General features: G+C 47.7%; 1 protein-coding gene across 5 annotated transcripts; it reads right to left on the reverse strand.

Moving 5' to 3' along the window:
* Positions 1–2,604: 2,604 nt before the first annotated feature.
* Positions 2,605–168,830, reverse strand: CRTAC1 (cartilage acidic protein 1). 5 transcript variants are annotated; one of them, XM_070469983.1, is made up of 16 exons: positions 168,668–168,829; positions 148,470–148,669; positions 75,697–75,893; positions 60,606–60,742; positions 55,254–55,410; positions 45,727–45,861; positions 42,659–42,804; positions 39,997–40,133; positions 36,423–36,505; positions 35,497–35,597; positions 34,746–34,914; positions 22,902–23,047; positions 21,544–21,586; positions 19,012–19,155; positions 18,545–18,562; positions 17,866–18,208 (listed from the first exon to the last, which is right to left on the reverse strand). In XM_070469983.1, the coding sequence occupies exons 1-16, from the start codon at positions 168,689–168,691 to the stop codon at positions 18,177–18,179; spliced, it is 1,869 nt and encodes a 622-aa protein (XP_070326084.1). In that variant the 5' UTR covers positions 168,692–168,829; the 3' UTR covers positions 17,866–18,176. The 5 variants fall into 5 exon arrangements, with proteins under 5 accessions (XP_070326081.1, XP_070326083.1, XP_070326084.1 ...); XM_070469980.1 differs by lacking the exons at positions 17,866–18,208; positions 18,545–18,562 and adding an exon at positions 2,605–3,186 and having other exon boundaries at positions 168,668–168,830; XM_070469982.1 differs by lacking the exons at positions 17,866–18,208; positions 18,545–18,562; positions 168,668–168,829 and adding exons at positions 2,605–3,186; positions 168,364–168,384.
* Positions 168,831–243,305: the final 74,475 nt, after the last annotated feature.

A 243,305-nucleotide genomic window follows, 5' to 3' on the forward strand; every position in this document is an offset into this window, starting at 1 on the left:
CGTCAGAGATTTTCTAGTTCAGTGGTTCTCAAATTTCAGAGAATCACCTAGGGAGCTTGTCAAACAAACTCGAATTCTTGAGCCTTGTTGGATAATATCAGGTGTCATCAGAGATGCTGACTCAACTGCAGGATTAGGTTCAGGAATCTCTTTTTAGAAGCACTCCTCAACTCCAGCTGTGCATTAGAATTTCCTGGGGAGCTTAAAAGAATCCTGATGCTCAGACCACACCCAAGATCAATCAAATCAGAGTGGCTGGGGCTGGGGCCCAGCCATTGGCATTGCTTTAAATTTCCCAAGATGGTTCCAATGTGCAGCTGGGCTGAGGATCTTAATTTTTAATGAGAAAGCCCTAGGCGATTTGGCATTGGGTGATGTATGGATCCCACTTTGAGAATCTCTGATCTCCTAGTGCAGTGCTTCTCATGATTGGCTGCCCATTAGAACCACCTGGGAGCTTTTGAAAAAAATTGCAGGTGTCAGCTTGGGTAGACTAGGACAGTGGTGGTCTTTGCTGCTCTGACCCATCCTCCCCCTTCCCAGACCGTTTGAATCAGAATCTCTTGAAGGCAAGCCCTGGGTGTGCCTGGTTTTAAAATCTCCTCAGGTGATTTTAGTGTGCACCAGAATTGATTACTATTAAGCCCTTGAACCAAAACTGTGGCCTGTGCACAGGCAACATCCTGTCTCCTGGAAATAGCATCTCAGACTCCACCCTGGATCTACTGACTCATAATCTGCATTTTAAGATCCCGAGGTTATTCATACGTGCGTTAAAGTTGGAGAAGCATTGGGCTAGTTCATCCTCTCCTTTAAGAGAGGAAGCTCAGGGCCAGGAAGAGGAAGTGATGTACCAAACTGACTGGGCGCCAGAAGGGCCTTGACGTCCGACTCTACTTTTTCACAGGACTCTTGTTTCCTTATGTACACAGTTGCATCCATAGTGGATAAGATAGAACTGGGTGCTCAGGTTGATCAGAGTCCTGGCAGGGAGAGCATAGAGACCTGATCCACTGCAGAAAATGTTCACCTCTTGGATTTCATGAGAGTTTTCTGTTTTCAAGTGAGGACAAATCATCACTTTTTTTTCCATTTTATAAATGTGGAAACCGAGGCTGGAGTAGTTAAATCATTAGCTCAAGGTCACGCAGTTAATTGATAGCCAAGTCTGGACTGGACCCCCAGTCTCCTGACTTCCTGTCAAATGCTCCATGGGCACCTCTCTGGTCTTGCCTGTGTGCTCCCAACCCCCACATTGGTGAGGCCCCACCACGGCAACCACACTCCAGGGAGGCTGATCTGGGCCCGGCTCCCTGTCTCTCTCTCCCTCCAGATCGAGCGGCAGCTCTTTGAGGAGACCGTGAAGACCCTCAACAGCTTCTACGCGGAGGCCGAGAAGATTGGTGGCAGCTCTTATCTCGAGGGCTGCCTGGCCTGTGCCACGGCCTACTTCATCTTCCTCTGCATGGAGACCCACTATGAGAAGGTGGCTCCTCCCCCACAGCCCCACCTTCCCTCCCCCCGGGGCTCTGGTACCTCAGCCTCAGCCTCAATGGGCCCCTCTCCTCGCAGGTTCTCAAGAAGATCTCCCGCTACATCCAGGAGCAGAATGAGAAGGTCTTTGCCCCCCGAGGCCTCCTGCTCACAGACCCCGTGGAGCGTGGGATGAGAGTTGTATCCTTTCTGGCTGTTCCATTCGAGGGCACCCAGCTGCAGCCAGCGGGAGCCCCAGGGAGGCCACCAGTAAGCTGGACCACCCTAGGGGACTCTGCTCAGGGATTTCTTAGGGTTCCCCATATCCCTGGTCATTGACCTTCCTCTCCCACCATAAGTTAGTGCTATTTGTAAATTTTAGGCTTTGCTTTTATTGAGCTGCATTTAATCAGTGCGTGTGTGTGTGCTCAGTCACTTCAGTTATGTCTGACTCTTTGCAACCCTATGTACCATAGCCCGCCACACTCCTCTGTCCACAGGATTCACTAGGCAAGAATACTGGAGTGGGTTGCCATGCCCTTCTCCAGGGGTTCTTCCCGACCCAGGGATTGAACCTGCATCTCTTACATCTCCTGCATTAGCAGGTGGGTTCTTTACCACTAGTGCCACCTGGGAAGCCTGCATTTAACCAGTGGTTAATATCAATACATGCCAGATGTCACAGTAAGTGCTTTGAAAATATGAATTCCTGTACTTCTCATAAGACCCCTGTAAAGCAGGTAACTCTTCTTACTGCCTTTGTAGTGGACCCTGATTCAGAGCCGCCCAGCCAGCGCCCACCAGAGCCAAGATCTGAGCCCAGGCCCACTCTTCACTGCCCTTGCATTTAACCCTCATTGAAGCCTATGTAGTAGGTCCCCTTTCACAGATGAGAAGATGGAGGTCTTGGTGGGAGACTGGTCCTCCAGTGGATTATAGGTCTACCCACTCCTCCTGATCAAGGTATACATACATCTCCCCTCCCACCCCCCACCCCCAGTCAGCAGCAGATAGTAGAATTCTTAAAAATAACATTTAATGGTAAAGAAACACAAATCCCAGGGAATCTCATGCTTACAAAGCCCAAGGAGAGGCGCTTCTTGTCATCGAGCCTTTACTATGTGCCAGGTATTGTGTTTAGTCCTTTACATGCTTTATTTCACTTAATTCTTGCAATAACTCCAAGATTCTATTATTACCCTCATTGTACAGATCAGATAACGGATGGTAACAAGTGAGGTGATTGGTCAAAAGTCACATAGCTGAGATTGGGTATGGGGAGATTTGAACTCAGGACAGCCGAGTCCTCACACTTTTCTGGTCAATCACACCTGCTACGGGGCACATTGGGTACATCGCGTGCTGGGATACAAAGATTAGACCCATTAGAATGTAAGCGCCGGGTCCTGGCTGTGCGCAGGCGCCTCTGAGCTGAGCGAGCGCAGGTGAGAGGAGGGGTTTGGGTGTGGCTCTCAGGCGTCCACGTCCTGCCTTTCTGGGAAGCAGCACCAGCTCGGCCTCGCGCTTCCCCGCTGGCCTCCATCAGCCGGTTCCCTGCGGCTTGCACCCCTCCTTAACGCCCGCCCAGATCGAGATCTCCATCTACGAGGACCGGTGCAGCAGCGGCAGCTCCAGCAGCGGCAGCAGCAGCGGCAGCGGCAGCAGCGGCGGTGGGGGCGGTGGGGCGGGGGGCCGGTGACTGGCCGAGAGTCCCTGCAGGGAGGCGTACGGCTGGACTGAGGGCCTCGCAGACCTGAGGCGGCTGCGCTACCAGAGCACCCGCTTCTGAGTCATTCTCTGGGCCCGCCCTGCGGCCCAGGGCTGGAAGGAGGGTGACCCGCCCAGTGTCGCAAGCGGGCCATCAGCCGGCGCCCCCTGCCCCTTGCCCACTGGCAGGGCGGTCCACTTCCTGACTTGGCTTTTATCCGACGGGGCTGGTCTGGGTCACACGGAGGCAGGTCTTCCATGGGGGGTGGGGGTTGGGATAATACTAATTGGACAAACCCCTTTCTTCCGCAGCTCCCCTCCCGACACCCCCTGAAAAGGATCCAAGCCTGTCAAATAGAGAATTTCCATCCTGCATGGTACTTTACCTCAAATCCCACATCCACCAGGACTCCCTTCCTCGGGGTCCCACTCCCAGTGTGTGTGCTTTCCGATGCCACCACAGGGCCTCTGCCTGTCTGTGATCCTGCCTCCACTGATTCAAGGTCTGGGGAGACAGGAGTGGTCAGCCCCCTCCTGACCTCGTCTAGACTCCTGGCATCCCTGTCCTCCACCCAGAGCCTGGAGGTCATCTTGGACTCGCTCAGAAGTGTCCAGCTACTGTGGCTTTGCAGGTCACCAGGTGCTGGTGGGGGTGGGGCACAAGGCCTGGCCTCCGGAAGGCTGTATGGGGGTCCGGAGAAATGCTTCATGGAGAGATGTCGCCTTGGGGAGCTTGAACCTCAAAAACAGGAGCCAACTTCCTGAGATTAGAACGTGCCTGAGTGTGAGAATGAGTGTGTGTGCGTGCAGGCACGTGTGTATGTGCACATATGTGGGTGTCCTATGTGCATGAATGCACCTGTGTGTAGGTATGTGTGAGGACAAGTGTGTGCATGAGTGCACTGTGAGTGCATGTGTGTGCACTCGTGTGTGTACACACGTGTGCATACAGGTGTGTGAATGCACTTGTATGTTGTCCTTGGCTACTGGGCCGATGTCTGCCCCTCTCTGCATCTTGTCTTATCTTTTTGCGTCATGGTCTGGCTGCTTCCCTGGGGGGGTCCAGCCTGTCCTCTTGTAAATAAATGTCCTAACATCCCTTGTCCCTTGCTTGGCTGTCAGCTTGGCTCTTCTTCCTGGTCTGTCCTCCACTGGCAAGTTTGTCCCCACCTTCTGACTGTACTGTGTACATTCTAACAAAAAAGTTGGGGTTCTAGGAGAGTGGAGCCAACCTTCCAGGGCCTTCTGTGCCCCACTTCAGGTCCTCCATAACAAGGCAACAGGGCCATGGGCACTGCGTACTCAGGGGGTCTCCAAGGCTATGTGAAATGTCCTTGGAAGGTCAAAGGGGCTGCCAATCTGCAGGGGAAAAGGCAAATTTCTTTCTTGAAAGAGGGGTGTCCAGCCAGTGAGGCCCTGACTGCCGAGGCCCAGCAGCCTCTTCCTGGTGTCTGGAGATGGACAGAAGCAGGTCGCCTCTCTTGGCCAGGAGGAGGTGCTAGAGGGGATATGAGAGACCAGTCACTGCAGGAAGCCTTTTGGAACCAAAGAGAGGCCTGACTTTCTTTTGGATGCAGGAGGAGTATATAGGAAGGGACCAGAGAGCTGGAGAGGGCGGCCCAGCCCCTGAGCCTCAGTGGGTCCTGGTCCAAGTGTTTCCAGGGTGAGCTGCAGCCCACTGATCTCCACCACAGCCCCCCTTTCCCCTGAACCCGGCCTGTGCCCACCCTGGCCCACTGTGTGGCTGGGGCTGACCTGTGGGGTGAACAGTGCATCCCCCGTGGGATGGCTGGGCACAGGCCATGCGGTGGCCTTTCATTTGATTATTTTTTTTTCCAATAAAAGGACTTGCCCAACTTGAGGCTCCCTGTGGCTTCTCTCCCCCTCGGCGATGGGGGGCCAGATCTGTGCCCCAGGATCATGGTGAGGGGGTGCTCAGTGACCCACCCACCTCCTGCTGAGGAGGCAGGACCAAGTGTGTTTCTGAAGGGGCAGAACTCGGACATGGGAGAATGGACAATGTCTTCTTCGAGTTTGTAGTCTAGTGGGGAGGCAGACACTCCTCATCTCTAATCTGGAGCTTTTATTTGGCCCTAGGAGCCTTAGGTGGGGGGAGCAGGCTGAACTGAAACCAGGGCAAAATCAAGTCATGAATTAATTAGATAAATACCCATGTCTTGAGCTCATATCTGTTAGGGGTTGGATCATACAGGTCACTCCGTTCTAAAGAAAAGCACGTGGGTGTTGGAATCTAGCAGAGGTGTGTCTTGGCTCTTATAAAACTAAATAACAAGTAATGAGCACTCAGTGTGTGCCAGATACTTTGCTAAACCCACAGGGCACAGGTGTGGGAGGGGATTTAAAGATCATCTGAATGAGGCAGAATGGAGGCCCAGAGAGGGTGAATGACTTGTCTCTGGTCACACAGCTGGTTGCCGATAGCAAATAGCACCAGGTTTCAAACCGATGTCTGACCCAGTGCTCACTCCAACCCCATGGGGCTGACACCCAAATGGAAGTTGTCTGAAGCTGCAGGGTGGCTGGGGTCACACATTCAGGTCTGTGGGCCAAGAAAGGATCCCACCAGATTGTGGGTACAATGGTTCCACCTCTGGGTGGGGGTTTGGGGAGTGCCCTGTGTAGCTTCCCCGCTTATATTTTCTGCTCCTAAGAGGCAGCTGGAGTCACTGCCTCTGCTCAGATCTGGGGTGTGTGCCAGTTGTCACCATGGAGTCTGTTCTTTAACATGTGGGTAGGTTCATTTTGCCTGTTTGCAACTTTATTAGTGGTAGTAATATAAACAATAGTAGCTAACATTTATTTAGCACTGACTATGTGCCAGGCACTAGGCTAAGACTCTACATAATTCATTGTTCAGTCCTCACAACAACCTTATTCCCACTTTACAGATAAAGAGACTGAGGCTCACAGAAGTTAAGTAACTTGCCCCAAATCACACAACTAGAATGTGGCTGAGCCTGGCTTTGAATCCAGACAGTCTGACTCCATAAACTACCGGGAAGATGATACCAGCATCGGAGAACCCCTTGGCCATCCTAGGCTCAGAGGGAGGGCTGATACCTCCAAGCCCAGGGTATCACAGGAGTGTGGGTGGTTGGGCTTCTCACGGACCTGGGGGCTCACACGTGAAGCTGCCTTGGGGCAGCTTGGTGAAGGGTAGTTGGGGGGAGAAGTCGATTGAGGTGTGGCTTCTCAGCCTGGCTTGTTTCTGCTGCCTCAGTTATGGAGGACGTGGCCTCTCTCCTGGGTTCGGGGGTAGCCACATCTCCTCTGCAACACTTGCCAGCCAGAGACAGGCCCCATCTGGTGCCAGAAAACACAGGAACCCCCAGGCAGCTCTGGGCTGCTGCTGCCCTCCACTGCCTCCTAAGCCCGCTTTCTGGCTTCTTTTAGTCAAAGGCAGGGGGTATGTAAAACCGCAGGGTTTACAGAAGCTCCTGGTGCCACCGAGCGGTGGCATCTCGCATTGCACCCCCAAATCAGAGCCGCTTGGGTCAGAGCATCTCAGCGGCTGGGAGACTTCTCATGACCCCCAAACGAGCAGCTGCTCCTACCTGCAAGGACTTTTCTGTGGCTTCCAGAGAAGTGCAGGGCAAAGATGGAGTCCAGTTGGTTGGTGACTGTTTCTCCCTATGGCCAATCCCTGGGGTGCTGCCTTTCTCCTGGGGGTCTGGCAACCTGGGAAACCACACCTCCCAGATCTGGAAGGACTTGACGTGAGGAGGTGTCCAGCAGGAGGCACCCGCAACTGGTTGGGGCTTTACTGCTCACCATGGAGGAATGCAATGCACAGACCACCCCAAGTTAGATCTGAATTAGAGCTCTGGCTTCCTGACAATTCCCTCTGGGGAAGACCCCTGAAGCCTCAGTTTCCCCAGTTTGTAAAATCAGAATACTAATATTTTACGGGATTGCCTAGACCAATGCTGCTCATCCTTGATTGTAATTGAAATCACCTGGGAAGCAAGAAAACCTGCTGATGCTTGGTCCTATGCCCTGGGATTCTGATTTCATTGTTCTGGGGTGCAGCCTGGGCATCAGGGGTTTTAGAAGTTCCCCTGGAGTTTCTAGTCTGAAGGTTGAGAATCCCTAGATGGTACTTAGACCCTATAAACTTTTCGCAAGCCTCTGAAAATGTCTGAGACCTGAATGAAAAAGTTTGTTGGTTCTATGAATGCAACCAGACACAAAATGAGTATGAACTCTATGATTGTACTTAACGAAAGTGAAATTGAAGTCACTCAGTCATGTCTGACTCTTGCGACCCCATGGACTGTAGCCTACCAGGCTTCTCCATCCACGGGATTTTCTAGGCAAGAATACTGGAGTGGGTTGCCATTTCCTTCTCCAGGAGGTCTTCCCGACCCAGGGATTGAACCTGGGTCTCCCGCATTGTAGGCAGATGCTTTACTGTCATTCTAATACAGGCAAAACTGGTCTATGGTGTTAGCAGTCAGCAGGGAGGCTGCCCTGGGGTGGGGGCAGTGAGTGGAAGAGGGGGCTTCTGGGGAATCCTGATGAGCTGTTTCTCCAGCAGTTACAGGGTGGTGCTCACTCTGAGAGTTCAGTGAACTGTATACTTAAGATCTGCATATTTTCTATGGTGATGGACAGAGAAGCCTGGCATGCTGCTGTCCATGGGGATGCAAAGGGTTGGATATGACTTAGCTACTAAACAACAAATGAAATAGTTGAATGAAATTTACGAAGGAAGTTCATTGGCTCCAAAATAGGAAAAGAAAGCACAAAACTGAAATTAATGTTTTATTACATAGCTACAAAATGTAACATTATTTCAGACAGTCACTGCAATTTAACTCAACTCATGTGTGTGTGTATGAGTGTGCGTGTATGTGTGTGTATGCGTGGGTTGTGGATATACATGAAAATCTTTGATACAATGAGGTGTGGGGCCTTTAAAAGAGAAAGTCCTTGGTACCTAAGAAAATCTTAAAACAGCCTAGGTTTAAGCCAGGAGTTCTTAAGCGTGACCCCCTGCCCCTGTGTGCAGAATGATGTACCTTTAACTGGGGAAGAGAGCCCACAGATTTTAGCAAATTTTCAAAGTGGGTATGTAACCATCCCCCAAATGCTAAGAACACCTGGTTTTGAGGAGCCAGCGAGAAATTGGCCATGGATGTGCCTGGCATGAAATAGGTGTCCTTTCCCTTATAGCTCAGTTGGTAAAGAATCTGCCTGCAATGCAGGAGACCCTGGTTCAAGTCCTGGATTGGAAAGATCCGCTGGTGAAGGGATAGGCCACCCACTCCAGTATTCTTGGGCTTCCCTTGTGGCTCAGCTGGTAGAGAATCTGCCTGCAATGTGGGAGACCTGGGTTTGATCCCTGGGTTGGGAAGATCCCCTGGAGAAGGGAAAGGCTACCCACTCCAGTATTCTGGCCTGGAGAATTCTATGGACTGTATAGTTCATAGGGTCACAAATAGTCGGACACAGCTGAGTGACTTTTCACTTCACTTCCCTTCCCTTCCCTTCCCTCCTTTCAGAGTTCAGCCTTCCGAGGTTTCCACAGGACCCTTCTCAGGAGGATTTATTCTCCTGGTGGCGCTGAGGGCAGACTGTGCTGTGTTCACAGCTCTTCCCTAAGAGACCTGTCATTGCAGCAGCCGCTGGACAGCAGGACTTAGTGTCCCCGAGCTGCATGGGGACTCGTGGTTGCCATGGGGATGATTGAGGAGGTGGAAGTGTTCAGAGGGAGTCAGAGGGCTTCACACTCCAGTCAATCACTTCGCCACACCCATTCTCTCCTGTCCTTTGTAAACTGTGAGCATTGTGAGAAGGAATTTTGGTAAATGAAAATCTGTTTCTCCAATGTAAGATATTGTTGAAGTTGCACTAGGATCTCAATATACCGTGGCCTCGAGATGTAGATTTATAGCCAGGTTTCAGATGCTTGCATAGAACAAACAAAAGGCAAGGGTTCATTGATTTCCTAGTGTATGCCAGGAACTCCTGTACATTATCATTCCATTTTGCTCTCTAACACTCCTGGTGGGTGGTTATATTTGAATTCTCATTTTATAGATGAAGAAATTAGATGGTTAAGTAGCTTCACCAGCACCCACAGTTAGTGTCAGAGTGAAGGCTTGAACCTGAGTCTCCGACCCCAAATTTGGCTCTCCTTCTGACACCATGCGTCACAGTCAGGCGAAAGGCTTCGTTCTGCCTGGATTGACTCATGAAGACGGATTCCAGACTCAGAGAGCAGCATGTGGGCAAATGCAGACACAGAAAAATTAGATTTGCAGGGATGCGAAGGGGTTAGTTATTTTGGAGTAATTCAAGTTATTGATTTTTGTAATGGAAAAGTGATTGGAGACCGGCTACCACCTGAGCGCCGCGCCGAGCGAGGCCCCGGAAAGGGAAATGTTATACACAGCTTACAAGACCTTGTGTGTGTGGTGATGGCCTTCCTCCTGCCCCAGCTCCTCAGCCAACTCTTGGTAGGTGGGAATCTTGTCTTACTCATTTCCACCACTTTCTCCCCCAGCCCCCAAGAGCCTGGTGCAGTGCCTCACCATTGGCAGGTGAATGAGAAATGCTGCCCATCACGGGTTGCAGGAAGAGACAAGAATATGAAGACGTGAAATCCTCAGGCTCCTGGGGCAACAGGCCACTGAGAAGCAGCTTAGGCCAGTGTAGACAAAGGCAGGTACGGGGTCACTCAGTTAAAGGGTGACCCTAGGCCATCCCCTGCACTGGACAGCTTTCAGGCTGAGATCTTGGGGCTCTGCTTATGATCTCCACCTCGGGGGAGGGGCAAAGAGGAGAGGGCGGAGGGGAGGAGGAGGAAAGGGGAAGGGGAGGAAGTATACATCCTGACCCCACTCAGCCCCTACCCAGTGCTCCTGCTCTGTTATTTTGAGGTGGGCAAATCCTTGTGGGGCTGACTGCTCTGCTTGGAAAGTCTGGCCCTGGGGCCCTAGAGGGTAAAATATCATGGGTGGATGGATAGATGGATGGATAAGTAGGATACAGAGAAGATATGTACAGAGAGATGACTGATGGATCAAAGGTGAGGGAGAGGGCTGCCTGGTTTGAGATGGATGCTTGCAGACAGTGGGGAGGCAGGTGGAATGGATGGGTACTGATCGGCCCTGTGCTCCCCAGTGCAGGTCTAAATACAGGACAAGAGCTTTTTGAAGGAAAGATGCTGTGTAACCCGGTCCCCAAATGAACTCTGCATTTGTAACTATGAGTGATGATTTTGTCTCGTTGGGAAGGAGTCATAGTTCTAACATCGTCCCAGTTAATGACTTATGGATTGTTGTAAAATCAGGCACTGCTAGGAGTGAAGGCAGGAGGTTAAAGGACCTGGAACAGATTTCATAATAATATCTGCATTTTATCAATCTGGGCAGTGTGCACCTTACATGCTCCATCTTGATGAAGCCTCACAAAAGCTTTATGAGGTTGTTACATCGCCATTTTCGGCAGATGAAGAAACTGAATTTCAGATTCAAGCCTGAGTCCATCTGATCCCAGAATCTCAGGGTGAAGAAAGAATTTTAAGGGTAGATGAGTGAAGTTAGTCAGTAAGAGAAAAATAAATACTGTATATTAATGGATATACATGGAATCTAGAAAGACGGTACTGATGAACCTACAGGGCAGCAATGGAGATGCAGACATAGAGAACAGACTTACGGGCCCAGGAAGGGGAGGGGAAGGAGAGAGTGGGACGAATGGAGATAGAAGCATTGGAACATATACACTACCATATGTAAAACAGATAGCCAGTGGGAATTTGCTGAATGACTCAGGGAACTCAAATTGGGGCTCTGTGACAACCTAGAGGGGTGGGAAGGGGTGGGACGTGGGAAGGAGGTTCAAGAGGGAGGGAACATATGTGTACCTATGACTGATTCATGTTGATGTAATGGCAGAAACCAATGCAATATTGTAAAACAATTATCCTTCAGTTAAAAATAAGTAAATTAAAAAAGAAATTTTTAAAAAGTGGGCTGAGACAAGGAACTATATTCAATATCTTGTAATAACCAATAATTGAAAAGAATCTGGAATGTGTGTATAATGGAGTCAGTTTGCTGACACCTGAAACACTGTAAATCAGCTATGTGCTGTGTGTTGTGCTTAGTTGCTGTCGTGTCTGAGTCTTTGTGACCCCACGAACTGTAGCCTGCCAGGCTCCTCTGTCCATGGGGATTCTCCAGGCAAGAATACTGGAGTGGATTGCCATGCCCTCCTCCAGGAGATCTTCCCAACCCAGGAATCGGACCCAGGCAGATTCCTTACTGTCTGAGCCACCAGAGAAGCCCAGATCAGCTATACTTCCATAGCAAATTAAAAAAAATAATGTGTTAAAAAAAGGATAGATGGAAAGAAGGAGGGAGGGACGGAGGGCTGCAGGAGTTCGGAATGCACTCTGTAGGAAAGAATGTGGTCTTTGCAAACAGGACAACTTCTGCATTGGGTGGGGCTTTGAGACCTCCCAGCTTCCTTCTCCGTCCTTCCTCCCTGTGTCTGTCCTTCAAGGCCAGTACATCTTGAGCCCAGGGAATGGATAGGCAGAGGAGGTATATGCGGGATCTGCCTTCCTGCCTTCAGCCTAAGTGGGCCCCTCTGCTCGTCCCCAGGAGCAGTTGGGAAACGTTGGCTGTGCTTTTCTTCCTCCCTGGGAGCTCGGCACTCAGGTCTGGGCTGGGGAAGGAGAGTGAGCCCTTGGATCTTTTAAGGGGATGCGTTGAATGATTCTAGGGGAGAGATCCTTCATGGCTGCTCTGGTTTGGCCAGGAAGAAGGATAATGAGCTACCTTTACAGGAATTATTCTGGGCCCCTTCGGGAAGGCAGGCAGGCAGGCAGGCAGGCAGGGGTCATGAGATTCTGGGCAGAAGTGCTGGCAGGACTTCTGTCCCCACCCTCATCTCTTAGGCTCCTGATGCTCTCTCCAGCTTCTCTTGTCTCAGCTGAGCAGGACTCTGCACCTACTCCCTCAGTTCCCGCATCCCAGCATGCTCTACCACCCAATCACAGTGCCTGGGTTCACCTGGTGGGCGCTCCCCCCAACTCTGATTCTGTCAGTATCATAGGAAGGACAAGTACTGGCACTCATATTTCTGAAAATGCTTGATACAATTTTGCTTCTGAAATAGTTCGTGTTTTCTGGAGGAGGCAGAGAGAGGCAGAGGAGCCCCAGGCAGGCGTCAGTTTCCTGGCTAGGCTGTGGTCCTCGGGAAAGTCACTGCTCCTTTTTTGGGCCTCCCTTTCCACATCTGAACATCACAACCTTCCCAGGTGGCTCAGCGGTAAAGAATCCGCCTGCAATGCAGGAGACGCATGAAATGATTCCTGGGTCAGGAAGATCCCCTGGGGGAAGAAATGGCAACCTGCTTCAGTATTTTTCCCTGGAGAATGCCATGAACAGAGGAGCCTGGTGGTCTACAGTCCACGGGGTCGCAGAGTTGGACGCTGCTTAGTTTACTATAGTTTGTGACCATGCTCTTGGGGAATGGCGCCGTGTGAGAACTAGGTTGAACTTCTTAGCACAGCCCAGGCCCCAGGAAGGTTGGCTCTGCTTGCTCCAGCGCGGCCATTTTCGGTCCTTGAGATCTCTTTCCTGCTAAGCTGTCAGCTCCCTGGGGGAGATGTCCTTCAAATCTCCCATACGATAGGCTCCCAGTGACCTGGGCCAAGGCAGGCTATGCCAGGAGCCACGTAAGATTTGGTATTGAATAGATCCAGGCTGCATCCTGAGCTTTGCTACTTAGTAATATTGATAACACTTTTAATTTACTGGGGGCTTACTATTAATAGGTGCCAAGCCCTATGTCAAATATTTTATATTCTCTTGTTTAATGCAGTAACTTTGTGTGGTATGCATCATCCCCATTTTACAGATGAGAAAGGCTCAGAAAAAGTTCACTGACTTCAAATGCCTTTTTCTCAGTGAGGCCCAACTGACCCCCCCTATTTAGAATGGCAGTCTGCCTATCTCAGCACTCCCAACTTGCCTTAATGCTGCTTCCTTGTTCCCCCAACTTCTAACATATTATATACCTTATTATATTGTTTAGTGCCTGCCGTATGTTACCAGGGCTTTCAGAAATCTTGCCCGGTGATGTTCACTGATGTACATCCCAAGCCACTAGAACCACCACCTGGCACATAGTAGGTGTCCGATCAGTATATGCTGAGTGACAACTGGTTAAATAATTTGCCCAGGTGTCAGTTACTTAACTAGCCATATGTCCTTGGATATCTTGTTTCTGATGCTCAGTTCCTTTGGTCGTAAAATAGAATAATATCAGCTATCCTGTAGGATGGGTGTGGGGATGAACGGAGACGCAGATGTACAGTTCTCAGCACAGAGCAGGCATTCTGTAAATGTTAGCTCCCTTCCCCAAGGAGGGTTCTTTCTTCTTGCTTCTCATTGTTCTCTGATGGCCTACCCTTTGGCCACTCTGCTGTTCAACAGTGGTTCCTTCACAGGACAAGTGCTGAAGGAGGGGTTGACATTACCTATGGAGTTAACCAGCCCACGTTCTCTCACCCTCCTCCCTCCTCCTTCTAGGATGTGCTCGTTGCTAAGGAGACGCAACATTAGCTCCTTGCAGGACGTGGCTGGGGTCTGGTCCACACCGAAGGAGTGAGACTATGGCTGACCCCGGGGAGGGAGGGAAAGGGAGGAACGCGGCTTGCCTCAAGGGCTGAGAGTCTGGGTGGGGGTGTCATTCAGGAATCTGCTGGAAAAAACCAGCTGGCTCCCTGAGAAAGAGAAGCCCTTGTCCTCCTGTCTCATGTGACTCTGGAATGATGCCCAAGGGCCCTGTTTGCAGGTGGGAGTGGAACCCCTGCTTAAGTTGCTGTCCAGTGCTGGTCAAGGTGTGTTGCCCAGACCCTGGGAGGGGGCCATAGCAGCCAGAGTGACACATAATCAAACTCCTGGCCCTCAGAATGGCACCTCCCCAGAGCAGGGCTGGTGGCTGAGCAGATGCTTGAAGAGGTCACATGGCTGATTGTGTGCCTGGTGAGGGGACTCCACACAGGGAATGACATCTCTTCTTGCAGGTTGAACGAGACTGTAAGGACATTCTCAGATCCTGGGCCACCCCTAAGGAATCCTTTCCAAACCTTCTTTCCAAACCCTCCCTTGGCCCTGGGCAGCAGGAGAGATCGTGCTTTTGTGTAACCAGTCGGCTAGCTCGAATGGAGAAGGAAGAGTGCCAGCTGACGCCATACCACCCCGATGGAGTCCTGCCTCTGCCCACCCCAACCGAGTGACCCTGCACACAGCACTCAGCATCTCTGTAAGACTGGGACGACTACAGCACCTTCCTCTGGGAACTGTATGCAGATTCAACAAGTTGATCCTTGTAAAGAGTTCAGATCTGACCCAGAAATACCAAGCACTCACTAAATGAGGCTAGTATCATCATTTTAGGTAGTACATTCCTGGGAAGATCAGCTTCCCTGATTGCTCAGCAGGTAAAGAATCTGCCTGCAATGCAGGAGACACAGGAGACGGGGGTTCAATCCCTAGATGGGGAAGATCCCCTGCAGAAGGAAATGGTAACCCACTCCAGTATTCTTGCCTGGGAAATCCCATGGACAGAGAAGCCTGATGGGCTAACAGTCCAGCGGGTTGCAAAGAGTTGGACACGACTGAACAACTAAGAGAGATTCTTCCTGGGAAGAGGAACATCCTTGGACAGAGTAAAAATGGTATTGTTATCATTATTTGGTTTTTCTTGAAAAATGGGAAGTTCTGGCTGAGCTGGCCCCTCTTCCTGCTCTGCTTAGATGAGCCCCTTCAGTGCTTCAGCTCTCTATTTGCATAATCCTTTCTAGCCCCTGCCATTATTTGTCAGCCCCTGAAGGCATCTGCTATTTTTGTTATAAACTCAGGCCCAGGAGAAGCCAACAAAAATGTCCGGAGCCTGGGTGGGGCTATCATCAAAAAAAAAAAAAAAAGAGAGAAACTGAATTGTTCATGCTCAGAAGGCAAAGGTGGTGGCTTCCCTGGTGGCTCAGATGGTAAAGAATCTGCCTGCAATGCAGGAGATGTGGGTTTGATTCCTGGGTCGGGAAGATCCCCTGCAGAAGGCATGGCTACCCACTCCGGTATTCTTGCCTGGAGAATCCCATGGACAAAGGAGCCTGGTGGGCTACAGTCCATAAGTGACTAACACTTTCAGAAGGATTTGGGTGCCCAAGGGCCTCAGAGCAAGAGGAATTAGAAGGAAGACGGACTCTGAGCCTGGCCAGTTCAGCACAGATCAGAAAAATCCAACACTGAGGCCCTGGGCTTGAAAGACGCCCTCCTGGCCCACTGTGGGGCGGGGTGTGTGTTGTTATTTGGAGGTAGGTGAGGCTGAGTCGGTTCAGTACCTGCCTGTCATCTGTATCTTTTCGCCTCCTGTTTCTTCCAACCCAAGCATCTTGGGGGCAGGGAACTTGACACCCTCAAAGGAGGGATCTTGTCACAGTACTCGGGAGGGTACTCATGTCACAGTACTCATGTGCTCGTCACACAGGAGGTTTTCAATAAATGATTCTGTTAGTCGCTCAGTTGTGCCCAACTCTTTGTGACCCCATGGACTGCAGCCCATCAGGCCCTCGGTCCATGGGATTTTCCAGGCAAGAATACTGGAGTGGTTTGCCACTTCCTTCTCCTTCAATTAATGATTGTTCAATAAATATAGGAGTGAATGCAGAGTTAGCTTTCTGGTACAGTGATCCAAGAATTTAGTTACACTTTTTAGAAAGCCCCTCTGAGTCTGAGTCCCATTGCCATCTTGTGTACTGGGCTCCTCCATCTGGCTGGTGAAAGATAATATGGGGACAGCAACCATGTCACCTTTACTCACCACTGCACTCCCAGAGCCTAGCACAGTACCTGGCACATAACAGGTGCTCAACAAATATGTGTTGAAAGACTGAATGAATAAAAGAACGAATCTAATTCAGGGTATGAATCTAATACCCTGGAGTCAGGATATTATAGTTGTGCTCTTAATAGCTGGAGGGATTTTGAACTCCTCTTTGTAACTCATCTGGCCCCACCCACCTAGTAGGGTAAAACCACACATATACACCCGCTTATATGAAACTCAATGTGCAGGAATTCGAGGTTATTACTTATAAGTCATCCTCTGAAGTCTGCTGTCACCTCAGCTCTCCTGACGTCCTTGTCAGGCTCTCACACTAGCTGTCTTAGCCCTTATTTCTCGTGCTGTGTGTGCAGGAAGTCAGTGAACACCATTATCTTGTTATTTACCATTGCATTTGGAACCATAGTCTCTGTGGGTTTTGGGTTTTACTTATCTCACTATCATAGATCCACTTGTTCATCTCTAAAAAAGGCAGCATCTTCCAGAATGACGGGGGAATCGTCTGAATGGTGACAGCACTGTCTGTTACCCCCCCCAACAAAATAGGGTGGTGGCAGAGGGCTCCAGCCCTGGCTTGGGGGCAAGCTGGCTCATGACCTTGGGCTGATCTTTTCCTCTCCCTGAGTCTCATTTCTAGGACCCGTTCAAATCTTTAATTCTGTGTCGACACACGGGAGAGGGCTTCCCAGATGCGGAACGATTTTTAAGTGGGTGTATGCTTTTCTGTGAGATTGTAGCTGTTTTTATTTTAAAACTTTTCATTTTAGCTCCTGTTCCAAGTGTAAAAACAACACTAGCAATGAGGAATTAATATTTTGTGACTTATGGGGCATATTATTATTATATCAGAATATGGTAGTTTTTTGTTAAATATATATTTTTTTAAAGGGTTGGTGGCTTTCTTAAGAGTGATTTTATTATATCTTGGGGTGTGCCTTTTTTCCCAATCACATAAAGAATAGATCTGTGATTTATAAGGCTCTTGCACTACTGAAGCTGGTCATGAAAGTATTCTAAGGTGTTACATCATTACTAAAAGTGAGGCTTTCCAGAACTTCCAGGTTTCCAAGCATATTGCAGGAGAGATCAAACCATAAGGTTCTTTCTGCTGCTGCTGCTGCTAAGTCGCTTCAGTCGTGTCCGACTCTGTGCGACCCCATAGACGGCAGCCCACCAGGCTCCCCTGTCTCTGGGACTCTCCAGGCAAGAACACTGGAGTGGGTTGCCATTTCCTTCTCCAATGCATGAAAGTGAAAAGTGAAAGTGAAGTCGCTCAATCGTGTCCGACTCTTAGTGACCCCATGGACTGCAGCCTACCAGGCTCCTCTGTCCATGGGATTTTCCAGGCAAGAGCACTGGAGTGGGGTACCATTGCCTTCTCCGAAGTTCCTTCTAGAAGTTAGGATAATCTGACACTAGGTATGCCTATGTCCAGCCACATTTTCAGGGGTCTTAGAAAGGAAAAGGCCCTTAAGGATACACCAGCCCGACTCTGCTGCCGTTCACACGCGGGATATTGAGGCCCAGATAGGAGAAGTGACCGCCCCAGAGCATTCCCTCCACGTCTGTCCCTTGCTCATTCCACATGCCTCACCTGGTCCAAACCCCAGTGTCCCCCAAGTGAACATTTGTACACAAACCCAACCATTGCTCATGCCTGGGGCAGACACTTTCTCTGTATCATGATACGCTTTCCAAGGGCCACGTGATGGAAGGGCTGCTGCTAATTCAGCATTCCAACCAGCTCTGCTTGCCTCGGACACTTTTTTTTTTTTCACCAGCTAGACACTAATATCCAGCAGAGAGTTTATTGGTATAATTTCTTCAGAAAGAGACTGGAAGACTTAGCAAGTTCAAACTTTAACATTTTTTATCAAGAGTCCCAAATGGCCACCCTTCCCTCCACCCCCCATCATCACCAGCAACCCCGATATGGCTTTCTCTACCACAGGCACTCAGGGCCCGCAGAGCAGAAACAGCACAGGCCAGACCAGCAGGCACGGAACACACTGTCAACTCAACTGAGCAAGCAACCGCCTGGGAGCCATCTTTGTTAAGGGCAAAATAAGCTGCTCATGGCACTGGAGGATACAGAAAAGACAGGACTATCTTGATTCTTCTGAAGGAGTGAGGGAGGCTGGATGGGGTAAAAAACATGTTCTCAGAAGACATGCAAAGAAAGACTTCACAAACAACTAAAGGTGACACAAATATCAGCATCTCCCAAACTTCCCTTTTCAAAGATGGCCACCCCCGCTGTCCATTCAGAGGGAGCACGCAGCAGAATCTACTGGGCATGGAGAAAGACAGGCAGCGGGAGAGATTTAGTTTTCCACAAAGATTGTTAGTTTTTTTTTCTTTATTGATGGAATTTAAAGTGCATATAACTGAAGGCAAAGTCCAAGGCCTAGAGAAAGAGATGAGGCCCAAGAGAGAGGCTCAGAGATTCTAAAGGCGGCAGAAGGATACCCACCTAAAAAGGCCACTTGAGCTGCAAAAAGGATGGAGTGGGAGACAGAAAATGGGGAAAAGAGAAGGGGAATGGGGTGGGGTGGGGGTGGGGGAAGCATTTGGGAGGAAGAAGACAAATACCAGTTCAGAAATTCAGACAAAGGTGAGCAGGAGCTAGTCTATATCCCAGGTAAGAAAATGTGGGCTGACCCTAAGGTAGGAACATTAGTTTCAGGAAAGGGAGAAACAGGAAGAGCAATGGCTTCTGGCCAGGACACAGCACCCCAGGGGCCCTTCACTTGATGGCAGTAGTGGTGGGGCTTCTCCAAGCCTGTCATGGTCTTCCTTGGAGACCCCACAAATGTCTAGGGAGATGCCCTCCAGCCAGGAGAAGGCAGGAGCTGAGAACCTCAATTTGGGGCCTCCCAGAGCTCCCCAGTGGATGGCAAGTTCCCTTTGCTACTGAACGGTGGACAGGGCCCCACTCACCCACACAGGCCGTGCCGTCCTCATTGGGCTCATAGCCCCGACTGCATCTCTTGTTGGTCCGGCACCTGTAGCTTCCGTACGTGTTGACACACACGGGCTTGTCTCGAGGGCACACGAATGGGAACTGGATGCATTCGTTGGTGTCTGAAAGGCGAGGGGAGCCGCTCACTGGGGGCTGGGGGCAGTGGGTCCTTGCTGAGGTTCTGCTTCCCCACTCCCGCCATGACCTTGGGCATGTCCCTTCTCCCTGGGCCTCAACTTGCTCAGTCTTCTTGGCTGGCTCCTCCTATACTTGACCTTTACACCTTGAGGGCACTCATGTTGTCCTGGGTCTTCTTTTCTATCTCCCACAATTTCTCACATATGGATGATTCCAGGCCTCCTATCTTGAGCTATGACCTCTCCTTGGGGCTCCAGACTCATGAATGTCTACCATGCATCTCAGACTTACTAGGCTGAAATGAAACTCTAGATCCCCTGGCCTTTGAGCCTCTTCTGTCCCCTGTTCCCATCCTCCCCAGCTCAATCAAGGCCACAATCAGTCTCTCGGCTGCTCAAGCAGACATCGGAGAGATTCCTGATTCTTCCAGTTTCCTTAATTTGCAGGCGATTTAACAACAGATCCTGTCAATTCTGGCCCATCGTACCTCTCCCATCTGACCACCTCCCTCTCACTCCTCTGCCACCAGCCTGTCCCCAGCCACCAGCAGCTCTTGCCTGGATTTCTGCAGCTGCATTCTCCCCTTCCCCCTCCCCCTCACCACACCCCTACCCACTCCCCAGGCCTCCCAGCTTCCCCACTTCCTCCAATCCTATCTGCAATTCAGCAGCCAGGTGATTGCTAAAAATATGAACCATACCATGCCATACTCTTGCTTAACTGCAAAGGGCCCTGAGAACAAAGTCCAGACTCCCTCCTGGGGACTCCAGATCCTCCCTGATGTGGCATCTGGCTCGTCCATCCTCTCCCAGCACTTCGGCCTCCTTCCTGTCCATTTCACACACTAAGTCTTTCTCCTGCCGCATGGTCTTTGCTCCCGCTCTCCCCTCTGCTGGGCAAGCTCCTCCCTCCACTCTTTCTATGGCTGGACCCTTTTTGACCTTCAGGTATCAGCTCAAAGGTCCTCTCCCTGCCCACATCTTCTAGAAGAGTCTTCAGAGAGCACCTTGCTTGAACGGCTCTTAACTCATCTTGTCCAGCTCTTGGGTCACGTGGTTTGTGGTCGGTCTGCCCGACTAGAATGAACACCCCTCCAGGGCAGATGCCTGACTTGCACCCCCAGCTCCCCACATAAGGTGCTGGGCAGGAGGCACCCAAATGTCTTCTGGGTGATGAAATGAAGAGGCGGCTGCACTGCAGAGGTCACAGGGTCTTCCCAGCACATGGGGAAGATGCTGGAATTTATGGGTATGTGCACCGTCTGTTTAGAGTGGTCACGGTATGGACATGAGGAGCGGAGGGAACTAATTTCTTTCTCAAGCCACTCTTCCAGGCATCCTTGCCACTTCTCACCTATGGTCCTTTGCCCAGGCAGTACCCTCCATTGGAACACTTTCTCGCCACTGACTGGCAAGCTCCTCATCACCCCTCAGGTCTCAGCTCAGACCTAAACTATCTCTGGGGCACCTTCTTGGACCCTCACTAGACTGGTTTAGCACCCCACCTTTGTGCTCCTATAGCACCCCCTCCGCACAAACTCTACCCAGGCTGTGTGGTCAACCTGTTTCTCTGTGCGTCCGTCCCACTGGCTCTAAGCTGCAAGAGGGCAGGGATTGTCTCGTTCACTCCCCATCTCGGAGCAAACCATTCACCTGGGGCTGATGAGTGGCTGCAGAGGGGCCTTGGGAAGAATGCTCAGGCATCTAAGGGCAGGTGGAGTCCTTGGCCTGACTCCTCACTGCTGGTCCTTAGGATGGAAGACATGGGGTTGCAAGTTTTCTCGGTGCTGAGCCTCTAGGCTACCCTTGCCCATTCCAGGCCTTTGGGAGGTTTTAGGAGGTCCCCGGACCCTCACAGAGCTGCCTCACAGAGTGTGGCTGTGCTGCAGTTACCTGCCCCCCAGTACTGCAAAAGGCCACAATCTCCCTTCTGAGCTGTGACCACATGCCACATCCTGGTTTGCTCCATGCCCCCTGGCTAGCCATGCCCACTCTTGCCTGCCAGCCCCTTTGCTGGCTGCTGTGCTGGATGGAGGATGCATGCCCACCCACTGTGGCTTCCAGGAGCCAGGCCTCCCTGTGTGCTCTGCCTAGGCAGTTGTGTCTCCTCCTGGTGATTGTTCTCTCTGTATTCACGGCAGGGAAGTGCTGCCAATTCCCAGAGCTGTAGTGATTCAGCCTGCAGGCTGCTACCATCATTCCCACCTTGCCGAGTCACCTGGCGGTTGTCTTGGCATCTAAAGCCCCAGAGACAAACAACACATTCCCCTTCTCACCGCTCCCACCGCCCCTTGTCTGCAACCTGAGTCTTCCAGGGCCCAGGCTGACCCTCCCCAGCGAGATTCTGGCCTCTGGTACCTGCAGGCAACTCACCCGCACAATGGCCATTTTCCTGCTGGGAGAATCCTTGGCCGCACTGCAAGATGGGCAAAAGCAGAGACACTAGTGAGTTGAGAAGATCCCATCTCAGGTCCCCTCCCAGTCACAGCCATAGAGCAGCTGTCACCCTGACCCCACAATAAAGGACTGCTGGCAGCTCTGAATCAGGGAGAGCCCCTCCTGCCAGGATTCCCTTGCACTGATGAAGGGAGACCCAGCGGGAAGGCCAAGAACAGCCTGAACAAACTCCTGCTCATTTCCCTCACATGGGATCCATAGGCCTGCCCCGTGACCCCCAACAGAGTCTGTCCCTCCTATGGCATCCCCTGAGGCAAGCTGGGTCTCAGAAAGGCAAAGTGTAAAGAGGGCTGGACAAGGTCACTCCCCACACCCCTTTCTCTGAGAACCTTCCCCACTCCTGGGGCTGGGGTGCCTGCGAGCCAGGCCATCAGCCCACCTTGGGGCAGGGCTGGCTGGATAAGAGGTGGACATCTCATCCGGAGGACTGACTCAAAGGCGTTGCAGCTGGAATTTGATCTAAGTGAGGCGAAGACAGAGGAGCCTGGTCACTCTAGGCTGTGGGGGCTTCGCTAGGTCTCTGTGGAGGTCTCAGCAGCCTGGTGGCTGGGGGCGGTGGTTGGGACTCAGAACACTTTACACAAGACAGAAAATGTTGACTGTTGGAACTGATGAATGATGGCTGCTGGTGAGGATTACTGAGGATAATGCTCCCCCCAGAGCCAGTGCACTAAAGACAGAGGTCCATGAGCTCCTGGGGCCACCAAACTGCCATGGCTCTAGCTCATCCCGACTGTCCCTTGCTTTTCGTGAGCTCCCCTGGAACCTCCCTCTAAGTCCCCTTGTCTGTGTGAGTTTAAGTGGCTCCTATTATCTGCAATGGCGTGATCCTCTCTGGACAGGGGCCCAGAGCTCTTCCTAGGAGTCTGCAGAGGCAACCAGGAGGCTGTGTCAGAGCCTTGGAAAGAATCAGAGATGAAGCAGGAGACCTGGGGCCAGTCCTTAACTCTGCTCACAAATGGCTGTGCAGTTTTGGTGGGTTCTCTTTCTTGGTCTCAGTTTACCTTCTCTGTAAAATGGGTGAAAAATGCTTGCCCCTCCAACACATTTCCAAAGAAATCCTCTAGGATGTCTTTGAGGAGTAGAAGAGCTGTGGGTGTGATAGTGGTGTGGAAACTACAAATGGAGGAGTCACTATGAAGCCTGCCCTTTGCTAAGAAGATTTCCATCATTCTAGAAACAAAGTCTGCAATTCCTAGGAATCCAGCTTCAGCCCGCAGGGTTGTGGGAGGGGCCTGCTTGTTTGGCTCTGAGGTCCAGATGCCTCCGCTCACCTCCAGGCTGGCTGGGTTCTGAGGTCTGTCATCATCCCGGGGATAGGGAATCTCCAGCACCGAGTTCATCTCCGAGCTGGCCACGTTCCTGCTGGCCATCTTGCCATCTGGCCATGTCACCTCCACGCTGCTGGCTTCATCCTTCCCTGTGGGAAGAAAGGAGAAATGATCAGCTGCAGAGGAGAGTGCGGGGTGGGGAGGGATTCTCTGCAAGGGTGTCATCATTCATTCGTTCACCTGATAAAAATCATGAACTGAACACTGTTCTAAGTGCTGGGGAAATAGTGAACAAAGCCGACGAGATCCTGCTCCTTTAGGACAATGCCATCCAAGAGAACTTGCGCAGTAATGGTGATGTTCTCTACCTATCCGTCAGCCATGGTAGCAGCTTGCCATCGGTGGATGCTGAGCTCTGGTGTGGCACTGGCATGATAAGGGACTGGATTTTAAATTCTATTTAAAATAGAATTATTTAACCACTAACCTAGTGGCTACCATATCAGACAGTGCAGTTCTAGAACTTACATTCTAGTGGCTAGGCCAATGGGCAGGAGGCTGTTTTGGGGGAGAGGGTTAAACCTGGTGGTAAACAGGTTGACTTTGGAGCCCTGGGTTCAAATCTTGGCTGTACCATTTACCTTGCATGTTGGGAAAGAAAGAGTGGGGGTGGGGCATCTGGGAGACCTGGGGACAATGATCAGCTTTACAGCTGATTTGCTTTTTAATATTGGGTATATTCCATTGATTTGTATTTATACTGATAGTTAAAGTCTGCAAGGGGCCGTCACTGGGAAAGTCTCTGTTTTCAGGGAGCTTCCACTCTAGTGGGGATAGACAGGCACACAGATGAACCAATAAACAATGCCAGATATTGACAAGCTCTGTGAAGAAAACAAAAATAGGGTGATGAGATAAAGAGGAAGTAAGAGTTACTGGGGGCATTTTTTCATCAAGGTGATGAGGGACAGGTTCTTGGGGATAAGGTATTTGAGTTGAGCTTCATATAAAAGCTGAGGTGACAAAGGGCACAGGAGAAAGACCAATTTGAGAAGCAACAGTGAGAACCGGACATGGAACAACTGACTGGTTAGAAATTGGAAAAGGAATATGGCAATGCTGTATATTGTCACCCTGTTTATCTAACTTATATGCAGAGTACCTCATATGAAATGCTGGGCTGGATGAATCACAAGCTGGAATCAAGATTGCCGGGAGAAATATCAATAACCTCAAATATGCAGATGATGTCACTCTAATGGCAGAAAGTGAAGAGGAAATAAAGAGTCTCTTGATGAGGGTAAAAGAGGAGAGTGAAAAAATTGGCTTAAACCCCAACATTCAGAAAACTAAGATCATGGAATCCAGACCCATCACTTCATGGCAAATAGCAGAGGAAAAAGTGGAAGCAGTGACAGATTTTCTCTTTTTGGACTCCAAAATCACTGCGGACAGTGACTGCAGCCATGAAATTAAAAGACACTTGCTCCTTGGAAGAAAAGCTATGACAAACCTAGAAAGTGTATTAAAAAGCAGAGATAGCACTCTGCAGACAAAGGTCTACATAGTAAAAGCTATGGTTTTTCCAGTAGTCATGTCTGGATGTGACAGCTGGACCATAAAGAATGCCAAGCACTGAAGAATTGATGCTTTCGAATTGTGGTGTTGTAGAAGACTCTTGAGAGTCCCTTGGACTGCAAGGAGATCCAACCAGTCCATCCTAAAGGAAATCAACCCTGAATATTCATTGGAAGGACTGATGCTGAAGCTGAAGTTCCAATTCTTTGGCTACCTGATATGAAGAACCAACTCACTGGGAAAAGACTCTGATGCTGGGAAAGATTGAAGGCAGGAGGAGAAGAGGACGGCAGAGGATGAGATGGATAGATAGCATCATCCATTCAATGGACATGAATTTGAGCCAACTCCAGGAGATAGTGAAGGACAGGGGAGCCTTCCTGTGCTGCAGTCCATGGGGTCACAAAGAATTGGACACAGCTTAGCAACTGAACAACAACAACAAAGCTGAAATGTTTACAGACAATAATGGTGGTGAAACTCAGGGAATATTCACTGTGACTCCATCTGCACACATCCTTAAAGCAACGTGTTACATCACTGGCAGAAAGCAGGTTGGAAAGATTTATCAGGTGTTTAGGTGTCGTCAAAGCTGGCCCTGGCTTCCTGCTTAAAGCAACAGGCCTGTCACTGAGACAAGGTCAGGCTAATGGTGATGGATTGGGGTAGAGAAGAGTGGGAGCTGGGTCTCACCTGCTGGGAGAAGCCTTTCTCCAGTCAGTCACCTGGGAAAGAGGGTAGTGCTCAGTACAGGTGGGAGGGATGCTGCAGCCCCCTCGTTGTCACCCACCAGGGCTGACTAGACGTGGGCTTGGTGCTCGGGGCTCCACAAATTTGCACACTCCCCCAAGCATCAGTCGAAGGCTGAGAAAAAAGTCACCCACATGTGTGTGCTACTTTCTCCTCAATGTGTATAGAGACTGTCACAAAACAAGTGAAACTGAAAAGTGCTGTCGAATTTATAGCAGCTTTTGGTCATTACTGTCCACCAATGGATTTTTTCACAATGATTGCTGCGATGGGGGCGGAGGGCGGTCTGTATAACATTTTTGTGTATGCATGGGGTTCCTGTATTTTCGAAAAGGGAGCAGGGGGAGAAGGGGGTTATGAGAAATGTTTTCTGGCTTAATAGAGCTGACTTCGGAACCGGTAAGCCACGGGCCTGGAAGGGGAGAGTCTCCGTGGGGAGAGAACCTGCACGCCTAGACTTTGGGGGAATCAATACACAGATTCCTGTGTTGGAATCTACCTCCACCTCTGTGTAGAGATCCCCCTGGGGTCAGAGCTAAGACCGCACAGTGTGGAAGGACCCCGCTGCAGCCTTCTCCCCGAGTACCAGTGCGTCAGTCTGGAGCTTCCAGAGAAAGGTGCATCTAGAGAGCCACACTGTCTACTTTCTGAGCCTCCCTGGGCTTGCTTCTCTTCTGCTCCCTCCAACCCAAGGCCTCCAGAGAAGTCTCTCCTCTGGCCATCATGAATTAATGAGGGCAGGGACCAGCCACCACCCTCTGGAAGTGTCAAAGGTGAGCAGCCCCTGCCCCTGTGCCCGCGATGGGGCAGCAGCACCAGAGAGAGGTGCCCTGAGCAGAGACCCCCCACATGCCACCGAGACCCCCAGACAGGATGCAGCTTCCCTCCGCACGGAGATTCTCCTCTTCCAGGCTGGGGGCTTACTGGTTCTGGGATTGGCTCTATTAAGCCAGAAAACATTTCTCATAACCCCCTCCTTCCCTGCTCCCTCCTACCACAATAATTTATTTTGGGGAAGGGGGTGAAAATAGGATTGGGGGTGTCAACTGCCCACTCTTTTTCTGTTTGGAAGTAGTCTCTTGAGGTTCAAGAGATTTAGCATGTTTAGGGTGTTCAGTACCCAAACTAAGTGGCAGATGTAAAAAGTAAACATTTTTCTATTAAAAAAAAAAGGAGACAAAGAAGAACAAATGTTTCTCGCCTAAGCCAACAGAGCAGCTACATGAATATATTTTCCAGCCTGACAGAAGTGCCGCAAATAACTCAAGAGCTGTCGAATATTCATAGACAATCACAAATTTACATCCTGCATCTGAATCCTGCTTCCTCTCTTCCTCCAGACCCAGGGATCGGCAGGACTAGGAGAGAAGTCAGCCATGGGAAGGGCACATCTCCGCAGGACTCCCTCTTTTGTTACTGATTATTTGGGGGCTTCCATTTCCTCATCTGTAAGATGGGAGCTCTAGCCTATCCAGGAAGGACAGTCTTTCCTTGGATGTGAGTGCTGCCCTAGCCAATTTTGACCCGTAGCATCCCCATCATCTCTTAGACATGGGGGGCACACTGCAGTTCCCAAAGGGCTTCCCCTTGTTGCCAATAATACTACAGAATATGCATTCCAAACTGCATGCTGTGATTCTCAGTGTCAGGGCACTGGATCCTCATGGCAGCCCCCTGAGAAAATACTAGTTTTACAATTTCCATCTTAGAATCAAAGGGGATGAGACTTAGAGAAGTGAAGGGAATTGCTCACAGCTACCCAGAGAGGGAATGTCTGATCCTGAAGCCCAGACCTGATAAACCCTTATTCTACTGCCCACCCCAGCCCCATGACCAAACCACCATGGACCAAGCATCATGCAGGGAGCTGGGGTTCAGCAGGAAGGAGACAGACCTAGGACCCATCCTGGAGGAGCTGAGCCCTGTGGGGGCAATGAACACAGTGATTATGTTAAAATAACTGGGAAAGTGCACATATAGTATCAGTACCACTTGGTGAGAGAGGCGGGTGTTAAAAGTCATTTTGTTGGAGGATACAGGAGGAATAAGAGCTTGGGAGGCACAGAAGGGAAGGGAAGGATGTTCCAGGAAGTGGAAAAGAGATAGAGGCAAAGGTATAGAGATACGAAAAGGACATGTGTGTTGACGATCGGGGAGAAGTTCAAAGTGGGTGAAGCAGAGTGTGAGCTTGGGCGTTAAGTGGGGTGGGTGGGAGAGGAGATGGGGAGGGACTTGGAACTCTCGAAGGTGTGACTGATTGAAGCCTCTCAATTACTCCACAAGGGAATATTTACACCCACTCCCTGGATGTAGACACTGAGGCTTGGCAAGGTGCAGGGAACTGCAGGTGTTTGAGCTCGGACTGGAACCCAGGCTCCTGCTTCCAGGCCTGGCCGTTCCCTCTGCCCCAGAAATTTCAAGTCTTCCTGCAGTTGCACAAGCCAGGGGGCCCGGCCACCAGACACTACACAAGGGCAGCCTTTAAGTTGGCCAGACTGCCGGGCCTGTGTGTCTGGGAGCAGAGGAGGCCCCATTAAGAGCAGCAGGGAGTCGCCTCTGGCAGCTTTTAGAGGACAAAGGCCAAAGAGACACAGAGAATTGCGCTTTTCAGAAGAATCACAAGCAAAACAGATGGTGGGAATACAGTTGGTGGAATATTTTTGCACTTTATTAAAGCGATTTTTATGTGGGCCACTGAATTTTCCTTTCCTAAAAGAGCACCAGCCGACTGGGAGGCAGCTCTGAGTCACTTGCGAACAATCAGCAGAAGGAAGGAGGGGTGTATGTGTAGGGGATGGGGGTGCCGTCAAAGCCTGTGGTGGGTTGGCCCAGGGGGTGAGCCCAAGTGGGAGGCTGGTGGAGAAAGGAGATTATTGGCATTTGTTTTCATGTACTGGCTTTGGTAGAGCTGCCTTAGCTCTCTGCTAGCCCGTGACCAGAAAGCCTGGGTATGGGCTACATGGGGTGGGTATGCAGGGGTTGAGGTGTTGGGGTTCAGAGCAACCCAAGTACAGCAAGGTACTCAACAGGGGCTGTGAGCAGAAATGCTTGTTTATGAGGCTGGCTGGCCGTCTGCACTGGGAGGACCAGGGGAAGGGCAGGACAGGGTGGGGGATGGTGGAAGGAGGCCAGGGGGCTCCCCGAGCAGGGGTGTGTGGGAGGTTTTACAGGATGAAGCTGAGAGCGCTTTGCACAACAGAGTGGCCCGCTGAGAACCCCTGCCCCCTGAAGCATGAAACGCAGCAAGGTCCCTGAGTTTTACTGTGTGATGTGATGCAGTCTGGACCCTTAGGCATGCATGTGAGGGTCTGAGAAGCTGAGTCCTCTAAGCACAGCTCAGTGCTGACCACGCAAAGGCCCGCAGCATGGGAAGGCGCTGGTTCCCCAACCAGTGGCCCAGGAGCTGAGAGGAGCTGGCCAGGTATGTGGGGGAGAGAACTGCCCCAGGGAGGGGGCTGGCTGCTCACCATGGACAAGCTGATCACCACACTTTGCTGCAAACTCAGGAGGAGGCAGGGGTGGTTTTGGAGGCAGGAAGGAACAGGGTCAGAGGGGATAAGCAGGAGCATTATGGGTGGTGGAGGGGGGCTTCCTGCAGCCCTCTGCCCTCCTGCACAGCCTCGGTGCGGGGGGTGGGGGGGGCCCACATCTTCTTCCTAGTCCTGCTGACAGCAGGACAGCCCTTTCTGCATTCCTGTTCTGGACCTGCCCCTGCTCATTACAAATACCTCCAAACAAACTACTCCGGACTGGAAACCGTCCTACTATCCATCAGCAGGGGACTTGCTAAATAAATTATGAATGTAGCCACACAATAAAATACTGCGCAGTACTAAAGGAAAACAAAGAGATATGCACAGACTTGGAATAATATCCAGGATATACTGTTAAGAGAGGGGCGGGGGGAAGCAAGTTTGGGAATAATAGGGAGAGTATAATAATTTCCGTTAAAAAAGCTTTTGAGGCATATTTATTTATAAATGTGCCCCTGTGTATTTTGCATGCAATAAAATCTTATCAAAAAGTGTGGAATTGGGAAGAGGCTGCCCCCCGACTACCTATTGAAACTGCTCCCTGCCTGTTCCCTTCTGCATTCCTAATTCCTTTACCCTGTTCCACATTTTCTTTTTTCATAGCACTTAACGTCTTCTAACCTTTCATATATTTACCTAGTTGTTATGTTTATTAGGTATCATACGTGACTCCTCCTTCCACTAGAATGTAAGGTTACCCATAGCAAGGATCTTCCTTCAGTTAGTGTTTGGCACATAGTAGGTGCTCAGCAAGTAGCTACTAAATGAGTCACAGGACCCTGGGGGAGGGTGAAGAGAGAACGTTTCCTTTTTGCTTAATATTCCACACGTAGTGGTGAGATTGTAGGTTATTTTTACTTTCCTTTTTTATGGTGTTATATTTTCTAATTTTCCTATAATCAATATGCATTATTCTTACAGTCAGGAAAAGAAAAAAAAAAAAACTAAAGCATTCTAAAAAAAATTGCAAATGCTGCTCTCCCTGCAGGGCTCTAGGTGCCAGTCTGGTGCCCCTGGAGAGGCTCCTGGGCTCCTCCACGGTCCTCCCTCCCCCACAACCCGCCTCCCACTGAAAGCTGAGCCTGGCTGTGGCTTTCCCCGCTCTGCGAGCCCCTCCATTCTGCCCACCCTCTCCGCGGGGCTCTGGGAGCCCCTGACAGGTTGGCCCTGGCCTCCCTTTTCAGACTCTGCTCCCACCAGATGCTTCCCGTCCCGTGGACATCGTGAACACTCTCACCTCTGGCCTTGGTTCAAGCCAGGCCAGCCCCTGGATGCCCCCCTCAGCCCCCATCGACGCCTTACACATTCCTACCATCCTTCTAGACCTAGTTCAAGGCCCACTCCTTGCTCAGAGCAGACTGGCTTTCTCCTGTCTGGGTCCTCTTACAGCCTCTGGGCCAGTGTGATGGAGCACCCAAATCTGCTTGCGACCAGAGCTCCTGTGTCCCCCGGCTTCTCTCACGGGACTGTGAGCCTGGAGGGCAGGGAGCATTTCCTTGTTTCCTCTGTCTCTTGACCACATCTCTTGGTCTCCACTGTGCCCCATCTCTGTCTTCCCACTGTTCTCTCTTTCCGAAATCCTTCCTTCCCATCTGGCTTTCCCATCGGTTCCCTCTCCCCCTGCCCCACTACTGGCGCCTCCATCAGTCAGGAAGGCCTGTGCTGTGCTGGATCCATGAAGATCCTCCTGGATGTGGGGGTGTCGAAGCAGGGTGGAGCCTCCTGCCCCTCGCTGTGTCCCCAGCTGTTGGCCCTGCTGCCTGCTGAGTGGCCTTAGAGAGTCTCACTGCCAGGCCCACAATTGACCCACTGGGGCCCGTCTCCAAGTGTAGTCTTCCTTCTGTACCTCTCTGGGAGTGGATCCATTGACAAGGAGGCTGCAGGGGACCCGTGGAGCAGTCTGAACCAGAGTTCAGACCCAGAACAAACCCCATGGCCATGCAGAAGAGCAAGGATTGGCAGTTTGGGCTGTCAGGGAGTCCCAACCAGGAGCAGCCTCCATAACCTGAGCTATGGAGGCAGATAGTTGGGAAGAGGCATGGAGGCTCTTGGGCCCCCGGGATACCATCAAATGGTCCTGCCAAGGCTTTCCAGCTGAAGAAGCAGATCTGTTCTCTTGGCAGGGACAGACACTGGCCAGAAAAGAGGCCCAATAAGACCCACAATACATACCTCAAAATAGCAGAGTCAGCTCAAGGGGCGAGGGGAAGGAGAAACCAGCCCCAGTCCTGGCCTCAACATTGATTTGCTTTGTGAGCCTCAAATTCTTTATCTGTACAATGGGGTGTGGGTTGATAGCCAAGACAGATATCTGGATAAACATCCAACCCGTGAGACCATGGCTGTCACCGTGGTATGGATGGGCCACTTGGGTCATTTAGTAACTGAGGGGTCGTGGATGCCCAGTGAGAAAGGGGCAGAGCAGGACCCTAGCTGGCTGAGCACAGAACAGCTATGGGAGTCCGGCAGTCAAATCACAGTGGTTAAGACCCCAGACTGTGGTGTTCAAGGAGATGGGGTCCAAATCCAGTCCTCCCTATCTTCTGGAGGTGTGACTTAACCTCAGTCTCAGTTTCTGGATTTGTAAAATGGGGCTATGATTCTTAGTTCATCCTGTCGTGGTGAGACTGGAATAAGGTATCTTAGGTAAAGCATTTAGACCAGTGTCAGGCATACACTAAACACTTGATTAATGTTGACTACTACTATATTGTAAGAGAGGACTATGTATTTAAAAGTCATCTTAGAACTTTCCTGGTGGTCCAGTGGTTGGAACTCTGTGTTCTGTGTAGGGAGACCAGGTTCAATCCCTGGTTGGGGAACGAGATCTTGCATGTAGCAGCTAAGACCTGACGCAGCCAAATAAATAAATAGATACATATTTAAAAATAAAATAAAAGTCATCTTGTACCATTAGGGCCAGCATAGTAAATGGCTGCCTTTAAAGTGATAGACTTCCAACGCCCGGTTGACCCACCCAGGGTGAAATAGCCTGAGAAAATGCTCATATAACCAGGCTCTGGGTCCCTTAAAAATTTATGCTTCTTTTTCAGATGACATAAAAATTATGTGTTGCCTATAAAAATTGGAAAACACATACACACATACACAAAATATGAACGTGAAATGAAGTGTTAGTCACTCAGTCGTGTCCCACTCTACAACCCCATGGGTTGTAGCCTGCCAGGCTCCTCTATCCATGGAATTCTCCAGGCAACAATATGGAGTGGGTAGCCATTCCCTTCTCCAGGGGATCTTCCTGACCCAGGAACTGAATCCAAGTCTCCTGTATTGCAGGCAGATTCCTTACCATCTGAGCCACTAGGGAAGCCCAAAATACTGAAGACAAAGTATGGAAGAAAATAAAAATCACCTGCCCAGTTAGGTCTGGATTTGAATCTCAGCTCTGCCATTTATGTGACTGGGGAATGTTTAACGGTTCTGATCCTCAGGTTTCCCATTTGTAAAGTGGGGATAAATCATGCCCATATCAAAGGGTAATCATGAGGATGAAGTGAAATAATAAGAGTAAAATGTCACCACACCTAGAACAAGAAAGAATTACCATACGGATCCAGCCACTCACACTGTTCACACTTTCTGTATTTTCTTTTAGCTTTTTTCTATGCCCATATGATGTATATATAATATTAACATACATATATATATTTGTTAATTTGAGACTGTATTGCCTATTCTTTTTATGTTAATATCATGAGGGGCTAACATAAGGGGGAGGGATCTGATTTTGAACCTAGGTATATTTTACTCAAATGGTTTCCTTTCTTTTTTTTTAAATACTTATTTTATTTTCCACTTTTGTCCATGCCACATGGCATATGGGATCTTAGTTCTTCAGCCAGGGATTGAACCTGCACCTCCTGCAGGGGAAGCACAGACTCTTAACTCTGGACTGCCAAGGGACGTTCCTTAAATGTTTTCCTTAATCGTTGTGTTTTAGTAAAGACACTGTTGCCCCCATCCCCCACCCCGTAGGGTTTCTCGACACTTTTTCCGTTATTGTGCTTCCTCCCCAAGAAGACCTTTTACAACTTTTCCCCCTAATTCCCTTCCTTAGTGCATTTCTTTAAAAATGCTTTATTTTGATGAATTATTGATTCACACGAAGTTGTAAAAGATAGTACAGAGTGGTTCTGTATGCCTTTCATCTAGTTGCCCGCATATACCTTATGTTACATATACCTTATGTAACTATAATACAACATCAAAACCAGGAAGTTGACATTGGCACAATGTGTGTGTATAAGTTCTCTGTTCTTTATCACCTGTTGAATTGTGCAGCTCCCACCACGATCAAAACACAGAACTGCTCCATCACCATGAAGACCTCCTTGAGGTTCTCCCTTTAAAGTCATACCCACCCCTCCCCTTTTCACCATTTCTAACCCCCAGCAACTACTGTTCCATTTTCCATCTCCATAATTTTGTCATTTTGCGAATATTATATAAATGGAATCAATAGTATGTGACTTTCTGAGACTGACTTCACCACCCCGCCCCACCGCCACTCATCATAATACACATGAGAGCTATCCAAATTGCTGCATGTATCAATGTTTCATTCCTTTTTATTGCTGAGTAAGCTTCCTCAGTGGCTTAGCTGGTAAAGAATCCACCTGCAATATGGGAGACCTGGGTTCAATCCCTGGGATGGGAAGATCCCCTGGAGAAGGGAGTGGCTACCCACTCCAGTATTCTGGCCTGTAAAGTCCATGGGGACACGATTGAGCGACTTTCACTTTTCAATACTCCATGGTGTGAATGGACGGCAGCTTGTTGACCATTAACCCACGGATGGACATTGAGGCTGTTTCCAGTTTGGGCTATTAGAGACAAAGTTACTATGAACAATCATACATAGATTTTTATGTGGATATAAGTTTTCATTTACCTGGGATAAATGCCCAGCAGTGCAAATGCTGGGTCTTATAGACTGAGCGACTTTCATAGTAGTTGTACAGTACAGTTTTTTTTTTTGTCTTGAAAGAAACTGCCGAACTATTTTCCAGAGTAGATGTACCAGCAGTGAATGAGAGATCCAGCTTCTCCACATCCTTGCCAGCATTTGGCCTTGTCACTTTTGTTACTTTAGCTATACTAATAGAGGTATAGTGATATTTTATTAATACCACAGGTATACTGTGTATCCGTTTATGTTATATATATATGCATATACACAGATATACTATACATATTTATATATACATATATGTGTGAGTGCTCAGTCGCTCAGTTGTTTCTGACTCCTTGTGACCTCATGGACTGTAGCCTGCCAGGCTCTTCTGTCCATGGGATTCTCCAGGCAAGAACACTGGAGTGGGTTGCCATTTCCTTCTTCAGGGCATCTTCCTGACTGAGGGATTGAATCCATGTCTCCTGTGTCTCTTGTACTGGCAGGCAGATTCTTCACCACTGAGCCGCCTGGGGATCCCATACATACATATGTATACATACATAAAAGAGCAGAAGATTTTTCAATCTCTCTCTCCCAGTCAAGAACCTATTTTTACCTTCTTGGGGATGGCATCACCGCCATGCTTCTCCCAAGCCTTTTAGCTAAGAGAAGGCACCCAGGGTTTGCTGAGACACTTTAATTGCTGAACCAACACCCAGGCATCCGGGGAAGCAGCTGGTGTGGACAGGTTTGGTATAGCCATTGTTTGAAGAACAAGGCCATAGCCTTGAACAAATGAATTAAATACTTTGACCCCAGGGTGAACTGCTTCGTCAGAGGCACTAGGATGGGGACCCCAGCAAGAAGTGGAGCATAAAGAGCCTCCGTTCTGAGTTCAGGTTCATCTCAAAGCAGGGTGGCCTCCAGTAGCTAGTGGTACCTGAAAGATGCTCAGGCTGTCAGCCCTGCATTTCAGGGGGCTCTACAGAGCCCTGCATCCCACTGCCCTGACAAGAGCCCACGGCACCCCCTAACCCCCCCGCCCCCCGCCACCCCTGATCCCTGACTCACCCAAGCCAAAATGAGCCACGGGCTCCATCTCGCACAGGTAGCCTGAGCCCCCATCGATGATCCTCAGGTGCGCCCCGCTCTTCTTGGTGTAGAGCACGACCTTGGCACCCCTGGCAAAGGCCCCAAACCGGGTTCGTGGCACCACCCTCAGCCAGTTGTTGCTGAAGCCCTGTAGCAGGGGAGGAACGCAGGTCTGGGCATCAGCCGGGTGGGTGGAAGGATCAGAGAGGAGGAAGAGGGGGAGAAGAGAAGAGGCAGAGGAAAGAGAGGAGGAGGGAGCCAGGCAGGGAGGGTGAACAAGGCGGACTGACTGATTGAAGCTTGCCAGGAGCAGCTCTGCAGAAGAGCAGGGAAAGCCAATTGGTGTCTTATTGTTTAGTCACTCAGTCGTGTCTGTCTCTTTGAGACTGTGGACTGTAGCCCGCCAGGCTCCTCTGTCCATGGGATATCCCAGGCGAGAATACTGGAGTGGGGTGCCGTTTCCTTCTCCAGGGGATCTTCCCGAAAATAGGCTCAGGGAAAAGTATTTGGAGATGTGCCAGTGGAAGGAGAGGGGCAGAAGACTTCTCTGAGAAGCAGCCCTATTCGGGCGCTTACTGAGTGTCTGGGACCTCATCTGCTTCCTTCCTGGGATGTCCTGCCATTCCGGTCAAACAAGCACCCCAGCCTCCTCTGTTCTGTTCCTCTGTTTATCCCAGGCCCAGGGGAGCATGCTAGGCATGGCTCTGAGGGTCCCCAGGTCCAGGCACACCTGATTCCCCCGGAAGACGGACAGCGGCTGAGCCATGGACTCTCCGTGGGACAAGATGAGGTCCAGCATCCCGTCTCCATCGAAGTCGGTCACCACGCCCCCTGCAACAGCACAGATTTCAGTCTGGCCATCAGTCAGGAGACCAACAGGGGGAGGGCTCCTGACCTGGGCCAGTCCACGCATGCCCTGAGTGTGAAGGAAAGAGCACAGCGCTGGGGCATGAAGGCTGGACCATGAAGCTCCTCTCCTTCTAATAGCTGCTCGTGATAGGAATTTGTGGAAATCGGGCGGGGGTCCCTTTCCTTCCCCTGGACTTTTGCAAGGAGAGTGTGGGTGCAAACAACTTGGATGCTGAGGGCTTCTGTCTGGTCTGTTATACATAATATAGACACATGCACAGTTTTTATCAGTTATCATGTGTTTGCATATACTGGTCTCCTTTTTGTCCTCACCACAACCCAGAGACATGAAGAAGGCACATGCAGTTATCCCCATTTCATGGGTGTGGAGAACAAGACCCAGAAGATGGAGCACCTTCTCCACGACAATGGCAATGGCAGGGCCAGGTCTTAGGCTTCCTGATCCAGTGCTCTTTCTCTGCTACCAGCCTGAATGCCAGGAGGTGTCAGACTGCAGGACCCCCAGCCTCTCCTCTCTTTCCCCTCCCGGCACAGCATCAGCAGAGACACTACTGCCCATGGCTCCCCATGCCTGTGACCCCACAGCCCTGGGGCTGGGAGAATGGACATTTCCCTCCTCTGCTTCCAGCCTGGCACTCCCAGGCCCCTCCCTGCCCCTGCCCCAGGGCTCAGCCTTCAGAGTGGGTGGGGACAGGACAAGCCCGGCTATGGGGCTGGCTGCAGCGTCCCTGCTAAGGGCAGCAGTGAGCTGGGGGAGAGCAGGCTGGAGCCCTCAGGTGTCCTCACCTGTGCCCCGGCCTTCAGGCTCCAAGGCATCGCCAGGGTTGAGCTCCTCAATGAGGGGGTCGCCGTGCTCCCTGCGGATGATGCTGCAGGAGAGGAGACAGGTGGTTTACAGAGGACCACACCTGGCAAAGCCCCAGTGGGCCCTCTGGACCTGGGAGTCCACTAACTCCATTCTCCATGCCCTGAGCACCCCGAGACCCCGCTACCTGCACACTGACAGAGCCACTCTGCTTACAGACCCTGTCTATACCCTGGCTGTGCCTTTCTCGGGTTTTAATTTATGTTGGTAAATATTGATTTTTCCTTCTCTAATGGATGAATTATAGACAGCCTGGGGAAGGGCAGGTGATGGATGCAGAAGGGGCAGGGACACAGCTACCTTCAACTGACCTTCACTTTCCTTCACGTGGCCCTGGGTTTTCGAGTTCTGGACTGCGCAGGGTCCCACCCCACCCCAATGCCACCTCCTCCACGCCCTCCCTGATCGTCCAGCTAGAAGCAGTGCTTTCCTGCTCTGCCTCTGTCACTTTCCTGGCCTTTAACACTTTCTGCCTCAGGTTGAAGCTCTGCATGAATGTATCTCATCTCCTCAGTTAGACTGAGTTCTTTGCAGGCTGGGACCATGTATTCTTCTTCTTTGCATCTCCTGCAGCATCTAACAGTGCCTGGTTCTCAGGAAGCTCCAAGTGCATGTCTGTGGCCTGCATGGAGGAATTTCGGAGGCAAAACGGAGGGAAGGGTCCCTTTGGGTTGCTGGGGTTCTATTTTGCACTCTGAATCATGGTAACATTCGCTGAAGACAAGTCCACGGTGAAAGTGCTGCTCTTCTTGCACTTTGAGCTGAATGCTGACGATGGCCTTGACTTCCTCTCCAATTTTTCTCCCTCGTTAGGGTCTTGCAGCCTTGGGTGCTCTGCGCTGGCTGTGTGGAGCAGTTTTGGGGTTAGGGTCAGGGAAGGACCAGGAGGGATCTATATCGCTCTTCCCACACATTGCAGGTGGGGCTTGTTGCTCCAATCACAGAGTCACCAGAGGGCTGTGCTGTAGCCAGTGCTTTCTTTTAGGAGGAGGCCAGGGTTCCCTGAGCTGGAGCTTCTGGGGGCTGGATGGCAGAGGGGGCTGGCAGAACTTCAGGGTGGGTGTAGGCTAGAGCACGTACCTGAGACGTGTTCTCTGTCCACACACGGCAACTGCACTGAGTACAACCCCGTGTGCAGCCTGGCCAGTGAGCAGCACGCCTGGCAGTGTGCACGCCTGCTGGGTGTACATGCCTCAGCCCGCTAGCACCCACGGTCCCTTTGGCCATTCGTGTCCTGTAACCTCTGTCACCACTGGGCAGAGACACCCCGGGGTTCAGGTGACAATGCAGTTAAGGGTTCCTGGGGGAGAAAGCCCAGAAGTTCCAGTGCAGAGCTGGGCAAACTCACCCAGATTTGGGCAACCAGGGCAGGCTTCTTGGAGGAAGGATCAACAAAGCTGAAACCAGAACGATGTTCACGTCACTCAGAAAAGAAAGAGGGGCAGAGGGTGTGGGCAGCCTGAGAGTCCAGGCCCGGCCCAGCCCAGAACTGAAGGAAGCTCAGGGTGTCTGGCCCTAATGTGTAAACCAGGAAATAGAGAGTGACAAGGCTGGGGACAAAGGAAGCCTACGGGATGTGTCAAAGAGAAGGTGGTGGCGGTGGGGGCTTCTAAGGGGTTTAAGTGTAAGAGGGGTGTGGCCAGAATTGCATTTTCAACAGCGTGCTCTGTGGAACTGGGCACAGAATGGCAGCTAAGGAGCGGGAATGTGCAGGGGTGGAGCCATGGGGACGGATCAGCATGTTAGGCGTGTAAATGGTGCCACTACACACATCCTGCCTGGCCGGGAAGAGTCCTCGCTCCAGCCCGTGGTCCTGCCATTATTAACAGGGGCCCTGCATGCTTGTTTAGCCCCTGGTGTGGGCGATGAGCTCCCTGGTTTCCCAGGCATCACTGAAGGGCTTGTGGACTCAAGCCCAGTGAGGTTTTGCATCTCCAGGGACTCCTACAAGGAGCCCACCACGTTCATTTCAGCAATAGGTCAAAAGCCCGCTTGGTGTGGGGTAGACGGGGGCTCAACTTCCAGCTGAGTTGCCAGCTGAGTGGTGGCCCCAGCCACCAGGGACCAGCCACGAGGCCACAGGGACTCGGGGCACAACCACGTATCTGGGAAGTGGCTTTCTTGCTGCTGCATGGAGGTGGACACACTGACCCACAGGGTGACCATGTGGTGGGGTGACCATGTGGTGACCATGTCTGTGGATAGCCTGGGCCAGCCTGCCCTCGGGATGGCCAGAGGGAGGCTGGGGATTTGATGGAGGCCATGTGGGCAGGGGAGATGGCCTGGGTTCTCGGGCCACAGAGACTCTCTGGTGCTCAGGGGACCGGGTGAGGGACACTTTATTAACCAGAGAAGGAAAGCAGTGTCTCTGTTAATGAGCAATTGATCTTCTGCAATTAATCTGGAAGTTGTGAATAAGCTTTTTGCGAGGCACCTAATTAGTAAATCTGGGGCCTTCGGGGGGTGATTACAGCTGGTTGGGATTGATGCTTTGTTAATAATTATATTTTAAAACACGCTTAGTCACAGCCCTCGCCTTTTATTAATAGTTGGGGGCCCTCCTGGGGGAGGGGGTGGGGTCTTGGGGAACCGAGCAGATGATGTGGCCCATTTACTGCATCCAAGGCCCTGGGCCACCCCCCTCTCCCCACCTGGTCCTGAGGCCCATTAGCATGTTTCAGGCCATCTCAGGCCACATGGGTCCTGAGGTTTGTTCCCCAGCAGCAGCTCTCCAATCTCAATGTGCTAAGAATCACCTCATGCCTAGCATATGTGTTAAAAAGACAGATGTCTGGGCCTCAACCCTGGAGATTCAGACCCGGGAGATCTGGGCTGGGCCTAGGGATTCTGTATTTTAAATAAGCACTCCAGGTGGTTCTGACACCAGTGGTCTCTGGGCCCCAGTTAGAGAAGTGCTTCCTTGGAAAATCTAACCCCTCCTCCTTACGTGCAACACTCAGATGCTTCCACTCTTGTCCACCACTAATTGTCTCATCCAACATTTCCCAAAGAATATTTTGCAGAGCACCAATCCTAAAAGCAGAAACTCTGAAGGCAGTGCCCTGTGGTCAAATCTATTTGGAATACTCCATCCACCTCTCAGAGCGTAAGATACTCACGGTCATGTTAAGGTTCTGAGAGGTCCTGTAGTCAATACACCTGTCTTGGCTTCATCCAGGTGTACCCAAACAGATTTGGCTCTGGGACCCCTTTGGATGGTAGAGTGGAACCTGACTTCTGTGTACACTTTGCCCAGGTCCCCCCCACCCCCACCCATTTCCACCCTCTGCTAACAGCAGGAGTTCAGCTTCCTGCCTGGGATTCTCCATTCATTCTCTCAACTTCTTACTCAACTCCTGTCCTTCCTCTTCTCTGCTCCTTCACTGGGGGACCTGCCTCCTCCCTCCCTTTGGAGCTCCTCCTCTGAGTCCTAAACCTTCCTCCCTGACCCCACTGCGAAGGGTGGGTAGCCACAAGCTGGGCTGAAGCATCTACCGGAAGAGGCGGTTGGCTGAGGAGCTGCGGTGGGCGAAGTTGTTGAAGAAGACCTCCAGCTCCTGGTCATTGTCAAAGTCAGCGGCGATGACTGTGCGGACTGGGGAGGGCATGGAGAACTTGGGCGAGGCGATGTCCTGGGGGAGACAGGGCTACAGGTCAGTGGACAGAGTGGGCCAGAGGCTGACTCCCACCACCCCGTGTGTGCATGTGTGTGCATTCCTGTTTGTGTGCAAATATAAAAACCCAAGCTAGCACATCCTCTATCATCTTTCCCGTAAGGGCCCCAGGGTGCTGTGTTTAGGACCACACGAACCCCAGGGTGCTTGTAGGAGAACAAGGAGGTAAGAGGAACAGTCCAAATTTACACCAGGGAAGCGCCTTGCTGTTCCCTGGTCAGGACCAAACGTGGCCCTCCCATCGGTCACTTGAGGCAGGGCTGACATGAGCATTCCCATTTCACAGGCAAGGTAACTGAGTCCTGGAGAGGAAGGAAATTGCCCATTGTTGTAGCTAATGAGCCGGGCCACCACCTGGCTCTGACACCAGCTGCTAGGCCCTTTCTAGTACGTGCCTTTCCTCTTCCACAGCCAGAGGCACAGGCTGGGTGGAACCTAGGAAGTCCTGTGCATTGAATCCAGGCCTCTTTGCTGACTCGCTGTGTGATCTCAGGCAAGTTACTTAACCCCTCAGATCTCATCTTCCTCCTTAGTAACACGGGGATAAGTAATAGCTGCTCAGGCTGTGAGGACTGCATGTAAAGAGCTTGGCAGAGTGGGCTCAAGATAAATCCCAAGGGGTCTGTCCTGGCCTCGCCCCTGCTGTCAGCCTCATGGAAAGCGGCAGAAGTGGCCTTCAGCTGGGTATTGCTGCCTCTATTACCTTTTTTCTTGGAGTCTTTTGATTTTTTTTTTCCTTGAGACATCCACTTTGGGACTTGCAGTATCAGATACCTCTGCCCAGGGCTCATGAGGAGACCCCAGACCCAGGACAGCCCAGCAGGGACCTTGGAGTGCTGACAGGACCTTGGTGGACCTGGCAAAGGGTCCCATCTATGGGACTTTTAAATAGAAGAAGAGCTGTGTCGGGAGATCTTTTTTTTCCTGAACAGAATATCCATTCCAGGTGGGTTTGTCACTTAAAGACTTAGAAACCTGTCTAAATCCCAGGGCCCATGTGGGGTGAACTGGGAAGGGCACATGGGGGCTTCTTGGGGTGGCTCCCTGCCCCTTGGCCCCAGGGCTCCTACTTCAGGCTCTCTCCCCTGGTGGCAGGAATGAGCTGCTTGCTCTGGGTTGCCCAGGAAGGGAGGCTGTCCCCATCAATACAGTCATGAGGCTGATTGAGAGCCTGGCCAGCTGTCGAGGGTGGGCTGAACAGGGCCATGAGAGCTGGTAACAAAGAGACTTCAGGACCTTGAAGTTGTTATTATTCTATTGATTCTGTAAAAATGGAAACCTACATAGGCCCCTTGGGGTTGCCCCAGCTGGATGCCTGAGCTTCCAAGATAATGTATGTAAGATGCTTAGCACAGCTCCTGGCACACGGAAGGCACTTGATAAATGGGGCCTCTATTATTATTATTATTATTGCTCCTGTGAGCTCTGGGCTGGGCTGTCGAGAGGGTTGGTTGACATTTGGGGCTGGATCACTCTTTGTTGCAGACTCTCAGGTGCCTCATAGGATGTTTAGCAGCACCCAGTCCTCTGCACATGATGCCAGTAGCACCTGATCCCACCTGTGATAACTGATAATGTCCCCGGACATCATCAAATGTCCTGGGGTGGGGACAAAATCACCCCTGGTTGAGAACTGGGTTAGAATAAAAAGCTGAACAGAGATGAAAATCACCCAGGATCCTAGGATCAGCTGTCCCAAGTTCAGGGTGTCCCTCCTCCCCACCCAGACAGCCTGGGTCTCACACCTCTGTAGGAGAAAGCGGCTGGACCTGAACACGCCGAGGTGGCTACCTTCAGAGAGGGGGCTTGTGGTGGCCCCTCAGAGAGAAGGTCCCTGGAGACTTCTCTGGGACCATCAAGTTTCTTGCTCCCTTGGGGGCTTTTGGCAATACTACATACCTCCGAGCCATCCTGACTCCTGGAGAGCATCTCTAACCATCCCATGCCCTGAATCACCTTCCCTGAGAAAGGCCCAATCTCAAGCTCATTAGCCTGGTGGCACCTCCCTTCCTGCCACCAAACAGTCTTTCTGAGGAATTCTCGGCATCACAGACCATTGATAGCTCAGAGAGGGGGCACAGAGAGGGGTCTGACATCACCTTGCCCACCACCCGCTGTTTGGCCAGAGGGGGCAGCTGTTGGGAGCTCTGTGACCTCAACCTACTCTGACCCTCACTCCCACTGTACCCTTGGCCTGAGCCTCAATTTGAAATGCTCAGGCCCGGGCTATGGGAGAAGCGCTCCCAATTCAGACAACGAAACCCCTCTCATGGGGCCTTTGCCCTGACCCACCTTGGGGGCTGCTCTCTTTCCTCTGCTAATGACCATGCTCTGGACATTATGGATAGCACAGCAGCCCCGGGCTGGCCGGATGTCACCTTCGCTGTGGCCACCCTGCCCCCAGGCTCTGCAGAGCCTGCTCACCCTGGTGGGAGTCACGGGCGGATAGAGGGTGGGGAAGTGGGGGAGAGGCCCCTTCTTACCCGAAAGCGGACTTTCCCATGGGCGCTCATCTGCAGGTAGAGGCGGTGGGGGCCGTTCCAGTTGCCATAGACGATGTCCACTTTGCCATCACGGTTGAAGTCTGCCAGGGCGACTCCACGCCCGTGCTGGTGGGGGTCATCCACACCTAGGAGGAAAGGCAGGAGCCCTCAGTGTCTGTAGGGTCCACAGACACTCGCCTTGGCGGGGGTCAGGGTGGGGCTGGGGAGGCGTGGAGAACAACCAGGGAGGATGAACCTCATTGTGTCCTGATTCCTCCACAAGGGCAGAAGCAGGGAAGCCGTCTGGTTGCAGAGAGAACCAGAGACTTGTTTTCAGGATGCCTTTGCCCAGAAAGTGTTACTTTTTACTTGGTTTTGGGGTAGCATGACTTTGGGGAAGGAGACTTGTGGAGATCCTGGAGGACTTAAAGCCTTCCCCAGCCACCCCTGACATGGGGATACATTGAGTTGATCATCACTCTTTTGCTTAAATCTCAGTGATTCCCCAGTGCTCTTGAGTCAAGTTCAAATTCCTGCCCACCTTATCTGTCTTTATCTCGCCTTCTCACAAGCACCAGTCATACAGGATTCCTTTCATTCCTCAAATGAACCAAGCTCTTTTCAGCTTCTGGGCCTTTGCTCAAGCTGGTCTCTTCTCCTAGAATGCTCTTTCCCCAGCTTATGGTTACCTGGCTCCTTGTTTCTCTTCTGCTCTCAGCTATAATGTCACCTCCTCAGGAAAGCCTTCCCTGATCACTCCCATAAAAACAGCCCCTCCCACCCACCCTGCTATTCATCCCAACAGCCTCCCATTCTCCTCCATTGTGCGGATCACAGGTGCAATTATGTTCCATTGCAGGGTCCAGTTTTTCTACTAGACCTTCTGCTCCATGAGGTCAGGGTCTGTCTTCCTGTTCATCTGTGTTTCCATAGCATCTATCTCAGTGTCTGTGGTGATCTGGCAGTTTTCTGTAAATACTTACTGAATGAAGAGACATAAATAATTTGACAGAAGGCAATCGGGAACTTGGGTGACAGCAGGGGAAATAACTGCTCCGTGACTGAGAAAACCACAGTTCGCCTTGTGAGATCTGCGGGAGAAGCTTGTGTGTCCAGTGTCACCTGTCTGCGCTGGGCCTGCATTGGCCAGGGGCCAGTGGGACTGAGCTGATCCTCGGGGAGGGCAGAGGGTGGCTTTGCCCAGAGGGGTGGCCTGACCTCCTGGCTGCCCCTGGCAGACACGATCCCTCAGGCCAAGTGCACAGCTGAGAGGCAGGAGAGGCCAGCTCTAAACACCCACGCTGAGTCTTCTGGAGGACAAACTGCCGTTGGCAGGTGAAATGATAGTATGATGGGGGATGGGGATCACGGACCCAGGACCCAGGTAGCTCTTGCCAGCTGTGAACATGGAGATCTGAGATGGGGGCCAGGAGAAGGCAAGGTGGGATCTGCCCTGGGAGCCTTAGAGGCTGATCACCCTCTTGGGGGAGGGAAGGATTTGGAGAATGGGTGGGGGTCGGGCAGAAGAGGCAGGGAGACCCAGGCTTGAGAAAGAGGGCTTGCAAAACAATGGGGGCACCCCCCAACCTCTAGGGTTAATACCTCATTAATTCTCCATAAAATGTCCCAGCTCTAATGTTGGTGGCCTTCTGCGTTGGCCCATTTCTCTCCTATCTACGAGGCACCTTGACAAGGAGTTGGTTCCCTTTCACGGGAATAATCGGTGCCAGGCTGCACTTCACAGCAGCATCTGTTTGGGTGATGAATGCCCTCTTGACATGTCTCGTTAAACCCCTGCAATCACTCTGACTTTCAATTATGGGCCTAGCACCTTTCCTCTCTCTTCCCGCCTGATACCTTCCCCCACTCCAACTTGTTCGCTCACCTCTGCTTCCATCTCTTTAACACCTTATCAAGTCCTCTCGGTTTTCTCCACCACCACCTCCCCTTCATTTATGATTTCTCAGCAATGAGAAAATTTGCTGCCGGAGTGTACAGCAGGTGAGCTGGGTGGGAAGAGAGGTCGGGGAGCTGCCTCTACCTTTAGCTTTGCCTGGAGAAGGAGACAAGGGGAGCTGATCGGCTGCAAGGATGCGTTGGTGGGGTATTCAAAATGGGAACTCTGGAGCAGAGCACTGGAAGGGCAGTTAAGTCACAGAGAATGGATTGGTACCTGCTCAGGGATTGGATGCTAGCTGTCAGCACTAGCTGGAGCTTGTAGGACCTTTGATCTATGTGTCTACATCCCCGCTCACCTCTTCTCCTGGAGACTGGAGCTTGTCTCTACACTGCCGAGAGGAGGAGAAATCAAACCTCCCATTCCTGGGCAAGGCGAGTGGGGGGAGGTACCAGGTGGGGAGAAGTAGTTGAAGGGCAGACTGATTACGTCCACAAGCTTTTATTATGTGTCCCAGTCCTTGCAGACACAGACAGATGGTTACAGTGGTGTAGGAGCCTGAGTGAGTGGTGCCCGCAAGGGCAGTGGGAACACAGAGGAGGGGGTGCAGTCTCAGCCAGGCAGCAGGTAGGGAGGCTGGAAAGGCTTCACAGACAATATCTGAATGAGTATTGAGGGACTGATAGAAGTTCTGCAGGTAGAGAAGGGGGACAGGGCACTTCAGGTGGAGAGAACTGGCAGGTGCAAAGGCCCTGAGGCAGAGGACAGATGAGCTCAAAGGGAGGAAGGGGAGCAGGGCTGGGAGCCTGATACTACTTTGGATGGATTTTACTCTGTTTCTTATTATAGCTATTCATTTACTTGTCTCCTTCCCCCTCTAGATCCTCAGTGCCTTGTATATGGGGGGTGAGAGTGGGGTAGGGTGATCTTACTCAAGTCAGGGTCCCCAGCTCTTAGCACCAGCCTGACCCTTAGCAGGGGCTCAATTAATGATCACTAGATTGAGCTGAATGTTTAAGATGGATGTGGGATTAGAGGTGACATGCAACATCAGTTGTGCAGACGGTGACTCGTTCTCTCTCCCTGGGGCCTGTGGGGCCTGGAGGGAGCAGGGCAGCCCAGAGTCCCCTGTGGGTGGGGGTGGGGGGCACAGGGCAGAGGCTGCACTCACCAGCGCTGGCCGCAGCATCCACGAAAGTGCCGTCACCCCGGTTGTGGAAGAGGAAGTTGGGCCCGTTCTCATTGTCGCAGAAGATATCCGAGGCACTGCTGCTGAGGATGGGGCCCACGCTGACGCCCCGGCCCCCTGGAGAGGACATTGACCTTCACTAAGCGGAAGAATCAAAGCCCTAGGCCCGCATAGAGGATGGGGGAGGCCTTGGAGGCAGGCGGGGGGCCCTAGAGAAGCTGCAATAGTGATGCCCCAAGGAGCCTGGGGAAGGGGGATTCTGATATTTATGATGTTCCTTGGAGCCCAGATCTGGGCTCATGGTTCCATAAACCGATGTAGTGGGTGGCTGCACTGCTGGTGAGGCAAGTGAGGAGCAAGACAGAGTCATTTAGTGCCCACGGAATGAGTCCATGAGTTGAGGAACACAGGCCACCATGCAGAGCTTTCCCTTCCCTTCGGTGACTGAATTCTACTCCTAACCTCACCTCTGCTGACAACATTTTGATTAAGTCACAGATTCCGTGACAGCCCCCTGCCTTACCCTGATTGCATGTATGCTGGTCAAGATACTGGGTGTGTTCCCATTCTAAGGACCTAGAGAAATAGGTTCCAGGCACAGGTACAAGGATGCCTCCTTTGCTTTGACTGATGTAGGAAACAAACGTGAGCACCTGCCTGTCTGTCCATCAACAGGGATGCTGAATGGATTACAGTGCATCCATATGACGGCCAGTCTGCAGCTGCTAAAAAGACTGTGTAGATCCATAATATTGACTTGGAGGAATGCCCATGACATATTGTTAAATGAAAAAGCAATTTGCCAAGTAATGGTATCATATGATCCTGTTTTTATTTTTTAAAAGGAAAACAAATTATATCCCTGAATATATGTTTGTGTAAACTTGTTCTTGAGTTTTGGGAAAAGTGGGGAAGGCCACACCCTGAGCTGTTCACACTGGCTGCCTTTTTGGGGGAATGTCTGTATTGTTTGGCTTATTGCAACAAGAATTGCTTCTGCAGTTTGAAAGGAAAAAATCCAATAAAGTGTATATTTTTTAAGGAAAAAAAGAAAGAAAACCAGCTCTATGTTAGGGTTTGAAGTGCCCAAGATCGATGTGGACATGTCACCAAGTCCAGTCTTAAGATATCTTGAACAAACCACCCCCAACCAATGAATTTCAAATAAAGCCCTGAAAGACTTCCCTCTGCCCCACCCCCACCCCAAGTTCAGGGCGGCAAATAGCAGTGACCACAACCAGGATGTGGGTTCTAGTCCCAGCTTGGCCTTTTTGATCTTGGGCAATTCATGTTACCTGGTTAACCTCAGTATTCTTATCTATAACATGCAGATAGTGTGACCTGCCTTTTCTCTTTCAGGCCTTTTGAGAGGATCAAATGAGGTGAGAAAACTAAGAGGATCAAATGATGGGAAAGGTCTCTGTGAGCCCTACAACTTCGCTACTCAGAGTCAGGTCCATGGACCAGTTGCAGGCGTGTCACCTGTGAGCTTGTCAGAGATGCAAAATCTCAGGTGCCTACTCACCCAATCAGGACCTGCATTCTAACAGGATCCCCGGGTGGTTTATGTGCACAGGAAAGTTTGGAAAGTACTGCTCTGAAGGGCTGTTTAGTACAATAACTGCAGTTTATTAGGGCACTCAGAAGAATGTGATTAAAAAAAAAAAAATAAATGAGAGCTCAGTGGACCTGACTGATGCTGGGTTAAGCTCCCTCATTAGCCCACCTCCAGACAAGGCAGAGGTTTCCACTATGGATGATGTGAAGAACTGACTCATTTGAAAAGACCCTGATGCTGGGAAAGATCGAAGGTGGGAGGAGAAGGGGACGACAGAGGATGGGATGGTTAGATGGCATCACTGACTTGATGGACATGAGTTTGAGTAAACTCCAGGAGTTGGTGATGGCCAGGGGAGCCTGGCATGCTGCAGTCCATGGGGCTGCAAAGAGTCGGACATGACTGAGTGACTAAACTGAACTGAATTTGGGATGGAGGTTCTCTTGGTCCCCAGGCCCTTCTCTTCTCTGAGATTTGTCCTTGGAGGAAATCATGGGACCTTTCTCACCTGTGGAGCCTGACCACCAGGGGCCAGCTTTGGGGGCAGGGGAACAGACTGGGGCAAATGGCATTGCTACAGGGGTCATTGTAGGGCTCCTTGTTAACACATTCTGGGCCCTGTGCCTCCCGATTCCTCCCAGGTAATCTAATTAACTCTCAAGGAGAGCCGAAGCCTCATGAAAACAGTCATTGAATCCACAGTGCTTCCAGGAAGTGTCATCCAAGTTGCACAGGGCAGGCATTTTCATTAGGAGAGCCATGCACGGGGCTTTCAGATGCTTTTCTTTTCCTAAGTCAGCAGGAAGGGTGTTGGGCTAATACCTGGGCACCTCTTCTGCCCATTCAAGGAGTTGCCGCTAAGTGGTTGCTGGTCCTGCCCTTGTCTTGCCAGACTCCAGCCCAGGAGCAGGCTTCGGTGAGAAATCCTCCATCTTGTCTGGACCCCCAACAATTCCAGGTGGGGCTTCAGGACTTGCTGCCCTGCAACTCCATCCTTCTTCCCCCGCTCCAGCATCCTCCAATTTCCTCTCTGCCTCTGACTCCCAAGCTGTGACACATTCCCTTCATTTTCTCCAAAGCAGGTTATTTCCCTCTTGGACAAATTTCTAAATCTTTCTAATTAACTAATTGGGTTGGGTTGAAGCCTTGCACCATTTGTAACCTGTAATTACTAGAAAATTGCCATGGTAACCACACTACTAATTAGTGACAATTTATTGCCATGGCAACTGGACCATAACAGAGATGTTACCCACAACTCCTTCTTGGCAAGTTCACCACACAGTTGGGGAGCAGGTGAGTCAACAGTCGGGGAGCTAGCCTCCTGGGCACCAGCTGTAGCAGACTCAGGATGGAGGGTCTAAGGGGATCTGAAGCAGGGGCAGCCAGGTACCTGTACCCCTCTCTGAGGCTGAAAGGGGATCTCTACTCCCTGGTCCATCAGGTAAGGGCTCTTAGGACCCATAAAATCCATCCATCTTAAGTGTAGCCTGACCCTCCCACTCCATGCCCGGTCAATGACAGAGGCCCGTTATTCAGCAAGTATCTTGCCTAGACCTTGCCCTCTCCACTAGCTCTTTCCCTGACTTTACCCCATCTTCTCTGTCACACCCACCCTGTTTCGTGGCCTCTGAGGTTTAGCACACATCCTATGGGACTACCCCAGGGCAGTTAGGAACATCTTTATTCAGCCTTGGAAAATGATGTCCCAATAGGGAGTTAAACTCTACTTTACATCAATTAATTATTTTATACTTGAGGCCAGAATATTCTCTTGGGGGCATGCAGCTCTGCAGTTGGGGCTAGAAAGGCGCATTGGTGGTGGGAAAGATTGGGGGGGGTTGGTCAGGAAGTTAGAGTTGTGTGACCTTGGGCATGTCACTGAGTCTTTTCAGGCATCTGGTTTCTCACCTATAACTCGAGACTGATAATAATAACCCCTTCTCAGGCTGTCATAAGTATTAAGTGAGATGGTATCTGGAAGGTACCTTGGAAAACGTCAAGTGCCACAGACTCATTAGTGCCACTATTTCCCACCTGCTGGGAGAATAATATCCCTTTATTTTGCCAACACACTCAAGCTTCAAAGACCTCCTTGTTCTGCTGCTGAGTATGAATGCAGCTCCCTCCCCACCCCTTTCCGAAGGCTTCTCACTCTGCCCACCAGACTGGCTGGGAGAGAGGGTCACAGGGGGAAATGCTTCCCTATGGCCCCCTCTTTCTCCAGTCAGTTTCAGGCACCCCCCTGATGGTCAGCTCCGTGGGTCTGAGCCCACAGGGCAAGCCTTGCTCATCCTTAAGAACTTCACCCCTAAACCTCTGAACCTTACACTTGGGAGATGCAGACCCAAGTCCAATTTAGGTGCAAAGGGCGTCAGAGGATGAGATGGCTGGATGGCATCACTGCCTCAATGGATGTGAACTTGGGCAAACTCTAGGAGATGGCGAGGGACAGGAAGGTCTGGTGTGCTGCAGTCCATTGGGGTCGCAAAGTGTGGGGAAGACTGGGTGGCTGAACAACAACAATCCATCTCTCAAACCACATGAGGGCAGCCCTCATGGCTGAGGGTGGGGAAGGGAAAGAGGGGTTGTAGGAAGCTGGGGGCATGCTGCTGCACCACCCCAAACAGTACAGCAGAGGGGCCGGGATAAAGAGGCGCGTGATTCGCTGTGCTAAGGAGGAGCCCCCAGGGTCTGCCTGGAGCGGCAGGAACTTGGGGAGTCTGCCCGCCAGGCCTTGGTCTCCCTCCCTGCGAAATGGCGTCGGGGTGGGCTGAGAAGGTCTCCAAGGCTCCTTCCAGCTCTACTTTTCAGGGCATCCTTCAAGCCGGACCTCAGGATAAATGTGGCTGGGAGTGGATTCCTGGACCCATTCACAGTCCGCACCATGGAGGCTCTGCAGTGAGGCTGTCAGACAGGGAACTCGGACCTGTGGGATTATTCTGCTGATTAGTAATTCCAGGGGATGCTAAGGCCCGCAGGCTGCCAAGAACGCCCAAGATATTAAAAGAGTAGCAAAGCAGTGGAACATGAAGGGGTGGAGGAATGAACAGTGTGTGTGTGTGTGTGTGTGTGTGTGTGTGTGTTGGAGAACAGGTGTGAGAAGGGCAGGATGGTAACAGCCCAAATTTCCTGAAGCTTCTAACACAATAATACTGTGTTGGTGCTGGTGTTGCTACCGCCAACCCTGTGAGAGCCGTCCAGGTGCTGGGCAGAGTTCTGAGTGTGCCAGTATAGACGGTGTTAGACAAGGATATTCCCACTCGTCCCTAATCCCTCCAGCCAGTCCCTGCAGAAGATTGAGGGGGTGGGGAGGGGCAGGAGGACAGCCTCCATCACGTGTCTGCTGGGTGGGGATTTTCAAACCTTGGGCACCTGGTGGGTGCAGGAGGGAAGTCCTTCTCTGTATGCTCCCCTGCCCTGCCCCCAGGCAGGGCTGGAAGAACCTATTTCAGAAGAGAGGATAGGAAAAGGAGGGGTAGGAAGAGACACTCTGTGGTTCAGTCCTGTGTCCTAGGTTTTGTGTGATTCACCTCACCTCACCATTTTCTAGGTGAGGAAACCAAAGCTCACAGAGGTATAATCTTAGCTACGGGGCAATGGATCATTGCTGAAACCCATGCCTGAGCGACTCCAGAGCCACCCTCTCCCCATAGGGCGCTCTCAAACATTTCCACTCGAGTTCCCTCTCCGTAGAAGAGGGGTCTGTACTCCTGATAAGGCTCGAGAGTGGCCAGCCATAATGAGCTTGACATTAAAAAAAAAAACTCAGTTGTTTTAGCTGAAGAAAATGCATACCAAGATTGCATTTGTATTCCGTAATACATCTGTGCTTGCTTTAAATTAAAAAAAACAATGTCCCTTCTTGTCAATCATCTAATGCATCTGACACTCTGTGTTGGCTGGGGCTTTGGGTACCCCTGGTAGGCCTGTGGTTGCACTCCCTGGGGGTCCCAGGCCCTGGCTGAGGAGTCTGTCACTCTCGCCTTGCCTGTCCCCAGCTGACACATTTGGCTGCACTCCCACTGAAAGGCTAGCACCCGCCTGGGAACCCGGGAGGCTCCGAGGTCCCCCGGCTACCGCCCCTTCTCTGGAGCTGGCTGGTGGGGATCCGCCAGAAGGCCTCAGCTGGGCTTTAGGCATCTGTGTCTCCTCCAATAATGACTTTCTATAAATCAGATCTGCCCGCTGCTTTGTTCTACACTGCTCCCAGCCAACAGCAAAACTCTCTACCCAACATCATAAATCCACCTTCATTTTCTTTCCAAATTTCTTTTAAGGCTTCTTTAATCACCACCTTGCAGCCTGGATGGATGCTCCCTAAAAGGGTGAGGCCAAATCGCAGAGGTCCTGGGAGGAAGTAGAGGTGGGGAGAGGCAGGGTCCAGAGGGAAGAGGGAGAATGGAGGGATTCCAGTGGGAATAGGGCTAAAGATGCCCACACCTGTGCCCTGGAGGACACACCGGGGAGACACGTGGAGAAAACCTCCAGGGCAGGGGCTGGTCCTACTTGCTTTGTGCTTCCCCCTGTGTTCAGACAGTAAAGAATTCACCTGCAGTGTGGGAGACCTGGGTTCCATCCACGGATTGGGAAGATCCACTGGAGGAAGGCATGGCAACCCACTCCAGTATTCTTGCTTGGAGAATCCCCATGGACAGAGGAGCCTGGCAGGCTACAGCCCATGGGGTCCCAAAGCGTCGGACACAACTAAGCAACAAAGAACATGGGAAATGTGCTCCCTACACTCGGGAAATGACCAGCATCCCTCTGTCAGAACCTCAGAGGAGGGTGTTGATGTCCGCCACACTTGTGGGTACTGTGTGCCACGCCCTGTGCCAGGCATGCCTATGTTTACCTCTTTTAACATTCCCATTTTGCAGGCAAGAAAACTGAGGCCCAGAGAGGTTAAGTTGCTCTCTATTGCCTGGGCAGGAGGACATGGTGGAAGCAAGATCTGCACCCAGCACTCTGGCTCCAGACCCTGGCTACTTAGCAGTTCTGCTAGAGGGCTAATTCAAGGTGCTCAGAGAGGCCTGGGGACATGTCTGAGATCATTGAGGGGCCACAGAGGCAGCTGCAAAACTTTTGGTCCCCTTGAGTTCCTGACAGGCCCTCGGCCATGGGGAGAACTAGTTCTTAGGATTCCCATGCAGGGCAGTTCAGGCTACAAGAGGCTGCAGGCAGCTGGGGAAGCCGGGGCTAGGAGAACCCGGAACCACCAGGGAGTGGTCTTGCCGCTGCTCAACTCTGCATGGGAGGCTCGGGCAGCGCCTCCCTCCAGGGACCCTCGAGTCCCCCGAGAGCGGGCGCGCTGGCCGCTAGATGGCACTGTGACCCAGCAGAGCGGCGGCCGGCGGCGGAATCGGGAGTCTGGAGAGGATGCCTCCCCTCCCCCTCCCGCGGAGCCCGAAAGCCCGGTGTGGGCTTCGCCATTGCCCGCCCTGCAGCCCGGGATGCCCGGGCCAACCCCCCTGCTTCCGTGAGCAGCCCAGGCCAGGCAGCTGTTTCAATCAGAAAAACCGGGAGTCGCATTTAAAGTCCAGAGGGCCAATCCCTGGGGCTGCGTTTCTGGTGGGTGCGCCTCTTCCTTCTTCACCAGCCCCTCCTGTCTTGCAGGCTGGAGCAGCATTCTCAAGTTGGAGGTCGTTTGAAAGGTCAGCTGATTCTGGTAGGTTAGGCATCATCGGCTGGGGCTGTAAGTGCTAATGTCTCTGCAAACCTCCAGTGTGACCTTGGGCAAGTCCTTTCTCCTCTCTGGACCTCGATTTGTTCTTTTGCAAACGGGCGGTCCTCTGTGGTCCATCCGGCAGATGGGTGTTGTGTGCCTTGGCTCCAGGGACATGCAGCTCTCTGACTGCGCAGCTGGCCGAGGCTTGCTTCCCTCCCAGCCTGTTCAGGCCCTGCTCCTCACTGTCTACATCTTTCCCAGGCCCCAGGGCACCCTCCTGGAGCTGAGTCTTGGCCATGTGCCAGAGCCTTGGCAATCAGGCCAGGCTCTGGTGGTGGCCGTTACCTTTGGGGTCCGTTCCTGAGGGGGCGTCTGGGCTAGTTTTCCAGCCAGATGTCCATGTGTCGTGAACAGAGTGACTATGGGGGCTGCAGGGTAGCGCTGGGGGGCTTGGTGGGCAGGGAAAGGGGGGGCTGGGGAAGGCGGGCAGACAGAACAGTAAGTTGGTGGGCCAAATAGGTTCTTCTCAGCCAAATGGCTCTTGGAAATCTGCAGAGCTGCTCTAACGTGTCCTCTGGGCATGCCAGCTGCCCCGGCCTGCCTGCACGCTCCACAGAAACTGCTGTCCCTTCCTTGAGCTGTCCGGTCCCGCCAGTACAGCCTGGCGCAGCTGCCCGGTGCCCCCGTCCCCACCTGTGCTCCTCAGCTGTCTTGTCTTGGAGACATCCCTGGTTTCCATCAGCCCTCCTTCCCCACCCCTGGTTCTGCCAGCCCCCCTGCCAGCCCCGCCAGCGTGAACAATGTCCCCTCATGCTCGCACCCTGCTGCAACCTTATGAATTCTTTGATTCTGTGTACAGCCCTCGCTCCCAGACCTTGCCTCCCTTCCAGCTCATCATTTTCAAGTGCTTCCTCTCCACAGCCCACCCTCCTTCTCCTGCAGATCAAGGCATTTAATTGCCAAGCCAGCCCAGTGCACAGAACTGGGAACTATTCAGAAAAATTGACTGTGCAAGTCGAGGCTGAAGCTCCTGCATGTTTATTCCTTTTCCCAGGAAAACATGGTTTATTACTGACACTCAGCCTCTTTGCTGCTTGCTCCCATGCAGAGCTCTCGCACACTTTGATCGGGCTTGAGTCGTGTAAACTATTTTATTGTCTAGTCATTTGTTCCCACAAACTTTGTAAGACAGGTTAACATCAATCTTCCCCATTCACTGAGGTGGAGGGCTGGCTAGAGAAAGGCATCGTAAACTCAGGGGAGGCCGTGACAACCCTTTCTGGGGAGAACTTTGAGATTATGCCACCACCCAGGTGGCTGAAGGCAGGGGAGTGGCCCAAATGACCCTTCAAGGATCCTTCCAGCCCCCCAGACTTGGAACCAGGTAGGCCGCCACTTGGAATTCTGTAGTGCTGGTTGGGATGGACATATCAGGAAGGTCGACTGCTCAGAGAATTTCTACATTCAAGGTGCAGGTAGGATGTCAATGAGGCCACAGTACACGTGAGAAGTTGTGTACAGCTCTGGCTTCCTGATTTTTGGCATCCTAAACAGGAACTAGATTGCTCTGCCATCAGCAGTCTATTGGCAGATTATCAGAGTTTAGTCAGCAGCCGTGCTGGAATTAGAAAAACAGCCTTCCCTAGAAAGATCTCCCTGTCAGAGACTCTGACAATAGGTCCCCCGTCCTGAAAGATGTGGGGGGAGTGTGCTTTAAAAAAAAAAAAGTGCTGGAGAGGTTTGGGAATAAGAACACAATTCTTTGAGCTCAGTTAGCTGAGACGGGACCCAGCTGAAGCTTAGGGATTTAGCACTCAATTCCTGGCTGCTTATGTGTAAGTAAATAATTTCGTCTGCTGTTTGGCAATAAAAAATGCTTTAAATCTTGGCCTCTGTGATTTGTCAGTTTTCTCCTACAGAACCTGTTCACCCATCACTTGGGTTACAGCGGGGAATGGGGTAAGGGGTTCCAAGGAGAGAAAAGATGCGATGATCTTCTGGGCTATGTCTGATGTCACCCACTGTGCCCGCCAAAGCCCACCCCACCAGATGTCCCATCATCTGGAGAGGCGGCCTTGGAGGAAGCTGTCTGTGGGTGGTGGGATAGAATAAAACCTTCACTCTCCCTCCCCAGGGACACAGACCCGCCCTCTCTTGGCTGGAGCAAGAGAGGTGGTGGTCTCTGATGAATTGGACTCAGCCTTGCAGGGCCTGAAGCCTAGCCCCAGCCCCCGGCCCCTCCAGCTCACAGCCCCACCCCCTACCCCGTTCCACTCTGCCTACCTGTGTATTTGCTGACCCCAGCTTCAGCTGCTACATCTCTGAGCGCCAGGATGCCCCGGGAGAGGTCACTGGCCTCGGGGTCCATTTCGATGAGGGCGTCAGGGCCCACGTTACCGTAGGCATAGTTGGCGATGTAGATGGAGTAGCGTCCGGAGCCCTGAGCAGGCAGGGAAGGAGGGTCAGTGAGCAGGACCATCTGTGGGCCCAGAAGCAGATCCCACCTCCACTTACAGGACCGTAGCTCTTTCTCGGGGTTCGGGCTCTGCTCCTGGGGTCTGGCGTGCGTGACCTTGCACGACACAGCTCCAGAGGTGCTTTTTCACAGAGGCTACCAAGTGTGGGATGCCCCCAGCGTCCTACAGCACAGCGCTTCCCCTTCTCTCCTGTTCCAGAAGAACATCCCTCCCTCTCCCCCACAACCACCTTTTTATAGACAATTTTCTAATGTGCCTCCCTCCAGCTGAGCTCTCTCCAGCTGCCAGCCAGGGTAGCTGCTCAATAAATATTTGCTGATTGATTGATCTACCAATTCCCATTATTCTCAGTCTCTCTCTCTCTCCCATTCAAGCTTGCTCCAGCCAAGATGACAAGCAAATTCCTGAGCCATCTCCCTCCCCCACCCCCACCCCATACTTCCTCACTCCTTGATTTGGATGGCACAAGAGGTTCGGCCACGCCAGGCTCCTCCTTCCCACTTCTACCCCCTTGCTTTTCCTGTACCAGAAAGAAATTGTATATTGCTTCTGCCTTTATAACAGTGTCTCAGATATATATATATATATTTCCCCCTTTGCATCCAGGAGAAGCCCTGGGCACCAGTTCCTTGTTACTGTAGTCATTCTCCTCTCTAGTCCAAAACACGGCTGATGAAAGATTCTTTCCTGCCTGTTATTATAATGGTGTTATTTCTTCAATGGATGCTTTCTTTCCCCCAAGAGATCCACACAATTTCTCAATCAGTTTTCTAGCTTTCCTCTTATCCCTTGCAGCATTTCCCTCCAATTAATCAGACAGTACATATTTCTTGAGCTCCAACGATGTGCAAGGTCCTGGGTTATAAATGTACTTCAGACAAAGTCTTTGTCCTTAGGTTGCTTATAGTCTGGTTTTAAGGAAGCTGACAAGCTACTGTATAGCACCGGGAACTATACTCAATATTTTGTAATAACCTGTAAGAGAAAAGAATCTAAAAAATATATATATATATGTATGTATGTATAGATGAATCACTTTGCTGTATCCTGAAACTAACACAACATTGTAAATCAACTATACTTACATAAAAAATAAAATTAAAAACAACAACAACCAAGGAAGCCATGAGCACAAGACAACCTGGGAGAAACAGCTGACTTTAAGACAGCACAGCGTGCTCTGTCACTGCCCTCTTTTCAGCTCTCTTTGCTTTCTTGTATTTCCTCCCCATGGTCCCATGAGAGCCCTCTCTCGCCTAACTGGCCACTTTGTCCCTTTGGAACCATTTTCTTCGGGGAAGTTGATGAAGAGCCACCTGGGGCTAACAGGTGGGTGAAGCAAGGAAGGTGCTCAAGCTCTCCTGGAGGAATCAGACGTGTCAGCAGCTACAGGTGTGATTAAGACTGGGTACAGGGTTTCACCAGAAGGGCTCCTAACCCAGAGGAAGGGCACCTGGCCATAGAAAGTTCAGAAAAGGTTTTCTAAGAGGAGTCTCGGCCAGGTGAAGTGGAGGGGAAAGAACCTTCCAGGCAGAGATGAGACAAAGAGTGATATATATCATATGTTGGGAAGCCGCAAACAGTTTGTTCAATGTTCCCAGAATATAAAATGCAAGGTGTGGCATGTCGGGGCAGGAAACTGGAGAAGGTGGCAAAGCTGTTCCATAAAGACTTTTCTGCCTCTTCATTTCTGGTTCTCTGGGTCTCTAGCCTGCTACCTGAATGATGTTGTAAAGCAGTGCATCAGTTTTACATAGGGATCATGTGGGGATCTTGTGAAAATGCAGATTCTGATTCGGCTACCCAAGTCTTGTTACTCAAAACGGTCCCTGGGCCAACAGCATCAGTGTCACCTGGAAGCATGTTAGAAATACGGACTCTCAGGTTCCAGCCCAGACCTGCCGAATCAGAATCTGCATTTTCAGAAGATCTCCACATGATCCCTACGCAAAACTGAAGTCTGAGTTGCACTGCTTTACAACATCATTTGTGGTTAGGGAGAACTTAGAAAGATTCTTGCCCATCCCAGGAGCTTGGTGTACGTGTGTGGAATGACTGGATGAAGGGTGAATGGATGGGGCCAAAGGGGAAAGTGTGCCTTTACCATGACGCTGCCTGACCCTACCAGCTGTTCGCAATCTCATCGACAAATGGGCAATTAAGCCCAAATGAACTGAAATGCACTCTGCTAGAAATCAGGATATTTATAAAATGCGGTTATACCTAGTTCCTTACATCAGTGTATTGGGTTGACAAAACAGAAAAATTGTAGATGTGTTACAGTTATAGAAGACTGCAGAAATTCACATGTGAACTTGACCACAGTAATTGTGGGTGGGGGAGCTGATTCCAGGGGAAGGAAGATGTTTCTGCAGCTTTGGGTCCAGGGCAGTGGGACCCATCCTCTAGTCTACCTCAGAATCAAATGGCAGCAGGCAGGGGGCAGGGAGGTGGTGGTATGAAAGCAACATGAATGCTGGGTCCTATCCCCAGAGTTTCTGATTCAGGGGGTCTGGAGGGCGCCCTCAAATCTGGATTTCTAACAAGTTCCCAGGTAAAGCTGGTGCAGCTGTTTCAGGAACCACACACTGAAAACCGCTGGTCTAGGGCTGTCAGTCTGGATCCTAGTCCAAGCTCTGCCCCTAACTGGCTCTACGTCCTTGGGCAGGTTCCTCACCCACTTTGGCTGCACCTCCTCACGTGTTACATGGGAATCGTAGCCCCCCTGCTTCCTGGCAGGGTCGTTGAGAAGATGAAATGAGACAACGCATGTGAAAGGACTTTGAAAAGATAAAAATGCTATATAAACATGAGGCATAATCATTATCGATCAGGGAACGCTTCTTGTAAGAGATAGGCTTTGGGCTGGATCCAGAAAGGTAGATGAGTGATGAGGCAGCTGAAGATGAAGGGCAGTGGTGTTCCAGGTTAGAGGCAGAGAATGGATGAGGGCTGCGAGGCGAGAGGGAGAGAACAGCACACTGTAGGGGTTGAGACTTTTACCTGGTGCAAAGCACCCAAGCTTAGCACACATCAGAGTCACCTTTGGGCCTAGTTGAAACCCAGGCTGCTGAAACCCCACCCCCAGTGGTTCTGATGGGTAGGTCTGGAGGGTGGGGCTTGAGAACCTCCATTTCCAACAGCGCTGATGCTGCTGGTCCAGAGACCACCAATCAGGTACCAGCTAGGGGCTGTAGGGCAAAGGCTGTAATAGAACCTGTGGTTAGAAATGTGTATTTGGTACAGGTTTACCCAAAGGCAAGGTAGCAGGGAGGTAAAAAGGTGTCTGATTATTTTCAACTAGGCAGGACTCAATCTCTGGCTTTGCCTGTCACTTGTTATATGGTGATGAGGTCAAGTTGCTTAAGTGCTAGAAGCCTTAGTTTCCCTATCTGTAAAATGGGGATAATAACAGCATTTACCTCATTGGCTTATTTGAAAATTCAGTAAGATGGTGAATGGAGATCACTTAGCACAGAGCTTGGCACGGGGCTAGTTTAATAAGCATAATAGCTATTATTATTAGTGTTTTGTTATGTTAATATTATATTCCTATTTTTGCGATTGCTCTTGTGTTTTCCTGCACCACACTGCATCCCTGTCTCTCAGCTGCCACACTGGCCTTGACCTCTGCACAGTTCTCAGGCCTCGGGGGTTGCCAGGGTGGTGGCTGAACATGGACAGTAGCCCCTCTTCTGACGGCAGACAGACCGTGGGGGGCGCTTTCTAGTTCCCTGAGGCTGGGTGTGAGTAGGGAGTGAGCGAGCCACTAAGTGCCTGCCTACTGTGCTTCATGCCAAAGTGTCTTTTTCCCCCCTTTTTCCTTTTTGCACTTCACATGGTGCCTCTGTCCTGTGGTTAAGTGCGTGGGTGTGTAGGTGACCTTGTTAGGACAGACTGAATCTCTCTGTGATTAACCTTCAGACCCTCCTACCAGTGCTGAGAAGGTTCCCACCTTAGCTGGGGGTGGGGCGCCCTGGTCATGAAGGGGCTAAGGAGATTGGAAGCCAGGAGGAGACGGAAGAGGCCTCTCAGAGGCCAGGCCTGGTGGCCCCTCCGCCCCCCAGATCCTCCCCACTCCCTGGGGCTCTCATGGAGCCTCCTCCCCCTTTCCTCCCACCAGGCGGGAGTCCAGGTGGCACAGATTCAGGTCAGGGCTAAATGTGTCTTCACAGCGCAGCTTGGCTGCCCTTCCCAGCACCAGCTTGTTAAGAAATAAATATTTATACCTGGCACCTGCCTTTTCCCAAGGCCTGGAGGCCCCTGCTGTGAAGATTCACTCTGAATCCCCAACCCCTTTGATGCCATCTCCAATCCCGGATGAACGAGTTGGCCCCCTCGCCCCAGCTCCCAGAATGGGGGCCAGAGACGCTCCCCGGGAAGCTGGGCAGCAGCTGGGTCCCTGATTTAGTGATGATGTTTTGTAAAAGCCAAGGTGGGGCGGCAGGGGAGCAGGTGACAGGAGGGATAAATCACCGCCACGCCACGCTCTGGCTCTGGCTGGGTTGGCTGGGATGCCCGGGCGGGGCCCCCTCACAGGACGGATGGTTGCAGCTGCTTCTTCCCTCCTCACTTGGCCTTTCTCCCTGACACTTTGAGCTGAGCACCAGTCTGCCGGGTGGACCAGCAGGGCAGGAAAGTATCTATGGTGCTTTGGATTAACTAGATTACCTGTACGTTCAGGCAACCCTCCGCTGACCCGCTCATGAGCCCTTTGCTATGCCTTTGTTTGTTCCATAAATATTTATGGGGGAGGGGGCCTGATGGCTCAATGCCTGGCACATAGTTGGCACTTCATAAATGAGTTGAATTAACAAACACAAGGTTAAGAGCTGACAGATTCTGATTCATGTCTGAGCCACACTACCAATACATTGTGGGTCCTCAGGCAGGTCCCTGCTCCACGCTGGGGTTCAGTGCCCTCCTCTGTCCAGTAGACACAAAGATGACAGCCCCTGGTTGCCGGGAGGGCCTCAGGGGAGAAAGGATGTGAAAGTATGTTAGCACCTACTATGTGCAAGGCCCCCTGGGAGTGGCCTTGAGCTCTGCCCTTGGGAGCCATGCTCTGTCTGGGGATGTCTGCTGGGGATCCCCTCCTGGCCATCATGCTGCTGTGTGCCTCCCTTCTCCCCAGGCCCCCATGTACCCCTGGACTCACCTTCCTGTCCACGCAGGCCACAGAGCGCCCGGCAAAGAGGCTGGCCACGCCGCGGGCCACATTGACCTCGTCACTCAGGATGTCTTCCCAGCGGTTATTGCGGAACTTGAACAACTTGTCCGTGTACGTGGCCACCCCTGGAGAGAGGAGGGAAGAGAGGGCTGGTGGTTAGTGGGGTGCCTGTCCCAGGTGTTGGGGCCACAGGTGGATGGGTCACCTGCTGCACGGTGAACGCTCCTCACAGCCCTCAGGCAGTGGTGACCCCTCTCCTGGGGACACCCAGTTATTCTCAATTGAGAGAAGACACTGAAGCTTATGAAGATGGCCAGCCCAGGCCTCAGGAACTTTGGAAGAAGTGTGACCGCTAGTGTGGGTCAGAGCTGATCCTCAATAGCAGGATCTCACAGTCTGCACCACACTTCTGTGGCATCAGGAGGGACATCCTGGGATCGCCAGTATTTCACATCCAGACTCAACCAAGAATGTCTCTTTTTTTCTAGGAGCTGCTCCCTGCATGCTCTGCTCAATCACAGGACCTGATGTGGGTCTCAGAAGAAATGGTCCCAGTCAGTGGGCGGGTCTCGAAATCCAGATGGAGGGCGGGGCTGGGAGTTGAGCTCTGACAGGGGTATCACCAATAGCCTGAGAAACCTGGATGGCAGTGGGGTCAGCACTCATGGGGTGAGGGTTAGTGGAGAGGCAACGGACTCAGACTGAGGGGAGCAGATGATGCAGCAGCTAAAATTTGGGGTTTTGAGTAAACCAACCTGAGTCTCAGGCTCGGTTCTACAGAGACTCTTCCAGATTTTAGTTGCTGACTGTGGGCAACTTGAGCCTCAGTTTCCTTATTTGGAAGTGGGGATAACAATAATAACTACATTCCACTTTAATTCGAGGGATAAATGAGATAACTCAGGTTACAGGCTGAGCACAGCGCCCCTCCAGAGTTGGGGGTGGTCCTCGACAGAAATGACTATTCTGGTTTCATAGACGGGAGACCCTCTGAGGTGCTTCAGGGACTTCAGCCCTGCATTGCAGGGGTGTGTCGAGAGAGTCTCAGTGTGTGAAAGTGTGTAGGAATAAGCAGGAGTAAGTGGGTGTATGAGAACAGGAGTGAGTAAAAATGAGTGAGCGTAAGTGTGAGATTGAGTGAGTGTGAGAATGAGCGTGACAGTGAGTGACAGGACAGTGAGTGCATGAGTGTGAGCATGTTTCGGTGAGGGCTATTTATGGAAGGGTCCTCAGGGGGCTCTGACTCGGGGGGGAACAAACGCTGCCCTGAGTGGCCTCACATGGGGCCCTCCTAAGGCCACGGGGACGCACAGGGGAAGGTGCATTCTCTGTAGGGCCTGGACTTGACCCCAGGGACAGCTGCCAGACTCTGGGGAGCTGCCCAGGGACAAAGCCATGCCACCTGGCCTGGCCCTCCCGGGCGTGCAGAGACCAGTTCCCACGAAGGGGAAGGCGCTTCCCGAGTGGAACGGGAGGCAGATCCAGGGGTCCTGCAGGTGTCTGTGGGTGGTGGGGGAGACCTGGGCTGAGGAGCAGAAGCCAGGGTTTGCCAGAGCTGCTGCGGCTGGTGGGGGAATGCCCACTGGGGCTCCCAAGAGTCTGCACAGAGCTGCTGTGGCTGCTGGGGGCCCACTGGGGCTCCTGGGGGTCTGCCAGAGCTGCTATGGTTGGGGGTGGTGCCCACTGGGGCTCCCAAGGGTCTGCTAGAGCTGCCGTGCCCGGGGGTAGGTGCTCACTGGGGCTCCTGAGGAGCCCAATCAGGATAGAAGTGCAGGTGTGGACTCGGCCCAAGCCCATGTCTAGCTCTGATTCCCATTTGTCCGAGCCAGTTCTTTATTCTCTTAGGGCCTTGGTTTCCTCATCTGAGAGTTGGGGGTAACAGCTGGCCTCCCCACTCCCAGCATGGCTGCGGGAACTGCAGGGGAAAACTCTGCGGCCCCTGTTTGCTCTGCACCACCTGGGTCTCTAGGCCCTTGTTGCAATCCCTGGGGAACAGATATGTTTAGAAACTTAGATTATTTTCCCTTTCACATTTCAAAAAGGTAACACAACGCACACCCTGTTTATTATATAACACCCCCAGCAGGAACCAGGGCAACACCCTGTAATTAAACACATTAATATTTCTGCAGTGAAATATATGAATATCACACCGAGTGGGATAAATAAAGCCCATAAATAGCTCACATCAGCTCAGGACAGGTTTTGCTATCAATTCACTTTCCCACAAACTTAAAAAAAGCACTTGAGGCTTTCAGAGTGTTCTGGGCTTCAGGACTGCGGGAGAGGAGCACGGCTATTCCCCAGGCAAGAGGCAGCCTTGTCATCGCCTTCTAATGCCTGGGGGGCCTCCGAGGATGGTCCTGCAGCTTCTGGATGCCCAGCCTTCACAATAGCGAGCAACCCTTACCCTTCTCTGTCAAACCAGGGCCTCTTGAGACTACATCTCAGCTTGTCTAGTTCCCCCTGAAATTTGACCGAGATTAAACTCAACCAAAGCTTGGGCTGGGTGAGAAAGCAGCTCCGGCAGTGGGGGCTCTGCAGACCTCTGATGGGCCCCTCTGCATACAGTGGGAAAACTTTCTCAAACCTCTGAGTCCCTGCCTTAGCTAGGCAAGAGGAAAAAACGAGCCCAGGGTGACTCGATCCCCCTCTATTTGCCTAATTACCCCCGATTCTTCCTGCTCACATTTCCCAAAGTGTGTTCAGTGGAATCTGGTCTCTCTGAGCTGCCTGGAGAAAAGATTTCATGATTATCTGAGCTCAGGAAAGACTGCACCTTTCACCCCACACTTGTAGATTCTCAATGGACACCAGTCTATCAAAACTTTGAAAAGTCTTGCAGTATATTACAGGCTTAATTTCATGTAAGCCAGCCTTTCCCAAACACACTCAGCCATGGCACCCCTTTTTGCAGCTCACCTCTTAGAATCCTGCAGAACTACCAGTGTTCTGTGCAAATTGCTGCCCTGGGGTGTTGACATCAGGCCAGATGCTGGGCTTTGTGGCCAGAGGTGTTAGGGCAACACGTACTGTTAGCCTCTTCCCTCATTCCAGTCTCCTGGCTTCTGAGCTGACCAGGGACGCCCCAAAGAATAAACTAATTAAGGTAAAATGTGCAACAGTGATGCAGAGCCTTGTAGATCATAAATGGGAACGGCAAAATCAATGGCAGGCCTTCTGCAGGCAGAGGCCTGGAGGCCTGGGCGACAGGAGGGATGGGAGCCTGTGATTTAGGAAGAGCAAACGCTCTGGCAGCTGCAACCTGGGTAATTAGGTGTGTCAGGAAGACAGATAAACAGCGAGCTGTGCGGGTCGATGGCACTGGCAATAAACACCCAGCACTGGCCCCTGGCCCATGTCAGCGCATAATCCCACCTTCCGGCTCCTTGTAGCTGCACTCTGCCCTGGGGTCCCCCACTGAGTCAGGGACAGCAGCTCGGGAAGGAGAGGGCAGAGGGCCTCTCCTGGGTCCTGGGGGAAGATTCCTAGAAAGCAGAGGCCTGGGAGAAACAGAGGGCGTTCAAGGGCAGGGTACGGGGCTCTGGAGGTCACATCCCCTGTGAGAAACAATCCTACCCAGAATCTGGTATGTTGGCACTAAGGGAGCTTTGAAGGTCTCAGTGTGTGCATGCTAAGTCACTTCAGTTGTGTCTGATTCTTTGGGACCCCATGAACTCTAGCCTGCCAGGCTCCTCCATCCATGGGAATTCTCCAGGCAAGAATACTGGAGTGGATTGCCATGCCCTCCTCCAGGGGTCTTCCCAACCCAGGGATTGAACCCAGTCTCTCATGTCTCTTACATTGGAAGGCGGGTTCTTTACCACTAGCATCACCCGGGAAGCCAGCCCAATGGAAGGGCAGTTGTGGCAAGTGCCAGGTGGCAAGATACTGGAAGGCCAGTGGAGGAGGCTCAGGGCCCCCCACTCCCTGCCCGTGCTGGGGAGGCCCCAGGGAAGTAGGAGTCTCGGTCCCTGACTCGGGGCGCTTATAGTTCATTAGCGGACAGGAGGGCTACAAAAAGGAGATGCCATGGGACTGTAGTAAAAATAAAACTACTTAACATCCCTACGGTGGTTTCTATATGCCATGAGCTTCACGTACATTCACTCACTAACACCTGCCACAAGCCTACAAGGTAAGTGCTATTTTCAAGACCAATTTACAGATGAAGGACCTGAGGCACCAGAGGCAAGGGGACTTGCCTATGATCCCACCACTAGCAGAACCCCACAGAGATGATAGGAGAGTACATCCCGGAGGTGCAGTGAAGTCAGTCACAGTGATCAGGGAGGGCTTCATGACAGAGGAGGCACTTGAACCGGGACGTGAAGCATCAGAGGAACAATAGCACAATTCCAGTGTGCAGAGCACCTAGTATAGCCAGGCTCTTCATGAAGCACTTTTTTTTTTTTTTTAAACAATCATCATCTTGCCTGAATCTCACAGTGCCTTGAGAGGCACTGTAGCCCCATTTTACAGATGGAAAAATTGAGGGGCAGAGAGGTTAATTTCCCAAGAGCTAGTGTGTGGTGCAGACAGAGTCAAATCCAGGTCTTTCTGACTCTGAAGCCTACACTTCTGAGCACTGCACCCACAGCTTGTCAGGTAGAGCGGGGGAGGGAGGGTGCTAAGGGCAGGAAGGGAAACACAGACAAAGACATAGAGGGGACACTGAGTCTGCCTAGAGGTGGGGTTTGTGCAGGGGCAGGAGGAGAAGCAAGGCAGGCCAGGAAAGAGCTGCTAATCCAGCACTGAGGCTGAAGGAGGCACGGGTGGTTTCTGATCTGGGGAAGACAATGTTTCTGGAAGATTCACCTGGCAGTGGAGTGAGGTGTGGGCTCACAGGGGAGATAGTGAAGTGGGGAGGCCACTTCTGTAGTAGCTCAGGCACGAGAGGTAACGGGGAAGTGGGGAGAAGTGCTGCGTTCCAGAGGCTAGGGCGGGAGGTGCGGCAGGTCAGAGCAAGTCCACGGTGTGGGGGAGTGAGGGAAGTGGGGCATTGGGCCAGCTGGGGTGGGAGCAGGAGCTTGGCATTTTCAGGGATCGTAAGGTGGCCAAGAAGGCATGCCCAAGAGCTCGCTGGACACGATGGATGGCAGTTTGCAGAGAAGGGAGGCTGGAACTGGAGTAAAAGGGAAGGCCCAGGGCCACAGACTCAGTCCCAGGAAGGGGGCACATTTGGGCGTGGGAGGGAGAAGGGACAGAAGTGGAGGAGTCACCAGACAAATAGAAAACAGAGAGGTTCTGCATCGAGGGCACTGGTGTCAATCAAGCAAATGGTCTTCAATTCACCATCTTGTCATCTGCACACCCAACTCAACCCCTAGAAGTCATCTTAGAGCCACTGGGAGGGTGAGTTTGGGCTACAAAGGGTTCTTCCTAAGGACTGTTAGCCTGAGTGCCTCCTACCTCAGGAGCTGCCCCCAACCCCGGGAGATGACCTGACTTGAGTCTGATAACGGTGGCAAAGAGAAGGATGGGGCAGTGCATATGGTAGAGCTGGGGGTTCAGCCTTCAGCTACATTCTTACGGCAAAGAGATTACTGCCAAGCAGCAGGTTCAGGAGCTAGCCAGCAACATCCCGGGCCTGGGTTGAACTTGGGAAAGTCATGAATTTGTCTTTTTCTTGTGTATAAAATGTGATAATGAGAATGACCGCCTATTTATCAGGTTGTTGTGAGGATTAAACTAGATAATGTAAACAAAGTACTTAGAACAATACCTGGCTCATAATAAATTCAATAAACAATAAAACACTGTCATCACCATCACCACCATCACCACCACTATGTTCCTCCTCCTCCTCCTCACCACCATCATCATGATCGCCACCATCATCATCCAGGTAATTACAGGGCATGACCACTGCAAATCCTCAATAAGCCACACCCCAGAAGACAACTGTGACATTAAGTATAAAATGCTTTATAAGACTTAGTGGAAAACCAGCAAAGAAGTGATGGCCTTAGGGGAAAAAAGAACTGGCTCTGGCAAAGGACATTTTAAAAAAGAAAGAACCCAGGCTTCCTTGTGTCCCACCCACACACCCTGCCCCTAATATAATTTCAGACCTCAGTCTTCCTTCCTCCATCCCAGGGAGAAGAGGAAAATCTGAATAACTTCTGCCTAGTGCTTCACTCACATTAGCTCAGTTGGTCCTTTCCATAGTCATGTAAGGAAGATAGACTCTTTGAGAGAGAAATTGGGGCTCAGAGGCTTAAGCCATTTACCTAAGATTGTTAAGTGGTAATGCTGAGCCTCAAATTGTGGTCTGACTGCAAAGCAGCCCCCACCCCACATATTAAAGAGCTGGGAGGACTATGTAAAAAAGTATGGAGGTTCCTTAAAAAACTAAAAATAGAGCAAACTACATCAATCTTACTCCTGGGCATATATCCAGAGAAAATCATAATTTGAAAGGATGCCTGCACTCTGATGTTCATTGCAGCACTATTTACAGGAGACAGAACTTGGAAGCAATCTGAATGTCCATCGACAGAGGAATGGATAAAGAAGATATAGTACATATATACAGTGGAATATTACTCAGTCATAAAAAGAAATGAAATAAAGCCATTTGCAGTGGCTTTGAATGAACCCAGAGATTGTCATATAGAGAGAAGTAAGTCAGAAAGAGAAAGACAAATGTTGTGTAGTATCGGTTATACGTGGAATCTGTAAAAATGGTAGAGATGAACTTATTTGCAAAGCAGAGCAGAGTCACAGATGTAGAAAAAAACACTGTTGCCAAGAGGGGAAGAAGGGGTGGCATGGGAGGTTGGTGGGATAAATTGGGAGATTGAGATCGATACGTATGCACTATTAGATATAAAATAGATGACTAGTGAGAACCTGCTGTAAAGCCCAGGGGACTCTACTCAATGCTCTGGTGGCCTAAGTGGGAAGGAACTTTAAAAAGACTGGATACGTATGTAACTGATGCACTTTGCCCTACAGCAGAAACTAAAAGTAAATAAATAGCTGGGTAGGAGCCAGTGGAGGGCTGCCCTGGTCCCTGAGGAACCTCTTTTTGTGTTAGGACTGAGGAAATAGGCTTCAGGGCTCTATACACTATTTTTTTTCCCATTTATTTTTATTAGTTGGAGGCTAATTATTTTATAATATTGTAGTGGTTTTTGCCATACATTGACATGAATCAGCCATGGATTTACAAGTGTTCCCCATCCCGATCGCCCCTCCCACCTCCCTCCCCACCCCATCCCTCTGGGTCTTCCCAGTGCACCAGCCCTGAGCACTTGTCTCATGCATCCAACCTGGGCTGGTGATCTGTTTCACCCTTGATAGTATACTTGTTTCAGTGCTATTCTCTCAGAACATCCCACCCTTGCCTTCTCCCACAAAGTCTAAAAGTCTGTTCTGTACGTCTGTGTCTCTTTTTCTGTTTTGCATATAGGGTTATCATTACCATCTTTTTAAATTCCACATATATGCGTTAGTATACTGTATTGGTCTTTATCTTTCTGGCTTACTTCACTCTATAATGGGCTCCAGTTTCAGCCATCCCATTAGAACTGATTCAAATGAATTCTTTTTAATGGCTGAGTAATATTCCTTAGTGTAAATGTACCACAGCTTCCTTATCCATTCGTCTGCTGATGGGCATCTAGGTTGCTTCCATGTCCTGGCTATTATAAACAGTGCTGCGATGAACATTGGGGTACACGTGTCTCTTTCAGATCTGGTTTCTTTGGTGTGTATGCCCAGGAGTGGGATTGCTGGGTCAAATGGCAGTTCTATTTCCAGTTTTTTAAGGAATCTCCACACCGTTCTCCATAGTGGCTGTACTAGTTTGCATTCCCACCAACAGTGTAAGAGGGTTCCCTTTTCTCCACACCCTGTCCAGCATTTATTGCTTGTAGACTTTTGGATAGCAGCCATTCTGACTGGCGTATACACTATTTTTAAAAAAAATTTATTTATATATTTATTTATCTGGCTGCATGAGGTCTTAGGTTCGGCTTGATGGATCTGTTTTGTTGTGTCATGTGGGATCTAGTTCCCTGACCAGGGATCAAACCTGGGCCCCCTGCATTGGGGGCGTGGAGTCTTGGCCACTGGACCACCAGAGAAGTCCCAGGGCTTATACTTATTGCGGTGATGCTTTGACAGCCTTATTCCATTCTCGCTTCTTCTGAGGCCACTTGGGAATGAAGCATATGGTGGGGTGGGGGCAGGGGGCCTGAGCGGTTCATGAGCTCATTTCCCAAAATGCGGTCATGCTGGGTGAGCTGAAAATCTGGAGTTTATGTCCAAGGGAAATATGGCTGGAGATCAGGAGACCCTAGGATCTATTTTAGGTCCTATAAACTATTATTTATTTTTAGTTTCTGCTGTACAGTTAAGTGCATCAGTTGTACATATTCACTCTTTTTGAATTTCCTTCTCATTTAAGTCACCATAGAGCATTGAGTAGAGTTCCCTGGAAGAACCTGATGGTTCAGCAGCAAAGAATCTGCCTGCAATATAAGGGACCTGGGTTCGATCCCTAGGTCAGAAAGATCCCCTGGAGATGGGAATGGCAACCCACTCAGAATTCTACAGAATTCCATGGACAGAGGAGCCTGGCAGGTTACAGTCCATAGGGTTACAAAAAGTCAGACATGACTGAGCGATTAATGCTTTCACTTTTTTAGAGGATCCTAGGAAAAGAGAGTGGGGCCTCAGGGCAGTATCTCAGGCTTTACCACGCACAAGAAGTCCTGGCCATCCTGGTAAAATGCAGATTCTGGTCTAGTAGGTCTGGGATGGGGCCTGAGATCCTGCAAATTGATGAGCTTCCAGCTGTTGCCAGTGCTTCTCAGTGGCAAAACATGCTTTGAGAGGCAAGGGGCAAAGCATCCTCAGATACCGTGGGAACAGGGCCTGGGTGAAGAGCTGTGGACAATGGGTGTGCTCTCCATGCAGACGGCTCATCTGCTGTGGAGGCAAAAGAGGCTGAAAGTGCAAGGCGCCCCTGATTCCCTTTCTTCTCTCTGGCACAGTGACTGATGTCTCCTCTCCGAGAGGTTACAAAAGCCCCACTGAAGGCCTAAATATAATACGGAGCTCAGAAGCCATCAGAGAAAAGAGTGATAAATCCAAGCTCATAAAAACAAAAACGTTCCGCATTGCAAAACCTACTATGAACAAAGACAAAAGAAAAATGACAAACAAGAAGAAACTATGTGCAACTTGTATTACAGACAGAGGCTTGGTTTCCCTAATTTATAAGGAGGTGTTTCAAATCAATATGAAGAAGGCCAATAATCAATAGAAAAAAATGGGCAAAGGCTCTGAGCAGACAAGAGACCCAAATATATAAAAATATGTTCAGCCTCACTCATTTTAAGAAAAATGAAAATTAAAACTGAATTTAGACACCAATTTTTTCCCCATCAGATTAGCAAATATTTTTTAAAATGATGACATGAGTTGGTGAGAGTATTGGTATGGGAGATGCTCACTGGCAAGCGGGCTGATGGGAGTGTAATTAGGACTGTCCCTTTGAAGGACAATTTGGCTGTGCCTATCAAAACTGCCTCAGTATACTCCTTCAATGCAGCAATTGCATTTCTATGAACTTACCTTACAGACATGCCTGCAGCTGTGGAGAATGGCATGCAGTACAAGCTTATTCATTTGGTGGTTTGCAAGCAATTTAAATATTCCTCAATAGAGGGCCAATTCAGGGATTGGCAAATCTATATAATAGAGTACTATACAGCCATAAAAAAGAATGAGAAAGCTGTCTGTGTGTGGCTGTGACATAAAGTCCAAAATCAGTTGTTAAATAAAAAAGTAAGGGGCAGTGCTGTGAGTAGTACTATTTGTGCAGAAGAGGAGGGGGGGTGTATGCAGACTGAAGATGGCAGATGGGCAGTGATCATTCTGTTGAATTGAATGAATGAACTAAATTGTGGGGCTCACAGTCCACACTGGCCCAAGTATTACCACACTCCTGTAACCCCAGGCAGGTCACATGGGCAGGAGAGCTCAGGGCCAAGCTGAACAACAGCCTGGGTAGTCAGTGCAGGACCCTGGGGGGATGGGTTCTGAACAGGAGCTGCAGGGGGTCCTGGGTCCCTGGGTTGTGGATGGGGTGCTGGAGCTGGCTCTTAACTCCCTTTGTCCTGCACAGGCTCCCACCTGATTTTTCCAGAGTGGTGTTGCCTGAAACACTGGCTTCAGTGTTGCCTGAAATTGTAGTACTTTTCCAGGTCAGTTAAACCATCGGCTGCTTTCCTTGCTCAGGCCTCTTGGGATTGTGGTCAGTCCTCCTTTGCTCCCTCCCTCTTACCTACTTTCCAATTATTAACCCTTGAGCTGTGTGCACTTGACACCCTTGTTTGTGTGGGGTTTTATTTACATGATGATCCTTTCTTCTTTCTGCTCCTAGAGTCTCTTCCTTCAAGCAGCCAGGAGGGAGGCCCATGGCGCCTTTGTCCAGGACATTTTTAAAGTCTCTGCCTTTCTTCAGGCCACAAAATTATAACATCAGTTGTTTAGAGAGCATGGATTAAGTCCTAGACACCATAATAAGTGATTTTCATTCATTAGTTCAGCTGTTCAGTCAGATATATGTATTAATGTTTACTAAGTGGCATAAGTATTTCTTTGGTCATGGAGATACAGCAGAAAACAAGACAAAGTCCCTGTCCCCATGGTATTTAGCAGACTAGAAAGATGAACAGCAAATATACAGCATACTCTCAGACAGTAGTAAGTGCTCCAAAGAAAAATAAATCAAGTTAAGAGCATAGGGAGTGACAGGGAAGACACATCTGAGAAGGGGCCTGAATGAAGGGAAGGAGTGAGTCCTGAGAACAGTGGTGGGAAAAGCATCTCAGGTGGAGGGAACAGCAAGTGCAAAGGCCTCAGGTGGGAATGAGGTGAGCAAGAGGAAGAGGGGAGAAGGAGTCAGAAAGGCAAGCTGGTTCACATCTGGAGGGGTGTGGTAGGTGATGGTAAGACTGTGGATACAGTCTATGGAGAAGGAGTTAAACTCATGGAGTTGATACGATTTTGCCTGTTCTACAGGTGAAGGGGTTGAGACAGAGAGGCGTCGAGCAACCTGGGTATTCAAGGACTCAGGAAGTAAGAGGCAGATCCCAGGCTTGTACAGGCTGACTCCTAAGGCCACTGCCAGGATGCAGGGTCCCAGCCCTCTTCCAGGGACTCCAGTGCTGACTCCTGAAGGCTGGCTGAGGGAGAGGGAGGGGCCCCCGTTCCCCAGGTCCCTCCAATGCTTGGGCACAGGCGGAGGGAGCCCCAGTCATAAGCCATGGGCAGGTGTGGGCTGGCTGGGGCTCCTGGAGAGGATCTCAGATTCCTCATGGTGGGCAGGGTGGCAGTGGCTGAGCCTCAGGCCAGCTGGACCCAGGGAAGTGCTGACCTGGCACAAAGGTTCTGGCTCCATTACCCGCCCACTGTCGATGAATCAACTGAATCAGTCAACTGAAAAATTAACTCAAACCCACAGAAGGCCACTGGGAGGTACACGCCTGGGACTAAGGCTGCAGGGCACTGTCACCCTCACCCTAGCTCTGGGGGACGAGCTCCAACCTCTCCCAGGCGAACCTTCTGGGGGCTCCATATGTCTGCCTCTCCTCATATTTCCTCTGTTGGCAAACCTTCTCACAGGCCTAATGGTGTGTGCCTTGTCTGTGCTTCCTGGATTTATTTATCAAGTTTTAATTGTACTCTTAGGATGTTCAAGTTCTGGCTGGGCCAGAATGGGGCACAAAATGACCAGCACAGGGACTTTGCCCTCGAGAAACTTAAGATTTCACAGGGCCAGGAGAGGAGGGTCAGGTTCCTAGAGAAATAAAAGTTTGCACTGGGGAGAGGGGGAAGGATTTTTGTCAGTTCATTCACTGGGGCATCGTCAGTGCCTAGAACAGTGCTTGGCATATGGTGGGTGCTCAATAAGTATGTATCCAGTGAATGAATGTATGAGTGAGTGAATGGGGTGATGATTAGGCTGAGTATGGAACCAACATGACTCTAGGGTATTGCTGTCAACCTTGACTGCACAGGGGAATCACCCGGAGAGCTTTCTGATCTTCCTGTTGGACTGACCAGGATGCTCCCTGGGAGCTGGGAGCATTAAAGCTCCTCAGGGAAGTCTCATGTGCAGCCTGGGCTAAGCACCGTGGCTCTTGGATTCACTACGAAATGCTCTAAGAGCGTGGGAGGGCTGCCGCTTCAGAGACACCTGATAGGTCCCAGCCCAGGTGCTCTGTGTTCAGTGACTGGGAAGAGTCTGTCTCCTTCCTTTGGCATCGTGCCCACCGAGCCAGTGTTAAACACCCCCCTCCAACAGTCCTCCCCACTTCGGCTTCCCTCCAGCCTGGGACTCACCCCTTCCACAGAGTCCCTTGCCGCTGCTCCCCTCCTGACCTTGCCCCACATTAAAGAGTTGATCAGCCCATCAATTAATTGTGTCCTAATCCAATCTTGGCTTGGTTGGAGAGAGGGCAGTAAATCCAGCTGGGTAATCATGCCTTGATATTTGTGTAGGGATAATTACTATCTCTCAGGCCTCACTTGGTGGCAAGATGAGATGAAAACCCATAAAACACCACTCGGGGCTGTGGCTCATTGTTTCTTGGCTGCACAAGGCTGGCTATCAGCCAGTCAGCTCTGCCTGCCCCTGTCCCTCCCTCTGGCACCAGCCCCAACCCCATCCCCTCCCATTCAGGCAACTGGCAGGGCTCAACAGCAAGGGCAGTCTGGGGTGGATCCTGGCTTGGGCTCAGACACCAGTAGGGGCAACAATATAGGCCAGGGTAAAGCCACTGTGTGTGTGTGTGTGTGTGTGTGTGTGTGTGTGTGTGTAGGCAGGGAAGGTGATCACCTGACTCCAGGAGGTTGGGAGTGTGCAGGACAGTGAATGCACAAGTCTGAACTGCACAGTGGGATCCAGAACAACCCAAGAGGCTGCCACCATCTGGAAGAGTCCCGGACACGTCCAACCTGGCCCCATAGGGACATGAGACCCTGCATCCTTCAGGAGGAAGTGTGGCTTGGGACTTCCCTGCAGATGTTATGGACCCATGGGAGCAGACCTCTGTCTGCAGCCCCAAGAATACAGCCTCCCAACTCATGGAACATGGAGCGCCAACTGTGAGCCTGGCTCTCTACTAGGTGCTCAGGGCCTCAGATTGAGTAAGGCCATAGATTGTGCTGATTAAAAGGATGGATCTTGAGTCAAACACTTGGGTCTGAATCCTGGGGTGTACAAGTTGTGTACCTTGGGCAAGTCATGTGACCTCTTTGTGCCTCAGTTTCCTCAACTATAAAGTGGGCTATACCAGTACCTACATACTTGAGCTGTCCTAAGACTTAAATGAGATGACTCTGGGAGATAGTGAAGGACATGGAAGCCTGGGGTGCTGCAATCCATGGGCTTTCAAAGAGTCAGACATGACTGAGCAACTGAACAACAAGAAGACAAAGCACTTAGACCCCCACCCTGGCACCGAGTTAGTTCAGTCACTCAGTCGTGTCTGACTCTTTGTGACCCCATGAATCGCAGCACGCCAGGCCTCCCTGTCCATCACAAACTCCTGGAGTTTACTCAAACTCATGCCCATTGAGTGGGCGATGCCATCCAGCCATCTCATCCTCTGTCGTCCCCTTCTCCTCCTGCCCCCAATCCCTCCCAGCATCAGGGTCTTTTCCAATGAGTCAACTCTTTGCATCAGGTGGCCAAAGTATTGGAGTTTCAGCTTCAGTATCAGTCTTTCCAATGAACACCCAGGACTGATCTCCTTTAGGATGGACTGGTTGGATCTCCTTGCTGTCCAAGGGACTCTCAGGAGTCTTCTCCAACACCACATTTCAAAAGCATCAATTTTTCGGCACTCAGCTCTCTTTATAGTCCAACTCTCACATCCATACATGACCACTGGAAAAACCATAGCCTTGACCAGACGGACCTTTGTTGGCAAAGTAATGTCTCTGCTTTTTAATATGCTGTCTAGGTTGGTCATAACTTTCCTCCCAAGGAGTAAGCGTCTTTTAATTTCATGGCTGCAGTCACCATCTGCAGTGATTTTGGAGCCCAAAAAAATAAAGTCTGACACTGTTTCCACTGTCTCCCCATCTATTTCCCATGAGGTGATGGGACCAGATGCCATGATCTTAGTTTTCTGAATGTTAAGCTTTAAGCCAACATTTTCACTCTCCTCTTTCACTTTCATCAAGAGGCTTTTTAGTTTCTCTTCACTTTCTGCCGAGTAGAAGCTACTAAAATATTAGTTATTTTCATCATTGTTATTATTATGTAGCCTTCTGGGCATCAATTTCCCTCAGCCATTCCTTGGGATGTAGGACATCACTACTCAAAGTGTGGTCCACCTGGACCAGCAGCAGCAGTATCACCTGAGAGTTTGTTAGCAAGGCGGGCTCTCGGGCCCCAGCCAGGCCTGCTGAGGCAGATTCTGCATTTACACAAGAGCCCAAGTGACACGGGATGGTGCTCTGGGCTAGGACAGGCCCCAGGTCTGTCTCCCTCCAAGTTGTGTCCCCAGCCCCGAGGGCCTCTTGCCTGGCAGGGAGCAGGTACTCGGCAGGACTGTGGGGTGAAAGAATGAGCTCAGTTGAAGGCTTTGGGGGCCCGTGAAGGATTTCCGAGCATTTTAGAAAGGCCCCCTGAAAGTACCATGGAGGCTACGCCAGGGGGTGGGGGTCATCTGCGGGTGATGGGTGTGAGAAGTCCTGAATGACAGAGCCGCACAGCAGCTGGGGGAGAAGGGAGGACGGGTTACTTAGGAGGATGGGGGGCCACTGTGACTGGAGGGCAAAGAGGACATATGGTCTGAGGGAGAGGGACTGGCCTTCTGCTCAAGGCCTCTATCGCCAGGCCCAGGGGCCGGGAGGTGAGAGAAAGCTTCATGCACAAGAGAAGAAAGGGCCTCCTGGGGGTGTCACTGTTGGGTCACTGCTGGGACAAACTGAGGTCCCGGAGGTGGCCGGGCCTGGCCCTGGGGAAGCTGGTGACTGTAACCTGGTGATGGGAGGAGGAAGGTGGGAGCCTCCTTCCTAGGGAAGGCCCAAGGCCCGCAGCCCTTACCTGAGAAGGCGTTATTGGTGTTGAGGAAGTAGATCTCCTCGCGGCCGTCCCCGTCAATGTCACAGGCTGTGACCCCGATGGCGTTGCCCTGCCGGTCACGCAGCGCGTAGTATGGGGAGCTGCGCTCGTCCACCGCGATGTTCACCAGCCGCTTCTGGGCCCGATCGTACTTCAGAACCAGGTTGGGGCCATTGTACCTGGAGGAAGGCGGAGGGAAATGTTGGGGAGGAGAGGCTGGGCCCGCCTGGTTCCACCCGACCAGAGCAGTGGGCTCAGAGCCCTCCTGGACAGGCCAATGTGGGGACATATCCGTCCCAGAACATTCCCAGGGAACTTCTGGCAGCCTTGTCTTGGGGTCTCCAGGCATCTGATGAGTGTCCCTGAATCAGAGGTGGACTTCAGCAAAGTGAGAATCAACAGGGCCCATGTGGGATGCAATATGGGGAGCAGGGTGGTGGAGGGGAGTGGGCAGCCAGTGATGAGCCCTTATCATAGGCTTTGCTGAAGAAAACAAAAACGCAACGTGACATTTATCTTACCCGTTTCAATGTAAAAGTCACTTTCTATTTATGATCTCATTAAGTTTAGCAACAAATGGGCTTCCCTCATAGTTCAATTGGTAAAGAATCCGCCAGCCATGCAAGAGACCCTGGTTCAATTCCTGGGCTGGGAAGATCCCCTAGAGAAGGGATAGGCTACCCGCTCCAGTATTCTTGGGCTTCCCTTGTGGCTCAGCTGGTAAAGAATCTGCCTGCAGTGCTGGATACCTGGGTTCGATCCTTTGGGATGGGAAGATCCCTTGGAGAAGGAAAGGCTACCCACTCCAGTATTCTGGCCTGGAGAATTCCATGGACTGTATAGTCCATGGGGTCACAAAGAGATACGACTGAGAGATGTTTACTTTCTCTTTAAGTTTAACAATAATCAAGTAAGGTAAGCATGGGTGGCTGCAATATTAACCTATTTTGCAGATGAGGCAACTGCTGAACTTCAGCAGTGTAACCGGGGCTCAGAGAGGTGGGAGGCCCTTCCCCAGGTAACAAAGGTGCTGTTAGGTGCTGGGACTTGAACCCAGGCTCTCTCTGCTGTCCCAAGGGCCCTCAGGTAAATGAGACCTAGAAATATAGAAGGCTTTGTCACTGAGGTTTGGAATGAATCTCTTAAATAGTAGCATTATGAATGCATCTAAAGTCATCAGGTGGATCTTTTCTTCTCTGAGGAACAACACAAAAGATTAAATTGCCGCTCAGTCCTCGTCTCTCTCTTGTCTGACTCTCCTGTAGCCACACTGGCCTCCCTGCTGAACGCTCCTGCCTCAAGGACTTTGCACTTGCTATTCCCTCTGCCCAGAACGCTTTTCCCTGAGATCCACATGGCTGTTTCCCTCCTTCACATCCTTCAGACTTTCACTCAGTTGTCCTTCTTGATGAGGCCTTCCTTCCCACATTTCTGAAACTTGAAATCACCATCACCCAGTATCCCTTACCCTTCAGCCTCTCCATGTCTTTTACCACTAGCTGATCACTTTCTATTTTCCTCTTTATCTCTTCTTCCTCTGTTCCCGCTAGAATGTCAGCTCCACGAGGGCAGAACTTTCTGTCTCCTTTGTTCCGCAAGGCCTAGCACTGTGCCTGGTACACAGTAGGTTCTCAATAAATCTTTGTTGACTCAGAGCCCAGTAGCTGAGTCACAAGGGCTTAGGTGTCCTGTGGTTGATTTCTTCCCGGCGCCTTTCCACCTGGAGAGTGGTGTGCCCAAGGTCACCCCCAGGCAGCACTGCCAGGAATGTCTGAGGACTCCTCCCTCCTCCTGGAACACCTGCCAGGCTCTCCAACCCCCATCCATTAGTCCCCGGGCTCCTGCCTTTGTTTTAGTCCAAGCGTGTGCATCCTGAGCAGAGTTCGGCTGCCAGCCACTGGACGTCCCCTGCGGAGCACACGGCAGGGAGGGAGGAAAGAACTCTCCAAGGTCTTTGAGAGAAATCACTTCTTGCTTTCCTGAAACACATCCAATTTGGCCCTTTCCTTCGTCACCAAGACACAGAGCCAGTGAAGTTTAGGGGGTGCTGAGTGACTGGCCAGGCGCCTTCTGGCATCCACAGTGTGCAAAAGGGGAGCTGAGCTCACTGGGGGCTGAGTCAGCACCCGGTGATGGAAGGTCGTGCCTTAGACGCCTTGACAAACGGTGTCTGAGGGCTGCGTGTCCGGGTGTTGTATGACCTATGGGACGTGTCTAGACAGCAAAGACGGAACTCTTGGGTTCCCGCCCTGTCAGCAGCTGGCTCAAGCCCTCAGGGACAGCAAGTGCCTTCCGGGCGCTAAATGCTAGTCCTCAAAGCCTTCAGGTCTTCTGTTTACCGCCATTACTGCTCCTCATGAGACAGTATAGTTCTGGGGCCCTAGGCCTGGCTACAAGCACTTTCCCAGGCATTGCTTCACCTGAACCCCAGTAATCCCAGGAAGATAGTAAAGAAGGCGTTTTCCTAGAAAAGGAGATGGAGGGTCAGAGAGGCAAAGTAGGCTGTCCAAGACTGCACGGCTTGTACACGGCAGCAGACGGCTTCTAAAATAACTGTCTTCAGGTCCAATCCTGTGCTTTTCCCACACTGCCTGTGATGCCTACACTCTTTGTCCTTTTTTTTTCTGGTGACCTCTCCCAAAGTAGCGACATGGGAAAATGCCCAAGAACTTGCCATAAAGTGGAGATAATAACCCTACACTTTACAGTTTATAAAACACTTTCTCATCCTTTATTTCATTTGCTTCTCTGCGGGTCCTGACTCTTTCAGAGGTTAGTTTTGGGACCTTAGGCTGGTCAGTTCCCCTCTCTAGGTGGAGAGTTTCTCTTCTGCAAAATGAGAGTTGGACCAAATCACAGGGTCACAAAGTGTGTGGACACACGTGGGGGTGGGCCTTGGGCCCTCTTTGCTCAGTTTCATCCAGAGCCGTTTCTATGTGGATGCATTTTATTTTGGGGGCTTCCCCGATAGCTCAGCGGTAAAAAATCTGCCTGCCATGCAGCGGGAGATGCAGGAGACACGAGTTCAATCCCTGGGTCAGGAAGATCCTCTGGAGGAAGAAATGGCAACCCACTTCAGTATTCTTGCTTGGAAAACATCTCAGTCCACGGGGTCACAAAGAGTTGAACACGCCTGAGTCACTAAACACACATGCGTGCATTTTATTTTATGCATCACATTCCATAAAATGCTGTTTAAACAAGGGATTCCAGAGCCAGCGTTTAAAAGGCACTGGACTAAAAGCTGTGTGAGAGCCCTTGCTCTTAAAATAGGGCCTTGAGTCTAACTCACCTGAGGGGAAAGACAGAGTGGGCTGGGCCCCACCCTCCAGGCCACGGTTGAGGGGCTACCATAGAAAGTCCAGCCCTGACACCACTCCTTCGCACCCCCTGTCCCTTGGGTCTCCTGGAAGGTCTCTACCACCCCCCAGGAGCCACTTCCCAGTGCGGGAGAGGTCATGGCCTCCACACCTATTGGAAGCCAGTCCTTTTACCCTGAATGTGGGGTGGTGGGTGGTCACACAAGCTCCCATGGTGGTGACCCTGGGGTAGCAGGTGGCCCTGGATCATCTCTCCTTTGAACCACTTGGGGGTGCTAGTCCCAGTACTCTCTAAAGGATAGCAGGTGGAGGTGCCAGGCTGGCTCAGGGTGCCACAGGGTCTTCCCCAGACCTACAAGGCAGCCTGGGATGAAACCTGACCCTTTGGTCCCTGTGTCCACCACCACCCCTAGAGGCTACAGACACAAAGCCAAACCAATGGCTCCTACACAGGGGTCCCAGCAACCCGGGGAGAAAGCTGGGGGCAGGGCATGGAGTTGCCATGCCTTCCATCCGCCACGGCTTCCCTTGGCTGGCTCTGCCTCCCTGACACCAGAGCCTCATATAGTCTCCCCCCAGGACGGCCAGCCTCATCCCCTCCCGCTCTGCTCCATGGAGCTGACGCTCTAGTTGGTTCCTTACTACCCGGCCTTTCAGGTGGCAGTTGTTCTCCTGGCCCTCCCCTCCTCCCAGGAAGCCTGCCCCAGCTGCCCGGCCTAGATGTGATCTTCTCTTGTTTGGACACCCACAGCATTTTGCACCTCGCTTATTCCCTCGAGGCAAAATTGTTTGTGTTCCAACATCGCTTCCCCTCATTAAAACATATGCTTCTTGAGCCCAGGAAGAATGTGTGTGCATTTCTGCATTTGCTGCGCCTAGAGCCATGCTTGGCAGAGAGAGGGTGCCCAGCAAGTGTCTGAGTGAATGAGTGAGCGAATACAGGAAAAGCATCATGACTGGCACTTATAGAGCAGTCACTGTGTACCAAGCATCCTTCCAAGTGCTCTATAACCCCTACCTCATATCACCCTCATGACAGTCCTAGGATTTTACAGATCTGGAGACTGGGGTATGAGAGGTTAGTCACTGTCCCTCTGGGGTATCAGTTCCCACAACAGGGGTGGGGAGAGGATGTGAGGCACATGGGGTTTCATGTTTCCTCTAACCTCCCTGAGCTTGTTGGGCACTTCTAGAAATTCAGGAGGCTTTGAAGCTCAATTGAACAGGCTTAGGAAGTGGGACAGGGTCCCCTGTTCTTGGAAAGCAGCTGTGACTTTATAATATCAAAGGCTAGGCCCATAGGCACAAGTGATTGGCTTGCTGGAAATTTAAAAATCTGCTTGAGAGACACCAGTGGGGCATGACCCATTCTTGTGTGTTTGCTGGCCAAGTTTTGTGACAGTCCACTGCCATGGACAGGGAGGGGCCTGAGGGTCAGGCCAAGAAGAGCAGCCTGGGCGTGGGGTCCTGGGCCTGCCACTTCCTGGCTCTGACCTTGAGCTTGTCACTCAGTTCCTCTAAGCTTCAGCTTCCTCATCTACAAGTCTGTGAAGATAAGACAGTGTATGTGATAACACTTGGTAAACTGTGAAGAGTTACACAATCGTAAGTTCGCATCATTATTTAAAAAAAAAAAAAAGCGCCAAGGCACCATCTCTCACCCTCCAGAGTGATCACTTTGAGTTTCCAAACACACAATAATGTTTCTCATCCCCAAACATCCCACCTGTGATCTCTCACCTGCCGAAACATTTCTTTATTCTCCTTTGTCACTAAACTCAAATAGTTGTCTTCACAAGCGGTCTCCACTTTCTCGCTCCCCATTTACCTCACCCCAATCCACATTCCAGGCTTCCCAGGTGGTGCTGGTGGTAAAGAACCCACCTGCCAATGCAGGAGATGCCTGAGACAGGGGTTCGATCCCTGTGTTGGGAAGATCCCCTGGAGGAGGGCATGGCAACCAACTCTAGTATTCTTGCCTAGAAAATCTCACTGACAGAGGACCCTGGCAGGCTATAGTCCATGGTGTCACGCAGAGTCGGACACAACTGAAGCAACTTAGCACACGTGCCATCCACATTCCACCTCAACTCCAGTCATGTTTATACGACTCATCTAACTCCAAATTTATATCTCAACTTGTTATGGCCATTGGCGGCTTTCACGAGGCCACAAACAGGATGCCTTTTCACTTCCTTCTCCTGGAGACTCTCAGCAGTACCTGGCACAGTGGCCTGTGCTCTCGGCCACTTGCCTTTTAAAAACACTCTGCTCTCTTAGCTCTGAGGATGCCATCCTCCTCTGGCTTTCCTTCTTTCTCTCTGGTTTCTCTCCCTTTTCCTCTTTAAAGGTGCTTCCTCCTTTCTCTGCCTCTTAATGTCAGTGTCCCCAGGTCTGGTCCAGGGCTTCTTTCTCCTCTCTCTGTCCCCTTTTACCAGGGCTTAATAGCCATTCCCATGACTGACAACTCCCAAATTTATATCTCCAACCCAAATCCCCAGTCCAAGCTCAGACTCATATATCCGACTGCCTACCTGACATCTTCCCCTGCACGCACCACAGTCATCTCCGACGGAACATGTCCAAGATGGAACTATTGATCGCTCCTTCCCCCTCCTCCCTGCAATGGGCCTCCAAGTACCAAAGCTAGAAGCCTGATGTCAGCCTTGGTTCTCCCACCCTCTTGTCTCCACATTGGATTCATCAGCCAATCCTGTCACTTCTGCCTCTTAAAATATTTCAAATCCTTTCTCTTCTTTCCTCCTCCACAGCCACCATCTCTGGAGAGCCTCCTTTCTCTGCTTCTCCACTTCCCCCACCCATCGAATTCCCCCACACCCTAGCCAGAGTCACCGTTTTAACACATAAATCAGATCAGCCATTCTCCAGCCTAAAGCCCTGTGGTGGTTTCCCGTTGTGTTGGAAGGAAACCCAGACCCTTTATCACGCCTGGGCTGGGAGCCAACTCGGTCTGCTACCTGCCTTGCTGACTTCCTCCAGACACACCAGCTTCCTTTCAGCTCCTAACGGTCCAGCAGTCTCAGCCCTCTGACCAGAACATTCTCCCTCCATCTCCCTCCTGGGCTCACTTCTTCTCATTCTTTAGGTCTCACCTTGAAAGGCATCTCCGAGAGACCCTTCCCTCATCTATATTCCAGTCGCTGCATCCTCTGCCCTACTCTGGTTTGGTTACTTACTTATTGTCCAGTTACCCCTGTGAACCATGAGCTTCAGGAGGGAGGGAACTAGGAGTTTCGTTCACTTCAGTCTCCCCATCACCTAGGGCATTACGAGTGCTCAGAAAATACTTAGAGAGGGAATGAAAGAGAAGGAGCCTGCGGGAAGTACCAGATCATCACTGGGTGGCTGAGCAAAGCCAACTGAGCCTCGTCTGTTGCCTGGACTTCGACCTTCTACCTTCATTAGTTCCCAAAATATTTACAAGCAAGATAATGACATGGAGTAGGTCGAGAGTGGGTGTCCTGGGTAAGGGGGAGAGAGTAGCAAGGTCTTCTAGATAAAGACAGAGGACCAACCTTTTTTCCTGTTGAAAATTGTTGACCCATATGAAAAAAAGAAATAGGGCAGTTACACAAAGAGGAAGCCAGATAAAAGGATGTAATGCTTATTGGGTACCATGCTAAATAGTTTACACGTATCTCATTGTATATATAGAGAAAATTTCTAAAATTTGAAAAATATACTATTTTGAAAATTAAGAATAGAAATGAAAAAAAGAATATTTCCTTTTTTCACTAAAAAGGAAATAATGAAAAAATATAGAGCTATCCAACATCATAATCAAGAAGAGATGCAGAGAAATGAGATAGATGTACAGAAAAATCTTGAGAGACACACAAGAAAATACAAAATTGAAATTGAGAGGCAGTAAAACCCTGAGAACAGAGAGAAAAACACTATAAACACAGCTAAAGAGACTTGCTCTTAAAGAGAGACCCACAGACGGGAGGGTACGCAGACCTACGGAGACAGAGAGATCCCTGAAAAGATGTAAAGTTGTGGAAATATCAGCAGGGCTCTGAGACATTGTCACAGGTAAACAACTCATCTTGTGGCCTTTCTGGGAATTTCCTTCAAAGGTTTTTTAAAGATGTGTGGTGTTTTCAGAACAACATTTCAGAGTAACGTTGATTACTTCAGTGTTGTTGTTCAGTCATTAAATCATGTCTGACTCTTTGGTACCTGTGGACTGCAGCACACCAGGCTCCTCTGTCCTCCACTATCTCCTGGAGTTTGCTCAAATTCATGTCCGTTGACTCAGTGATGCTATCTAACCATCTCAGTCTCTGCCATCCCCTTCTCCTCTTGCCTTCTATCTTTTCCAGCATCAGGGTCTTTTCCAGTGAGTCAGCTCTTCCCATCAGGCGGCCAAAGTATTGCAGCTTCAGTATCAGTCCTTCCAATGAATTTTCAGGATTGATCTCCTTTAGGATTGTCTGGTTTGATCTCCTTGCAGTACAAGGGACTCTCAAGAGTCTTCTCCAACACCGCAATTTGAAAACATCAATTCTTTGGTGCTCAGCCTTCTTTGTGGTCCAACTCTCACATCTGTACATGACCACTGGAAAAACCATAGTTTTGACTATACGGACCTATGTCAGCAGAATGATGTCTCTGCTTTTTAATACTCTATCTAGGTTTGTCATAGCTCTCTTTTCAAGGAGCAAGTGTTCTTTAATTTCATGGCTGCAGTCACCATCTGCAGTGATTTTGAACCCCAAGAAAAGAAAATCTGTCACTGCTTCCACTTTTCCCCCTTCAATTTGCTATAAACTGATGGGTCTGGATGCTGTGATCTTAGTTTTGAAAGTTGAGCTTTAAGCCAGCTTTTTCATTCTCCTCTTTCACCCTCATCAAGAGGCTCTTTAGTTCCTCTTAACTTTCTGCCATTAGAGTGATATCACCTGCATATCTGAGGTTGTTGATATTTCTCCTGGCAATCTTGATTCCAGCTTGTGATTCATCCAGCCCAGCATTTCGCATGATGTACTCTGCATAGAAGTAAGCAGAGTGACAATGTATAGCCTTGTCATACTCCTTTCCCAATTTTGAAATGGTCAGTTGTTCTGTATCTGGTTTTAACTGTTGCTTCTTAAAGGTTACTTCAATATCCTTATTTCATAGAGGAAGAAAGTGAATTTCAGACTTTCTGAAAGTCAAACAGCTAATCATTGGACAAAATGTACTGAAAGACAAATGGATCCCTTAGTCTAAAGAAGGTATCAACAAAACCAAGGCTTTGTGCCGAGTCTGGCCTGCTGCCTATATTTGTAAACAAAGTTTTACTGAAACATAAACCTGCTCATTCATGTACATGTTTTCCATGGCTGATTTTCCTATATGACAGAGCTGAGTAGTTGTAACAGACTATATGACCCAAAAGTAGGGAATATTTGCCATCTGGCACTTTGCAGAAGAGATTTTAAAGGGTTGTCAACTTATAATATGAGTATATTACAAGTTCTAGCAATCATTATCATAACAGAACATAAAATTAAAATAAGCTTTAATAAAAATTAATTTGAGCTGTGTGCTTGGGAATACAGTTTTCTGAAACAAGTATTCAGGGAGAGCGTAAGTTGAATGGAAAGAAGATACTAGGTTTTAGAATGGAGATTGTAAGGCAAAACAATCTGTAGGGGAAAAGAGAGAAGAGTATTCTATACATGGGTTTTATCTAAGGTTGAGAAATAAGCATGTGACCGCTGAGTGAGTGAAGTGGTTAAAGAGATGTGGCAGCTGATCTCCAGAGATGGCTCTCATGACTTTCTTTCCTCTTTGTATGCACATGTTAATCCACCCATTGGGAGGTGGAATCTGTTTTGCCTCCCCTGACTCAGGCTTGGTGACTTGACTTGATTGGCAGAATGTGGGCCAATTCTGGGTCTAGTCTTAAAGAGGCCCACCAGCTTCCATGTTGTCTCTGGGAGAAGCCAGTCACCAGTTGAGACGTCTGACTTCCTCGAGACCTCCATGCTCTGGGGAAGGGCAATCTAGCCCCAGTGAGAGGCCACATGGAACAGCATGAGGCACCAGCTAAACGAGCCAAGACTCTGCGGGCCTTCCAGCCCAGCCTGGTGCCACCGACAGTTTACTGCAGCTGAGCAGGTGATACCAGCTGATGTCACGTGGAGCAGAAGAGCTGCCCCCACCCCCCACCCATCCCTCCAGCTGAACTTGCCCTAATTCCCCACCCACAACATTGTGAGAAAGGATAACTTGTTTTTAACTAACTACATTTTCGGACAAGAAAGTAGATAAAAATGGCCAATCATTTCAGACCTAAGGGGAAGAGGAATTTCCCCTGGAAAGTAGGAACAAACATTACTCATTAATCAGTAGAATTCTCTAAGATAGCCATTTGAATTCACAGTAGGCAGGTCTCCCTAAGGGAGGCCTGGATCTGTTGAGTTGATACTTAGATCTCAGAATATCTGAGGGTCTGTGCAGAGCCTGAAGGGGGAGGCGTAAAGAGAAATACAAGGAGTCCAGAAACCCCTATTTTTTCCCTCCTCCTCTGAATTCTTCTTTCGTTTCTAGCTACATCTGTTTCCCATTTGGAAAGCACAACCCTGAACATGGATCATTTCTTTGGAATTGGGTATAGTGCACTTTTTTCCTTTTTACAAGTTTAATTCTTTGAAAGCCATTGAAGTTAAATAGGACCAGAAAACATCTGGGAAGGCATTCCAACAGGAGATTCACAGATTGTACCCCAGAAGAGGACATATCCAGAGGCCAGGTATCAGTTTAAAGGAATGGAGACTTTGTTAACGGGAAGTTTCGAGCCATGATGAGAAATCTGGAGCTGGGGATTTTACACGGGGGTAAATTGAATGAGTCTGGAAAGGGCATCCCAGAAACAAACAAACAAATTTGACCCTGAACTAGGAGCTAACCAGGGTGGAGAAGACCCCACAAATACAGGGCAAAGAACAAGAGGGTAACTTTAAGATGAGGATAAAAACCTTTTGTCCTAAGGGGTGGATGGTTTTTCCAGAAAGGGATGTTTGGCTCCGAACGGTCAGAATAATCTGCAGTGATGAGTGTCTATGTTCTGTGAAAGCTCCACGCAGACTGATTGATTTATGCCTTGTTCTAAGAAAGATCTGTGCTCAGCATGTGTTCTGTGCCCTTGGAATTTCTTATATTTTGATGAGCATGGAGGCACTCAGAAGGCAAAGACTACTGTTTGCAGCTCCATGCCCTCCATACCTAGGATGATGCCAGGAAGAGACAGGTCATGGTGTTGATACTGATGGTGATGCTGCTGCTGTGATGATGATGGTGGTGGTGATGGTGAAGATTATGACTCCATCCCTTGAGGCAGGTTTATTTCTCAAGAAAAGAGGAAGATGGGGAGGCAGGAATTCTATAAACTATCAAAGGAGAGATTTGAGTGACAGATGGAGGCTAGGTTAATCAGGATTCTTTTGCAAGTAGCAAACACTCCACCTGAACTAAGTGAAAAAGGATTGGCCCAGGTGTCCAACCTGACAAGAGCAATGGCACAATGAGGCCCTGGGGTGCTTAGAACCAGGGTTCTGACCAGGAGGGTGTCAGGACTTCTTCTACCCTGGCTTCTCCCCTGTTTTCTGTTATCCCCTCACACCATCCTTCCTTGCAAGGCCTGACCTGTGTGCACGCTCAGACTCACACCTTCAGCATAGAGTAGAGGCTTGTTTTCCTCAGCTCTGATGTGAAAGACCCCAGGGAAGCATCCTGATTAGACCAGGCGGTGTCACACACCCATTCTGAGCCAGGATCTGGAGCCTACGGTTGACAGCCTTCAGCTGGGATCAGCGCTCCTGAAAGCAGCAGCTTAGGAGCCATGCCTCTACAGGGAGGGAAGGGCCAGGAAGGATGAGCTGTGTGTCTCTGTAGAGACAGTGGCTCATCTGGGCCTGTACTTCTGGACACAGACTTGCCAGGCCTGCTGATGGAAGGCAGCAGTTCCCTGGCACCAGTGAGTCCCTGTGTCCTTCAGATACATCTCAAGGTCCCCCCACTCCCCTTCAGGAGCCCCAGAAAGAGGTAAACAGAGAAAGTGGAACAAGGGACTCACTAGGTTCTAGAAACGGGTCCGGTTCTTGGCTGCCTCCTCAGGCCTCTGTTCCAGGCAGCATGCTGGTGGTGGGAGGCGGGAGGGCACTGGGCTGGCAGTGACAGCCCACCATGGGGCACAGGGGGACAGAAGGGGAGACCTGGCCCAACTTTGTGATTAACTTGGGGACTAAGACAGATCATGTTTAACTGCTGGGTTACAGAATACTTTAAATGTCTGCTCAAACTTTCTCTCCTTCCTGCTATAACTACCTAGAAGATTTAGCTAAAAAGCTATTGGTCTTTTTCTCTTGTTTGATTAAGATGGGTCAATTTAGTGGCAGAATGGTGGGGCAAGTTGCTTACAGATGCTTCACTCTTCTCTAGGAGTAAAAAAAAGATAAACCAATCATTCTCAATGAGGTCATTCCCCCTTCTGGGATCCTATTTTCAGACTGGGCATGTTGCAAGGCATACAAGGAATTCTCTGCTCAGACAGCCTCCAACTTAATATGCCAAATAAGGAGTCATCCCAAGCCCAAGCTTTCAGAGGAGGACAGGTCACTTCCCCTGGGATAGTCTTCATGAAGAAGGTTCATTTGATCTAGAACTGGAAGGATATATAGAATTTTAACAGAAGATATAGGATGTGTGCTCAGTCACTTCAGTCACATTCGACTCTTTACGACCCTATGGACTATTGTCCCCCAGGCTCCTCTATCCAAGGGGTTCCTCAGGCAAGAATGCTGGAGAGAGTTGCCATGCCCTCCTCCAGGGGATCTTCCTGACCCAGGGATTGAACCCGCATTTCCTGTGTCTCTTGCATTGGCAGGCAGATTCTTTACCCGTGAGCTACCAGGGGAGCCCCATATGATTTAGGCATTTACAAAAGAAACTGTGTGAATTATGAAGCAGATCAGAGAAGAAAAAAATATGGTTAGGGAACAGAAGATAGACTAACTGAATAACACAGAGGTGTGTATTGGACAATCATGGAAAAGAGGAGAAGCAAGCTGGAAAGCACCTGGCAGCGAAGACAGTGGAAGATGTGACATGTAAACCAAGAGTTTAGGTTTTATCTGGCAGGAAATGGGGAGCTGCTGAAGAATTCTGAACAAGGGGTACCATTACACCAAAGTGCCGATTTGCAGAGCATTGTCTGGTGGCTGTGTGAGTGAAGGATGGGTCAGGGGAGAGAACTGTAACAATAGTGCAGAAGATGGAAATTCCCCTGGATTATTCCAAAAACTTCTTCCTGTTCCTTGCCCACAAATGACTCCTTAGACAGAGCATGGTCAAGAAGGCACAGATATGGGGAAAGCAAGGGTTAAAAAAGAGAGGCATGGCCAACAGTACTAAGGGCTCTCAAGAGGTCCACAGGGCCAAGGGCTGGAAGTGGAGAGTGGATTTGGCAATTTGGAAGCTCCTGGTAACTGTCAAGGAAGCTGTTCATTACAGAAGAGAGAGAAGCTAGATCCAGGGCATAGGAGAGAGGAGGAGTAGCCATGCAGATAACTCACTGAGGATGGAAAGGCTCAGGGAGGCCTGCGATACTGGCCAGAACACAGAGATGAGTGATGGGATGGGATCACCAAGCTCTGAGACCTGTGCATGTTTGTGGGCAAGAAGAAAAGATGCAAGAGGACAGTGGATTTAGAGGGACATGAGCAAGAAGCATAGTAGGTTGAGAGGAAGAGTCTAAGCACCAGCAGGTAGGTTAGGTTTGGAATTCAGAGAAGACAGAGGAAATGTAGAAGGGTAAGAAGATAGGATGGGTGGAAGACTACAGAGCTGATGCCCAGAGACCTCAATCTGCTCATGGATAAATAAAAGGTGAGGTCCTCAGCTGAGGAGCCACTACACTGCCATTTTCCCCAGTAAATGGGGCAGGCAGGGTGCAACACCTCAGAGGGTGAAGTTGGACAACTTGAGGGGTGGTGGGAGGCAGAGGACAGGGGCAGGACAGGACCTGTCTCTGAGGTTGCCAAGAAGACAGACACAACACCAGCAGTGAAGCAGGCAGAGGCAGAGGTGGAGTGCAGGTGGGGCTGGCTCAGGGTGAGGGCAAGTGAGAACAGGCATTTCAGGCTTTGCATCCAGAACAGGAACTGCCTGCCTCTGACCCTTTGGAATGGCTGGGAAAAGGCAGTGGGACATCTCTTAGGAGTGAGGAGGGTTCTATGGGGGCTACACGGGGCAGGAGAAAGCACACGGGACCTGAAGTGAGAACAGAAAGGCTGAGAGGCAGCACAGCTCCATGGTGAGGAGTGTGGACCACAAGCCAGACTGCCCCAGGGCAGGTCCCTGCTCGCAACTCTCCAGTTGTGTGGGCGACCTTGAGCCAGTCACCCAGCCGGTCCAGGCCTCAGCTTCCTGATACGGGCTCCGCTGCCATGGGTAGTGCCGAGGATGAAGATAAAGCCTGTAAAGTCGTCAGTGCAGTGCTGAGCGCAGAGCAAATGCTCAATAAACACACGTTAGAAAGTCTGTCTTCTCCATCTACACTCAGTGCCTCACACATAATAGGAACTCAATAAATATTTCTGAAAGAAAGAATTATTATGATTATAACCTGTGTAGCCTTGAGTACAGACGATGGTGAGCTCCAAGGAGTTCCAGACTGTATTTTATTCTTCTAGCCGCCATCACTGTATTTGACAAAGGAACCTGCCTACATGCATTCCCGAGGATTCAGTTTCCTCATCTATAAAGTGGGGCTATTAATATTTGCTCTACCTCGAGGTCAGAGAGGACACATGTAAGCCACGATACAGTTGTAGGTTTTGCATCTGCACGTACACACACACATGCACGCACCCACACGTGCACATGATATATGACTGTTGTCTGCAGCAGAGGCAGCTTCCTGAGCCCCCCGGGGAGCCCTCACTCTCCTACTCTCTTCGACAAGAGCTGAATGATACGCCCATTGAGCTGCAGGAACGCCTCGTGAAATGGAGACAGGAGGAATTTTCTGAGGGCCTGGTCAGAGACAGCTACGGTTTTCTCCAGCAGGGAGAAAGTCCGGAGCTGGGCACTGGACTGGACATGAGCTAGGCAGGCTGCTGCTCTCAGTCAGCCTGGCCTGATGCCTGGGCTGGACAAGCAAGGAGACACAGGTCACAGACCCTGGTGAGGGCAGAGGACACAGATGGGTCTTGGCTGGTGAAAGGCAGGGCTGTCATGTGAAGACAAGGACCAGTGGGCTCCTGGTGGCTGGAGCTCAAGGGGGAATAGAAATGGCCACCTTCAGCTTAGAAAAGGCTTGTCCTAGCCCAGGGCTCTGTCCAACCAGAATCTCAGTCCTCTAGCTGGGTGCAGGCCCCTCTTCATGGTGATGAGCTGCCCCCCATGACGACTGTCTGCTTGGAATTGTGAGTACAGTCACTCTGGAGCCCCCACCTGTGCTGGCCAGAACACAGGGGATGTATACATTGTTCCCCCTCTGCCCTCTGGGACCCCTCTGCCCTCTGGGATCCCCACTTGCTCTTACTGGACCCTCAGGATGTGTCCTTCTGCTTGCTGGCCTCCATTCCCGACACACCTGGCTATCCCTGCCCAGCAGGAAAATAAAGTTCCTGCCAGTTTCCCTTCTCTCTGCAGCTAATGGGGGCATGCCTGGTTGTATCTTGAGAAATAATGGTTGGAGGAAGCAGCAAAAGCCTGCCAGTTGCTATGGAGTGTTAACTGATGAATTAAACTCTTCATTTTGATTTGAAGGAAATAGTCCTAGAAGAGATGCTTGCTTTAAAAAAAATATAAAGCTGCCAACTATGAAAGGCGTTCATTCAGAGGGGTCTTTGTTGCCAAGCTGACTTGAATTCCCTGAGCCATGCATTAACACTAATCAGAATCTGGCTACTGGAGCAAATGTGCTTTAAAGTTTTAGGGATAGAAAGTGTTGTGTGTTAAGTACTGGTGAGAAAGTATTCAAATGTACCTAGATATTTATTCTTTAAAGTGCTTGCAGTATAAAAACTACCTACCTGATTGGCAACTCAAAATAAACAGTTACATTAATTACTAATGAAATGTACATGACTATTACCTAAGATATTAGGTAACATAGGCTTTTTATGTTTGAACCATCCATCGAGATTAAAGACCGACCGTGCTGGAGCTGACACCTTCTGATTGCAGGGGGTCGGAGGGAGCTTGCAGGTACTTAGATCCCTGCTACTCTAAGTGGGGGTGGGGATAGGTGGCTCTGGCAACATGTGAGAGTGTTAAAAATGTGAAATCTCAGGCCTCAGATCTCTGAGTCAGAATCCGCCTTTTAATAAGATGCCAAGGTGATTCACGTGCACATTAAAGTCTGAGAAGAGCTGGTCTGAATTCGTATTTCTCAAAGAATAGCCTGTAGACCAAATGTAAATACATCAGAGACACCTGGAGAGCTCGTTAAAAATGCAAATTCCTAAGCCTAGGGATCAGCATTTGAAACAAACCCCCTGATGGCTTTCCTGTTCAGCAAACTGTGACACCACCCATAGTCCTGATCTTTTCATGATCCAGGAAGGACCAGTTGACAGGAGGTGCTCTGAGTCCAGTATGAAAGGATTTGGATGGACGTGATCTCTGCCATGTAGGGGCTTCTAACAGCCGAGCAGGTGGAGAGCAAGCTATGGCATAAATAACTAGAGGGATTCTATTACTGACTAGTTTACAATGCATTTGAGTCTCTCATCCACACTGGTGGATACGTATTCTCCCTGAGGGTGAAGGATGACAGAACCGTGGTCCTCATCCTTCCTAGCTCTTCTCCTGGAGCGGAATAGACTCCTCCTCTCAGGGACCGTTCATTCTTCGGGGCTACAAAGCAGAGACCAGACCAGGGCTCAGCTGCTTGAGCTGAGATAGGAAACTGGAGATTCATTTCATTAGCCTTTTCCTATAAATCCTCCCCTCTCCTTCTTGTGTCCACCACCCCTTCTCAGGGTCAGTAGGGCCCAGCACTCTGAAGCTCTGCCTACGTGGCTTCCCCCACACAGGTCAGGAGAGGGTCAGATCAAGGCTAGGCATCTGCCAGCACTCAGCCCTTGGGGATGGCATGAGCTTTCTTCTTTCCCTTTTGATGTCTGCATTTCAGTTCCTTCAGAAAGAGAGAGACACAAACCATAAACTCTCTTTTACAGATAAGAGAAAACCAGCCAGCCTCTTTTGAAATTCAATGTACAACAAGTGGAAAAGGGCCAATGTGTGATGGGAGCCCAGGTGGGGGTCTTTCTTGACTTGGAGCATCAATAAATGTGGGCAAAGAGGCTGGCACTCAATAGTGATCCTTTAGTGGAACAATGTTTGGCCCAGATCCTGGGAATCAAACTTTGGCTCAGACGGTAAAGAATCCACCTGCAATGTGGGAAACCTGGGTTCAGTCACTGGGTTGGGAAGGGAATGGCTACCCACTCCAGTATTCTTGCCTGGAGAATTCCATGAACAGAGGAGCCTGGCAGGCTATAGTCCATGGTGTCACAAAGAGTCCGACATGACTGAGCGACTTTCACTTTCACTTTTCATGGCCTTGCAGGGTGTGTGTGTCTGGTCGTCTAGTGCTTTCTGGTTTACCCACCCATATGACTTAATCCTCTCAGCCATCCAGTGGGGGTCACTAGTTATTTCCTCTCCCCTTTTAAATATGAAACTAAGGTCAGGGATTAATCATGGACCCATCACACAGCTGGAAAGTGGGCGGGCTGGGTCTTGAATTTGCTTCCTCGGATTCTAAACTCAACTTTCTTTGTACTCAACTGTAAGGCCTTATTTTTCTTCTATTACTGAACCAACATATTATTTTAACTAGACCAGGGATTCCTTTTGGCAAAGCTCTCTCCAAATTACATCAATGAGTGCAGATGTAGCACGGGACAGCCCCTCAGCGTGTGTGGAGGGCAAAGAAGAGTTCTTGCTTCTTTCCTTTTGTGATTCTGGTGAATTCTCAAAGGTAGAGGTGAAAAATCAATGCCAGATGGCTCTTGTGGAGAAGTTTCCATGGCCTGGTTGCCGAGGATCCACTGGGGGAGGAACGTCTTTGCAGCTGAGGAATGTGGCACGAGCCAGCCGGACCCTGGACCACACAAGCACCTCGTGGCAGCACTCATGTGACCTGGCTCAGCTCCACGTTCAATGTTCAAGGCTGACGATCCAGTGAAACGAGAGAGAAGGCGCTGTAGTGAGAGCGGCATTCAGAAGGGTTACTTGTCCTGAGAGCCCTCTCTGGGCCTGGATGTGGATGGAGATGAGGCTCGTAGGTGACAGCACAAGTAAGGTTCCTGCCCCTACAATCACCGGCCTCAACAGAAAAATGCAGGCCTAAATGTGATGCCTTAGTCCAAGGATTCTAGAATGTGCCCTTTGCACCCGTCCATAGAGTGTGCGCTGGGGCCTAGTGGAGGCAATGAGCCCTACGCTAAATTCCTGTGGTTGCTGTAATAAACACATGGGTGGCTTAAAACAGAAATGGATGGATGTCCCTGGTGGTCCAGTGATGAAGAGCATGCCTTCCAATGGAGGGAGCATGGGTTCGATCCCTGGTCAGGGAGCTAAGACCTCACATGCCGCACGGCAATTAAGTCTCTCAGCATGCAGCATCTAGAGAAAGCCTGCTCGGTACAATGAACAACAAGCACAGCACTCTGCCCCCCCCACCCCCCCCCCCCCCAATAAAAAACAGGCAAAAAAATCCCCCAAAACCCAAAAAACCAGAAGTGGATTCTCTCACAGTTCTGGAGACCAGATAGTTCAAAATCAAGGTATAGCAGGTCCACACTCCTTCCAGTTCCAGGAGAGAATCTGTCCCTTGCATCTTCCAGCTTCCTGTGGCTGCAGGCGAAGTTTGGCTTGTGGCCGCCTTCTACCTCCGCCTTTGCGATATGTTACCGCCTCCTCTTTCACAGCCCCCTTTGCCTCTTTCTTAGAAGGTAATGTGTGATTGCATTGAGGTCCCACCTGGATAATCAGGACATGCTCTTCTCAAAATCTTTAACTTAATCACACGTTTTGCCCTATAAGGCAATGCTCACAAGATCCAGGCAATAGGCTATGGATGTATCTTTTGTGGGGATAACCATTTGACCCATTATAGCATCTTCTGAATTAACTCTTATCTTCTTATAAAGGCTTCCCTGGTGGCACAGACTGTAAAGAATCTGCCTGCAATGAGGGAGACCCAGGTTTGATCCCTGGGTTGGGAAGATCCCCTGGAGAAGGGAATGGCTACCTACTCAAGTATTCTTGCCTGGAGAATCCCACTGATGGAGGAGACTGGTGGGCTGCAGTCCATGGGGTCGCAAAGTTGGACACAGCTGAGTGACTGACATTATCTTCCTATAAGACATACCAGTTCAGTTAGTCAGTCAGCTCAGTCACTCAGTAGTGTCTGACTCTTTGCGACCCCATGAATCGCAGCACGCCAGGCCTCCCTGTCCATCACCAATTCCCGGAGTTTACTCAAACTCATGCCCATTGAGTCGGTGATGCCATCCAGCCATCTCATCCTCTGTCGTCCCCTTCTCCTCCTGCCCCCAATCCCTCCCAGCATCAGGGTCTTTTCCAATGAGTCAACTCTTCATATGATGTGGTCAAAGTACTGGAGTTTCAGCTTCAGCATCAGTCCTTCCAATGAACACCCAGGACTTATCTCCTTTAGGATGGACTGGTTGGATCTCCTTGCTGTCCAAGGGACTCTCAAAAGCCTTCTCCAACACCACAGTTCAAAAGCGTCAATTTTTCGGCGCTCAGCTTTCTTCACAGTCCAACTCTCACATCCATAACCATAACCATGTGGTTTTTCCATGACCACTGGAAAAACCATAGCCTTGACTAGATGGACCTTTGTTGGCAAAGTAATGTCTCTGCTTTTTAATATGCTGTCTAGGTTGGTCATAACTTTCCTTCCAAGGAGTAAGCGTCTTTTAATTTCATGGCTGCAGTCACCATCTGCAGTGATTTTGGAGCCCAAAAAAATAAAGTCTGACACTGTTTCCACTGTCTCCCCATCTATTTCCCATGAGGTGATGGGACCAGATGCCATGATCTTAGTTTTCTGAATGTTAAGCTTTAAGCCAACTTTTTCACTCTCCTCTTTCACTTTCATCAAGAGGCTTTTCAGTTCCCCTTCAATCTCTGCCATAAGGGTGGTGTCATCTGCATATCTGAGGTTATTGATATTTCTCCTGGCATCTTGATTCCAGCTTGTGCTTCTTCCATCACAGCGTTTCTCCTTCCATCCCAGCGTTTCTCATGATGTACTCTGCATATAAGTTAAATAAGCAGGGTGACAATATACAGCCTTGACGTACTCCTTTTCCTATTTGGAATCAGTCTGTTGTTCCATGTCCAGTTCTAACTGTTGCTTCCAGACCTGCATACAGGTTTCTCAAGAGGCAGGTCAGGTGGTCTGGTATTCCCATCTCTTTCAGAATTTTCCACAGTTGATTGTGATCCATACAGTCGAAGGCTCTGGCATAGTCAATGAAGCAGAAATAGATGTTTTTCTGAAACTCTCTTGCTTTTTCGATGATTCAGTGGATATTGGCAATTTGATCTCTGGTTCCTCTGCCTTTTCTAAAAGACTAGAGATCTCTTCAAGAAAATTAGAGATATCAAGGGAACATTTTGGGCAAAAATGGGTTCGATAAAGGACAGAAATGGTATGGACCTAACAGAAGCAGAAGATATTAAGAAGAGGTGGCAAGAATACACAGAAGAACTATACAAGAAAGATCTTCATGAGCCAGATAATCACAATGGTGTGATCACTGACCTAGAGCCAGACATCCTGGAATATGAAGTCAAGTGGGCCTTAGAAAGCATCACTATGAACAAAGCTAGTGGATGTGATGGAATTCCAGTTGAGCTATTTCAAATCCTGAAAGATGATGCTGTGAAAGTGCTGCACTCAGTATGCCAGCAAATTTGGAAAACTCAGCAGTGGCCACAGGACTGGAAAAGGTCAGTCTTCATTCCAGTCCCTAACAAAGGCAATCCCAAAGAATGCTCAAACTACCGAACAATTGCACTCATCTCACACGCTAGTAAAGTAATGCTCAAAATTCTCCAAGCCAGGCTTCAGCAAAACCTGAACCAAGAACTTCCAGATGTTCAAGACAAACCAGTTAGGATAACACTAATAGTAGCCAGGGGGGCTTACTAGGTCCTTCATATGCAGTAGCTCAGTTATTCTTCGCAGTAACTCTGGAAGGTGGATACTTGTATTATCCAATGCAGGGGAAGAACAGATGCTCTAACATCCATACTCCTTCAGCTTCACCAGGTAGTTGTGGTTTGTGGCCAGTGGGGCCGGAAGGTCCTCAAGGATCCTGGGGAAAAGAAAAGAGTGCAAGAAGGTCTCTGGCTCTGAACCCTCTTCCACCACAGCAGCCCCACTTGGGTCTGATGTAGATGTTAGGAGGCTGCAGAAGATTTCCTTTTGCTCCAAAGGGCTCAGTTCAGTTCAGTCGCTCAGTCATGTCCTGCTCTTTGTGACCCCATGGACTGCAGCACGCCAGGCTTCCCTGTCCATCACTAACTCCCGAAGCTTGCTCAAACTCATGTCCATCAGGTCAGTGATGCCGTCCAAGCATCTTATTCTCTGTCATCCCCTTCTCTTCCTGCCTTCAATCTTTCCCCACATCAGGGTCTTTTCCAATGAGTCAGTTATTTGCATCAGGTGGACAAAGTATTGGAGTTTCAGCTTCAGTCCTTCAGCTTCAGCATCAGTCCTTCCAATAAATATTCAGGACTGATTTCCTTTAGGATTGACTGCTTGAATCTCCTTGCAGTCCAAAGGACTCTCAAGAGTCTTCTCCAACACCACAGTTCAAAAGCATCAATTCTTCAGCACTCAGCTTTGTTTACAGTCCAACTCTCACATCCATATACGACTACTGGAAAAACCATAGCCTTGACTAGATGGACCTTTGTCAGCAAAGTAATGTCTCTGCTTTTTAATATAGTGTCTAGGCTGAGAAAATAGTTTGCGAACACAGTTCTGAATTCCACTGACTTGGTATTGTTTGTGCATTGGTCCAGGTTCAGGAGTCCTGCCTTTGGAGGCAGACACATCTGAGCTCTGGGTCTTTGGACAAGTTACCAAACCTGTCTGAACACCATTCTTCTCATCTGTGCAGTGGAAATAATAACAGTGTCTACCTCAAAGAGTTGGCCTGAGAACTGGATGAGCTTACAGTGAACCTATAATGCTTCAGAAGTGCTCAGTAAAGAAGAGCTGTCATTTTCATTGTTATTGTCATTGACTTGTGCGTTTCTCTACTGATCAGTTTCCTAGATATTCAATCTAGGGCCTCTTGAAAGTGAAAATGACTCTCCAGAACTGGCGGGTCCAGCTGTCTTCCCTCACTAGAGATTCTAGAGAAGAGAGGTGGCCTCAGGCCAGGACGACGACATGCAATGTCATTCCTCCTGGCTCATGCACGAGGACCCTGTCATCCACAGATATGTCCAAAGGGTCCGAGTTCCGGTCTTGGTGATGAATTCAAGGCACAGCCGTTGCCTCAGACAGGAGTTCCAGAAGAGGCTGTGATGGCGAAGCTTGCTGGGCCTTGGAGGGAGGGGTGGGACTTTCTTGACACCTTTAATAATCGAAAAGGTTTATTTGCTGATGTCTGTGGGGTTCCAGGTGACCCTGCAGTAAGCAGTTGCTGCCTCAACGGCCAAGCACAACTCCCTGTAAGGTGAGACTTAAGCGGCAAATGGGCAGCTTACCTGCCCCTGTGAAGTGCTTACGATTCCATTTGCTTCCATTTGAATGAAGCATGTGAGTTCCAGATAGCATGCTGACTGACGCCAACCTCTTCAATGTATTAAAAAACAGCTGCTTTAAGCACAGGTTCTGATTGAATTTTAGAATGTATCAAAATGAGAACTTAGTGTTTATTGACTGCTTACTGCCTGCCAGGCTCTGGGCTAAAGACACGTGTATCTGCATGTTCTCGTGTTCCACCAGTGAGCCAATTATCCCTTTTTACAGATGAGGCCCAGGAGGTCAAGCAGCCCCCCAAAGGTCACTTAGTTGTGAAGTGCGGGTGCACAGTGCATATTGGGTCCATGGGAGCCTCTGGAGGCTGTGCTTTCAATTCCACCCAGGACTGCGATCTAGAACTGGAGTGCTCCAGAGAAAGAATTCACACTGCCTGCTCTTTCCCATCTTCACATTGGACAGGATCTTCCCCTGATTGTCAAATGTCACATTTAGTAATAGTGATAATTAAGCAAAACAAAACAAACTGCTACCAGCGACAAAACCCACAGTAACAAACAAAAATTTTGCTTTTGGGTCAGATTCTCCTCTAAATCCCAGAAACCTACAACTATTGGTTCACAAAAGGAATGAACATGAACACAGATCTAGACTGTTCCTCTTAAAGCACGCTGGTGTGCCAGGGTTACAGACATGCTCTCCGATGGAGGTGCCAGGGCAGGGAGAACTTTCTGGAAAGTGCACTCTGAGAAGCAGAGCACTTATTTTAAGAGAAGAGGCACTGCTCTGGGGCAGAGTAGGAAATGCTCCAAAGAGGCATTGGCACAAGGGTTTGCCTGGCATTGACGGGCTCCCTACAAGGGCCAATGGTAGGATTTTGAGAATGAGGAGAGAGGTAGCAGAATGGAGGGGTGGGGAGAGAGGGAGTGAGTGATAACAAAAAGAGTACATTTTCACTGTGGCCCTCAGAAGGTGGGCTTGTACCTAACAGCATCAGCAGTATCTGTCAACAGCAGAAGCAGCCGTTGATACTCATTGAATGCTTACAGTGAGTGATGTGCACTTTTATCGAATGATCTCATTTAACCTTCACAACAACTCTACAATGAAGGAATGATTATTACCCTTATTTTATGGGTGAGGCAACTAAGGCTCAGCAAGGCTAAGCAACTTGCCTGAAATTGCACAGCTGGAAAGTGGCAGAAGCCAATTCAAACCCAGGCTTGTGGGATCCCAGAGCCTGTGTTCTTATATAACCTTCTTGTCTTTCATGTCATTGGTCCCCCGCTCTCAGAAGGCGGTGCATTTTTGTGCAGTGGGGCTGTCTCCCTGCATCAGTTGTATCTATTGTACTAGAGTGTGATGGACTGTTCACACTCTTGAAGTTAGGTTTAAAGGATTCAAAGACATTAGTGTGGTGATGGGGAGGGTTGGGGAGGGGATTAGAAACCAGAAGTGGCTATGACATTTGTTAACACATACTGTAACCTCTCATCACTTCCTGTGTCAATCAGGAGAAGTAGGGTTTGAAATTGGGGGGACTGGGGCAGGTTCTATGAGCCCTCTTCCCTCCTATCCCTGTATCATTTTCGGGGCTGCATAAGGGAAGTCCCTTCCTTCTTTGCCTCCTCTAACTCCTGTGAGGGTCCCAATGCAGCCACAGCAGACAAGGAGGGGTCGCCCTCTGGGAACGGGACACTCATGAAAAAAGGGTCATTCCATGCTAAACCTTTGGCTCACTCAGTCCTGGGCACCTCAGGGAAAGGATGTAGTTTAAAGTCAGAGAACTGGGCATTCTGTGCCTTCTCAGCTGGGGGAGAGGATGGACACATCACATCCCAGTGGACAAAAGAAAAGGGACAGTTTCTTCTCTTTCAAAGATATTTAATAGAGATAGTAGCGAGGGCTGTTAGACATTGTGTATTAGTTGTTCAGTTGTGTCCGACTCTTTGTGACACCATGGACTGTACAGGGACCTCTGTCCATGGGATGCTCCAGGCAGGAATACTGGAATGGGTTGCCATTCCCTTCTCCAGGGGATCTTCCCAACGCAAGGATTGAACCTGGGTTTCCTACTTTGCAGGAAGACTCTTTACCATCTGAGCCACCAGTGCTCATTGTTAGGAGTTAGCCACCCTTTTAAGAAAGCAGCGTTCACTGCTGCCCTAATCTATACCCTAAAGCGAGAGCATGTTCTTTTTTGTTTTTTAGTTAATAAGTTTTATCTTTCAGAGCAGTTTTAGATTCACAGCAAAATTAAGTGAAAGGCATAGAGAGCTCCCATGTGCACCTGACCCCACATGCCTGTAACATTCCCCATAATCAACATCCTTCCCTGCAGCGGTGCACTTGTTACAAGCAATGAACCAACGTAGACAAGTTGTTATCACCCAGAGTCCACAATTTACATCTTGGTTGTACATTCTATGGGTTTGGAGCAAGTCCCTTTTATTCAGTCTGATAGGAACAGGAAGGTATGACAGCCTCGTGGTCACATGGTGGGGTAATTCATCTGATGCCAGCACCTACCCTCATACCACACCTTCTTCTCCAGAAAATACAATCAGCTCATCTCCTGGGGGGCAGATAATAAGAAAGAGAGGTGGAGAGAGTCCACAGAGATGAAACTAACAGGAACAAATTCCATGGGCTTGAAAAAAAAACAGGAACCACCCCTCATCCCTGATGCTTCAAGGTGGGCCATTCAATGATTCATTCTCACCCCAGAAGACAGTCCAATGAGCCTGGGAGACTGTCTGGAAAATCAAGAACAGCAGGACGCTCCGTGAATGTCTCCTGGCCTGTTATCAGAGCATCACGCTACTCTGTGATTCCAAAGAACAAGCAAATCTTTGGAGTTAATTCAAGTCCTGGATCTGTGAGTTATCAGCTATAAGTGCAGAACTGCTATAAAGATTCTATGATGTAATGAGAATTAAGCTGTGGCTCAGGGGTCCCCTAGTCCACACCAGGTTCAATGATTCTGCAGGAAGATTCTTAGAACTGAGCGTATAGTACTCATGGCTAAGATTAATAAGAGTGAAGGGGTAAAAAGTGAAACAAGCAGAGGGAAGAGATGCCCGGATGACGTCTGGAGGAACAAGCATCCAAGAGTCCTTTCCCAGCAGATTCACACAGAACGTGCCTAATTCCCCCAGCAACAGGCTGTGACAATATGTGTGAAGTGTTGTCTGCTAGGGAAGCTCATTAGAGACTCGGGGTTCATATTGGGAGCTAGTCACGTAGGCACCCTCTGCTCGGCACATACCAAAAATCCGAACTCCCAGAAGGAAAGCAGGTATACAATACAAACCACAGCCTAGGCACTGTTATTCCGGGGGGAAGTGAGAACCCTTCCCAAATTCAAGTTCCCATATGCCAGCCAAAGGCTAACCTTGCAAGCAGCATTTTCTAAGGATAACAGGCTTATGTTAACTCTTTTCCACACGGCCTGCTTTGAAGTTTGGCACACAGTGGACGTTCAATACACTGCAGCTATCAATACCAATAATGTCATGTTTTTATACTTTTCTCTACAGGAAGAAGAGCTCATCATACCATCACAAGTGTCCTCAAGTCAAATCAGGTACTCACTCGGAAAACGAAGAACAGATGAGCACACAAGTGCACACATATCTGCACACGCAAGTGTGTATCTAAGATAAAAGAACTGCTTATATAAAACCTTTTCCTCTTCAAATGTCGAATCATGATTCTTTCATCTCTGGTCTTAGTTGCCATTTACAGTTCTGATTAGTATACTTTTCATTTCTTCAGCTGAGTCATTGATTAAAAAAAAAATGAGTTCATCAAGGCAGGACCCAGGACAGAGCCCCAGGCAGTCTACTTAAAGCCTTCCTTCAGGTTTTGGAATCAACTTCCAGGACATGATTTTTCTAAGAGAATGATCATCTATCTGGCTCATGGGTCCACATATTAGTTATAATAATATGTGGGAAGGCTGTTAACCATTTCACCAAAATAAAAGTAAGCTATGTCTATAGCATCCTGCTAAACCACCAGCCAAATGCCTCCTTGTAAGGAAACAAGGTTAGCTGTGTATGGATTATTCTTAGGCAGCCAGTGCTAGCTCCTGGTGATCACACCCTGTGTCCTGAAAATGTATATGCTATTTGTTCCAACTTCCTGTTAGTTAGCTTATGTGTGCATGCTCAGTTGTGTCTGATTCTTTGCGACCCCATGCCTTATAGCCTGCCAGGCTCCTCTGTCAATGGAATTTTCCAGGCAGAACACTGCAGTGGGTAGCCATTCCCTTCTCCAGGGGATACTTCCTGACCCATGGATTGAACCTGGGTCTCCTGCATTGGTAGGCGGATTCTTTACTGTCTGAGCCACTATGGAAGCCCAGTTAGTTTACAGATATTTCCTTTTTTTTCTCCCTGTTTGAAACAATTTGCCTCTTCTCAGACTGCACCATTTTTCCAGCATCATCATGCATCACCATGCTAGTGGTAAAAAACCCGCCTGCCAAAGCAGGAGACATAAGAGACACGGGTTCGATCCCTGGGTTGGGAAGATCCCCTGGAGAAGGAAATGGCAACCTGCTCCAGTATTCTTGCCTGAAAAATCCAATGGACAGAGGAGCCTGGCGGGCTACAGTCCGTGGGGTTGCACAGAGTTAGATGCAACTGAAGTGACTTAGCATGCATCCTTAAGAGTACAGCTGGTTCCCCAGCCCCTGGGATGTGCCTTGTGTTGTGATTTAATTTTAGTTGTGCAACTCACCTGCCTTAGGCTCTATTCCTTTAGTAGATTATTGGTTCCATCAGTCCAAGTTTGAAGACAACTCACGGAGAAGATGGAAGTCAACAGAAGTTGCAACTTCTACTTTCTTTCTATCACATGCAACACTGTATTCCTCGCATCCATACCTCAACAACCTGTTCTTTTTCTCATCTTTTGTTACTTCAAACAAGAAATACCAACACTTTACTCCAGGACAACAATGACTGGGAAAAGCAATCATTAAAAACCCATCCTGGGATTTCCCTGGCAGTCAAGTGGTTAAGACTCTGTGCTTCCAACTCAGGGGACTTGAGTTTGATCCCAGGTAGGGGAACTAAGATCCCACATGCTGTGGGGTGTGGCCAAAAGATTAAAAAAAATTTTTTAATGAAAAAAAAACCCCACCCAATTATAGGAGATTCATTATACTATTCTGTCTACATTTGTATATGTTTTAAATTCTTCAGTATAATTTTTTAAAAAACCACTAAAATCATTTCAATGATATTAGAAAACAAATTATCAGTCTTGAGTCAGAGGGAAAGGAGAGGAGGGAATGTGTTCATGGAGTAGAATGTGTCGATATAGTATCTTGGGGGAAATTACTCACTTCTCTAGATCCTTCCAATCCTAAACCAAAAGCCCAAATACACTTTCTTCTTGTACTTCCACCCTTTAGGGTGGTGATGGCTAAGGAAGAGAATTCTGAATCCACTTAAGCATGAACACCCCGACGCTCACATGCATTGGTCTCATGCCTTTTCCTACAATAAGCACCTACCCCAGGCTTGCATCTAATTTGAATGGTAACTGATTAATTTCCATATGTACTTATTGCTGGTGTCTACCCTTTTCGGTGATATCTATTTTAGAACATGAGATCCCAGAAGACAGTTTCCACGTCTTTAACTCACTTTAGAAAGCCCTGGAGCCTCACTGTGCTCAGAAAACAAGCAGATCCCTATTCTTGGACGTGCAGCCTCTGTGCCTATTCCTCCTCTTCATGCAGTGCCCATCTGTAATTGGGCTTCAGGTCACAGGGCTGGGTCTCTCTGTCTCGTTTCTTAGTCGACCACCCAGGTGAAAGAAAGGAGAGGCTGAGAGGACCAGAAGCAGCCTTCCCAAACAAGACCAGGAGGCCCAGGTCACAGCCAGGAGAAGTTTCTGATCCACAGAAAACAGGACACCCTGCATCAGTAAGAAACGTTCAGGACCATTTTTCAAAACTAGCAGCTGGAAAGGAATTAATGCAGATCACCATTTCGTGCACACACAGACTCATTCCAGCCTCAAAGAGCTTCACGGTCATTATTAAAGAACACATTTCAGAACATAATATTATCAGGCTATTGATGTTTGTTTCGATGTTTAATTCAGTAACAGCTCCAGTTGTAGAGAGCTTTAAATGAAACGAATGTTCTGAAGACCTGCACAAATGTTCCAATTTTCCACTGGCTTTCACAAGAGCTTTGGCAATGCCGTGGGGACAGGGGGCTCCTGATGCCACGAAGATCTTATAGGCGGGGATCTCAGGGGCCGGCTGCTGAGCAAGACCCTGCAGTCTTTCCATACAGAAAACAAAAAAGGCGGAGAGTTCCCCATGAATCCAAACAACAGCCGCTCCCTCTGTCACCGCACATTAAATGATCCGGGACCGAAATTCAATACACACTTCGGGCACTCTTGCGGAACGGTACCCGTGCATCTCAGTGGCCAGCATCCCGGGAGGAATAGAAAGGCATTAAAAAAAATAGACTCTCTTTTGAACACATACAGAGATAAAGAGAGAGACCACACTGGGAAACCCTGCCAGGACAACTGGACTGAGGGTTCCAACAGGTATGGCCAACCCATGCTGGCTGGCACCTCCTCCTCACCAAGGTGAAGTTGGTGGGCCAGCAGGACCCCAAGGGTATGCAGAATCCAGGGACAAGCAAACCCAGAAGCCAGACTCAGAGGCTGCCCAGCCCCAATGTCCCTCGAGCCCCATCGTCACTGTTTCCTGTCCATTCCACCCTTAAAACCTTGTTTAGAACCAACCCCCACCACCAGCCCTGGTGAGTGCCTGCATCTTCTTTATGTTTCCCTGTGCTTGTCTTTTGCCTGGATCAGCGGTTCTCCAAGAGTGGTCTCCTGACTGGCAACTTCAGCATCACCTGGGAGGTAGTTAAAAATGCAAATTTCTCAGACCCCTAAATCCAGACTTTGCACATCAGAAACTCTGAGGATGAAACTCAGGAAAATGTGTTTTTAAATAGGCCTCTAGGTGATTCTGATGCCCATTCAAGTTTGAGAATCACTGGCTTGGACCGTCACAATGGTCTATAATGATCTCCTGCCTCCAAGCCATCCTTCAGTCTGGCCACCAGAGCTGCCTTCTTAAACACAGACTAATCAGCTCCAGTGCTCATCACAGCCTGGCATATAGTAGGTGCACAATAAATCTTTATTGGCTGACAGTGAAATACAGCCTCTGTTTTTAAGCCCTAGATGGCTACTCACCTCCTGTACAAAACAACCTAGAAATTCTCAGCAAGGTAGAATCATATTTGACTGTTATTTCTTATTAGTACTATTTTAATTAGTAGTTATTTGTGGAGCAATCTACTAACAATTTGGTAAATATCCTGTATGATGTTATGTATTCTTTTTTCCCTTTTTAATCTGTCAGCCTTGAGGTGCAGAGGCGTCCTTTACAGCTGAAGAATTTGAGGCTCCAAGAGGTGATATAACTTGCCTAAGAGCATACAGACACCAAGAGATGAGCTGGAGTTCATTCCAGGTTTGTCTTCAGGGCTCACACCTCAAATGTATTTCCTTTCAAAACCAGACCTCAACGACCGTTTTCCTCTCTTTCCACTGACACGAGCTCTCAGGCTTTGGCTTGAGCTATAAGCCTCTGTGAAGTCTCACTTGACCCTCTTTCAACAGAGGCTGAACCACTTGCTAATGACACTTATGATCTGAGGCATTATGGTGGGTGGCTTATGGGTGACTGACAACCCCTCCGTGAGTATTTCCTAAAGTGTGGTTGTCAGATCACCTACATCAGAGGTGAGTAGATGAGAAATGCAGAGTCCCAGGCTGTGACCCACTCCTCTCCCCATCCCACAATTCTAATCCAGTGGGCTTGGAGAGGGGTCTGGAAATGAATGCCTCTTTCCTAAGCACCTCCTCCCCTGGGGTTATTCTGCACACTGATGTTGGAGGTCCACTGCTCTGGGGTGTGAGTTCATCTTGTCCAGGCAAGTCTGTAACAAATGCCCGGGGGTACCCCTTGGTAGACCGTCAGTGAATGAATGAACAAATGAGCTCTTTTCTCTTAAAAGGATTGAGATGGGTTGGGGAGTCCCATAAAACACTCACAGGAGAAAAGATGCCTCGGCAGAGACAAGCTATCCAGATGTGGCACCAGCTGCTGGCCCAGAAGAAACAAGCCCGAGTGTGAATGGAAGACACATGCTTCAAGCCACAAAAGCTTGACATATCGACTCTGGCAAGGCTTGCCGACCACGTGGTGCTGATAATGTTATTAACGCTGAATGTATTTGCCTGACTTTATCAGGCCTTATAAAGAGCACAGGAGTCTAATTAAGTTCGGATGCCAGCACCTCTAACTTCTTTCTCTGTGGCTACTGAGCCCATCATTTACCCTGATGCTCCTGAAATGACTGGTCTTTAAAACCAAAGGAAGCTGATCATTAGCATGTATAAGGTGTTTGCCATGATTTGTGGGAAGACCAATCTGGCACCCAGAGATGAAGGGTGTTTCATTCTTCCTGGTGTCACCCCAGCCTGGCTGGTAAGGGACCTGGCCTTATCACCCCATCACACTCACCACTGGGCTCTGCCCTCTGTCTCCTATTTGACATGCACACGGATGGATTGGAAGGGGACACTGATAGCCTGCTGATCAAATGGTCAGATGACATAAAGCTATGGGGTGGGGTGGGGGGGGGGTGGGGAGCCAGGATTCGACAGGGATCTGGGAGTCGGGAGTGATTTATAGGGAGGTCTTGCACTGTCTCCATCTTTGAGACAAATATTAGAAACAAAATAATAGCAAATGCTTATGTAGTACTGTGTGCTAGAAACTGTTCTAAGTGCCTTTTTACATATTCATGCACTTAATCCTCAACACCATACAAGGTATGTTCTACTGTTACTCTCATTTTAAAGATGTGGAAACTGAGGCAGGAGCAGTTAAGTAACTTGTCCAGGGGACTTCAAACATTATTGGATTTCCTTCTTCAGTTTCACTCACCAAATCTCCCCTTTGTTTGAGGTTGCCAAGTGTATTTGAACACTCCCACTGATGGAGAATTCACTATCTCCAGAGGCATTTTTTGGGTAAACTTCAACTTTGCAGGAAGTTATTCCTTATGTTGATTATAGTGAATCTATTTGAAGAGAAAAAAGTGGGTAGTTGAGATATGAATATGAGGTGGCAGCCCGCCAAATACAAGTTGCTGAAGTTACTGTGGGTTATACTAATAGTGTGTACACATTGAAGTGGGTGACACAGCCCTCTCTTCCCTGGGCTGGGCAGCCACACTCAGAGGGCTATATTCAGTTATGGGCAAGTCAATGAACTTGGGAGGTAGTTGCTAAACCGAGCAGCCTGGAGAATGGTGATCTGGTCAGTGAGAGAAGCTGAAAGCAGGACTCAGAGGATGTGATGATGGAGATAGAGACCACTGGTTTGGAGATGAGAAGGCAGATGGGGGGAGGGGAGAGGTCAGTCTGATGGTGGTGCTAGAGTGAATTCAGGCCAAGGACAGAGCCATAGTGAGTAAGGAGGCAGGAAGACTGATTGTTTTAAAAAAAAGACATTTAAGTTTGGGATAGTTTTAGATTCATAGAAAAACTGAATGTATAGTACAGAGTGCCCATATGTACCATACCCAGTTTCCTCTATCATTGTACGGACTTTAGTTGATCAGTTCAGTTCAGTTTAGTCACTCAGTCGTGTCCAGCTTTTGCAACCCCATGGTCTATAGCACACCAGGCCTTCCTGTCCATCACCAACTCCTGAAGTTTACTCAAACTCATGTACATTAAGTTGGTGATGCCATCCAACCATTTCATCCCTTCTCCTCCCGCCCCCAATCTTTCCCAGCATCAGGGTCTTTTCCAATGAATCAGTTCTTCGCATCAGGTGGCCAAAGTATTGGAGTTTCAGCTTCAACATCAGTCCTTCCAATGAACACCCAGGACTGATCTCCTTTAGGATGGACTGGTTGGATCTCCTTGCAGTCCAAGGGACTCACAAGAGTCTTCTCCAACACCACAGTTCAAAAGCATCAATTCTTTGGTGCTCAGCTTTCTTTCTAGTTCAACTCTCACATCCATACATGACTACTGGAAAAACCACAACCTTGACTAGATGGACCTTTGTTGGCAAAGTAATGTCTCTGCTTTTAAATTTGCTGTCTAGGTTGATAATGCATCAGTATTGATGCATTAAAGTCCATACTTCCTCCTTGCTCACCTTCGCTCTGAAGCTGTCCAGGTCATCAAAACTAAGGAAAGTGAGAAGGTGTCTCATCCAAGAGGAGCCTAAGGAGACATGACAACTAAATGCCATGTGGTGTGAATGGGATCTGGGATAGAAACAGGACCTTTTCTTTTCCTTAGTTTTGATGACCTGGACAGCTTCAGGGATACTGGTTAGGTATTTTGTTGAATGGACATTAATTGGGATTTTCCTGATGTTTTTGTCATTGTGAGACCAGGGTTATGCATTTTTCAAAGAAAGACCACACAGGTAAAGAGCCATTTTCATCACCTCATATCAAGGGTACACCCTATCCACAGGACTTATTCCTGTTGATGCTGACCTTGGTTACCTGTGTCTGTTCCACTTCTTCCTTTACATATTGTGCCCTTTGGAAGAAGGACCCACACTTAAGGAGTAGAGAACAATGCTTCAGCTCCCTGATGATGGAGTATCTGTGTAAATTATTTGGAATTCTTCTACATGGGAGATTTGTCTGTTCTCCCTCACTTGTATATTTGGTCACTGGGAGCTCCTTCTACTGGCTCCTGGCCTCTTTAATATACCTATCAGTGTTGATTTTTGACCATTACCTTATATTCTAGCACTACCAGATGCTCCAGGTTCATCTTGTATATTTCCTGCCCTAGTCCTAGGATCAGCCATTTCTCCAGGAAGCCCTGGTTCCTTTTACTGAAGAATGTTTTTAGAAACAAAGATCTGGGGACTCGGTGTACTCACTGCTACTGCATAGTCTGTTGCGTCTAGGCTTCAGATGACAGAACAAAGAAGGATACTAATCCATGTATGTGTACATATCTATAAGTATTTCTGTACATGACCATCTATATCTATAATAAGCTAAAGATGAGGTCACAGTGATTTCTCCAACTCTAGTCCATTGCCACGTGAATCAGTCTATCCTAGGGGAGGCTGATTTTTTAAAAAATTAATTTCTTTTTTGGCTGTGCTGGGTCTTTGTTGCTACATGGGCTTTTCTCTAGTTGCAGCGAGTAGGGGCCACTATCTAGTTGCAGGCTCGGGCTTCTCATTACGGTGACTTCCCTTGTTGCAGAACACAGACTCTAGGTGTGTGGGCTTCACTAGCTGCTGCGTGGGGGCTCAGTAATCGAGGCTCCTGGACTCTAGAGCACCATCTCAATAGTTGTGGTGCATGAGCTTAGCTGCTCTGTAGCATGCGGAATCTTCCCAGATTAGGGATTGAACCCGTCTCCTGCATTGGCAGGTGGATTATTTACCCCTGAGACACCAGAAAACCCTGAGGAGGTTGATTTTCAAGCAGCAACAACAACAACAAAACCATTTTGTGAGGTGATGGATGTGTTAACTAACCCTCTTATGGCAATCATTTCAATATATGTGTGTAAAAAATCATCTAATTGTATACCAAAGTTATTCAATGTTATATGTCAATTATACCTCAATAAACTAGGGAGGGAATACCATTAAAAAGACATTCTGCAAAGTTGGAGCTGATTGCTAATGGAGGTAGTGAGTACTCTGTCATTGAATATATTCCAGCAGACAGGGCAACTACAAGGAAAGGGGAGATCTGGTGGGTGGAATTGGAAAAGTCAGTTCAACCTGACTATATTCGAGGTCCCTTCTAGCCCTATGATTGTTGAAACAGTTGTGCCTTATAAGGAAAGGGTCTATATGGTTTCCCCTAAAGATTCATCATCTTCTACCTTTCAGGAGCTAGGCAAGGAGAAAGAGCCAATATTTAGAACAAATAAAGGAACACTCTTCAACAGGTAGGAAATTTATGGCATTTGTAAGTCAAAGAAGAGAAAACAGGCTTAAAATATAAATGAAACGCAAAAGGTTTTAAATTCACAGATGACAGAGCCAGAATGATTATGAAATGGAAGTGATGCTGGCCTGTGGGTGGGACACATGCCAGGCGATTGACATCCAAGGAGTCAATCCTGTTGCCCTTTTAAGAGTCCTGAGTGTGCATAGTCAGAGGGACAATTCTTTGTTCTAGTACTGAGACCAGGGGCTGGTCAAGCAACATGCAGCAGCACAGAGTTCAAGAGGAGAGGAGGAATTGACCATCCTGAACACATGGGTTTCCCAGGAAGGTGATGCTGTCACAGTTTTAGCATGTTAGGTACAGAACTGACACTCCACTGCAGGAAAAAGTTCTTCCTTTCTGCTAATGCCCTGTCCCCAAAGACTGTAAAACACCTCTGGAGGAAAGAAAAGAGATGAAGGGATAAAAAGAGTCTTCCTCTACCAAGGGTGAGTCCCATCCCCAAATATTTTGAGCCAGTACATCTGGAGATGGATTCAGAGATTTATTTTTAAAGTAATCTCTTTTAGGTGATGCTGATATTGGAATTTCTGAACCATATTTGGAACTATGCTAGTGGTCTTAACACCAGGATAGTCCCAGTTTGTTTCCTGTTCTGGAAAATTATTAATATTAGGTATCTGAGCATTATATCAAAAGTGCCCTGGTTTGGGTGACAAATTATATGCTCATACTTCTTAATACTGATACGTTTCTGAGCCACACAGGAAAAACTTGTGAATTTGCAAGGCATCCTTTTGGCCAAGCTATTTCATCCCAGCTCTGATGTGAGAGTGTATTTGCCCTTGAGAGTGAAGGCTCTCTACTGGGGATGAGGAGAGATTCATGTTGTGGCTGGGGAGGGTTCTAGAATCTCCTGGGGTCAGGAGTATGGGGGCCAGGGGAAAATAGATTAAGAAAGCTCCCTAGTGTTTTGATGCTCCTCCCCTTCCCCAGCCCCTTAAGAATCACCACTTTAAGGAAGGAGCCGGAGGATATGAAGATAGGGCTGCTTTTCTTGCCCTAAGTCTCCCCTTGGACCCCTGCTCCTCCTCTCTTCCTCCTCCTTCTTTCTCCTAAGCCTGCATTTCCCAGTGTCAATATCAAAGGGCTGTCAGTGTGTTTCGTCCTGTTGATGACGGCTCTTGAGATTAAAGAGTTAGCTCATCTTTGGTCAAAAGTAACCATGGAAATCTGAGACATTCACCATTGCCTACTGGGGACCTCTAATGGGAAGCTCTCAAATTCCCTCCACGCTCAGGAAAGATGGGATAAACCAGGGGTGACCCTGCAGAGCCACTGATCTGAAACACAGATCCGATCACGTCTCCATCCCCACCCCGCCCACGCTCAGCCTGCTAACCCTCAGGGTGCCAAAACCAAGCTGCAGGGTGCAAATCTCTCCTGATGTGGGAAGCAGCAGGCTCAGTCCTGGGGTTTTCCCTCTCCCCGCGATCCGTTTCCTACTCCTTGGTGACCTCACACAGTATCAGGGCTTTAAATACCATCCCTACGCTGACAACTCCCAAATTTATCTCTCCACCCTGGACCTCTTCCCTGAACTCCAGACTCATATATCCAACTGCCTACTCGACATTGCTCTTGAATGTTTAATAGACATTTCAAATGTAACTTGTCAAAAATGGAGTTCCTGATCGGCCTCCTTAGATTCCTGCTGTCTTTCCTTTCTCTACTGCTGACTTCCAGGTGCTTGCTCACAGCTCAAAGTCTTACTTGACTCCTCTCTCACCCTACACCCAAGACATTAGCAAATCCTGCTGCCTCCACCTTCAATATATACAATGTCTGGCTTATTTCTCACACTTCTGCTGACCTCCACCCCAAGCCCCACCACCTTTCAGGTGAATTACTCTAAGAACTCCTCAACACCTGTCTCAGCTTTCCTCCTTTCCTTCCTTCAGTCTATCCTCAGTGTGGAAATGGAGCTGTCCTTTAAAGAGCAGGTCACAGCCCGTTACCCCTCTGTTCAAAATCCCTCTCCTAATGGTCTTCAAACTCAGAGAAAAAAGCCGAAGGCTGAGCAAGCAGTCCTCAGGGCCCATATGGTCTGCTGCTCTGGCCACATCTAGACCTACTTTCTCACCCCTCTCCCCTTCCTAACTCTGTGCCACATCCCATGACCCCTGTGTTCCTGCCTCAAGGCCATGGCACAGGCTGGACCCTTTGCCTGATGACCCCATGGAATTCCCTCACTTACCTCCTACAGGGTTGGTCTCAGTCTGGGTGAGGCTCCCTTGACACCCAGCCCCAAACTTTACCTCTTTCCCAATTAATCCTTTCTCCTTAGCACTTACACAATCTAACATATTACACGGTTTGCTTATTGTCTTGTTTAACATCTCCCTCACTAGATGGAAATTCCATGAGGGCAGGGATTTTGTCTGATGGTTCACAGAAGTATCTTCAGTGTCCAGACAGTGCCTGACCCATGATAGGAGGCACTCCAAAGACACGGGTGATTGTATGAAGGAACCTTTAATCTGTAGGCATAGCATATAAAGTAATAAGTAAAACACTACATCTTTAACAGAAAAATGATCAGAGGACACACAAAAAATTTACAAAGAGGGAATACATCTGGCTAATGAAGATATAAGAAAAAGTTCACCTTCATTAGGAATGCTCAAAGAAATGCATATTTTAAAAATGACATGTTATTTTTCTAGTATCAAAGTAATAAAAATACGCCAAAAAATAATATCCAACGCTGATATTCATACTTATACACAGATAGAATGTAGACTTATATAAAGGTTTTGGAAAGCAATTTGGCATATATATCAAGCTAATTTTTAAAAATATATCTCTTGATTGATGACAGAGTCTATTGTAGACAGAGTCTAAGATTCAGATAAAAATTTATGCACACAGATAGGTGAATGGGTAAATAAAATGTGGTGCAGACACATACCTTAAAAACATGTATTTTAAGGAATATTATTCTGTCTTAAAAAGGAAGGAAATTTTGACATATGCTATAATATGGATGAACCTTGAAGACATGCTGAGTGAAAGAAGCCAGTCATGAAAGGATAAATATTGCATGGCTCCCCTTGTAAGAAGTACCCAGAGCAGTTACATTAAAAAAAAATAGAAAGCAGAATGGGTGGTTTCTAAGAGGTGGGGAGAGGGGAATGGGAAGTTATTGTCTAACAGATGTAGAGTTTTAGTTTGATAAGAAGAAAAAAGTTCTATGGTTCGTTGGGGGTGATGGTAGTACAACAGTGTGAATGTCCTAATGTCACTGAATTTTACACTAAAAAATGATTAAGATGTAAGTTTTGTGTTATATGCATTTTACTGCAATTAGAAAAAAAATCTGAATTTTTCTAATTACTGAATTTAAAAAAGAGGACTGAGTTAAGTTTCCAAAAATAGCTAAGTTCACTAACAGTTTATTTATATCCCTCAGAGAGAGAGAAAGTGTAACATGTTTTTCAAAGATAAGTCTTATTATACAGTATCGATGTTTAGCTTAGAGTATATACATTTACCTCTGAGAAAAATACTAAAAACATAAAACAAAAATTTTAAACTATGTACAGTTGTAGAAATCAACAAAATACCGACTGATAGGAAAACAGCTATAGAAACTGTGAAATATCTGTGTTGTGGAATATTATGCAGCTGTTAAAAATGATTTTTATAAATACTTTTATAACCTGAAAGAATTCTTGTGCTGTAATTCTGACTCAAGAAACAGGATACCAAATTTGAAATACAACGAGAACTTAAGTTGGAAAAAAAAACCCTATTTCATCGATGTCAAGGCACAGATTCCCCACCCCTCCAATATTTTAAGTCCTCTGAAAAAGGATGTATCTCGCTCCTTCTGCAAAAAAGCATTGTGAAAGTATAACTGCACAGAAAGGAATGATGTACTTCCCAGTGATGAGAAGACTAAAAGTAACATGCCAAAATGTTAACAGTAATTATGTGTATGTTTCTTTGTAACTTTCCCACATTAAAAAATCTTATAATGAGCTCATATTGCTTTTAGAATCATAGGGGGGAAAAAATACGTTAAGAATATCTCTTCCATGACTGCTGGTTGCCTGACAGGATACAGCACAAGCTCCTTGGCCCCTGTGCCCTCTGGCTTCTGCCTGCCTTTCAGTGATACCTGCCTCCCACTCTCCTCCTCACAGACTCCACACGCCAACACATTATTCCTGGATCTCTAAACACGGCATGGTCTTTCATGCCTCTGCCTCCATGAAAATGCTCTTCTTCCCGCCTGAAACGCCCTCCATGGCCCCCCTCTTCTGCTTGGTGAATTCCTATTTACTTTTCAATGACCCATCTCAAAACTCCTTTCCTCTGAAGTCCTCCTGTTAACTTCCAACCCAGAAAAAAAAAAAATCAGCTCCCTCCTCTACGTTTCCTAAGCCCTTGCTGCCTCTTCCTGCTCTGGGCCAAGATTTGGAAGAAGGCTATACACTAACTCCCCCCTCCCCTCCTTCCCCAGGGGCCACCCTTGGAAAAGCTGAGTCAGCCCCCTTTCCCCACTGGAACTCCTCTCCCGGGTCTCTGAGCCCGCTGAGGCACCTGGTGGACACCACTTCCTCCAACCTGAACCCATTACCACCAGGGGCGTCAGTGACATCTGTTTTCTAGAATGTTCTCCTTCACTGAACTTCTCCTCCCTGACCACTGGATTGTCACTGAAATGCCAGTGTCCCCAGCCTCCCTTTTCTACACCCATGGCTCCTCCTTGGAGGTCCAGCAAGTCTGCAGACAGGGCCTAGAGCTTCAGGCATCCCCTACACGGTTATGCAGAATTCTGTGATATGACAGCATGTCTATCTCACCTGGGGACACAGCCACAGTATTCTTTGTCTCATAAAAGAAAAGAAGGTTACAAATGATGGCCCGACACGTTCTCCAGTGACCTCATCTACTTTTGATTTGAAGATAAAATACCACTTATATTTTTATCTCCCCTCCAAGAACTTCTGAACGATGGGTGCTGTGTGCTGTGTGCGGGAGATATTTTTGCATGGGGAGGAGGCGTTTCTCTGAAATCACAACTCAGCCTGCTCTGCCTACACACACACACACACACACACACACACACACGGAGGAGAGGATGGAGACTCAGAGACTCCTAGGGAGGGCTTGTGTCTGTGTGTAGCAGGGAGGATTGGATGGAGTGAGGAGCTGCTGGGTAACTATGACCCCAGAGGCGGGAGCCGGCCAGGCATCCGCCCTGGTGTGTAACATGCAGACTAACTTTGTTGTACATTTCATCTAATCATAACACTGAAGTCTGGAGCTTCACTACCCATTACTGCTTGAGCAGCAAGGTCATCAGCTTCTAACTTAGAAAAATACCAGAGACAACAATGCTTAGGGCATTCAGATAGAAGTCTTTCTCCAGGACTGGCAAGTCAGCCTCCTTCAATGCTTCACAATTTCTTTAAAAATAAAGAAAAAAAATTTAATCTAGAGTGGGGAGAAGTAGCTTTGGCAGAAACGGTCTCCAGGGCTGTTTTACTCTTGAAAATATAAAATGAATTGCATCTCTTATGCCCGCTGTCTCCCCGGAATCCCCTGCACCCCTCTCTGCTTCACCTTGGCCCCTCCCCTCGGGGGTCACCCCGCTGCCTGGGCCTGGGAAGGGTGGACCCCAGTGACCCCGCTGGCTGGCTCTGGACTGCCTGCCGTTCAGGATCAGGGAAGACCAGCTTGGATCCTAAGGCCAGCATTTATGCTCCCTGCTCAGAGATAGGAAAAAAGACCCTTTCTTCTGCTTGATATATTTAGTAACGACCTTAAAGAGTCTGCGAGGCTGAATGAATTGGTGCATCTCACTGCATTGGAAGCAGCTGCCACGGCGCAGACAGGAGGAGGGAGAGACTGGAGGGAAGAGGGGAAGGCGGGAGGGGGAAGCTGTTCAGAGGAAGGGAGCGGGAGGCTGGGGAGAGGACGGAGGGAGAACCACCGGGAGCGGTGGGAGGAAGCCAAGAGGATGCAGGGCAGTGCAGAGACGGGCTGGAGTGTGCTCAGGCCCCTGGCTGTTTCTGGACTGGCTGGGGATCGATTCCCGCGCGACTCTGGAGGGGTCAGCGCCGGGAGTGGGGGCGGTAGGGAGTGGCGGTGGCCTGAGCCTCCATTAAATCTGGCTAAATGGCAGCACTTAAGAGCCCCGTGAAGGAATCCAATTTGCTCACAAGCAATGTCTACAAATTTATATGTCGGCATTTAACACAAAATGCTCCTGGACCAATCCTAGGGCAGAGAGGGATCTGGGGCCTGGCTGGCTGATTTGGCTGGCCCCCCGCTCACCTCTCAGAGATCCCTGGGTGCGGAGGCAGGCAGCTCCTGTTCCTCACCTGTCTCCTGGCAGGAAGGTTCAAAAGACTTCAGACCTCCCAGCTCCTGAGTACAGAGATGTCGCTGGGGGAGGGGGGAGGATGGAGAAATGGGGGTGGGGTCCTGCAGACCTCTCTTTTTTTCCTTTTCTTGAGAGAAGTAGCTGAAACATTCAACATCACTTGGCATCAAAGAGAAGAAAGAGGATTAACCCTGTCGGTACTTTGGCCCAGGTCAGGACCTAGCCTTCTTTAAGGACACGGGGTTGGTGTCAGGCGGCACCATTTCTGTTCAGCCTGTCAGCGCATCTCCTTCACAGGTGCCAGTGGGCCCTTTGCACAGATGGCACAAAGGTGCCTTTTTCTGTGGGAGGCTCAACTCTCCTGTAGAGCCCTTGCCTAAATGCCACCTTCTCCTCTATACCAGGAGCCTCTCCCACCAGAGGGAAGGACCACCAGACAGAGCTTGTTCCTGGGCTCTGCCTCCTGGGGGCCACGAACAGCCCCAAGCCGTGAAGCCATGGAAGACAGAAGCATCTTCTCCTCCCTAGGGGTGTGTTCCCCACCCCACAATCACATCTTACATCTCAGGGCCCTAAAGGGACCATAGATGCTAAGCTCAAAGCTCCAAAGGCAGAGAGACAGGCTGAGCTGGCCTCTGAGGACTGGAAAGACTCTCCAGGGTAGGGAAGTGGCCAGCCTGGAGAGCTCACTCTTGGCTTCTAAAGCTCAGACAGGCAGGCTGCAGCAGCCTGCTCTCCTCGGGGGCCTGGTTGATTAGGAGGCTCACCAGCCTGTAGTGAGGGAGTAAACAAACATCTTCAGGAGGTCCTCGGTGCCTACCGTGCCTCCTCAACAGAGTTGATTAGTGATTTTGAAAATGAAGGTAAGAAAAAAGAAAACCAAATGTCTTATACATAGGGGCAATAGAGTTCTGTAGTCATCAGCCTGGCCACTGACTCCAGGCTACCTGGATTCAAATCTCAGCTCTGCCTGGACCAATACTTGGCCCAGGGCAGTTACCTGACCTGGCTGGGCTTCCTGTCTCACCTATAATATGGGCATGATAACATAGGCACCCATCTCATGGAGCTAATGAGATGATCAAGTGGGCTAACATGTAAAGCACTTTGAACAGCCTCTGGTACACGGTGAGAGCTTAATATATGGTAAATATTGTTTGTTTCACTAAAAGCGCTCATCCCCAAGTTGAAATTCTATCCCATGGGCAAACCAGATTCATTGCCACCCCTTTCACAAAAGCCTTCCAGACTTCTCCAGTTAGAATAAATCCCTCTGCCACCAGCTGCTGGCCACACTCTGTTTCTGCTTTGAATCCTGACTTTGTCACATTCTACTTTGTGTACCAGATATTTGTGGATGTATCTATGGGCCCGACGCTAACAGATGACAATCTTCTTGACAAAAGAGACTGCACCTTTTACATCTCTGTTTCTTCTCAAGTCATTAGCAAGCTTCCTTCACAAGCCTAAAGAAGCATTTGTTGAATTGAATAAAATGTAGACAAATACAGGCCAGCTCAGTCATTTTTGTTATTTTAGGTCCACGGATCATTTTGGTGAAAGGTGTGAAGTAGATAATTCTCTGAGCAAGTCAAGAATCTTTGCTAGACTTTCAGGATGTCACAGGCAAAGTACTCACTGAGCATTTCTATGTGGTTGGTATTCGCTGGCAGTTTACCACCAAATTAGTATTGGGTCTGCCTAGAATTTATGGTCACGTTCTGAACAGCTGGGCTAGGGGGGCCCCTGACAGCTAAGAGGGCCCAGGTAATGGATAAAGGGGCCTCTGCACCTGCATCTTCTGTGGCAGGTTCTAGAAGTCCTTTGGCAGGCTGCTCACTGCCAGGGGCTGAATTGTGAAGTCTGAAATACCAGGGTTGGGGAGGAGAGCTGAGTTCCAAGAACTCTGTCTAGCACCTGAGCAAGGCGGGAGCTGTGATTTCCCTGCCATGGTTTCTGGGAGCAGGGCACAGTGAATGGTCCCCCAAATCATATGCTGTCAGTTTTTCCCTCTCTGTAACGGTGGCGAGTGCAATGATGGTCCTGCTGTTAAAAAGAAAGCCAGCTACTTATAGTCTATGCTCATTTTTCCCTGGGACAGTCTTAATGGCGACTCTTCAGGGTCCCCATCCAAATTTGAGACTGGAGAGGCTTGGGGAGGGACGTTAGCTCTGAGGCCCGGAGAAAAGCAAGATGTGGTTAGCAAGGCAACCAGAGAGCTGGGAGGCAGCTATGCCATCCCTGGATACGAAACCAAGAAGAGATATGTTGGCTTCGTGGAGCTGGTTTTTGCTATCAAAACTGAAAACCTAAAATAACTCAAGAGGTTGCCTATTGGAATTGATGAGCACTTCAGGAGCGTAAATCAGAGTGGCAGGGAGCCGATACGCTGGGTCATCAGTATGGACGGCCTGACCCGGAGGCTGTGCCCCAGACAAAGGAAGGATCTCACACCAGCTGGGACTCCGCCGGCCTTTCTGGTGCCCCTGAGGAGATGGGGTGGTCCCCACAGCCTCTTCCTGTGTGTTATATCAGTGTCTGGGAGGACTGCAACCTCTGATACTGGGCCCCTGGGTAGGCGGGGAGGAGGTCAATTCCAAGAATGTAGTCCACCTGATCAAAGAACCAGAAGATGAAATAACGACCTCAGGTTGACCTCATCTGGGAGCTTGTCAGAAATGCAGACTCTGAGGCCCTACTTCAGACCTACAAAGTGAGGATCTGCATTTTAACAAGGTTCCCAGTGACTTGTTGTCTATGAAAGTTGTATTTATTTATTTATGGTTGTGCTGGGTCTTCACTGTGGTGCATGGGCTTTCTCTAGTTGCAGTGAGTGGGGGCTCCTCTCTAGTTACCGTGCGCCGGCTTTTCATGTGGGACGCAGGCTCTAGAGTGCGCAGGCTTCAGGAGTTGCAGCACATGCTCAGTGGCTGTGGCTCACGGGCTCAGCTGCCCTGTGACATGTGGGATCTAGTTCCTAGACCAGGGATCAAACTCGTGTCCCCTGCATTGGCAGGCCGGTTCGTAAGCACTGGACCACGGAAGTCCCGCCCATGAAAGTTCGAGAAGCTCTGCCTTCAGCTCCATTTCTTACTACCCTGATACCTTGGGAATGACCCTTACCTCTCTCCACCTCAGTGTTTTCATGCAAAAAATGGGGACATACACTCTCTTTCCTCTACATCACAGGGCTGTCATGAGGCCCCCATTAAGAACAGAGGTGAAGAATCTTATAGCACTAGGAAACTCACATGGTGGTCACACACCCGTGAACCTTGGCTTGCTTCCCTGCTCTCTGCTCTTCACAGGCACCAAGTTCTTCCTGCCTCAGGAATCTTTGTACAAACGGTCCCCTCTGCCTGTGACACCTGGAGCTGGTCACTTCCTCTGTGCCCTCATCATTCTTAAGAACCCACTTGTGACATTCTTGATACAGGGGCTCTTTAATCTGGTCCTTGAAAGACTAGCTCCTTTTGTCATTCAAGTTGCAGCTCAAACGTCCTCCCTTCAGATTTGCTTGTTTCATATCACTTACCATTCACTCATTGTTTTTTTAATATGTTTGCTAGTTTCTTATAAGAGCTCCATGAAGGAAAGACTCAGGTCTGACTCTTCTAGCTTTTTATTAGAACACTGGCTGGCACCAAGGAGGCATTGCATACATTTTATTGAATGACTGGGCAAATGAACACTTGTTTCTGGAGGTATGTGTGTGATAACCTGTGACTGAGGGCAGGGATCGGGTGCTGGGGGAATGGGACTGGTCCATGACATCCATTCAGATGCCTCAGTGGTGATTTCTGCAGAAGTCACAGGCAAAGGGCCTAAGACCCAACTGAAAGTTCCCTCAGAGAAATTCTTCTTCCAAAGCACAGTTTTCCAATGGTCAGGAAGCAGGGCTGGGCCATCCTTGTGTTCATATGGCACGTGAGTTCCATGACAGCCAAGATGCTAGAGCAGTGGTCCGAAAAGAGTGGTCTCCTGACCAGCAGCCTTAGTCCCACCCCTGACCAACTCCATCAGGAACTATGGACACAGCGTTCTGCCTTCTGTTTCAATAAGCCCCGCCTCTCCCCTGAATTCCGCTGCATGCTGTAGTTTGAGGACCACTGCAGTGAAGAAGTGAGAGAGTCCCCGTCTGTGCGTAAGCTCTGGCTAGGAAGCGCCGCTGGGGTTTCAGACCGACCTGGTGTTCAGTCAGGAGCTGGGGAGCCAATGGGCAAAAACCATGTCACACCCTGCTGGGTATTTTGCTTTTCTTCCTTCAGCCTTTACATGACTTCCTTTGATTGCAGGGCTGAAAGCGGGAGACAGTTGGTCGGCACGGAGTGATTCTTCTTTTATCAGTGTTTTTTTAGAATGAGTCAGGCTGATTTAATTTTAATCAGCCGAGGCAGCAGCGTGGTGGAGTCTCAGCCCTGACTGCACTTTAGAATCACCTGGAGTGTCTTAAGATACCAATGCCTGGGTCCCACCCGAGTCCGATTAAATCGCAACGTCTTGGGGTGGAGCTGGGCACCAGCATTTTTTAAAAAAGCTCCCCAGCTGACTCTAACCTGCAGCCAGGCCTGAAAACCATCACAGAGTATAGTCAACATGGGCACTCCCAAGATCTCCTGATGCTAAAAGTCACCAGAAAAAAGTGAAAGTGTTATCGCTCAGTCCTATCCAACTCTTTGTGACTCTACAGACTGTAGCTTGCCTGGCTCCTCTGTCCATGGACTTCTCCTGGCAAGAATACTGGAGTGGGTAGCCATTCCCTTCTCCAGGAGAGCTTCCCCACCCAGGGATAGAACCAGAGGCACTTGTTCAAACTACCTATTTCCAAGTCCCTCCCCAGACCACCCTGTCAGAGAAGCTCTGAGGGCCTGGGTGCTGTCTTTTTAACATACTGTCTGGGTGATCCTTCTGAGCAAGCTTGGTACACACTGGTCACTTGGCCTGTGTGAGCTGTAGGGCTGATTTTGAGCTTTGCAACTTAACCTCAGGAACGTTTCTTAAACCTCTGCTGTTTCCTTGTGTTGATCATGGGGGTGGGGTGGGGACAATAGTATCTATCTCAGAGGATGGCTGAGGAGTACAGGAGAAGATTCATGCAAAGCACTCAGCACAATGCCAGGCACACTGTCGGTGCCCAGTGACTGTTACTTGTCCCCCTCCCCTCCACCCCCCCCCAATGCAATCCATTTCAGTTATGGGCAAATGTCTGGGTCCTGCCTCCCTTTTAAATCAGAGCTCATGTCTATCATTTGCTTCTAAACCTCTTGAACCTCCAATACTATATTCTATACTCCAAGAGTTCCATTCTTGCCGACTGAAAGGTGGGTTTTAATTCACCATTAGTAGTGTCTGTGGAAGTTCTGGGATCCATTCCCACAAAACATCACAATTGGGTTCTTCAGAAGAGCGAGGGGATAGAGGGAGTGACCAACTCTAAACCACACCTGAGATCATGAAGTCCAGCCTCCTCACACCATGGTTGGGAAGTAGAGGTTTTTAATTTCCAGCTACTGATGCCCACTCAGAGGGAGAGAAACCAAGGCAACTATAAACTAGGGCAGAGGCTCAGAGAAATTTGACACAAAGAAGACATGGAAAAGTAACCCTCATGAAATTATCTAGCATTCCTTCAACATTTTATAACATGTGTGTATTTAAGTGTGTGCACACACACACACACAAATAGTAACCTTCAGCCTACTTGTTATTCCTGGATGGAGAGTTGTTAAATAAGAATGAAGCTGTCCCTGAGCTCTGGAAAGAGCATTTCAGAGACCTTCTCAGTTAAGACAATTATTGAGGAACACATTTTTAGCTCTATCCTGTGATATCAGACAAAAGAACTTGCAGAATCCCTGATTCTTGACAAGGTGCAGAAAATTGTCAAGTGGCTGTAAGAACAAGGCATCTGGAGCCCAAGGAATTTCTGCTAAAACTTTCAAAATTAGGTGAAAGAAACACATAATTGCTCTTCCCGATCTTGTGAGGATCTGAGATGCTGAAATAAATTCTCGGGTGACCCTATGGACGCTGTGATTATGATCACTAAAAGTTTTTTTCCTCTGTGGTGACCTAGATGGGTGGGACAGGGGGCCAGGAAGATCCAAGAAAGAGGGGATATATGTTTATATATATAGCTGACTCACTCTGTCGTACAGCAGAAATTAACACAACATTGCAAAACAACTATACTCCAAATAAATAAAAATAATAACAATAAATAGAAGTTCAGACTAAAAAGTTTTTCCTGATTATAAAAATATATTTTGCGCCAATTTTACAAAAATGGAAAAAGATATGAAGTCACAAAGAAGGAAATTTAAATAATCTTTAAATCAACCACCTAGAATAACTATTAATATAATGGTATATTTCCTTCTAGTCTTTTTCTGTTCATATTTAAATGTTTTACAAAGTGAAGACCACACTGTATCAAGTTTAACATTCTGCTTCTTTCCCTTGGTTATAATATCATGAATATTTCCCTCATACCTTTAAATATTCTTTAAAAAGAATTTTTAATGATCACATAATATTTCATCATGTTGGTGTTCCATAATTTTCTTAACCATTTTGGTACTAATGGATAATAAAGCTGCTTCTGTTTTTTTGCTATTATAAAAAAGGTGCAATAAATAGCTTTGCACATAAATTTTTGACCATATATTTCTGATTATTTCCCTAGGACAGAGTTATAAAGGTAGAATTATAGAGTCAACGGATCTGCATATTTTTAAGGCTCTCAGTAGCTTTTGACAAATTTCTCTCCAGAGTACTGAACTCCCACTAGGAGTTCATGAAAATACCCACCTCACTACATCTTTGCCAACACAGAGTAGTATAATCTGCCCACATTTTTGCCAGTTTTATTACTAAAAACTATTGTCAGATTTTACACTGCATCTCGAAAATTGTTAGTGAAGTTATATATTATTTTCCTGTCTATTATCCATTTGCACCTCTTTTTTTTTTTTTGTGAATTATTGGTTACGATTATTTTAAGAATTCACATACAGAGTGAAATTCTACATATTACCTTACAGGAAATTCCTACATTTGACCACTCATGAGCTTTGTCCTAGCTTCTCACTGTGGCTTTAAGTCATATAGACTCGGACTCATAGATGGTTACTTTCACCACCTGCCAGTGGCAAGAAAAATCAGAAACTATAATCCTATTCTTTTTTTTTTTTTTACCTTATCTGATTTCATGAAAGCCTCTGACTCACTCAAACGATAGCTACTGTTCGAAGGCACTCATCAATACAAATGTCCACCAAATTGTGTCAACATTTGTTTTCTCTGTGATGGTCTACAGGCGGAAATCTTTGATAATGTGTACATTTCCAGCCCCTTCAAGGTCATCACAAAAATCAGACAAGGTTAGGTGTTCGTTTCAATGTTCCTTGACATTTCTTTTTCTGATGGTAAGTTATGTCACTAACCATCTTCTAGCACAAAGTTAAATCAGTCAGTGGACAGTAAATCTCCGTTGACTCTGAGGGAGAAGTAAAACCCACTCTGGTCTAATCAAATCTAATCATCAAGCTTAAAAATGCTGCTGCTGCTGCTTTAATTTCAGTAACAGATCTTCACACAACTGTCAACATCATTACCAAAACACATCAGAAAATTGGATGAAAGCACAACACGAAGACAATTATAATCCCCGTCATCAATCTCTGGCAGGTTCCCCAGTTGACAATCCAGATTAGGGGTGAGCCTCCAGGGGACACCTTTTGTAAACCAACTTCACAAAAGAGCAACATTAACCCTATAAGCACCTTAACTGTGCAACTCCAGGCAGTGGTCAACTGAAGAATGCAAAGAATGACTCAACATTTGAACGAAGTTTATGGCCTGTTATGGGTGACATGACAAGGGCAACTAATAAGAGTTGAAGGATGTGGGGAAGGTGTTGTCTACAAAAAGTTTTTTCAAAACACAGAGTAAATGAGCAAACAACTTTTGACAAGAAAAAGCCAGGCCCATTGAGCAATGGTGGTCAATGTCAATTCTGTTTAAAAACCATGTGGACCTTGAATTCTAGACTCCCAAGATGAACCTTATATGCCTAGTGTGGTACTGAGCATGCTCAGGAGAATAGCAGAACAATGCTTTTGAGAATAAACACCCTCAAATGAATATGAAACATGCCCATGGGCAATGGAGGTGCCCACCACTGGGAGGGAAGCCACTGTTAAGATTCCCCTCAGTGACCAGGAAAGCCACAGAGTGTTAGAGCTGAAAGGACCTAAGAAATCATCTCATTTACTCACATACATAATTATTGAGCATCTACATTGTGTCTGGCACTGTGCTTATGCTCAAGAAAACAGGTTTGGAGAGGTTAAATAATTTGTCCAAGGTCAGACAGATAGTTAAAGCCAAGACATTCGCTGAGAAACTAGCATTTCAATTTTTTATGGCAAGTGATAGAAAAAGAATGTTTGACAGAAATGAGTTACAGAACAAATAAATAATCCAAGACTGTCTTAGAGCCTGCCAAGAGTAGAGATTCTTCTTTCCCTCCTCTTGTTGGGCTGTGATCTTTTGTTCACAGAGATGGAAACTGCAAGACACCAAAAGACAGAAGTCAATTCTGAAAGCTTCATTCTTCCTTTTTTTCCCTCCCTATCAAGAGAAACATCAAGGATGACTGCATTTCTCCTGCCTGTTGCCTGAAAGTGGGATTCTTCAGTTGTCAGGGTGGTCCGGGACTCTGAACCTGGCAGTGACATGGGAGTGGATAAGGGTGGAGGTATTGTTCTCCTTGTCTGACTGGACACAACCCGGTGATCACATCACCATGGGACTGACAGTGGGGAGGGTGGGTTCTGTCCACTCTACTGTTTCAGCTTGGTGCCTAGAGTGTCATCTAAACATTATGCACATACAACTCAAACGAACACATTCTTACTTTGGAAAACTTAGGGGCAAGCCTTTCCCCAAACTAAGAGAAACTTCAAAAGCTAGAAAGCATGATGCCTACATAAGAGGATCTAAGGGAGCTCACGGATGTCACACATTCTCTTGTTTTATTTTTGCAGCCCATCCCTAAGAAGAGGACACTCAACCTGCTTAAGAACAATGGATAATAACCACTGCTTCCACTTGGGCTTCCCAGGTGGTGCTAGTGGTAAAGAACCTGCTTGCCGTGCAGGAGACATCAGAGATGCAGGTTTGATCTCTTGGTCAGGAAGACCCTCTGGAGGAGGGCATGGCAACCCATTCCAGTATTCTTGCCTGGAGAATCCCGTGGACAGAGGAGCCTGCGGAGCTATAGTTCATAGGGTCACAAAGAGTCAGACATGATTGAAGAAACTTAGCATGCATGCATGCTTCCACTGTGAAGGGGAAAATCCTTACCTGGCCAGGCCTGGAGAATGAATTTGGCTGGGGGCATGTTGGCGGGGAGTGAGGGGTGGGGCGGCACGGCTGATGTCAGTGTTCTCAGGTTGTATGTAGGGGATTTTCCAAAGGATCTTTAAAACAAAATCTAACTTTTAGGCTTAGAACCATGCCTCTACCATGCAGTATGACTTTAAGCTCATGAGATAATGAGATGAGCTATTTAATAAAAATATCAGAATATATCCATCTAAACTGGTATTCCCTCCCCCTGCTGAGCCACCACCCAGAGACGCCAGATATTTATCCCAAAGCTGCTGCCATTGTCCCAGATACTCTGGGGACTCCCTGGAGGATTTTCTTTGAGATCAATGCCACATTATTTGGAATAAACACAATGGTGGCAGAGCCTCATCCCGTGAGGCTGAATTTTATTTTTGGAAACAGTCAAAAGGGTTTTTGGCATTTGTAGCCAAGTCTGGTGAATAACCAGCTGATTGAGCTGGTAATGTTGTTTGGGGTCCAAATTGAGGCATAGTTATAAGATCACATGTTCTTGTGTTATATGGAAACAGTCCCCTAAGGCCAGTTCAGAGGAGGGGGTGCAGCACTGTCTCAGCAAAGGCATCACCACTGAACCAGGTGTAGGACCTTCCAGTGGGCCACTGAGAAGAAGACGCCACTAATTTGGGTGGGTGAGGCTTGGTGGGGGGTCTTTGGTTAAAAATGACTGAAACTGACTCTGTCTAACTTATGTGGAAATGAAACTGGTTGGCAGGCTGTGGGGGAGCTGGTTGGTTCAAGGGGAAGGCGGATGGACCAGGCTTAGAACAGACAACTCCAGAAGAGCTGGAACCCTCTGACAGGCTAGCTCAGATGCTGTAGTGAAAACAATTCAATTTCAAATGTTTCTTCCCTCCTTACATTGCTCTGCCCCCAAATGACAGTGTCAGGGGAGAGTCCAATTGGATGTGTTTAGAGCTCGTGCCCACCTCTTGGCTCTTCCTCTTGGCATCTGATGGAAGAATCTTCAGGGAGTTTGTGGCTTCTGCAGAGTGCAGGCAGTATTTCTTGATTATCATTCTCCAAAACTGCCCACCAAAGGGAAGAAGCAATTTTCCACGGGGAAGGAAGGGAGAGTGTGTTTCGGAAGGACTAAAGACGAGGCACCAAAAAAAATGACAAAAAATGAACTATAGCTCAGTTTTGCTATTATTATTACTCCTCCTGCATAATGTTATGTATAGCACTCATCAACGTTTTTCTCACTTTGTAAATTAAATACATCTGCCTCATTGGTCATCTCCAGCTCCATAAGTTGACAGAATTTCTCCTGTTTATCTATCATCACCTGAAAAATACCTAGGTCTCCGGTCTGGTCCATCTTCTCCAGACAGAGCCAGACCCTCTCTCCCCCAGAGACTCACAAGTCCAGGGAACAAGCTCAGTTTTCTCCTCTTCTGATGAAGACGGTGGGCACTCTTCCTGTCTGCATGAATGGCTGTCACCACCGCAGCTGGCAGTCACGTGAGGACATACCCGGAGGCTGGGGCTGTGGATCAGCTGGAGCATGAGTGAGACCCAGCTCAAAGGTGCACTTGCCGCTGCAAGGTGCCAAGGTCACCCTGCGCAAACTGAATGTGCATGATGCCAGGATGAACAGCCCCAGCCTGTTCACGCACTGCTCACAGAGGGAAGGCCAGGTGCATGCACCCAGACCATTATGAAAAAGCAAGGCAGGTCCCGAGGCCCTCAGGGCAGCCACTGGCCTGCCCACCCCAGCCTGGCCTGCACCGACTGAAATAAGACACCTCTTTGCAAACTGCCAAGAGCTCTGGGGAACTCACTGGACCTTCGTGGCCCCGGCCAGCGAGGGACAGAAGCACACAGCGCACCACCTCACTGCTGAGTCTCTCTGAGAGGTTCTTCCGAACAGAGCACCAGAATAGAATCGCAGACGCTGGCCTCGGTCCTCCAGAATGCAGTTTATGGAGGTTCTGAAAACTGTCAAAGCTTCAGTGTGTGGGGGAAGGGGCGGGCTCCGTGAGAGGAAGTGTGAAGGAAAGATGAGGCAGTAATATTACCTGGGAGCACTCATGTCTCCCCAGGAGTGGGGGGGGGCGGGCTGCATAGGGTGAGATGCCAGGGGGCGGGAAGATGCTGGGCTCATGAGCAGCCTGCATCCTTACCTGGGAGGGTGAACATGTGCAGCTGGACCCTGAGAGCTTCAGCAAGGACCCTCACCTCTCTAAGCCTCAGTTTCCTAATCTATAAACCCTAGGCAAGGCCTCCCTTTCATATTTTGACCTGAGATAATGTATGAAGACCATCCAGCCCAGTGCCCGCACATGGCAGGCACTCAATGAAGAACAGCTCTGTCTTTGTGAGATGCCAATGTTATATAGAGCAGTCTTTCCAGACTTAGAGATTTCATGGCACAGTAAAACTTCAAAACAGACGTTGCAGCACTCACGTGGGATTGCCAATGTTTTATTTTGCCAGCTAAGGACAATGAAAAAACAACTACCATCTATGATGTCATAACCATAAAAATATTTTTAATACCAAAAAAAGCAGAAAGCATGGAATCTTAGAATTGAAAACATCAGTCCTTTAGACGAAATATTTTTGGCTTTATGAAAAAATTGCATCATCCCTATTTAGTTACTTTTGGTACCAAGTGAAAACGACTTCCTTCCAGACCTGCCTGGCTCTGGAACCAGTGGTAGGGAGGGAAAAGCCTGAATTCTGGAGCCAAACGGGTCTCGGCTTCACGACTGCATGACCTTTAGCAAGAGACTCGCCCTCTGAGTCTCACTCTCCTCCTTTACAAGCGGGAAACTGTACCATCTCCTTAAATGAGAATGCGTGTGAAGGGCAAAACAGAGAGTTTGGTACATAGGGTCTGTGTGCATGCTCAGTCACATCTGACTCCTTGTGACTCCATGAATTTCAGCCCACCCAGGCTCCTCAGTCCATGGGATTCTCCAGGCAAGAATACTGGAGTGGGTTGCCATGTCCTCCTCTAGGGGATCTTCTGGACCCAGGGATCAAACTTGCATCTCTTATGTCTCTTGCATTGGCAGGTGGGTTCTTTACCACTAGCACCATCTGGGAAGCCCCCTTGGCACATGGTACATAATAGGTGCTCATTAAATGCTTATAACCAGGGACTTCCCTGGTAGTCCAATGGTAAGAATCCTCCTGGCAATGCAGGGGATAGGGTTCAATCCCTTGCCAGGGAACTAAGATCCCACATGCCATGGAGAAACTAAGCTCATGCACCATAACTAGAGAGTCTGTGGGCCACAACAAAAGACCTCATATGATACAATGAAGATCCTGAGTGCCACAACTATGACACTAACGCAGCCAAATAAACAAATAAATAAATATTTTAAAACCATGCTGATACCAGGCCCTCTTCAAATTTAAGAAGACTGGGTCACTTCCAGTTTTTGAAAGTCTTAATATATTTTAAAAATGAAGGCACCCTAAGACAGGGTTGCCAAAATCATTCACATAGCTTAAAAAATACTATTAGAAAAAATATTTGGAACACAGCCACACACAAATACATATCCAATGCACCCAATACAAATCCATGCATCTAACATGTGTGAGAATGAGGTGGGGGTGCTGCAGCCCCTGGGCCCCTGTGACAGGCCCTGCTCAACCCCTTCCTAAGCCATGGTTCTCATGGATGACACACTCCGAGCAGACAACCATTTTCCTCTCTGCTCTCTTGTTCTTTCTCCCTGACTGGAATTCACGTGGAACATTTCTCCAGACCTCCTTCTACCTTTAGTTCATAATTCTGAGCATGCAAATTTTCTTGGAAATCTAGCTGGTGTCTTTTTTGCATCACTGGATCTCAATAGGTTTCAAAAGGACTAAAATTGAGGGTTAGAAGGGAAGATAAATGGGTGCTGAAGTGGATGATTTAACTGAGGGATTCTAGGGCAGCCCGGAAAGGGGAAGGGGTCTGTGCCCGAGGCCCCCAGGGGCAGTGAGGAAGGGGTGTCAGCACGCGGCTGTGTAGGATCCTCCCAGGAGGGGTGTGTGTGCGCGTGCACATGTGTTTACCTTCTTTCTCTATAGAAATTCAGATTTCCTGTTTCTTTGTTTATTGCTGCCTCTGCGTTGAGCATGTCAGCTCTATGAATGCTGGGCCATGAATGTCTTGGCCACCCTGTGTCTATAGTATTGAACACAGGCACTGGCACATAGTAGGTGTTTAAAGAATGTTTGCTCAGTAAATGACTATTATGGTTGTCTGTGTGCTTAGCACCCTGCCCTCTTGAATCTGGGAACAGAACCCCTTCTACTGGAAGGGGTTTTCTAACCAGATGGTTTTCCTGAGCCACAGGGACCAGCACACAGCTACTCAGAACCCCTTTCTTATAACTGGAACTTTCTCTCTGGTGGTCAAGCTGGGAAGACGAAGACATCCAGCCAGGAGCTGCTGGTGGTTTTGGTTCCAGACTCGGGGAGAAAGATGCTGTGAAGTAATTAGGCTGACAGGCCAAGATGCAGAGACAGGGATGAGAGGCAGAAAGCCGGGGAGAGTGATCCTAGCCATCTTTGGACTTTGGCTCCTGTCAATCCTGATGTCCCCCTGCTGCCCCTGTGTCCGCTTTCTTGAGGCTGAGATGGCCAGATTTCCTTTCCATATGCTTCCACTCTATATCCTCTTTTGTTTGGGGTGAGGAAGAATAAGTGAGCCAGGGTTACTTGTTATTACAATCAGAAGAGTTCTGACTAATCCAGTTTGTTAAAGGTAAGAACTGACCAGGAGACACACTCAGGTATTTGCTGACAGGTCAGTCTCTGAAAGATCTCATGGGCAGATGAGAGGCGGGACAGTAAGAAAGGATGATGACAGCGGTGCTGATAGTGCTTTCCCTGTGTCAGACACAAGACCCAACATTTTGTGTCCACAATTTTGTGTCCACTGTCACTGTAAGCGCTATGAAGTAGGTTATTAGGTATTCCCACCTCTGCTTCATAGATGAGGGAACTCAATTTTCTGAGAGGTTAGTCTACTTGTTTCAAAGTCCCAGAGCTGAAAAGAGAAAGAGCCAGACTTTTAAAAACCGAAATATAGTTAAGAATTTCCCTGGTGGTCCAGGGGTTGAGTATCCGCCTGCCAATGCAGGGGACATGGGTTCAATCCCTGGTCCAGGGAGGTTCCACATGCCATGGGCCAACTGGGCCCACGCACCACTACTAGAGAACAGCCTCTGCCCTGCTGCAACTACAGAAAGCCCAGGCGCGGGAACAAAGATCTTATATAGACCAAAAAAAAAAAAAAAAAAAAAAAAAGCTTAAAAAAAGAAATATAGCTGACTTACAATGTTGTGTTAATTTCTGCGGTACAGCAAAGTGATTAAGTTATATATATATACATTCTTTTTTAAATACTCATTTCCGTTATGGTTTATCACTGGATATTGAATATAGTTCCCTGTGCCATCCAGCCGTGTCTTGTTGTTTATCCAATCTATATATAAAAGTTTGCCTCTGCTAACCCCAAACTCTCACTCCACCCCTTCCCACCTCTCCTTCCCCTTGGTAGTTTAAGAGCTGGACTATTAATGCAGGTTTGCATGACTCCGTGTTTCCTGTCTGTATCTTGTGCATTTTTCCTCTCTCACCTTCTTTTCTCCTTCTCCCACTGCTGTCATCCTCTCTCTGTCTCTTGTCTGATGTCTTTCACTCTTTTTTTCTCCCTTCAGTGACCCTTCTCTGGCTCCTTTTAATCCCATTCTTTTGACAATATGTGAGCTCATATTTTAAGACCTTGGCTTTCAACTCTTTTTCAAGTATGAAGATACCTTTTTAATGTTAAACAAAATCCTTGTATAATAGTTGCTGGGCTTTAGCATCTATTGATAAAATGCCCATGCATAGATGGATTCTCAGATACCTTGTAATAACTCGGTGACCTCCAGGTTGGCACCTACTACTTTAAAATATATGGAAGAATCCATATAACCATCCCTCTTATGGCTACCTGCTTGGTTTATTATAATATAGTAAGGCTTATACATGCTACTATAGAGATCCTTTTTGCTCACCCTCTGCCTTCGGGCTACTAATTTCTTCTGAAATGTGGTCTTTTGGTCCCTTCTTTAATGGGTTTAATTATTTAAGAAGACATGAACTATGATACTTACATTTTATATATCACCTCTTGATTATTCAGGAACTGATTAATTCATGGATTGCCCAAGTCATGCCTTTTTTTCTATAACCATTTGTTTTATCATTCTATTTCTTATTAGCATCTTTTAGCAAGAATGGACAGTGGGAGTGAGAAATGTCTCTGGTTTCAAACTATGAATTTTAATGCAAGATTTCACTGAAAGAATTTGGAATTCTTTCCCAAAGTACAAATTTCTTTAATTCATCAGGCATGTTGACTCTCTCTGAGCTCTGTGAAGGCAGGAGTTGCTCTGGCTCACCACTAGTTCCCAGGGCTCAGCAAGGTGTCTGGCACATAGTAGCTTAATTTTAAAAAATTGTAAAATGAATGAATAAAAGCTGAGTAATATAGTAGCGGTAAATAAACTTTTTTCTAGGTGGGGTAATGATTTATAGGAAACTAAGTAAAACACAAGATAACTTATTTTAAGACAGCATGTCTGCAGATAGCACAGTACAAAAATGTCTAAATGACTGTTTTAAAAATTAACAACAGAAGATATATAGTTCTAATTTAAAAACAGAAAATGTTCCATGGTACTATCTTTTTTCATTGATGGAAGAAAGGATCGAGAGAAACACTGAGGTTTCTAAGATGAGGGTTGGTTCTGTTATATTAGGCATTAAATAAACATAATCACCCTCAACACACTAAAAATTGAGCATTTAGAATGTGCCAGGTGCTGTTATAAGCAATTTTTATGTCTTATCTCATTTGTCTTCACAACCTAGGAAGTATTATTGTCTGAAAACCATCAGAAAGTTAACAGTGTCCCTTGAAAATTTCCTTAGCTCTCTGAGCCAAGAATGAAGTTGTCCTTTTTCTATTTCCTAGTTTTAAATTAAAAATTTATTTCCCCTTGATATATTCCAAAGACTGACTTAGATTTCTAGGCACTTTGAGATATGTTATTTCACTAGTTTTGCCCTTCGACATTAATGAATTGTATGGAAAGGAAACTTTTACAATGAGATTTGCTGTATGTTTCAAAGTTTTCCTAATTTGTGGAGGCAAATGCTTTGTGTGTAGGTGGGAATTGCAGTGAGGGAAGGACAGGGTTCAGCCTCAGATCTGTTCCAAGACTGGTGCTGTCCAGGAATCAGGTGCTGAAATGGCTTAACCAAGGCTTTCCTAGCCCAGCTGGGTGGAACAATGAATGATGGGGGATAAAGGAATGCAGCCTTGACCATATAGCCTGGTGTACCTATAGCTTCCTAGAAAGGGGAGACCTAGAATTAAGGTCTATCTCTTTCAGAGGGAGTTGGGGAAAATGGCTGGCTTCCTTCTGCCTCCTTCTATACTTTGCTTTGGCTTGGAGGGAAGAATATCGACAACAGATTATTGATGGAAAAGTGTATGTTAAAAAAAAACCAAAAACAAAATAAGACTGCTGGCACTGGTAGTTAGTGGTTCATTTCACTGCCTTTTTGAGGTGTTAGATAGGAACCAGGAAGAACCAGAACTGGAGGCTCAACGATTTTGTCAGTTCCATGGAACTTCTCAGTCAACAAACAATTATTGTGGCTTAATGAAAGGGATGGGAATACTAGACCACCTTACTTGCCTCCTGAGAAATCTGTATGCAGGCCAAGAAGCAACAGTTAGAAATGGACATGGAACAACAGACTGGTTCCAAATTGAAAAAGGAGTACATCAAGGCTGTATATTGCCACCCTGCTTATTTAACTTATATGCAGAGTACATCATGTGAAATGTGAGGGTAAATGAAGCACAAGCTGGAATCAAGATTGCCAGGAGAAACATCAATAACCTGTCATATGCAGATGACACCACCCTTATGGCAGAAAGCAAAGAAGAACTAAAGAGCCTCTTGATGAAAGTGAAGAAGGAGAGTGAAAAAGTTGGCTTAAAACTCAGCATTCAGAAAACTAAGATCATGGCATCCAGTCCCATCACTTGATGGCAGATGGATGGAGAAACAATGGAAACAGTGAGAGACTTTATCTTCTGGGGCTCCAAAATTACTGCAGATGGTAACTGCAGCCATGAAATTAAAAGATGCTTGCTCCTTGGAAGAAAAGCTATGACCAACCTAGACAGCATATTAAAAAGCAGAGACATTACTTTGCCAACAAAGCTTAGCCAAAGCTATGGTTTTTCCAGTAGTCATCTATGGATGTAAGAGTTGGAGCATAAAGAAAGCTGAGCACTGAAGAATTGATGCTTTTGAACTGTGGTGTTGGAGAAGACTCTTGAGAGTTCCTTGGACTGCAAGGAGATCCAACCAGTCCATCCTAAATGAAATCAGTCCTAAATATTCATTGGAAGGACTGATATTGAAGCTGAAACTCCAATACTTTGGCCACCTGATGCAAAGAACTGACTCATTGGAAAAGACCCTGATGCTGGGAAAGATTGAAGACAGGAGAAGAAGGGGACAACAGAGGATGAGATGGTTGGATGGCATCACTGACTCAATGGACATGAATTTGAGTAAACTCTAGGAGTTGGTGATGGACAGGGAGGCCTGGCAGGCTGCGGTCCATGGGGTCACAAAGAGTCGGACACGACTGAGCAACTGAACTGAACTGAACTGAACTTCCTTACCTAAGACCCTCTATCCATCCCTGAGACCCCTGCCTATTCCACTTCATTCATTAACTGAACACTGAGAGTATGATTTAGGTCCTATAGGTGCACAGATAAAAAAGAGAAAGTTCTTGCCTTTAGGAGTCTGCAATCTAATGTGAGAGGGCAAATATTAAAAAGAATTCTTGATCAAAGTGTATATATAAAATGTCTACTGTTTAATTAAATACCATTATGATATTTCTTTGGTTTGAGTTTCCTCTTCAGTATGATCGAGCTAGCAAAAATCCTTCAGGAACATAGCTTAACACTAATCACAGATCAAAAACCACTCTTATATATTCTTGAGACTCTTCCCTCTGACTAGGCAACCATAGGGTCTCCTTTGGGACTAGGATGGTTATGCTTGGGTCTGCAACACAGAACCAGAGAGGGTGCTTGCTCTAGCAGGCTACGAGGCTGCCTTGGTCTAAATTTACAAATCATGGTTTTGGTATTAGATGAGAAAAGTGGGTCTAGAAAAAATGGGGGGAGGAGGATTTATTGAAGGTATGCAAGGTGTGCCCAGAACTGGAGAGGTGCAAGAGGTCCATAGGTTGGCGACCTCAGGGACAGGACTCATGGCCTTGATGTCCCTGGAATTCTCTCTTCTTCTTTCTTGGTGTAACATTTTTCTTAGTTTCTTCCATGGTATGGGGAATGGGGATATATCCGTGGTAATTCTGGGATACAGTCTCACAAGTCATGATCCCAGAGCAAAGGTAGAGCTTTCCTTCTTAGACTCTGGATGGAAAATCTCAGATCAAGAAGCTGACTGGTGCTTCCCTGGTGGCTCAGTGGTAAAGAATTTGCCTACCAATGTAGGAGACACAGGTGAGATTCCTGATCTGGGAAGATCCCACAGGCTGTGGAGCAACTCAGCCCGAGTGCCACAACTATTAAGCCTGTGCTCTAGAGCCCAGGAGCTGCAACTACTGAAACCATGTCCCCTAAAGTCCACGCTCCCCAACAAAAGAAGTCACCACAATGAGAAGCCTGTGTGCTGCAACCTGAAAAAAGCCTGCACAGTAACCCAGCACAGTCATAAACAAATAAAATTATTTTAAAAAAGAAGCTGATTGGACCATCTTAGGTTACAGAGAACCCCAGACTAATCCCTAGTGATAGAAAAGGTACTTGGCAGCCCCAAAGGATCTGTGATTAGAACAGTTCTCCAAAAGGAGAAGGAATGTTCTTCCCAAGAGGAACAGCAAAGACAGTGTAGAGGTTCAAACAAAAGATTCTGCTACTCTATTCTGATGACCTTGCCAATCCAGTGCTGCTCTTCAGGGTGGCTCCCACCAGGTAGACTCCTCATTAGCCTGCTCATCTTTCCACTGCCCACTTGTGGCCAGTATATAAAGTGACCACAACACTAGGGCATGTCAAAGGACACCGGGTCGTTGCCCATGACTTCCTTTTTAAAAATATTTATTTTGGGCTGTGCTGGGTCTTCATCGCTATGTGTGGGCTTTCTCTAGCTGTGGCGAGCTGGGACTACTCTCTAGTTGTGGTGTATGGGCTCATCATTGTGGTTGCTTCTCTTGTTGTGGAGCACAGGCTCAAAGGCACGTAGGTTTTAGTAGTTGTGGTACACGGGCTTGATTGCCCTATGGCATGTGGAATCTTCCCGGACCAGGGATTGAGCCTGTGTCTCCTGCATTGGCAGGCAGATTCTTAACCACTGGACCACCAGGGAAGTCCTGCCCATGACTTCTTATGGCTGTAATTCTAAAAACAATATGGAAAGATGGCTGCTGAGGGAGAATGGGTCCTTTTTGATGTGTACAATCACACATTTCCTTGGTTGACATAACCAAACACCAGTGACCTTACATGGTATCACTTACACTGGCAATGGACTTTGGTCTTAACTATCCCATGCTCCTCCTTTGAGGCACAGTCCAAGGGTTTGGCCTGGCTACTTGAGAGCATGTGGCTTACTGTACTTGCTTCTCTGCCCACAAGCACACATCCCTATGCTTTTCCATTTCACATGAAAATATCCCATGTTACAGAGAAGTTTCTACTTTGCAAGAAGTAAATTGAAGCATCTCTGAAGAGCTAAGGAAGAGAATCTCTTAAATACTACTTCTTTCAGCAGTACAAACCCTCTCAACACTTCTTGGTAATAGAAAAATAAGCTCCGGAGATTCTAAACCTATTGACAACTCTAGACTTCTATTTCTATCCATATCATAGATTGCTGAAGGATCTTATCACTACGAAACATGTAGGTTCTAGATAAAACATATTTTTAATGTATTACTGGGCACAAACTAATGAGAAATCTCCAAAAATCACCCCATCCCACAGAAAAGTGAGCCAAAACTAGATCTGTCAGCAATGAGTGGTAAACAAATGGGATGAGCTGACAGCATGGTGAAGATGCTTAACCCTAGAATCCTACACTAAATCCTGAATTAACCATTGGAGAGACCTAGAGTGTTCCTAGGTCAATTGGACTCTCAAATCCCCAGCAGAGGTAACTATAAACCCTCTCTGGTGAAAAAAATTTTCCATTTTAGGCCCACAGAGCTCCCACATTTTAAGATCAAGTAAATATACTGAGAAAGAAAGCCACTCCAAATGATCAGACGAAAAAAACAAATAACATATTAAACTCTCAAGGACTGTAGATATCAGAATTGTCAAAAGAGACTATATCTACGTAAGAAATGTTTAATGGAACAAGCAATGAAATAAATGAGTAAGCAACAAGACACTATCAGAAGTGACTAGGGAGATTTGAAAAAGGATATGAAACCCCTAGATATGAAAAACAGTTTTAAAAACGAAAACTCAACAATTTAGATGCAACTGAAGGGAGAATTAGTGAACTGGAAGTTACATACAGAAAGCTACCCACCAGCATCACAGAGAGACAGGAGGTGAATAATATAAAAAGGGTTAAAAGATTTAGAGGCTAAAATGAGAAAACATGACATGTCTGAGTGGAGTCCTAGAAGGAGGGAGCAGAGAGAAGGGATAAATTTTCTTAAAGATGATGGCTGAGAACCATTAAGAGCTGATGAAAGATATGAATTCTCAGATTCAGGAAGCACATGCTAGATTTAAAAACAAAACAAAACCCATATCAATACACATAGTGAAACTGCAAAATCTTAAAGACAAAAAAGAGGAACAAGAGACAGACCACCTACAAAGGAAAGACTAATAATGGGATCTTAGCAACAAGTGACAGAGGCATAAGAACTGTCAACCTAAAACTTTTGAATGCAGAAAAATTACCTTTCAAGAATGGAGATACAAAAAACATATTTTTAGGTTAAACAAAAACTGAGAGATTCTACCAGCAACTGGCATTCAGTAATGAACAGCTAAAAGAGATATGTTGGGAAGAAGAAAAATGATTGGAAGGTCTTTCTGAGATACAAGAATTAAAAAAATAAGCAAGCAAAATAGTAAAATTGGATAAGAACAACAAAAAAAAACATTGCCTTTAGGTAAAAAAATAACAATAATTATAACATAGGGTTTGCAAAGGGCAAGACTAAAGTACTATATGTATACCAGGAAAGGGTGTTCAGAGTTAAAGTGTACTAAAATCCATGTATTGTTATAGAAAGGCATTGATAATTTTAGAGTTCATTAAGTTAAAAATGTACCATAAAATCTCAAAGGGAACCACTAGAAGGACAGAAGTAGAGGATATAAATCTCAAATCAGTAGAGGCAGAAAGTCAGATTTCAATAAGAATCTCTACCTCACAACACCCCCCCCCCCAAAAAAAAGCTCCTAAATCAATCAATTTTTAAAAAGCAACAAAGGAAAAGAAAAGAAAAAAGCCTTCAAAACTTGGAAGTTAAAAAATAATAAAAACAAGCTTAAACACATTAATGTTGCCATTAAATGGAATGGACTAATCTCATCAGCAACAGGTCACACATGGTTAAACGGTTGGAAAAAAACATAGCTTACGCTGCATACAAGAAACATCTAAAACATAAGGACTTTGGAGAGTTCAAAGTACAACTATGAAAAAAGATATACCTGGCAAATACTAGCAAAATAAAGATATAAAATCAGGCTACAATAACATCAGGCCAAAAAACACAATTCGTGATGGGTGCTGCTGTGTGCTGTGCTTAGTCGCTTGGTTGTGGCCGACTCTTTGCGACCCCATGGACTGCAGCCAGCCAGGCTCCTCTGTCCTTGGGGATTCTCCAGACAAGAATACTGGAGTGGGTTTTCATGCCCTCCTCCAGGGGATCTTCCCAACCCAGGGATCAAACCCAGGTCTCTCGCATTGTAGGCAGATTCTTTACTGACTGAGCCACCAGGGAAGTGATGGGTGAGGTCTTCATAATGATAATGGCCTCCATCATCAGGAAAATATAAGAATTCTTAAGACATTGCAATATATATGAATATCAAATCATTATATTTGATCTGTAAACCTGAAACTAATACAATGATAAATGTTAATTATATCTCAATTAAAAAATATATAAAAAACTGCATCTACTAAAGTAGCCTCAACATATACACACCAACAAAGAATTACAGAAGGAAATAAACTACCATTATGATCTGAATAACACAATTAACAAACAATTTAACAGGCACATATATTGGGTTGGCCAAAAAGTTCATTTGTATGGAAAAACCTGAATGAAATTTTTGGCCAACCCAATAGAATAACAGTTCCACCTTTCACTGTCACTATGACTCTCAGCAGATCTCTGGGTCTCAGTTTCCTCATCTGAAAAGTGGGGATGACACTATCTACAGTATTTTCATGAAATCAAAAATACCATCAATGATACGACATTATTTTTTTATGTATCTCTAGGAAAAAAAAAAAAAAACCCTGCCCATTAAATGCAAGCTGCCAAAAAAAAAAAAAGAATAAATGCAAGCTGCCAATTGTAGGTCACATCCCAATTTTAGAGATGTAAAAATCACTAGGGGTAGGGGATTAAGAGGCAAAGACTACTATATATAAAATAAATAAGCTACAAGGATATGTTGTATATTGCAGGGAATGCAGCCAGTACTTTATAATAACTATAAACAGTATAATCTATAAAAATTTTGAATCACTGTGTTGTAGACCCAAAACTAACATAACATTGTATATCAACTTTACCTCAACAAAAAATGTGAAAAAATATGTGAGTTAGACTCAATTAAATGCTACATATCATAGGGGCTGCTGTGATGGTTTAAAACGAGATGATGTAAGTAAAATACAAGACTGCTTCCGCCCTCCACCCCTTCACAACTTCAGTCTGCAAACAAGGGGAGAGCATGTAAAAATCGGAAGCGGGGACTGTCTGCTTTTAGCTTCTTCATATCCTTGCATGTTTTGAAAATCAACTGATTCCTCACAAGGAAAATGAAGTCATAACCACAACATTCTTGAAAGAAAGTGACTCACCAGGTCAGTAGGACTGGTGAGAAGGGGTGAGTGAGGAAAAACACAAGAGAGGGAGGCAGGGGTCAGATTGGACCCCTGGAGCAGAAGTGATTCTGGGAGTGCAAAAGGGCACTTGTTCCAGAGAAAGGTGTGAGTTGAGTTTCGGGGAGGAGGGGGATGGGGGGGGGGATGGGGAGACAGGGAAATAGGCCTAAGGGCTGAAAGGGTGGGGAGGAGGGTTTGTCTAGGCTCCAGCCTGCACCCTGGGGAGTCTGGTGTGGGACCCAGGGGGCAAGGAAGACCTTAACCAGACCACCACTTAAAAAAAATAGAAGAGAAATGAAAGGAAAGTGCCTGGAGACAGGGCATATATCCACTTTCTGAATGGATGAAAAATTCAGACTAAAAGTAGCTTTGCCGTTTTCAGCAGAGGCAATTTTAGTGTCTTAATTATATTACTATTTTGGAGGAGCTTTTTATAAATACTTTTCAATACTCTGTGAAAATCAGTTTTTTGTCAGAATGCTTTTTTTTTTTTTTTAAGTTTAGTTGAAAACAAATAAACAACAAAACCCAAATAAGCCTGAGGTTCTCTTCGAACCAGGGAGGCCTTTGCCCCCTTGTTAAACAGACCTAACCTATCCTTCTTGAGACTATTCAAATGCCACCTCTGTGATTCTCATTGGGAAGGACTCTCCACCAGCTCCAACCTACTGGAACGTTTGCATCTCCCTGGGGGTACAAGTCACCTATGACTCACTGAAGTGAGTGTGTCTGTCTCCAAGGACAGTGAGATCTTTAAAAGCTCTGAATTCCTCTCTCAACTTCCAACCACCCATGGGACTGGGAGTTGAATGGTGAGCTGCAGGTTGAGTTAACGTGGTGGGTGGAGGGTCACCCAGGAACCAAGTGTGATTTTAGGGACCTGTTCTTAGGGAACTGTCACTGAATAGAAATAATACTTTTGTTGGTGATATATCTCTTTTAAGTATGTTCTCTTATTCTTCTAAATAATATGTTTGTGGGTGGTATACTTCTCTTATTGCTGTGAAATTAATAAAACAATACTATTAAAATGTTCATAGGTAATGGCCATTACCTCTCTGAGAAGTATCACCAAGCACCTGGCCTTTGACTTTCCAGGTGGAGCAGTGGTAAAGAATCCACTTTCCAATGCAGGAGACACAAGAGACTCGAGCTCAAGCCCTGGATTGGGAAGATGCCCCAGAGCCGGAAATTGCAATCCACTCCAGTATTCTTGCCTGGAGAATCCTACGGACAGAGGAGCCTGGCGGGCTACAGTCCATGGGGTTGCAAAGAGTCAGACAACGACTGAGCACACACACGCACCTGACCTTTACTTAATGTATTGATGTTAGTTTCCCATTGTTGCTGTAACAAATCACCACAAACGTAGTAGCATAAAACAACACAAACTGATTAGCTGACACTTGTGTATGTTCCAATACTGGTCTGTGCTGAAATGAGAGTGTTGGCAGAACTGCATTCCCCTCAAGAAGCTCTAGGGGTAAATCTCTTTCCTGACTTTTCCCAGCTTCTAGAGGCCACTCACATTCCCTGACTCCAGGTCCCTCTCTCAAAGCCAGAAATGGTGGGCTGCATCTCTATCACCTCGGATCACTAGGACCTCCTCTTCTGCATTCCTTTTTTCACATTAAGGACTGTGACTACATTGGGCCCACTCAGATAATCCAGAATAATGTCCCTATCTCAAGGTCCTTAACTTGATCATCTCTGCAGAGTCCCTTTTGCCATGCAAGGTCACATATTCATTGGTTCTGGGGTTTAACACATGGGTATCTTTGGAAGGCCATTATTTTGTCTACCACATCTTCTGACATCTTACTGTGTGTGTGTGTGTGTGTGTGTGTGTGTGTGGCCAGTGTAACACAGTAAGGGCCTCAGTCCTCTAAGCTGTCAGGAGAGTCTGTGACTTGGAGTGGAGAGTGGAATTTTTGCCTATTGCTTCTGGCCACCCAGGGCTGAGGAGAAGGAAGTTCAGTTATAGCACTGAGACATCTCTGGAAAACCTGCCATGCACTGTTGAGTAACCTTTTTATAGAAGTTTTAAGAATGGGTTTTAAAGCCCTGGCTTCTGCTCCAGCTCATGCCTTGTTAGTATTCAAAATCAAGGGCAGTCCATGCTTAACCACAGAAGAAGAGCTGGCACCCTGCAATCATTCTTCCATGATACCGATGACAATGAATCTTAGGGTTAAGGGTGACCCATTTAAGAAATATATTTTTGCAGAGAAAGCTTTAGAGGAGTCTTTTTAGCAGTTTGAATCAGAGTATTGAAGTTCCTCAATCCAATTTTTAACAGCGGTGGCTTCTTTAAAAGATGTAGAATAGGACTTTCCCCCCTTCTTTATTACATCTAAATTGATAAAGTTCAGACCTTGGAACCTATGTGGCAATACACATAGTAGGTGTTTGAATAGCTATTGATATCACAATCCCCCAAATCACCTTTTATTTCTAGGCTACGAATACACAGGAAAAGATTGAGATTGGAAACAAGATTCATTAAGATTTAAAATGTACATATTATTCCCAGCATTTCCACTTCTTGGTATCTATCCCAGAGAAATGTCTGCATCTGTGTGTAAGGATGTGCAGTACAGCATTGTCTGCAATGGTCACAGATTACAGACAGCTTAAATATCACTTGAGGAGTGGCCAAACCAATGTGGTACATCCACACAAAGTAAGTTAAAAAAATTAAGTTAGAGCCACATGTTCAAACAAAGAATATGCTGCACACTGAAGAAAAGCAAAATTTGAAACAAAAATTTTATACCCTTCAAAGTTATATATTTTTAAAATATATATATATGTGTAACATAGAAATTTCCATAAATATAAGCACCAACCTGGAAACAATCGCTATTCTGGAAGAGAACTGGGATGAGCTTGGAATAGGGATGGGAGGTTGATAAAGATGGAATTTTTCTTTATCTATATTGTGTGGATTCTTTTGCAAGAAAACATATTCATGCTATCAAAATGTAAAATGTATCTTAAACTTAAAAAGAAATTGAAATAATCTAACACTTCAGGTTGTCAAAACTGATGATCAAATCTATTACAACATTATATTTTATAAAAGTTAAGGCTAAAATTTCAAAAGTATTTTTCCTATTTTGTTAAAAGTATGTGTATATGTATATGTACAATATATATTTATACTTACTACACACATTTAATATATGTATATGAATACTACATCTATCTACTGTATCTGTCTACACATACTATATACATCTGTTGTTGCTATTGTTGTTTAGTCACTAAGTTGTATCGAACTCTTTGTGACCCCATGGACTGCAGAACAGCAGACTTCCCTGTCCTTCACTCCTCGAGTCTGCCCAAGCATATGTCCACTGAGTCAATGATGCCACCTATAGATACCACATATATCTATAGATGCTTGTAATAAAATCCATAAATGCTGCTTTGGTTAAATTATAGATAAATACATCATTCTTTATCATTGTTCTTATTACTTATAATGGCAAAAATATCTCTCATATGATGATGACTAATCTGATAATTGAATACAGTTTGCCTTTTAAGTAATTCAATTAATTTTAGTAAATTTTAAAAGTCTTCTGACATAGTTACAGAATTAAGAAAAAATGAAACGCTGGTTTACAATATGTAGCATCCATTTAAATGAAACCCTTCCAACTGTGAGGAATGCACTAAGGTTTTATCAAGTGGATGCTCTTTGTGTAGAAAAACTGATCTAAATCGAAATTTAAACTTTACAACCACTGCAATCTTTCCATTTGGGGGAAACTTCTTGGAAACTGACAGGGTAGAGGGGTTATCTCAGACCTCTGGGGATATCCCAGGAAGCAAAAGCTCCTCTGAAGGAATTGTGCGAGATTGACACCAACAGGGCTTCTGGTCCAGACGGCAGGAGACTGTAGATTGGGTGTTTAGCTCCGCTGAGGAAAGGAGGAGCCACCAGGCTTTTTATTTACCCCGGGAACTCATCTCGAAGATCCTCAATGGTCTGTTCGTGCGCCAGCGTCTCCGGGGGTGATCAAGTCCTCCCCCCACCCCGCAGGGAAGAGACTGTAGGCAGAACCCGCAATCATGCACCTGCCGGTTAACAGATAAGCCCTCAACATGCGGAGGCACTCGCCCAGCTGTGGTGGAGGAGCAGAGCCGTCCCTCTCCCTCCCCCATCCCCACAGAACAAAGGGGGTCACTGTCTGCTCCTCCCAGGGTGGGATGAAAGCACACGCCTTCCATCACAATTAAGACTCTGAAACACAACTCACCCGCAACATGTTCAAAATCAATGCCATCAATACCCAGAATGAGGATACCAAAAAAGCAAAACAAAACAAACCTATTCAAAGAGTAAATACTCAAAGCAACAGGGCTGGAATCAGACACGCTACAAGGTCAACAAATCCAAGACAAGTTCAAGTGCAGCACGTCTTATAAACTGAAGAACTGGCCATTATCCCAGGGGTTGAAACGCAGATGCCTTCAGGGGCCGGCTAATGGAAAGGTCTGTAAGATAATAGAGAGTGGGCCTCTCAGAGCTGGACCCCAGGTGCCCACATAAGGGCATGCACATTCCATTTTTTAAAGTTTCAGTTCCTGCTATGTGATTCCTAAACAGCCTCTACCATCAAACAGAGAAGCAGAGTTAAATATGGGTGTGTGTTAGTTGCTCAGTCATGTCCAACTCTTTGTGACCCTACGGACTGCAGCCCACCAAGCTTCTCTGTCCATGGAATTCTCCAGGCAAAAATACTGGAGTTGGTAGCCATTCCATTCTCCAGAGTATCTTCCCAAATGACCCAGGGATGAATCCAGGTCTCCCACATTACATGCAGATTCTTTATTGCCGGAGCCATCAGTGAAACCCCAAATATGGGTGTAGGGTGGATGAAACTGAATAAAAGTCAAGTCAGAAACACTGCCAAGGAGTCCACAGGGCATGAAAGGCAGAGCAATGATCCTAGCTGTCATTATCTGAAAGGGTAGTGACCACTTACTTGGTTTATATCTTCAAAGGTAATAATAGCAAAGCAAAAGTTAAAAGGAATGGCTTACTAAGCTCAAATATGAAGGATTTAGATTAATCAGAAAGATTTTTTAACATAAGTAATTGAGCTGGATTATGAAAAGGTTTCATACATTCCCTTGAAAGGCTTTAAGTAAATGGAGCCTCCAAAAACCATAGGTGTGACCTTACTGGAAGGCAAGGGGTGGACCGAATGACCTCCCAAGGTCCTGATTTAATAATGTCTGTATAGTCAACTCCTGGTTATCCAGCCCAAAGAAGAAAGACAGTGACAAATCATTCTGAGCTGAAGATAATAAAAAGTTATATTTGCCTTTGGAATGTATTTTGGTACTTAAATTAGAACGTGTCTTTCTGACGCTCTGAGAATTCACAATGCTTCATAACAGCCACAAAGAAGGCCTGACCTAGAGCTGGGAGGCTGCCCAATTTCGCCATCCTGCCCTCCATGCAACTCTTCTTCTTTGCTGGGGGTGCATGCATGCATGCTAAGTTGCTTCAGTCTTGTATGACTCTGCGACCCTATGGATTGTAGCCCTCCAGCCTCCTCTGTCCATGGGATTCTCCAGGCAAGAATACTGGAGTGGGGTGCCAGGCCCTACTCTAAGGGATCTTCCCAACCCAGGGATCGAATCTGCATTTCTTATGTGGATTCTCATCGGCAGGCGGGTTCTTTACCACTAATGCCACCTGGGAAGCCCTTTGCTAGAACACCCAGCAGTCCAAACTTTCTCAGTTAGGAGCCGCCTGGCACAGTCTTTCCCTGAATTATGGTTGACTCAGGATGGTCTGGGTTGCTTTTCTGGAGGATGACTCCAAAGTGCTGCAGGCCCCATAGGAAGCAGCAAGCTGGACAAGGTTTAGACATCTACTCTAAACTGCCTATGAAAGATGATCTAGCTTCTCTACCATAGAAGACACAAAAGAAAATTTATTGAGTTCCTTGGCACAGAAAGTGAAAAAAGTTTCAGGGACTTCCCTGGTGGTCCAGTGGTTAAGAATCCTTCATCCAGTGCAGGGGATGTGGGTTTGATCCCTGGTCAGGGAACTAAGATCCCACATTCCACACGGCAACGAAGGCCACGTGTCACAACTGGAGATAAGCCCGAGCCTGGCAATTAAGATCCTGCATGCCACAGCTAAGACCAGACAAATAAACATGAAGGAAAGGGAAGGGCTTCCCTGGTGGCTCAGTGGCAAAGAATCCGCCTGTCAGTGCAGGGGACATGGGTTCAATCCCTGGTCCAGGAAGATACCACATACTGTGAAGCAGCTAAACCTGTGTGCCACAACTATTGAGCCCCTGTTCTAGGGTCTGGGAGCTGCAACCACTGAGCTCACATGCTACAACTACTGAAGCCTGAACACCCTAAAGTCCATGGTCTTCAACAAAAGAAGCCACAGCAATGAAAAGTCCATGCACTGCAACCAGAGAGTAGGCCCTGCTCATCATAACTACAGAGAAGCCCTCACAGCAATGAAGTCCCAGCAAAATATAAAACAAACACATAAACAAATTTTAAAAAGTATTTAAAAAAATAAAAGAAAGAGAGGATGAAGTGAATGCCCAGCACTGGGAAAGCAAAGAGCAGGATGCTCAGGAGATGCAGTGACCATCCCCTGCACCTCAAAGGATGGGTGGGAATGGAAATCTGAGCTGGTGGCCCATCATCCAAGATGAAAGGAGAGCCTGCTCATCACAGTATCTTGTAGGGGCCCCAGAGGAGGGAAGGATGGGAAGCAGGGAAGTTGCCTCACTGTTCTTTGTCCTCTGGCGCCCAGTGCCTACCAGAGGGAGGCTGGTACCACCTGGCAGGAGGCAGGACCAACCAGAACATCTCAGGAGTGCATCACAGCCCCTGACCCAGAGGCCCTGGTGCAGTGGCACAGGCTCCAGTTGGCAGGATTTGGCCAAGAAGACTTTTTTTGGATTTAGACAGTCACTGGACAGCCACTGACCTGAACACAGACAAGCTGCCTGGCCCCAACCCTGCACAGGTAATAAGGGGATCTGGTAATAAGGGAATCATTACAACTGTTTCTGTTTTTCCTTTTTCTATCACATTCTGCTCTTTAGTTTTTTCTTCTGATGTCCCAGAGCTGTGCTGTAACAATGAAATAAAGTTCAGTTCCTTGGTCACAGTAGCCACATTTCAAGTGCTCAACAGTCTCATGCCCATGGACACTATATTGGACAGAACCAACATAGAACTTCTATATCATCATAGAAAGCTGTTTGTCAGCCAGTAATCTAGAGTTCCAGGAGAACCTAGAATCTAGGAATTTCTACTCTTTTTGGGGTAGAATAAAAAAAGGAAGAAATGCACTTACAAAGTATCTTGTCTATATGTCATTACCACTGATCCTCACCATGTGTGGTAGGTGGGGGTAGATTTCAACATACCCATTTTACAGATGAGGAAAGTGGAGCTTTCCCCACTTTAAGTCATTTGCACATGGAACACAACTATTGGATGGGACAGGATCAAAACCAGGTTTTCTGGTTCCAAAGTCAACGCTTTCTACTGTTACATGCAATGGCTACAAATAATGTTGCTTGCCATTTACTTTGTTCAGTGTGGCCATAAAAACTCTGGCCTTCCAGAATGAGGTTGACAGGCCCCTGTTGTGTTTTTATTGATTGGCTGATTTTTGAAGTGATAACTAAACTTTGTACAATGTACTTTAGCAGCTCTATAGTTAGGGAGCCTTGGGGTTCAAACCTGACTCACCCTCTTACTATTTACTTGATGGAGGGCAAATCACTCACCGTCTCTGAACTGTAATTTCCTCCTCTTGTATATTTACTTCATAGTGTTGTCAGGAGGATAAGACAGTGTATGTGAAAGGCTTAGCACAGTGTCTGGCACATATCTGTGCTCCGTAAATAATGATTATTAATGGCAACTGGCAGAATTTACAATGAACCGTCATGTGCAATAGCCTGTTAAAGCTTTTAACAGGACAAGGAGGTGCATTGCTATCCCCATTTTTGCAGATGATACATCTGAATCTCAGGGCACAAGGGGCTCACTCAAGGTCATGCAACTAGAAAGCTGTAGATCTAGGGCATGAACTCAAATCTTTTCTTGCTACACAGTGTTGCTTCTCAGGAGAGAAGGGAGCAGGGGTACCAAGGCATGGTTTAGAGGGAGTTTAGCCATCCCTCTTCATCCCCATATTTCCCCCTTCTCTGAAACAGGCAATTAATGATTTCTTAATCTTGTGTAAAATGCCATGCAAAGGCAGCTTTGAGCATCCCCCTCTATCATAACTGTTACCCTCAAGCCCCTCCTATATAGAGATTCTAGAGTCTCATTGGTAAGGAAGTAACACTGGCATAACTAAGGTGGCTGAAAGATGAACAGAAGGCCTTGAAGCACAGCATTCAAATCTCTCTGGAAAGCCTGTGGATCAAACCCCTTTCTTCCAGTCTACCTCCATCCCAACTCACTGCTACAGCAAAAGAGCAAGGACGCAGCCTACCAGACCCCAGCTGAGCCCAGCCAAGACCCATGTGAGTGAGAATGTGTGTTGTTGCCAGCCACTGGGTTCTTGGAGTTATTTGTTATCCGGCCCTCTTGTAGCAAAAGCTGACTGATATATCTGTCAAACTCAAGGTGGGAGGCACTTACCCAGCCACAACGATCTCAAAGTCCCCATCACGGTCCACATCAGTCACTGCCACTCCGTAGTTGAGCTGGGTGGGGTTGCTGTCGTAGTCAGGGGGCAGGACTGAGTTGGTGACTGCTGTGAACATGGGTTCAGCCCGCTGGGACCCCTCAGTCAGGGGCAGAAACCACAGCAGCAGCAGGAATAGAAACACCTGGAACATCTGAAACCAGAAGTTACAAACGTTACTGACCGAAAGCAGCCCAGGAAAATCGAATCCCAGGTTGGCGCAGAAGTGCCTTTCTTCCCGCTTCCTGGAGGGCTTGGCAACCCCTAGGCTGCCACTTTTCCGCAAGACCCATCCTGGCTATGCTCTTTCAAACTGTGACCTGCCCCCATCACTGAGGTCACCCTTATGCTCCTCTGCCTTTTCGTTTTCTACAGTGTCTATCACTGTATAACATGCCAGATGATTTCCTCATTCATCATGTTTTATTATTTAGTGTCTCTCTCCCTCCACTAGAACATAAGCTCCACCAGGGCAAGGATCGTTGTCTGTTTTGTTCATGGATGCACATCAAGCCAAGGACAGTGTTTGGCACATAAGAGACACTCAATACATATTCGGGGGGGAAGGGAGGGAAGGAGGGAGAAATACACTTGCATCTTTCATGCTCTGGGAGAAAGAAGAAAATAACAGATCTCAGATGATCCAGGGGCAGGTGAGACCCCCGTGCAGGTTCACGTTTAGAACAATAGCAGAGAAAGTAAAGGATTAGCCTTGTGTGGGACCGACCCCAGAGGTAACCCAGACAGAATCTGTGACTTGGAAGGTTCCCCTGCCAGGGTCCCTCCCTAGGGTCACTGGCCGTCGCCTCCAGACCAGGAAGCAGTCAGTTATGGACTGTATCCTGGCAGGAACTGGCGGGCGGCACATCATTCACTCGGAGAAATTAAACCATTGTGTGTGTTTTATTATAAATTAATTATGTATAATCCATTGTATAATTCATTATTATATCTCTAACATAACTCAGGGTGTTGCCAAACAGCCTGGGGCTATGGGAGCTGGTGGCAGCCACCCAGGAGACAGATGAGAATGGCCAAGGAAGTGGAAGGACTCCACCCTCTCCTGCGTGAGCAGTGAAGACACTTAGAACACTACAGATGGCACCACCCTGAGATGATGCCTGCAGGCTTAGAATCACAGCTCACAAAGTGCTCCAAAGGCTCCCCTGGGACAAGTCCTACGACGTCTACACAGGTCCAGCCCCACAGGCAAAGCAGCGCCTTCAGAGGGTGGCACACCTCTTCCTGATGGAGCTTTTCCTGCTGGCTTGTCAGTGCGTCTGGCAGCCAAGAGCAAGGCTGAGTGAGGCTGACGTCTTAATGAAGAGAGGATCTGAAGACTGACTCCCCAGATGGAGACAGACATTCCTGCCAGCATAGGAGCTTTCTCCAGTTCAGAACCCAGAGATCAAAATGAAAGGCCCAGGCACTGTCTTCAGAGCTAAATGTGATTCAGAAGCCCCTCTAATGCCTCACTGGAGAGGCTGGAGAGAGACATAGGGGCAGGGCTCCAACTGCAGCATAGAAACTAACCTCGGAGAGCCTTCCTGGGAAGGAAGTTCTTGCACCGTGTTCAGAGGGCACATGCTGGGTGTTGCACGATCAGAGTGAGGTCAGTCCCAATTACAGAGATGTCTGAACATGACAGCATCATCTACCGGGCTGTCTAATCACCAAAAGCAAACACATCACTCCAAGAGTTCTGCATCTTGGCAAGAAGTTTGGTTGGATAAAAGGAAGTCATAATTGGATTAATGAGCAGCTGGGGTGGGTGGGGGAATGCGAAGCTAAAGAGTGTTTAATAACCAGTATAAACATGTTGAAATGTAGGGTGGAACTGAAGGTCACAGGGCTTTTCAAGGTATGAACTCTAGTGTAGGGGTGGCAAATGAGTTTCAGCTTGACAGCCAAACTGATTGGCAGTGGCTTGAAAGAGTACTGTGAACAGCTTACAACATTTGCAATGGACATGGAAGGAAAAGCAGTACTGAGCATGCCTTCTAGAAGATTTTAAGTTCCTCCCAGCACAATACCTGAAATGTCGGTCACTGCCACCAGGGAGTGGTAGGTCATAGAAGGGTTCTATTAGGGTCATTATAAACATCAGGTAGAGATTTTCTAATGAAGGCCATGAAGGGCAAAAATCCAGCCTCTTGATTTATCTTCTTTTTGAAAAGTAAAAGCTTTAATTAAAGGAGCCATATGAAAGAAGTAGCTACTCTGTGTTATCCATTTCCACATAAATAACCTAAACCTGGGCTTCCCAGGTAGTTCAGTGGGTAAAGAACTCAACTGCCAATGCAGGAGACATAAGAGAACCAGGTTCGATCCCTGGGTCAGGAAGGTCCCCTGCAGAAGGGAATGGCAACCCATTCCAGTATTCTTGCTGGGAGACTCCCCATGGACAGAGGAGCCTGGTGGGCTACAGGTCATGGGATTGCAAAGAGTCGGACACAACTGAAGTGCCTTAGCACACACGCAACCTAAAGCTAGATTAAAAAGAAAAACACACCTATGGGCTGACCTCTATTTTGCTTGATGACCTTGAGCAAGTCACAGCCTCACTGGGTGCCAGCTTTCTTCTCCAAAATGAGGGTTTGGGAGTAGATCTCTAAAGGTCATTTCTGGCTCTAAAATTCTATGATGGTATAATTAATTTTTTTTAGAAGCAGGTCTTCGGCAGTTTTTCTCCCCAGCTTTTTCCATAAACTTCAGACCAACCTGTGTGGTTTTCCTTTCTGAGCGTATTATTAATAAATATATTTTGAGCCAAACAGCTTTTCAGCAGAGCTCTACAGTGGTTTCCTTACAGGGGCCAAGGTCAGGCAGGAACCGGCCATCATTAGCGTGGAAGTGAATGCACTGGGCAGGGGCAGACCAGTGGATGGTCTCCCCCTGGGGGCTGGGCTGAGAGTGGAGTGGGGAGAACAGTTCCTTTATTTCTCATTTTTCTGCTATGCCAAAGGCTCTTAGTGTACTCACCAGGGCTGCTCAGCACCAGTTGAAAGTTAGGGTCAGCTGAGGGCCTTCTGGGGAACAGGTATAGTGGGAGACTTAGGAAAAGGCCTGGCAAATATTCACGCTCTATCTCAGGCCTCAGATGAAGGAAATCACTGAGATGCTCCTCTATACCCTGGCTGTTCAGTGGTCCCCAGACCAGTAGCATAAGCATCAGCTAGGAGTTTCTTAGATATGCAGAATCATGGGCCCTACCCCAGACTTAATAAATCAAAATGTGCATTTTAACAAGATTTCAGGTGGTCTAAATGCATATTAAAGTTTGAGACACACTGCTCAACCTTAGCTGTATAATGAAATCACTTGAGGAGCTTTAAAAAAAATACCCATGTCTGAAAATAATTTCTTGGCTATGACACCAAAAGCACAGGCAACAGAAGAAAATATAGATTAAATGGACTACATCAAATTTAAAACTTTTGTGCATCACAGGATGCTATCAATAGAGTGAAAAGGCAACCCATGGAACAGGAGAAAATATTTGCAAATCATATATCTGATAAAGGATTAATATCCAGAATATATAAAGAACTCCTGTAACTCAACAACAACAAAAGAACCCAATTCAAAGGACCTGAATAAACATTTCTTCAAAGAAAATACACAACTGGTCAATAAGTATATAAGAAGATGCTCAATGTCACTAATCATTAGGGAAATGCAACTCAAACCCACAATAAGATAACACTTTGCATCCATTAGAATGGCTACAATAAAAAAACCAGAAAATAACAATTGTTGGTGAGGATGTGGAGAAATTGGGACCCATATGCATTGCTGATGGGACTGTAAAATGGTGCAGCTGCTGTGGAAAACTGCTGTGTAGCAGCAGTTCTTCAAAAAAGTCCAAAAAACAATTACCATGTGATCTAGCAATTCCATTTCTGGGTATATACCCAAAAGAATTGAAAGAAGGGACTCAAACAGATAATTGTATACCCAAGTTTGTAACTGTATTATTCAGCATAGCCACAAGCAAGTTACAGGAGCCCAAGTGTCCATCAATCTACATGTCCAAAGTGTGGTAAATACCTACAATGGAATATGATATGCCTTAAAAAGGAAGGAAATTCTGACACATGCTACAACATGAATGAACCTAGAAGACATCATACTGAGTGAAAGAAGCCAGTCACAAAAGACAAATACTGTATGATTCCACTTATACGAAGTACCTGGAATAGTCAAATTCATTGAGGCAGAAAGTAGATGGTGGTTACCAGTGGCTGGGAGAAGAGGGGAATGGGAAGTTAGTGTTTAATGTTTATGGAGTTTCAGTTTGGGAAGATGAAAAGTTCTGGAGATGGATGGTAGTGATGTTTGCATGACAATCAGAGTGTATTTATTTATTTATTTAAATTTTTTTTGAGAGTGTATTTAATATCGCTGAACCAAATACTTACAAGTGGTGAAAACAGTAAATTTTATGTTATGTATATTTTACCATAATAAAAAATACTCATGCCTGGGCTTCATCCCAAGATATTCTCACTTACTTGGCATAAGATGCAGTGGGGGCATCAGAACTTTAGAAGCTCCCTATATGGCTCTAATATGCAAAATTTGAGAAACACAGTCTATACCAGGGCTTTAGTGCTTCTCAAACTTTCAGTTCAGTTGCTTAGTTGTGTCTGACTCTTTGCAACCCCATGGACTGCAGCACGCCAGGCTTCTCTGTCCTTCACCAACTCCCAGAGCTTGCTCAAACTCATGTCCATCGAGTCAGTGATGATATCCAACCATCTAGTTCCCTTCTCCTCCTTCCTTCAATCTTTCCCATCATTGGGGTCTTTTCTAAGGAGTCAGTTCTTTGCATCAGGTGGCCAAAATATTCAGGATGGATTTCCTTTAGGATTGACTGGTTTGATCTCCTTGAAGTTCAAGGGACTCTCAAGAGTCTTTTCCAACACCGCAGTTCAAAAAAGCATCTATTCTTTGGCACTCAGCTTTCTTTATGCTCCAACTCTTACATCCATACGTGACTACTGGAAAAACCATAGCTTTGACTAGATAGACCTTTGTCAGCAAAGTAATGTCTCTGCTTTTTAATATGCTGTCTAGGTTTGTCATAGCTTTTCTTCCAAGGAGTAAGTGCCTTTTAATTTCATGGCTGCAGTCACCATCTGCAGTAATTTTGGAGCCCCAGAAAATAAAGTCTCTCTCTGTTTCCATTGTTTCCCCATCTCTTTGCCATGAAGTGATGGGATCAGATGTCATGATCTTAGTTTTCTGAATGCTGAGTTTTAAGCCAGCTTTTTCACTCTTCTCTTTCACCTTCCTCAAGAGGCTCTTTAGTTCCTCTTTGCTTTCTGCCATAAGGGTGGTGTCATCTGCATATCTGAGGTTATTGATATTTCTCCTGGCAATCTTCATTCCAGCTTGTGCTTCATCCAGCCCAGCATTTTGCATCATGTGCTCCAGATATAAGTTAAATAAGCATGGTGACAATATACAGCCTTGACGTACTCCTTTCCCAATTTGGAACCAGTCTGTTGTTCCATGTCCAGTTCTAACTGTTGCTTCTTAACCTGCATACAGATTTCTCAGGAAGCAGGTATGGTGGTCTGGTATTCCCATCTCTTTAAGAATTTTCCAGATTGTTGTGATCCACACAGTCAAAGGTTTTGGCATAGTCAATAAAGCAGAAGTAGATGTTTTTCTAGAACTCTCTTGCTTTTTTGAAGATCCAATAGATGTTGGCAATTTGATCTCTGGTTCCTCTGTCTTTTCTAAATCCAGCTTGAACATCTGGAAGTTTTTGGTTCATGAACTGTTGAAGCCTGATTTGGAGAATTTTGAGCATTACTTTGCTAGTGTGTGAGATGAGTGCAATTGAGAGGCAGCTTGAACATTTTTTGGCATTGCCTTTCTTTGGGATTGGAATGAAAACTGACCTTTTCCAGTCCTGTGGCCACTGCTGAGTTTTCCAAGTTTGCTGGCATATTGAGTGCAGCACTCTCATGGCATCATCTTTTAGGATTTGAAATAGCTCAATTGGAATTCCATCGCCTCCACTAGCTTTGTTTGTAGTGAGGCTTTCCAAGGTCCACTTTTCTTCACACTCCAGGATGTCTGGCTCTAGGTGAGTGATCACACCATCATGGTTATCTGTGTCATTAAGGTCTTTTTTGTATAGTTCTATTTATTCTTGCCACCTCTTCTTAATATCTTCTGCTTCTGTTAGATCTGTACAGTTTCTGTCCTTTATTGGGCCCATCTTTGCATGAAATGTTCCCTTGGTATCTCTAATTTTCTTGAAGAGATCTCCAGTCTTTCCCATTCTATTGTTTTCCTCTATTTCTTTGCATTGATCACTTAGGAAGCTCTTGGAGGAGGTCACCATCAGCCCCATCATAGACCTGCCAAGCAGACGACCCACAAACCGCAGAGCAATTATACCGAAGAAATTCTCACACTGTTAAGAAAATTCTAGGACCCACAACAGATTTCCCAACCTGGGGATCCAGCAAAGGGACTGAGAACCCCCAGCTTTGACTCTGAAGGCCAGAGGTATTTGATTACAGGATTTCCACAGGACTGGGGAAACAGACTCTTGGAGGGCACAAACAAAACCTTGTGTGCACCAGGACCCAGGAGAAAGGAGCAGTGTCCCCACAAGATACTGAGCCAGATGTGCCTGTCTGTGTCCAGGAGTCTCTGGTGGAGGTGTGGGTCAACAGTGGCCTGCTGTGGGGTCAGGGGCACTGAATACAACAGTATACAGTGGGCACAAGTTCTTTTGAAAGAGGTCTCAAACTTCAATATGTACTATATGAATCACCTGGAAGTTTTGCTGAAATGCAGATTCTGATTCAATTGATCTGCAGGAGGGCCCAAGAGTCTATATTTTGAATAAGCTCCCACGTGATTCTCACCGTCCTGTTCCATAAACCACACATTTACGGTCCATAAGCAATACATATATACTATAGTGATTAGTTTAAGAAACTTCTCTGCTTCTAGATCTAAGATGCTGAAACCAATCCTAGGGCTGTGCAATTCTCAGGGCTGCAGGCTCATTGATCATTAGATACTCAAAGTACTAGGTATCTTCAGCTCAAAGTCAAATTACCACAATTGATAGGGAGTGACAGAGAGAGATTCTGACTTTAATTTTGACAAAGAATTGAGAAGAAGGAAAAGGTTGGAACTGGAGTGGTGGCAGGGGCAGGGGATGTCGTCAGGTCTAGCAGGCAATAGACAGCTATTATTAATGACCAGAGCCTAGAGAAAATGGGGTATGGGCAGGAATTTGCAAGCCAAGATAAATAAGCATGCCAGTGTGTTTCCCCAAACCCAAACCATCATGGTATCTAGTACTCAGAGGCACTTAATGTTTGTTAAACGGATGAAGGAAGGACTCTGTCCAAATGATAATGTGAATCAGCAGAAACTGCTTGCAACTTGTTATACAGTTATTTTGAAACTGTTCTTTCCCCAAAGCAGTGCTTCTTAAACTGTAACATGCTTACAAATCACCTGAGGATCATGGTAAAATGCAGATTCTGATTTGGTGGGTCAGGGGTGGGGCCTGAGATTCTTCATTCTAACAAGCCTTCAGGTGATGCTGAGGCTGCTGGTCCCAAGACTCCACTTTCAGAAGTAAGGCTCTAGACTGATGATTTGAAAGCCCAGTTGCCCAGTCAAATCACATGGGGGAGTTTTTAGAGATAGGTTGTTGCCCAGATCCTTTACCCAGTTTCTTATATAACTGGTCTGGGGCAGGACTCGGGTGCCATACACTGTATTTTTAGAAGCCCCCCTGATTATGTTAATGGTTCTGCACCCAGATTCTCAGCCTGGGCTGCGAACCACTACCCCAAACTCGTGGTCCCCAGATGGGAGTGTAAGCTGCAATTGGATTTGAAGTGAAAAATGTTTCTGCTACCAGAATTCATCACCAGCTTGTTGAGGTCTATCAAGAAAATCTATTTAGCCAGAGAGTATCATAGGGGGAGGCAGGATATGGAGTTTGGGGAAGAAAGCAGAGCAGGATGGTACTGCTTGGAGCAGAAGGCCAGCAGGTGCTGCAGTGACCTTACATTTTACACGGCTGGCTCAGAAACCTCCTGTCACACCACTGTGAACATCTCAATCTTCTAGAAGAATGTGGAGAAAAGCTAAAAATAGAATTTTTAAAAGTAGGTTGAATTGAATGTTTTTTGCTTTCTTGAATGCTGTAAATCAAGCACATACTATGTATCTGCAGGCAGGAGTGGCGTTGAGTAGTAACTGAGGAATTGCAATGGGAGGATCCAGGGGCAGCATAGCCCAGGGAAGGTGAGGGTAAGTACCAAGGGTAGAGTTTGGGCAGAGGGCGCAGGGTGTGAGCACCCAGGCTGTTCCTGCAGGGGAGGTGGGAGGAGGGAGCAAAGAGGGGTCTTAACAAGGGTGAGAGGTGGCAGGACTTGTGTTTCAGGCAGTGGGAAGAATTGCTTTGTAATAATCTCTTAAAAATGTTCTATAAGCAAACGTCTTGAACAATCTTCAGTGAGATAGAGAAAAATAAATAAATAAAGACCAGAGTCAGGGACCTGGATTTGGACCTCAACTCCACCAGAAACTAGCAGGTGACCTTGAGCCTGTTCCTTAATCTTTCTGATCTCAAGCGTCTCCGTCTGTAACATGGGACTCCTACGACACGCCGTGGGTTGAAGGGTTAAGTGAGCAAGGGAATGCCTCTTGGAGGCCAGACTCGTTGCTCCTTTTCTCAACTTTCACACAGATAGCTTTAAGGTTGGGCAGTCTTTAGACATTGGCTGCAGGTCACATGCAGCCAAACTCAGTTTTCTGTGGCCTCGGGACTTTCCTGAATTGGGTCTGAAAACTGGTAACCAAGCAACCTAGATCTCTGATGTGGGGTCAGGCAGCTGTGGGGAGAAGCTTCCAGGGCAATTTTTAGGGCAAGCAGTTCTTTAGCAATGCTCGCAAGCACCAAGGACACCGCCCTGAGCTCTCACAAAAGCAAGAGCCCCGAATGCTTCAGATGTGGGAACCAGCGGGGAGCACAGGCCCTTTCCAGAAGCTGCAGGAGAGCAGAGGCTTGAGGAAGAGAAGCAGCCGTGGAGCACTCCACCCTGCATGGGCTGGGCCACCAGGGACCCACAGAGACTCACTAAGGTGCTCCTGGGACTGAGGCATCCTCGGAGGAGAGCTTGGGGGGCTCACTGACCCACAGTGACACTTCCTGTGCGCCCCCCCTGACACCTGGCGCCCCACTCCAGGAGCTTGGGGCTGTGCTCGGCACCCAGGTCTCAGGGAGAAAGCTGGTCAACATTTGCAGTATAGGGTGAGGGGTGCTGTGGAGGAAGGGGAACAAAGATATCTAGGTTAGCCAGGTGGAGGAGAAGAAGAACATTTCCACGCAGGTAGGGTGGTGTAGCTGAGCGGTAAACGATGCTAAGATAGCTGAATTAGGAGAGGCAGAAAGGGAGGAGAAAGAAGACATCAGACTCCTCAAAGTCTGGAGAACAAGATGTCACCCCAACCTGCCCTCCCAGCACTGCCTATGTGAAAGTCCCACACTCTGGGTCATGAGTTAGAGGGAGCACTCATTTTTCTCTCTTCAGGTTCCCATCCAGAGGACCTTCCATTGGCCAAGAGCACCGGTTCTCAACCAAGGGCCATTTGCCTCCCTCGCCTTCAGTATCTGGCAATGCCTGGACACATTTTTGGTTGCCCCCACCAGGGAAGGGGGTTGCTATTGGCACCTAATGGGTAGAGGCCAGGAATGCGGCTGGCAGTGAATAGGACAGCCCTCTACAGCAAAGAATTATCTGGCCCCGCATGTCAGTAATGCTGAGATTGAAAACTCCTGGACCAGTGCATCATTCCTCTTCTCCAGGGGGCCTTTCCTGCCTGCCCTTCCCACTCCCACCACCTCAGTACCCTCCCTCCTATGGGCTCTCTGCTCTTTCTACCTGTTGCTACTCTGAGTGCCTACCCCTATATCATGGCTCATCCCTAGTGGACCATAAGTTCCTTGAGGTCAGAAGCCATGCCTCAGGCATCATTTCTAACCTGGCCCTTAACATCTGCAAAATGCTTGAAGATTGGATGTGTATATGATTATAAACTGAGAGGTTTTGCATTTGGAAAGCAGTGTTTAAAAAGTCAAAGAACTCTATCAGGGTCCCTAGACAAATCAGCAACAGAAGCCAGTCAATGCCTCAAAGTCTGACAGCCCTGTGAGTTCCACTGAACGTCTGGCAGCCACCACAGGATGGGAGCACCTGGTGGGCCTGGACTCAATCTCCTGAGAGGCATTCATTCATTCGAAAAACACTTATCAGTAGCAATAGCATCCTTGCTGTCACCATTACCTTCCAAGTACTGACTTTGTTTGCTAGGCACTGTGCATGCATTATCTCATTTCATTTCCCATTTTAGAGACTCGGAAGTCCGAGCAGTTAATAATACTCGTTAAGGACCTGTGCCGCCTTGCGCGTGAGGCTGGGAGACTCCATTTGTCCTCTCACTTACAGAAACACCATTTCATTAGCCTGCTGGTCTCTCTGGCGCCTCCCAACCTGGGTCCCCTGAGTTTTCATCTGCCTTGTTCTGGAGCAGGACCAAGTCTCTTTTCTGTAAGTGCAGCCGCAGGCAGCATCGGGAGCTCTCTCCAGGTAGAGGGAAGGAAGAGGAAGCCTTATATTTTCATGGTGCTGGGGAAGATGCATAGGACAGAGAGGTCCAGAAGGTCTGGCATTTGTCTTCCACGTTGGCAAGGCAGAAGAGGGGACAGGGGACAGCATGGAAAAATGCCAATGACTGAGGCATTAGAATGTATGCTCTGCTGGGACAAGAACTTTACTTTGTTCTCAGCTGTTTTCTCAATGCCCAGACAGTGCCTGGCAGAGGTGCACAAGACCAGGGAGTGAATAACTGAGTGAGTGACTGAATGGCAGCCCCTGCCTTTCCCTCCACTGAGGCCATCTTTCCAACATGTCTCTCCAGCAAGGTCATCCCTAACCCTTTTGTTGTACATGAGGCATCCACAGCCTCTTCCAACCTCCTAACTGCACCCTTTCTCAGTATCTGTCCCACCCCAGCCACACCGAGCCTCTGAGGGCTGCATGACCCTGCTCGGCCGCCATGCACACGCTGGCTCCTCAGCCTGGAACGCTTTCTTCCCCTTGTCCCTCTGGCCAGTCCATCAGCACCTCTCTCTTAGGCCTTCCTTGGCAGCCCCAGGCAGATGCTTGCTCCTTCCACTGTGTTCCCATCTCACTTGGTTTAAGATCAAGTGAGAGAGACCCTTTAGTGAAAGAGATTATTTAGTGTAGTGTCCAAGGGCATCAATTCTGGAGCCAGTTGACTTGGACATAGATCCTGGCTCTGCCACATTCTGGCTGTGTGACCTTGGGCAAGTTACTTAACTTCTCTGTGCCTTCGTTTCCTCATCTGTAAAAGAGTTACAATAGTGGTACCTACCTTCTAGGGTTACTATGAGGATTAAAGGAGATTATCCACATGAGGGGTTGGAGTAGTGCCTGGAACATAGTCAATGGTAGGTAAGTGTTACTATTAATACTGCTCATTCCTCATATAGTACTTGTTATAAGAAATTGCAAATTTAAAAAAAAATCTGTTTGCTTGTGTACAGGGTCCCATGAATTAGGCTGAAGAGTGATGATCAGCTCTGATATTTACAAGCAGGGCAAGATGAGAGGAAGCGGGGAGCAGTTAACAATTATTGCTGCTAGTCAGCTGAAGGATAAAGGGGGCCAGAACCTCGGCAGTGTGGATGGAAAGACTGGGCAGCTTGGAGAGAGATTTGTGAAGCAGATTGACTCAGTGATCCAGAAGTTGTGAAAAATGAGGAGGAAGCAAGAACCAAATATGACGCCAGATTTCCAGATTGAGTGTTGGGGTTTGAAAGGGTCCAGTGAGCAGCATCCCACTTCCCTCCCTGTTCATATTCAGCATTAGTGGAGGGGAAGAAAGGTACGGAGGGGAGGAGACAGGTGGGGCTCAGACAGATAGAGATTAAAAAGCCACCATCATTACAGATACAGCTGCTTGGAAGGCCAGGCTTTGGAGTGGGGTCCAAGGTGCTTGCTGATGTACTTGTACCCTCCTGCAGCCCTCCCTGTGGGCAGGGGCGGGCCTGAGCCTGCCTGGCTAAGCTCAGCACATGGCAGAGAGTCGCATGTGCAGGCAGGTAACTCCAGAAAGGGCTCTCCATGGCCAGTTCTCCCAAACTGATCCATCTGAGGAGTCCTTGCTCCAGCCCTTAGGAGGGGGAGTGGGGAAAGAAGGGAGGGCAGGAATGATGCACTAGTCCTGGGATTCTCAGTCTCAGCATTACTGATGTGCTGGGCCAGATAATTCCTTGCTCACGTGGAGGCAGCAGTTGGAGCCTGTAGAGCCCACCTGTCTCAGACTGAGGAGCAGGAGGTTTGAAGTCATGATCGGACAGGTTTAGAAATGGCATTTTAGGTTTGGGGCAGCAGTGTGCAGGGCAGCAGTGTGCAGGGCCGCGAGGCTGGCCATGTTTCCAAACAGCGAGAGTATCACAGAGGGGACTGGACATCCTGGATGACCTCCAAAGTTCTTTCCTGGGCCTAAGTGTCTATGGGTCAGGTTTTTTCCCTAAATCATTTAAAATGCATTAGTGGACCTTGCTATTTAAAAGCTTCCTCCTGGGAATGTTGCCGTGAAGCAATGATTCACTCCCTAGTCTGTCTTTGGTGAAAATCCAAATGATCATCTATTCTATCAGCTTACAGCTACCAAGATAGATCCGTGCTGGGCTTCCCTGGAGCAGCCTGGTTGCGGGGGGAAGGGGGGCGGGAGGGGGTGGGGGTGAGCACCTGGAGGAGATGAAGAGAAAGAGAAACAGCCCGTCCGGGCTCAGAGCTGGTACCATGTCACGTGTGAGTCCTATGTGGGCTCCTGAGGGGGCTTTCCTGGTGGCTCAGACATTGAAGAATCTGCCTGCAATGCAGAACACCCAGGTTCCATCCCTGGGTTGGGAAGATCCCCTGGAGGAGGAAATGGCAACCCACTCCAGCTTTTTGCCTAGAGAATCCCATGGATAGAGGAGCCTGGCAGGCTATAGTCCGTAGGGTTGTGACTTCAACTTTCACTTTCAGACCCTGCTTGATCAGTGGGACCTCTGGGGGTTTACAGAGCTCTGGGGCCAAGTGCCAGCTCTGGGAAAAAGGAGCCAGAAAGAAAGCTGGACTGGAGATCCACTTTAATACCAAGGGCCAACTCTACCCCAGACTGGCTGCCTACATCCACACATTCATTTGTTCACCCACCCGAGCACCTGGGGAGCCCCTCCCCCTGCCAAATGCTATGCTATGCTAGGCACTGGATTTGCAGTTGAGAACAAAAGACATGGTGTCTCAGCCCCCGCTGCTTGCAAGGCAGCATTTCTCCTTCTCCGGGACTCTTCTTTCCCTGCCTGCAAAAGGCTCTTTGGATATACATAGCTTCTCAGATGACTGGTGCATGACTGCCATTCCAAGAAAGTCTGTTCTTAGAGACCAGGGTACAAGGGAATATGACATCCCTGGGGCAAAGCGAGAGAAAGGGCCCTTGGGCTCACCAAGTCTCATTACACGGACTGACCTCCAGAGGCTGGCCTGCCCTGGACTTGCAGGACGTTCACCGCATTCACTGCAGGAACTGGGTGAGGTCTCTGTGTGTGTCCACCCTCCCAATTCGGGCAGGGAACAGTGTAGCTTTGGTCCTCTAAGGCAGAGGTTCCCAACCTTTTTGGCACCAGGGACAGGTTTTGTGGAAGACAATTCTTCCATGGACAAGTGATGGAGGGAGAGAAGTTTCAAGCAAGTAATGGGAGCAATGGGGAGCAGCAGATGAAGCTTCACTGGAATGCCTGTCGCTCATCTACAGCTGTGGAACCTGGTTCCTAACAGGCCGCAGACTGTACCAGTCCATGGCTCTGTTTTTGGAGAACCCTACTCTAAGGAGAGCCTCTAGGGACTTCCTACCTCCAATCCTAAGTGCAAGGAAGGCAGGGGCAGGGCCAGGCCTTCTGTGAGAAACACCAGCTGAGGCTGCTCCCAGGAAGCCTGCAAGGCACCTCTGTCCATCCAGGCAGGAAAGCGGGTTCCTGGGCGTGTTGCCTATCCTCAGGGAGGGCAGGGATGCCAATGCAAGTCCCACGAAGAGGGGAGGCTCTCCAGGTAGATGGAGTGGCAGTAAAGGAGGGAAGAAGTCCCTGCGGTCCCTTCCTAAGTCAACAGGACCCCTTAGCTCTCCAATGACTCCGTGACCTTGTCACTGTACTTGTTGGGTGCAAATAAAGATAAGGGTAACTGGAAACCACAGGAAGGGTCTACACTCGCGGCACTCTCGATTCTTCTATGGCTAATTAAAGTAATATGTCAAAACGTCCCTTGGAAGAGATCTTTAAGAATATGTCTATTAAGTAAACAAGGTTTTACTAATTAATGACATGCCTGCCCACCCCTCCTTCAAGTTCCTTGCAGAGCTTCCCCGTGCCAAGAGGGCTGAGCAGGAAAGGGTGGCAAAGTCTCGGAGGCAGTGGGGACAAATCCAGCCCGTTTGTCAGTTGGGGAGCTCTCAGCTTCTCCTCCGGATGTTGATCAGATTTCCTGGGCTGGAACCAATTCACAGGGCCCAGGGACTGGAATTTTTCCAAGAAGCAAACGTTTTTCTTCTTACGAAGTCAACATGATTTCTTTCAAGGAAAATTTTTATCTTCTTTTAAAGTGTCTAGGCTTTTTGAAGGGCAGATCTTTGGACTTTTCTTTGAAGATAATGATCATGATAAAATTGTCACTTGCTGAGACCACCGCCCCCCCAACCCTGCAGGCCCTCACACAAGAGGCCTGGGGGCAGGGGAATGATGCACCAAACTTGTACCATGAGTCAGTGGCATAGCCAGAAATAGAGCTTTCCAAACTCCCCAATCCTTAATAATAGCAATATTAATAATAACCTCTTTAGAATCTTCTAAGTGTTTTCACAGCTCACACTGAATCTTCACAACAACTCTGGGGGGAGTCTGGGTAAGTCACTCTTAGGAGACAGCAGATCTGAGGTGCAGATGAGCTTTGCCACTCACTTGCTGCATGATTCTGGTTGGTCTCTTCACCTCTGGACCTCAGAGTCCTCAGCGGTGAAGTGGGAGGGTTGGGTAAGAATACTGCTAAAATCCCTCCACCTCTAACATGCTGTGAGTCCATGCTGTGATGCTCCAAGGTTTCTCCATCTTGGCACTAGTGACTTTTTTAGGCCAGACAGTTCTTTGTCGGGAGGCTGTCCTATGCACTGTAAGATGGTTAATATCATCCCTGGCCTCTACCCTCTAGATGCCAACAGCACCCCGTGATCCATCTGTCACAATCAAAAATGTCTACAGACATTGCCACATGGCCACAGTAATCCCTCCGCTCACTGCCCAAGGACTTCAATAAGGCCAAGATCATGTGGTTCAGTGGAGAAAGGTCTTTTTCTCCAACCCCTTCACACCTTTCCATAGACTTTTCAAACACAACCTCCTTGTCCTTTGCTAGCTTCTCATTTCTTAAATGCCCTCCATGGTCCAGGGGGTGTCTAGTGTGATAACGAACCAATTGATTTCATGCTTTCTCCTAAGGAGAGTTCACACAGGTTTATGTCCCCTAAGCAACCAGTCAGGCTCCCCAGAAATCCCTCGCAGAACCCTGGCTGGCCCAGAAGCCTGTATCTGCAGCCTGCAGGAGGCCTGGTGAGCATGGGTTTGTCAGCACTCTTAAATCACTGAGCTCCGAGGAAGCCTTCTTCTAGCACAAAGATTCTTCCTTAGGAATCAATAGCTCAGGGCCTTCCATCACACTCAGAATTATCCTGGGACCTGTAAAATTTCTTTTCCCCAAGCATAGCAGAACCCCCAAATGAAAGCCCCAACATGGGGGAAGGAAGACAGCAGCTCTGTCAAGGAGGTGTTGTCCACGGCCCAGATGTTGCTGCTAGCAGAAGCTGATGTGCAGACATGGATGTTTGGTCTCTTTCACGGGGAAAAGGAAGACCCAGCTCAGTCCCCAGTGACCCTGTAATATTATCCCCTCCCATCTATTCTTCTTTACATCTCACCAAGGGCAGAGCCATGTTAAAGACTATCTTTCTTGATGCTCACTATCTTACCCTCATCACAGTCTGCCAGCCTCACCATTTTGCAGAGGAGGAAACTGAGGCATGCAGAGGTTAAGCAGTTTGTCTAAGGTTCCTAAGCAGGAAGGGGGGAGTCAGATTCTAAGCCTGTATCCTTCCCACTACTGAGCTGCCTTCCCAGCGAGAGCAGGTTATAAGGGTCAGTCATCTAGAGGGGCTAATGTAAGAGGCGACTTCTTATTTCCTCAATATCTAGTGCCACTTCCACATTCAAACAAAAATCTAGAGATCCCATGCTATCACTGTGTTTTATGTAATTATATTCTTCTGGCCTTATCTGGGAAAAAATACAGGCCTTGGGAATGCAGGCACAACTCTTCAGACAGAGCTGGGAGCAGGCACAGATCCCTAGTCCAGGCTCTCAGAACCCCGCTTTCAAGGAAGGGACTGTGGCTCTGTGGTCCACATTATCCTACCACCCGCCTCCCCCACCTGAAGACAAAGACACAACTTGTCTGAGAGCCTGAAGGAGATGAGAAAACTCAAGCACCTTCCCTGGCAACAAGCATCCCTTGGGTGAGCCTAAGGGACAGAAGCAGATCCGCCTCTTGGAATTCTGGCTCGGCAGCACTGGGTCCTCCTGAGGGTCACCGCCAAGTCTGCAGACACCCTGGGGGAAACTCCATGCACAGTGCAAAGGAGCAGGGTGGGGAGAGGACACCGGAGGAGGGGGGCAGCCCATAGGCCACTCAGCAAACCTCCTGCCCAGGGCCCAGCTCAGATGTCGACAGCCAGACTCACAGAACAGAAAAAGGGCAATGGAAATGGTAGTATCTTTCAGGTCACCCAAGAAACCCTCACATGAGGATTTTGCAAAAATAGAACATGCCAGCACTCTGACCTTGAGCTGGAAGCAGCAAGGATGGGGAAATGGGTAAATACTGGTTGGAAATGCTCCACTTCACCCAGGATCCAACTACTGGAGGTCCCATAGGCAGTGGTATGACTACGGGACAGAGAGACCCTACTCTAGCATGCCTGAGTGGAAGGAAGAGCCCTAGGCTTGGGTTCCAAGATCATCTCAAGGGGCTGGGCACTTCTGATTCCTAAATGCATGGAGAGAAACCTGGAGTTGCATTGCTTTTCCCTACATGAACACTTGGAATAACAAGACAATGGAGGAAGGGGAAAAAAATAACTAGAAATTTCTATTACCTGTACATGTACATTACAAGAGCTTTATCTATTCCTTGCCTCCTCAGTCTGAATAAAAGATTCAGAGGAAATTTTCCCCAAGCTACTAGATGTATTAATTTACCAATGTCTGATCAGGTAGCAATTATGAACACTTATTTTTGCCTGGGAAATCCCCTGGACAGAAGAAGCTGGCAGGTTATATACAGTCTGTGAGGCTCCAAAAGAGCTGGAGACAACTTAGCGACTAGACAACATCAACAACTGTGCAGAACACACATCAATCTCCATAGTAAAGAGGAAGCAGGTCATGGGAGCGGAGAGAGTTCTCAGTAGCAGAGTGGAAATCCTCGGACCCAGTCCTATCTCTTCCACCAAACAGCCATGTGACCTTGGGTAAGATGCTTGCCTTGACCGGGCTTCAGTTTTCCCATCTGTAAGTTGTGTGCACGTGGGATGGCATTGGAGTCGGTGCTCTTCAATATCCCTTTCTTCTAGCTCTAATATTCCGGGGCCCTATGAGTACTGAGCAAGTTCAAAGAATACACCAGCACCAAGCACAAAGAAAATTTCAGAGAGCAGGTGGGGCTGGGTACCGGCTCTATTTCCTTGGAACGCTGTACTTGTATCTATCTCCTTGCACCTGAGATCACAGGACCACCTGAAGTCCAGGAAGTACGCGGTAGAAGGGTTCCAATCAAGAAGGTGACGGTTAAAGGCCTGAGCTTGCTTAAAGCATCAAGTTACTATGGCCAGTGAAGGGCAAGAAGTGAGAAAGTCAGTGGTCCTGAGCTGGGTGCCTTTGGCGCCCCCTACTGGGCACCAAGGAGCTTGCTGGGCAGCTTCCATTGCCTAAGCAGGCAACAAGATTGAGAACAGGACTGTCTGTCACAAGCTGTTTAATAGGCCTTCATTCCTGGTCTGCGGTCCTGCTCTTCTAAGAATATATTTCACTTCCTAGAATTACATAGACCATTGGCCCACACATTCATAGGGCACTACTGTGCTGTGATAGGACATCTTAACCAAACATCAAGGTGCAGAGTAATAAACATCAGGGTTCGGAACAGCAGGTGCAGCCCAGATGGAGAAAAGAGAAGAAAGAGCAACAAGCAGGTATTTCGCTGTACAAATCCCCAGTGGCGAGAAGGTCTTGGGAAATGCCGCAGAAAAATGTTGACTGCAGGCAGAGGACGGAGCTAGGTTTGGGGGTGTGAATCCAGAGCCCTACTAAAAGATCTCCAGGCTGATGCAGCTGCCCCAGGAGCTCAAAACCCTCATCCACGTTTGGGGATGAGGTACAGGAGACAGTCCCAACTGAGCAGCCCACTTTTGACCTTCTCCAGAGACCATTAGTACCAAATGTAAACCAGAACATTCTACCTGTGGTCCACTGTGCCAGCATCTAGACCTTAAACTCCCTTCATTGCCTCTTAAATGGACTTTAGGACCTGCTGCCAGAAACATGTTCTTAAGTCAGATGGAAAGCAAATGCTTCCTCAAGGGCCATATTGAAACAACCGCCATATTCCCACTTTTCCATTCTCCATCTCCCTTTCCTTGTGGCTGAGAGAGAGGTACCAGGGTGACTCTAAATTTGCTCCAATTCAGTCTTGGGTAGCTGCAGCCCGTCATCAGGGTAAAAAAATCTCCCTTCTGTAGTGTTTCTCTTCCCACAAGAGTTCTCCCCTGACTCAAGACAGCACTGAAGACTTGTCCTCTATCCCTGGAACCTGCTTCCTTTCCTTTATCACATAGCTTCACTTGGGAAGTCCTGCACCCATCCCAGAAGACACTCCAAGTGTGACTGAAGAAAATGTCTTGCCTGGAGAGCTAAAGCACCTCCTGGGACACAGAGTAGCCACACTAGGTGTACCCCATAGCACCACCAGCAGCAATATTCATTAGTCATTCCCCGAGGGAAGAAAGTGACCCCCCCCCCCCCACTCCACCCCAACCCCAGGCACATTTCACCGCCACTCTGGTAGGCTCCTATCCAGGGCTGGGATGACTTTGGATTCTTGAGTTGGTTTCTGCAGAAACGGGACTAACCAGGACTCTCAACTACTACGCTGCAAAAATGCGCGCTGCATTGCTGGGCATGCCCCCAAGCTCGGCCTCCTGCCCCATCAAAGCCTCCATGTGCCTCCCCCCGCCCCCTCACTGGGCCGAGGAGGACCCCCGGTTCCCCTGGAATGCCTGAAGCTCGTTTGTCTAAGATTGGATGAAAGCAAGCAGACCACACCTCGGTCCAGCAAAGGCAGCTGATAGCTAAGCCGCGCGGAGCTGGCTCCCTGAGCTCTCTGCCACCCAGCGCTGTGCCCAGGAGCTCGGTTTCCCGGGGGCGGGTGGGGGGGGGGGAGCGCTAGCCTCCCCCAGGGCTTACCCCCACCCTGGACGCGTAGGCAGCCGGCCGAGGCCAGTAGCTTCCCCGGCCCGGAGCTGAGCCTGGTTCGCTGGGTGACTCCCCAATACCCCACGGCACATCCCCCCTCACCTGCTCCGCCCCCTCCCCGCTCCACCGCCCCTCCCCAAACAACTGACCTCCAGGGCGCCCCCAACACTTTCTCTGCCAGCTGTGAGAGCTGTCGCCCCCACACCTCCGCTCCCACCTCTCCTCCACCTCCGGCCCAGCGCCCGCCTCTCCCCCCAGCCCGCGGGAGGCTCTGCACGCCAGTCGAATCCTGCGCCTCTTGGCAAGTTGGAAACAAGCCGCTGCCGCCGCCTTAGCGGTCTCGGTCTTCCGTGCCAGCATCCCCGCCAACCCTGCGGGAGGATCCGGAGGGCGCAAAGGGCGGGAGAAACTTTCTCTGCCTGAGGGGTTGGGGGCACTGGAGCGGGTACTCACCCCCGGGTCCGCACTCGCAGCCATCCTCTGGCTCTCTCAGCCCCACCGCCTGGGGGCGTCGGAGAGCCGGAGCTCGCTGCCGCTTCTGCCGCCGCCGCCGCCGCCTTCCAGCTCGGAGCCCCGGTCCCGGGCTAGCCTCGAGCCTCCCGCCCCGACGCCGCTCGCTCGCTTTATACAACTCCACTCGAGCGCGCCGGGGCTTATGTAAAGGCTGGCGGAGACCCGCAGCCAATGGCACTGCAGCTGGAGCTGGGGGCCGGGGGTGGCGCGGCCAATCGCGGTCTGGAGAGCCCCGGGAGCCGGGTAGGGGGAGGGGGCGCCTCCCCGCGCTGATTTAGGAGCCGGGATTGCGGTGGCAGCCGCCGGCAGCCGGGCCGGCCGGGCGCGGCGCGGCGGGCGCTGGGGTGGGCGGCGGCGCAGGCGGCGGCGAGGGCGGGTGCCCCCCGCGCCTCGCCGCTGCGTCGCGTAACCTTCAGGAGGCAGCCGGGCCTGGCGAGGGGGGCGAGGGCGTCTGGCGGGGCGCTGGGGGCCCGGGGCCGGCGGGAAGCAGGGGTCCCCCGGGAGGAAGCGCCGGGAAGGAAGGCAGAGGGGAGGGGAGCGCAGCGAGCCCCAGGTCCCCGCGGCCACCCCTGTGCGCAGGGTCGAGGGTGGCCGCAGGGGCAGTGGCGTGCCTTCCCGATTCCCCAGATAGCGATCTGGCGTCGCCGGGCCGGGCCAGAGCGGCCGCGCGAGCAGCGCTGATGGCGAGATTTCGCGCTGCGGAGCGAGCGCCGAGCAGATCTTTATCGGCCTGGGGACGTGTCCGAGCGCCTCCCAGGGACTGCTCAGTATGGAGAGCGGAGCTTCGCGACGGCCCCAGAGGGCGGGGAGCGGGCGAGCACAGCCCGGAGATCAGGCGCGGTGGAGGCAGCCGTGGGGAGCATCTCCCCGCTTCCCTGCAGTTCTCCTCCTTCCCGCTGGCCCCGCTGGCGGTGTCCCTATCCCATCCCGCCTATAGCCGCCGCCCCGACTGGGCCAGGGCTGCGCCCGGCCCACCTGCTCTGGTCAAGTGCGTTCTTCCAGCTTCCCTCACCGCTTTGCTCACAGGTACTGCCTCCCCACTCATCAAACCCCAGCCCACTGCTGTGGGCAGGATAGTCTCAGCCTCTCAGGACCGGGTGTAGTGGGGGGCTAAGCTTAGGAAGAACGCCCTTGATCGGCAGTGCCCAAAGTACTCGCGTGCGGGACTGGAAAGAGACCTGAAGTCAGGCGCCTAGAATAGAGCCTAATACCTAATAGGTGCCAGGAAGGATTTACCTAGTAAGGATTTACTGAATGAACCTTGAATTGAATAAGGACTTTGGGTTTCTGAGAGCTGGGGGACCAGACTTGGGAAGAGAAAGATCTGGAAATAAGCCATCTGAGGAGGAGGGAGCTAGGACTGTTTTCTTGTCTATTGATGCCTTTATGACCATCACCCTGCCTTCTGGGCCCTTGACTCCAAATGTCTTCTTTCCTGGAAAGCCCCTCCAGCCCCAGACCCAAGTGTCCCCAGATTTTGAGCAGAACCTTCAGAAGCCCTGCTTTCAGGAGGCTGTGACCCTCCTGTGGAAAGAAATAGGAAAGGATAGGCAATCTTTCTAGCTCTGGGGGTCCCGAATCTAGCTCAGTTTCTTAACTTGTTGAGGGTGGTGGATGCTTTTGAGAATCTGATGAACACCATTGAATCCTTTCTCTAGAAAAGCATACACATTTACACACACACACACAAACCTTAAGTATAATTTCAGGGTCCTTAGGGGCTCTCTTGGGGCTCTGCCCAGCGTCAACATCCTGTTTCTCTAGGGGTCTAGAATAGTGGTTTATCATCACCTTCCTCTTGGTGAATGACAGAACTCTTTTGAGTCTTTCAAGAATCTGATTAATGGAATGAGTCTGTGTCTCAGGAAAGTGCTCTATCACATACATACATGTTGACATGCAATGTTAGGGCGTTCATGGATCCTTAAAAGCAGATTCGGAACCTTCGCCAAAGAGCAAATAGACCTTGCCCCGTGGGTACCCAGTCCTCTCCGCAAGGAGTCTGGGGAACTCTGTACCCTGCTGCCTCACACCACCACCCTGTTTTGAGGGCATCTGAGTCATGTGGTGATGGCCCCGGCTCCACACTTGTCTCTGCATCTTGGTCCCTGCCACCCTCTCAGTGTAGAAATAAGTTGCAGGTTGTCATGTTCTGTCTGATCTGTGAGCCTTTCTTAGCCAGAAACTCCAACTCTGGGAGACAGCAAGTGACTGGTAATTAACCAGTTTCACTCAATTCCAAGCTTCTGAGCACACCTTTCCTGGGTTTTGTTCTCACCTCTCTCTCTGCTGGTGAAGCTGTGAGCAGCAGCCCCAGTTGTAGAGCCTCCCCTCACCTAAACCCACCAGATTTTGTAACCAGCGCAGTAATTATCAGATATTAGCCATCCAGATGTGAATAGGCTTTGTGCACAGAACAGCTCTACAATGACCTCACGCTTTCCTGCAGCTAGCCATGTAAGGGTGCAGTGGACCAGAAGTGCTGGGGAGGGACAGAGAAATGCAGGAAATGACAGACAGTCTCTCCAGGAAGTTCTCTAGGTGATGCATTTGGTTTCTGCACTTAAACCTGTGCAGGTTCAACCAGTGGGCCGTTCTGCTCCTTTTGTTTCTAATTCTTCTGTCTTCTGTGTCTATTCAGTCATTTCACATCTCTGTCCACTCGAAGCTTCAGTCCTGCCCTGCCTGACTCACTGTAGACATCTTGCCCTCAAAAATTTCCCAGACGCATCCTGCTTTCTCAGGGCATGTGCATGTTTATGGACTGAATTGTGTCCCCTCCAAATTCATCTGTTGAAGACTTAACTTCCGCTGTGACTGTGTTTGGAGATAGGGCCTCTAAAGAGATAGTTAAGGTTAAATGAGGTCAAAAGGGTGGGACCCTAATCCTTAAGATCGGTGACCTTAAAAGAAAGGAAAGACATTGAAGCTCTCCCTTCCCCCTCGGGGCATGCACAGACAAAAAGTCATTTTAGGACACAGACCAAGGTGGCCATTTGCAAGCTAAGGAGGGAGGCCTGCGAAGAAACCAAACCTGCTGGTGCCTCAATCTGGGACTTCCAGCCTCCTACTGTAAGAAAATGAAATTCAGTTGTTTAAGCCACCTGATCTGTGATATGTTGTTATGGCAGCCCGAGCAGACTAACACACATACACACGTTTTCAATATGCTCCTTACTCCCATCCAGCTTTTTCAGTCTCCTCCCAACACATCGACTCTCTGTACTGTCCCTTTAGATTTTGCCCTTTCTTACCTGGGACACTTGCTTAAAATGTTTTCTCATCTTTTGGCACCCAAATCAAGTCTCACCTCCCCCACCACCTTCCAGAACTGCTCTGGCCTGTGCTGGAGCTTTGCCTTTTCTGCCTTTTGTGCAGGTCTGCAACATCTTAGCACTCTATTGTACACATTGTCCTGTGTTCTCTCTAATTGCTTCTTACCCAGAAAGCTTAGCCTTCCTCTCAGAATGGAAACCTCTTGAAGTCCAGAGTATCTTGTACTTGGCTACCACATAGAACCCAGTGTGAAACTGGGCATAGAGTGAACACAAGGTTTGTTGATTAATTAGTTGTAATGAAACATGTTTATGTTTCAAAAACCTAGACAGACATCACATTAAAAAGCAGAGACATTACTTTGCCAACAAAGATCCGTCTAGTCAAAGCTATTGTTTTTCCAGTAGTCATACATGGATGTGAGAGTTGGACCATAAAGAAATCTGAGCGCCAAAGAATTAATGCTTTTGAACTGTGGTATTGGAGAAGACTCTTGAGAATCTCTTGGAATGCAAAGAGATCAAACCAGTCAATCCTAAAGGAAATCAACCCTGAATATTCACTGGAAGGACTGATGCTGAAGCTGAAGTTCCAATACTTTGGCCACCTGATGCAAAAGGCTGACTCATTGGAAAAGACCCTGGTGCTGGGAAAGATTGAGGGCAGGAGGAGAACGGGACAGCAGAGGATGAGATGTTGGATGGCATCACCGACTCGATGGACATGAGTTTGATCAAGCTCCAGGAGATGGTGAAGGACAGGGAAGCCTGGTGTGCTGCAGTCCACGGGGTGGCAAAGACTGAGTGACTGAACAACAGCGTTTCCAAAAAAATGCTAGAAAAGTTTCACAGCACTTCGTTTTCTGAAAGCTCAAGACATCTGGGGTGTGTCTTCTCAGTTGTCTTGAAAGACCATTGGAGCAGGGGCTATCATGAACCAACTCTCTCCTCTGGTTCAGGATCAGAGGGTCATATAAGTTATAAGTTAGAGAGCTGTGTAGCAGGGGTCCACCACAGCCTTCCGCTTTACTGTCCTCCTCTCTGCATCATACTCAGCCAGCCCCTCAGACTACAAAGCCACTCCACTCCAGTGTGGCAAAACCTCAAAGTGCCCAGGCTGCCTGGGTACAGATGAACATTATGAATGGTCATCTATCTCCATCACCACTCCCAGGCTCCCCCCCGATCCTAAGGGGCTCTGACTGTTCTCACTACACTTTTCTAGGATTTCATGATGCCCTCTGTCATCTAGTCTCTCTTTCCCAGGTCTGCTCTCTCTACCTGGAGAAGTTTGCCTGTAGCATGTGCTGCCATTTTAACCTGCTCTGAACTCGTTCTCTGGCCATCTGGAAGTCCTTCATGGTTTGTGGTTTCTCTTCAAGAGCTTCTGTCATCTTCACCCCTACTTGCTTCCTTTCAAATGTTGCTTCTCTACCTCTGCCATTTATCTGCCACTGTTAACACAAGTCTGTCTGAAATTCACCAGCCACCAATAAACATGCAGTCCTTAGAGAAAATGAACCACAACCCCATACGGCTTGGTTTGAGAAGAGGTCATTTCCTCACGCTCCCTTAAACCTCTCACTTCTTTTCCAGTTCTCTTCCAGTACTGGAGCTGCTTTCCCACCCCCTCCCAACAGATTCATTCCATTCCACAATCCCCTGCCTGCAATTCCGAATTTCCAAATCTCTGAAAATCAAAATGTGGATTTTGGGGTTTTTTGGTTTTCCACGGCTTTAATGCCGAATTTCATTTGGCAACAAAACCGGACAAACTGATGAGAAGCCATTTTATCTTCACACCCACTTAGTATGATCATTCATGTATTTTACTGCCGAAATAGCAATGTGGCCAATTATAAGATGCTGCCCATGAGCTCACGGGGCATGTTCAGCATATTTGGTAACTTTCTGAATTCTAAAGCACCTGTGGCTTCAAGGGCTTCAGGTAAGATCTGTTGGAACAGGAGCGTCTTTAAGAGCTGAGGTTCTCTGGCCTTTCCTCACCATCTGGAGAGTAAGAAGACAGCCAAGTGGATCCGTGAGGGTCACAGGGAAACCAAGGCTAGCAACTCTTCTCATTAAGAGACAGAATCCCTGTTTGGAAACTGCAGGGTCCATTACTTCTGATTATTCCACCCTGATTTCATTAACCAGGGTTTGTTGAGAACTCCCCTCCATCACCCCCTATCTCTCTGCAGCTCTTGGTTCTTCCCCAATTTGTCCTAAAACTCCACCCTCATCTTGACACCAAATTCCATTAAAGATAGAATGGACCTCTCACAGGTTCAGCTTCAGAGTCCAGAGCTATTGTTATGACCTGCCAGATGCAAAGGTAGAATAAGGCTAATAAAACTCATTATAGGCTTTTATAAGGAACACAGGAGATAATGTATGCACAGCACTCAGCAGAGGGCCTGTGCATAGTTAGCGCTCCATAAACGGATGCTCCTGTCATCCTTCTCTTCTCTTTCCTCCAATCTCTGTGCCCAGCCTGTCACTTCCACCTGCCTGTCCTTCCTTTGAAATGCCACTCACTTTCATCTCTCTCACTTTACTCCCAGAGCTTTAGCATCTTGCATTTGTATTCCTATAATGGCAGATCTGTAGGTCTTCCTAACCTTCATTTTCTTCTCACCCAAGCTATAGTAAGAGTTTCACTTCTGTGTAGCACTTCACAGAAGCAAAAAAGGTGGTGCTAGTGGAAAAGAATCCGCCTGCCAATGCAGGAGACGCAAAAGATGTGGGTTTGATCCCTGGGTCGGAAGACCCCTTGGAGGAGGGCATGGCAACTCACTCCAGTATTCATGCTTGGAGAATCCCCATGGACAGAGGAGCCTGGTGGGCTAGAGTCCATGGGGTTGCAGAGAGTCAGACATGACTGAGCACATGCACAACATCTACCTGAGGTAGAAACATAAGCAAAGGCTCGGAGAGGTGAAGGCGTTGCCCAATGTGGCACAGCTAATGAAAGGCAGAGCTGGGATGTGAATTTAAATCTCCTGAGCATGGCCCGCTGTCCACAGAGTCAAGTAAGTAATTGCTTCTTTCATGGTGTTATTCCTGAGAATGAAGACCTGGTTTTATATTTCCCATAAGCATCTCTAGGTTCTGGTCCACAAGAGGCTTTCAACCAGAATCAGCTGATTTCTTTCCTCCAGGGCTCCACAGCAGTACATGGCCACCCTCGGCTCAGCCCTGCCTCATCAGTAGCAGAGCGCACGTTGCTTCTGTGCCACTCTGCTCCCATCTCAGAGCCAGGGCCCCGGGCCTGACCCAGGGCTGACCACACGGCAGATGAGGGCTGACCAGAGCAAAGCCCACATTCCACGCTCTGGCGAGCAATGAGAAAATTAGGAGGAATTAGGGTTGTTTAAGGTAGCTCAGATCAGTAGAGAATAAAAGCAACTCCAGGCTCATTGCAAGAAGAAGGAATTGAGATTTCATGAAAAGAAGCCTTCTTCTCTGCGAGAGTTGTGAGATGTTAGAACGAGATTCCTGCAGGGTTGTAGAAACTGCTCCCCTGGAGGTCTTTAAGAGCTGGAACACAATTCGCTTTCCAGCGAGAGGTAGATATGACAGCTGCGAGGGTAGGGCTGGGCCCCAGGCTGCAGGAGGAGGGTTTAGGACGTCTCTCTCGGGAGGCAGGCAAGAGCTCAAAGGCACGACTGGGCCAGGGAGGGGAGGGCAGGCTCTGTGGAGGCCAGGTCAGAAGGTCAGGCAGCAGGAACTGCGGTGACAGGAGGTAGAGATCTGAGGGAGAGCCCTCAGGCTGTTTGTTGTCTGATCTGCCCAATTACTGCCTGCTGGCTGGGGCTGGTGAGCAGGGCATCCTGCAGGGAACTGGCTCCCCCTGGACCCTGACGGACCCACTGGACCCCACAGGATCAAGGTCATGGGTTCTAAGTAAAGCAGGGTGCAGAGGCTGGCCCACCGAAATATTAAATACAAATAAAACTGTGCTCTTTTACTGTGCTTCTTAAACAAGCCTGTTTAGGGAGTGTTTCAGAACCACAAATTACCCCAGATAAAAGGACCTCATCTTCCTGGACTATCCATTTTTGCTAACGGATGTACTAAGGGGCAGGGGCAAGAGGAAGAAAGGTGGGTAATTTCACCGGTAAGAAACTGAAAATACACTTTTCCTTTTTGATACATTTGGATATATCATGGAGCCCAATGCAAAACTACATGCACATTTTATACAAAAGACCTTTCAGGCTTTTGGTAGGGTGAGATCCCTGAGCCCTGGAGTAGGGTGTGTGATAACCCTGGCCTCTGCTTTTACATTTCTTCAGTAGAGGAGTTTGACCAGGGCTGCTCTAGTATTTATAGTGTCTCAGACACTATCTTGTAGGGATATTCAACAAGCATTTAAGCCCTTTCTGGGGGCCAAGCATTATGCCCTTTATGACAAAGAAGTGGGTGTTTATATTTTCTTTGTAGTAGACTTGAGGAAACAGGAAAGATGGAATGATCCCTCCCCACCCCCCAACAATTCTGCAGTAAAGCAGGGCTGGGAATGTGGGTGCTCCTTTGGGGCGGCCATGCCAGTCCCATGTGCCTGAGCCTTCCCTGGGACTCTATCATTCCTCCTCACACCCATTCCCTGCCATTAAACAGTTGCATAGCACTCACCACCGTGTGCCCCCTCCTAAGAGCCTTCCAGGCAGGCAAGGGTCTGACACATTGCGCACACGTTTACAGATGAGGACATTAGCACAGAGTCACCAGTGTCCCCAGGTCACAGGCAGAGCATACAATTTCCAGGGTGGGTTGGAGGAGTTCAGTCTCAGTGTGTAGCCCAGGGGGGTCTGGGATGTGATCAGTTCCCCACGTGGCCCAGGATGGATGGGCCACCAGCAAGCATTTATCCAGAGCTTGTTAGGTGTGGGCTCTGGGTTAGGCCAGGGGAGGAACAAAGATGAATAAGACCTTCTCTGCCTTCAAGGAGCTTATAGTACACAGGGGACTGCTGCCCAACTGGTGCAGAAAGAGACAGGAAACAGGAACCACGCCAGGAGACATGCCCCTCCTCCTGCATCCTGCAAGGTCCACCTTCTGCCTGGGAACTGTGGGCAGGAGATAGTTCCCTGGCTTGGTCACTGAGCACCTTCCCTCCCCGTCTCTAGGTAGAGTTTGCCCCTCTCTCTGCTTCCTCGGGGTCCTCTGGGAGCTCATCTTTCTCTGACAGATGCTCCTCTTTCTCTGCAGTCCCCAGCAGTTACCACAACCAAAGCCACTTCGGCCTGTGTGTTCATAAGCTGATCTGCCTAAACAGTGCTTTACAAATGATAATAGTTCACACTGAGGCTGTGCTTACACGTACATGTGCTCTGACTATTTTAATCATCCCAACAAGCCTGCGATTCTATTACTAGGCCCATTTTTTTAGATGAAAATCTAAGGAAAAGTAAACAGCAAGTTTACTGGGACTGTCACTCAAGCACACTTTAGACAACCTCTAGTCACTCCACACCCAGTACCTCCCTCGGGCCTCACAATGATACTGTGCTGTAGGTAGATGGGGAAATTTGAGGCCCAGAAAGATCAATGCATTGCCAGTCTTGATTGGTCTGTAGCTAGAGATTAGAATTGAGGTCTCGCTCTTAACCAGGTTTTCTTTTCATTTCATTTTATTGCTGAAATCAGAAAATATTCCTTGTGCATTTCCAGTAACTGTGTACCCCACAAGTTTTTGGAGGGTTGGGTCTTGCTCTTTTGTATTGGGTGCAAACAAGGAGGAAAGTCATGACCAGGCACTGGTGCAGCTAGAAAGGCTTGAAAGACTGCCACCTGGTGGCTTTCTCAGTGGTGGTGGCTGAAACTGGGCCCACACCCTGTGAGCCATGACCTTGGATGTCCATGATGAGAAGTTGAAACTTACTGACTACTAGGGATGCCAGGTGCTCTGCTAGGCACTTTCAATGGCGCCTCTCATTTATTCCTCACATTAACCATGTGAGGTTGGTCCTATTAGCATCCCCATTTCAAAGATGAGGGAGCTGAGGCTCAGAGGTTAGTTAAGTCATCTGCTCAAGGTCACACTGCTGGTAAATCATAAAGCTGAGATTCAAGATCCAGTTTGTCTGCCCCCAGGAGCCATGCCTATTTACCCACTCCTTATCCTGCCTCCCCATGCCTATGACTCAGGCCACTGCCACCTCTCCTATCTCAGCCCACAGCCCTGGCGCCCTGGGCTGCAGCTACTCTGACCTTGTCTGTTTTTTGAGCTCATCCTCACACGGGGCGTTTGCGCTTGCTGTGCCTGTTTGCCTGAAATGCTGTCTCAGGTTTACCCATCACAGGCCACTCATCACACAGGTCTGGGCTTATAGAAGTCACCTCCTGGAAGATGCTATTCCAGCCACCCAGACAAGGTGCCCCTACTCAAGCCCAGTTCCTCAGTGTTTCATTAACTTACTGCGTTGCCTTCTTAGGGCTTTGCGCACTCTGAGATTATCTTATTTTTTGGTTCAAGTGGCCGTTTGTGTCTATATCTGCCACCAATGACGTCAGCTCTGTAGTGGCAGGAACCACGGCATCCCCAGTGCCTAGTGTGGTGCTTGGGAAGTAATTGCTCCATAAATATTCACGGGATGAATGAATGGAAGGAAACAGGGGAGAGAAGGCCTTTTGACTGGTCTTTTATGCATTTCACACAGAGGTTTTCTTATCCCTCCTATGGTTTTCTGTCATCTTTGCCCCTTCTTTTTTTGAATCCCTGCCCTATGCAACCAGGACCAGAAATGAATTGAGGCTGGAGCTAGAACTTGGTTTAATTCAACAGATAGGTGGTAAAATATTAGATGCAGTAAAAATAAGATGGCTTGCATTTCTAGTCCTCAGCATTTGATATAGCTAAAGTGTCTGTTTTTTGTTTTTTTTTTTTGGTAGTAGTTGTTGTTAATTCTTGTTAATTAGCTTGCACCTTATAGATATTGCTCTTGGTCATTTAAAAAGAGGCTTAATTGGTCATTCAGGCCTGGAACCTATTCTGTTTTCCAACTTTATTACTTCCTCCACCACATTCACAACCTGGGAAGGAGATTAGCATCTCGGGATTATAAACTGCCGGCTTTCACTCACCCACACTTGGATGTGCTCCAGAAAACAGACTCCAGTTTGTGAACTTGAATTTAGAGTCTTGCACTTATAAGGAGGGGCCCAGATCCAGGCCCAGTTCTTAGGGTCCATTGAAAACATGAGTGGAATATGATGGCTTATACAGATGAGCTTATGGCCAAAGGCATGAGGGACCTCAGAAAGGAAAAACCATGGTGGATCAGAGCTTCACATTATATCAGAGCTTCACTGATATAATTTCAGAGAACGAGGAGAGCCACAGTCCCAATTAAGTGAAACCCGGAGGATTGAGCTCTGAGTTGACAGCCCTGTGATGGTGGTGGGACAGGGCGATACTGGGGGTGGGCATGGACTAGGAGAGGGCAGCCTCACCCTCCTCTGGGCCTGCCTATGTCTCTCTGTACATCTTTCTTTCATCTGGAAAAATAAAACAGAGCTGGTCCAGCTTTCAGATCCTGCAGCTCTGATGTTCTAGGTCCTTACTGGGGTGGGGGTGGGGCAGAAGAAAGGACTGGAGGAAAGGAAGCTGATGTTGATTGAATTCCTGTTGTACATCCGGCACCAAACTGGGCAGAGTGACACCGGCAACCTCATGAGGATGGTGACTGTTTTGTGGATGAAAAGGAAAAAAAGAAGAGGTTGAGTGAAATGCCCCAAGTCACGTAGCTGGAAGGTGATGGGGCTTTGCCACATGGCATCTGGCACTTACAAACTGTCTCCACCCAATCCTCCAAGACATCTAATTCCTAGAAGTAGCATTTGCCTCCTAAGGAGCTCTGCTCTAGTCTGCATGGTGACCGGGGAAAGGCAGAGCGCAGCTGGCGTTGCTGGCTTTCTGGGTTTATTTCAATACTGTTCTCTGGCTCTTAATTAGGCAGCTCAGGGGTGAAAAGCTAACGTGGATGTAAGTAATGAGCAGGAGACCTGGTGTCACAGGCCGACCCTGGATGCAGGACAAAGTGATTCTGTAATTATGCCAGCCAGTGTTTACCAAGGGTCTCTTGTGTGTTGGGTCTGAAAACAACAGTCACAGCAACAACAATAAAAACAGCACCACCAACAATAACAACAGCCGTGGCAACAATAGCAGCAGCAGCAGCGGAGGGCTCACGATGCATAGGCAGGGTAGTGTACTTAGCAGCATATTTGCTATGAGAGGAGTAAGTGAACTCCTCTTCTTTTCTTTTTGGCTACACTACATGACATGCAGGATGGAACCTGTCCCCCCTGCAGTGGAAGCACAGGTTCTTAACCATTAGATCACCAGGGAAGTCCCTAGATGTCTCCTCTTTTTTGATGGTTGAGGAGATCGGTTCTCAATGTCTGAGAAATGAAACAAGTACCCCAACCCTCGACCATCAGAATTGTTATCTTTCTGTTTCTAGATGGTGTGGAAGATGTTAAGTCACCGGAAGGCCATGAATATGTGTTTTCTGAATGAAACACGGGGGCACGTGCTCTGATGTACTGACTAGAGATGGAGCAGGCTCTTTGAAAACTCCACGGGCAGTTGGTATCAGCACAATCACCTACCTCTCGGTGGCCCCAGTGTTCCGTGTCCCCTGCACCATTCTCCAGGCCCAAAGCCTCCCTCACAGGCTCATCACTGTGGCCTCCTTGCCCCACAGTACCTTATGCTCCAAAATTATGACTGCTTCGAACATACAGCCAACATTTTCAGGCTAAACATTTCCCCATCGTTGGAGGAGGGGAACTGGAATAAGAAGATTGGTGTAATTTATACTAAGTTGTGAGTGACTACCAATCTGCCCATTACTGGCTGGTGAACATCTTTTAAAGAGAAGCTCGTTATTTATCAGACAGCTCTCCCTGACAGGATTCTAGCTATGTGACACTATAGGTTCTTCAGGGGCAGGCTAGTGGGGAGAGAGATCGCCCTCCCTAAGGGACTATTTCCTGAGAGGAGATAGGTGCTTTATCCCCTCTTTCTGGTTTCAGACAGCGTGCATCGGCAGAGGGAGAGCTCTTGGAAAACCCTGAAGGCACAGCACCGGTATTATCGGCATGCCTCACCTTTGAGACCCTTTCTTCAGTGAGAAACCATTTTAATAAGGCTGTAATTTTGTTACAGAATTTTATAATTAAATATCCTTAAAAGAAATGAGGTTGCAGGTCCCTATCTCTCAATTTATCACAGACTTAATGCCCCACGTTACCCAGTGTTTAATCAAGAATGTATCCCCACTGTAACTCTGTGCAGGCCTTAGAGATATGAAATGCTCTGAATTTATCATGAAGGTTGCTCTCTGTTCTTGAGATGTTGTTTTGTTTACCAAGTCGCAAAATAAATGGTGGTTTCGTAGTCAGAAGTAACAGGCTCTCCTTCATTTCTGGCTTCATCCCAGTCCCACGGGCTTCTCTCATCCTCAGAGGTAAATCCATCCGACAGTCTCCAGAGGAAAGGTTTTCAGAATTGGCAGGTTCTTTTAAGGAGCAAGCGTTCTCCCCCTGCTGGTTGAGGGCAGCCAGTACATGAGTATGCTGCAAAATCACAACATTTTTTTGGACGTCCTTCAAACTATAATACGAACACTTAACTGTGTGCTACATGCAGCGCTAAGGGATATTAAGAAGAGAAGCACCCTGGCTCCCCTGGTGGTCTAGGGATTAAGAATCCGCCTTGCAATGCAGGGGACACCAGTTTGATCCCTGGACTGGGAAGATTCCCACATGCCATGGGGCAGAGAAGCCCATGCGCCACAACTACTGAGGCTGTATTCCAGAGCCCGTGAGCTGAAACTTCTGAGCCCACACGCTGCAAATACTGAAGCCCACATGCCCTAGAGCCATGCTTTGCAACAAGAGAAGCCGCCGTAATGAGAAGCCTGCACAGGGCAACTAGAGAGTAGACCCTGCTAGCCACAACTAGAGAAAGCCCACGTGCAGCAACGAAGACCCAGTACTGCCAAAATAAATAAATATTTTTTTAAAACTGAGAAGGACCAGGCCCTTGTTCTCAAAGAGCTTAGAGTCTGGGCAGAGAGACAAAGTGTGCATATATACCTAACACAGAAAACAACGTGTTAACATCTGTTAATTCCAGGGTCATAGAGAAGGGAGAAATTACTCTGTCCACAGATATAAAGGAGGCCTCATGGTGGTGTTAGCATTTTGCTTGCATCCTGGAAAAGCATCCTGGATTTCAGAAAGTGAGAGGGCGAGAAGGTCAACGTATGGAGTCCTAGAAGTTAGGCGTGAAAGATACCCAAAGAATCATGGACTATAATCTTTTCATTTAATGAGAGGAAAAAGGAGCTCAGAGAGTCCAGTTGCCCCGGATATAAGAGGTGGAACAGAGACTGGAACCCGTATTGTTTCATTCCAACTCCAAGCTTGCCAAGCATTCCAGGCTGAGAGAGGAATGAAAGCCGGGTTAGGAAGTGCTGGCCACATCAGGGGATGGAGAACGGAGTCTGTGTCTCAGTCACAAGAAATTCAGTCTCATTTACTGAGGAAGTGAAATGGTCTGGCTAATTTCATTTCCTAATTAGATGGAAGTTCAATAGAAAGGCTGTATTGTTAGAAATGTTGCTTTTTGAAAATTTCCTAAAGTTTTTGTTTCACTTTTCTGCCTTAGCAATTAAAGTCAGCAAATCATTTGCTGATAATCCTGGGTCTTGCAGGATCTCACAATGCTTTTAGATGTAGACAGCATACAGGATTATAGATCTAGATCCTTGGAGGATTTTTAAAAAATATTTAGTAGCAATATATTTGCCTGTCATTTGTCTCTATCATTAAATATAGTATTTAGATTTCTTTATCAGAAAAAATCTGATTGGGTGAGTGTCCTGGCTTACTTTGCTCTGGATGATAGAGGATTTGCTAGGTTATTTAGGATGATTGCTGCTGATCCCCCTATGCAGCTCTGTCCTCACCCTTGCAGGGCTGTGCCAGGCAGCAGGGTTTCCGAGAGGAGTCGCGCAGACTTCCCATGCTTGCATTGGAAAGGAGCAGCAGGACATACCATTGATAATACTGCCTGGCTCATGCCCAAACTCTCCCCACTGGTAACTCCTGGAAAAGTATGAGCAGTGGCCTTGTCTAAACGGGGGCCCTGTGGGATTTGGCTCCAGCCTGGGTTGCTCGCCAGCTCCCCAGATGGCCCTCAATGATCCCCACCTCTCCATATTCATGCCCTGTGTAGCGCCCTCATACATAAGCCCAGGATGGATCTGCATAACCACTAAGATACAGCATAATTGATAGTATGTCACTTCCTGGTTAGGTTACAAAAAGGCATTGAGTTTTCATCTTGATGACCCTCTTTTTCTCTCAAATTGCTTGCTCTGGAGGAAGCCAGATGCCACGGCATGAGCATCACTAGGGAGAGGTCTATGACTGAGACCTCCAGCCCACAGCCATGTGACTAAGTCTGGGGGCAGCGACTTCAACTGCAGTCAAGCCTTCAGAGGACTGCTGCCCTGGCCAGCAACTTTATTTTCTTTACATGGGAGACCCGGGTTCAATCCTTGCGTTGGGAAGATCTCCTGGAGAAGGAAATGGCAACCCATTCCAGTACTCTTGTCTGGAAAATCCCATGGACGGAGGAGCCTATTAGACTACAGTCCATGGGGTTGCAAAGAGCTGGACACTACTTCACTTTCACTTTTCAATTTATTTTTAATTGAAGGATTATTACTTTGCAATATTGCTTTGGTTTTTGCCATACAACAACATGAATTAGCCATAGGTATACATATGTCCCTTCCCTCTTGACCCTCCCTCCCACCTCCTACCCTTTCTCACCCATTAGATGGTTATAGAACCCTGGTTTGAGTTCCCTGATTCATGCAGCGGATTCCCATACGGTCGTGCACATGCTTCCTTGCTACTCTGTCCGTTCATCTCACCCTCTCCTTCTTCTCCCCCGCCCATGTCCATAAGTCTGTTCTCTGTGTCTTTATCTCCATTGCTGCCCTGCAAAAGGTTCATCAGTACCATCTTTCTAGATTCCATATATATATGTTAATATATGATATTTACTGTTTTCTTTCTGACTTACTTCATTCTGTATAATAAGTTCTAAGTTCATCCAGCTGGTTAGAATGTGCTCAAATGCATTCCTTTTTATGGCTGAGCATGGCCTACATCTTGACTGCACATTATGAGAGAGCCTGAGCCAACTGCTCAGATTTCTGACCCTTCAAATTTGTGTGAGATGATAAATACTTGTTACAGAAGTTTAGGTTAATTTGATACTCAACAATAGATAGAGACTTCCCTGGGATGGGGGCTCTTAGGCATTGATCTTTCCCCGAACCCCATCTGGGTAGCCAGAGGTGGTTGTGACATTCTGGAATCTTAAATCCAGAAGGGACCTCAGAGCTTAGTTGTTTAGTTCCCTCCTTTTACAGATGGAAGAAAGAGAGCCCAGTGTCGAAGAGGCTTTGTGTGGAGCCAATTCAAGGCTAAAATTCAAAGGTCTTCTGTTTAGGGGTTCTTCCTTTTCTGTCCATATTCCATTCCTGGCACCTAGTCAGACTTCCTATTCACTGTTTCATTCACCAAATATTTGCTACGTGCTAGGTCTGTGTTAGGCCCTGGGATATTGTTGAGACTCTGGGCTTATGTCAAAAGTTATCATTTGAGTAACACATAATTATTATAATGGATGTATGTTGAATGACTGAATAAGGCTGGATTCAATCAGGAGACCCATGTGCTCGTCTGCACTTTGCCAGGAATGTCCTGGGTTTTCATTGTCACTCTGTGTAAAAGACGGTTTCGGGCTGGTATGCAATACAGAGTCTTAGATTAACACATAGAACCTTAGAATTTTAGAATGAGAAAGGATTTTGGCAGATGAGTGATGCCGAAGTTTTCAAGTGATAGTGGACTCCTTTGAAAAATCAGAAGAATCTATGGGCCCCTTTAACCTCATGTGTAAAACACTCTGCATGTAAAATCTGGGGAATTGCTAAAACATTTGAAGCCCATCCATGGACTTCCTAGGGATCCACAGACCAAGGACCTCTGTGATCTGATCTAATCTCCTGCCATCTTCGGTGAGAAAACTGAGACCCAATGAAGGGAAGTAACTTGGCCCACATCACCCAGCAATTCAGTAGTAAAGTCTGTACTTGAACCAGCTGTCCTGAAAGCTTGTCCAGCTTTCCTCTGCCATAGAGCCCCGACTGAGAGGGAACGCACAGGGAGTGAGGAAACCAATTTCGGCCTCTGAAACACAGACCCTCAGGAGATCACACACACGCACATGTTTATTTTCTGTTGGTATCTCTTGGGGACAGACAGAGTGGCTTAAATAGCCAACTCTGTCTCCAGCACTAGATGAAAATGCGTCAGTGGGTGCTTCCTAAAATTTGGCAATTGGAAATCCTTAGAGAGGGGACTGACAGCCCCAGGGAGTGTCTAGGATGGAGCAGTGTGGAGGAAAGGCTGGTGCTGTGGGTAGATAGCAGCGGAAGCCCCAGGGACAGTCAGCTTCCCTTGATCCACCAGCTGATCCCAGGCATTCGCCGGCACCTCTGTGGAGTGGACCATCCACATTTAGACGGAAACTGGTTTCTCACTATCATGTAGAGGAGCTGCTTCGCATAATGTTGAGGAGAGGGGCTCTGGTGCCAGCCTGCCTGGGTGCAGAGTCATGTCTGGCTACTTTATCTGTGCCGTCTTGTCCACTAGCTAGCTTCTATTTCTGATCTGTAAAATGCAGACCACAATTGCCCTAATACCACAGGCTTGTTGTGACGCTCAAATGAGTTAATTTTTGTAAAGTGCTTAGATCAGAGCCTGACCTATAAGAAGGGCCATGTAAATGTATGATCATTAAGGGCATAAAATCCATACTTCTTTGGGCATCAGTTTTCCTCTGCTGGGTCCTCAGAACAGAAAGAACTAAATTAAAAAAAAAAGTTACATTTAAAATGTCAACTTTATTGAAGTATAAATTGTCTACAATAAATACACCTGTTGTAGGTGTACATTTAGATGGATTTCTATACTTGTGCATCTACCACCATGATCAGGATACAGTGTCTCCATCAACCCCAAGGCTTCCTTGTCCCTCATGCTAGTCAGCCCCCTCCCCCAGCCCCAGATCACTGTGAGCTTTACCACCAAAGAATATGATGGCACATTTCTATCAGTGAGTGGATATTGAGCTGCCAAAATATATTTTTGTTTCCCAAGGTATAGATGTGTTTACTTATATATTATATGTGTCCTATTGTTAATCAGTATCATGCACACTAGAAAAGCTTAGTTTCTGTGTTATTTTAGATGTCAAAAATAGGAGAAATTATTACAAAAGTAGATAAAATATGAATAATTAGTGAATCTGAGTCAAGGAGATATGATAGTTTTTTTATACAGTTCTTGAAATTGTTCTATAAATTTGATATTATATCAAATTAAAAAGTGACAACAAATAAACTCAACATACATAGCAGTAAACAGAGCCACCGTGGGGTCCTGGGAGCACTGCTCTTTCTCAGAAGCCCCAGGAGCTTCACTAAGCCTGCCCAATCCCAGGCCCCACACAGCTGGAAGGGGGTCAGAACTCCAAGGGGTGGCTTTTTGCATCTGCCTGGCACCTAGTGAAGGGGTCAGGGCTCCTCAGGGTCATAGGACCTTGGCAGGAGAGCGTCCCCCAGCTGGCTGAGGCCACAGTGGCCTTTCGGGTAAAATGAGCTGTGTTTGAATCTGGGAAGCAAAGAGCTGGCTCAAGTTGGCAGGGCCAACGTGTGTGCAAAAATTCTTGTATCCATAAATCTCTGTATACATATGAGGACTCAAAGCATCTGCATCCTTTAGGAAGGAGGCAGCTGAAAAGTGAATAAACATAAACATGATAGAAATGTAATACAAAGCGTCAGCTAATCACTAGACCACCTGAGATGCTACTATTATTACTACAAATACTACTTTTACTGCTGCTGTTACTGCTGCTACTAGGATGACTGCTAGCTAGGATGACCATCCACCCTGGTGAGACCGTCCCAGTTTAAGCACTGAAAGCCCTCTATCCCAGGAAGCCCCTCAGTTCTGGGCAAACCAAGGTGGTTGTTCACCTGAGAGTCTGTTACTAGTTTCCTGATTGCCACAGTCTCTTTTACCATCACCGTGTTAGTCTACTCAGGCTGCACTAAGGAAATTCCATAGATGGAGAGGCTTAAACAGCAGAAATTTATTTCTAATTGTTCTGGAGGCTAGGAAGTCCAAGATCAAGGTTCTGGCTGCCTTGGTTTCTGGTGGGAGCTCTTTTCCTGGCTTGCAAAGGGCCACCTTGCAGCTGTGTTCTCACCTGGCCTTTCTCCTGTGTGTGCATGGTCAGGAGGGGAGCTCTCTGGAATGTCCTTTTATAAGGACATCAAACCCGTCAGGCTGGTATCCCACTCTTATGACCTCATTTAACCTTAATTTCTTCTGTAAAGGTTCTGTCTCCAAATGCAGTCGCAGTGAGTTCAGGGCTTCAACACAGGCATTTTGGCGGAGACCATCCACCATCCAGTCTGACCATTACCCTCACAGCCATAACTCTGTAGGCCAGTCCCTTCCACTCTTGGTTTTGGCCATGCCTGCCCCCTCTTGGGACAGCTCTTCACTCCAGGCATTGCCCTGCCTTTACCTGCTTACGTTGCTGCTCCTGAAAAATGCTCTGTGTTGTTGAACATGATTTTCCTTGTCTGCTTGCCTTGGCCGAGGGAAATCTGGCTTTCATAGGAGCTGGATCTGTGAGCCCAGAAGAGGAACTTCCTAGAACCATCTCATAGCAGCAGCCTATCCCCCTTTATACACCCTTCCAGCCTCCTGTTCTCGAGATGGTCATGACACTGGCCATCTGAGCAGTAGGTAGCCCCCTGGATGCATGAAGGGCTGAATGGGAGGGGGGCTCACGAAGGTTAATGAGGCTCAGGCTGCTGGTCCTCCTGGAGGTCGTCGTCACCCCGAGTTTTGCCCCTGAGCCCTGGGCTGGCCTCTTCCTGTCGCCGGGACATCATTAGAAATGTTAATTATTAATTATCACTAAAAGCTCTTTTTGCTGCATTGCTGTTCTCCATCACTCTCTGTAGCTCTCTTTCCTCCTGTTTCTCTCTGTAACTGGATCCTGGTTCCTGGGTCTCCTGTCATTTTAAAATCTTTTCCCTAAGAGCCTCTCACCTGCAGGCTGCAGAGTTGGGGTGTCTGGGGGCAGGGGCACCCCAGAAAAGGCACCTGGACACATCCTTTTGCTGTATCATTCTGGTCAGAGCACCCACTTCCTTCTCTCAAACCATTGAGGATTCAAGGACATAGAAACTGGAGAGAACCCGGGTTCTGATGTTGTGATGTGTGTTTAGTGAAGCTAAGAAACTCTCATTCTTTCCACTTTCTCTATATTTCAGCTCGGGTGCTAAGGCTAAGAGATGTAATTTGAAGGAATCCCTGGAAGGATCACTCCACCAGAAATGTCTCCAGCATCTGGTTATGGGGCCACGCTTGTACTTTTGGGCAGGCAGCTGAGTGAAGGGAGGAGCACTGGGGAACTCAGGTTGTCACTACCTGCTCTGAGGGCTTGAGTCACCTCTTTTCATCTCAGGCCACAAGGGTCAGTGAAAAGAACAGAGCTTTGGAGTCAGCGGACTTGGGTTTCTGTCCCTGCTCTGCCTCGTGCTTGCTGTGCGGCCTTGGACAAGTTACATGACCTCTCTGAGCCTCATCGTTAAAACATGGCAATCGCCTCTCCCTCACTGAGTTATTGGTGAATTTAATGAGATCATGACCTCTAGCTGTGAGCCTGACATACTGAGGGGCTTAATAAATGTTCATGTCTTATGTATAAAAAAGAGATGAAAATTCCTGCCCTGCTTATGTGACAGAACTGGGAGGATTGAATTTCTGAGCATTTGCTCTGTGCCAGTCACTATTCTATAAATGCTTTATACATATTAATTCATTTACTCCTCACAACAGCTCCATGACACAGACATGATTATTATTCTTAGTTATGAAGGAGGTAAGTCAGGTAAAGAAAAGCTAAGTGACTTACCTGAGGTCATGTGCTAGTAAGTAAAAAAGCTTGGAAGTTTTCAGGTGTTTAGGGACTAGAACTGTGTTGTCCAGTAATAATGTTGCCATTGGCCAGATACGGTTATTTGAGCTCTTGCTATGTGGCTAGTCTGAACTGAGATGTACTTTAACTGTAAATTATAACCCCAATTTCAAAGACAATAAGACAAGAGAAGGACAGTGTAAAACAGTCCATTAATAATTTTTATATTGATTATATGTTAAAATGGTAGAATTTTAGATATATATTGAATTAAGTAAAATATGTTATTAAAATTAACTTTATTGGATGCTTTTTCCTATTTTCAGTGTGATTACTAGACAATTTTAAATGCCATAGTGGCTCACATTGTATTTCTCTGGGGCTGTGTGGCCTAAGACCCCCACTCATAGTCACTCACTATATGTCTCCAACAGTGAATATGTGAAATACTGAAGTGCTAGACTCTGACTAATAGAATAGTCACCACCTGCTCCTCAGTGCAGGTTCATAGGGTTTTGTCAATGTGAGGAGTCCCTTTATTAAGTTGTGGGCACCTTTGAGAGAAGGGGTCCTCCACCCCCCACCCTACCCCTGACACCTCCAGTCAAGGGCCAGTCTAGCAGACTGAGTCTTTGATCTTGAGTCTTGACTCACCTCCCTACTGCCCAAACTGGAGGGAGCAGTGAAAGAAAAGAGCTTATCCAAGGGCAGTTTTGCTTCTCAGTTGTCCTGGTGTGGGTGGGGACTCACACCTAGCTCCACAACATCCCAACCAGCTGCTTAGAGACCCCAGCGGTGGGAGTGGGAGGAAGAGACTTGCTGGCGCCCTTCTCCCTGGGCTCACCTCTGACCTAATGCCTGTGGGTTTTCTGGCCAGTCCTTATGTGTGTAGCTCCAGTGACAGGGAACCCAGGGCCCCTGTCTGCCCACCAGTGGAAGCTTTTATTTTTCAGAAAACTCTTCTTTTTATTGACCCTTCCTTTACATGATGCTTCAATTACATAAATAGCTCCTGGTTCTGTTTTCTGGAATTGTACTTCTCAGTATTCCAGAAAATATGGCATGGAGCTTGGTGCCCCCTAGGACCCATTGAATCAAAATCTTCAAGGGGTAGGACTCAGGAATTTGCATCTCTGTCTGTCTGTCTCTTTCTCCCTATCCACCTTTCTTTTCTCTCTCTCTCTATTTCTACTCCATCTTCTGCTTCCTCTCCTTTTTCCTTCTCTCTCTTTCCTTCTCTTATATACACAACCCCCCCCCCCCCACACACACACACACAGTGCTGCATGAACCAGACTCACAAGCAGGGGCTCTCACTTTGATATCACGGTGTCTAAGGGTGTGACCTGTTGTGACATTTGCTGCCAGTAATTTTTCCTAAAAATATAGTGAGGGAAGTTTTGCAAATTATTGACTTCTTAAATTGAATTGTGCAGATTCAAGATTATACTTAAAATAGTGTTGTCTTTACTCTTGGACTTCTGGACACTTTCTTGGTTAGAGGAGAGGAATGTGGTGTTATGAACATCCACATGAATCCTAGGAGAGTTAAGAACCATTACTGGCTTCATTTTACCAATGAGGAAACTGAGAAGAGAGGTTAGGTCACTTGCTTGAGGTCACCCAGCTGACAAATGAACAAACCAGAACAAGATCTTGAACAGGTAGGTAGGTCTGTCTATTTCCTTAGCCTCTAACTGTCCTGTGACTACTGTACTATGTGGGGTGGGGAGACTCTATAATCCTTGTCCAGGAACTGAAGTCAGTGGATCCTACCACTTCTCCATGAGTGATCCCCAGAATTGTAGAACACAGGGAACAAGGCAAAGTGAAGGAACAGGTTAGTCCTCTTGGGACTTGGGACTCTGGCCCCAACCCTCATTGTGAGGTGTCCCTGAGCCATGCTGGACCCTTGTGGAGAATGCTTTTCCCTTTCTGAGGATAGCCTGGAACCAAAGTCAGCTGCAAGGCCCATTCTGCCAACTTGCATGCCAAAATGTTACCCAATTCTTGGCTTTTAACATTTCAGCTCAAGAAAAGGCCATACTTGCCAGTGAGAAGTAGATGAGAGTCCAAGAGACCAAGAGCATCTTTGCACACGGTGGATTTATTTATTCCCCGCCCTACTCAGGCTCCACCCCTAGCAGGGTGCCCCAGTCAACACCTTCAGACCTGATGGTCTGTTAAACACACTCTTTTCTGGGGAATGAGGAAGCAGGAAGAGAAGCTGAGACATTTTCTTGACCACTGGACTCCTGCTGGAGGTTGACAAGTCATCACAACTAATGGACTTTGTTGTGACAATGACAAGGTATTGTTAAGTTCTCTACTTTCCTGCAAGAATTGGGGGAGCTGGAAAGGAGGATCTGCCAGGGGAATGTGTTGGGCATGTGAACTTTATCTGTCCCGTGGGTCCCAGCAGACAAATAGGGTTGGGAATGGCGAGTCCAGAGGTGTCCACAGAGGAAGGCCATAGCTTCCATGTGACAACCTGTCACATGTTGGAAACAGCACTCTCATGCCCCTTGATTTGCTCCTTCTCCTGGACCCATGCTTTTCAGCTCCCTCAAGCCTTCTTGATGGACACGACTTTCAGCTCCTGCACCATCTGGCTGCCACTCTCAGGAAGTGGTTTAGTTTCTCAGTGTCCTTCTTACCCTGTAATGCCCAGGGCTGAGTGTTGTGCTCCAGACCGAACTGACCAATTCTGAGCACATCGAGGTAATGTTATGATTTATACCAGAGACACTGTACTTCCCTTGATGTAGCCAAGACTGTGTACACTTTGTGGCTCATGTATCAACTACATAACACAGTTGGACCAGGCTGAGCTAGTGGCCAATTTACAGAAAAACAAACAAATGGGTCATTTTCTCATGGACCGCTGCCAAACCAGGTCTACCCCATCCGGTACTTGTGCAATTAATTTTTAACCTAAATGCAGGACTTTGCATTTCTCTCTTCTCATTCCATCATGTTGGTTTTAGCCCTGTGTTCCTTCCTGTTGAGGTCATTTCTTATTTCCATTCTGACATCTGTAGTGGTAACTAGTTGAGGTCATTTCTTATTTCCCTTCTGTCATCTTAAGTGGTAACTATGCTTTCTAGCTTTGCGCCTGCTGCAAACTTGATCAGAACACCTTGTACATTGTCTTCTGAGTCACAGGTAACAATGCCAATGAGGTCAGCGCCAAGGACAGAGTTCTATGGCAGGCCACTAGAGACCTCCGTGGAGTTGACACAGAAAAACTAATCAACATTCTTGACTGTGGTTGCTCATCCAGCTATGACTCCACTTCCTGTCCTCTGACCCAATTCTCATTTCCCCATCACATCCTCAAGGGCACCAGGTAAAGCATTTGTCAAATGCCACGCTGAAATCAAGATGCATTGGGTTCATATCATCGCCTTGATCTGCTCTGTGAACAAGTGGAATTACTGCTGACATGTGATGGACAAGATCTAGGGGGTAGAAAAGAAAAATAAGTGTATGAATGACTGAGAATATGAGGATTCACTGTGGAAAATATGGAGAAGCCCCTTTAAAGTTGAAGGGTTAGTACATTCAGCTCTCCCACTATCAAGTATCATCTTGCTCTTGTAAATGTTCACACTGCTTTATTATAACAGTCTCTCATATATGGTAATAATTACATGTATTTTTATCTCCCCCATGAACCTCTGAATTATTTTCCTTTTTCTCAAGCCATTTTTATATCTCTTGTTACCAAGTGTTTTCAAAAGTACATGCCTTAAGTCAGGGTCCAGGTTTTCATCATTGAATAAGAATGTATGCAAAGCACCCCGCCCAGAGCTCCACCCAATGTAGGCACTCAAAACATATAAGCTCCTTTTGTGTGTCCACAGCACATAGCTCAGGGCCTTACCTTCAGTGAGTACTCAATAAATGTGTGGATGGATGCATACCTGCCTGAATAGCTATCTCATATCTTCCTGGTATTCAGACTGACAGAGTGACAGACTAATCAGTGCATGTCTGATTCATATCAACCAAAGCAACTTGACAAGAGGCTGATTGTTAAACCAGAATGCAGCATATTATTTTACTCTGAGAACTACTGTCTGATCCCACCTGAAGGGAAGAGGTCCATGCATGGCTGGAGGATGTTGACCAAATAGGCTTATTAAGTGTTTGTGTTAGGGGGTGGGAGTGGGAGAAAGAACCCCAGAAAGTGCAAGGGCAAGGACTGGTGATGATCTCAAATAGCATCTGTGAGAGAAGTCAGGGATCCAGGAGAGGTAAAGCTCAGTTGGTCATCAGGTTTAAGGGGCAGGATGAACTTGGCTTCAGAGACAAGGCAAGAGGGCAGATACCAAGTAAGTGCTAGAAAAATCAAAGAAAAAAAGTGGGCATGCTCTGAGAGGGTCCAGGGCTTTTATGGCAAATGGGCCTGGTAAGCCCAGAGCTCACTGTGATTGGAGCCAGCTGCGTGAGGTCTGGGATGTTTTGGCCTGGTTGAAAGATCCAGATCTGGGCTGGCTGCTATGACAGTTAAATGTATCAACATACACATTTTCTCCTGCTCTGTACTGGAGAAACACTAGTATATATACACTGCTCAAGTGCTCCCTTTTAAACACTCAGGCAGTACTGGGTTCACATCCTAGCTCTGCCACCTGGAGCTGTGTGATCTTTAGCCACTTGGTTTCTCTAAGCCTCAGTTTCCAAACCTGCAAACTGGGAATAATAATAATGTCTATCATATGGTACTGTTGGGAAGTTAAATTTAGCATATCTAAAATGCCTGGCAGATAACATGTAGTAAACTGAAGTTATCAGTACTATGACACTGGGTGAAATGCTCTTAAGTCCTCTGAGCCTCATTTTCATCATGATCGTAAAAGTTGTAAGAACTGTGAGGATGTGGAATGGAAACTATTTTTAAATGTGTGATATATTTGATAAATGTAAAAATTCTTATTACTCACAGGATGCTCAGATAGCTTAAGAAAGACTTATTCCTTATACCCACCAAACCCAAGGATGTGTCATGAGTCAGGGATCCAGGGACAGTCTTCAGAGAGGACTGTGATGCCTTCAAAACTGTTTGCAAAATGTGAGCATCCTCAGACAATGTGTCCTGCAGGGGAGAGAGCCCTTGGCTTTAATTGTATTTTCAAAGGGGTCTATAGTCTCCAAACAGTTAAGAAATACTGCTCTGGGATCATGAAACTTTGGGATAACTAGTTTCTCAATATTGCTGTTAACTCTAGATGTATGGAGTTCCTTAGAGTGTGGAGAGAGAATCGAGTCAGCACTGTGGACATCTGGAGCAATTTCAGATTTGGGTCCCTTTCCTTGTATTTCTCTCTAGCACCCAAGGAACCCAAGGTCCTACCCTGTCAGACCCTGCTTGTTTCTAGAAGCACTGCCCCATGAGCCTGAACTAGCTATTCATTCCGTCTAAATAGTCCTGCCTGCTTGCAAAGGCCTCTCATGCCAATCCCAGAGTAATTCCAAACAAGACAACGAGGTCATTTAGAATCATGACCCTCATGTTGTCAGTGGTGAAAAGGGTTCAGGGATGCTCAGGACAGTGGCCGACAGAGCACAGTGAAATTAGCACTGTGAGCAGTCAGGATGAGAGTCAGAGAATATGAATTATATCCCAATTTTCTGCCTCTTTGTGACTGATGGGACAGTTAATTCAAGGTCTCTGTTCGGCTACTACACAGCACAGAGTGGGGAAGAGACGGAGAACAGTGGGGGTTAAGCTCTTTGTCAGATGATGTAGCTGGTCCTGACCACCTCTTTTTCTAAGAGACAAGGAAATTGAGGCATGAGGAGGGGAAGTGAAAGACCTGTCTGAGGTCACATAGCTAGTTAAGCAGGTGGTCCATCCATCCATCATGCACTCAGTTGTGTCCGACTCTTTGCAACCCCATGGACTGTAATCAGCCAGGCTCCTCTGTCCATGGGATTTTCCAGGCAAGAATACTGGAGTGGGTTGCCATTTTCTCTAAGGGATCTTCCTGGCCCTGGGATCGAACCTGGGTCTCCTGACTTGCAGGCAGATTCTTTAGCGCTTAAGTCATCGAGGAAGCCAAAGTGGCGGTGTCAGGATTCAAATCTAGCAAGTCTGGTTCCATAATCCTTTCCCTTAAACACTGCACTGTATTCTCTCTCTAAGAGGAAAGCACCTCTGGCCCTGCCTCGTTTGTGCATCTAGCCATGTCAGGGTCATTGCTAGGAGGAGTGCCTGGGCCTAGGCAGAATTTATGAATTCCTGGTTTGAATGTTGTATCTGGCCTCAGTTTCCTCACTTGTGAAGTAAGGCCTGTTTATGTCCTACTCTCTTACAGAATTATTTTATGCATCAAATGATCCTGGCCTTTGTACATGCAAAGGCTTTGGAAACACTGAGCATTACCTAATAAAAGACATCACCATCAGCATTATTGGTTGAGTGGCTCCGAGTGTCCCAGATGCCTGGGGTGACGTGCAGCCTGTGATTCCGCTGGAGCTGGTGACTGGAGACCTCTCCACCTGATCCTCTAAGGCCCAGTCTCCTCCCTCGCTACAACCCCATTTTCCCTCAGAGGAGATCAGAGGAGGCCTTTTGTCCTCTAGCTCAGAACTCAACCCAAATCCAAGGAGGAGAAGATGTGCCAAGGCACTGATGTGTTTTGCCAGTGCTTTCTCCCAGGTGCCCTGGCCAGCTCCCAGTGCTGGCAATGAACCATGGCCAACCTCCACTAGCCACTTGCTGCAGCTATAATCTCTTTGTTCTCATTTGCACTCTACCCCATAATACCCATGTGGGTCATAAGTAGGTGTCATGTTCCACTTGTGAGAAGACCAAACTCCAGGTCCCGGGAGTGCATGGGGCGCAGGGAAAAGGAGTGAAAAAGAAAGAAGAATGAGGTGGGGTGGTCTAGGTCATGTTTCTATAGTCTTTTTTTGCCCAGTTTCCACCATTTACAGCAACTGTTTCAATCGAGCATCTGCCTGTTTGGCCAACAGTTCTAAAGGCAACAACAAGGCAGAGGGCCTACCATATTCCCTTTCGCTCACTCTGAGCTGGAAGGATTCTTGAGGGGGAAGTGATTCCTGGTTGGTTGAGGTTTAAAGGATGGAGAGAGGGAGTAGTTGCAGGGAAGGTGTGGGTGAATAAGAAAGGAAACTGACGTTGGGGCACTAGCTTTAGGAGTCAGGCTGGGGGAAGGCTTCTGATGGGGGAAGGTGAGGGGTGGAGTTGCTGGGCTCACTCTTTGCTGGATGGGTCCAACTGCAGAGATGTGGGGTATCCAGGCAGCGCAAGGAGGACCGGTGGGAGTGGGAGGGGCTGCCTTGATGCAAAGACAGCTCTGGGAATGGGACTGTACCACGTAGGTGTCCATGAGCTCCTTGTTATACGGTTGGGGAGACTGAAGCCCAAATAGGTGAAGTGATTTGACCAAGGTCACATGCATAATTGCAGAGCTAAAGCTACAACTGGATTTCAGGTTTAACCTGGAATTAACTCCCAGTTCTGACGCTTATTAATTGTGTGATTTTGAAAACCTTACTTAACCTTCCAAGCCTCAATTTTCCCCATCAGTAAAGTGGGGATGATAGTGTTGACCTTGCAGGGCTGTTTTGAGGCCTAAATGAGATCATCCTTGTCTTTTCTGCTGCACACACTTCCAGGCTGGGCAAACTTGACATCTGAGGGGTCCAGAGGCTTAAATTATTCATAATCTGGGTCATATTGAATTTCGGTGAGTATCTGGGTAACAGATGCAACAAGGAATACAGATGGGTCAGAAATGTAACTGGGAAATGTGGACCTTCCCATTCACTGGTTCTGCTATCCTCCTCGCCTTTTGCAGCTTCTCTCTGGCCACCACTTTGATGATGTTCTTTCTTGCATCTCCTTCTATGATGACTCTTAACCATTGGGCTGCCCAGGTGGCGCTAGTGGTAAAGTACCCGCTGGCCAATGCAGGAGACTTAGAAGATATGGGTTCAATCCCGGGGTTGGGAATATCCCCTGGAGTAGGAAATGCAGCTCATTTCAATATTATTGCCTGGAAAAATCCCTTGGACAGAGGAGCCTGGTGGGTTACATCCCATAGGGTCTCAAATAGTTGGACATGACTGAAATGACTTAGCATGAACTTAGCTATCAAAAGAAGTACATTCATCTTTATTTTGTTTTTAATGATTTTGTTTCTTGAAATGAAGAATCAGTTATTCTTGATTTTAGAATCATAGCTCTCTCCTTGTCAATTTAATTCAGTGCTCATTCAGCAAGTATTTATTGAGCATATAGTGTAGTGGTTATCACGTTCACCTCACATGCAAAAAAGGTCCTTGGTTCAAAACCAGGTGGAAACATCTTTCCTTTTGGGTTTCCCTGATAGCTCAGCTGGTAAAGAATCCGCCTGCAATGTGGGAGACCTGAGTTCAGTCCCTGGATTGGGATGATCCCTTGGAGAAGGGAAAGGCTACCCACTCCAGTATTCTGGCCTGGAGAATGCCATGAATTGTATAGACCGTGGGATTGCCAAGAGTTGACACAGCTGAGCGACTTTCACTTTTTTTCCCCATTTTCATTATGTGCTAGTCACTGTACCAGGAGCTGGGGGTATAACAATGAAAAAAAATAGTTTAAATTCCCTGCTCACATAGAACTTATTTCTACAGGAATGATTGCCCACCTCCACCCACACTAATCACTTGATGTATTTTGTTTCTATTTTTACCACTTTTCTTCCTTGACTGGTATTTTTTTGTGTGACTCTGTGGTCTTCCGTAAAGAACAGTGCCCACCATGACTGCCATCCATTACCTGGTATAGTCAGACTTGGTTATAAAACAACACAAAAAGGGAAACAGACTAAGCAACAAAGCAAGTAACCTCCTCCGCAAGTCCTACCATGCTGTCTTCCAGGTCTGGAAGACCATTTCAGTTCAGCTAAATGAGCTGTCCACACAGCTCTCTCTCCTGTTGTTCTGGAGGATTTGTGGGAGCAGGCTTCATGCGCTCCAGGGTAACCCAGTGCTGGGCACATAGAGTAGAGGCTCAGGGAGATTTGCTGAAGAAATATGGGTGGACGGGCAAATGCGTGAGGATGGGACCAGGTACTCGAGGCATCTGCTTTGGTGCAGGATGTCTGGCGAGCAGGTCTAGAACAGACCTAATCCTTCACGTGGGCGAATGGAGCATGAGCCCTTTTCCTCTTGTGGAACCTCTCCTCCTAGGAAACCTAGCGATTAGCCTTCCCTGCAGCTGTTGAGTTTTACAAAGTCCCGGGGAGTGTCTGTGTGTAAGGGTAGGTCCTGCCTACCCTGAGATGCTCTTCTCAAGAGCAAAGACAGAACAAGGGAAAGGAAGACTGTCTGTTGCCTGCACAGTAAGTGCCTATATAATCTGCTCAGGGAGGGGAACTGGGGTTTTATCCCTCTGAGCAGGAGATTAAAGGCCTGAACTTGTGATTGCTGCTCGGCTGGGGACCTCTGCCATTCACCCACAGGGAGCCGGGAGAGCGCAGAGAGCACAGCTGCCGCTGGAGAAAGTCGGCGTGGGGGACTGCCAGTGGCGGGCTGTTGAAAACAAATGGGGCAAAGAAACGGTTCTGATGCTATCGATCGGAGCTGATGTTTGCAGAACAGCCGGAAATGACTTACTTGCCTTCAAAACCAATAGGGAAACTGAAGTCAGTGAGCCTAGGACAGACCTGGCTGAACCCTGCCCTTCTCCCCTCCCTCTCGGAAACACACACACATCAATCAATGCACCAGAACATCATGGGAAACCTTGGCATGAGAGATGAAGGATTGGAACGACCCCACCGCCCCTGCTCAGTCCTTGCCACTCTTATCCTCCAACGGCCACCAGCGTTAACATCTTCCTCAGCATCCCGCTGGGCTGGCTGCTACCACACCACATCTGACCTCTGATCCCCTCTTGCCACTGTCATCAAGGCTTCTGCTGTGTGTAAGTCGAAATGTGGGTGAGCACCCTCCCATCCTAGGTCAGGTGAGACAGTGCTGGAGCTTTTATTGTTATCCTTGCTGATTACTTAAAAGGAACTCCTAGTAAATTACCAAAACAAACCAGGAAAAGAAAGTACAAAGGAAAAGAAAGTAAAAATGGATGAGTCTGCAGAGCAGGGACTTTTCAACCCAAGGTGACTCTAGACCAGCCCAGTGAGCACAGGGTTGAAAATGCAGGCCTCTTTCTTTTCCTTTTCTCTCCTCTTTTCTCTTGTCCTCTTCTCTTTTCCCTTCCCTTACTATGTCTTCTCTTCTCTTTCTTTTCTCCCTCCTTCCCTCCCTTCCTTTCCCCGCTTCTTACCGTCCTTTCTTCTTCTTTTTTTATCTCCACCCTGTGTTAGTCCAGGTCTTCCAAGAAGCAGATGTCAAGATGGGATTAAAGGGGCATCAGTTTTATTGGGAGCTTTACCTGTGGGGGAGGCGGTGCTTCCCTGGTAGCTCAGATGGTAAAGCGTCTGCCTACAAATGCGGGAGACCCGGGTTCAATCCCTGGGTCAGGAAGATCCTCTGGAGAAGGAAATGGCAATCCACTGCAGTATTCTTGCCTGGAAAATCCCATGGACTGAGGATCCTGGTAGGCTACAGTCCGTGGGGTCACAAAGAGTCAGACACAACTGAGCGACTTCACTTTCACTTACCTGTGGGAGAGAACATGGGAAGGGAGTTGAAAAAAAGATTGGAAGAGGCAATGCAAGTCTGACCTCGAGTGCAGAGGGGAAGGTTGGAAAGAAGCAAGCTCGACTTCCCTGCCACCTAGGGAAGATTCAGCAAGGCTGTTGGGACATCTTTGAGTCTGGGTTGGTCGCTGGAGGAGTCCGATGTCTCTAGAAGGGGCCTGCCGGGGCATCCGTTCCATGCTCCATCATCGACTGGGAGCAGCTGCAGAAAGCAGGCCCTTGGTGTGAACTGGGCAGTGGGTTTCAGAGCCTGACCCTGGGAGACTTGGTCAATCCTGCCTTTGCAGCTAGAGGCCTGCTTTGGCACATACTCACAAGCCCATGACCCTGTACAGTTTGGCATGCCTAAAGCTGAGTCACAGCCTGATTCTACACTTAAATGGACTCTACTTTTTCTCTAGGCTTCCTCTGGTATCCACACGCTTCCTTCCTCTACAGGGCTTCTCCACAAGACCCTTCCTGGCTATTCCAGCTGGAACTGCAACTTTCCATCCAACACCCCCTTGCCTCCTTCCCTGCTTCATTTTCCCCCCAAGCTTTTATCGACGTCTAGCCTACCATACATTCTTCTCCTTTGTTGTGTTTATTGTCTCTCACCCCTACAAGAATGTTTCATGAGGGCAGGGATTTTTGCCTATCTTTTTCAATGTTGTAGCTCTAAAATCAAAACAGTGCCTGGCACTTAATAAATGTTTGAATGAATGAATGAATACAAGAATGGCTACTCTTCAGAGTAAACTTTGAGCTCCGTGCCTCCAGCAGCTGGGTGGACACAGGAAAAGGGCTGTCTTCTTTACAGCCTGGGGTCTTCACATCACTTTCCAGGGTGGAAAGATAGGCACTGTGCTTCAGGGATGAGCATGGGGGTGAGCACTGGACAAACGCAGGTACTGGTCCCAGTGCTATCATCTACCAGCTGTGTGACCCTGAGCAAGGCGCTTAACCTCTCTGAGCTGTAGCTCCTTCTTGGGTGAAATGAGGACAATGACCTACCACTGTTAGGATGATTTTAAGTCTGAGAAGGTTCTGATTACATCCAAGCAGGGCTTGAAAAAGATTTTTCTATTTAAAAGTCAGTACTCACCAGTGATTTGTCAACAAACTCTTCAGTTGAGGAAGGACTTCAGCTCAGCCCACTTCCCCATGCCCTTTGAGGCTGTTTCCCATGCTCTCACCCTCTGTCACCTCCCTCTCCCCAAATGGAGGTAAAGTTTGGGAATTCCTGGGTCTCCATCATACTAATAGCTACCATTTCCTATGAGGCAATTACTTTGCATACACTATGACATGACTTAATTAATTAAAACTCTTTGATGACAGGGACCACATGTCTGCTCCCTTCTGTGCCCCTCAGGTCTGGCACTGAGTAGGTACTCAGTGAATATTTGTTAAATGATCACACCAACTGGACAGTTACTATTATTATCCCTACTATACAAACGTGGAGACTGAGGCTTGCCCATGGTCACAGAGCAAGTAAGTGGTAGAGCCAAGACTTAAACCTGGGCATGTGTGATCTCCAAACCTGAGAGTTTTCAGCTCTATGGTGCTGCCTGAAGAAGATGGTTCTTTTGCATAATCCCCAGGGGAAGAGCCCAGGCTGCAGGCATAGACTCATGATGGCCTCAGGACTCCCCCAGCCCCCTGTTTATAGGAAGTCTCAGGGTGTTCCCATTTCTAAGAAGTGTCAGCACTGGGACGACGTGGCCTCATGAACATCGTGCTCTAATCCATTGAGTTTCATTGCCAACACGTTATTTTCCAGGTTGAATGAATCATCCTTGCCTGACAGGTAGACCTCTCTTCAGATTTTTTTAGCTTCTTTTGAATTCTTGGCAATGTTGAGTCATTCCTTGGCAGGACATTGCCAATGTTGTGGCAGTTGGGACAGTTGATGTGGGGCAAATGGCTTGGTTAACTAACCTATAGGTTTTCTTTCAACACAACGCAGAGTTTAACCCTCTTCTAGGCAGTCTAGAAAGAGTGGTAGTGGTTCTTTAATCTGGCAGAATGCTTTCCAAGTCTCAAAGGTGGGAGGAGGTAGTTGGAAGACAGAGAAGGGGTATGTTTGCATATTTGCAAATGATAAAGTTTTTTTAACAATTCAAGCTGGGTGGTTTGTGCTTGAAATAAGACTCAGGCATGCACACAAATACACAAACACTCTGTGATGAAAAACTTTATTGTACAAACAGCTGTGTTTGCTTATAAATGAGGCAATTAAAACAGTGTTACATGTACATAAAGTGTTCCATAGTGAGGGTCAGCTCTGAGAACCAGGGGAAAAGCTGCTATGATGGGATATGGTATTTGAGAGGGACCTCAAAGGCTGTTCTTTCTCAGAGTTCCCCTACCTTGTCCTATTTTGACGGCTGTGATATTTCATCATTGGTCACTTGTAGAGGGTGTGGCACTGAGCCTCCCAATAAAGACAAAGTGTATAAATAAGTGATGAGAGAGTGATAACTTATTAACACACTGGTGCACAATAACACATCAGTCATTTTAGATGTCAAGCCAGCCAGTTGATAACCTGGAAAAGCTGGGAGAATACAGGTGAGAAGAAGATAAATTTGGTTGTGCCTGCCCAATGTTTTTTCCCTAGATCTGGATTTTTATTAATATTTGTCAAACCATCCCACCTTTAATCTTTATCTTTATGGAATTTCAGTGGGCAGGTGACCTAGGCTTAACCAGTCAGAGTACTGCCTTTGACCACTGTAATTGGTTCAAAAATAGGCATGTAACTTGAATCAAGCCAATAGGGGGCCTATCCTAGACTTGTTCTAGAGCTATCAGGACAAAGTTATATTCTTGGTGGTTATAAGCTACCCTCAATGGTGTAATAGGATTGCAGCTTATGGATGGGAGTGGAGGACATAATATAGAGAGAGCCTGTCTGAGAATAAAGACAGAGCAAAGTAGAATGGAGAGAAGAGAATGATATGTTCCTCAGGACTTCTTTTGAGGTCCTGGATGACATCATGCCTGAAGCCAGTTTACTCTTCAACTTTTTAAGTTATATGATACAACAAACTGAAAAGCTCATTGCCTCTAACTCCCCTACTTTTTTGCCTAAGTTGGTCACCCCAAACTGAATCTTTACTGATATATTTGGCTTCCACCAGACTGTAAGTTCCCCTCAAAAGCAGGGATTGTTGTCCTACTCATCTTTGTACCTTCAGTGTCTAGCAGAGTAGAACTTCAGTACTGAACTGTAGCAGACAAAGGAAGAACATGCCAAGAGTGCACTTTGAGCAAGCTGGTCCTGAACAAGAAGATGGTCTATTCTGCGAGGCAGGCTGAAGACATGTGTCTCTTCTCTGCGAAGACATGTGTCCTTGTGCAAGGGGATTGGAGGGAAACATACAAATGACATATGCAGAAGAGAATGGAAGTTGATCCAAGATAGATCCACAGTGATTGTCAACAGGAGTGGGTGGGTGCTAATGTTACCATCCAGAGATGATATGAGGAATCGAAAGGGGGCTGGAAAGCCAGAAAAAGCAAAAATTCACATACAGAAGTCAAAGCTGGCAAATAAGGGGGTGGTGACTAGATGAATTTTGGAGACAGGAGTCAATATCCATGATTTGCCTTTTGATAAGGAAGGTAGCGAGGCCTCCCTGACGACTCAGATGGCAAAGAATCTGCCTGCAATGCAGGAGACATGGGTTTGAACCATGAGTCAAGAAGATCCCCTGGAGAAGAGAATGGCTACCCACTCCAGTATTCTTGCCTGGAGAATTCCATGGATAGAGGACCCTGGTGGGCTACAGTCCATGGGGTCACGGAGTCAGACATGACTGAACAACCAACATGCACACATAGAGGTCAGCTTCATTCAAAGTGGGCAAAGGGGAGTGGGTAGGGATGAAATTGCTTTCAAGCTCAAGTCCATTTGCCTAACACACAATGAAGTCAAATAATACCAGAACATGGGAGTTTAGAGCAGAGAAAGCTTTATTGCAGGGCCCAGCAAGGCTCATGCCTTAAAAACCCCAAATTCTCCAAAAACTTTCAATAAAGCCCTTTTCTGGGAAAAGTGAGAGAAGGGCGTGTTTAATTGTTGCAGACTTCTTCTGATGTCACATCACATCCTTTTGTCTTGAGGTCAGATCACAGTCAAGTCACCAAGTTTCTGTAAACCTCCACTGAAAGAAATGTAATTCTCTGTTCTGACAAAAAAGGGCCAGGTCTAAAGGCTTGGGCGCATTTGTCCAGCACCCAGTCTGGATCCTCTCACCAGTGCCCAGGCCCAGCTGAAGAGGCAGATCTCAGCTGGCAGCACCCTCAGGGCCAGGTCCCCACACCCTGCCCAGTCATCATCACTGAGAGAGCCAGGCGCCCAGGACCCAGCTGGCCCTCAGGTTCCTCAGGCAGCCCAAACGGGGGCCTGGTCCCTTGGACCACCATTCATGGAGACCTCCGCCACCATTAGGTCTTGAGATGGGGATGGGGGAGAGGTTTGCTGCTTCAAGGTCTAGGCCTGACCAGGGGGCGCCCATGGCGAGGGCTCTGGAGCTCTGTGGGACATAGCCCTCAGGCTGTCCCCGGCCCCCAGCTCACCCACCAGCTGAGGCCAGAGGGCCTGGAAAGCCCCGAGGAGAAGGCTGTGATCTCCTCTCACCACAGTCTCTGCCCCCAGACTGCTGCCCGGCTGACTGTTGGCAGAGCTGGACCTCTAACCCCCAAGCGCTAATGGTCCCGCGCTTGCTTTGCCCCTGTTATAAGAATACCAGGTGCCTTCCTGGAAGTCTGGACCCAGAACAGGTAACAGAGACAACATTCCCCATTTCTTCAGAAATATTTTAATTTGGTGACAGAAGTTGTGGGTGCCTCTCTTCCAACTCTGCCTTTTACAGAGATGAATTAATTAGGGTGGAAGAGGCTAGTATGGGCTTTAGAGGCACTTTGGCATATCTTAGATTATCTCATAATTACATAAAGCCCCAGACAGCAGCCCCTGTCCAGATGCCCCCTCTTCCAAAGTAAGTCCAACTGGTCGTCTTTCTTATCCACCAACCAGAAGAGACCGTGTCACCTTGCAAAGGAGTGCAGGACTCTGGATACCCAAACCCTGCTGAGCCAGGAGCCAGCTTACTCTTTCATTGTCAGGCTCCTTGAACCTGTTCTCAGGTCTCCATCTCTGGATGCAGTGCTCCAGAACAGGGGCTGGGAAGGTCTCTCCATGGTTGAGGTAAGCTGAACACTGAGCAAGTCTGGGCCTTTAGTGTTGCTGGAACAGAGAGCAGCAGTCCATGACTGTCCTGTTTAGAAGTCTTAACTACATTCCCTAGGAAAGGCTTTTCAGTCTCCTTCATTCTCTGTCCCGTGACTCCCCCAAATTCTTTCTCTGGCACCAATCAGAAGTTGTGCAGCACATGGTATCTCAGCGAAGCCTTCCTTTCCTACTTGCAACTCTCGGGATTCCTGGCACCTTGGTCCCCCTCTCTATAGTGCCACCGTGGGGAAAGGCTATGTGACAGATTCAGAGGGTGTCATTGATGAGCCAGGAGACCTGGGTTCTACCGACAGCATTTTCAGACCTTCAAGCTTTGGCCTCGGGAAAGAGTCTTCTTTCTCTGAGCTTCAGTGGCTTGTTGATTCCACGATTCTGGAAACTGATAAAGCGAATCTCTCTCTCTCAGCTGAGAAAGCTGAGCACTTGGCCTCTGTGTCTGGATCTTGCCTTGTGGGCTGCTTCCATCTCTTTGGGCTGACCCCCGCTCTAACCCCTGCTCTGTATATGCACCCTCTGAGCCACACCTTCCTGTAGACGCCTGGAGTTTTTAGTTGGGAAATCCAAAGTTGGCAATAACATTAGAAGAGATCAAAATATTGGGCCACCAGAGACCAATAGGGGTTTCAATAAGTGAAACTTAAGCATTTAAAAGATTCAAGTCCAATTCCCTCAGAAAAGTTCCTGAAAAATAAAGATTATCCACTTAAACACCCAAAGATAGCATTTACGAAAAAGGCACTTTGCTGGGAAATCAATCTTAATGTTGCCTTTCACAATTCCAAATCCCTTATGCTCTATTAAGAAGTGGCCCTTTAACCTCTCCTTGAATCTCTCTTCACCGGCACCCTCCCCAAGTCAACCCAACCCACTGCTGCTTGGGGCTTGTCTTCTTCTCTATAATGACAATTATGGGAAAACCGGAGGATTAAGTGATGGTACTACCACCCTGCACTAAGCATGGTTATCAAGAAGGAACCTGATTATTTGGTTCCCATCTGTGAGCAATTACAGATGGGAGGAAAGATAGTGAGAGCAATGCAAAACCTCTAGCTCATATCCCAAACTTTGGGATTTTCTCTCAGATTTCTTATGCAGAGAGTGGGCGTTTAGAATCCTTCACTTACCACTCATCCACGTGCCTCTGAGTTTCCTTCCCCCCACGTACAAAAAAGGAAGCAAAACTTTCTTACTGTCTGGATTAATTTGCAGGGTAGGGTAGCTTAGAAGTTGGGAAAATATCAAGAGATAAAGTGAACAATGATATTCCTTTCTTATCTTCGATCAGTTTTTTATTTCCATTACAGCAGCATTTGAAAAATAGACATACGTGAGAGGCATAGTATTTATTCATTCTATGGCTTTTTCTCGGTTGTCATGCAGGACTTGGGGTTCCCTTAGAATAATTCTGGGGCCCTACTAAGGTCTATTGCCTGCAGATTGGAAATGGCTATTCTAGAACAACAATAACAAAAGATTGACAGCATATACTGAGTGGTTCATACATGTCTGTCACTATGCTAAGTGCTAAGTGCTTTACGTACTTTCCATTTCATTCTCATTATGACCTTATAAAATAGTTACTTATAGTCTCAATTTTATAGATGAGGAAACAGAGAGAGGTAAAATAATTCACTCCTACAAATAAGCCCACACAGATAGCAAGTGGCAGAGTCAGGATCTAGAGTCACGTGTTTCTGATTTCAAATCCACATGCTTAATCACAGAAGTAGAATTTGGCATATACTGTTTATATTCTTTATAACTGGCTACTTTGAGTTTAGCTCTTTATATCTTCTGTAGATGCTGGCACATAGAGAAAGCAGAATAAACGCTTTATAATTAATTGATTGGTGGTGAGAGTTTTAAAAACACTTTTTCTTTCCTATATTTTACTACTTCTTTCCAAATAGTGGCATTTTAACCTCTATTGAAGGAAGATTTTGGATGGCCTTGATTGTAAAAGCCAAGTATCATTGTTACGTTTTGGATTCCAAATCAAGAATTAATAGATAGATGTCAGAGAATGAACTGAACTTGGACACCTGGACTTTTTTTTCCAGTACTTTTCAAAAATATTAATTTATTTATTTTAATTGGAGGATAATTATTTTACAATATTGAGATGGTTTTTGCTATATATCAACATAAATCAGCTACAGGGATATTTGACTCGATGTAATTAGGGAGCTTGATGAAGATTATTTTGTTTACAAACCATGAGTCATCAGTCCAATTTCCCAGGGCATTCATCTACATTTCATCTTTATCATCATCACTGCCATTAATATCACCATAAACATTATCACTAGTGTATATTAACAGAGCTCATTATTCTTACAAGAAACTTTTCTATATTCTGGGGATAGATATATAGAGGCATAATATACGTCCTATCCTTGAGGAGCTTCTAATGCAATGGGGAAATCAGGGAAAACATCAGTGTGAAGGTATATGTAGCCTGGGTCTTCAGGAGAGAGTTTAGAGGAAAGAAGGAGCAGAGTTTGGACTTGGAAAATTGTAGACAAAGGGAACAACAAAAACAGAGAGATGTTGGAGTGCAGATTTTCGAGAAAAAAAAAAAAAACCCATGTTTAAAGAAATGTAAGAAGTAGAATTAAGGTTGTTTAAAAGTTGTAACCTACATGGAATATACTTTATGTGGTGTGAGGTAGGGATCTGACTTTGTTTTTCTCCACATACATTGTTAATTGCCCCAAGGCAATTCAATTAATCACCAATTCTTTCCTCAATAATTCAAAATAGCATCTTATTCTTATAAAAAATTCCCTTAAATTCTTGGGCCTCATTCTGGATTCTGTTCCATTTCATTGTCCTTTTTCTCTATATCTGAACCAGTAGCACACTATTTATGTCTTGACATCTGGTAGGACAAACCCCTATCTTTTTTCTTCTTCAAAACAGTTATGGCTATTCTTGCACCATGACTTCTCTGTATGAATTCTAGAACTTGCTAAATAAATTTCTTGAGAAATCATAGAGGGCATGAAGGGACTGCCAAGAGCCGTAGAGGGAGTGTAATGGGCCATGAGGTTGGTAAAGTAGTTGGAAGGTCAAATAATGGAGGCTTAGATTGTCAAGCCAAGACATACAGGGCCCACAGCACTTCTGGGCATTTCTAAAGAAGCTGAGCTAACTTCTGGCATCCTGGCCCCTTCCCTAAGAACCTTGCCTGCCAAGCCTTGCACATAGACTGCCATAGACTAGCCAGAATACCCATGTTCCCAGAGCCCACACTGTGGGCTGGAGAGAGAACGTGGCCTGTGTTGGAAGGCCAAAGAAAGGCTTGTTCATTTTGCTTATTCAGAACTCAGAAGTGACCTGAATCTGAAACCCTGAGGCAGCTCCTTTCTCTCTGTCCTGGTCTTTTCACTGCCTCTGCCCCTCTTCACATGCAGCCCTCCCTGGCTGCCATCTGTCACAGTTACAGATGATTGGACAAGTATAAGGAGAGAGAGACAGCCGCCCATTGTTTCTTCCCCCGAGAACTAATGTCAGCCCTGGATCAGAAATCACGGGAAGCAACCCTGCCCTTTGGGTGAGGGGAGGGAGAATGAGGGCCCTGAGGACAAGCCTCTGAGGACGGGATGCCCTCTCATCCATCCCATTCCATTAGCTGCAAGACAGAGACGTGCACAGGGAAGCGCCTTTCTTCTGCTTGCCTCTTCAGTTTCTCTTCTTTGTTTTTTGTTTATTTCTTCATCCAACAAGTATTTATTGAATACTTGTTATGTGTCAAGTCCTAGGTAAACAATCTGAACAAAACTGACTTGGTTTTTCTTCTCATCGAGCTTGTAGTTTGGTGGGGCTGACAACCAGCAACTAACAAACACACAGATACTTCTTTTCTCCTCTGCCCTTCTCTTCTCCATGCACAGCTCTCCCCCTGGAAGCCTCTTTCCAGAAGTGGGTAGAGAAGAGTGGGGGTGATATATCTGCATAAAAAGACTCTAAGTGTACCAGCCTGGTGCTGGTAGAGTGGGAGCATAATGAATGATTGCTGTGTATAAGAGGCAGTCTAGAAGGGTCTTAAAAATCTTACCTGGGTTCCCATTTTTTTCTGACCCTATCAAGCACCTCCTATCTCCAGTTTTGAGGGTCAGATAAATGTCTCATGTCTGAACAACATCCCTCACTGATTGACATGAACTATAGGAGGATGGAGGAATTTTCCTGCTCTATGCCAGGGAGGGGAGAATGGTGAATACATTCTATACCCAAAGGTGACAGGGAGGAGGACAGAATATTCAGTCAGAGATGCTGGCTTACTAGAGGCAATCTGCAAAACACATCCTCCCCAGAGGGGTTCCTGGTGTTGGTGAACATGATGTGATGTGGATGATTGAAATTCTGGGCCAGTTCTGCAGCCAGACTAATATGAGAGCAAGGAATACACGAAAAAGGAGCAGTGATGTGGCCTTGAAGACGAAGCACAGCCAATCTCATGGAGAAGATGGAGGGGGAAGGAACAAGTTAGACCCGTGATGAGTGCCAGAGAGTTGCTAATCAGGAGGGAAATTATGAAGAACTTTGGACTGCTCTCCAGAAATCCAAAGATGGAAACCTTTTAATACTTTAACAGAGGTGCATGGAATTTGTTGAAAAACAAGTAGCAAACTATAAGTGTAGCCTTGGGAAAGTCATGGTGCATCAGTATCTACATTTATAAATAAATAAGCTGTGATGGGGAAGATGGGTTGGGGTGCTGCAAGTGGAATTTAATGATTTCTAATGGTTTTTCTACCTTTAACAACATGTGATTCTGTTTTATCTCCACGGAGCCTATATGCCTAGAAATGTGTAGAGGAAAGGTGGTTTTTTTTTTTCAAGTTTACTTTGTGGGGGTGGTCTATAGGCTCTTTGAGAACAGTAGGTATCTTTCTAGGAACTTGCATAAAGACTTATTGAATGAATGAAGGATGAATGAATGAGGCAAAAAATAAAACATATGAAAAGTTCCCCCTTACCAAGGAACCTACTACTAGGTTGGAGGGGCCAGGTAATACACTTGAAATAGTTAAAGTCTGCTAGGCAATCCATTCAACTTCTAGTCTGACTCTACTCATGACTTCTAGGGTACTGCAGAGAGCTCCATAGTGCTGAAGGTAGGACTATAATGAGGGGAATGTACTTCCTAATTCAGGGTTCACTGACTCATTCAGCCCAAAAACATTCACTGAAGGGCTATTTTGTTCAGGCAGCATCTAGGTACAGTAGGGAAGAAGAAATCTTTGAATATTTTAAAGTTGAAAATAACCTTAGGAGAAACAACAAAAACTATTACAAGATAGGTTTCCAAGAAAAAGAGGAAAGAAAATACAAAAGAAAGAAAATTTCAGTTTAGAAAGTTGAATTCAAAAAGATTAGGAGACTTTCCATAATAGAGACCATTTATTGAGTGCCTACTATAAACCATACATACTTTTTTTTTTTTTTTCATACTTTCTTTCAAAATGGTTTTGTAAGACAGGAGCCCAAAGAGGGTATGGGTCCCAAGTCATCTGGCTTCTAAATAGGAGCAGGATCAAGACCCATACCTGTTTTCCTCTAAAGCTTGAGGTCTTTCTAAATTCTCGTGACTCCCTCTGTTAGGCCACGATGCAGGAAGGAGCATTCCAATTTGCATGCGCACAACTTACTCGAGCTTATGAGGGAAAGGCCAGCTCTTCTTCTCCTCTTCCTCCTCTAAGAGTCTCCTTGCCATCTTGACCCTAGAACAGCACCAGTTGGTGGTGAGAGGGAGCAGAGAGTTCCCAGAATTATTTGAGATGTGTGAGGTGTATTGGATGGAGATCTTTCAATAGGATAATAGTTCTTCTCAACTCAAATAAGCCTAATCAAAAAGGTAGATAGTTAACTCACAAGATGAAGAAGTCTAGGTATAGGTCCAACTTCAGATACACTGACTCAGTGATGAGGAGGGGAGAGGAAGAGAAAGGGATGTTTATTGCATGATGTCATCATGACTTTGCCCCTTCCTCCAGCTCTCTTTTTCCACTTTTCTTTATTCTGAAGACAGGCTCTCATTTGATGACAAGATGGCTGCCAGGAGCCCCCAAATCTCATCCTCTCTGATTTGCAGCACCAGCAGTAAAGTACCTTCTCTCTCCCAGTTTACATGCATCAATCACAGGGCAGATTCTGATTGGCTCTGCTTAGGTCGTGTGCACATAATCTTGTTGATAGCCTGGGTCTCATGGCATCACCTGTTGGGAGTAGGAGGGCAAACAGGGCAAGAGAATGCTGGCTCAAAAGATGTCATCTGAAGTGAGGGAGGACCTTCCTAAAGAACCAGAAGAAGGATGATGGGGAATTAGACTGGACAATAAAAATGTCAAGTAGAAACACATGGCCCCAGGCAGTTAGGTCAGGGGCTCTTAACTCCTGAGTGGGATGTGGGGAGACTGTGGGAAATAGGTTCAGGAAAGGTGAACAGCCCTACTCAATGAACTCTTTGGGACAAAAAGCAACTCCTGTTCCTGTTTTTACTTGCAGAGCTCCCCTTTATAAGGCAGAAGATCAAGCCTATCCACAAAAACAATAACCACAATCTTTATCCAATTTACCAAAGTATCTGCAGTTTACCAGATACTTTGCAGTTTTATCAGATTTATACCAGATTTATCTGCAGTTTACCAAAGTCTGTCTTACAGTCTCCTTAGAGCCTCATAGCAACTCTGGTAGGCAGTAAGGACATGTGTCATTTCCCTATTTTACAGGCAAGGAAACTGAGACTCTGTGATGATAAGTAATCTGTCCAAGGTCACTCAGTTAGTTAAGTTGCAGAGCTGTGACTGTCAACCAGCTCCCCAGCATACAGAATTAATTAAAGTCCTTTGGAGAAAAAAAAAACCCTCCATGAACAAGATTGGTAAGGGATGAGGAGAAATCTCATTGGCCAGGCAAAAAGCTGCAGAGGGAACAGATCTGCCAGCTGGAAAGGCAAAAACAGGAAGCTTAGTCTGATCACCCAAGAAAAGAACAAAGAAATAGCCAGAATTTATAGGTGTGAGAAGAGAAAAAGTCAAAGAAAGGAATGAGATGGAACCTGTAAAACACATAAAAGGAAATAGAAAAACATTCTTTAAAATACTCTAGGAACAAGAGGAAGATAAGGGAGAATGTTTCTTCCTAATAGATGATGAGAGAAAGCTGATAATAGATGACACCAGAAATGCATATGTTTTTAATGCTTTATTCCTCAGGTAGCTGCAACAGACTGCATACAGACTAGAAGCCTAAGAAAAAACAAATGGGGAGTAGAAACTGAAGGGGAAAGAGCTCACGTGTATCCAAAGATTTGGGATCACGGTGACAAGCAACTTAGACCATCAGAGCTCAAGGGACCATTTGGCTGCACCCCTCACTTTACAAACAATAAAACTGAAAATCAGTGATTGGGTAATGGTCTGCTCAAGGTTACCCAGTTGGTATTAGAAGAGCCAGACTCTGGCTCTTGGTTCACTGGGATTTTCTATCACCCTTGGGATATGGAGAGAAGGGGAGGAACAGTGACAGACAAACCAAGACATAGAATGTGGTATGAAAATTAGCCAAATGCACAGGTAACCTTGATTGAAGGAAGGTGAAAGGCAGGATTTGGGGAGGTGGTGTGGGGGTCAGAGATACAAGGTAAGGAGGAAGCTGCCTTGACATCAGGGTTCAAGTCTGGCTGTTGCTCTGACCCCCAGTCTTCTGGAGGGTCCCTGGTTCACTGACTGTTTGGTGCTTAGATGCTCACTGTCTTGCTTTGTCTCTTGCATCAGTTTTCTATGGCTACAATAATGCTAACAAACTACCCAAATATTCAGAGGCTTAAAACAGTAAGCATTTATCTAGCTCTTTATGGATTAATGACTGAGACTGGGCTCAGCTGGAAGGTTTTCTTAATATTTTAAAATTTTAAACAATATTTATATTTTTGGCTGTGCTGGATCCTTGTTGCTACATGGGCCTTTCTCTAGTTGTGGCGAGTAAGGGCTTCTCTTGTTGCAGAGCATGGGCTTTAGGGTGTATGGGCTTCAGTAGCTGTGGCACATGGGCTCAGTAGTTGTAGCTCCCAGACGCTAGAACACAGGAACAATAGTTGTGGCTCACAGGCTGAGTTGCTCCATGACATGTCAGATCTTCCTGGACCAGGGATCAAACCCTTGTCTTCTGCATTGGTAGGCAGATTCTTGACCACTGAGCCACCAGGGAAGCCCCGGAAGGTTTTCTTATTCCGAATTCTTCCTCATTCGTGGGGTGGTTGGCTTGTTATTTTGGCTGATCTAGGATGGCTGTGACTGGATGGCTTGGATGACTGATGAATGAAGTGACTCAGCTCTCTGTCATGTGTCCACACAGAATATGCCAAGTCTACACACATTCTCATGGCATGGCAGAGTGACACGTCCACAAGCCTGATCACCCAAGGAATGGAAACACACAGCCAATTTTCAAGTTTCTGCTTGCAAACATTTGCTAACATTTTGTTGGCCAAAGCAAATTACATGGCCAAGTCCAGAGTCAGAGTGGGCTGGACTGCAAAATTAAAGGGTGGAGGGTATAATTCAGCATGGCCATTAACTGGAGCTATTAGCACAATCAACCTACCACCAGGCCTCTGTTCTCGGGTCTTTGCTCTGTTGCCTTATTTTACTTCTCACCATTTTGGTCCTGCTAAGTGAGCTGCTTCTCTGGCTCTCAATTCTCATGGCTGAGAGTTCTCTGCTACCCAGGTAGGCTTTGAGATGTCTCTCATATAAGCTGTTTGCTTTTTCTAGGATAGTGATGGAGACACTGCATGCCAGAATCTGCCTACTGCTGCCAGTCTCAGAAGTAATAACCTCTAAAAACTCTTTCACTGGAAACCCCTAAACCCCTCAACCCAGCTGATGGGTATTCATCAGCTGCTGTTACCTCCAAACCTCCCTTGCCCATGGACACATGTCAAGGAGAAGCCAGGTAGATCCTCTGCACCCTTAACACTATGTCCATCCCACCGTGGACACTTTCCTCTAGGAGGATGTTATGGGCTGAATTCTGGTGCCCTCAAATTCATGTGTTGAAGTCCTAAACCCCATACCTCACAATATGACTGTATTTGGAGACAGAGGCTTTAAAAAAGTGGCTAAGTTAAAATGAAGTCATTAATCTAAAATGACTTGGGTCCTTGTAAAAAGGGATTAAGACACAGACATACCAGATGGAGGAAAGACCATAAGAGGGCATAGGGAGAAGATCCCATCTACAAGCCAAAGAGAGAGGCATCGGAAAAAAAAACAGCCCTGCCAACACCTTGTTCTTAGACTCCTGGCTCCAAGACTGAGAAAATACATAGATTTCCATTGTTTAAGCCACTAAGTTTATTATTGCAGTCCAAATAAACTAATATGGAGACGAAAATTCAATCTTGGATGTTTAACTAGACACCAGGATGCTTGGGGCTTCCCAGGTGGCAACAGTGGTAAAGGACCTGCCTGCCAATGCAGGAGACACATGATGTGGGTTTGATCCCTGGGTCAGGTAGATCCCTAGGAGTAGGAAATGCAATCCACTTCAGTATTCTTCCCTGGGAAATGCCATGGACTCCCGAGCCTGGTAGACTACAGTCCATGGGGTCATAGAATCAGACATGATGGAGAGACTGAGCACATACATCAGGATGCTGGGAGACAGTCCCCCCTTCACTATGGGAGCTCCAGGCCCCAAGACAGGGAAGCACTCAGTGGCAATACCATCCTGTGTGAGATTACCTCCTGGTTTTCTTTCTGAAAACACTGCATGTCCTGACTGCCTGACTTGATGAGCCCCTGATCAGAGCCTATGGCTGCACAACAGCTGACCTCAGATATCCCCAGCCAAGGCTACAGTTCCCTCACTTCTGACCCCTCTGCCCTCTCCTACTTGGAGCTGCACCCACTTCTGTCCCTCCTTTCCTCATCCGTATCATGGGATCCTGTTGCTGGGAGATCAGATCTGGGTTTCACAAATTTAAAATGTTAAAGCACATTCTCCTTCTTCTACCACCCTCAGTTGGAGAGGGAAATGGCAACCCACTCCAGTTTTCTTGCCTGAAGAATCCTGAGGACAGTGGAGCCTGGTGGGCTGTGGTCCATAGGGTCTCAGAGAGTTGGACATGACTGAAGTAACTTAGCAGGCAGGCATCACCCTCAATAATATATATTTCCATCTTTTCTTCGGAAAGAAAAATATTATTGCCCTTATAATTTGAGGAAGGAGGGACATAAGGACTTGTGCTAAGATTAACAAGGGAATAAAGACTCGTGTTATATCCTGAGGCAGGAGAATAGCCTGTCAAAGGGAGCTTTGATTGGATGTTGAGACATGGTTTATTTTTTTAATTAATTAATTAATTTTAATTGAAGGATAATTACTCTACAATATTGTGATGGTTTTTGCCATACATCAACACGAACCGGCCATAGGTAAACCTGTGTCCCCTCCATTCTGAACTCTCTTCCCGTCTCCCCCCTCACCCTCACCTAGGTTGTCCCAAGGCACCGACTTTGGGTGCCTTTCTTCATGTATCAGACTTGCACTGGTCATCTATTTTACATACGGTAATGTATATGTTTCAATGCTATTCTCTCAAATCATCCCACCCTCTCATTCTCCCACTGAGACCAAAAGGCTGTTCTTTACATCTGTGTCTCCTTTGCTGCCCTGCACGCAGGACTGTTGGTACCATCTTTCTAAATTCCATATATATGTGTTAGTATACAGTATTTGCTTTTCTCTTTCTGACTTACTTCACTCTGTATAATAGGCTCTAGGTTCACCTACCTCATTAGAACGGACTCAAATGCGTTCCTTTTTATAGCTGAGTAATATTCCATTGTGTATATGTACCACAACTTCCTTATCCATTGAGGCACAGTTGAGATGGCAAGGGATAGGCTGGCCGCTGGGAGAGACCCAGGTCACCACAACAATGGCGGGGTGGACAGAGCCCCAGACTGAGAGTCAGATGACTCAGTTCTGAATCTGCTTCTGTAAATCAAGCCTTGTGCTTTGAGTATGAAGCTGTGTGCCCCTCTGCCAGGTGCTGAGAATACAGACTTGAATATGGCAGACCCAGATCTTGTCCTCCTGGGGGTTTCTACTCATTTTCATCATGACACTGGACGGTTTGTTCACACTGGAGCCTCAATTTCCCCTCTCTAAAACAAGAAGTCTAGGCTGTGATTCCTCATGTTCTCTCCTGCTTGAACACCCCTTAAAGGCCATTCCTTGGGTTTGAGATGTTGAGGACTGAAATCTCTATGGGAAGGGAGGGTTGAACCCAGAAACATTCCTAAGAATAAATTGGTTCTTTGGCTATGGGGAAGGAGTGAAACTGAAGGGGCAAAGATGTCTGAGGTTTTTAACCTGAAGGTGTTATCCACAGGGAAAATGGAAATTGGGAAAGGAACGAAGATGATTGCTGGCCCAAATTAGACTATTTTCTGTATTTTTATTTATACAGGCAAATGTATTAAACTTTATTTTTTTCTCCAAGGAGGGAAGAATAAACTACAAGAATGAAAAGGTGTGTGGGGGAGGTGGGGGAAATACCCAGTGACTCTCTATTCATATGGATGAAAAAGATCCAGAGGTCCTAGTAGAAAATAAGCAGACTCCAAACCAGAAATCAGCACTGCTGAAGGAAGCAATCACAATATGGTGGCTCAGTGACAGATGGGAATTGAACATAAACGGGTCTTTCTCTATGTGCACTGGAGGCCACAGGCCTGGAGAGGAAAATTGCCAGGTCACTGCTCCATCCCTAGGGAATTGTGAGACTGAAGCTACATCCTTCTAAACAACACGCTTTTTTTTTCCATCTTCTGAGTGAGCTGAGTGCTTGGTAAACCAGCCAAATCATAGCGCCTACTGTTTAGTCAACTCAATAAGCCTTATTGTAGTACCTTCCATGTTCCAGGCAACAAGCTAGGTGCCAAGGATGCAGAAATGAATAAGTGAAGCTTCCTGATTAAAAAATTAGAGGTGAGTAGGGAGGCAGACACATGACTGAGGGTATTGCAGGCAGTCCGTGACTTGTGCTTAAAACACCATTGTTAGCTGGTGATGAATTCTGATGGCTCAGCTCTGGGAAGGCCTCATGGAGGAGGTGGTATTTGAGCTGGGCCTGATTTACAACCTACACTGGATGAAGTGAGCTAAATGTTGGGACTTATGGAGGCATCATCTGCAGCCTTTGGCAGGATAAAGGTTGAGGGTGGATTGGGGAGTGGAGAATGTTCTAGACCAAGGATGCAGTAAATTTGGAGGTGGCTCAGGCATGAGGGGGGGATGGGGAGGACTCTGGATGTATAAGCACCTGTACGGAGCATAATCAGATACATTGATTTAATTCAAAACTAAGTGGGATTTCCAGGCAGAGGATGGGAGAAGTTACTGTGGGGAGAGGTGGGGAGAGTCAGTGATGGGGGAGGTGAGGGAAGAGGCAGTTACAAGCCAGCAGGAGGATGTGGGAGGTTTTAGATAATACTGCTCTTTCAGAAGGGTGAAGCAGGCCAGTGCTGCAAAGGCGTGGAAGGCTCCAGAGCCAGAGGGACAGTGAGCTGATGAGCTGCTTGGTCAGTGAAGCAAGGAAAGAAGCTGGGATGGCAGCTGAAAAGATCCATGGGGTCAGAAAAGGAGGGAGGTGGCCAGCAGCCTGGATCTTAGTTCTTACTGACTTGCCCTGCCTGAGCCTGGGGCTGAAGGTGAGGGGATGCAGGCTTGCCAGGACCCGCGTAGAGGGGCTGTGGGCCAACTCGAGGCCTCTGAGCAGTGTGAGGAGTGATCAGACTGTAGACACACAGCTGAGCTTCTGAGGCAGTGCGGCCGACCAGATGCAGACTGCTTACCTGGCAGGTATTGCAGACAGGGAACAGGTGCAAGCCCAGCCTCCATACGGTTCCCCCTGGCTTCCTCCCTTACAGCCTGTCTTCCCTTTCCTCCTCTCCTCCCTTCTTCCTCCTCTCATCCTCCCCATTACCTCCCTTCCTTTCAACAAAAATTTATTAAGCATTTATTACATTTGCACTAAGCTTTTTTCTGCATAGAGGCTTAGAGATCCTTTTAAAGAGGAACCCCCCAGACTCAGTTATACTTACACTAGCCTGGCTCCCAGCCCAGAGTCTCTGCAAGACCTTGCCTGCACCCTGCATAGCCGGGCAGGGCAAACCTTGTTGGCTGCTCTATTCTTCTGCCCATTCCCTCAGTTGACAGCATGCCAGAGGGGATTCGAGGTAGGGCTCTCAAGTTCTTGGGGAAAGTCTTCTCCCCAAACAAACTTATTATCTTCTCAGCCATAATTATCTCCCTAATGCCAATCGTACCTTTTTTCTCCCAGGCTTTTTACTTCCTGGCCTTCTCAGATAGTTCTCAGAGAAAGCTGGAGGGTTCACCTGGGAGGCTTAATAATAATAACAGTTACAATAAAGTCAGGCAGTAAGTTAAACAAGTAATTATATTTAATCTTTACAGCAAGTTGGTAAGGTAGATATTATTCCCCCCATTTTTCAGATGAGCATACCAAGGCTCAGAGAGGTTAAGTTAACTTGTCCAAGGTCACACAGCTACTCAGGGATAGAGTTCATATTCCATTCCAGGTTTACCTGATTCTGAACCTACTCTAAGAAATCTTGGGCCTACCCCTTTTATCTTTAAACAAAGCCTCACAGCTTTGTGTCTCACTTGGGATGAGAGAGCATCCCTGGCCCCTTTCCTTAAGACCCAGCTCCCCTCCCCTGTGAGTCAGGCATCTTTAGTTCCAGCACTGGCCACACCCTAGTGCATCCAGTGTATCTGTATTATCTACATGGGGAGAGGGGGAGTGGCCATTTCACCACTAGTTTTTCAGAGCGAGGGGAACAAAGGTAATTTGGCAGCAAAAGGACAGAGCTCAGACACATAGAACACCCGAGGACAAGGGCAAGGGAGGGAGTTGGTTCCATTTTTCAATCCTGGTGACTTTATTGGCAGGACAAGGTAACCAAGCGTTGCCAAAGCTAGTTCATCAAGCTCTGCACTTTCCTCTCCAGCAGGAGCTGAAGCTTCCATCCTGATCTAAGCTGGTTGGCATCCCAGGGGCAGCTGCTTGCTCCTATCTTGAGGCTGTAGCCTCCTCTCCCTCTAAAGCTCTCTATTTCCTTCTTTGATATTTGGAGATGATGATAACTACAGTATGTACAGCCATCTAACACTCAGGATGCATTTTCACAGGCATCATCTCATCTCCACCTTGGTAACAAGGCCCTATTCCAGGAGCGCTTTGTGAGCCCTGAAAGGCCTTGCACTTGTGTGTTTAGTCACTTAGTTGTGTCTGACTCTTTGTGATTCCATGGGCTGTGGCCCACCAGGCTCCTCCGTCCATGGGGATTCTCCAGGCAAGAGTACTGGAATGGGTTGCCATGCCCTCCTCCAGAGGATCTTCCCAACCCAGGGATCAAACCCAGGTCTCCTGCATTGCAGGCAGATTCTTTACCATCTGAGACATCAAGATATTCCAAGAATATTGGAATAGGTAGCCTATGCCTTCTCCAGGGGATCTTCCTGACCCATGAATCAAACAGAGATCTCCTGCATTGCAGGTGGATTCTTTACCAGCTGAGCTAACAGCAGAGCCCAAAAGGCCTAGGCTACATTCTAAAATGCTGTTCCCCATCTCTTTGCCTCAAGTCTTCCTCTGTCTCCTTAGCCAGGTTTGAATCCCATACCTTAACTCCTGCCCCCAAATACATAGATCCTCATATGTGGGAGGGAAATGGTATGACCTGTGTTTAAGATACAGAGAGACTTAGGCCTAAAGAGATTGTGTCTTGAGTGAGGGTACACAGCTATTAGAGAAGCCAAGAGTCCAGCTTAGGGCGCTCTCTACTATGGGTGCTCTCTCCATGTCTGTAGGCCTCTTCCTCTGGGAGATGGGTAACATTTGAACTGGGCCACAAAAGGATTTTGATGGTGAGGTTGTGTGTGAGAAAGGCATGAAGGTGGGACATGGTAAGCACACATGGAGGACAGACAGGGCTAGGGATATGGGGAGATCCACTTCGAGGGTCTTTCCTACCATATTAATGACTTTGAACCTCATTACAGATATGGCCAACGGGGAGCCACTGGAATTTGAAAGTGGGGAATAGAATCATCTGATCTGGGCTTTCAGGTAGATAGAATTTCTGGGGGAAATATCTAACACTCCAAGAACACAGCTGGCACCAGTCCCTGGAGAATCAGATGAAAGAACTACAGTTGAATCTAGTGGCTTTGTCCATGAGAATATCATTGCAGCTAGGATCAGTCTGAGGCTTCTTGGTCAGTTGGGGATGTGGTTGTTCCCTGGGCTGGGGGCAGGGAGCTTAGAGGCTGTCTCATAGAGTAACGGAGATGATGGGTGCTCTGGGTTCCCATCAGCTGAAAGACCAGGTGTCAGGACTTCAAGAAAGAGTCATAGGGGTGAGAGAAATTACTTTCAGTTAAAAGGTCCCATGGGGCAGGTACCCATGGATTTGGGGACGGTCTGAGGCTCTGGGGCAGTGCTGAATGGACTCTATGGAACCTCCCCTGGAAGTCTAGGGCCTGGTCTCCCGTGACCTTCGGAGGAACAGGAGGAGCAGCTCTGTCTTTCACCATGAGATCCCTTGTAGGAGAATTCTCAACAGATCCCAGGGTTCCAGCCCCTTGGAAGAGGATGTGGCTGAGTCTCTCAGGCCAGGATGACATGCCTGGGCTTAGGCTCCTGGGCTTCAGTTAGACAGTCACCCAAATGCCGGCAGCTTCCTGGTTGGGGAGCTGGAGGCAGTTTCGGATTCTCTCTAAAAGTTGCCCCATACCTCCTCCCCACCCCACCTCCCGTCACTGCCTCCTGACTCACTCCCTCTGGCCACAGCCGCTGCTTTCCTTCCTGTTCCCCTTCCTTCAGGGGGATTCATACAGTCTCTCCCACCTGTCCCTTTCCTCTCGTTACTCCTACTTGTTTGTGATCCTTTGGGTCTTGGCTTAGACCTGCTTTTTCACGGGGAATTGCTTGACTCCCCAGGCTGGCACTAGGCCCCCTGCCTGGATCTCATAGCACTTTGTATGTCCGATCATAGCACCTTCTCACAGTAGAAATTTACAGGCTTATGTATGTGATGTGTGTGTGGTTTTGTATCATGCTTCTCTCCTCTGCTGGACTACAGGCTTCCTGAGGGCAACCTCTGTGCCCCGTGTGCTCACTGCTATCCTCTGTGCCTGGCATGTATGAGCACTCAGAAGCGTGATGCTCTCTGGGGTCAGCGCTTCCTGCCATTGCACTAAGTCAGCTACAAGACTGCACTGCGTCATCATATTTACTAGCCTTGGACCTGGGAATCTGATGGGGCCAGGGGCTCAGACATCAGTGGGTCGTCAGGGCTACCACAGCCCCTAATGAAGTGTGAAGATCCCTCAGAAGGGCTTTGGGGCCAGTTCAGAGCATTCTAGGTGTTGTTACTCAATCACTTAAGAGACTAATTCTTCTTAAGCACATTTCTGCCACAGTGGCTCTCCAATCAACCAAAATCTCTTTTTTGCCAATTTTCTCCTATAACATCATCCAATAAGAATGCTTTAAGATGCTGCTGTGATTATTATCAAGATTATTGAGAAGTTCAGAGTTTTCCAAGCAACTCTAGAGCCTTCCTTTTATTTGATATGAAGACCTATGAGGTCAGAAGGGCAAGTATTTCATCCCCATTTGACAGGAGGGGAAAATGAAATTCAGACAGTGATGTGACTTGCCCTGGTCACAGGTTCATATCAGAGAGCAGGGCTGGAACCTTGGTCTTCTGACTCCTGGGACAGAGCCCACGATGCTTTCGATGGAGTTAGTCGTCATCGGTACATACCTCTCCCTGTCCTCAGGCTCCCAGCTCAATTCCTCTTGGAATCCAGAGGAATTGTTGTTTGATAGAAGAGAGACAGGAGAGGGATATTCTATTTGCAATTTTTTTGTCCACCCAAAAGAAACTAATACCCTGGGGTGTTCTCTATGTGCTAGACACAATGCTGCCACTGCCATCCTTGTCTTTCTTCCTGTCTGCCATTCTGTTTCTCCTTCAACAGTCACATGGGGTAGGGAAAATGCTGGGAAACCATTTTGCAGAGGAGAAAATTGAGGATCAGAGACAGTAAGTAGCTTGTCCAAGGTCACACCATCCATAGCACAGCTAGGATTCAGTTCCCTGTCCATTGGACTCCAAATCCCATGGGCTTTCCACATCCTCACTTTTCATCTCCAAAAAAGATGGGATGCAGATGTTGGGTGCCAGTGGTCTTTTACCAGAGGCAGGAGTCAGCTGCTCTGAGAGCTATGATTTGGTCCTTCATCCCCTCGACAGATTTGCAGATGAACTGAATGAGGAGGATCTTTGCCTAGCTGTTACCTGTCTCTTCCTGTACAGGGCAGGCTGTACCCAGAGACCAGAAAGTTTAATTAGAATCTTAAGAGTGTCTGCCCCTAAAAGAGATAGGGGCAAGCAATGGGGCATTTGTCAAAGGTTAAAAAAGGAGAGAAGAACAAGGAGAAGTCAGTGGGAAGCAGGAAGAGGAAACCGGAGTCAGGGAGGTGGTGGACAACAGAGAGAGACAGAATGACTCAGGAAGAGGGATGGGGTGCCCTGGGGAGGGGTTGGGAACAGGACTGAATTGGTGAGCTGCAATTTGTGAAGTTTACAGATAAATCTTGGTCCTTTCAGCAAAGCTTATCTGTAATGGGCTCGGCTCGCTGAGGCCCCGTCTCCTGTAGACATAAATCATTTTCTAATTTATAACATGAATAATTGATTTTGCCTCTGTAGCCTCAACAATAAATCTCCCGATCACACATGCATAAGAAAATAATAATAATGAAAGCGATCAGGATATGCTGCCATCGATTAACTGTGAGAGGGGCCACTTGACTCGCAATTCATGTTTTAAGTATTCTAGGTGGCACCAGGCCCACAAGCCACTTCTGCCCCTTGCCCCTAGGTTCTACCTGTCACTAGCAGGGAGTGGAGGAGGTGGGGGAGAGGGCCAGGAGGGGAGGGAAGGCCAGGCCTGGCCATGACTGACCACAGACGGGATCAAGTCAAGCACTTCCTCAGTGGCTATTATTCATTTACCAGCATTGTACTGAATATCTCTTACCTGGACGGTCCTGGGCAGGTGTCCAGGGCGAAGCAAGACCTGGTATTTGGCTTCAAGGAGGTTATAAGCGGGTTAAAGGGCAAAGTACAGAGCATAATTTGGTGTTCAGGAGGGACTGAATTCAGGGGAATGAGTTCTGTTGTGATCATCTCCAAGCCAGGAACCCTGGAGTCCTCCATGAGCATCTGGCTCCCTCTGCCTCCCCAGTGGGCCCTGGAATCCATCTGCTCCCCTCCTTCCTCCACTACAGCCTCAGTATGGGCTCTGCCATCTTTCCCTTGGCATCACAGTGACCTCCTCAATGACTGCCCTCCATCCCCTTGCCCCCTGCCTCCTCCCTCCATTCTCCTGTAGCTAGAGCCATCTTTTAACATGACGGGTGGGCTTCCCACAGGCCCTTGGCGTCAATACATCCCCCTCCACCCCCAGCTTCTCCAGCCTTGTCTACCAGCACTCTTTCCTCTCTGAGCTCACACTAGATTCATCTTGTAAGAAATGTCCAAGGGTGGCATGTTCTTCTTTGTAGCCTCAGACCTTTTCCATGGGTGCCCTCTGGCTGAAGTGCTCTTTCCTCCCCACCCTTGCACCTCCTCGCCCACCCTTTAGATCCCTGCTGAAATATCACCCCTGCCCCAGCCTGGGTAAAGAGGTCCCCGATGAGCACCCCTACCTACATCCCTGGCACGTCTCCTTCATGTCACCTGTGACACTGGAAATTTGTTCAGCATGTTTCTTTTCTGTCGGTTATCAAATTCATGAGACCAAGGTCCATATTTTCTCTGTTTGCCACCGTTTCCTCAGGATGTAGTCTAGTTCCTGGCACATAGGAGGCACTTCAGTAAAATCTTGTTGAGTGAATAAATGATATTCCTGCCTTTAACCTATTTCCTCTCTGGATCATCCTAAATAGAATAATTTTTTGTGTGTGAGCATCATGGCCAGGCTTTTCTGTTCAGGAATTCTCACCCATTGCCAGTGCCTGTGCGTGGCGTCCAAATATCCCAGCCTGGCCCATCAGGCAGCAACCCGTCCTCGGTCATTCCGGCTTCCCGTCTCATGAGTCCTCTCAGTGGGCTCTCTGTCCACTTCCTGAAATACACTCATCCTTCATGACTTGGATCAGATGCCAACACTAGTTTGGCACTTGTTTCTTTGCTTAAAACCTTCCTTTCGCTACTGGATGAGAGGGGAGGAATTGAAAAGTTTTAAGTGGAAGAGTGATGTGGGCAGATCTGGGTTTGGGGTTGATTGTTCCAAAAGCTTCACAGGGGATGAATCTAGGCGGAGGGGACCGAAGGGAGGCAAGCCTTTCACTCGGATCCTGACCCTAGCCCAGCACCTCAGATCCAGGGAGCCAGGGGCCTGCTTAGGGCCTTACAGTGATTCATTACCAGACTTAGATTTATACTCAGTTGATGCCAAGGCTGCTGCCATTCTATCCACTCAGTTATACTGCTGATCCAGCCCTTGGGACTGTGGTTTCCCAGCTCCCTGGATCCCTGGCCTAAGTCCCAGGGTCTCCCTTACAATGGAACCTAAAAATAGAAGCCGCTTCTGTAGCATAAGGGAAGACGCAAAGGACCCAGGCAGGATGTGAATAGATAGACGTGACCCCTCCAGGGCTCTCTGGGGAGCATGGGGATGTGGCCCTGGAGGCGCTGAGTGCAAGAGGGAGCAGAGGCCAGGCCTTCTGGCAGGAGATGCAATGTCCCTGGTGGCATGTGGGCAGGCCTGGCTTCCTTTCCCTCACCTGCTTATAACCCCCTCCCTTCGCCTCTCCTGGCTCTGAGCCCAGGCCTTGCCCAGTGCTCTGTTCTCATCCCCAGGGAGGGCTCGCACAGCCATCAGACCAACATAGGGACGTCAGGGAGAGCGGAGGAGCCCCCACATGCAAGCCAAGCAGGGGACGAGAGGATGGGGTGGGCCAAGGAGGGCGGGATGAAGACATGGCCCTGGGTATCTGAAGTTCGACCGACCACCGTCTTAAGCAACACACAGCTCTTTCTGGATGACAATCCAAGGATATCACTGCTTCCACCAAAGGTCACTGAAAATGCCATAGATAGGCCCATGGACCAGAAGGGATGAACCACAAAGGCCTTGAGTTCTATTGAGAAGTTTCTGTTGAGAAGTTCTACAACATGATTTTAGACAAGTTGTCCTCCTGAACCATAGTTTCCTCATGTGTACAATGATAATTTTTTAAATAGTAGAGTTTTTATTAAAAAAAAAAAAGCAACTGAGGTGTAACTCACATATAATAAATCACACAAAGTCTTAAGTGTACAATAGATGAGTTTTTATATATGCATACACTCATGTAACTATCACCTACATCAAGACACAGAACATTGCCAGCACTCCACAGGGCTCCCTCCAGCTCCTTCCCAGTCATTGCCACTCACACAAGCACCTCTGCTCCACCAAGGGGAACCACTATTTCTGATTTCTGTCATCGTAGGTTGCTTGCTTGCTTGCTTAAGTCCCTTTAGTCGTGTCTGACTCTGTGGGAAGCTTTGGGCTGCAGCCCGCCAGGCTCCTCTGTCCATGGGATTCTTCAGGCAAGGATATTGGAGTGGGTTGCCACGCCCTCCTCCAGGGGATCTTCCCAACCTAGGGATCGAACCCGCATCTCATGAATCTCCAGCATTGCCGGTGGATTCTTTACTGCTGAGCCACTGTGGGAAGTTTCATCATAGGTTAGTAGATGTATTTTTAAAATTTGCATAAAATCATACAATATGTGCTCTTTGGTGTCTAGATTCTTTCCCTTGTGGAAAGCATCTTATAAGAGTCAAATGAAACAGTCCATATCTAAGTGCTTAGGATGGTACATGGCATCTTGTGAAAAGTGAAAGTGGAAGTTGCTCAGACGTGTCCAACTCTTTGTGACCTAGAATTCCTTAGGTCAGAATACTGGAGTGGATAGCCTTCCCCTTCTCCAGGGGATCTTCCCAACCCAGGGATCGAACCCAGGTCTCCTGCATTGTAGGTGAATTCTTTATCAGCTGAGCCACAAGGGAAGCCCAAGAATACTACAGTGGGTAGCCTATCCCTTCTCTAGTGGATCTTCCTGATCCAGGAATCAAACTGGGATCTCCTGCATTGAAGGCAGATTCTTTACCAACTGAGATATCAGGGACTCCATGAATATCCAAGGACACGAGATGGTTTCAATCAGAAAGATTTGGCTTGGAAACCAGCTCCATACTTTGCCAGCTTTGTGACATTCTGAGCCTCAGTTTTTCCATCTGTCAAAGGGGATAATAGTTGCTTCCTCAGAGTTGTCATAGTCATTAACTGAGGTAGAGAAGGTGTGGAACCTGGACAGTAAGTACCCATTTAAGGTCCATTTTGTGCTCCTCCCCACTGTGGTTCTGAAGCCTGCTTAGAAGCCTGTTCAGACCTATAGAGAGCGGGGTACTTTGCTATGTTCCAGTGGTTTTCAAATTACATTTCTTGGAGCCTCAGAACTCTGCAGTCATGAATCAGAGGCTGAGGGTAAGGAGGAGGAGAACAGGGGAGGGAGAAAGCTTAGCAGATGGGGTTGGGGCTTTCTACCCCAGGTCAATCAGAGCAGCTCTGCCCTCATCTGTTTGGTAAGTTGGGGGATAGAATTTGCAAACTATGTTGTGCTTCTCAAAAAGGTTTGAAAACCACTATCATCTTCTATAACCCAGAGCACTGCCCATTGTGCCAGCCAGATGTTGTATAAATGGGAGAACAAATGGTAACATAGCCATGCTAATTGACTAGACCTTCCTGAAAACCTGTCCAGACAAACGTACTACACCTCAGTGCAAGGACACCAAAAGATGCCCCCAGAAGTGAACAAAGCAGTTTCGTTTTTATTTTGTTCAAGTATAAATTGCTTTCAAGGGATATCTACATACCTATTTATTTTATGAGTTGTGATATAAGAATCAAATCAAATTATAAAAGAAAAGCCTTTATGATGCTATCACTTTAATATGGCAGCTATGAAATTCATTTAAGAAAACAGTGAGTATCTGTTGTTTTTGTCCAACAAGAAAGCATTTACTCCTCTTCTGGTACCAGAACCCCGTTTTTCCCTTGGTGGAATCATTTCTTTCCCATTCATGGTTTTTGTGGGATAAATCTGAGTTCAAGAATGCACATATGATCCAGAACTGGTCTCTCAGGAGTTCCAGCCTCTTGACCATGGTGATGGTTTAGGGAAGGGTATCACACAAATAGGCCGTGACAGTCCATCTTGGGCCTTTTGTTGAAACTGATGGGAAAGTGAAGCTCTCTTTTCCACTGGATTTGAAGATTGAGTGGCTGGGGGCCACCACATTTGGAAGACCTTCTTGAGAGTGAAGAGCAAGTATAGGAAAAGGCCTGAGAGATCAAGAAAGATCAAATTCTTAAGATATTATTTCAGCCCCTGGATCCAGCTATGCCTGAAACAAGACCTAACTGTATATCTTTCAATCTCTGAGACAATAAATTATTTCTTCTCCTTCAAGGATTTCTTTCACCTGCCACCAAAAAGTCCTGCTTAATATATAAGTAGATGAAATCTTAATTATGTTAAGTGAATTTCCTTTCAAAGCTGTCACCTTGAGAAGCAACACTTATTCCAAAGCAGCTTTTAGAACTTCTCATTGAGACAACCCTTGTATCAATATGACAATAAAGTCATCTTATTTTATATCATTGTGAGAGAAGAGAAGAGTTGTCTGTTTGATTACTTAGTTTATTCACCAAACTTAATTCTGATTGATGGTATCCAAAAACTCAAATCTACCCTCAGATGATGGAGACTTGTTGACTAGGATGCCAGCTGAAAATGGGTTGAAAGTATATCTTTGGATTGGTGTTTTGCTTTTCAAGGTGAATGGGGGAAGATTAATTTGTATACATGGATTGTTGTCTGAAATATCAACCTCATTATCTTTGGTCATACCTCAAAATAAGAATAGCGCTTGTTTCCCTGACTTCCCTTTTCAGAGAGCCATATGGTCTCCATCTTGCCCTGGTCCTGATGAGAGGACTTATAGTCCCATTCACACATGAGAAAATGAAGGCAAACTTCAGTTCAGAATGAGGTGAAACCATGTATGTATTAGTATTCAGAACACTAAATGGAATCTCCATGAGGCAGGGCCAGAAGATGAATCTTGGGATCTGAGCAGGGACAGGTGGGGCCAGCAGGAAGCAGGATGATGGATATGGGAGGGGAGGAGCAAGCAATGGCAGTGACTCATCAGAAGCAGGCTGAGGCCAGGTAAGAGCAGGGAGACACCCAGCAGAGCACTGAGGATCTGACTCTGCTGGCTTCTCTTCCTCCAGCTGACAGTGGGTTGTGTGTCGGCTCCAGGGGAACAGCCCCTGCGCGGTCCTTGTCAGTGTGTGTGTGACATGAGGGGAGGGCCAGGAGGGACTCCAAGGCTCATGGCTTCCACGCTCTGCCCAGGAAGAGGTGTCTTAACTGGAGGAGAGGTTTACTGCATTCAGGCAATTTAATCCTCCCAAGCAGCTGGGCAGGCCCTGGAGATAATAAAGAAAGAAGGTAACAGAGTGGATCTGCAAAGCCTTTAATACACAGCATTAAAGGGTAATGGGAAAATCGATGGGACTATACAACAGGGTCACCCCAACTGCCAGCAGTGCTGTCATTAATGGGATAGTTGGTGCTCCAGCCACTGCAAGGCTGCTGGGCAAGGCCCAGAACCAGGGCCCCGGCCTGACCTCTTCAGGGCTCAGATGGCTTCCTGGACTCTGGGACTTCCCACTTGGATCAGAACACTGGGGGATGACCTTCTTCTCTCCAGTGGGCACACCCTGCTCTCTTCACCCTGGCCAAGTGACTTAATAATAGCTACCATTTATTGATCACTTTCTATGGGCCAAGGCTCAAGGCTAAGAGCTTTCTGAATTGTTGCATTTAATCCTTACAACAACTCTATAAATTAGCTACTATCGCTGTAGTTTCCATTCCATATGTAAGTAAAGTAAGGTCCAGAGAGACACATGTGCCCTCGATCATCTGCTGGGCAGAAAGTGGGTGGATCAGCACAGATCCTAGGATGTGACAGCTGAACAGGGTCTCACGGAACATCTGGACCAACCCCTCAGGACAGAGAAGTCAAGTGACTTACCGTGATTCACACAGCTGCTCAACAGAAAATATGCAGTTACAAAGCAGGTGTTCCACCTTTTAGTTCGGTGTTCTTTGTCCCCATTATATTATCGGATCATTTCCATCCACAACGCACACACTTCACTGGCTTTGGGCCTCAGAGTCATTCATTGTAATTAAAGTGATGGTCATTTAGGAATGGTTTCCATTCAAGGCAAAGTTCCTAAAGCCCCTCACTGCATTCTGGGGGAGGAGGTGCTCAGAGTAAGGGATCTGGATATTGTTCTTCAACAGCAATCACTTCTGCTTGGGGAGAGAAAAACACGCAGACCTGAAACAACCTTAGACCAGTTCTAAAACGACAAATAAATGTGAGAGTGCGCGATACTGGCTGTGCACCCTGAGCATCAGGGAATTAAAAGGAAAAGAGAAGGCTTTGTAGAGGCGAGGAGCTTGGAACTGGGTTGTTAAAGGAAGGAAGGTTTGGGGTTAGAGAAAGCAAGAGGGAGGTCTCGATTGATGGCAGAAACCGCAGAGGCAAAATCTTGGTGGGTGGAAAGAACGTGGTGTAATATGTTGGACCTATAGGAAACAGAAGTCATACTGTTGAAGTCGAGAGATGTGAACTGGAATGGCAGGGGATTCTAGTCTCAGTGTGGAAAGCAATGCAGAGCCAAGGTAGATGGTTAAGCAAGGTATAATGCAAGATGACAGCAATGGGTTTAGGAAGATATGATGCCAGCCATCCAGGAATATTGGAAGTCTGGAGGACTGAATTCTAGAGGGGAAGAAACAAAGGCAGTCTTCCAGACACAGAGTGGTGGTGGGAGGGGGGGCTGCTGTGGAGGCCAGAAAATAATTAAGGGGTGAAGGCCAGAGAGGGCTGTGGTGAAGGGGACACCAGGGTTTGGTGTGAGGGCCGAAGGAAGGAGGGCATCAGCTGGAATCTGTGTACAGGCCTAGAGGATGGTGGTGGCAAACTGAGTCGTTTTGGAATTGAGTTCAGGGGTGTAGGGTGGAGAAAGGAGAGTTATTTGGGATGAGGGCTATTGGGCCAAACGCAGGAAGACCTAGGGGAAGGGAAACAATTGGGAAAATGGGCCTTTGAACTGCTTATGGGAAAAGAAGCTTCCATTAAAAAAATTTCCCAAGTGGAGCTTGTGGAGCTGTCTGGGGCCTGAGACAGGGAGACTGTCAGTTTAGGCCTGGCCCCTGCTCTGCTTTGACTGAACTGGAGCCCTGGACTAGTTACATAACAGCAGTGAAGAAATAAGACCCACTTCAAAGAGTAGATAGGCTTCCCTGGTGGCTCAGATGGTGAAGAATCCACCTGCAATGCAGGAGACCCAGGTTTGATCCTTGGGTCTGGAAGATCCCCTGGAGAAGGGAATGGCTACCCACTCTAGTATTCTTGTCTGGAGAATTCCATGAACAGAGGAACGTGGTTGGTTCATGGGGTTGCAAAGAGTCAGACCCAGCTGATCAATTAACACTTTCACTGCAGACATTAGGCTGGGGATTCATGATGGGCTTACCAAGTGCTTGCCTGATCCCTTCCACACTTGCTCAATATTTGTGAGCCATTGGGTTTCCCTGGTGGCTCAGTTGGTAAAGAATCCGCCTGCAATGTGGGAGACCTGGGTTCGATCCCTGGGTGGGGAAGATCCCCTGGAGAAGGGAATTGCTACTCACTCTTTTGGCCTGGAGAATTCCGTGGACTGCATAGTCTAGGGGGTCGTAAAGAGTCAGATACGACCAAGCGACTTTTACTTCACTGTGAGGATAAGACCAACTTTCACATATCATATGGTTCAAGTTCCCAAACCGCAAAATGTCTCAGGGCTTAAATATGGAGATTATGAGAAAAAAGTGGAATTGGGGAAAAAAAAAAAAACAACTATTGGCTGGGGTTAGCAGGAGAGTCTGAGGTGGGAAGCTGTCGAAGCTCACCCCTGAGTTTCTTGAAGAGTGGCTGACTGCCTCTTGCCTGGGTCTCCCAAGAGGCTAAGGGAAAGAGCAATTCCCTAGCCCTTTGCAGATCTGGAATGTTGAAGCTCCGGGGCAGGGCAGGAGCTATGTTTTTAATAACGTTACTGAAGTCTGAGAACCACATATTATCTACTATTGTGAATCTCTTTGGCAAGATCTCTGGCCTCTGTGACACCAAGGGGACGGGGCATTTACTTCCCCACTGGCCAGCCCATCTATCTCACTGGAGTGAGGGTCTTGTTCATAAGGTCCTTCCCAGCCTCATGACCCCCTGAGAAAAGTGAGAGGCAAGGGAGAAGAAAGGAGCAGGGAAGAGGGGGACACTGAGGGAGGTACCTTGGCTGGGAGTGGAGGGCGGGCACACCGGGGTGAGAAGCGACCAGCTCTGGCTCCCTCCCCGGTGCAGTCGTGCTAGGTTATTAAAGGGAAGAAGAATGAGCCTCTGTATCTCAGTGGAGCAGGGCAGGAGTCATCAGCTGCCGTTATTAAAATCCTTTCCTCCCCAGTGAAAGACACTTATCGCTCTTCATCAGCAACACGCTCTCTTTTTGTAAAGGAAAATCAACTTAACAGGTGGGGACTCTCCTTTCACTCCTCCTGCAAAAGAGTCCGAGACTGCCTCCTGGCAGCCTCAAAACTGGTGTGGGGGCTCACAGGGCACCGCCAGGATGGCAGGAGAGGGACTCGGGACCTCTGTGTTCGTGAGAGGGACGGCTCCCCTGCTGCAGGGAATGTGTGGGTGGCAGTGGCTGCAGCACCTGGAGGATATGGCGCCAGGGATGACACACAGCTGCAGAACGGCCCTGGATCCCTAAACAGAAACCGTTTGGGAGGCGCTCTGCTGCATGGCCTAGGGGGCAGGGCGGGATCTGAGCCGCAGCCTCCTGGCTAGAGTCCCTGCCCCTGCTCTCACCTCCCTCCTCCAGTCCTCCATTCCCCCTGGGGGCATCTCTCCTGAGCAGTCACTCCCTTGCTGACAAATGCTCAGCAGTAGCCCACTGCGGCTGGAATTCATCCACACACTGCAGCCCAGACCCTGAGCTCCAGAAGGCTCTTTCTAGACTGGCCTCAAATGACCCTCCAGCCCTCAACCCATCTCCCCTGCTGGGCCGCAGGCTCTTCCCCCACCCCACGCTGCTTTTGCTGCTTCCCTGCTTATGCTCAGGGTGGTTGCTTTGCCTGTAATGCCTTCTTCTTCTCTACTAGGTGATCTGCTTAATGACCCAGCTCAAATGTCCCCTCCTCTGGGAAGTCCTCCCTGATCTCTCCAGGCAGAACTAATGATTTCCTCCTCCAGATTCCCACAGCAGGCACGCTATTGTTTTAACAGTGATCCCACTGTATTCTAGGTGGCTGTAATCCCTTGTTTATATCTGTCTCTCCTTACAGGGAGTTCTCGAAGCAAGGGGAGGAGGATTGTATCTTGCTTCTCTTTGTCCCTCCCACGGAACAAGCTGTAATTCTTCATAAAAACATGCATTAGCTGGCATGCACTGATGGCTTATTCAGCACTCTGAAGGTCCTTCATGTACATTGTTTCATGTGATCCTTTGGGTTATTAAACCCATTTCACAGATGAGGAAACTGAGGCTTAGAGATGTAAAGAGACCTGTCCAGGGACACATGACTAGTTTGTGGCAGAACAGGGATTAGAAACCAGGACAGCCTGAGCTCAACATATGTTTGTTGACTGAATGAACCCTCCTTCCCCCTCCCCACCTCTGGTGCCAACAGCCCCTTAGGTAGACTGGCCGAGGGACCTGTGGTTGTGTCCAGGTCCCAAGCCAGAGCCCACCCATCCATCCACTTCCTTATCTCTGTGAGCTCAGGCTTTCTCTGCGTCCAGGGCATCCTACCACCTGCTCTGAAGTCTTCTATCCATTTTCCCCTGGACAGGGTAAGGCTCTAGAGAAAGCTCTGTCATCTCCCCAGAAGGAGCCCCCGTCACCCCACAGCCTTCACTCTCCCTCTCCCCAGCTCCTCAGCCAGTATTCAGCTTCTCTTTCCTGTATCCCAGGCCCCAGTGCTCCTCTGGCCTCAGGTTAAGTCCCTGAAAACCTGCCCAGGCTGGTGTTCTGGTTTCTGCCCCAGATTTCAGGTACTTGTGGAGGGGATAGAGCCTAGCCATCTCACAGCTTCTTCCTTCACTGGGGGATTCAGGAGGAGTGCCTCTATTCTTTTGCCTCAGTTTTCAGGACAAGCTCTGATTTTACAATTTGTAAGCTCATTGAGAGTCCCTTGGACAGCAAGGAGATCAAACCAGTCAATCCTAAAGGAAATCAACCCTGAATATTCATTGGAAGGACTGAGGCTGAAGCTGAAGCTCCAATACTTTGGCTCCCTGATGCAAAGAGCCAACTCATTGGAAAAGACCCTGATGCTTGAAAGATTGAAGGTAGGAAGAGATGGGGGTAACAGAGGATGAGATGGTTCGATGGCATCAGTGACTCAATGGACATGAGTTTGAGCAAACTCCAGGAGAGGGTGAAAGACAGGGAAACCTGGCATGCTACAGTCCATGGGTTTGCAGAGTCGGACATGACTGAGCTGCTGAACGACAACAAAGCTCTCTGAGCTTCCCAAGTGGCTTTAGTGGTAAAGAATCCGCCTGCCAAAGCAGGAGACGTGTTCGATCACTGGGTGGGGAAGATCCCCTGAAGGAAGAAATGACAACCCACTTCAGTATTCTTGCCTGGGAAATCCCATGGACAGACAAGCCTGGTAGGTCACAAGCCATGGGGCCGCAGAGAATTGGACATAACTAAGCGTGTGTGCGCATGCGCGTGCACACAGATACACACACACACACACACACACACACACACACACACACACACAAGCTTTCTGAGAATAGCAGAGTTGTTTTCATCTCTGCAGGTGCCTCCATCCATAGTCCAAGTCTGTGCAACCAGGTGAAGCCTGGTAAACAGTGAGTGAGTGACTCCATAGAGAATACCAAGAACATCCCATGAGTATACTCTTCATCGTAAAATAGCCTATCCCTGCATCAATTGTCTCGTCACTCCCTCTGGTTCTAGAACAGATGATGTCTCCTCCCCTCTCCAGATCTGACCCCCTCTCCACTGTGCCCACCTCCTAGGGCAGCAGGTCTCTGGCTGCTCCGGGGCAGGCGAGCGGCCCCGAGGACCTCCCCTCCACACACTCTGAATGTCCCCCACGCTCATTTTCTTTCCCTGTGAAGGGAGAGTGCCAGCGAGCTCTGCAGATCAGCATCACTGCAAAGGCATGCTGACTAGCTTCAACTGCTTGGCAACTCTTTAAAAAATGTGTATTTAAATGATTTTCTAAAGGGGAAAAAAACTCTTCGCCTCCACACACCAACTGTTTACATAATTCAGTGACCTTTTATGAACCATCATTGTATAAGCATCATTTTCTAGGGTAGAAATCAACTTATCCATCCTGTTTCATACTCTGCCTTATTCACCTAACGTTTTTCTGTATACGCTTTCTCACGTATTGACAGAGAACTCATATTTATCATTTGAAATGGTTATATAATATTCCATCATATTAATGTTTCGTAGTTTGCTTAACCATTCCCCAGTTGTGGAGCATTTGGGTGTTTTCCAAGGTTTTCCAATGATGAAAAGGGCAGCAATAAACATCTTTTTGCAAATAGCGTCCATTTCCTTTCCGGTTGTTTTCTTGGTATATATTCCCACAAGAGGGATTATGGGGTCAAAGGCTGGGAACACTTACATGACTTTTGTTCCAAGGGGCCAGACTGTTCTCCAGAAAGACTGTACTAATTTGCAATTCCCAGTCTTTTTATTCTTGTTTTGTAGCCTCCTACTATATTCGTCCAAGGGTTGTTTCAAATCTTCAGGGCCTGCCTGGGGCATTCAGCTACCCTCACCCTCCAGAGGTGGTTAGTATTGAGAAAGGTACAGGCATGTGTCTCCAAGTTTCCTCAACTTCCTTGCATAGCAACATTTCTATTTTTACACTGGCTTCCCCACCTGGGCTTATCTCCGAGAAAGAGGTTTCCAATTTCCTCTCCAAATAAACCTCTCTGCCTACATATTTGACCTCATTCCCTCCTCTCTAGTCTGTGGGGTCACAAGAGTTGGACACGACTTAGCAACTAAACCACCATCATCACCTCTTGTCTCTTAAAAACCATGCTTCGTTAGTTACTCTACTCTTCTCACGTCATCCATCTCTCCCCCATCTCACGTTCCTTCCCCACAACCTGCATGTGTTCTCAAGTCCCCCTTTTCCTAAAAGCAATAAGAATTTCCCTTCTCCCCCTGAACTGCTCTCTCCTTCCATCACCATCCATCTGGCTGAAAGAATAGTCTGCGTGTCACCTTCTCATCTTCCAGGTCCTTCTTAGCCTCTTGTTCTTTTGAACTGATGCCCAATCCTCAACCAAAGCAGCCATCTCAAGGCCATCAGTCATTTTCTTAATCACCCAAACAGATGACCTTTTACCAGTCATTATCCCCACTACCTTGTTGGCTATTGCCTCCTCACTGAGACTTTCTCCTGGGGTTGCATGGCAGAGCAATTTCCTTGGTGTTCCTTGGATCCTACCAATGTTATAACTCTAGAAGGATCTGTTCTGGGATCTTTTAGTGAACTTTAAGTTATTTTATTCCTACCTCCCATTGTACCATTGCCAGGAGAATTGGGTAGAATTGCTTTCATTCCCAGCTCTTGTGGTAAGCTATGACGGACTTAAACCTTTTAGTATAAACCCATTTCTCTTTATTTTTTTAAGGTTTTTTGGTTGTTTGTTTACTTTTAAACTTTTAAAAATAATTTCATTTATTTTTGGCTGTGCTAGGTCTTCGCTGCTGCGTGAGCTTTGCTGTAGTTGCAGTGAGCGGGAGCAACTATCTAGTTGCCTCGCACGGGCTTCTCACTGCAGTGGTTTCTCTTGTTGCAGAGCATGGTCTCTAGAGCAGAGGCCACAGGCTTAGTTACTTTGCAGCATGTGGGGTCTTCCTGAATCAGGGATAGAACCTGTGTCTCCTGCATTGGCAGGTAGTTTCTTTACCACTGAGCTACCAGGGAAGCCGCTGTTCCTCTTTCCCCAGTGACAGTTCAGGGAAAAGAAAACCAGAGCAATCAACATATGACATTTACATGTGACCTATGGTGGATTCAACTAGAACAAAGCCCAGGACTTTAGTTTCACAGTTGAGGAAAGCCAGTTCTTTCTCTCCTCTCGGGTATAAATGATAAAAGCATTAAGCCTAATAGCTGTTGGCCACCAGCGTACAACCTTGAGAGAATTTAGTGTAAAGGTGAAGCCAAAACACAGGCTAGAGCAGGGTGTAGAAAACTAAAGCATAACAGATGCAGAACCCTGATTGAACCATGTCTGAATCCCACTCCACTGGATTTTTCAGTTACATAAGTCAATAAATGCCTTGTATTATTTATATCATAAAGTGTAGGGCCTTTCTGTTAGTTGAAAGATACAGCCATTATATCCCTTTTCACTATTCTCCCTTTATACTTTATATCTCATTTTTCTCATCCATTCCAGTACCTTATATGATAACATCTATGTGGATGATTCCTCTACACCCCTACCTAACACCTGTCTCCTCATCTCTGATTCCAGCACCAGCTTTTATTATGTGGTCTGTGAAGCTTTAATCTTAACATGTTAACACCAAAATCATCACCCAAACTCACTTCCCTATATCTGATTATTCGACTGGCTAAGCTTAAAACTGTAGTGTCATCCATAGAGTTCTCTCCTTTACACCCCATAATAGCCAGTCAGCTGCCATGACTTTGCACTTTTGGCTCTGGCTGCTTTCTGACATTCATTACCTCACTCTCAAATTGACTCTCTTCCCAGTTGGTCTCCTTACATCCTGCATACCCCAGCTTCTGATCACCCTACATATCTTTATCAAAAACATCTTCTTAAACTTCAGAGCTGTCAAATATTTTCAATGACTTCCCAATATGTTTCAGATTTAGTCCAGATTTTTTTGACCAAAATCTAATTCATGCACTTCGGGATCTTTCCATTATCTTTTCAGTCTTATAATCTCTTTACTGTCTCGTTGCTACCCAAGCTATAGCTAAAATTGGCTGTTTTCGATTTTCTCCATATCTTGTTGCCAATGAGATGAATCCCACCAGGACCATCTTCCCTTCATATTCCATCTATCGAAATCCTACTCATCCTTTAAGATTCCTCTTGAAAGAAATCTCCATAAAGTATACTCTGATTTTCCTGAATAGGTGAGTATCTCCTTTTTTGAACCCCTCCAACCCATCTCTTTTGTGCCACACACTAGAATAGAAAAACTGACTTTTATGTTTGTTTCCCCTAGGCACAGGGCCTTAAAAATAGTAGGTGCTCAATAAGTACTCATTAAATTAACTTGAATCAAGGGCACCCCTATGAGAACAAGAAGCCACAATAGGGTGATTAAGGAGGAGTCTTTACCTGCACTAGAGCCTCTTTTTCCTTTTTTATATTGCAGCTAGGGATTTATCAAATCGACAAATACTCATTTAGTGCTAACTATGTGCAAGTTAACACTGGAATCTGAGAGAAGCTACCTTTGAAATCTTGTACCCTAGGATGACTCAAGCTGTGGTTTTCAGAGTACAGTCCATATGGATATTCCTGGCAACTGAGGGCTGATAAACCCTCCTACAATATCAATAGTTAGGGCAGATTCTGAGCCAGAGAGCTATTAAGGCTAATGGGGAAGAAAACAACGGACCAAGAGTCCATAGACCTGATCTAGGGCCGGATCTTTCGCTTTAGCTGTGTGATCTTGCACCAGTCTTCTAAACCCCTTTGGGACTTTAAGACTTTTTTAGCTGTGAAACAATAGGGTTAAGCTGTAGTGTTTCTCAAAGTGTGGCCTCAGAACACTTTCATCAGATTCACCCAAGTGAGTGGTTTTTAAAAATGCAAATCCCTGGACTCAAACAAGTGTGTTGAAACTAAATCTTTGGGATCAGGGCCTAGGGGTCTGCTTTGGAGCAAGCTCCCAGGTTATTCTCATTCAACTCAAGTTAAGTACCCCCAGAATCTTTGAATTACAAGGTTCCTCCTGTTCTAAAATGTGGGAATGGGACTTGCCTGGTTGTCCAGTGGTTAAGACTTCATCTTTCAATGCAGGGGGTATGGGTTTGATCCCTGGTCTGGGAACTAAGATCCTGCATTCCTTGTGGTCAAAAACCAAAATGTAAAACAAAAGCAATAGTGTACCAAACTCAATAAAAACTTTAAAAATGGTCCACATAAAAAAAACAGTTAAAAAAATAGAAAATAAAATGTGGGGGTTACTGAATTAAGTAATAATCTGAATTATTTTTCAGAGATCAGTAGAATGGCTGAGTGAATAATCAAGAAGGCATCTTGCTCTCACAGTGCCTTTGAAAGAAAGCTTAGAAAACCCCTATTCTGTGACATGCCAGCCAGGCCACAGCCCTAGGAATACGCTGCAGCTGATGCCCATCTGCCCATCTGCCTCCTTTCTTATCCCTCCCTTCCTCTCTCCCTTTCTTGTCCTCTTTTTCATTCTTTTCTTTTCTTCTCTTTCCTCCTCTCTTCTTGCTCCTCTGTCTCCCCTCCCTTTCTTCCTTCTTCTTTCCTTTTTTTTTTTTTCATTTCTTTCAAAATCCCATCAGCACCTGGGTAACCACGCCATTAGTAGTACATTTATTTGCACTTAACCAAAATACATTTTGTGATGAAGTCTTTCCGGCTCCCTCAATCAGGTATGAGCACTTCCTGCTCAGAACCTCACAGTACTTTGAACCGATCTTAAGCCATTAATCATGTTTTGCCATGCAATATTTCTAGGTGTACTCTGTTGTACGTCCCTGAGGGAAAAGGCTGTTTTATACACACATCACCCCTTCTACCATGCCCAGCCTGGTGCCTTGCACATGTTGATGATACTTTACATTTATGTGGTGTACATTAGTTTAATAAGTATTTGCACAGACACTAACCAATGGCAGACCCTGAATGGATATTTACTGAATGGACCAATGAACAAATGCCTCTACTTTCCTTACCCTTTCTTGAGCTTGTCTTATCTCTTGTCCAAGAGGCAGGTTTGCACAGTGACAAGGTCATTGACCTTGGAGTCAGAAGCTTGAGGCTGAAACCTTGTTCTATCGCTTAATAGTTGGGTAGTCTTGGGCAAATGTTTAACCTCCTGAACCCTGATTTTATCTGTAAAGTAGAATAATACCTTATATTCAGGGTTGGTGATGATGAGCTGCAATTACTTGTGAAATAAGTATGTGCCACAATCATGACACATAGCAGATAATTTTAAAATGCTAGCTAAATGAATTTCTTCCCTTCCCCCAACCCTTTACGTCCATTAGAATGTCTTTTAGGACAAACACTGGCTTTTCTAATTCTTTCTCTCTGGGTTTGTATTCTGTGTCTTGGTGTGTTGCATACAAAGATGTGCAGAATAAATTTTGTGGACTCTTAAAAATAGTCAATGTCATAAGGTGAAATACATATGGAAAGCACTCAAACTAGAAATGAGCAGACTGTATTGTCAAGATTTTTTGTTGTGAGGCCTGTAAGCCCAACTCAAACAATCTTAAGGAAAAAAAAATTTTTACTGACTCCCATAATTAGGAAGTTCTGAAAGGCATCTGACTTTAAGCATAGCTGCACTCAGGGGTTAAAATACTGAAGTCAGGATTCTGTCTTTTTCTCCAGCTTCGGACCCTGCTTCGATGGCTTCATTCTCAGTCAGGATCTCTGCAGTGGGTGGGAAGGATGACTACTGGCTTGCAAAGCTGAAAGGGAGAGAGGCCCTTTTTATCTGCGTGAAGCTTACAAATCTCATGGAAGGATTCTCATTCAATTTGGTTGGGTTCTATTTCCACATCTGGACCAGTCAGTGAGTTCAAAGCTTCAGGATAATCGTTGGCTCAGCCTGGATCACATGCCAACCCTGTGGTCCATGGGGAAGGACACAGTGATTGACAGTCTCTCGGACCACAGGAATGAGGGAGAGGTAATGCCTCCAAAAGAGGGGCTGTCAGCACAAGACCAACTTGTTCAGCACACAAGTAGAAAAGACACCATTTTCCCATAAGATGCCCCATGCTCAAGACCGCCTACTTTGTGTCATTGAAAGGACCCGGCTTCGTTTACTCATTAATTTATTCATTGGCTGTTACTGGGGAAAATATAATCGTTTTGATTATATAATCAAATATAATCCCCAGGCTCAGTGCCAAGGGTAGAGATAAAGCAGGGATGAAGACAAACAGGGGTTTCCTCGGATGGAGCTTTGAACCTCTCCCTGAGTGGGCTGTCACAGTTCCTCAAGGCTCTCCGCTAACTGTGACCCTTGGGTTCCAGTTCTGATTTTCAGAAGAATTGGGTTACAGCGTTTTAACTGGGAGGGGAATCGCTTTATCCCGTTATCACCCTCTTAGCACAGTCAGTTTGCTGGCTGGACTGGCCTCTCTTGGCAGAGGTCATGGAATGAGAGGCTCTAGGATGAAGGATGAAAGAACATGTACTCAGTTCTGAAGAGCAGGCTTTTTTGTTTGTTTTCTTTCTGTTTGTTTTTGTACTATAAAGTTTGTTTTTGTTTTTATTTTATTTATTTTTTTAGCTGCACTGCGAGGCATGTGGAATCTTACTTCTCTGACCGAGGATTAAACCTGCATTGGGAACACGGATTCTTAACCATTGGACCACCAGGGGAGGCCCTGTTTTTGTAATAAAAGTTTTTTAATTGTGATAAAATATATAAGCTTCCCTAGTGGCTTAGTGGTAAAGAATCTGCCTGCCAGTGCAAGAGCTATGAGAGACACGGGTTTGATCCCTGAGTCAGGAAGACCCCCCTGGAGGAGAAAATGTCAGCCCACTCCAGTATTCTTGCCTGGGAAATCCCCTGGACAGAGGAACCTGGTGGGCTACAGTCCATAGGGTCACAGAGTCAGACTTGAGTGAGCATGCTTGCCCATACAAAATATATAAGCATAAACTTTATCATCTTAACTATTAAATATAAATTTCAGCTAGAAGGGATAGGTTACCCACTCTGGTATTCTTGGGCTTCCCTCGTGGCTCAGCCAGCAAAGAATCTGCCTGCAGTCCAGGAGACCTGGGTTCAATCCCTAGGTTGGGAAGATCTCCTGGAGAAGGGAAAGGCTACCCACTCCAATATTCTGGTCTGGAGAATTCCTTGGGGTCGCAAAGAATCAGACATGACTGAGAGACTTATACTTTCACTTTCATCTGTAAGCACACATATTCTTGTGAAACCAATATTCAGAACTGTTTTTCTTGCGAAACTGCTACCCTGTACTCATTAAACAACAACTCTGCATTGTCCCCTCCCCCAGCCCTAGGCAGCCACCATTCTACTTTGTCTTTCTGAATTTAACCACTTTAAGTGAGAAAAAAGTGAAGTCACTCAGTCGTGTCTGACTCTTTGTGACCCCATGGACTATAGCCTACCAGGCTCCTCTGTACAAGGGGTTTTCCAGGCAAGATTACTGGTCTCCAGGCCAGAATGCTGGAGTGGGTAGCTGTTCCCTTCTCCAGGAGATCTTCCCAACCCAGGGATCGAACCCAGGCCCCTTGCATTGCAGGCGGATTCTTTACAAGCTGAGCCACAAGGGAAGCCCAACAATACTGGCTTGGGCAGCCTATTCTTTCTCCAGCGGATCTTCCCGGCCCAGGAATTGAACTGGGGTCTCCTGCATTGCAGGCAGATTCTTTACCAACTGAGCTATCAGGGAAGCCCTAACCACTTTAAGTGCCTCATAAAATGGAATCATACAGCTTTTGTCCTTTTGTGACTGGCTTATTTCACTTAGCACTGTGTCCTCAAGATTCACCCATGCTGTGTCACGTGTCCAATTATTATCCCTTTTTATGGCTGAGTAATACTAGGTTGTACATCTACACCACATTTTGTTTATCCCTTCATCCATTGATGAACACTGCAGTGTTTCCACCTTTTGTAAATAATGCAGCTACAGACATGGTGGGGAAGATGAGTTTTGAGGGCAGGAGCCCAAATGTTCTGGAGCTTAGCAAAGGTAGAGCCCAAGAACCCTATATGGATGAGCCCTGGGTTTGACGAGGCAGTGTGAGCATTCAGAGTGCCCTCTTCTGGGGTGGACTGGGGTGAGAGGAAGGGATAGTCTCCTGGGCCTGAGGTGGTGTGTCCAAGGTTGAAGGAGAGGATACAGAAGGAAGGGAAATGCCAGACTTTATCTTCCTTATACTTTGTCCAGCCCAGGCCTGGATTGCACACTTTGTTGATCTAACTTTGGAACTCTTATTAAGTCACTGGAGGTGATTTACAAACTACAACATTGTACAAATGGCTTTAGGAGTGGTCTTTACTCATTCTTCAAGACTCACCTCTCTCCTTCACTGAGCCTTCTCTCAAGGCACCCCCAGCAGCCACCAGCAGCCCCCGAGAAGAGTTCGGCCCCTCTCCTCTGCCATCACCTAGCCCCAACTTCACTTTTCTTTGCCAGCATTGCCTATATCAAACACGGTAATTTGTCCATGTTTCAGCTGTCTACATGAGACTGAGATTTGAAGCCAGCCTTGTACCAAGTGCCCAGTTCTGTTCTTGGCACCTAAGAAGTAGGTGTTCAATATGGCTTTGTTTAAAGGTGAAAAAGGAGGGTCACACTGATTAAATGGGGTCTGCTCAGTGATGCCCAGCGTCAGTGAACTGTTAGCTGGAGACTGAGCCAAATAGAAGTAGAGTGTCTAGGGGACTTTGAAATGGCCACTGAAGACAAGGGAATTGCTTGTTGGAACTAGGCACAGGCTTCATGGCGCAATAGATCAATACTGTTCCTTCTAGGGAAACAAACAGGATCAATGCTGGCTGCCCCAGGTCTCTGAGCAGATCTGAAAACCACAGAGCCCACAGAAGGAGGCTCCTCCATGCTGATCTTGCAGACTACGATAGCGTGCACCCATTTGGGAGACTGAACGACACTATATTGAATTTCATACCTGTGATTGTATCCCAGGTCACCAAAAGCCCAATA

The sequence above is a fragment of the Odocoileus virginianus genome, chromosome 7, assembly GCF_023699985.2.
Source record: "Odocoileus virginianus isolate 20LAN1187 ecotype Illinois chromosome 7, Ovbor_1.2, whole genome shotgun sequence".
In the NCBI taxonomy this organism is placed as follows: Eukaryota; Metazoa; Chordata; class Mammalia; order Artiodactyla; family Cervidae; genus Odocoileus; species Odocoileus virginianus.

Coding starts and splice junctions, on each gene's coding strand:
- CRTAC1 (XM_070469980.1), bottom strand. CDS start 168,691: ATGGCTGCGAGTGCGGACCCGGGG. Junction 148,670..168,667: donor CTGCGAGTGCGGACCCGGGG/GTGAGTACCCGC, acceptor TTCTGGTTTCAG/ATGTTCCAGGTGTTTCTATT. Junction 23,048..34,745: donor CGTGGCTCATTTTGGCTTGG/GTGAGTCAGGGA, acceptor TTCTTCCCACAG/GGAAGGATGAAGCCAGCAGC.